The sequence below is a fragment of the Protomyctophum bolini genome (assembly GCF_963924005.1).
Source record: "Protomyctophum bolini genome assembly, chromosome: 5".
NCBI classification, from domain to species: Eukaryota; Metazoa; Chordata; class Actinopteri; order Myctophiformes; family Myctophidae; genus Protomyctophum; species Protomyctophum bolini.
This window is the reverse complement of record NC_137866.1, coordinates 20,773,516-21,018,515: the sequence shown is the minus strand read 5'-3', so window position 1 is coordinate 21,018,515 and position 245,000 is coordinate 20,773,516. Positions and strand designations below refer to the sequence as shown.

Genomic DNA, 245,000 nt, shown 5'->3' with positions numbered 1-245,000 from the left:
AATCTGCCACCTGGGCAAAGTGAAGTTTCACTGCAATTGGATGCTGTGTTCATGATTTGAGGTATTTTGTTCAAAACTGACCACCACCAAACTTTAGATTCCAGTCAGGATGGAATATGAATAATCGGACAGATCCGTCTTGATCACCCGATTATATGATACGATTTGCGTGACGTTTGGACGAAATCTATAGGAGTTATATAATAATGTGAAAAATGGGAAAGAGGTCTGGCTTCCCGGTATAGTTTGTGTGCACAGTTTCACGTCAATCTGTGTCGGAGATTTAGTTGTCCAACAGACTGACGGACGGACACACACACATGGACAGACGGACGGACGGACGGACAGATATGGGGGGGGGGGTTAGCCGGGGATGCTAACTGGAAACCATTTAAACACTTTGTCGATCCCTTCGTCCCTGCCTTTGTGAGTGCTAGACTGGAGTCGCTAATAGGCCTACAGAGCTTTATACTTGGACTCTATATGTGTCTATGAGTTCTATGAACAGTGTGGCCTATATACGACGTGAAGCCATATCGATAGTGTCTGCAGAGGAGGGGAAACAAAGATAGCATGGTGGTGTCATGGCGGTGCCCATGTGAGTCTGTCTGCATCTACTCTACACCTACTGATGATAGCATGGTGAGAAGCAGGGGAGGTGTAAGTAAGGAGAAGCAACTCAGGAGACACAGTGACTATACGGATGAGACAAGTAAATGAAGAGACAGCTCAAACACACACACACACACACACACACACACACACACACACACACACACACACACACACACACACACACACACAGGTTCACACGTTCGCACACAGACAGAGAAACCTGAAACACACATCAGGGACCAGTCTCATCTGCGGCTTTCGTCACGTCAGCTTTGCCATGCGCACACACACACACGCAAGCACACACACACTCATATGCAGACACACACACACCCGCAAGCACACACGCACTCACATACAGACACACTCATATACAGACACACTCATATACAGACACACGCAGAACTGACATAAAACTATAAAATAGTAAAAAAATGGACGGGAAATTAAGGATGGTTTGACACTGTCCCACTAAGGAAGTGAAAGGATGTATAGTTGAAAGAAGAATGTGGGAACACAATAAAAAAATATATACATATTTAAAGAATTAAAAAAAAGAAGAGAAATGTTACTAAAAAGGAATCTTATCAATATGCTACGCCAGAGCCTGTATATTTAGATCTGGTCAAATCTAAATACATTCAGAATCTCTAACAAAACACCATGTCTACTCAAGGATTAACAGATCACAACACAGTTCACACGTCTCTGTTGCCTTCAAGTCAACTTGGGAAACCTGCAACATCTCCCGAAAAGAGTACAGAGTACAGAGGAGAAAGTGATAACTGTGATGGAAAGACAGAGAGAGAGAGAGAGAAAGGGAGGAAGAGGAGTTTGGAGACATCGGGGAGAGGTGAGAGAGCCAAACTTGTGACATCAGAGAGCTGTAGAATGCTGTTATGGGAGAGCAAGACAACAAATTGGCAACAATGGTGGCACCAAACTAAAATGAGAGGCATAGAGGCAGAAGAATGGCAGAAGAAGGGCCCAGTGCGACAGAGGGTACTTCAATGTGCGACAATCTCAAAGAACAGCAGCTGTATCACTGGGCGTTTTATACTCGAAGGTTTACAGTTAAATGGAGCGTTTGCATAAGCCATGTGGAAAGCCATTTGTGTCGTGATGAGTATGCATTCTATACAGCACAGTGACAATCAAATCATACAGGCTGGTCGTTTTGTTTTGGTTTTTTTCAAACTCAGATGTTAATTAATTAATTCTATAACATTGCTATAATCACACACGTCAATCACACCACTTGAGGTGATTTTGTACAACAGTATAGCCAACCATAGTAACCATGCTTGACCTCATGAACAGACAGGAAGTTTACATAATGGTGCAGGAGGAAGGAGGTGTCATTCTTCTCTCTGATCGTTTGGGCCCGTGTCAACTTTTTGTTGACCATTTTCCATTTTTGTTCTTCTCTTTTCAGTGTTCTGCAGTCCCTCCCATTTGAATATTTTTTAAACTTCGTTAACAGGCAGTTTTGGGTATAATTGAAAAGTTTCCACCTTGGGACACCATCACGGCCTCTTAGACAGAAAGAGAATGACAGGTTCTCTCCCCCACCCCCCTCCCAACACCATTTAACATAGAACAGAACTCCAGGCTGGGGAATGGACTAGGTCTAGGACCAGACCAGACCAGACCAGACCAGACCAGACCAGTAAGGACCAGGACAGATCCGTCCGGGACTGGGTGCTGTTTGATAAGGAGAGTAGAGAGGAGAGGAGACAACACACGCACACATATACGAGCAGCGAGCCACAACCATAAAGTATTACTGCAGTCCACGTGCCGTGCAGAAGTGTATGTATGTGTGTGTGTGTGTGTGTGTGTGTGTGTGTGTGTGTGTGTGTGTGTGTGTGTGTGTGTGTGTGTGTACGTGTACGTGTGTGCGTGCGTGCCCAGGAGAAGGAAAATGAATGCATGCATGTATGTATACAGTATATGTTTTGCGTATAGTATATGTCCTTCATTGTGGTCACTGTCCGTGCGTATAATGCATATCTATGTCAACGGTATTCATGTGTACGGGCGCGTTCGGCTGACTCACTCCCAGGAGCGGGGCTGGTATTGGCTGTGGCGGTGGAGAGAGCTACATGAGAGGGGGTAGAGAGTGTGTTTACGTCGTGGAGTTGTTGACTGAGCACGGAGGAGCGCCGCCTCGCCACAGCAGCACCCTGAAACGAACTGCTTCGTTTGAACGTGCGCGCTACCTCCATCTGCAGGGCAGAGACAAAACAGCAACACGTACTTAATAGCGAAGGGGGTTGGAAGAAGTATAGGTCTGGTGTGTGTGTGTGTGTGTGTGTGTGTGTGTGTGTGCGACGTGCGTGTGTGTGTGTGTGTGTGTGTGTGTGTGTGTGTGTGTGTGTGTGTGCGACGTGCGTGTGTGTGTGTGTGTGTGTGTGTGTGACGTGTGTGTGTGTGTGTGTGTGTGTGTGTGTGCCTGTACTGTAGGTATATGTAACTCGCACACGCGACGTGCCTGTGCGTATGTGCGTGCGCGTATTGCAAATGTATACTTTTAGATGCACCTACAGGGATGTGTGTGTGCGCGTGTGTGTGTGTGTGTGTGCGTGTATGTGTGTGTGTGTGTGTGTGTGTGTGTGTGTGTGTGTGTGTGTGTGTTTGTGTTTGTCCACACTCTCAGACAAAGCCCTTCTGATGAAGATTTTTGCACATTTCCAAAACAAGAGGCACTTTTACTGGCATGTAAAAACAGTGTGAGAATCACGCAGTCTCATAGGCTATACAAACACAGGTACGTGTGCACTGCTCAAAGACACCCATAACCATAGACACTTTCACGCAAGTATAGGATTTATTTGTCCCTCTCTTTTCACGAATGTCTAAAAATATCAGTTGTTATATACAGTGGAGTTATAGAGACTTGAGAGACGTTGAGCTGAACAGAACCGTTTAGCTGTGTTTGGAGAGAAGTGGAATCATTACGTTTGGCACAAAGTCAAAGTCAGTTCAAACAGAAAGAAAGGAGAGAGAGAGAGAGAGACATTCTAGGTTTTGAAAGACAGAGGAATAATTATGCAAATATACAGCTGGTTATATGCTTATATGTCAAACACAAAGAAAGGCACATTATCTAATACAGCTAAAAAGCATGATAACAGATGTGTTGTTGTTATTATTCTCATTATTATTTAATTCCAAAAGGCTCTCCCTTTTGCTTCATGTTGGCATCTAAAAAGGCCACGATGTGTCTGTAGTACTAGACATAGTCCCAATTATTGTCCACTGCAATTTGCAGTACTCATTTTTGACGTGTCTATAATTTGCTTTGTGTACCACATGGCCATTTGAAGTATGCCACTTCTCATTAACAACCTGATGTTTCACATTTCCATTTCAACAGGATATAGGAGTGACTCAGGGTGATCTCTGATGAACGAACGAAATCGTGAAAATGTGCCTTTTTTGAGAACCACTGATACAGAAACATAAGGTTTTTCAAAAAAACTGTCTTCGAAGACATTTCTTTTAAATGTTGGACGTCAGGAGGCCTAAATGGGACAACAGTACCTGGGTCTGGATGCGGTTGAGGCCTCTGAACCAGAGGATCTGTCCACGGCGCAGCTCTCGTTCGGCACAGTCAATCTCCTCCTCGTCGTCCGCCATCTCCTCTTCCTCCTCCCCCCCGGGCTCCAGGCCTAGCCCCGCCTCTTTCAGGCACGGCAGTCGTTCAGTCGGCACCGAGGTGACCACCTGTCGGCCGCGGGTCACATGACACGGGAATAGTTTTCAGGCGGACAGACAGACAGACAATGTCCAATTATCCTAATTAACCCAATGTCCAAATAACTGCCACATTCTGTAACCCTAGCAGAGATTGGGTGGCGCATAGAGCGTCGCAGTCCCGCACCCCCTCGAGAGACCCGGGAAAGAATTTTCATTTTCCTCATAGGCTTTTCAGAAAGTATTTATTTAATAGACGTTTACGCCGCGGACGTAAAGCCAACTCTTGCCGTGACAAATCATGACAATAAACACAATGTTTTGGGACAAACAAAGAATTAGAAAGTAGGGAAAAAACGGCAGGTTATAACACTTTTTTGTTGTTTTTGGTCCAAAATATTGTGTTTGTCGTCATGATTTGTCACGACTCGAGTTGGCTTCGTATACGACGCTTAAAAGGTCCTTAAATAAATACTTTTTGAAATGTCTATGGGGGGGAAATGCATTGGGATTCATTTCCTGGGCCCTGGCGTCGTCATGAAAGGGGGCGGGACTGCGACGCTCTATAACAGCACATAACAACAACCAGCGACCATATGCAGAAGGAAAGGCGGGAAGAATGCAGTCTTATAGGTGTGCTTAAATACCCCGCCCGATTGGTCTGTTGATTGCCACATATCAGCGTATATGTGGGTCTTGCACACGCTGTATACAACCACATAGTAATGCAGCGTATTAATAACCCAATAGAGTACATCTGACTGAACTAACTCTATCATTAGAATAGAATAGAATAGATCAATAGATCAAATCCCCCTATATAGGCTATAATGGAAAACTTATAAGCTCGCCACGCGGAACGAACACGGCATAGACCCACTGCACACGGCCTCTGACGTCACTCCTTATACACCTCCGTGTTTCTCCGCCGGACGGACGCCATTAAAATCGACAGGCCTATTAGTCACCGTCACCCACGTGTGCTCGGCATGAAGCGGAAAGACCCGTTTTAAACTGCGACACTGCCCTCTGACGTCACTCCTCATCATCACACCTGCGTCTCTCAACTCTAAAGGGAGCCTGCCCGTCTCTTTATAGACCCCGCCTCCTACTCTCCACTCACTGACACTCCTCCGAGCGGAGGTCGGAGGAGTCGAAACCATAACAACCCGCCGGCCTAGTGTCTGTGTGTGCGTGCTGCAGCACAGACACAACGCTGTCCGGCAGTGTTGTTCTCGTCGACTAAAACTAAGACGAAAAATGTTCGTCGACTACATTTTTTCACTGCAGAAAACTAAATGGAAACTAAATGAAAACTATAAGCTATGGTGACAAAAACAAATACTAAATGTATTGGACAATTTCGTCAACAAAACAACAAACAAAACTAGACTAAAATGTTAGGAAGGGACTAGTGGACAGGAGATCCAGGATAAGTCATTTTACACTTGGTTGCATGCTGAAAATAGCCGATCTACAAGCCCACAACGCGTCGCGCTAGATCTGCTATTTTCAGCAAGTGAAAGAAAATGGCATTACGACGGCATTAAGGCCTGCCAAAATACATTTTAGTCGACTAAAATCTTATGACAACACTAAAACATTCCAGGTGACTAAATTGTGACTAAAACTAAATGAAAACTATTCAAGGGAAAATTTGCTGCCAAAAACAACACTGCTGTCCAGGGCGCTGCACATGCTGCTGTGTCAAAACTCTGGGACTCTAAAGGTTTGGACTAACCCCTACATTGGACATTATTTATCTGCCTGGAGTAGCCACTGTGATTGGTTTTATTACTGTACGCCAGGGGTGCCCACACTTTTATGACGTGAGAGCTACTTACAAAAAGGTCAGCTGAACAATTATGAGGATGTACCTGAGGAGGCTTTATGTACCTGAGAAATCTAATAGTTAGGGGTTTTATGTATTTCATTTGTAATGCTACAGACGTTTGTGCACAGCAACACTGTTGAAAACAAAATATTGCATTGTGAGGTTGAGCTCGTCAATCAATCAAGTCACCTTTAACTCAAGAAAAATTCAGAAAATTAAATATTCTTTAGGCACATGTGATCTACCTGCACAGCCTTTGTGATCTACTGGTAGATTGCGATCTACCTTTTGGGCACCCCTGCTGTGTACGCTAAATCCCAAACCATCCATCAATCTTCAACCGCTTATCCGTAGTCAGGTCGCGGGGGCAACAGCTCCACCTGGCGAGCTCCACACTTCCCTGTCCAGAGCAACATTAATAACTTCCTCCTGGGCCGATCCCCACACGTTCCGAGTCCAAGTGAGTCCATGTGTTCCCTCCATCTGCGCCTTGACAGCCCTGCGGTCGCTCCCCAAACCTGTCTTTCCAACGTTACGTCTGACTTGCCTAAACATACAGATACGGGCCTGTTACTTAAACTACAGTGCAGTACACATACTATTTACCCTGGGTGTCTACGATGTGTAGCCATCCCTTACAGTGGCGTGCACAGACATTTAGAGGGGCAGGTGCTCAAGTGAAAAAAGGGCACCTTGTGCAGCGCGTGGAACCGGCCGGTTGCCTTAATAGTGTGAGATGTATAGATTCTAAATAGTATATTAGAAGCTTTTTTTAATCAAGAATTGATCAAAGTCACTATGGTCCACGTACTGTACAGTGTACATTGTACAAAAAAAAAGGAAGAAAATGTTTTTTCCCCCGTTTTTTCAAAGGGCACATTGCCAAAAGGGCAGGGGGTGCTCTAGCACCCCCTAGTGTCTATCTGTGCACGCCACTGATCCCTTACTACATGTGAAGGGCACAATACTGGGTTTAAAAACACCGCTGAAACATGAAGTGGAGGCCGTCAAATCCGCGCAATTTCCTTCTTCCCATATTGCGCCGCAACGTAACCCAAAGGGCGGTGAAATTCTAGTAGAATACAATACAATAGAATTGTGTGTGAGAGAAAGTGTTCCCCTTATAGCTTTGCCTGCGGAGAGGGGGGAAAAAAAGTGTCTGTTTACTGTAAACAGACTATGCTGGATCAGCATGTGCCGTTTGTCTCTACAGTACTTACCTGCCCCCAGAGCAGCTCTCCAACTCCCACAAACAGGCACCAGAGCCACTGCTCCACATTAAGAGGGGCACAGCTGAAGGGCTTCCCTCCCCACTGCACGATCACGATCTGTATAAGCAGGAGAAACACAGAGAGACATCGTTACGGTTCTGCTTGCACCTGTGTACCACAGCTGTAGAGTATGAGACATAACGATGAGCATCTTTAGGGAACGCTTCTCCTCGTTATTGCCAGGACAACTTGCAACGTGGACAATACGGCTGCTAAAACCTTGTACTGTACACACACAAGTTACACAACACACAGTGTACATGCCCCCTACACACACACACACAGGCACACACAGTCACACACACAGTCACACACACAGTCACACACACACACACACACACACACACACAGGCACACACAGTCACACACGCGCACACACACAGTCACACACACACACACACATGAATGAAAGGCCCATAGTGTCCCTTATGCAAAAAGTTCAGTTGGCATGCTGTTGGAGGTCCCTCAATGTCGTTTGATCATTTCTTTGTAATGATTAAGCATCATTTAAATGATTTAAATATACTAAACAAAAAAGCACTTGCACTTTTTACATAACAAAATACTATACACTTAAAACTGATGGTCATATTGGACCACATCACTGAAGTGCACATTTACAGCTGTTGAAGCCACACCACCTGTCTTAATAGTCAGGATCAGAGGAAACATTTGAATGTGAAATCAGTTGGGATGCATCGAATTACATTTGTCCATCAAAATATTTGTTGAAGGTTACTAACACATAGAAAGAATATGTAAAGACGTGACTCGGCCTGTTATAGCGCCACCATGAGGCTGATTTAAAGAAAATGTCAAGTGGCATTACTTCCTCAGCGGAAGTGGGAATGTCCACAGTTTCACCACACTCGGATGCTGCGTTCATGAAATCATCAAAATTAGCTAAGATGTACCCGGCGACCCGTTTCAACTGCCCAAGATGTCACTACCCATCAGCATCTCTCGGCCACATGTTCTGGTCCTGTCCATTACTGATAGACCTCTGGTCCGGAGTCTTTGAATGTTTCTCATCAATGGGGGATTTGACACTAAGACCCAACCCCCATACCGCCATCCTGGGGGTGGTCCCAATTAAGAGAGTTGAGCTCCTCGGGCCAGATGAGAAGTGCGATTGCTTTCGCCTCACTGCTGGCCCGAAGACTCATATTAAAAAACTGGAAGTCAGATAAACCGCCCTCTGTGGCTCAATGGATCCAAGAAGTCCTGTCTATGCTAAAGCTGGAGAGAATCAGGTATAATGTCCAAGGCTCACGAGAGAAGTTTGACAGAACCTGGTCTACGTTTATCTCATATGTTGAAAACTTCACATTCCCTTAGGGGACAGATGAATACACCGGTAACCAGACCCCATGTTCTAACCCCCTAGTGGGGACTGGGGTCGAGGTGGCCGGAACATATCTCCTTCACGGGAATACGATTGCTGGTGGCGGACGGTTACTTTTTATTTTTACTTTTACTTTTTACTTTTATATACATTCTTTACAATTACAGTCTTTGTACCTTTATTGTCTCTGTTTTTGCTTTCTGTTTTTGTCTTTGTTTCTGTATTTTGTATGTATGTGTGTGTGCTACCATTTCTCTGTATACACTTTGTATTTCTTATACTATATCCTAGCATCTGTCTGCTGTCTCTGGACGGGGGGAGGGGATACAGGGGAGAAAAAAAAAAAAAAAAAAGAACTGTTGTGACTGAATCGCTTGTCTGTATTTGACCTGTATAAGGAATAAAAACATATAAAACAGAAAATGTCCAAGAGCTATATTTCCACCGTAGTGTAGTGTACTGTACACAACATGGTCAACAGTTTCCACGCGACACTCTGTTTTGAATAACATTTTGAATGCGACCATTCAACATCAGGAAATAAACAAGGCTTATCGGAGTGACAGTGTCACCACAACATAAATACAGCGCGGTCATACATTTCTACACAATGTATCACATATTGTAATTCTATACCCGTCTCTCTCTCTCCTTTCCTCTCAGTCCGTCTCACCTCTTGTGCCATTCATTCTCTCTCTCATTCCCTTCTTATTTTTCTCGTCCTCTGCGTGGCAAAAGGTCTCTGGTGCCATGGGAACAGGCTGGAGCTAATCACAGATTAACCGAAAGGAACAACCACAGACTTCTGTCCTTTTCTCTGTAAATGGAAGATTCCAACAACTCCACTCCACGCACACAGGGGAGGATTATCCAACGCGCCTGTTGGGCCCAGGCCCAGGGGCCCCTGAGCTATAGGGGGGCCCTTGAGCTTAAGCGTCCGTGTGACCGCGAAGAGGCTCAAGCTCAGGGCCCCCCCCCCCCAAAAAAAGGGGTAACAGTAAATAGCAGTGACACACACACGGTCCTCGTCACTGTTATTAACAATGGGCTTATTCATTTGTGTCAATAAAATAACCCCAAAAGTCCTAAACCTTTGGCTGTTTATTATTTTTAAGCAAGTAAATCTGAATATTGCAGGCCTACTATATACACGTGTACGGGGGCCCTTTTGAATGACAGTGGCCCAGGGGCCCATCATTTCTATAGATCCGCCTATATGAACGCACGCACACAGACAAAACCACTCCCCCCCCCCCCCCCCCCCCACACACACACACACAGCGTGACTCACCTGAATGAGGAAGGTCCCGAAGACGATGGAGCAGAAGATGGGGTTGCGGAAGATCCCGTCGAAGACGTTGCGCTCGCCGTGTATCTTGCGCGCGTTGATCTCGTTGAAGAGCTGCATGAGCACGAAGGTGTTGAAGATGATGGTGTAGTGCTCCGACGGCGGGGAGTGGAGCGGCGCGTTGCGGCCGCAGTCGATGTTGAAGATGTGCTCGCCTGGGCGGGGGGAGAGGAGTGGAGGAGGAGGGGGACATGGTCTCTTTCGTTAGTGGTATAGTTGGAAGGGGGATGCAGCAGGTTTTCCCGTAGTGTAGTGGTTATCACGTTCGCCTCACAACACGAAAGGTCCCCCGGTTCGAAACAGGGCGGAAACATGCTTGGTTGAGACCAGGGCCCTTGACAACAACAGAAGGGGATGGGGGACGTACTGTAACTTCAGTGTGTGTGTGTGTGTGTGTGTGTGTGTGTGTGTGTGTGTGTGTGTGTGTGTGTGTGTGTGTGTGTGTGTGTGTGTGCGTGTGCGTGTGCGTGTGCGTGTGCGTGTTGCGGCAATCTGAGAATCCCATCGTCAAATATTCGGGAAAACAGCGCCTCCCCTGTTGTTCCTCGAAATAACAGTCTGTCTTGAGAGACTAGTGTTGTGGTAACATGCGTGCGTTTTTTGCTGTCTGCGTCCGTTTGTGTGTGAGTACAGTACCTACGAACAGCAGGGTAAAGATGATGACCAGCTGGTACACGGCGTGGCCCAGGATGTTCTTCATCATGGTCAGGGAGATGAGGGGGTTGTTGCGGCCGTACGGCTTCCTCTTCAGCAGTTCCTCAGTGGGGGGCTCGGTGGCCAGGGCCAGAGACGCAAACGTGTCCATGATCAGATTGACCCACAGCATCTGCACCGCCTTCAGAGGAGAATCCTGGAGAGGGATAGTGAAGGAACTTTAGGTTATTGATATTTACGGGTGCAACTGGAACATCTTCTATACTGTCAGGCAGGGTGTGGAAACTTACACAGTGAAATGCATAGTGTTAATGTAACACAATGAATGGACCTGTGAGGTTTAGATGAACACTGGGGGGGGGAAATTATAGCCTCGGGGAGCGCAGGCGTTTTGGTTTAGAAAGAAAAGCCCATAAAGGTGTCCAACCAGCCAAATGCTCGTATATTCTGACCATGGCTGGTAAAGTGTGTCTGTACACAAACAGACATTTTGTCCAGGTGCACGTCCACCATCGAAATATTCTATTTATAGATTTAATAATCAGTTCTGTTGTCGCCGGTGTGAATAAAAAAACATACATCTTTCTCTATCCCTATCTCTACAATAGAGCCACGTTTATCTACAACCTCACTCCGTCTCTATGCCAATAGAGCGTCGCAGTCCCGCCCCCTCGAGAGACCCGGAAAATAAATTCATTCATTCGTTCATTTTTCAGAAAGTATTTATTTAAAGACGTTTATGCCGCGGACAAAGCCAACTCTTGTCGTGACAAATCATGACAACAAACACAATTTTTCGGGCAGAACAAATAATTAGAAAGAAGAAGAAAACGGCAGGTTACAACACTTTTTTTGTTGTCAGACAGATATTTTCTGAAGCCACTAAGGAAATCGGGACTTCCTGAAAGTTCATATAATGGCCTGTTGTGGCACTGTCATTGGGCCCAAAAAACCCCATAGCTCCATAGAGGTCCATGTATTTGGGCCCAACTTCACCTAGACTGTATTACCTTAATAAACATGGTCATGACTACTTTCTGCTTCCAGTCACTAGTTTAAAGTCTAATTTCTCATGTCATAATATTCTTTTTGGAAAATCCCATTTATTAAAAACATTACCATAAAGTAGAGTATGTTCTGAGGGGCGTGGCTACCGTTACAGTCTATGATCGGGAGCTAAGTCTAAGTCTCCTCCTTTTGCCCCCTGTATAAATGTCCTGCGACACCTCCACCTCTTCCTTCTGTACTTCCGTCTTGGGACGAGGTGGGTGTCTTTGTTGAATTCTCTGTATAACATGATAAGCATTGTACTTGCAAATTGATTCATACAGTGTTTGTTTAACCCTGTTTAGAGAGGAGTTGTTGCACTAAGAACTAACGTGGAGACGTGTCTGTTGTTATTCTTTGTCAGGTATGTTACGTTCTATTATTTGTTGTGTTACTGTCGCGCTAGCTTCTGTACTTCCGTCTTGGAACGAGAGAGGAGTTGTTGCACTAAGAACTAACGTGGAGACGTGTCTGTTGTTATTCTTTGTCAGAATAAAGCGTGGTTTCCAAAGAGTTCTGGGTCCGTCTGTCCATGATTCAACACAACGCAGAGAGACAGATTACACCGGTTACATGTATTACCTGAGTGATGCACGCCCCGGTGAAGGCCACGATGACGGCCACCACGTTGACGGTCAGCTGAAACTGGAGGAACTTGGAGATGCTGTCGTAGACGTTGCGTCCCCACATCACGGCTTTGACGATGCTGCTGAAGTTGTCATCGGTCAGAATGATGTCGGACGCCTCCTTGGCCACGTCTGTCCCCGCGATGCCCTGAGAGACAAAGGTCGGGTTTAACCCATTTTATAGGCCTGGAAAAAAAATGTCTTCTAAATCCTGACAGTTTTCTGAAATACCTATGTTTCTATAGGTCCTATATCACTCAATATTTCATGTCAAGGACCCCAAAAAGGATCTGGCCTCCGACTCCCATCTGAAAATAATATGTTGTTCCAGGGACCCTCCAGAAGCAAACATTTGAGTTAAAAACGTTCGTTCTGAAAAAATATATTCCAAATTTGAGGCACATTTTCACGTATTTTTCGAAAATAGCTACAAGCTACATAGCTAGTTTTAGATCTGCTATTTTTCAAAAGCTAAAGCATAACATAATGTTTAAAACACCAAAAGGGGTTCCCGCCCAAAATGCGTTTAAACATGTAGGGAGAATGTAACCGAGAGGAACGATGTGTGTTGATTGCAGTTGATAGCAGCTGGTTCTCAAACATTTGTCGAGGACCCGCCATGTTTATATGCATTTGGCCAACACGGACCCCCCCCCCACCTGAAAAGATTCTGTGCCCAGGGACCTCCATAAGATTTTTTTTTTTTTTTTTTGCTAAGAATTTAAAACTTATTCCAACATTTTTCAAGCTTTTCCCCAGATGTCCCCAGAGAGGTGTGCCTCTCAAAGAGACACCCCCTCTTTGAGAACCTCTGTAATGGAGTATAGATGCAGGATAAAGGTTCATGCAGCAAAAGAACTAGGATAACAAAGCAACGCTTCAACCCGACATGTCCTTCATGACAGTGTTGTTTTTGGCAGAAAATTTTGATTTTAGTTTTAGTCATAGTCTCTTGAATAGTATTAATTTAGTTTTAGTCACATTTTAGTCACCTGGAATGTCTTGGTTTATAGTCTAGTTTTAGTCGACTAAACATCATAAGATTTTAGTCGACTAAATCTACAGTTGATTAATAGTCGGACAAATTGTATTTCGGCGGGCCTTGAGGCCGTCGTAATGACAGTTTTTTTCACTTGCTGAAAATAGTTGATCTACAAGCTCACAGCGACGTGTTGTGAGCTTGTAGATCTGCTATTTTCAGCATGCAACTAATTGTAAGATTACTTATACTGTCCACTAGTCCCTGTCTAACATTTTCGTCTAGTTTTTATTTGTTGGCGAAATTGTCAGTATATTTAGTCTTAGTTTTAGTCACCGTAGCTTAGTTTTCATTTAGTTTCCATTTAGTTTTCGTCAGTGGAAAAAGGTAGTCGACGAACATTTATACGAAAACAACACTGCTTCATGAACACCTTATTTGGTTGAAACATTGTTTCTCTTTAGTAAGACTTTTTTTTTTTAAACGAGAAGTTACCATGGCAAAGCCCACATCTTAAAACAAGAAGCCCACATCTTAAAACCAGAAGTTACCATGGCAAAGACCACATCTTAAAACCAGAAGTTACCATGGCAAAGCCCACATCTTAAAACAAGAAGTTACCATGGCAAAGACCACATCTTAAAACCAGAAGTTACCATGGCAAAGACCACATCTTAAAACCAGAAGTTACCATGGCAAAGCCCACATCTTAAAACCAGAAGTTACCATGGCAAAGCCCACATTAAAACCAGAAGTTACCATGGCAAAGCCCACATCTTAAAACCAGAAGTTACCATGGCAAAGCCCACATCTTAAAACAAGAAGACCACATCTTAAAACCAGAAGTTACCATGGCAAAGCCCACATCTTAAAACCAGAAGTTACCATGGCAAAGCCCACATCTTAAAACCAGAAGTTACCATGGCAAAGACCACATCTTAAAACCAGAAGTTACCATGGCAAAGCCCACATCGGCCTTTTTCAGTGCTGGCCCGTCGTTGGTTCCGTCCCCTGTCACCGCGACGACCTGCCTCAGCTCTAGGACGGTGCTGTCCATGATACCTGAACACAATTGGGGGAAATCTGGTGTAACTGTGTGTGTGTGTGTGCGTGACGTGTGTGTGTGTGTGTGTGTGTGTGTGTGTGTGTGTGTGTGTGTGCGTGCGTGCGTGCGTGCGTGCGTGCGTGCGTGCGTGCGTGCGTGCGTGTGCTTGTGTGTGTGTGCGTATGAGAACGTGTCTGTATGTACAGTATGTATACACTGTACAGTATGTGTAATGTATCAAAGTATGTATGTATTGAGTACATGAGGATACAGTATAAACACAGGGCATATCGTCTGATTAATGACTCACTCATGATGCTCACGATCACGACTCTGGTGTTTTGGCTCATGTGGGCTACTGGGATTTTCACTGGCATCATAATTAGAACCCATTTTGACCTGAGATCAGATTCTAAAAATGTCTCTAAAAATAGCAGACCTACAGTACAAGCTCATAGCGCGGCACTTGGTGCAGCGCTATGAGCTTGTAGATCTGCTATTTTTCAATAGCTAAAGTATTACATAATGCTAACACCAAAAGGGTGTTTTGGCTCATGTGGGCTACTGGGATTTCCACTGCCATCATAATTAGAGGCCTGCTAAGGCAACTTGCTATAAATGCTTTTCACTGTGTGAATAGATTGTATATGTTCCTCATTTTACTCAATGTAGATTTATGGTCCATATTTATGATGCTGTACAGATATATAGTCCATATATACCACTTAGGCTAAATAATGTGAATTTCTTATCGGATAAAGATTTTATTTTGCTCATTATCCACCATGGACAGTACAGTTTATTGCCCATAGTCCTGGGTATAGATTGTTCATGTACACTAAACTGCATTTACATTTATGCCTGTTATAATCGCTCATAACAGCCTCTGTGGTCCCAGTGCAAAGGGCCAAGCAAGACCCTGAATCTCATTTGGTTTTTGGTACTTTATTACTAATCCCAGTACATTACTACCTGTTTAAATCGTATCTGTTTTCATATATTTGTTCAATTCTTGAAGCTTTGATGTATCTCCTTTTTTCTGTATTTGTCCTGCAGTTTCATACTATAGTACTGCTATGAGGAATTCATTTCAATAACGCTATATCTCTATCTAATGTGCGCTTTCTCTTTGGAAATAGCAAAACTCACTCACCTTTGACCAGCGTGTGTTTGTCAGTTGGCGAGGAGCGTGCCAGCACGCGGAGTCTGGGCCAGATCTTGTCAATTCGTTCCTGTTCAATCTGTCAGTTAGACGGAGAGGGAGGGGTTTAGTCTTTAGTGTGTGACAGTCAGTGGTAAATAATGGTCCTCATCAGAGACCTACAGTAGATCACTCCTCTGTGATTTCAGCTGATGTCACAGTACAGTACGGACTAAATGCTTATCTGGAAAAGACAATCCTCCCGTGCAGACAGAAGCAAAATAGAGTGTATACACTTGATTAGAGTATGAACTTGAATGCATAGGAATGCTGTGTCATGATGGCACCAAATAACTAATGTGAGAGCGACCCTGGACACATATTTACAGCACGTTATGCACCACGTAAAGTAGCCTACCATGTGCGTATGTGCACACGCTGATGAAATGGCCAACAGATTGAATATTTGATATGGATAATTGGATATTATTTTCATTCATGAAAATAAAAACTGTGGTCCGGCATTTTTTTGTTTTGTTTCAAGGACAGATCTGTAATGTATAGCTTTGAGAGAATGTCATTGAATTGGTGAGTTCTTATTTGGAAGCCTTGCTTGGATATTAGTCGGGATCGGGATTCGAACCAGCATTATGCCAGCAAAAAGACCATGTTTTTTGCGGCACTGCAGAAGGCTGAGCCATCTACAACAGGACTGCATGTATACAGTATTTACAGTACAGTACAGTATGACCCCAGGAAAATAGACAAATTACAGCTGTTTTAGTTTTTGACAGGTTAGCAGAGGAACGGTAAACGGAGCAGGGGGGGGGGGGGGATGTCTTCAGGCAAGAATCAAACCGAGGACGTTGCAATCGCGTCGTCCACGCACTGTCCGCTCAGCAATTTCGTAGCGCCACGAATTCAAACTCGCATTTCCTTTGCAAATTAACCTTCCCGACGGAAGTGACTTTGACTATGTCTGCAGTGTTCTGCACACAATGCACGTCCCACGCTAATATGGTATCCGTTTCGCATTCGGGTTCTTGGAAACGCCCCCCAGCCACTGCATTAGTTTTACTGAGGTTAGGTTTAGGTATGCTTTACTGAGGTTAGGTTTAGGTATAGTTTTACTGAGGTTAAGGGTAGGGTTAGGTTTAGGTATAGTTTTGAGGTTAGGGTTAGGGTTAGGTTTAGGTATAGTTTTACTGAGGTTAGGGTTAGGGTTAGGTTTAGGTATAGTTTTACCGAGGTTAAGGTTATGGTTAGGTTTAGGTGTAGGCTGTCAATCACAGCGACTGGCCAGTCACAGCGCACCATTTACTCAAATGCAAAACGGGAACCATATCAGCACGTCCCACTCACCTCTCCTTTCTCATTCCTGATTCGTCGGTTGAATTCTTTGCCTTCCATGCAGAGGAAGTCGTCCCCGGGTTGAAGGATGCCACATTTGGCAGCTATGGCCCTGGCTGTGTTGATGTTGTCGCCGGTCACCATGCGCACAGTGATGCCCGCTTGCTGGCATTGAAGAATGGCACTGGGCACCTTAGAGAGAGAGAATGTTGGCTTTAACGAAACTCACTGATATTCTAGAATGACTGATATTCAGTGGCGTGCACATGACATTTAGAGGGGCAGGTGCTCAAGTGAAAAAAAAGGGCACCTTGTGCAGCGCGGGGGAACCGGCCGGTTGCCTTAATAGTGTGAGATTTATATATTTTGGGGCCTAACTAATATATATATCAAGAATTGATCAATGTCACCATGGACCACATACTGTACAGTGCACACTGTACAAAAAAACATTTTTTTGTACAAGGGCAAAAAAAAGAAGGAAAACTGTTTTGTTTTTTCCCAAAATGGCACATTGCCATTAGGGCAGGGGGGGTGCTCTAGCACCCCTAGTGCCTATCTGTGCACGCCACTGCTGATATTCCATAGTACACGCACGCACACACGTTAATGCACCACACGCTTCCAACATACACGCTATACCTCAGGTCGCACAGGGTCCTCTATCCCCACCACAGTGATACAGGTCAGCTCGGTCAGTATGCCTGCCTCGTTCTCCCAGTCGGGCTCCGGGCTACCCGACAGCTCGCGGTACGCAACGCAGATGGTCCTCAAGCCCTCGCACGCCATTGGCTCAATCACCTGCCAATCAATCAATAAATAAAGGTTGTTCAGGAAGCTGAAGTTTACCACCCAGCTGTGAGCCGTGAGGCATAATTCTGTATTTAAGCCTATACTTGTGTCTTGCTTTGCTGTGTATAAAGAGTGCAGAAGCTGGAGAAAGCAAAACGGTTATCCTAGCAGCTAGCTCACCTGTTTGACCATGTCGTCTCTGTCGCGTGGGCGGAAAGTGCGAGCCTCACCGTTTTTATCCAGTATGTAGGAACACCTGCAGGAGAGAGATTACAATTAACTTCAATGTATCATTTAGACATATATCCAAGGAGATTTACAGTGCAAGTGTGAAATCTGAGTAAATAGCATTTGTTGCAGTCAACAAAGCTACAAAACTATTTGTAAGAAATCCTGTATCTTAGATACTGTACAGGAGAATACGAGACTGCTCGCCCCTTTACCAACTCGCCCCCGCGATTTAAAAAAAATGTAGTTAACAGTTCATTTAAGTCTCTGAAATCTGAAATTATCTTGTATACAGATTTATTTGATTGTATAGTAGTCGATCTCTATATACTTTGTAAAATTTAGAAAGAACAACATGTCACAGAGACGGTGACTGCTTAATTAAATTAATTTAGGACCTTCTAGCAGTAAATTTCGCTTTATTAATCACATTTCTTCCATTTATAGCCCATGTTTTGTAATGGCCTCATCATGCTATTATGCCCGTGGATATACAGAGTGAACTTAACAATGATAAATGAATATGATAATACCTTTTAAATAATCACAAACATGAATTATGTTTGTTATTTACAGCTAGGTAGAGTAGTGGGGCGAGATGGAAAAGGGGCGAGCGTACCTGTTACCATACAGGATCAATCCTAGAATTTTGTCTACAAACTACTGTTTAACATGCTTAGAATTTGTGGATCTAGCAAACAGTATGTTTTCTATACTGTAAATAACATATCTGACCAATTAACCAACATACGTATGTAGTACTGTATATCCATAGTGGTAATAATCTATAAAGAAATAGCCATCAAGGAGGATATAAGGAAAAGGTTCCATTGAGTAATTTGCCTTACAGTCTGTTATCTGGATAATGTCTTGTAAATAAAATAGCAGTATTCCCTGCTTGTTTAAACTACAAGTCACCTTTTACAGATCTCCCAGATCAGATTTTCAGTCTTCAAACGTTGTTAAACCTTTTCTTAAAGGACCACTTCACCACTTTTCAACCTATCTTCATATAATAGGTCCTCAATGATAATCATGATAAAATGGCACGATTTCTTTCTACTGTCTCATTTTTAAACAAGATTTTTTTAGAGAGAGAACGATGAATCGTGAGAACGATGGCTTCCATTTTCGCATTGCAACTTTTCAGGACTAGAAAGCCTGCAGTTTCTATTAGCTTGTATTCCCCATCGATGATGTCACCGGAAGACGGTTTCTGAACTGCCCACAGCCCTCCTATGAGACACAGACGAGTAGAAACAAATTGCGCCATTTTTTCATGAATATTAGTGAGGACCTATTATATTAAGATAGGTTGAAAAGTGGTGAAGTGGTCCTTTAATAAATTATCTACTGCGAACTTCCCTTCCTTCTTCTCTGACTCATGTCAATACCCTAACCACACGTTGGTAGCAACATGCTACCATTTGTTTTTTATTTCTCCTATGTTTTTTATTTCTTATTTTTATTTTATTTTGAGTTTGTATTAAAGTACAATTGTACTTTTGTACAATTGTAAGTATTGCCTTTGTTAAATGTTGAATGTTTGTCTGTGTCGGACCCCAGGAAGACTAGCTTTTGTCAAGGCAAAAGCTAATGGGGATCCTTATAAACAATAAACAATAAACAATGCTGATGGCGAATGTAAACGTCACCCATCCCTCTCCATGCAGCACTCACTTCTTGAGCAGGATCTCAGATGCTCCTTTGCTGTAGAGACGGAAGGAGCCATCAGGCAGCTTGATCACCGTACTCATGCTCTTACGCGTCGAGTTGAACGTATACACCTAAGAGAGAAAGACAGAGAGAGAGATAGAGAGAGAATTATGTTTAACCCATTTTGGACTGAGGTCTGAAAAAAACATGTTTCTACAGTATGTTAGTGCATGGTGCTCAACCTTTTTCATGTCAAAGACCCCCAGAATTATCTCTATTGGGCCACGGACCCCCCATCTCAAAATATGTAGTTTCAGGGACCCCTCAGAAGCCAATATTTTAGTTAAAAATCACACCCGTGTGAACTGAGTGGTGCAACTCCCGTCTATTGGTTCTCTGTATCGTTCCAATTTGTATCATCCAATTTCTTCTCTGTATCGCTCCAATTTCTTCTCTATATCGTTCCAATTTCAGTTCCTACACACGTGCGTGCACGCATGCGCAGTTGCGCACACCACTGGTGCTCATGACCACGGTACACAGGTACACGGACATTGCTGGTTGTAGGAGTAGTTGCACCACTCAAAAATGTTTGCTCTGAAATATATATTCAAAGATCTGCGCCACATTTTAACGATTTAAAAAAAAATAGCCAAAGTATGACATAATGCTTAAAACACCAAAAGGGGTTCCCGCTCAGAATGGGTTAAGCAGATCCAGCATTATCTTGCAGAAAACAACATTAACTTAGATCTACGGCATGCAGACAAAGCTCTACAGAAGCAGTGCACTGACGTGCTGATGAGTGGTTCAATTATGTCTGTATCGTCAGAGAGCATTGAACACATCGATGAGGTGCTTCAACTAGAGATACGGCTGGTTTCCTAATGGATGGAAAAGAAGCTGAAGTTGAATGTCTTAAAAACCAAACGCATGGAAATAGGCTCTAAATATGCCCTCAGGACAGATCGGAAATGAAGCATTTCTTTTCAGGGTGCTACTGTTGAGCATGTTAAAGAAGTCAAACAGCTGCGAGTCACTTGATGAAACACTGGTATGGTCACACTCAGTGGTCAGAATGAGTAATGGCATATATGCCATTAGAAGGAGAGCTCATCTGCTAACGAACACAACAATTAGACTAGTCACTCATGACTCATAGGAATAGACTTTGTGACAACCAGGTATAGTCTGGTGACCACCGGAGAGACGGGTGACAGCCAGAATGTAGACGGCCCACAGGTGAGCAGTGTGGGTTAGCGCCCCAGCCTGTGTCCTCCGTGAGGAGGAAGCCCAACAAACCTTTAGGAGGGCGATTATAATCCACCACTCCTGAATGGAGTGCCTGGTGCTGGGAGTCTGGTGCAACGCACAGGTCCTGGGCCTGGTGAGAGCAGGAGTGGACCTGGTGAGACGTAGGAGGGGCCCGGACAGGAGTCAACCCACAGAGCCTAGTCTCTCCACGCGCCAGATTTTGGTTCTCCCAGTCCCGGCAGAGTAGTTCCAGAGCAACGGATTGTGTGGCCTTGATCATTCCCTGATGGACTGATCAAGGGTAGCTACTGGGACGTAAGTCGGGATTTGATCAACCCCGGCTGGGTCGCCTGAGTGAGGGCGGGTATGGTGTTGGGAGACCCGAAACCCTGTTGACCTCAGGAAACATCACTGAAGATACGTCCTAGGTGCATCCATGCAATGTATTTTTAATTATAGTCATACAATCTCTAGTTATGTCAAATCTGGACTGCTGTAATCCTGTTATCTGGTCTAATGCATCAAAGCATAGAACTTGGTATAGACTTCAGAAGTTCAGGTTGCTCAGAACAGTGAGGCAATACTAGCACTTCACTGCTCTATCAGGACTGGAGTAGTGTGGATCATGCTATGCATGCCATAGCGCGCAACAGAGTGGCGCTATAGTCGCTATATGAGCTTGTATTATCTATTTTTGAAAAGTCGTGAAAATGTGTTGCAAATCTTTGAATATATATATTTCAGAGCGAATATCTTTAACTAAAGTATTGGCTTCTGGGGAGTCCCTGGAACTACATATTTTGAGATGGGGGTCCGCGGCCCAATAGAGATAATTCTGGGGGTCCTTGACATGAAAAAGGTTGCAGAGCTCCACTGACATAGGAACATAGGTTTTCAGATTTGTTTTTAGGATTTAGAAGCCTTTCTTTAATCGACTTCAGTCCAAAATGGGTTAAAGAATGTGTATTCCTCCGCCTACATCATTCACCACCCATAGGCGACAATGTCCATTTGCAAACAACATTATCACAAAATTGCCCAACATTTTGTACGCAAAAACAATACATCTTTCATGCTACTATCTTTGGTGGACTGGAGCAGAGCAGCACAACCTCTATGGACTTCTAGCTTCTTAGTACAGCCACACTACACAAATATGACCCAAGCATTAAAGGGCCAAATCTTATTTTAATGATTTTGGAGAGACAAGAAACACTTTCCTGGGGGGTTTTATGTGTATTTGTTTTTAGATATTTTAGTATTTCAAAGTGTCCATGGGCCATGATGTCATGGACACTGGGCTCACTTACTTCCTGGACTACATGTCTCATTAAGACAGCCCTCCCCCTATCCACAAGGAGAATAGCAGTGCACCAAAGCATTATGGGAATTGTACTTCAACCCAACCCTATACATTTGAAAATAGCCGATCTGCTATTTTCAAAAGATGTTGTACACAGTTTGAACTTGTGAAGTACATTTTGATGCTGATACTTTTGTACATTTCTAATTCCGTACTTTTACTTGTAACAAAGTAGTTCTAAATTGCAGTATTGGTACTTTTACTTAAGTAAAACAATTGAGTACTTTTCCCACCACTGGTGAATAGTTCCCTAATAATCCCTACCTTGTAGAGGCTCTCCTCTGGGACCTGCTCTCTGACCGTAGCGTAGTCCTGCTGCAAGTCCAACACCATGCCCAGGAGACCGCACTCTGTCTTGTTGCCCACCTGCTTCGGGAGACCCCCCTCCGAATCAGGTGGCTGAGAGAGAGAGAGAGAGAGAGAGAGAAGTCAAAGTCATACGATTTGTCACACACGTTACCGCAGTGCAATTTGTTCTCCGCATTTGACCCATCTCTTGGAGCGGTGAGCTGCAGCCAAGGAGCGGTGAGCTGCAGCCAAGGAGCGGTGAGCTGCAGCCAAGGAGCGGTGAGCTGCAGCCAAGGAGCGGTCAGCTGCAGCCGTGCCGCACTCGGGAATCATTTGATTAGTAGATTTGACCCCCCAAACCAACCCTTTGATGCTGAGTGTCAAGCAGGGAGGCATTGGGTCCCATTTTTACAGTCTTTGGTATGACCCGGCCGGGGATCGAACCCCGGCCTCCCAGTCTCAGGGCGGACACTCTAACCACAAGACCACTGTCTGGTATATAAATGGGATATGTTGGGGATGGTGCACGAAGAAGTCAGGGTGGAAGATAAACGGAGACGGAGGACAAAGAGTGAAGAATAAGATTCAGTGCACCTCTACATCAATACATTTATGACTGTATAAAACTGTCACGGCCACTTGGCCTGGCCTGTCCTCTCCTGTCAGGGACTGTGCGTGCGTGCGTGCGTGCGTGCGTGCGAGCGTAGGTCATTATAATGCCTCTCTCTATACTTCCCCTGATGGAAGCATGCAGCATTTGATTATCTTTGGTTAAAAGATTGCACTATTCAACATCCCACACTATACGTAGATACACCACCATGTGTGGTATGTTTCAGTTGTTTATAGTTCATTAATAAAAAACCTTCCTCCACTCCTTTTTGTTACGGCCTTATGCGAGCCAGGTCGTAACAGTCACTCACCAGGATCTTGGAGGTGTAGGCGCTGTTGATAGCGATGGCGTTGACTATTAGATCCAGAGTCTTGGGGTTGACTTGGCCTGGGTCTGGGACCTCCCGGTGACGCACGTCACCTGGGACACATCAAATAGAACTTCAATCACATTGGCAGTAAAAATATGTCATCGTCTTCTCATCATTTATTTATTAGATGGGGGGTGAGGGGTGGGCAATTATAAATTGCATTACAAAACAAAATACCCGACCCCCAGACTCTTGACATTACTGCTGACCACTTTCCAAAGCATATATACCATGGTTTTGTTTGATTCCCAAGGAAGCCACTGGATTCCGTTTAATTTCAGTTTATATTAATGTTATATTATGTCTGAAAAGGTTGAGGTCAGGTTTGAGTGACTTGCACCAACCTATCCAAGTCTGCACCACAGTCATGCGGTTGGTGGTGAGGGTCCCGGTCTTGTCCGAGCAGATGGCTGTGGCGTTCCCCATGGTCTCGCACGCGTCCAGGTGGCGCACAAGGTTGTTATCCTTCATCATTTTCTACAGGAAGACAGTGACAGTAGAGCGGGCGGTGATTCGGGCGAACGGCAGATTGGGACACGGAGGGACAGAGAGAGGAAGAATGGGGGAGAAAGGAGTGAGTGGGGGTGGGGGTGGGGTTGCAGTCATTATTGTTCATTTGACACACACAGGTTTAATGAGACGGATCAGACATTTAGACGTCTAAAAGCCAAAAATTGCTCACACCTTCTAGATCTGCAATTTTCGGTGCACACAACTGGGCGCGCAAACCAAGTATTAATCACATGTCACATGATCAGAGACACGCTCACACACACACACACACACACACACACACACACACACACACACACACACACACACACACACACACACACACACACACACACACACACACACACACACACACACACACACACACACACACACACACACACACACACACACACACACACACACAGATCTGGGTCAGGCAATTCTTAGCATTTCTAACCTACTTGGGGCACCTGACGGTGCAGGCTGCAACATCGGATGAAATTAATCGGCTTTCAGACAGCCTAAACTTTCACTGCATGCGTTGCTGGCATTGCATTACTCCAGCTTTAGCTAGTAGATAAATATAGGAACATTTTCAATTATTTGCACTATTTGAACCAGATCTGACGCACGCACGCACGCACACGCACACACACACACACACACACACACACACACACACACACACACATATGCGTACCTTAACAGAATAAGCCAGAGAGATGGTGACAGCAAGTGGGAGGCCCTCAGGCACAGCGACCACCAGCACGGTGACTCCGATGATGAAGAACTTGACAAAGTATTGCACGTAGACCGGAGTGCACTCTGCCATCCACACACGACCTGTAGCAACACAAACACAACACCAGTCTATCCCACTCTAACATCAAACTTTGACTACTTTACCCCATTTATTTAGGCCCGACGTCGAAATAAGATTTGTGCCGCATTTTCACGATTTTTCAAAAATAGCAGACCTACAAGCTCTGAGCTTGTAGATCTGCTATTTTTCAATTGCTAAAGTATAACATAATGCTTATAGTTAAAACACCAAAAGAGGTTCCCGCCCAGAATGGGTTAAACATAGCTTAGAGCCTATAATACAACTTGTTATTAAGCTTAATTATAAACATTTGACAGCACACTGAGCACAGTAAAAAAAAAGAAAAGTTTAAATTTACTGACAGCTAGGGAAAGCTTATGAGTCCGTGCGCGTGTGTGTGTGTGTGTGTGTGTGTGTGTGTGTGTGTGTGTGTGTGTGTGTGTGTGTGTGTGTGTCTGTGTGTGCGTGCGTGCGTGCGTGCGTGCATGCGTGTCAAATTCAAATGGACATACCTTCCACGACAAACGTCTCGATGACAAAGTAAAGAACCAGGATGATCACCGTGATCGCTGACATCACCAGGCCTGTTTAAAGATATTCACAATTAATCAGTCACAATAATTCTTGCCCATTCTCTCTTGCACAATACAAGTAGGCAGTGTGGTGTGGAACAAGCTTTGGCTAACAGTTATGAAAAACATTGAAAATTCACATCCTGTAAACCAAGCATCCAATTATATTTCGGTGTAACTTTATGTCTAATATATTGGACAATTTCATGAACACGTGACCCGGTCACAGTTTTGTGTTCATGTGTTAATGTGGGTCACAGTGACCCACATTAAAAAAGAAAACAGCTGATCTACAGTGGGTTGAATTGTCAAATTTTTTGGCATTTAAAAGCTATAATTGTAATCATTTTAGTGATGTAAAAGCGGTTTCCAGATAGTAAACGTTTGTGGCTTGCAGTTGTACAGTAATTAGCGTGTGAGCGGCTGCAGATGCCAATATTAATTCACTGTCAATTAAAACAATGTTCATTTAAAGCTGTAATCCATAAAATGACTGAAAGCTCATTTGGACAGAGGTGATGTTACACTTTGAGCTTCATGCAATACGTCAACCAGGAATAGGCCTACAGTATACTCAACCACATGGATTCAAAAGACAAGGAGAGCAGAGAGAAATGTTTCTAACCTCAGCCCCGGAAAGCAGCTTTGCTACCAAGTGTTTTTAGTTTCTAACCTCAGCCCCAGAAAGTGTTTTTAGTTATTTATGTGCTAATGATTTTAACCTAAGCCTTTTTTTTGTCACTTAAAAATGAATTCATTTTTTGAAACAATGGTAAATGGTGCATTTATATAGCGCCTTTATCCAAGGCGCTTTACATAGATTGTGCATTACATTCACCCAGTCACACACACATTCATACACCGATGGCAGCGGAAACCATGCAAGGCACCGGTTAACCAGCACATCGGGAGCAATTAGGGGTTCAGTGTCTTGCTCAAGGACACTTTGACACCAACTCTGGGGGAGCCCGGGTTCGAACTGGCGACCTTGCGGTTACCATCCGGCCACTCTACTCCTGAGCCACCGCCGCCAACAATAAACAACATAAAAAAAAAAAATTAAGGAAAACACACACAACAAAACACAAAATAAAAAAGTCGACGTTGCAGATTAAAACTTCCATACTTTCATCATATAGTCCTAGACATTTTCCTTTGTTCCTTAAAGTCACCCATACCTAATCTTTATGTTCGGCCTTGAATATTGCCCATTTCAACCATTTATCATTCATTTGTTCTTCTTGCAAGTGTCATGATCCGTGACCTGTTCTGTCACCCTGATGTGTTTCCCTATGTTCCTTGTCTCTTGGTTTCCTGTGTTGCCCATGTTTACCTGCCTTGTCTAACCCTGTGATTAGTGTAGTGTTCCCCACCTGTGTCCTGTTATTCTCCCAGCCAATCCCTGTGTTGATTTGTCTGTTGTATTTCACCTGTGTCTAGTTAGTCCTTGTCTATTTATGTACCCTTGTGTTTTCAGTTCTCCGTTGGTTTGTTGTTTTTGTTGCCTGTGAGTATTTTTGTAGCCTTGATGCCTTGCTTGTTTGATCCCCTAGTTTTCCCAGTATAGTTTTCCCCGTGTTCCTAGTTTTGTTCCTTCTACCTCTAGTGTTTTTGACTTGCTGTACCTGGACTCCTGGTTGCAATAAAAACACTGAACTTGACTTTCCCTGCCTCTGCCTCACATTCTGCGTTTGGGTCCTATCCTCAACTTGACTCACACCGTGACAGCAAGTCTCATATCGATGTGTCAGTTTCTCCATGAGATTATTTCTTCAATCAACTAATTTCTTTTTACCAGATATCTATCCTCTTCTTGTATCTTTTCCTCCATCAACTTTCCTATAAATACAACACTTTGCACTCCATTGGTACATTTTGGGACATTTACAAAACAGTGAGTGGTCCACATTTACATCTCCACATCCTCTCCAACGTTGTATCTGTTTCTTTACCTGTTTACTCTTAATTGTTGGTGAATATGCTTAGATTTTACCAAGAGAACTCCCTCCAAAGAACAGTTTGGAGGTCGGAAGGAGCATGGACTGGGCTTCTCTCTGAGAGAACTAATTAACCTCATGGTCCTGCGGCCACCCCTAAAGCAGTGGTTCCCAAACTGTTTCGTGTCAAGGACCCCCAAATCAACATTTATTAGGCCAACGGACCCCCCATTTGAAAACTTATGCCAGTGACCCCGATAAGGGAGGATTCTTATACGGCTCTAGCAGAGACGGACCCCCGGTTTAATGGAATTTCTCTCTCTGGTACCCCAATTTATAAAACCACTGTTAATTTAACAGACCCATAAGGGTCCATTTGGTTCCTAACTATCTCTAATTGAGCTAGGTACCCCCTGGAACTCCCTCAGGTACCCCCAGGGGTCCCCGGAGGACTCCACTTTGGGAACCCATGCCCTAAAGCACTTTGGCGTACGACACAGCATACAACAAATCAAAACAACATAACAGTATATCAAAGTAAATAAAGTTTAGTTTGTGTAGCATATATAAGGACTCACCGGCTTTGCCAATCTGAACCGCCAGTTTGGTGAGTTTTCCCTGAAGGACACTCTTCTCCTTCTTGGGAACGTTGCTCTTCTTCTTCTTCTCGTCTTCCACCTCCCCTCCCTCTGCGCTCTTCAGCGGCTGCATCTCCATGGCAACACCCCCGTCTTGCTTCTTGGCTGAAACGGCCACGCACGCACGTCACACACACATGTATACAAATACAGGACGGATACAGACGTGCGGACATACCATATTATGTGTGTGCGCACACGCATACACACACGCACGCACACACACAATACATATAACTGATACCTGAATAATTGTAACTGTATGAAAAGGTGTCATGAAGAGGTGGCATGACACTTAAATAAATTCATTCATTCATTCATATACACACACGTGCACGCACACACACACACACACACACACTAAGGCTGTCCCCAAACATTCAAGGTTCGAATGTTCGCTCGTTAGGGTTGGCACTCAAATCTTAATTAATGGGTTTGAACCATTAGTTTTTTTTTTTTTTTCCTTTTTTATTAACTCGAAAATATATCTCGGCGACAATCTACTATACATGGGAAAAGTGGTACCCATACTCATTCTTGGAACTCTATCTCCGACCGAACCACACTTTCACCACACATCTCTATATGCAAAATAAATTCGGCACGCTCCCCGAACTGACATAGGCTATTTTTTAGCCGTTCAAGTGTCTTATTTACTCTGCAAATATTACTTTTATGAGGTTTTCCTACACGGAACACGGAATCACTGCTGCCCCAACACGGTCAAAAACAAGCCCAACAAGCCCACAAACAAGCCCTTTAAACCACGCTACTTACATACACTACAACTCGCTTACAATTCGCAAACCTGGCAACACCCTGCCTCTTACGTCACCAGCTCTGTTCTGTCCGTCGAGCTCGCACTCTGTCGCAGCCATCTTGCTTTTCTTTTGGATGGGCGAGTGGACATTTAATGCAAATTAATTAATTATAGGTCCAGCAAGCAAATCATGATGGTCTGTTTGTGCTCAATAGGTCACAATAACATTCCGAAATTAGGTGTTGTGTTTTGTATGACATTTTCCCCAGTAGTAGTTGCATATCTATCTCAGCTTTTGCCTGATAGCACACATGCTAACGTCAGCAGCATTTCATGACAGGTTGCCATAGCAACATACAGTGTGCGCAGACCTAACATGAGTTGCTTACAACAGAAACACACGGCCTTTTAACCACGCTACTTACACACAACAGGTCGGGAGTTATTAAACCGAACGTGGACGCTGTTTCAGTGTTACACTTGCTGCGCATATCGGATTAATTGTAACGGCATGCATGATAAATGTAACAACGCTAAAAAACACCATTAAACATATCGTTTTCAGCTTAAAGCAATTATATTTCATTGAAGCAACTCCTTAGCATTGTTTTCATACCATGGATGTGATAAGAAAATGTATCAAACATAAGGGAAATATTAAATAGTATCGGGTGTACCACTTTGGCCATTTCTTTTTTTTCAATGGGCCAATACATTGATTAAACAAACGTTTGATTGATTGAGTTGTACAATGTTATACAACCCTAAACTAATTTTAGAATACACTACACAATACAATACAATTTTAGAACATATTTTGCACGTTTCATTTTTTTACTCAGAGATCCGTTTAGCTACACATGTAATATTTTCACGCAACGGACCTACACATGTCAGCTACCATAAACCACTTCAACTTATTAGGACGAAATAACTGACAGGAGTGACGGTGCTGTGCTGTGAGTAAACTAATAGGGGAGAGCCGCCAAGGATGTAACATTTTGCACGTTTCATTTTTTTACTCAGAGATCTGTTTAGCTACACATGTAATATTTTCAGGCAACGGACCTACACATGTCAGCTACCATAAACCACTTCAAGTAATTTTTTTGATAAAACAGGTCGGGAGTTATTAAACCGAACGTGGACGCTGTTTCAGTGTTACATTTGCTGCGCATATCGGATTAATTGTAACGCCATGCATGATCAATGTAACAACGCTAAAAAACAACATTAAACATATCGTTTTCAGCTTAAAGCAATTATATTTCATTGAAGCAACTCCTTAGCATTGTTTTCATACCATGGATGTGATACGAAAATGTATCAAACATAAGGGAAATATTAAATAGTATCGGGTGTACCAGTTTGGGCATTTCTTTTTTTTCAATGGGCCAATACATTGATTAAACAAACGTTTGATTGATTGAGTTGTACAATGTTATACAACCCTAAACTAATTTTAGAATACACTACACAATACAATACAATTTTAGAACATATTTTGCACGTTTCATTTTTTTACTCAGAGATCCGTTTAGCTACACATGTCATATTTTCACGCAACGGACCTACACATGTCAGCTACCATAAACCACTTCAAGTTATTAGGACGAAATAACTGACAGGAGTGACGGTGCTGTGCTGTGAGTAAACTAATAGGGGAGAGCCGCCAAGGATGTAACATTTTGCACGTTTCATTTTTTTACTCAGAGATCCGTTTAGCTACACATGTAATATTTTCAGGCAACGGACCTACACATGTCAGCTACCATAAACCACTTCAAGTTATTTTTTTGATAAAACAGGTCGGGAGTTATTAAACCGAACGTGGACGCTGTTTCAGTGTTACATTTGCTGCGCATATCGGATTAATTGTAACGCCATGCATGATCAATGTAACAACGCTAAAAAACAACATTAAACATATCGTTTTCAGCTTAAAGCAATTATATTTCATTGAAGCAACTCCTTAGCATTGTTTTCATACCATGGATGTGATACGAAAATGTATCAAACATAAGGGAAATATTAAATAGTATCGGGTGTACCAGTTTGGGCATTTCTTTTTTTTCAATGGGGCAATACATTGATTAAACAAACGTTTGATTGATTGAGTTGTACAATGTTATACAACCCTAAACACATTTTAGAATACACTACACAATACAATACAATTTTAGAACATATTTTGCACGTTTCATTTTTTTACTCAGAGATCCTTTTAGCTACACATGTAATATTTTCAGGCAACGGACCTACACATGTCAGCTACCATAAACCACTTCAAGTCATTAGGACGAAATAACTGACAGGAGTGACGGTGCTGTGCTGTGAGTAAACTAATAGGGGAGAGCCGCCAAGGATGTAACATTTTGCACGTTTCATTTTTTTACTCACACATCCGTTTAGCTACACATGTAATATTTTCAGGCAACGGACATGTCAGCTACCATAAACCACTTCAAGTTATTTTTTTTATAAAACAGGTCGGGAGTTATTAAACCGAACGTGGACGCTGTTTCAGTGTTACATTTGCTGCGCATATCGGATTAATTGTAACGGCATGCATGATAAATGTAACAACGCTAAAAAACACTATTAAACATATCGTTTTCAGCTTAAAGCAATTATATTTCATTGAAGCAACTCCTTAGCATTGTTTTCATACCATGGATGTGATAAGAAAATGTATCAAACATAAGGGAAATATGAAATAGTATCGGGTGTACCAGTTTGGGCTTTTCTTTTTTTTCAATGGGGCAATACATTGATTAAACAAAAGTTTGATTGATTGAGTTGTACAATGTTATACAACCCTAAACTAATTTTAGAATACACTACACAATACAATACAAATTTAGAACATATAATATAGGCCAATATGTCAAATATGTAAATATTACATACAATGGCATTGAATGGAAGCGGACCATTTGTAACACATGTTACAAATGACCCGCTTTTGCACGTTTTCTTTGCCGTTGCTTACAGACCAGAATGAACGTGAATTCCGTCTAAACACGATGCAAACTAATGAAGAACATAAGCATGAAGACATCCATGTGGATTTTTATTCACCAAAACCAAAGAAAAAAAATGCAGCACACATATACTCCAGGTGTAAAATTATACGCATTTTGAAAAAAGTCAGATTTTCGCCAATAACTCCCCGTAGGACACAGGTAAACACTTCAAACTTCCTGGCCACGTAGAGTACGTTGCTGCACACATACTGACGCGATGGCGTCATGGTGGCGTTGACCAATCAAGAGATAACGTCCATGTTACAACCGTGAAGCGTTACAACCTTGGCGGCTCTCCCCTACATTTGTTACTAACATTAGGTTGTGGCAACGTAGAAACGTGGCCAGCAGATAGTGTGTTTTGGACAAACAGGCTAGGTATTGGTGTTGATTTGAGTCAACTGGACAAACAGCGTGGTGTTGTTTTGTGTCTGTGTTTGTGTTGGAGCGCCTCAGTGTGGCCGTACAGGTCATGTGCAACCTCTTCCACAGAGAGTTGGAGACACTAAATCTCAGCTGGACAAACATGTTTGCATGCATGCATCGCTGCCTTGCATGCTGTGTGCTAGGCCTACTGTTGAGTCGGTCACTTACTTTGACTGATTTATGGCATTGTCTTTCTGTTAAAATCCAACTATGTTAATTTAAGAACTCTGGGCATATAGGTCATTGTTTATTCACTGTGCACACGTGTAGCCTATTGTATGTCAGACTGTATGTGTGTCCCACAGTCACAATCCTTTAGTAATTAGGCTGTGGAAATATTCAGGACAAAACAATGGTACATTTCCAATAACCCATCCGTTACTACATGTGGAGTCAACTCCCGCCATTTATTTCTTCCCATAGTGCGTGGCGAAGTAGCTCTGGGATGAGTGCGCGCGTAGCGCGCACGAAATTCTAGTGTTATATATGTTAAAAAGTAAGTTTCTTGTGCATTCCTGTCAGAAGTTATGTCTATCTCCTTGTTGTGCTGTCCCTCTCCAAAATCCCCTGTGCACATTAATTTGGTGATGGGCCTGCAGCCAATCAGCCAATCAGCAACAAACACACACCCACACACACACGCACACACACCAGCACGGCACAATTTGAGAAAAAGGTTAGTTCTCTCTCTCGCTGCGCTGTTGCGTCTGTCTGTCTGCCTGTCTGTGTGTGTGTGTGTGTGTGTGTGTGTGTGTGCGTGTGTGTTGGGGGAAAATGTATATATAATAAAAATGTAAGTGTAACCCAGCCAACATGGCAACCCGCAAATGGCAACCCATGTCAACTGTCAATCAAGGCAGTATAAAGGTGACATCAGTTCCTACACTCCCCACTCCCACTTCCACCTATGCAAGATGGCGGAAATGTTTGGCAGCAGCAGGTTCCTGTTCACTGTGACAATCCTTGGTTACTCTGGTGAGTCATATAGGCTTGGTGTCATTAACTTGGATCAACTGGTTAACTGTTTGTTTATTTTGAAAGCATTTGATTTACGATTTATGTTTGAACTTTTGGTTTAATAATTAATATTGATGTATTCTATTCTAATATATGTTATGTTATATAATTATATATATTATAAAATAATGGGGGAGGGATGATAAGTTGTAAAATATGGGTTGTGGGGGCTGACAAGGCTATACAGCCACATGTGTTTCTAATGTAATGTAGGCCTACATAACACTAATGACACTTATCTTTTCTCTTCATGTAATTCCAGAATATGAAGAGTCACTGCACCAGTGGTGTAGGCAGCACCAAGCCCTGGACCCTGAGACGAGCCATGTCCGTGGGCCCCACAGCCCCACCAATTTAGGCTTCCGAGGACCCCCACCCTGGAGCCCATGTGAAGTGTCCCAGACCGATGCCCCCCTCCCTGCACAAGACATTGAGGTAGGAACTGTACGCTATAGCTGCTGCTGGGAAGAGCTGCTTGCTGCGCAGTGAGTACAAATCTTGTTTATTGTCCTTTGCTGTCGCTGGTGTGGTTCTGCAGGGTAGTGATGGTGTTGCTCTCGTTTGCATTTGCGTTCCGGCTTCCTGCGGTTGCGTCGCGTCGGGCTGCCTGCTGTTGCACTCGTTTGCGTTGCGTCTTTTGCGTCGACTGCCACAATTTCGGCCGGTTCTGTCATTTCACCTCATTTCACCTAATTTGTGGACACTGCCTGTCATCTGCAGAAGAACGTGATGGTTCACGGTAAGTATCTGTTTTTGTATTCTTTGCTGCTGGTAGGGTAGGGCTGGTAGGGTAGGGCTCCTACTCCTAGGGTAGGTTTTTGCGTTGCATCGCAAAATAAGCACTTTGGCACAGGCATGGAGCTCCTGGTTTACTGGGATGGGGTTCGATTCCCTGCTGCGCCCTGCTGATTACATTTAATCTGTTAAACAGGCATCTTTTTGCACAATAGAGCGTCACAGTCCCTCCCCCTTTCAGAACGACGAGTGGCCCAGGAAATTATTCTCCATTTCATTTTCTCCATAGGCATTTCAAAACTTATTTAAAGACCTTTAAGCGTCGTACGAAGCCAACTCTTGTCGTGACAAATCATGACAACACACATTTTGGACCAAATAATTACAAAGAAGAACAAAACGTGTTGTAACCTGCCGTTTTATCTACTTTCTAATTCTTTGTTTGGCCCGAAAAATTGTGTTTGTCATGATTGGTCCGAATGTTCACTAGAAAATTCCTGCCGAAGTTCGAGTCCTAAAATAAGGGCTAGGGTACAGCCTTAACAAACACACACACACACACACACACACACACACACACACACACACACACACACACACACACACACACACACACACACACACACACACACACACACACACACACACACACACACACACACACACACACCATGAGCTTCAGTACCTTTGTTCTGATTATTCTCCACAGCTCCATCAGGTTGTTTTCCTGAGGGAGAGAGAGAAATTGTGGCGTAAGGGTATTCAGATGCATACATATGTCTACAAACCGTGATCCTAAATACTTGAATAGTATTTCTGATCCGAGGACACTTTCAAACAAAACTGCCAAAAATCAAACGGCCCACGTACTTCACAACAAGGGATACGGGTGACGGGGTCAAAAGAAAACGACGGACACATACATAATAATATTTATGTAGGGATTTGGTTTGGTCAATGTCACTGCACGGTTCACTAGGGGTTCACTCATTGGCTTAGGAGTGTGAAAAGGGCAGGACAAACAGCTGGATAATCTAACGTACCATTGGTCACTGTGTTGTGACAGTCATCTGTAGCGCAGAGAAACTCTGCCTTTTCCTCTGTGGGGCGGGCGGGTCGGTAGAGAACGTGTGAGAAAGCAGGGGATTCGGGGGTGTTCATGTGAGAAGATAATGTTAAGCGCGAAAGACTTCAAATGTTTGAATTTTGTAGTGCGACTACATTAACCCATTTAGACCTGGGAACGATTCTACAAATGTCGTTTAATCCTGACAGTTTTCTGAAAAACCCATGTTTCTGTGTCAGTGGTTCTCAAACATTTTCATGTCAAGGACCCCCAATATTATATGTAATTGGCCGCCGACCACCATCTGAAAATATGTTGTTCCCTCCCAGAAGCAAAGATTTTAGTTAAAAACTTTGGCTCTGAAAGAATACGTATTCAAAGATTTGCGCCACATTTTCCCGATTAAAAAAAAATAGCAGACCCACAAGCTATGAGCTTGTAGATCCGCTATTTTTCAATAGCTAAAGTACAACATAATGCTTGAAACACCAAATGGGGTTCCCACCCCAAAAAGGAAACATTTATGGCAGCAGATTTCCTCCATTTTGAATAGAAAGGCTGAGCAAAAGGGGCAACAACATGCACCACACAGTCCTGTTAGCAAAGCTCCTCTACATGAAGACAAAGTTGTGACATTTCTATGAATTATGGAACATCTCCAGTAAACGAGTGTCTTAACAGTCCTGTCCTCCGAGGCTGCTGCTGCGCTGAGCGCGCCGCAAACAATTTACCACCATTCATTAATTGTTTATTATTACAGGGACAGCCCACTATTAAAAGTGATTGCAGCTAGTTAGTTAGCTCATTTGCCTCTCGTCCCAGGGCAGGGAGACAAAAAGCAACCACAAAACAGCAGATTATACACACACAATACGTGGCAGCCCATCAGTGTGAGATAAAATAATGAATACCGGTATGACAAATATAGTAATATGTCAATATCAATCAGGATCAATATGTCAAAGTTTCCTGTATATGTAGATGGGTGTGCGTGGGTTTGAAGGGAGGGTGGGTCACCACACACTTGCTAACCTTTCCTCTATATTTCTGAATGCCAATGCATTCTCCTGCACGTGGGCAACAAGTACTTACTGCGCGGTATATATGGATGGAGGTGAGTGCACTACCAGTAATGGCATCAACGTTTAAGTGCCTTTTAGTGTGTGTGTGTGTGTGTGTGTGTGTGTGTGTGTGTGTGTGTGTGTGTGTGTGTGTGTGTGTGTGTGTGTGTGTGTGTGTGTGTGTGTGTGTGTGTGTGTGTGTGCGCGCTTGCTGAGGCTGGTCTGAATGTGGTCTGCCATGTTGACTTGCAAAACAAAGGCTAATGCCGCCTTCCCTGAATCTCTCTCTCTCTCTCTCTAGCTAGCTCTAGCTAGCTCTCTCTCTGCAATCTGCAGCCTCATTCTCAGATGGGAGTGTGTGTGTGTGTATGTGTGTGCGTGCGTGCGAGTGTGTGAGTGTGTTAAATTAAATTAAATTAACCATGAGGTTAAACTGGTGTGTTTACATGTTGAAGCGCTTATTTGACATCAGTCAGGCATGTGTGTACATGCAGTATCTCTTTCTTTCTCCCCCTTCTCTCTTTCTCTCTCGCCCTCTTTCTCACATGCACGCACACAGATGTAAAATGACTAGAACATTTGGGAGAGCAGTTTGCAGTATTCATGGGGGGGGGGGGGGTGGAGACATGTGAGGAGAGGAGTCAGCATCTAAATGTCAGCTCTCTGTCGGCACCTTGTGCACGTTCGGATAAGACCTCTTAGTCAGTTCTCCTTCCGTCCGTCCCACTTGGAGGAACAAAGACATTTATCCTTGTGATGCATTAACAAATGCAAAATCTATATACGACAATGTGAAACGCGGGCAGATTGAAAACGATCGCTGCAGGAGACGAGACAACAAGCTATACCCGGAAACTCTGCAGTGCAAAGGACTTTTGGCTCGCTCACTCATGTTTTCAATTCAGCGGACATGAATGATGGATGACCAATGTTTGCCATAGCACACACAAAAATACCATCAATTCTATACAATATAAATAATCATAGTAGATGCACAAATAAAGTCCCTGCATTGTTTATTCATTATGAACACAAAAAACATTTTAAAAAAATACCCCAGAGTTCCTGCTCTTTCTCACCTTTCTTTTCTTTACTTTCTTCCTCCTCTATCTCTCCGGCACCCAGCAGTGTGAAAATGATGCCTGTCTGAGAGTTGACTCCCACAGCGGTCACCAGCATCCTCCCAGAGCCCTCCATCACATGGGTACCTAAACACAATACATGCACGCGTACGTTCAGGTTTATTTACACCAGCGTAGTAAAGTGGTCCGGGGGGGTTCAATCCCCAGGGCCGGGTCATATACCAAAGACTATACAAACGGGGCCCAATGCCTCCCTGCTTGGCCCTCAGCATCAAGGGCTGGAATGGGGGGAAAGGCGATACAGTTTTTGAGGGGCACTAGCCCCTCCTATACACAGAATTAGTTAAACAAACATTAAAGCGCAATTGACAATGGTCAGAGTTTAACGTTTGGTTAGTCGCAACACAGTTGGATGATGAATAGTGATGATGACTCTCGCCACTATTCCACAATCTCCAAATGCTATATAGAATCTTGGAACTATACACCTCCCGAAATCCGAGACAGGAAGCTATCATCTGTTTTGTATAGGAAATTAGTTTTATTCAGATAAATGAGTGTGACTGTAAAGATGAAACGGACGTGGGGAAGGTGTCACTCCGCTTTATATCGCTTAATCATTTTCAGAGATTTATAGTGATCCTGACGGAATGTATGACGGAAACAGTTGAAAATTGTGGGAGGCAACAGTTGGGAGACTGATTAACTAATAATGCATTGGCTTGAGTGGGGAAGGGCGGAACCTATAGTCTAGGTTTGGTTTTGTTCAGTCACCCTATGTAAAATGAGGTTTAATGTATGCTGTGCACAGACCTAAACACATAGTTTATACAAGGCACTTCCTAAAACCAAATATTATATATTACCTGTAATATCAACAGGGCCAAATTAGCCATTGGGCCAATGTGGCCGTGGCCCATGGGGCCCTTGGCTCCCAGGGAAAATGTAATGCTCTGTAATGAGTTTTAGGCCCTGGAAAAAGCTCCTAGGGACCTTCATTGGCCATTGATTTTGTTACATTTAGGTAAAAGATTTGATAAAAACACAAAAAACAGGTACCGGCCCAGGGGCCCTTGTGGGGGTTAATCAGTCCCTGAATATCAAGCTACAAAATAATTGTGGAAAAGTATTAATTGGAACCAACCTGAGAGGAGCATGGGGTCCTTGTCTGCAGACTTTCTGACATGGTCAGACTCTCCGGTGAGGGAGCTCTCATCTATCTGCAGGTCGTTGCCCTGGACCAGGACACCATCAGCTGGCAACAGGTCCCCTGGAGAAAAGATATAGAGATCAGAGTAAGATTATAAGGGTTTATAACCCTAAACCCTAAACAGGGTTTATAACCCTAAACCCTGTGCCCGTCGCTGTCGGCCTGCACTGACCTACTGGGGAACGATGCAAGTTGGGAAGCTGGTATGCAATACCCGTTGTCATAGAAACTGTTTTAACCGTCTTGTCTGTCTGTCTGTGTACCTTTTTTTTTTGTAATGTTTTTTTTGTGTGGCTTTTGCCTTTATTTAATATTTTTTTATGGCAATAGGCTGACAGGAATTGGGGAGAGCGATGGGGGGGAGAAGACATGCAGTAAAGGCCTTCGGGATCGGGAGTCGAACCCGCGGCACACTGCCAGACTGGATTACCGGCCAAGGTGCCTGGACCACTCCTGACCTAAGTTTTCTGAAAAACTTCAAATATTTGACAATTTAGCCAATTTGATATTAACCCATTTTGGACTGAGGCCGGTTCGATTCTAAAAAAAAAAGTCTTCTAAATCATGACCTATAAGTTTTCTGAAATATTTCAAATATTTATATAGCAGCATCATTATTTTTAAATTTTTTGGAATACTGTACATACTGTACACAGTGTACAGAACCCCAAGAGGGGTTCCCGTCCAGAAGGGTTAATTTAGAACACCAAACAAGAATGGGTTAAAAAGGTCTTAAAAGTCATTCAATTGTCACTTTAGAAATGTGCAGATAACCTGTCCTGTAAATGCACTTCTCACTCACTGTTGAGTGAGAAAACCATGTTGCACATTAAGATAATCATCTGAGGGCCCCACAAAATAATTTGGGGGAGTCCAGACCCCCAATTTGGGGAAACACTGTCTATAGCAAACAGGACATCCATTGGTTCATCCCTTACTATACTTTTGGTGTACAGTCTGTATGGCTTGGCAGACAGCTAACAAAGTTCCCAATAAAGCTCCAAAAGGCAGTGACTTGGTTTAGGTTCTTTACTGGTGATAACTTAAATTTGTAAAACTGCAATACAGAAAAAATAGAAAACACAACATTGGTGTCATATACTGTACAATCATAAACCAAACATTAGTTATTTGTATGCATCACACATGATTACAAAAAGAACATGTTGTACTACTGTACTAAATGCATTCAACATTCAACTTACAAGCATATTGCTTTAAGAGCCAAGAAGTTTAACAAATAACACACAAACTTACAGACTTATCCTGTCCAAGGCCTGAGAGAAAGGGTTAACTCAACATGCAGTGAGAGAGCTCTTGACCGTGTGTTGGCTTGAACTGAACTGACTCTGACCAAACTAAGCACCTCATAACTACCCTGGTGAGGCTACCAGGTGAGGAGAGTTACTAATTAGGCAAAGGACCATTGGTCTCCATTACACATACAATAAAATTGTTGCTAAAAAGCAACGCTGGGTCTTAGAGGGTTAACCCTCTAAGTAAGACCCAGTTGCTTTTTAGCAAGAATTTTATTTTAATGAATTACTAAATTATTATTATTTCTTTCTGTTCTTTTTTCACCTAAAAATCTGTGATGTTCATTGCAATGCCATTTCAATGCCATTGGTCATGATATTGGCATATAAATACCCCCCCAGAGGCTGAAATTCACACAAATAAAAAGAAAGAATAATGTCTGGACGATTTTGATTTTTTTTTAACCTAAGACTTTTGACCTTTACCCTCATAAAAGTAGGTACAATAATTGTAATATATGTTTTTTTGTGATCATTAGAATGTCTAGAACATGTTTTATTCATTATTGTGAAAGATATCCCCAAAATGTAAATAATTAATTTATTATATTATTATATAATTATTACGGTATATAATTATTATACATTTTTCCTTTATTGTTTTTTGTTTTTTTAACATATTTTTTAGTCTGAGTCCTATAGTAGTACAAAGTAGTAGTAAGGTTGAAATCTATTTTTTGCAAGTAGAAATGAATGCGGGTTTTAGAGGGTTAAAGGTAAACAGCACATCCCTGGGTTCCTTACCGTATTTGATCTGGGCCATGTCTCCCACCACCAGGTCAGGTTAAAGGTAAACAGCACATCCCTCGGTTCCTTACCGTATTTGATCTGGGCCATGTCTCCCACCACCAGGTCAGGTTAAAGGTAAACAGCACATCCCTGGGTTCCTTACCGTATTTGATCTGGGCCATGTCTCCCACCACCAGGTCAGCCACGGGGATCTGGATGACGTTCCCCTTGCGCACCACGGTGAACTTCTGCTCCTGCTCGATGCGGCTCTGCAGACCTCGGAACTGCTTCTCCTTGGACCAGTCGTTGAACGCCGTGACCAGGACCACGCACACCACCGAGAGCAAGATGGCCGCGCCCTCGATCCAGCCGGCCTCCGCCTCGCCCTCGTCCTCGGCGCCCGATTCCGCCTGCCCACACGCTGCGGGCGAGGAGACGGACAGACGGAAGGATGGGTGGGTGGACAAGGCACGTGCACATATAGACATCAAAGGGGGCTCGAGCCTCCCTGTCTGTAAATAATTTAAAAAATCACACCCGTGTGAACTGAGTGGTGCAACTCCCCTCTCTCTCTCCCCTCTCTCTCTCTCTCTCTCTCTCTCTCATTATATTAGCAGCACTATCTCTCTCTCTGTTTCTGGCACAACAGCGCCCCTACTGGTACTAATAGTCATACTGGTGCTCATAGTCACATATAGGTAGGTTAACGTCACATAGGCGCATAGGTGAACACGGACATTGCTGTTCCTTGGAGTGGTTGCACCACTCAAAAAAACTGGCCTCTCCAGACCATTCAGGAGAATTTGCCTTGCTCTCCGAACTCCGAAATTTGGGGTTTTTTTGCTAAAAGTGAAGATTCACTTTTAGGGAATTTCAGCTCCTGTCTCTCTAGCATTCTCTTTCACTTCCCAGACAGTTGAGGACATAATAATAATATAATATTTATAGTATAATATATAATAATGGCTGCTTGAGATTCATTCTGCTTCTCTCATTCATGTGGGTTCTACTTTTGAATAATTTTGTTTCAAAACGATCTAAACTTGTTTTGTGGTTTTTGGCAACATCGCTATAGCCTATAGCACCCGCAAGGTTATTTTGGAATGCGACGACAAGTTGACATAAACAGTATTATTTATTAACTGTAAAAATACATTAGTAAATACATTTCCAATATATTTCTATATATAGGGTGTTTAGAGAAGTTGTCAAAAAACTTTTATATGGAATGGTTATTGTGGGGGAAAAAGACCAGTTGAAAGATGAATCATTAACTGTCAGGAGGAAACCACCTGAATCCATTTTTGAGGATTATTGTTATTTTCATAAATCAATGCTATTGAACACCCTTTACATCTGTGTGTTGGATTAAAAAAAAATTGAACCAATGACAAGTATCAAAAAGTGCTCGGGACAAAACCTCTAACTCCATTGGACCCTCAAACTGTCTGCTAAAGCAGCTAACTCCACCACCTCTACCCCTCTCATGCAAGTTGATTGATAATAAGTTCAAAATACCAACTTTGATGGGGCGGTATTGCATTGTTTTAAACGTTATAAGGTTTTCTTCATTTCAACATATGTTTCATTTTCCTGAAATGAAAAAATGTTCCCTCTCCCTCCACTCACCCTCGCTCTCGTCTCCCGGGGGCTGGTAGAAGGAGAGGCCCAGGGAGATGATGGCGGCGATCTCCAGGATGATGAGCGTCACGTCCTGCAGGGCCTCCCACACCAGCTCCAGGAAGGTCTTGGGCTGCTTCGGCGGAATGAAGTTCTGGCCAAACGTCTGGACCCTGCGCTCCAGGTCCGCTGGGTCCCCGCTCAGACCTGGGACGGACGGACGGACGGACAGACGGACAGACGGACGGACGGACGGACAGACAAGACAGAGTTCACATTATCACACACGGAGCAACACACTGACTCAATCACAGACACATATAGCAAAAGGCAGGCCAAAGTTCTATAGTTTACCACCAGTATGAAGAAAAGAAACATCCCTCACTATTTGTTTTACCTCAACAACCGGCTTATAGTTCACTCTCACGTCTCTCCTCACCTCAAGACCCCTCACCTCATGTCTACTTCCGTCTGTACCCTCACTCCCCCTTATACCACCTCGCCCCTGCGCTGAGTCAGTTTCCATGGAGATGACAATATCAGGTCCTGCATGGGCTTCCTTCCTTCCTGCCCCTGGGTGATTCTGCCCAGCAACAGGTGATGTCACTCCACCATGCACAGCTCTGGACTTTTGGAGCTTGGATTTTTGCGATTGGTTGTCGACGAGGGGGAATGGCAATTCACAGGCCACGGTTGGCCAAATTCAGTGGCAGTCTCAGCAGTCCCTGTGCAGTGAGCGTGCATGCGTGCGTGCGTGCGTCACGTGCGTGTGTGCGTGTGCGTGCGTGTACTCTGAGACATCATCCTAGGATGACTCCATGCTTGACTGCATGGAGTCATCATCCGTCATTGCCAGTGTTTCTGTGTGGCAATATGACAGCTTTTGACAGGCTTCAGAAAGGAGAGAGAGAGACACAGAGAGAGAGAGCGAGCGAGAGAGAGAGAGAGAGACAGGTAGAAACTATAAGGAGAACTGTCCTATACAGTATGTTAAGTAATGGGAGCTTGCTGCATCCTGCCTTCAGTACACTTTCCGTTGCCGTTCCTCTCCCTCCGTTTTTCTCTTTCATCTGTCCCTCCATGCTCGCTGTACTGTACTGTACTGTACTGTACGTGCTCCTTTTTCCACTATCTCTCACATTTTGCAACCCCCCCCCCCCCATCTCTCTTTCTCTCTCGTTCTCCCTCTCTCAATCTCCCCTTGATGTGTCCTTGACAATGCGGCAAGCTGTTCTAGCTTTTCTTCAGCGGCCCCCCTCTCGCCCCTCTCCACCACCACCACTCTCATCATCATTTCTCCTCCTCCTTTCTATCTCTCTTAAATGTGTGTATAATGGTCTGACACTGCAGTGCCGGCGGGGTATATCCATATCGGTGAACGTGTGCGTGTGTGTGGGATCTCATCCTCCGTATATCGGACTTTATCCGATTGATTGTCCACTCCGTTCTGCATGTCATATTTCTGTTTGTTGTTCAGCGTGGGTCCTCTTTATACGCGAGTCAGGACTGCGTGTCACACCCGGCCCACTGTATACACAACACAGCGTGTATAGTTCTGTGTGGCCTTTTGAAACGATGTGTATAAAAGGTTCAAGTTTTATTTTGGTTGGTTGGAAGGTGTGCCATTCTCTGCACTGTGATTGGCTAACACCCGTTATATATAACGTGTCAGAGGCGAATAATGAGAGAGAGAGAGAGAGAGAGCCGAGAGAGAGGTATATACATATGTCATATCCCCGAACGGGTATATGGACTAGTTAGTACATGTGGGGTGGTTGTATTTGGTCTCCCTGCTCTTCTATTGAGACATTTTAGATCCTGAGTCCATGGGCGGATCTTTGGGGGTGCAGGGGGGGCACTGCACCCCCTGGCAAAAAAAAGGTTTTTATTTATTTTTATTTTTTTAAACTTAACTTCTGGCTTCTGACTGTAGTTTGTAATCATCTCTCTTATCATGATATGATGACTCGCTGTACAGCTGTAGTGCATGTGTGTATGTGTGTGAGCTGCTGTACTACCTAAATAACTCATTTTTAGGGGTTAGGGCATTGTAAAAACGCTAAAATAATAAAATAAAGGTTAAAAAAATCAGGGTCGCTCGCCAAGCAGTCACACCCCCTGGCGTCAAGTTCAAAGTCCGCCTATGGACGCAATGTCGGCTATTTTTGGCAAATGTTAACCGATTTTCTCAAATTATAATGACATGCCCGGAATAAGGATGCTATAGGGTTCATGTGGTGAATTGCATTAATCCAACTGGCTTATTTGTGAGAACCTTGAATGAGGAATTTCATTGACAGAATTCCCAACAAGGCATATAACCTGCTATAGGCCTATTGCAAGCTGGAGCGCATGGAATTATGGAATAATTGGATGATCTTGCTGTGTACTGAATCGGCATAATATAACGTGGTTTAATTATACCTATCACCAACGTTTCTATACTTTTAATTTTGTTGCAACAAAATACTGTACACTATTTTGTAGTTTGTGAAAAACGAGACTGTTTACTGTGTGTATTTGTGGGGTGTTTGCCAACTGTGCAACGGGTCGGGTACCTGACTCTGTGTGTGTGTGTGTGTGTGTGTGTGTGTGTGTGTGTGTGTGTGTGTGTGTGTGTGTGTGTGTGTGTGTGTGTGTGTGTGTGTGTGTGTGTGTGTGTGAGTGTGTGAGTGTGTGTGTGTGTGTGTGTGTGAGTGTGTGTGTGTGTGTGTGTGTGCAGCGTGTGTGTGCAGCGTGTCTGTGCAGCGTGTGTGCGTGCGTGCACCGTCTGTGTCTGTGCGTGCGTGCGTGTAGGTGTGCATGATTGGGCTGTGGAGGTCTGTATCAAATGAACAACACTCAACACAGACTTGCTGTAACCATATACCAATCAACTCTCTGTCTCTCAGTCTACCCATCCCCCTCTCTGCCTCCCCCTGACTATAACCTGCATGCACAAAAGTCTCATATACAGTATACTGTACATATGTAGACACATTCAATGACACTATTTTTTCCCCATTTCATGTACATGTACTGTATTTGTCATCAGTCTCTCTTTCTCTCTCTCTCTCTCTCTCTCTCTCTCTCTCCCCGCAGACAACATCTCTCTTAGCTGTAGTGTTGCTAGGTTACACATTAGTTGACAAAGTGTGGTGAGTGATTATCACACCGCAGACCTGTGTGTGTGTGTGTGTGTGTGTGTGTGTGTGTGTGTGTGTGTGTGTGTGTGTGTGTGTGTGTGTGTGTGTGTGTGTGTGTGTGTGTGTGTGTGTGTGTGCGTGTACATGTGCGTATGCATACATGCATGCTTGTGAAGTGTGAAACGTAGGTGTTTATCGACCAAATACTTAAGTATTTATGATTTGAATATGCACGATACATCATTATCAGACCTACATTTACCCTTCAACTTATTGTTTTAAATGGCATATAATTGGCAATGGCAATTGTTGAAATATTACTAGGCTATATTAGGCCTTAAATGTTAAATGTTCAAGTTAAAATCATGTAACCCATTCTGGGCGGGAACCCCTTTTGGTGTTTTAACTAAGCATTATGTTATACTTTAGCTAAAAATAGCAGATCTACAAGCTAATAGCGAGTCGCGCGCTACGAGCGTGCAGGTCTGCTATTTCTGAGAAATCGTGAAAATGCGGCATAAATCTTTGAATCTCTTTAAATTTCGACGTCAGGCCTATATTATTTCAGACCATCCATTTTCCAAAACATACATTTATTCTTTATTTTTTTTACATTTTGGAAAAAATGGTCCTATCTAACACTGAGGTGCCCTGCATGCCCACTCATCTGGTTGCCGGTTCGTCGGCTCGCACCCAGATAACTTGTATGTCTGTGTCTCTGTGATTGGCTAGATCCGGGTCATAGCCTTCAGAGAGAAGCTGATCCCATAGCCTGGATGCATAATTAAAGAAATATTGTCATGGGGCAAAGACGAACTGATTCACTTTTCATAACTTCTGAATTGCATTAGCTTGGCAGTGAGTCAGCCCATTTTACTCCTGGACAATTTTTGGAATGTCAACCGGCAATGACGTGTCGGTTGACTATTGCGGCCATGCACACACGCAAGAATATACAGTATTAACATAAAGTAAATTAATGAATAAAATACTCTTGAACCTTTTTCTAAAAGGGGGTGTGGTATGGATGCATGTCACGGCTTGTCGGAGGTCAGCACTCTGATTAACTCAGTTTAATTGGATTCGATTATAAACTTTGCACAAACAAATGATCAGTGAAGTCCAACGTCATATAATAATTCAACTACAAATAAGCCACACCCACAGCTGAGGGAAGTAGGGGTGCTGGGGGGGGGGGCCAGGCACTGGGGGGGGCCCCCCAGGCACTGCCCTAACCGGAGAGGAAAAATAATAATAATTTAATTCTGTTACTAGGCCTAATAAATATGCTATCAGTGCTTTATCCTGGTTAGTTGCCTGTATCAGTTTGTTCATATATAACTTGCGTGTGGAGAGGGAAAGTAATAGCCACTTTTCTGCGTGTTAGCACGCGCACCCCCTCCTAAACGTTCAGCACCTCCTACTGTAAATACCTTCCCGTGGCTCTGGGCACCAAACACGTTTTACTGTAAATACCTTCCCGTGGCTCTGGGCACCAAACACGTTTTACTGTAAATACCTTCCCGTGGCTCTGGGCACCAAACACTTTTTACTGTAAATACCTTCCTGTGGCTCTGGGCACCAAACACTTTTTACTGTAAATAACTTCCTGTGGCCCTGGGCACCAAACACTTTTTACTGTAAATACCTTCCCGTAGCCCTGGGTACCAAACACTTTTTACTGTAAATTTCTTCCCGTGGCTCTGGGCACCAAACACTTTTCCATCACTCTCAAAAGAAAACACAATTGTAGATTTTTTACACTGCCTCCATCCATCCATCTGTCTGTTCATACATCCATCCATTCCATGTACCCATGTACACCCATCCATGTAACCAACCACCCACCTGGTATCCTTCCACCCATTCATGTAACCAACCACCCACCTGGTATCCTTCCACCCATCCATGTAACCAACCACCCACCTGGTATCCTTCCACCCATCCATGTAACCAACCACCCACCTGGTATCCTTCCACCCATCCATGTAACCAACCACCCACCTGGTATCCTTCCACCCATCCATGTAACCAACCACCCACCTGGTATCCTTCCACCCATCCATGTATGTACCCACTCATCCATCCATTGAGTGTCTATAGTGTCTACTCACCATCAACGGTATTGGACTGTACTCTCTGGCAGAGGCCCTCTGTGTCTCCATAGTTCTCCTGGATGGTCTGGATGGCATCTGGGCCTCGTAGCTCCATCAGCTCACGTAGCTCCATCACCGTGACCCCGAACTCTCCCCCTGTTTTTCCGTTCCCATCTGCCCGCCCTCCACCTCCCCTTTTCCCCTTGGGGTAGAATTCCACCGCGCTGTTCGCCATCTCCCCAGGCCCCATAGTGGCTGTCGTTGACATGCTGACTCTCTCTAGTTCACTCCTCCTCTCTCCTTGTATAGTCCACTCCTCCTCTCTCCTTGTATAGTCCACTCCTCCTCTCTCCTTGTATAGTCCACTCCTCCTCTCTCCTTGTATAGTCCACTCCTCCTCTCTCCTTGTAGTCCACTCCTCCTCTCTCCTTGTAGTCCTATATGAAAGTCACTCCACCTGTGGTTTGGCTGGTGAAGAGGTTCTGCTTGTGTATCTCATCTGTCAAACTCTCTCGCTCACACGCAAACACGCGTGCACACACACACACGCACGCACGCGTGCACGCAAGCAAGCGCACGCACACGTGCACACACACGTGCGCGCACACACACACACACACACACACACACACACACACACACACACACACACACACACACACACACTCTCTCTCTCTCTCTCTTCTCGCTGACTTTCTCACTCTTTTCACTCAAAAGTGAAAAGAGTGCATGAGGTCTTGGGTGGACACTTTCGTCTCTGCAGCTGGGTGTGGGGATTTGGTCTTAACGTGCGTGTGCGTTCTTCTTCGTCCAATCCTATTCGTCTCCTCTTCGCCTCTCTGCCACTGAACGAGTGGCCTCTATTTCTCCATGGGAGGAGGAGGAGGAGTCTCCTCGTGGTCACCCTCCGCTCCGTGCGGTCAGACGGCCGCCGGCCCCCTGGACAGACGGAGGGATAAGGGACGGACGGACGGGAGCGACTAGCACAGAGAGGGCCTAGGGAGGGAGGGGGGGAGGGGCAGCTGCTGCTGAAACATCGGTCAGGTCAGGGGTCAGCGCTTGCTGTATACCACAGGAGGCTGGAGAGAGAGAGGAAGACACACACGAGACAGAAGGTGACCTTATAGGTAAGTTAACCCGTTCTGACCTGAGATCAGATTCTAAAAAATGTCTTCTATACATCCTGACGGTTCTCTGAAAAAGCTATGTTTCTGTGTCAGTCGTTCTTCGATTTTTCAAAAATAGCAGACCTACAAGCACGTCATATAGGGCAGCAGTTATAACAAACACTTTGTTCAAATAAGTGTTGAATAGTACACACTAAACCCAAGCGTTTAGGTTATAAACAGTTTTAAGCTCATATTTGTAACACTTTTTACAATGTGTCACAGTGTTTAGATTATAAACAGAAGAACATGTTTAATCGCCTGTAACACTTTTTAAACACATAAACGTGTTTAGTTTTTACAATCAAAGTTAGTCAGTCATAGGTGTTTAGAATTTGAACACTAGGTGTTCTCGTGATGTGTTTGAGTGAACTCGTGTCTACTGTATTTTATGACCATTAATAAACATTTGGCATTTTATTATTACACACTGGTGTTTAGGTTTAAACGCGTCACATGTTCCAGGGATTTACAGTGTATACTCATTGATATATCGTATAATGTCTGTTCAGTAACAGAAGTCTCCCTGTCTCTGATTGGCTCTTTCGTTTACGCAGAACATGCATTTTCAGGTCGGGATACCTATTTTGTCCAATCAAAGAACTTGCACAGATTAAAAATTGGTTGTGATTATACACAAAGAAATGAGCAGATAAAATATACAAAAACGTGTTGTTTTAACCAAAAAAGATCACTTATACACTATACCTTTAAGCCTAATTTATATTTATATTTATGATAAATTAGCAATTTGATGACTATTACACACTAACCTATATGAACCACAGCGCCAACAGTGATTTATTGGAGCCAGTACTGGCATAGTGATTAGTCATGAGGAGTTAGAAAAGGAGCAAATAAACATAGAATGAACCAATGTTTGCGAGCGTAGGTCGCATTTACTATGAAAACCTGCATTTCCGTGTGTCACATCACACCTCCATATATGGTCACGCCTCGTGACATCACGCCTCCATATATGGTCACGTCTCGTGACATCACGCCTCCATATGTGGTCACGCCTCATGATATCACGCCTCCATCTCCATATATGGAGCTGACCTGTTGTGACATTCCATATGTTGATCCTTCCCCCTTCCTCTTCGATGTCTCCCTTTGGACTGATACCTGTCCATTCAAACTCTACTCTAGATGGGCCTGCCCCAAAGTTATTAGTGCAGCCACGCCCAGCAGCCGTTCTCAACAGGCCCGAAACGTAAGGCCCTACCTGGGCCCTCATCAAACCCTGTTACACTCAAGACACTGCCCCCACTGCCATCCTTAGATCTCCATACATGGAGCTGACCGGTTCAGATTATGTTGATGTGACCTCATCAAACCCTGTACACTCAATACACTGCCCCCGCTGCCACCCTTGGATCTCCATATATGGAGCATGACCTGTTCTGACATTCCTTATGTTGATCTGACCTCCTCATCAAACCCTGTACACTCAAGACACGCTCCATATATGGCTAGTACAGAATTCATTCCATATGTTGATCCCCCCATGCCAAAGCGCCAGCGCTCGCCCAGCAGTCTGCCGTCACACAGGCGGTTGGGTGCACGCGACCTATGGCGCAGGGATATTCGCGTGACATCATCATCATACCCGGAGGCAGAGACGAAATGTTTTTATAATCGTCATGGGGGCCCGTGTCACAGTGTTTAGATTATAAACAGAGGAGCATTAAATGCCATGATTTTGCAGGCTATAGTCCTGTCCGCCTCGGCAGGTTCAGCAGAACTGTCGCTGGGACGGGGGAGGGTTTCAACGGCAGGCTGGCATCGCTGTTGCCAGCCATGGGTGTTCTGGCTGGTGGTGGTTTCATATTGTGAACAAGTACCCTATAAGCAGAGTACAGTACTGTATGCATGCATATACCCATACCTGGGCAGGTGAAAACAAGCACCCAGATTAGCATTTCAATGTCTGTATCTGCATGTGAACAAGGGGACAGGCAACGCGGTGGCAGCGGTGGCCGAACGGTTTGCGGAGCGGTCGGTCTTGATACCGGAAGGTCGCTATATTTGGTATCCCCGGGACCGGCACATTAAAATTTCCACCGCTGAAGTGCCCTTGAGAAAGACATTGAACCCCTACCACCATGAAATGTTCTATATGAGCAGGGCCTGGCTGTAAACAAGTTCTTGAGCTTAGTCCAGTTACCCTGCAGGGTAAACATGGTAACTTTGCTTTGGTCCACACCCCCACCACCCCCGTCCGTCCCGGACAGACAGTGAGGAAAAAAAGAGGTGTTAAAGGGACACTTGACCCTTTTTGCAAAAAGATATATGTTAATGACTTTTAGAAGCTTTAGAACACTTTCCTGGGGGTTTTTATGTGTGTAATAAATAAGTGGTTTTAGATATTTTAGATTGTAGCAGTGAGCCCAGTGTCTCTGATGTCATCAACACTGGTCTCACTACCTTCCTGGACTACAATTCCCATCATTCTTTGGTGCACTGCTCCTCCTTGTGGATAGGGGGAGAGCTGTCTTAGTGAGACAACATGTAGTCCAGGAAGGAAGTGAGCCCAGTGTCCATGACATCGGAGACACCGGGCTCACTGCTACAATCTAAAATATCTAAAACCACATATTACATACATAAAGACCCCCAGGAAAGTGTTCTAATGCTTCTAAACGTCATTAACATATCTTTTTTAGCAAAAAGGGTGAAGTGTCCCTTTAAAGTGCCAGACTTGGATGGTTAGAGCGGTGCGATTACATACAAAGTCAATGCAAGACGAGAATTGCACGAACGGGCGCGGCACAAACAGGCCGAGGCGAATATATATATATATATATATATTCAGGTCCAATTCCTCATGGGGGTGCCCTGGCCCCCCAGGGCCCCCACAGACTCTACGTCACTGCCCGGAGGTTATGCAGGAACGCCTATATATGAGTGGCAAAAAACTACTTTATAGCCTTGACAAGCCCATACATCCAAACAGAAAAGTCCTATCTGATTGCAATAAAACGACCTTAAACTATATTAAACTCACTTTGCCACTCACTTTATGCGCACGCGCATGCCCTCTATTATGGAATATGAACACAACTGTGGATATATTTTATATCTGTGTTCAGGCTGCTACATCTTTCTCCATTTCGACCACGTCAGCATATGACGTGCAGAACACTTGTATAATGGAGTGAAAACCAAAACGAAAGTGTCCAGAATGAGAATGAGAGTGTCAGGCGACGTTTGGGAGTCCATTCAATTCAAATTCAAACATGACACCGAGTTGTGTACGCTGTGGCGGAAAAGGACTGTCTCCCTTTCATTCGACCACGTTATAATAAGACAACAATTCACTCCAAATGGGTAATTAGAGCTGACTGTATATACCGTATAACTCCACATCACAACGTATAGGCCGAATCCATGCATTCTGGCATTTCACGGCAATGAAATGAAAATAAAGCATCACAACTAATCGTATTAGTATTCACTCGTCTCCCCCTTTTGCTTATGCCACCAGTTGTCTTCTGTCTTTCTTCTCTGTCCATTGTTTTAGTGTATGTTGGATGTTTAAGCATTATGTTATCCTTTAGCATTTTTATCGTGAAAATGTAGTGCAAATCTTTGCCAATTACAAATAATCTTGGGGGTCCTTGACATGAAAATGTTTGAGAACCACTGACATAGAAACATGGGTTTTTCAGAAAACTGTCAGGATTTAGAAGACATTTTGTAGAATCGTCCTCAGGTCTAAATGTGTTAATGGGACCACAATTCCCACTGCCCCCCCCTGGCTTTTCTGTGGTATATACTTTTGGCATTGTGTTTGCTGTACTGCTGTACTGTTTTCATGTTCTGGTGAGGACCCAAAAGCAAGACAGCCAGGCAGGTCATGGTGATCAAACCCATGCGTGTTCTAATATAGGTGAACAGAACAGATAATACAATCTTAATCGCACTATAACCGCTCCTATCCAGCAGAATAACAAACGCTCCAACTCATATCTCAAGGTTGTTTATTTCCCCAAGACAACGTGAAAAACTGCAACACAAAACATCACAATATCCTTTTAAACACAATGAAACATGAAATATGAATGTCCTTGTTGTCAGTCAATCATGATGTCCGTATTATATGTAAACAAACACAATGAGATGTACACAAACAATTAAACGATCGACAGAATTACAACACTGTTTACAAACAAAGAAAACAACAACATGTAACATACCGTGTGCGCCTTCTGCAGATTATTTTAGGAGAGCTACTTTATCTTCTCTTATATTCTCTATTTAAGGACACTCTTTTTAGACGTGGGAAGAGGTCCTTGCACCACTGAAACTCAAGCTTGTTCTGACTGAGTTCAGCTCACACAGGTGCAATCAATGCTGCCTCACTCTAATCACAGGGCTCTGCTCCTGCATGCCCCTCTAGGTCATAATGAACAGCAATAAAGGACCAGGCACCACACACAGCATGCAAATACAATATGTACCCAAATAAACATATAATGTTCACATATTATACATTTTCAGAAAGGTAAGCAACAAAATAGAATGGGACAGCTACACGCACTCTGAGCCCCCCACCACACCACAACGTATACAATGCACTTTTTGGCCGGAAAGAAAAATACCTTTAGTTACTCCACCGATATTGCCAAGAGAACCTCATAGACAAGATTTGTCCTTCCGGTGAAATAAAATCCCTTTCTGGCCAAAAGAGTATATTTTATACGTGTGGTGGGGGGCTCAGAGTGCGTCCACTATAAGGGAAGTATATAGGCTTTGTAATGACACAACCCTTCTTCGTATTGGTGAGTAGCTAAAACGTTATTTTTATTTTCGCTACAGAGGAGAGGCTGGTCTGCAATTTCATGCGAGGGCATCAGGAAGCCGAGAGTGGCATAGCCTTAATGCAACGGCAGCAATAGGCTATGGACCGGAGCTACATAGGACCATGAAAACAGGTAACAATACATAGGAATTCAAGACCTATAGAATCTACAACGAAAGACACAAAAGTCCGTGACTGTGAAAGCTATTATTATTAAGTATTCAATCAATCAACATCCCTCTTTACACAGTCAAATCCTGAGTGTTCATTTAACTGACAGTGTACAAATGTGACCAAATGCTGCACAGATATAAAGTGTACTGACTGTGTTAGTTCAAGCATGAGACTGCATTGCTTATTAGATCCCCTGTCTTTCCTACATACTGTATCTGTCTGTTAGGGAATGCATACATATGTATAGGTATATGTACAGTATGTAGCTACCAGCATTTATGTGTCTATGTCTATGTGGCTTTTGCCTTTATTGTTATTATTTAATTTTTTATGGAGGGACAGACAGTAGGCTGACAGGAAATGGGGAGAGAGACGGGGGGGAGACATGCAGTAAAGGCCGTAGGGATCGGGAGTCGAACCCGCGGCACACTGCCAGACTGGATTACCAGCCAAGGTGCCTGGACCGCTCAGCCACGGCCCAGGCTATATAGGCCTATTCTAAAGGTGGATAGATAAAGGAGCATTCAGTGATTCGGGTGATTTGGAAAAAACCCTGGTCCGCCCCGGTGACAAGATGTGCACATGCACGCACTAGTGGGGGGGGGTGTGGGGGGGGGGGGACGCGACAGGCCCAACAGCACACACACCAATTAAGGCCCGCCCCCGCTCGATCATGATTGGTGGAAGGCCCCTCTCTATCCTGATTGGATGAAGGCTGGGCCACCTATAGCCGAAAACTAAACCTACAGTTTTTTGACCCCTAACTGGGGACATGGGGAGGAACTCCTTGTATGGTCAGCAGACTCTACTATAGTAGGGAGGATTATCACAACAAAACAAAAAAAAAGTGAATTAAGTGAAATCACTGAAAATACCTTTAATACCGATCAAGAAGACAAGATATGTGACAAGAAAATGCCGCAGCTCGCTTGGTCTTCAACCAGCCAAAATTCTCACATGTCTCCCCCCTGCTCCGCTCCCTCCACTGGCTCCCGGTCGCTGCCCGCACAGAATACAAAACTCTGATGCTGGCATTCAAAGCAACCAAAGGTATGGCTCCCCCATATCTTGCAAGTATGATTGAACCCTACAAACCCTCCCGCGCACTCAGATCAGCTAACGCAGGGAAGCTGGAAGTACCCTCACTAAAAACGCCAGGACAACGCTCCACACGTCCCAAACTCTTCTCCCTTCTGGCTCCAAAACTGTGGAATGCACTTCCCATGGCAGTCAGAACTGCAGCATCACTCCCAATCTTCCGCCGTAGTCTGAAAACCCACCTTTTCAGACTCCATCATGGCCCATAGCACTTACTCTACCCTAGATAGCACTTCTGTAGACTTAGATAGCATTTGAAACAGACTTATAGCATGTTATGTAGACAGCACTAGAATTGCATTGTATATAGTCATAGCACGCCATAGTACATATGTATAGCATAGTAGTATATATGTAAAGTTTATACGTATAAATTTCATTATATAGATATTCCACTGTTACTTTCTTAGCTTACGCATGTTTCATGATGAATGTTTTTATGTGATGTATTCCCATGCTTTTGTTCTTGCTTAATGTAAGTCGCTCTGGATTAAGAGCGTCTGCTAAATGCCTAAATTGTAATTGTAGTGTATAGTGGACTTTCTGACTATAAGTCTATCTCTCTATATCTAATTATCTTTGCTGTCTACCTGGCTTAACCTTCAATGCATTCTTTAGTTGTTTTAGTTTTTTTCCCCTCCCTCTCTCCTGAGTAAACTCCTTTTCTCTCATGGTCTCACTCTGTGCCACATGTCTGTCTGCTTCCTGCTATACTGCAATCATTTATTTACTCGGCCAGTCGTGCATTTTTCTGCTCCACCCCACGGTCTCTCACTGACTGCCTCTGTCGGACCTCATAACGCTCAGCCAGAACGCATTCTCCCATCACTTAACCCATTCTGTACGGGAACCCCTTTTGGTGTTCTATTGAAAAATATCCCTACAAGCTCATAGCGGGGCACCGAGTGCCGCACTATGAACTTGTAGGTCTGCTATTTTTGAAAAATCTTGAAAATGAATGTATATTCTTTCAGAGTGAACGTTTTTTTACTCAAATCGTTGCCTCTGGGAGGTCCCTGGATTCCTGGAACAACATATTTTCAGATGGGAGTCAGCGGCCAATTACATATATGTTTGGGGGCCCTTGACATGATAAATGTTGAGAAAATTGTCAGGATTTAGAAGAATTTTTTTTAATTTCGAAGTCAGGTCGAAATGGGTTACGTTCAGCCAGGGTTATATACGTTGTCGCGCAACAATGTCTTGTTGCGTGAAAATAGTCAATCTCCATGAAGCTCACAACGCAGTGCCGACACGTTGTTGTGTGAGCTTGTAGATCTTCTAATCTATTGTCTGTGTCGTGCCACAGAGTATATATTTGTGCTGACATCATTCTTCCCAGTTCCCATGAAGTATCTTCTGGTATCACCCGAGGCCATTTCTCTCTCTCTCTCACTCTCTCGCGGTTTACTCGTGGCTTATTGGGCCTAATATGCTGTGCGTGTGTCTGCACTCTGCAGCATTACATAAACTACACAACATGCCCACGGTTTTCTTTTGCTCACACATTCTATCACACACACACACACACACACACACATGCTCTCGATTCTCATTCGCTCATTCACTTTTGTCACGACACGACGTCGGTGTGATGCATGCACGCACGCATCCCAATGAGGATACATGATGCAAATCTAAACATTCTACCCCCAGTGATCAGCTTCACACACACAGAAGCAGGAATGCACACACGCAGGAATGGACCACACGCGTGTGTGTGTGTGTGTGTGTGTGTGTGTGTGTGTGTGTGTGTGTGTGTGTGTGTGTGTGTGTGTGTGTGTGTGTGTGTGTGTGTGTGTGTGTGTGTGTGTGTGTGTGTGCACGCACACACACACACACACATGCACAAACAAACGCGTCAGACGGACAAAAGGTCACCATTATCTTCAGTGGACTGCCCGTCTGTCCTGCATAGCATGTGTTTCTCCTTGAGGGGGGTCAGAGCAATTTGAGCCTTTTAAAAGGGGAGTGAGCAGTCCACTCTCTCAGGTCATGTGTCTACAGAGATGAGATGGCATGAGTAGAGCAGTATAGTTTTCAACCAGTGGTCCGGGGACCACCAGTGGTCCTTGAGGAGGTTCCAGGCGGTTCCACCTCTTGAGAGCGTAAAATGAAACCAAATGAACCCCGTATAAGGGTCCACTTGGTTTCATTTTACGCTCTCAAGAGTAGAATTATTGTTAACCCATTCTGGGACGGGAACCCCTTTTGGTGTTAGCATTATGTCGTGCTTTAGCTATATTGAAAAATAGCAGTTCTACAAGCTCATGGCGCGCCACCAAGTGGCGCGCTATATGAGCTGTCAGGATGCAGAAGACATTTTTAGAATCTGATCTCAGGTCAAAATGTCTACACAATTATAGAACGTGGAAGAATTGTTATTTGTTTGCCTGTTATCTCTCCTATGGTACCAATGTCAATAGCGGCCTATACAGCATGGAATCTTATCCAATGACAACTACATATTTTGGGTCTGAGAGGCTATATTATATGTCATCAAATGGTGGTCCTGTGGCTCAAATGCCAACGATATAAAGGGTTGAAAACCACTGCAGCATACGGGAACGGAGACAGACCGAGCGAGCAGAGGAGATTCATTCTCATAGCATTTGATCCCAGATTAGCAGGGCCTATACATCGTGTTACAATGAGTGTGCGCGTGCATGTGTGTGTGTGTGTGTGTGTGTGTGTGTGTGTGTGTGTGTGTGTTTGTGTGTGTACGTGTGAGTGAGTATACATGCATGCATGATTGCCTGTTTATGTGAATATATTATGCTTGTATTAGTATGTGAATAAAGCCATGCATGCATGCATGTGCGATTGTGCATATATGCAGTGCACTGGGGCAGCACATCTCTGGCACACTCCGGCATATGTGACTATGGCAATTTGGGTCTAGGAGCAGGTGTGTGTGTATGTATGTGTGTATGTGTGTGTGTGTGTGTGTGTGTGTGTGTGTGTGTGCGTGCACGTGCACACGTGTCTCCATATGTCCCTTTTGCCGATGCGCGTGCGTGTGTCTCTACATAATACAGTATAGGTCTGTCCTGCGGGCCACCTGTGCACCTGCATGCAGTCCCACTTTTCCGACAGGCGTCTGAGGGGTCACCTCTAGGTGGGGGCCTTGTATCTGGGGCTGCTGCCGGCCTGCTCCTCGTTTTCTCCTGGCGCTCTGCCAATCACACTTTCCTGTAATGCCCAGCGGGAATAGCACACTTAGAACTCCACACAGTCAGTGTGGGCAGGGCCATTATAGAGTTGGGGCCGTCTATATGTCGAGGCCCACATAACTGCAGTATAGCCTATACTCAGTAGGCGCTATACACAGCAGTGGTTAACCAAACTCTTTCACGTCAAGGACCCCCAAATTGACACTATAATTAGCCCGTTTGAAAAGACATGCCATGTGCAGGGACCCCCATGAGAAGATTATTACGGCTCTAGCAGTGGTTTTCAATCCGTTTTAATTTCAAGGACCCCCCAGTTTGACATGCATTAGTCTACGGACCCCCCATTTAATAGCATTTATATCTCTGGGACCCCCAATTTATATTGTAAAATCAATGCTAATTTAACTCTGAGACTGTACAAATGTGTACTACAGCATTCCGCACTTGAACGAGTAATGCACGATGGTGTGTGTGTGTGTGTGTGTGTGTGTGTGTGTGTGTGTGTGTGTGTGTGTGTGTGTGTGGTCGTGCTTGTAGGACCAAAGGTGAAGTGAAGCTATATAAAGGCCTATTCATTCTGCAGATTTAGGCGATAAGGTGACAACCGAAAACCACAACATGATGTCACGCCGCAAGAAAACTACAACATGATGTCACGCCGCAAGAAAACTACAACATGATGTCACGCCGCAAGAAAACCACAACATGATGTCACGCCGCAAGAAAACCACAACATGATGTCACGCCGCAAGAAAACCACAACATGATGTCACGCCGCAAGAAAACCACAACATGATGTCACGCCGCAAGAAAACTACAACATGATGTCACGCCGCAAGAAATCCACAACATGATGTCACGCCGCAAGAAAACTACAACACATGATGTCACTATATGGCAATGATGACCACCGAAAACTACAGCATGATGTCACGCCGCGGTGCAAGCGACTCACCTCACGCTCATCCACACACATCTCTCTTGTTTTTACTGTTCCGGTGGTCACCTTATATCACCTAAAACTGGAGTATATACAGTATATATAGGCCTATAAAAGAAAGACTTGTGAGGCATGTGAGGTGAGGCTTTAAAAGAAAGATCCCTCACGCACGCACACACACACACACACACACACACACACACACACACACACACACACACACACACACAAAAGTCTAGGCAGCCTAGTACAAAATGCAAACACTCACATGTGTATATGCTTCCCGTAGGAGTGTGCATCCATGCCAGAACAGAGAAAGAGCAACAGTGCCTTTTCAACACAAAACGACCTTTCCTGGTTCACCTTCAGACGTGTCTGAGCTTCATCCCTCCTCCTCCTCCTCCTCATCCCCGACACATGCACGCAAAGCACGCACGCACACGAAAAGACGATTGAGCTATGCAACAGTGCAGGGAGAGAGAGAGAGAGAGAGAGAGAGAGAGAGAGAGAGAGAGAGAGAGAGAGAGAGAGATAGCGTGCGCCACTTGCTTCCCCTCTGTTCCTGCGCAAGGTTACCGGCTCGGCCACCATGGGCCTGGTACGGCCTCACTCACACCCTTCCTGAATCTGACAGTCTCGCAGGACCCCCCCCCCCCCGCCCAGACAAAGATCTTCACCAGATATAGGCCCATATAGAACTATAAAACAGACCGATATCCCACCCTGGCTGCTTACTGCTTACCGTATTCTTATATAGAGCGATATGTATATAGGCTATACAACCTATAATATATACAACGCAAACCATACCCACTATAGTATAGGCAGGCTTCACACAGGATCCTGGGGAAGCCATGCACGGCATGCACGCAACAACTGGGGTAATGTGTTGCTCACTGAAAAAAAAACGTTGGACCGCTGCAGTCCCATGAATTGACATCTCCCACAGGACACCATGCACATATATAGGTGCGGAAATATAAATGAACGAATTAATGGATGGATGGATCATGGATGATGGACATAGCCTAATCATTAGCTTTTCAAGGCACGCACGCACACACACACACACACACACACACACACACACACACACACACACACACAATCCTAATCGCAGTTTGCTAGGCTACACTGTATAGGTACCTCACCTGCGTCGTGAAAACTATCTGCGTAAGGCCTGTTAACAACTATAGCTGTCGCTTATTAATCTGTATATCAAAACTAAAGCTATACCATCCTGTCAAAAAAACGGCGCTCATGCAAGCACACGCGGGGTAAATATAGTCACGCACGCGGATACGCACCAAAACTCACCGATAATGACCGATTCACCATACAGGCCGAGCTCAAGGACATATAAACGCGCGGGGGAGGCAGAATCCCGTTAATCTGCGAGCATGCCCCCAGACCGACTATAGCACATGCATGATGAGAGACCTTTGATTGGCGTCCAGCAGTATAGACCGCGGTGAAAGATGAACCAGCGATGCCGGCGCTGAGGAATATTCCGTTCGGTCGACCGGTCACCTGATGGCTGGCTGGCTGCCTGCCGGGATTCTGCAGCGGCGAGGAGAGAGAGAGAGAGAGAGAGAGAGAGAGAGAGAGAGCGAGCGAGGATTGCGCCGGCGTTGAAACACCTCCCAGGCGGCGGGACATGCAGGCTGCCAGGCTGTGCACGGTCGGTCGGTAGTGATGGCGGTCAAGTGAGAGCCGTTTAATTTGACCGAACTCTCGGTGGGGAAGAGAAACGCCGCTGCTGCGCGATCAGGAGAGGCTCAGCTGATGCGACATTTTTTTGTTTGTTATCTTTTCTTTTTTTAGGGGGGTGGGTGGGGGTGTAGGGGGGGGGGCGCGTTGAGCCGCTGCGAGAGCCCGAGCGCACAGGAGCTCTGCTCGGGTCGCAGCATCCAGCGAGAGGAACCAAAGCGGCGCGGATACAGAGAGAGGAGAGCAGACTGAGCAAGTTGGGGGGGAAGGGGCGGGGTGTGTGTGTGTGTGTGTGGGGGGGGGCACCGCTGCTCCATCCATCATCAAACCCCGCCTCCTCCTCCTCCTCTTCTCCACTCGGCTATATGTGATGACGTATATATAGCGGGCACACAGTGCGGAATGGAGAACCAACAGCTTTTTGTGAAAAAGCGGGAACCTCTTGTCCTTTTCCCAAGTGAAATCACAACATAGCCCCGGTTTGTCCCGCGGTGACGGGCTATAATATACTCCCTGTGGGGCTATATGCATGCATCGGCCGCCAATGACGTTCATTCGTATGTTTTTTTTTAACTCCTATACTACTAGCTCGAGGTGAAAACCCAGACCCATAGTGTCAACTAAGGGCACACAAGCAGCTGCCAGCTGGCTGATGATGGAGGCAAGAGAAAGCGTCCCCGCCGGGCGGGCGCTGGCCGTGGTCCTGAAAGTAGCTTCACTGTCCATGGTCCTGAAAGTATATAAACTATATCTGTTCCATATATGTTCCAAGCCAACTCCCTTGGGAAACTTTATGGGAGCCAATCAAAGTTGGGGTACACGGAGGGCAGCAGGACATTTTAAAATTGGCCAATATGAGCTTGTGAGGTGTGTAAATAGGGTTTTATTTGCAGTGCTGAATCCGTTCCAACCATTCATTTTCAGTAAAAATGACTTCTGGCCATGCCTGCTTTTGTATGCAGACATATACTAGTGTAATAATAACTAATAATTAATTTTACCTCAATGGATGTCTATGGTGTTTTCTTGTTTTCTTTGCCGTTTGTGTGTTGGTGTGCAGCGGGGGGCATATTAAAATATAAAAAGCATTTTTATTAATATATCACAAATGCATCTTAATTGAAACTAACTGTTGAAACAGAAGTAGATGGACAATCTTTAATGGATTTAACTGATTTATTATTTTCAGACTGAGAAAGACTTTATTGTCACACCTTTAAAAAGAATAACGGTAAAATAAGGGGGAAATTAATGTGCCGAAATTCATGGCTCTGTGATATCACAATATAAAAGATCACACATAATAAAAAACTACGGTGCTAAAATGTAAGTATGCTTTTGTAAACAATAATTACAAATATGAATAAACATACAACTATCTCTACTCTTCCAACTCCCTGGCATCTCCCTCACTGCTCTTGTCATATAGCTTGTTGTTCTTGACAGTTACCACAAGCAGAAATGCACTGTGCATTACAATGCAGTGTGTACACTCCCCCTCATAGTTGAGTAGACTAACTTCAGAAGATAGTCTGGTGTGATGGGGTCTGTCCATTGACGGTACAGACTCATAGCTTTTGTCACCAAGCTTCCATCCATACTCCAGTACATTATGGATGGAGATTATGGATGGAAGCTTGGTGGTGGTACACTGGATGGACTGTACATCCAGTGATGGACTTTGCAGCAGCAGCCAATCTCTGGTCTGGATATAAGCTCGGAGAGAGTGCTGTGCTGCGGCTCCTGTTGTGTTGGGGGGGAGTTTTTCTGGTTTGATACTCCCAGTAGCGGTAGTAGTTCTGCAAGACTGAAGTGGAGAGGGCTATGGAAGTTTTGGACATCCAAGCCAACAAGGAGGACATCATCACAGCCAGCTGTGAACTATTCAAGTTCATGTTCCATGGGAAATCGCACGAAAGTTTTGGGGACTGCATGGAGATTTGACATCTTCAGCTAATGGAAGTATCGAAACTGAAAAACTTTCTCCGAGCTTATATCCAGACCAGAGATTGGCAGCTTCCATTCATACTCCAGTACATACTGGAGAATGGATGGAAGCTTGGTGACAAAGGTGACATATTTGTTATTATGCATGTTTGGAACATACAAAAGCAAGTCATTTTTTACTGAAAGGTAATGTCTGGAACAGATTCAGCACTCCAAAAGAAACCTATTTACACACCTCAGAAACTCATATTTGTCCTGCATTCATCCTAGGCCCTCCGTGTACCCCAACTTTGATTGGCTCCCACAAAGTTTCCCAAGGGAGTTGGCTTGGAACACATTTTTCTGTGATAGTATAGACACAAAATGCTAGTGGTATAAGCATTTTCTCCCAGATTTGCCACAACTTAAAAAAAATATTCTCTAATATAGTGCACTTTGTGTTTTAGTGTGGGCGTAAAGTTTTCCAAAACCATCACATAGAAGTTGGACCATCCCCCATAGTGGCCGGTATAGGCAGAAACACAGAATTAGACGGGTCAGTCAGTGACTCAACCCAAAATGGATTTTATTTTATTTTTTCAATGGATGTTGGGCATGCTAAATAGCATTCATAAAATCTAGGAAAATCTATAACTTCCAGAAAGGCATACTTTTCAAGATGACATCCACATGGCTGCTAAGAGCTTAAAATGTATATTTAAAAAAAAAACTATAAAAACTATTGTGGGAATAAATAAAATAAAATAAAATGTTCTGTACAGTGCACACCGGTAATATCACACTACACTTGCTTACTGCCAATTCACCGTTTTGATCATTTATTTATTTTATTTCTGTTGATTTGTTCTATATAAGTGGACTACGGCCCTTATTTATCAACGCGGTGTACACCCAAAACTTTACACCGCGTTGATAAGTAAGGGCCTACATGTCTCCCTATAGTGAATGTATTTTACCTTCCTCGTGATGGTGGAGATTATACTTTATCTGGACAATAAGCACATTTCGCACACGTTTGTATACGTATACAGTATAGGTTTTTCTCATGTCGTTATTTTTTACATGTAAGACCCGCAGAAGAAAACAAAAAAAATACGAATGATAAACATGAATAGCCTAAGGGTATATATATATATACGGTAGGCTATCTCCCAGGTGAAATCCTTCACAGAGGGTATTTTTTTTAGGTTGGTGATAACATCTTGGAATGCTTAGAATTTTAACCCATTTTGGGCGGGAACCCCTTTTGGTGTTTTAAACATTGTTATAATTTAGCTATTGAAAAATAGCAGATCTACAAGCTTCTTGTAGGTCTGCTATTTCTTTTAAATAGTGAAAATGTGCCTGAAATCTTTGAATCTATATAGTTACAGAGCGAGTCTTTAACTCAAATCTTTGCTTCTGAGGGGTTCCTGGAACAACATATTTTCAGATGGGGGTCGGTGGCCAAACACAGATAATCTTTGGGGTCCTTGACATGAAATATTGAGCACCACTGATACAGAAACATATTAGGTATTTCAGAAAAAAACAAGAATTCCGAAGTCAGGCCAAAATGGGTTAATGCCGTCAAAGGCAGCTCTAATGCAGTAATAATGTGTATACAGTGTATTCAGTATATCCTCCTGACAGTGAGGTCTTTGATGTGTCTCTATAGTCTGCAACCATTCAGTCTCTCTCGATCACCGTCCATTGGACGAACCCCAAACGGATCATATATACCATGACACGTCTGCTCCTTTGTTATATAGTGTGCATTTAGGAACGCCTGGTTCACATCTAATAGCTCGCAGGCAGTGGGGCTCCATAATGCTTTCATCTGTCCAAGGGCAACTCAGCTCAACCACTGAGGACCTGATACAGCATTTTATCATTTCAATGTCAACACGACATACGCACATTCCCTCTCCCTCCCTCCCTCTCTTCACTCACTCCCTCTCTCTCTCTCTCACAGACACACACACACACACACACACACACACAGAGAGTATATGTTCTCTTGTGTGGACTCATGGCTTCCTCTTGAAGCACAGCGTTAAGCTGTGTGTAAGCAGATGAAAGGCATGCAGTGAGGAGATGATCACACAGGGGGACACAGTGTTGAGGGCTGATCAATCTTCATCGTACATCGTGTCGCTCACTGAAAACAATATATTTTCAACTGAAAGGTGTCACACACACACACACACACACAATCTTTCGCCCTTATCTTTGCTCCTAACTTTTGTACACCCAAACTCCACCACAAATCAATCCCCCTCTCAGACCTCTTCTCTCCCTATATACCTTCCCATCTGCTGGTTTATTCATGGAGTCTGGCTGAACATGCACCTTCTTCATTATTAATATAGCATTAGGGAGACAGAGGACGAGGGAGGGGTGAGAGAGGAGAGGTGGACAGACAGGTGTGAGGGGAGCGAGGGAGACCATGTAGAGGCAGAGAAGAGAGGGGAGGAGGGGAGAGGAGAGGGAGACAGACAGGACAAGGAAAGGAAGGCAGAGAGAGAGGGGATAGAACGTAGGAATGAGGGTGAAGTCAAATCAATCCACTGGACTGTCGTTTTGTTAGTGTTCGTTTTCAATTTCTTAGATGCCTATATATAGATGTTTGTTTTTATTATAAATCCATGGGTGTTGACACCAAGGGTTGCCCACCTGCCCCTGGCAGGTCAATACAACTTTGGGCAGTTTGCTTTCAGGTTGCCTGACCGCGCAAAGTGCTCGTTTGAGGGGACACAACCGTCTACACCAGAACATGACCAGAGCGCCGTCTTCTGGTCTGTGGAATGTCAAATAAGAGCACGGTTTACCTATAATGTGCTGTTTTTGCTGTAGATACACTAAAAGATATAAGTGTGAACCCATATTCATAGCTATGTACAGTAGGTATACAAAGTGCCCCTCTGGGCACAGGTCTCCACCAGGGCAGGTCAGGTTGTGACCTCCTGGTGGCGCTATAATAGACCAATGTGAAAAGGGTGCCATTTCTTCTTATACACCTTGGATGGCAATTGGATGATTTGAGACATTTTGTTCCAAATATGGGTTTTGCAAAAATCCACCTGTTGGTGGCGCTATAATAGGCCAATGTGAAAAGGGTGGGATATATTCCTCAGCCTAGTAGGAAAGTCCATGAAAGATTTCACGTACATCGCACGCTGCGTTCATGATTTGAGGCTTTTTGTTCAAAACGGGCCAATCCTGCAAACTTTGCTAGCCAATTAGGATGGAATATGAAATATCGACACCGACTTGAACACATGACTATAGAGATAGTGTGTAATGATTTGCGGGATTTTTGGACAGAATCTGGAGGAGTAATATAAAAAAAGTCAAAAGTCGGCCTCTTGGTGGCGCTATAACAGGCCGTTTTTTTGATCGTTGGCATCCATGAGTGTGCGTGCAAAATTTGGCATCGACCGGGTTAACGGTGCTGGAGATTAGCTGTACGGACGGACGGACGGACGCACACACACACACACACGCGGACGGATCGCAAAACATACTCTCTCCCCGTGCCTTCGGCCTGGTGGAGACAATAAGTGTTAAATTGAACGGTAATTCAACATTTACCTACCATTTTATAATGGACAATGTAGAAGCCAAATCACTGTGTTTTTTGATTATTATTTCTGTTAGTATTTGCTGTACTAGCTTGATGGGATAATGGAATGCAAGCAATGTAGCTGATCTCACAACCCATCACAAGTCAGATGGATGGATATAGACAGTGGGGCACATGGGTATAAAAAAAACAAAAATGTCCAGTGTTAGTTCAGCAACTTTAACCCATTCTGACCTGGGATCAGATTCATACGAGGTTTCCACTGGACACACACTGGTCTGATTAACCCATTCTGACCTGAGATCAGATTAAAAAAATGTCAGTTGTAGCAGACCTACAAGCTCATAGATCTTCTATTTTTCAATATCTAAAGCATAACATGATGCTAACACCAAACGGGTTCCCGTTCAGAATGGGTTAAGCCTGGCATCCCTATTTTGGGCACATTTTCAAAGAAAGACAAACATTCTCGTTTGTTTATTTTATTTTCTAAAATAGCGGGGGAAAAGGGTAGATCTACAAGCTCTCAATGCATCATGGTGTGACATAAACGTTTACAGCAATGCCCTCATTTCAATCCAGGCAGCACTGGGGGTGGGCTTTAGACACACACACACACACTCACACACTCACACAGTCTTAAGACCTTTACCCACCAAATATTGACATTATGATTATTGGTGTGGAATTTCAAGTTGTAAAATCACTTAAACCTCGCAAGTGAAGTGAAACAATTGCGTATTGTTTTAATGACACCAACACTTCACAAAACATCACCACACAGGGACGGAGTGAAATGGTGCCGCCCATAACAGCATCAACACCGATGCACAAAGTATACTTAAGGCCTCACTCACACTGTTGCAACATGCATACATTTGTCTTGTGTCTTGTCCGTGTTTAATGGCCGCCCCCCAATGCATTTCCAATGGAAGTCACATGGTTTGACAAAACATTTTTGTTTGATGCGGGGGAGGGGGGCAACACAACACAGCCATCAAACAAAAATGTTTTGTCAAACCATGTGACTTCCATTGGAAATGCATTGGGGGCGGCCATTAACACATTTAGTACCGGAACTGCATCAAAATAAAGGCGCTGCTTGCGCCAGAGTAATCGCCAGAGTAGTGATCGCTTTTATTTTGAAAGCCATGAACCGGAAATACTTTCTTAAAAAAGTTGACTGACAAAGTGACCTCACAATCTCCGATCATCTTAATATATTTATATACGCTCCAAAAAGAGTTCATATTTTGCGGGAGAGACGGATGAGGAGCAGAAACGCAGCGCCAGCATATCGATCCATTCATCACCACGGAGAGCGCCCTGGATGAGGAGATACGAGTCATTCTTTCCGCCGCGCTAACATGGGAGTCAATGACAAGCTAATAGTTGCACAGAGCGTTAGCATACGGCAAGCGAAAAGCGAAATGCCAAAAAAAAATAAAGTAATAATTCTGAATATTATTATCTCGCCCGCGTCGTTTGGACGTCGCTAGGACGTCCACAGACGTCGAAGGCACCTCTCGGTTCCAATCCTTATGACGTTTCAGGACGTATTATGTACAAAATGTGTTAACCCATTCTGACCTGAGATCAGATTCTAAAAATGTCTTCTACGTCCTGACAGTTTTCTGAAAAAGCTATGTTTCCATGGCAGTCATTCTTCGATTTTTCAAAAATAGCAGACCTACTATCTGCTATTTTTCAATAGCGAAAGCACAACGTAATGTAAAAATGGGTTGAACACGGACAAGACACAAGACAAATGCATGTTGCAACAGTGTGAGTGAGGCCTTACTGTTACTGGGGCATTGGGGCAACATAACATCACTCTCTCACGCACGTATACAGGCATACATAATGCATGCTGCGCACACAAATACACACAGGCATGTACAACATACCGTATGTGTGTGCACAGACAGGCACACTTCAACATAAATACACCTGCAGGCACACCATTAGTGGGGTCACTCATATACGGTAATGACCTCAACCCCATTCGTCCCCCTGTGGGCTGGCTGTCCTTCAGATACACTTGGCCTCCATGTCGTAGAGCTGGAGGAGGTCCGAGATGACGGCATCAATGTCCGCTTTGGTCATATCCTCACACAGCACCTGCACAGACACACACAAAGGAACCAATATCCTGTCATAAACCGTTCTGACCCGAGATCAGATTCTAAAAAATGTCTTCTGCATCCTGCCAGTTTTCTGAAAAAGCTATGTTTCTATGTCAGTGGTTCTTCGATTTTTCAAAAATAGCAGACCTGCAAGCTCATAGCGCACCACTCGGTGGCGCGCTATGAGCTTGTAGATCTGCTATTTTTCAATAGCTATAAGCATAATGTAACGCTAACAGCAAAAGGGGTTCCCGCCCAAAATGGGACAATTAAGCTGTTATTTACCTTTGGCAGCGGTGGCCGAACGGTTTGCGGAGCGGTCTTGATATCGGAAGGTCGCTAGTTCGTATCCCCGGACCGGCACGTTAAAATTAGCACCGCTGAAATGCCCTTGAACAAGGCATTGAACCCCTACCATGAAATGTTCTATGAGCAGGGCCTGGCTGTAAACAAGTTCTTGAGCTTAGTCCAGTTACCCTGGGTAAACATAGTCAGGGCTCCAGCGTGCAACCTATTAAGTCGCATATGCTACTTAATTTCTTAATGTGCGAGTTCAATTTGAACGAGGTCGCACCGGTGCTACTTATTGCTTTCACGACCTGCCTCAACCATGAAGCACGGGCGATAATAAAATATTACTTCATTCTCGCTCATTCCTCTCTCTCTTTCTCGCTCCCTCTCTCTGCCTGTCTGGGTACGTTCGGAAATACCGCACCGGAGTGCACTCGCCTATTAGTTTGCATTGCACAGTGCGCTATTTCTGAACGCACCCTGTGCGGCTGTGCCTACAGCACAGTGAGTGCAACAGCGGCGGCGCGCTCATTGATCAACCCGAAAAAAATCAGCTGTACACTTAAGTTTCCCTGGAGCGCACACTCAGCACACATTTTACAACTGGGATGATGATGCTGTGCATTGCTGTCGCTGAATCCACGGAGACAGCAGAGACACAGAACATATGGGGGACTGCGCCAGTGCGCCTCGTCCCCGACCCCAAACACGGTAAACTTGTTGTTGAAAAATCACACACGTGTGAACTGAGTGGTGCAATTATATAATACTATAGGTTAATTCAGTGATACTCAACCTCAGGCCCGCGGGCCACATCAGGCCCGCGGGACCATTATGACTGGCCCACCAATGAAAATCTAAAAAAAAGAAAAGAAAATCTGGAAAATGAAATAAAAATAAAAAAATCTGAATGAAGTTATCTTTAATTACATTATTATAAGTAATACTATTAGAGTTGTACTATTACTCGAACGAAAATAAAAGCTTGGGGGGGGGGGGGGGGGGGGGGGAGATGCAATGCAAATGAAAGACATATACTGTGTATCCCTATTCCCTGACATAATTTTATAGCTAAACGGACAGAATTCTATTTTATTTGAATGATGAAACCCAGCTGCCATTAATAGTTGGAAATGTAAATGTAAATTGCGGAAATTGCGGAAATGGAAATTGCGGAAATTGCGGAAATGGTGGAAATGGAAATTGCGGAAATGGAAATTGCAGAAATTGCGGAAATGGAAATTGCAGAAATTGCCAAAATGGTAATTGCGGAAATTGCTCTTCACTTATAGCTATCTATTTTCAGGTAGATTGTTTTATTTTACTCAGTCAGCCATATCACTACTCATTTTTTTTCATGAAAAAGGTCATAGCTGGGTAATCTATTTTCAGGCAAATTGTGTTTATTGTATTTTATTTTACTCAGCCATAACAATTTATTTTCTGTTAACCAACTTGCTGGCTGGCAGGCAGGCAGACAGCTACTCATAGACAGGCAGACAGACAGACAGCTACTCATGGAGAATTGGACAGGCAGGCAGTCAGACAGCTACTCATAGACAGGCAGACAGAAAGCTACTCATGGAGAATTGGACAGGCAGGCAGACAGCTACTCATGGACAATTGGACAGGCAGGAAGGCAGACAGCTACTCATAGACAGACAGACAGCTACTCATGGACAATTGGACAGGCAGGAAGGCAGACAGCTACTCATAGACAGACAGACAGCTACTCAGACAATTGGGCAGGCAGGCAGACAGCTACTCATAGACAGACAGACAGCTACTCATGGACAATTGGACAGGCAGGAAGGCAGACAGCTACTCATAGACAGGCAGACAGACAGCTACTCATGGACAATTAGGCAGGCAGGCAGACAGCTACTCATAGACAGGCAGACAGACAGCTACTCATGGACAATTAGGCAGGCAGGCAGACAGCTACTCAGACAGGCAGACAGACAGCTACTCATGGACAATTGGACAGGCAGGCAGGCAGACAGACAGCTACTCATAGACAGGCAGGCAGACAGCTACTCATAGACAGGCAGACAGTAAGACAGCTACTCATTGACAGACAGACAAATAACTACTCATGGACAGACAGACAGACAGGCAGGCAGGCAGGCAAAGAGCTACTCATGTTATGTTATTATGTTATTATAGCAGCTACTCATGTTATGTGCAATAATTTGTGAGGTTATGGAAACAGCTCTTTGTGTTTATGCAAGAAAATGTAACACATTTATTTATTTACATATTGTGTGCATGCACATTGTACTTTGATACATTTTGCGAAAATAAAGCAATTGAAAGAGAGAAGTTATCAAGTATCATTAATGTCGTAATTTTATCTACTGGCCCCTGGCCCCTTGCCATTTTTGTAATGTGGCCCACAGGTAAATCTATTTGAGTATCCCTGGGTTAATTCATTATAATAATTTCCTATAGAATGTGTGTGAGTGTGAGAAATATTCCATGTTATATGCTTAATTTAAGGCATTTCTGCTTCGGCCAAGAAAACCTTTGCTAGCCTTGGTGATAAGGTCATACGAAGAAAAAGTTGGTGCTACCTAATTTGTGGTGGCGCTACCAACTGAAAAGATAGGTGGCACCAGTGCTACCTGTGAAAAAGTTAGTCTGGAGCCCTGAACATAGTACCTTTCCTTTCCTTACCTTAGCTTATGAATGGGATGCCAGGTTAACCCAGTCAGGGCGGGAACTAGCCTGGCTAATAAGCCAGACCAAATCAGCCGTTGGCACAAAAATAAATTGCCTGCCGGCGGACAGTGTTGTGTGACATTAGTCTGGCTTATTAGCCAGGCTAGGCGGGAAACCCTTTTGGTGTTTTAAACATTCTGTTATAATTTAGCCATTGAAAAATAGCAGATCTGCGCGCTACGAGCTTGTAGGTCTGCTATTTTAGAAAAATCGTGAAAATGTGGCACAAATCTTTGAATATATTCTTTCAGAGTGAATCCATCAGGTTACTCCGTTACCCCAAAAAAAGTATCCTGTTACAGTAATGCCGTTATTTGTAACAACGTTAAGCCCAACACTGCTTACAAAACCGAATGAAACTTAACCCATTGTGGGCGGGAACCCCTTTTGGTATTTTAAAGCATTATTATTAAATTATATATGATTATACTTTATTATAATATATATTATTATACTTTAGCTATTGAAAAATAGCAGATCTGCAAGCTCATAGAGCTTGCATAGGTCTGCTATTTTTGAAAAATGTGCCTCAAATCGTTGAATATATATTTTTTCAGAGCGAACGTTTTTAACTCAAACTTTTGCTTCTGGGGGGTCCCTGGAACAACGTATTTTCAGATGGGGGTCGGCGGGCATATTACATATCATTTTTGGGGTCCTTGACATGAAATATTGAGAACCACTGATATAGAAACATGAGGTTTTTCAGAAAGAAATACATTTTAAAAATATATATTTTCGACGTCAGGCCTAAATAAACACACACACACACACACACACACACTACCTGCCACCACTCCTTCTCCCCTGCGGGCAGCTCCACCCCGTAGCTGTTCAGGGCTAGGTACAGCGTTGCTATGGCGATGTGTTGGGGCGCGTGGATGATGCACATGGGGCCGTGGTAGCAGTCTCTCAGCAGCGCCCAGGCGGTCTCCGCCACGGGGGTCCGAGACCAGGCGTGGCGGTTCACCAGCGACCACACGGAGGACAAGTAGTGTAGGAGATACTGCACAGAGACAGAACATTAGATATGTCAGTCCTTCTTCCATTTTTCAAAAATAGCAGACCTACGAGCTTGTAGATCTGCTATTTTTCGATAGCTAAAGCATAACGTAATGCTAACACCAAGAGGGGTTCCCGGCCGCATGGCGATTCACCAATGACCACACGGACGACAAGTAGTGTAGGAGAAAATTTTTCTGAAAAACCCATGTTTCTGTGTCAACCTTTTTCATGTCAAGGACAACCCAGAATTATCTCTATTGGGCCACGGACCCCCTATCTCAAAATGTGTAGTTCCCCCTAGAAGCAAATATTTTAGTTAAAAATGTTCGCTCTGAAATATATATTCAATGATTTGCGCCACATTTTAACGATTTTTCAAAATAGCCAAAATAATTTCGGCACTACAGCGGTAAAATAGGAGTATGAATCGGCCCCTAACTCCTCCTCTAACATTCTACACCTTCATCCTGAGAAGGTTTGGGACGACGATAGCCAAGGATGACGACGGCCCCTCCGTGTGTCGTGGAACCCAACTGGATTCACTACTACACACAGTCCAAAGGCTATCGGCGTCCCAGGGCCTCGTCAGGCCATTTGCTGCATGTAAACTCCCAGCTCGTGCTCTCTTTGTTTCTTGTCTCTCAATAAAAAGGCAAGAAAAGCCCCTAAAATCGAATGTAACACACACACACACACACACACACACCCACACCCACCACCGTTTGAATTCTGCAAACAAATTGGCAATAAAAACTGTTTACACACATACAGGCAAAAAATAAAGAAAACATATCACACACACACACCTTGTGCGGGTGTTGAAAAGCGACATGAAAGTTGAGTTGCCGGAGGATGAGCAGCTCACACTGTATCACGCTGTCTTTTAGCTCCCAGAAGCCCTTGTCACATTCCATTGGAGAACTACCACTATTGAAATACCTGGGGGGGGGGGAAAGGAAGGAGACAGTAATTGGCAGTAGTTAAAAGGACAAAGGGACTAATTAAGGCGATGCGATACATGACAAAACCAAACACACGAGATAGCAGTACGCTCCAGTGTTGTTTTCGTCGACTGTTCGTTGACTACCTTTTTCCACTGGCAAAAACTACATGGAAACTACATGAAAAACTATAAACTATATACTATAAACTATATAAAACTATAAGACTAAATATACTGACAATTTCGTCAACAAATAAAAACTAGACTAACATGTTAGGAAGGGACTAGTGGACAAGAGATCCAGTATAAGTAATTTTACAATTGGTTTCATGCTGAAAATAGCCGATCTACAAGCTCACAACGTGTCGACGCGTTGTGAGCTTGTAGATGGGTTAAAAAGAAACTGAATTAAAACTATTCAAAAGACTAAATGACTAAAACTAAAATCAAAATGTTGCTGCCAAAAACAAAACACTTGGTACTACGTTCGCCTCCAACAACAAAACCATGTGAAACTTTTAACCCATTCTGAACGGGAACCCATTTTGGTGTTGGCATCATGTTATGCTTTAGCTATTGAAAAATAGCAGATCTACAAGCTCATAGAAGCGCCACCGAGTGGCGTGCTACGAGCTTGTATAGGTCTGCTATTTTTGAAAAATCGAAGAACGACTGACATTTTTTAGAATCTGATCTCAGGTCAGAATGGGTTATAATCAGACCAGTGTGTGTGTCCAGTGGAAACCTCGTTATGAATCTGATCTCAGGTCAGAATGGGTTAACTTCAGGTGTATTACCTGTGGCTGACGTTGAGGATGTCCCTGGCCCGGAGGTGCTGCTCCTCCACCTTGCCGGCCAGGTAGACGCAGCTCATGGCCACCAGGTAGGGCTCGTACACCGCCACGCTCGCGTGCTGGAAGAAACGATGGTACAGGACGCAGGCCGTGGCCACGGGGACCGAGCTCATGCCCAGCCGCACTCCTGGAAGAGGTGGAGGGGAGGGGAGTGGAGGAGAGGGGAGGGGAGGGAGGGTGAAGCGAGAGCATGATGATGTCAGACAGTTGGTGTTTTTTGGCAGCAGATTTTGGGGTTTTAGTCATAGGTCTCTTGGATTAGTTTTAGTTTAGTTTGAGTCACGTTTTAAGTCACCTGGAATGTTTTTTGTGTTAGTCTAGTTTTAGTCGACTAAACGTCATAAGATTTTAGTCGGCTGAATCTACAGGTGATTTAGTCGACTAAAATGTATTTTGGCGGGTGTTGATGCCGCCGTAATGACTGATTTTGCACTTGCTGAAAATAGCCGATCTACAAGCTCATCTTGTGAGCTTGTAGATCGGCTATTTTCAGCACGCAACCAAGTGTAAAATGACTTGTATTGGATTTCTTGTCCACTAGTCCCTTCCTTACATTTTAAGTCTAGTTTTTGTTTGTTGACGAAATTGTCAGTATATTTAGTCTTAGTTTTAGTCATCATAGCTTAGTTTTCATCAGTGGAAAAAGGCAGTCGACGAACATTTTTCGTGTCGACGAAATCAACACTGATTTCAGATGAGCTTTTTTTTTGTTACCTGAAATGTTCGCCTGTACTCTATCTGTACTTATTGCGACAGCAGGTCACAGTTACTATGACAACGTGCTGGAAGCCTGTAATGCTTCCATCCGTCACACGCTCTGAACGCAGAAGCAGTCACGCTTTCCTGTAACGCTGCTTCCGTCACGCCCTTTTCCTCCTCACGTGTGCTTTGAAGAGCCTTGGCTTGTACGTTGTCATGCTTTAGTTGTACTTATGCTGTTGCATTTCTGTAATTTGTGCATTGAGAAATGTCCTCAGAAACGGCCTTGTTTCTGTACATTTCGAGAAGTTTATTTGTACGGAGGCGCATCCCCCAAAGTGACAGGAGCGCAACTTTTTCATATCGCGTCAAATAAGAACTGTGTTCCAAAAACAAACAAATGATTGCAGTGGTTTGACTATGGATTAAAGAATCAACTGACTGAGAGAAAACGCCAATGTTACCTGCCATTGAATTATTAAAAGCTTCGCTATAAAACAGATGCTATCAAATATCAATGACTGTTGGGACGACACAGAGACACCTCCCTGACAATATCGCTGAGACAGTTTATTTATGTTTGGAACACAATGCACCGAGTGCCGCGCTACGAGCTTGTAGGTCTGCTATTTTTGAAAAATCATGAAAATGTGGGGCAAATCTTTTAATGTATATTCTTTCAACGTTTTCAACTCAAAACTTTGCTTCTGGGGAGGTCCCTGGAAGTTGGAACAACATATTTTCAGATGGGGGTCGGCGACCAAATACAGATAATTCTGGGGGTCCTTGGCATGAAAAAGGTTGAGCACCACTGACATTGAAACATGAGTTTTTCTGAAAACTGTCAGGAGTTTAGAAGACATTTGTAGAATCGTCTGCAGGTCTAAATGGGTTAAGGAGTCATACTGGTATACTAAATAATCACTGCAGACTGCAGAGATTCATGACCACTATACATAGCAAAATCCTGTGTCGATCTATCCATTTGTAACTCGGTGTACAATTGGAACCAAAATGTACCTATTCCATTTGGTACAGTAAAAGTGATAATATTTTGTTTCAATGAACGTTGCCGTTTCCCTGAATAAAAGTTGGTCACTACATTTGAAGACAGGGTGTTTGTTCCTTTTTCGTTTCAATGAATGTTATAGTTTATAGTGTGATAGTAATCATTGCTATAGTGTTTGAGCAGTCTCCAGCTCTTTCTTTAATAAACAGGAAATACATTTAGAGGGCGGGATGCCGATTTCATCCAGTCAGGAAGGAAGGAAAATGGGGTGCATACTTAGTTTAGACTAGTCATTGGTTAGACATGGGTTACGGTTAGGTTTAGGTGTGCTGCCCCGTGGGAGGTTAGGTTTAGGGTGAGGGTTTGAGATAGGTTGTAGACTAATGACTGGTCTAACCAATGACTAGTCTAAACCAAAAACTGTCTAAACTAAGTACTAACTCATACAGGATACTGGATAAACAAGTGAAATTGGAAGTGATGACACAAAGGAATTAGCAGACTTTATTTTTTGTAAATTGGACACTTAGTTAAGTTCTGGGAAAATCTGTGAAAGAAAATGCTTACCACTAGCTTTCATCACAGATGTGTTCATAAAGGTGAATCACAGAAACATTTGTTCCAAGCCAAATCAAAATTGGGGTACACGGAGGGCCTAGGATGAATGCAGGACATTATGAGCTTCTGAGGTGTGTAAATAAGTTTCTTTTGGGGTGTTGAATCTGTTCCAGCCATTACCTTTCAGTGAAAATTACTTCCTAGCCATACAATTGGCTGCTTTTGTATGTTCCAAACATGCGTAATAACTAATATGTCACCTTTGTCACCAAGTTCCATCCATTCTCCAGTATGTACTGGAGTATGAATGGAAGCTGCCAATCTCTGGTCTGGATATAAGCTCGGAGAGAGTGCTGTGCTGCTGCTCCTGTTGTTGGGGGCAGTTTTTCATGCAGTCCCCAAAACTTTCATGCGATTTCCCATGGAACATGAACTTGAAAAGTTCACAGCTGGCTGTGATGATGTCCTCCTTGTTGGCTTGGATGTCCAAAACTTCCATAGCCCTCTCCACTTCAGTCTTGCAGAACTACTACCGCTACTGGGAGTATCAAAACAGAAAAACTCCCCCCCAACACAACAGGAGCCGCAGCACAGCACTCTCTCCGAGCTTATATCCAGACCAGAGATTGGCTGCTGCTGCAAAGTCCATCACTGGATGTACAGTCCATCCAGTGTACCACCACCAAGCTTCCATCCATAATCTCCATCCATAATGTACTGGAGTATGGATGGAAGCTTGGTGACAAAGGCTATGAGTCTGTACCGTCAATGGACAGACCCCATCACACCAGACTATCTTCTGAAGTTAGTCTACTCAACTATGAGGGGGAGTGTACACACTGCATTGTAATGCACAGTGCATTTCTGCTTGTGGTAACTGTCAAGAACAACAAGCTATATGACAAGAGCAGTGAGGGAGATGCCAGGGAGTTGGAAGAGTTGAGATAGTTGTATGTTTATTCATATTTGTAATTATTGTTTACAAAAGCATACTTACATTTTAGCGCCTTAGTGTTGATCTTTTATATTGTGATATCACAGAGCCATGAAATTCGGCACATTCATTTCCCCCTTATTTTACCGTTAATTGTCTTTAATAAAAGTCTTTCTGAGTCTGAAAATAATAAATCAGTTAAATCCATTACAGATTGTCCATGTCTACTTCTGTTTCAACAGTTAGTTTCAATTAAGATGCATTTGTGATATATTAATAAAATGCTTTTTATATTTTAATATGCCCCCCTGCACACCCACACAAACAAGAAAACACCATAGATATCCATTGAGATATGCATGGCATGGCCTATTTTATGGCCAGAAGTCATTTTTACTGAAAATGAATGGTTGGAACGGATTCAGCACCCAAATAAAAACCTATTTACACACCTCACAAGCTAATATTTGGCCAATTTTAAAATGTCCTGCTGCCCTCCGTGTACCCCAACTTTGATTGGCTCCCATAAAGTTTCCCAAGGGAGTTGGCTTGGAACTTTTTTTTCTGTGATAGTATAGACACCTTTATGAACACATGTGTGAAGAAAGCTGGTGGTAAGCATTTTGTTCCCAGATTTTCCATAACTTAAGCTAATTTCCCCTTATTAACTAGAAATATTAAGCCAATAAATGGGCATTTTTTTTCCTGGAAATTGGCAACCCAATATAGGCAAGTATTTACTGTTCTCTCTAAAGAAGATCTAAATCTAAAGATGTCTAAAAGACAAGACATTTAATGTTTGCGTTAGGGACAAGATGATGTAAATTTTCCCTTCATTGTCAATGGCGTTTTTAAAACAAACATCAAACCTGTAGGCTAGCGCTCCTCAAAAATCACACCTGTGTACTGTGAAGCGAGAGGCGCTCTTATCATCAATACATCATCTCATTCTGGCCAATCACAATTCCTCACCGTTTGTGTTTTCTTTTCGCAGATAAGTAAGCCTGGGACCGCGAGGCTAGTGTATACACACTTTTGTCTAGACTTCAGTATTTGTTCACACAGACCCTCAAAGCTGGACCACAGGTAGTGATAGACTGGTTAAGGTTACCTGTCTCCATGATGAACCGACACACGCGAAAGTGAGTCTTGGTGTCTCTGGAGAGGCCAGTCTCTGCTTCCCCGGCGGACCCCCTCCTGACCGCCGGGGGGCGAGAGGATGGCGACGGCCCCTCCATCATCATGTGTCGCGGAACCGAACTGGATTCCACAACTACACGCGCGTGTTTCTTCTTTCGTGAAGAAGATGTCTTGGGAGAATCTGAACGGAATCGAGCTAGAGATTCGGGACACTGTGCAGACCGTGTCTCATCTGCACCATGTTGCACACGACCCGACAGACAGGCAGCAGGACATCCCACCTGTACCACAAACACACACCGACACCACGCTGCTCTAACGTCTCCCTGAAAACGTAAGATTATGGGCTAAATAAAAATTAAATAAACACCATCTAGGCTTTAGTAAACTATTTATGTTTTCCAAGATGCTCTCCGTTTGATAATAACGTGCTTCTCCTCCAAACAACTTGTTCCGTTGTTGTGACTTTTTGCAGAGAGCACTGAGCTCTTACTTACTTCCGCCAACACATTCTTCCTCTGAGTGGCCTGCCCTACAGCTTCAAGTACCCGAGAACCACCTACCGCCACCTAGCGTCGATGTACATATTCTACTATAATGTAAAACGAAAAAGTTTCATGTCTACTGTCTGTATTTTATGCATTGCTATTTGCTCACCTCTTACTAATACTAACAAAGCCCCACAATTCAATTTACATTGTACTAAACTTCTTAAGCCGTGGTAACCAAGCTTCTATCTGTTTTCACTTGAAAACGAACTCACTTGAGCATGTTTTGGGGGAGTTTCTGTTGTTGCTTCAGTTGCTATGCAACGAATCAACATAACAGACTGGCTAGCACAGTAGGCTACGTGCATGTCATTAATCTCGCCAAGATGTCATCCAGTTACTCAGCAAACCAGGTAAATATTAGAAATAATCTTGTCAAACAACAATGTAAACAACAACAAAACAATTACTGTTACCGTGTATAGCTCATCCACTTTTTGTATTTACAGTACGAAAGTGCTTTCAGCTCGCAGAAGCTGCAGAATTGGTGTGTGTCCAAACAATTAAAAGAGGTATAGTTGAGCTGCAGAATTTGTGTGTCTAAAATACAATTGAGGTACTATTGTTTACATTAAATCATTGTTGTAATTGTGTGTGTGTGTGTGTGTGTGTGTGTGTGTGTGTGTGTGTGTGTGTGTGTGTGTGTGTGTGTGTGTGTGTGTGTGTGTGTGTGTGTGTGTGTGTGTGTGTGTGTGTTCACGTACAGAGGCCTAATGCAGTAGAGGGTCGCACCACATTTATTGCCAATGATAGAGGACATCTGTTCCCAGGAATGACCAAGGTGAATGGAATGCATATAATAATAATAATAATAATAATGAATTGCATAAGAATTAATACCGTACCTGTTACCATAAGGAATAGGACAACTTTAGAAAAAAACCAACAAAACAGTACATTTATAACAAGTTAAAAACACATCAGCATGGAAATGCTATTCTAAACAGGTGGGTTTTCAGTGCAGTTTTGAAGATGGGGAGGCAGGGAGCATCCCTGATGTGTTTGGGGGGGGAGTGCTTTCCAGAGGGTAGGGGGGTGGCCACAGAGAAGGCCCTGTCACCCCAGGTTTTGAGCCTGATCTTCTTGGGGAAGTTGGGGAACACAGGGAAGGACAGTATCCTCTCTCAGTGTCTGCAATAATTGTTTACTATAAAACTAAGTGTTGTAAACATGTGCATGTGATGTGCGTGTGTGTGTGTGTGTGTGTGTGTGTGTGTGTGTGTGTGTGTGTGTGTGTGTGTGTGTGTGTGTGTGTTTGTGCGTGTGCGTGTGCGTGTGCGTGTGCTTGTGCTTGTGTGTGTGTGTGTGTGTGTGTGTGTGTGTGTGTGTGTGTGTGTGTGTGTGTGTGTGTGTGTGTGTGTGTGTGTGTGTGTGTGTGTGTGTGTGTGTGATCTGCGGGACAGAAGGGCAGTGCGTGGCCAGAGTTCAAGGGGACCTGGGACCTGCCAGCCCGCCTCCCTGCATGCCGCATCAACCCCACCAGCCGATCCACAGAGGGCTGCAGAAGGCTCGGGGCTTGGGGCCTGAACCCACGGCGCACCTCCAGCCCCCGGCCACACGGAGGCAGCAAAGGCACAGCCAGTCGACTGCCGGCTGCCGACAAACAGGTTTGTCATCTGAAATGTTAAAGATGATAACAGATAGAATTCACTATACACACACAGATACATTTAAACACCCACACACAAACACATACAAGCACATATCGTTTTAATACTGGTCACCTGGAGTATTAATTCAACTGTATTTGTCCTCTCACACACATGCTTAATAAACAGTGATTTATACTTAGTGGCACACTGGTGTCGTGAACCACAAATAGCTGCTTTACAAGCTCACACCTCACAACACACCTCGTGTGAGGTTGCTAATCACCTATTTTGGTGCACGACGCAAGAATAACTAACATGTGAGTTTGTCTCTGCTGCTCTCTCAGGTCAATGGGGACTTGCAGCGAGACAGTGCTGCTGCACCACCATCCCCAGCCCCAAGCAGTCGACACACAGCCGCTCTCACTGCAGCAGTACCAGCTGGAACCCAAACCCACGCTCTCACTGAGGGACAGAGACCAGCTAGCAGCCGAAGTCAGTTCTCCCAAGCAGCAGCAGCTGCCGAAGAAGGACCTGCAGTCACCCAACCCATTGAAGAGAAGCCAGCTCTTTTGGCTATGGAAGACGAAAGGCCAGAGATACACGACTGCTCCCAGGTGGGAGGTGAGCATTTGGGAGATAGCAGCAGGCCAGCTAATGCTGAGGAGAGATCAGTGGCTGGCTTGGCAAGACCAATGAGCCAGGTGTCAGGGAGATCCGTGGCAATAAGCCCACGTCGTTCACCCTCCTGCAACCAGAGACAAAGGAGCATGCCGTTGCACAACTGAGAGCTTGTTCTCTCTTTATAGTACAACTTAAATGTATACACACACCCACCTCCTCTCCTTTCTCTCTTTATAGTACAACTTAAATGTATACACACACCCACCTCCTCTCTTTTCTCTCTTTATAGTACAACTTAAATGTATACACACACCCACCTCCTCTCCTTTCTCTCTTTATAGTACAACTTAAATGTATACACACACCCACCTCCTCTCTTTTCTCTCTTTATAGTACAACTTAAATGTATACACACACCCACCTCCTCTCTTTTCTCTCTTTATAGTACAACTTAAATGTATACACACACCCACCTCCTCTCTTTTCTCTCTTTATAGTACAACTTAAATGTATACACACACCCACCTCCTCTCTTTTCTCTCTTTATAGTACAACTTAAATGTATACACTCTTATGTTTCTCTCAAGTGGTGTGTAAGGGATAACTTCTCTTTCATTCATGGTGTCACGACCTCTGCAGAAAATCAGCCGACTACATTTTTTAAATAGCTGCATCATTAAATGAATGAGCAGTACTTTCTCCTGAATGTTTATTCAGAATTATATATATAATAAACCATGAGTATTTACAGTATGTGATATATATATATTTTTACATTTATTTAAACAAAACAAGGCCGTGGTCAAAGGTTGAGCGCTCAACCTTTGACCACACTACGGCCAGGCAGCTTTTCTTACTGTATTTACAGTCTCGACATTATTCTCTCTGACATTTCTGACATTATCATTGCTCATGTGAAACAAAAGCAAACACAGTCAAGCTGCACCCACTCAACCACCTATCCCCAAAACAATGCTAAACCTGGAAAACCTGATTCATCTGTCCAACTATTATTAACAACTATATTGTTTTTGTCCTGCTCCAATCATCCTATCGTTCTTATACTAGGCTTTCATTGATCCACGAAGCCATCCCCCAAGTAAGCCAGGGCTGTATTTTGCGTGTCTTAAGTACCAGGTCTTATTACTTAACTTAAGACCTGGAGGCGTGGTCGATGCTCTTTGGCCACTCAGAATAGCCAAATGGCATTGATCACACCTCCAGGTCTTAAGTTAAGTAATAAGATCTGGTACTTAATACAGCCCTGGGCCAGTCTCCAGTTTCTTAAAACACTGTTACACTTCTGTTGATGCCAATGGGCTTGGATGCTTTTCCTGCTTGCAGCTGTTGTTGCAGGGGGTGTCTACTTTTCCCATTTCTGTTCATGTCAGGGCCAGAGGCCTGGTTGCTAATTACTTGTCAAGGTAAACCACCTGTAAGCAAGGCAATGGAGCTCATGTGGACTTTTGGTACCTGTTCCTGTTCAATGGGCAGGCCTGGAAATAGTGCTGTGCTTATCCAATCAGGATTAGTGAACGCCGCCTGGAATCAGATTAAACAAGTTGAATTGTAAGTGATGACACGAAGAAATGAGCAGACAAAATTGGAACTGAACACATAAAAAAGTACGCTGATAAATGGCTACTCTCTCCTGATTGGCTGAAATTCATTTTCTGTTGAATAAAAAAGATGGAGAGACACGGAGACTCCTTTTTTATTTTAGGTTTGTTATAGGCTTTTAAGTGAAGATTGACAGGAAAGGGGGAGAGAGAGAGATGGGGGGGGGGGGGGGAGACATGCAGGGACTCGAACACGCGACGTCCACGCTGTCAGGTGAGACCTTTCTCTGGCATGTGCAATGGACCACTAGTGTAATCATTTTTATTGACTGTCCACGTCAAACGGTGAATATCAGCAGGTCAAAGGGCTTTTATTGCAGATGATTAAAGTACAGTGTGTGATAATCATGCTTTTATATTGTTTATGCAGTATACAGTATATTAATCTGTCCAACAGCAACACAGTTCCCTAAAAGATGATCGTCCGTGCCAACTTCCTTCCATTCACTGCAATAAAAGTCTTGCTTCACTGCCGCCCTTTGACCATGCACTGATATGCACAGCAAACACTCTACAGCAAAGAATACTGTAAAGGCCAATTTTCACCTCCCAGTGTCCTATTGTCTTGGCACTTTACTTCACAGGTATGGTAGAGTACCACGCAGTACACAGAAACAGATGTCCAAGCAAAGGTTCCAGTTTGAGGGTATTTATTGAATAGTTTGATGCAGTTGAAATGAACAAACATACCAGTGATATTGTAGCTAGTCCCCTTTCTGTCTGTCTGTCTCTGCTGCAGGCTCCCCATTCCCTGTGTCTAACCTGAATCACTACACCTGTGTGACCTCTAAATACACAACCAGTGCAGGCCCTTAAAACAAGGCTCCAGACCTCCCAAAACAAACTGGTCAGGCTCCTACTTGGCCTCACCCCCCGAACCCACCTCACCCCTGCCCACTTTGACAGGCTGGGATGGCTTAGGGTCGACGACAGAGTACAGCATCTTGCAATGGGTCTGGTCCACAAGATTAGATACACCACCAAGATACCCATGTACCTGTCTAAATACTTCCTTAATGTAAACGAAGTCCACACCCACAACACCAGAGGGAGTGCAACAAACCATGTACAACCCAGATTCGGCACAAACAAGGGACTAAATTCTTTTCGCTCCTATGCGACCAAAATGTGGAACGCCCTACCAACAGTCATTAAGACATGTGAATCCCTTGGCTCCTTCAAAACTGCTCTCAAAGGGCACCTACGGATGGCTGCAATTCGAAACTGGCCTCTGTAAAAGCTGAATTTGTATCTGGATTGTACTATGTTTTTGTATGGACGTGGTGTTGGGTGCCTGCACATATGCACACATGGCATCAACGCATGGTGTTGTGTGCAGGCGCCCTACACTCTGTCTTTGTACTATGGATTGTACTATGTTTTTGTATGGACGTGGTGTTGGGTGCCTGCACATATGCACACATGGCATCAACGCATGGTGTTGTGTGCAGGCGCCCTACACTCTGTCTTTCGTTTTCTTTTCTTTTATCCCCCTGTTCCCCTCACTGTATATATACTTTTTTTCCCTTTTCGCTTCCTATATGATGAATTCCTGTTCTGTTCTTTAACTACATAGAAGTGTCTATTTGTTTGTCTCTAAATGTTTTGATGAATTGAACAATGTGGACCCTGTTGTAAACAAGTGTAAGGCTTAATTGGGTCGTCCACTCACAGTTAACAGTCTTTGTATTGAGTTTGTGCTTGAAATGTACTGTAATTCTGCAAACTGTTAATAAAGATTTCAATCAATCAATCAATCACTTTGAAGCCGGCCACCAAGTGTTCAAAAATAATAGGCCAACAACATAACCAATAATATTGCACCATCATGGCTCCTACAAGTACTATGACAATATAGAGCTATTTAACACTTATTTTAACCAAAGAAAATCACTTACCCTATACCCTTTGAAGCCTTAAATTGTGCCAAAGTCTTTATGGTGTCGTCCACTCACAGTTAACAGTTGTTGTATTGAGTTGTACTTGAAATGTACTGTAATTCTGAAAACTGTTAATAAATCCATCAACCAATCAGCTTGTAAAAGTCCAGGTGTGGGCAGTGGGCACCTTCAGCGTGATGATAAAGGACAGCTGCAATCAAACAATGTAATAACCTGTATAAATCACACCCAGTGTGAAGTAAGCTACAGTACGTGCATGTGCTTGCATGTCTTAAACCCGCTTAGAAATACAATAGTATTAAAACATACAGTACATAGTAGTATTCCCTGACTTCATATATTCAGAACCATATATATACACAGTACACCAAAGTCCAATTTCCAGTAGACATAGCCTAGGCATACCCTGTCACTGTCATACAAATCATGAAAGGTAAGGAATGTTTTGTGTTTATAGTCTAGTAATCATTACTAGACCACACTGTGTTTGTTCCCAGTTTCTCAAGCACTTTGGTAAACAGAAAATGTCGTGTTACCAATCAGGATAACGAGCCCATACAGCATATAGGCCTACGCCCTGAAGCCAGGAACACTATAACATTGAAGCTGACGATATAGTCTCATCTGATTGGTTGAAATTGGCAACACTACTGAAAATACATTTTTTATTTATCAAAGAGAGACGGGGAGACCCAAAGACCCCTGCTGTTGAACAAACACTCTACAGCAATTATTACCATCAGACACTATAGAGCTATAACCTTTTCACCAAAACCCAACAATAATATCACTTACGCTACCTTTAAACATTAACCGGTTTTGCCATAAAGCAGGGGTGGGCAACTTTGACGATGGAGAGGGCCATTATATGTCCATACTCACTCCAGAGGGGCCACATTGCATGCATGTCGTACCAAATAATATTTTTGCTATATTTGAATTGAAATCCTGAATAATTTATTTATTGCTATTTTTAATTGAGATCCTGAAAAGTCATTTTAACTAAATACAAATATACTGGACATAAAAAAAGACAATGACGTCATTTGTAATACCACTCAGCAAGCTACTAATTTAGACTAAGTAATTAAAGCGGGTCATGTTTGCATGTTTGGAATTGTAAACAGCTGAAATCAATAACGTATTATCAGTATTCCGAAATGAACCTGAGGGCCACATTAAGTGAAGGTGGGGGGCCGCATGTGGCCCCCGGGCCGCCAGTTGCCAAACCCCTGCCATAAAGTATTCCTGTTATAATAAGAGGTTGACCAAGGTGAAGGACATAATGGACCGAAAACACGTTGGTTTCCGTGCGCCCTGCTAGCGGGCGAACTTGTGCCAGAACCACTACTTCAACAGTGGTCCTGTTTTTTAACCCATTTTGACCTGAGATTAGATTCTAAAAATGTTCTTCTACATCTTGAAAGTTTTCTGGAAAAGCTATGTTTCTATGTCAGTCGTCCTTCGTCATTTTTCAGAAATAGCAGACCTACAAGCTCGTAGCGCGACACTCAGTGGCACGCTATGAGCTTGTAGGTCTGCTATTTTTCAATAGCTAAAGCATGACATGATGCTAACACAAAAAAGGGTTCCCGCCCAGAAGCATCTCTTTGCACCTCAAAAAATAAATCCATACAATATAAAAACAGAAATCCATGGATAATGTTCAGCATTTTCAGGCTTCAGATACTGTTGGAGAGTGTAAAGAGACAGGAAACAGAGGGCAGAGAGGAGGACCATGCAAGATAACGTTCAAACTTAAGTGTTGACCCTGATGAAGGCCCAAACACGTTGCTCGTTGTTTTTTTAACCCTTGTTGTTTTTAATCATCATGAAATGAAGGATTTTTCTACTGCACAGAGGCTGACAGAGCTGCCTTGGACCCTCTTTTAACCCGTTTAGGACTGACGTCGAATTAAAAAAAGAAAAAAAAAAAAATGTCATTTTCTCTGAAAAACCTCCATGATCAGTGGTTCTCAATATTTCATGTCAAGGAACCCAAAAAATTATATGTAATTGGCCGCCGACCTCCCCATCTGAAAATATGTTGTAACTTCCAGGGAGTTAAAAACTGCAAGAAAATAAGAAGCGCTTCGTGGGTCCGAACTATTCAGGCCTGACATCGAAATTAAAAAAAAAGTCTTCTAAATCATGACAATTACTGAAAGATTTGAGGCACATTTTTCAAAAATAGCAGACCTACAAGCTTGTAGATCTGCTATTTTTCAATAGCTAAAGCATAACATAATGCTAACACCAAAAGGGGTTCCCGCCCAGAATGGGTTAAGTTCGCCACCTTCTTACCTACTCCTTCCACATTGATTTCGACTCATTCAAGGTATAGAACCTTTTAAAGAACTCGTGTGCTGTATTATTTGAAACCCTCTCCAAAGAGCAGTTTTTCTACATGTTAACCCATTTTGGGCGGGAACCCCTTTTGGTGTTTTAAACATTATGTTATAATTTAGCTATTGAAAAATAGCAGATCTACAAGCTCATAGTGCGCCACCGAGTGGCGCGCTACGAGCTTGTAGGTCTGCTATTTTTCGAAAAATCGTTAAAATGTGCCTCAAATCTTTCCGAAAATTGTCCTCTTATTTTCTTTTTTCTTAACATTTAAACTTAATTTGGTCCGTACTGAGCAGATGGTCTGTGTGTGCCGAGCCACCAGTCAACAACAGATGCATATATTATAAATGAGCAGGCAACTAGAAGAATAAATGGACTCCCTCCTGTACTGTACTAGTACAGTAGTTGACTACCAAGAAATAAGTCAAACTTAATAAAATTCTTACAGCATCTCTTTGGAAATTCTAATCATTGTTGCCATGTCCACTTATTATAAGCACCTTGTTTTCCCGTAAAGTTGCTTACTGTATACATATTGCATGTTGTATCCCAAGTGGAGTTGCTTCTTTGGTTTTCCTTCCTATAGTTTAAACAAGCTTTCTCAAACATGTCAAGGACCCCATCTGAAAATATTTTGAGATTGTAGATATATTTCCAAATAGCCAATGTATCTGGGATTAGAGTTGTTAAACTGATGCTATACAACTAATTTTGCCGGGGACCACCTGTTATAGAAAGCTGTACCTTCTATGGACATTTATAAATCTCGTCTAAAAACACACATGTTCTCCCTGGCCTTTTAACACCACATGCCCCTCCCCACTATTAATCATGTGTTGCTGTGCTCTCCCATCTCTTGTCTTGTTCTGTACTTCTTTTATTTTACTCGTTGTGTTTTTACTGTATCTTTTTGTGCATTTTGCCTACTGTATATGCTTGTTTTTTTTTACCCATTCTGACCTGAGATCAGATCTAAAAATGTCTTCTACATCCTGACAGTATTCTGAAAAAGCTATGTTTCTATGTCAGTCGTTCTTCGATTTTTCAAAAATCGTTAAAATGTGGCGCAAATCATTGAATATATATTTCAGAGCGAACATTTTTAACTTAAGCATTGGCTTCTGGGGGGTCCCTGGAACTACATATTTTGAGATGGGGGGTCCGTGGCCCAATAGAGATAATTCTGGGGGTCCTTGACGTGAAAAAGGTTGAGCACCACTGACATAGAAACATGTTTCATTATTATTATGACATTATGCTAACACATAATGCTAAAAGGGATTCCCGCCCAAAATGGGTTAAAAACAAAATTTCACTGGAGGAATCGCCTGGTTTGCAGGCGATGTTAGTCAAAGGTGATGCCTTTGGGTGAGAATGTGTTTGTCGCATATCATTCTCTCTCTCAGCACTCCTCTTCCTGTCTCTCTTTTCACTGTACATTCTATGGCAGAAACGGGCACAAATATTCTTAAAAAAAAAAAGAAAAGAAAAGTGACCAGATAAAAATGACCAAGTCTATGGTTTGAATTAAAATTGACCCTGTATAAAGTTCCACGGTGTTGATGAGGAGGAGGCAATCCTTTTTTCATGTCGTCACCCTGATTCTCTGGATCACGACCCAGTCGTTCTGATCGGCCGTGACTCGTATCCTCAGACAGGAGGAAGACGACTGCTGCTTCTCCACGTCCGTCACGACAAAGCGCCCTTTCTCCACGGAGCCCAGCGGGTGGAACATCTTACAGCTCTTCGCTCCGCTCTCCTCCGTCGTGACGTAAGGCTCGCGGCCCAGCTCCACCACCGCCGACTGCAGCAGGTCTTTCCCCGAGTTGGAGCCCGTTTCCACTAAGACTCCCTTCACCACGACAACGGGGTCTCTGAAGACCACCGTCAGGTGGTTCCCTTTGACGGGGGAACGGCCCCAGAAGAACCCGCTCCCGGGGTCCCAGGCGCCGCGGGGGACGTGCCCCGCGTAGACGGACATGTCCGTGAAGAGCTCCGCCGGGGGGTTGGAGCCGGGCAACTCGTCGAAGTCCATGTCCTTCAGCTTGTTCTGGGTGCCCCGGAAGGACGAGAACAGCCCCATGTGCTGGAACAGCGAGGGCTTCACGCGGATGGGCTCGCTCTGCGTCATCAGCCGGTGGAAGTGAGTGAGCAGCCAGTCGCAGGGCATCTCCTGGTAGAAGACGAAGAGCAGGCGCGCCAGCTGGGGGACGTCGGCCGAGCGGTACAGCTTCCCGATGTAGCCCAGCGCTGAGAACTCCAGCGTGGCCCACTTCTTGTTGGGGCCCTTGGCGTTCTGCTGCTCGACGCGCCGGCCGATGGCAGACAGGAAGTTGCGCGCGGTGGCCACGTCGTCCTCCAGCTGGAGGTAGTACTGGCCGAGGCCGGCGCTGTAGTGGAGCAGGAAGGAGTAGTCCACGTTCTGCTTGGAGCGGAAAGACACGCGGTCCGGAGGGTCGTTGTAGTTCCTCTTCAGTCCTATGGGGGCACGCACGCACACACGCACACACGCACACACGTACACACGTACGCACGCAAGCACGCATGCACGTACGCACACACACACGCACACACGTACGCACGCAAGCACGCACGCACGCACGCACGTACGCACACACGTACGCACGCATGCACGCACGCACGATGAATTGCATTTTTATAATTAATTTCATTTTTATAGCGCTTTTCCAAGTGCTTAAAGCGCGTTACAACGGTTCATTCATTCATACATTGGGAGGTGAAGCGGCGAACAGTCGACGCCAGCGTCCTCACTTCCCACATTCACACACCAACGGTGGCGAGCTCACACACCGACCGACTCATTGGAGGCAACGTGGGGTTCAGTCGGTTCTTGCCCAAGGACACTTGTCGACATGTGGACAGGAGGAGGAGCTGGGATTCGAACCGCCGACCCAGGGATCATTGGACGACCTGCTCTACCTCCTGAGGCACGCACGCACGCACGCACGCACAAACACACATCGGCCATGTGACATCTTATGTCGTGATTTTGTGCCCTAAACAAACAAGTAGCCTACGTATAGAATTGGCTGGCATATGACGTAATAATCTTCAAAAACCATGTATTGGAAAGGCTAGTGCGGAGCAAGACAGAATGAGACCAAGGAAGAGAGGGACAGAGTTTAGACACGAGGGAGAGAGAATAAGAGAATGATATTCGAACACGCTTAACCCATTCTGGGCAGGAAACCCCTTTTGGTGTTTTAACTAAGCATTATGTTCAGGGCTGCACACAACGTTTTTGGTTTAGTAGGCTACTCAGAGGAGCACCTGGAGGAGTTTCTTGCTGCTCCTAAAATGCGGCGACCCGTCTCGCCGGATGGATAAAAAAGGGATGAATAACTTATAGCAAAACAATATTTATTGCTTATTGGATGAGTGGGGAGTCAATGGAGGGTATTGCAACTCTAGATTTAGCCCTAGAATGGCTCTTGTTGTACATTCATCCCATTATTTAAAAAATCTAAATTTGCTAAAATCTAGGTCCATGTGTGGTCCAGCCCTATGGAATGCATATTATAATAAAAACAACTTAATACTTCCTAAGGATAATATGAGCATCAAAGCAATATTTAGATTTTTTATTATTTTGTATTTAAATAACCGATCTACTAGCTCACAACGTGTTGCGACACGTTGTGAGCTTGCAGAACAGCTATTTTTTTAACATGCGACACATCGTACGGCGAAGCATACATCTTTTGTTTTTAGCTGAGGCGATGTACGTAGTCAGACAGTCAGACACACATGGCTCCTCGGGGCAAAAATAAACAGTGTACACTACCCGACTTTACGATAATAAGGGACAGTATGTCGAGACACGGTGTTCATGTTGGACAGCAGCAGTGCCAGTCCGCAATGCTTTAAACTCTCCCCACTCCACTATGTCGGCACTAAAACCTTAGTACCCGTAAAAAGTGGGTGGCCGGTGCCTAGGCTGTGAGAGACGCTAATATGGTTTCTGCCTCGGATTCGGGTTCTGAGACGGCATCGCACACGAGCAACCACGCTGCTCCAGCAGCCGGAAAACAAACACAAGCACAGCGGCAAATGGGATGCCAAAGCATGCCCTTTTACACCGGGGACTACAGTAGTTTGCTATCTGAAACGGAGAAGACGAAATCATTTGTGTCAGGTTTTCCTGTCAACCGCCCTCCGCCTCCTCCCAGGCTCCCAGCAAGGCCAGCAGAAAGCAGCATGGAATCCTCCCCCTTTTGAGTAAGGACGCGCTGTGATTGGCCACAATGGCCAGTGAGCTTGTGCAAGACGTGCTGTGATTGGCCAGTAGCCACTTTGAGTGGCAGTCGGTGGAAAATGCTCTCGCCACAGATTTTACTAGTATTCCGGCCATAATAATCATTCTAGGCGGCCCCGGCTGTTGGTACGCAGAAGCGCTTCCCGGCGCTTGATTGACAGCGCATTTTGAATTTTGATGACGCATGCGCGGTAGCGCACCACTTATGTGCAGCCCTGATTATGTTATTCTTTAGCTATTGAAAAATAGCAGATCTACAAGCTCATGGCGCGCTACGAGCTTGTATATGTCTGCTATTTTCGAATAATCATAAAAAATGCGGCACAAATCTTTCAATAATATATTATTTCTGAACGAACGTTTTTCTTATTTTGACGTCGGGCCTATAAAGTTCAAATAACCCATTCTGAACGAGAACCCATTTTGGTATTAGCATCACGTTATGCTTTAGCTATTGAAAAATAGCAGATCTACAAGCTCATAGCGCGCCACCGAGAGCTTGTAGGCCTGCTATTTTTGAAAAATCGAAGAACGACAGACATTTTTAGAATCTGATCTCAGGTCAGAATGGGTTAATCAGACCAGTAGTGTGTGTCCAGTGGAAACCTCGTATGAATCTGATCTCAGGTCAGAATGGGTTCAAGTTCTGTTCAACAAACTCACATTGACAAAAACCAAACCAGTACCTGTGAGAGGGGGGTAATACCGCAGAGGAACGTGTATCACCAGCAGCGTCCCCTGCTCCAGCTCCGAGGGGAACGCGGCTCTGATTCCCCGCACCGTGCCGTCCCTCCAGAGGGGGTCGAAGTCCGGCAGCAGCAGCACCACCACCATGTCGGAGCGCTCCTCCTGGGACGAGTGGTTGAATATGGAGTGCAGCGTGTCGAGAAGATAGCTGCCCTTCAGCCTCTTCACTGACGCTAGACCGATAGCTAGGAACCCTGAGAAAGGATACAGAAAGTATTATAGGTGAGGTCACTATTGTATAGGTATTACGTGCGTGTTCACACACACACACACACACACACACACACACACACACACACACACACACACACACAAATACAGTATGTGCAACTGTGCACGGCACCGAAAGGGGCCAGCCCAGGCATCTGAACGGAACATTGTCTGTCTGTCTGTCTGTCTGTCTGTCTGTCTGTCTGTCTGTACGTATACGTACCGCATGTCCTCTGAGTAGACTATCCTTATATTTCCCAATAAAACTCTCCCTATAACTAACCCTATCCCACTAACTTACTGGTGATATAGTATGCAGTATTTGCAAACTTTTACTACTATTATTTGTTAGGTACGTACTCTGTTGCTATGTGTCATGTCAAGGAGCCATATACTTGTATATAAGATGTGAGAAATTAAATAAAATATTGCATCTGCAATCTATAGCCAAATAAAAGGTTAAAAAGGCCCATTACATAGAATTGTTTAATTTCTATTACTGTTCTCTACAGTTTACTGTAGAGAACTGTAGAGTTCTCTACAGTTTACTGTTGAGAACTGGAGAGTTACACTGGGACAGTAACAGACTAGAAAAGTCTTGTGAAGAAGGCAGGCTCTGTTGTTGGTGTTGAAGGATGCAAAGCACACTGCCCCGGGCAGCACACTGACACGGGCAGCGCACTGCCCCGGGCAGCGCACTGCCCCGGGCTGTCAGCGCACTGACCCGGGCAGCACACTGACCCGGGCAGCACACTGCCCCGGGCAGCGCACTGACCCCGGGCAGCGCACTGACCCGGGCAGCGCACTGACCCGGGCAGCGCTCTGACCCGGGCAGCGCACTGACCCGGGCAGCGCACTGACTCGGGCAGCGCACTGACCCGGGCAGCGAACCCCCCGCGCCTCCACGTTCTTCTGCCCCTTTTTTCCATACGGTTGTCCTGTTTTCGTCTGACTTTATACCTGATGTAAAGAAGACTTTTCTGGTTTTATGCAGCTTATTAGTGTGGTTGACTATTGTTATTGTAAAAGAGCGATACGTTGTCGCACTACTCCTCCCACAGTTTTTGCCGCACACACTCGAGCCATATGTCAAATTGACCGGCTTCATCGGGAATCATGTGCTTGTATTTTGCTAAGAGATCCGTTGTATAGTTTAATTGATATTAATGAATTAGTTCTCCATAGACTTATAATGGAGAAATCGAAGACTAAATGTAAGTATTTTTTCCCATTGGAGACCGTAAGCGACATATTTACAAGACTTGGGAGGGGGGTTCATAATAATTATGAAAATTAATTTAAAAGGAATTACATCAGTCGGCCTCATGGTGGAGCTATAACAGCCCACTTTACGTTTTTCCTCTTGAACCGTAAGTCGTAAAATAAAAAAATCTTTTTCCATGGATTCCTTGGGTCATGATGCATTTCCACATATAGGCCACGCCCATTTTAGTCAGGAAAGAAATTCCTGCTAATTTGAATTTTCTCCAAAACACACTTTTGGCTCCTCCTCCTACAGATTTTGTCCAAATCTCACAAAAATCGGCACACATGATCTCCGGACCTATCCGATTAAAACACCAACTGCAGAATTTTGGTAGTGCGTATCGTTCGGCCGTAATCGTCGTCCGAAGATAGTAGGAGGGGCCTATTTGACAAAAAATGCCATAAATCACGAACGGAATGTCCGATCCATTCCAAATTTAAATCGCATGTCACGGGTGGTTCAATCAACCAAGTTCCAAAAGCAATTCCATTTTCATCCATAGGGGGGCGCCGCAAATGCGAGAAATGTAACCGTTTGTCGCAAAAACATGATTTTTGGGAGATAAATCTCCTCCGAAGTAGTTATGCATGATCACAGGGGTGACGTGACATTGTAATTGGCTGGCAAAATTAGTGGGAGGGGCCTATTGACTGCGGCAACCACACATTGCATTTCTTCAAAATTGCGACCTTTCTACTAGTTTATATTCATATTTGAATAGAAAAGAGAGGTCGCACACAATGCATTGCGACGCATCGTGAGCTTGTAGATCAGCTATTTTCAAATGGTCGAAATATATAGGGTTGAAGTGGTTACAGTAATGTATGTTTTTCTAATCAAAATGTAAATCTCCAAAGTAACTAGTTGCGAACGCAGTGAGCACTTACTATGAGACCTAGCAGATCATGTCTGTCTGTGTGTCTGTCTGTCTGTCTGTCTGTGTGTCTGTCCCGCTATACGTCCAAATATGGAGTGTGTTGCATCAGCAATCACTCAGCTCCATATATGGGCACAAAAGGGGCCAGGTCCACATATACAGTAACAGCGGGACAGACACACAGACAGACAGACAGACAGACAGACATGATCTGCAGGGTCTCAGCTGCGTTCGCTTCCCGCGTTTGCGCGTCTTACTGGTAACTAAAGTTTTCAAATAATTGTAGTGGAGTAAAAGTACAAATGTTGGCTCTGAGATGTAGTGGAGTAGATGTAAATGTATTGGAAATTTGAATAAAGTAAAGTACAAATACCTCAACATTTTACTTAAGTACAGTATTTGAGTAAATGTACTTATTTACTTTCCACCACTGGGTTAACGGCAGGAGGATGAGTTAACAAAACGTCAACAAAGAGAGAAGTATATGACCAAGCTGTCCGTCTGATGACACAAAAGATTACAAAAGAAAGGAGAGAGAAGTATGACTAAGACACAGAAGTGGTCAATGTTATCCTCAACTTCATATTGACATCTGTTGTCCAGATCATATCTCACAGCAGGGCTGCAGGGCTGAATCATTCAGGCCGCGGTAGTCAAGTCATACACCCAGCCAGGCCACCCTATCGCTATTCCCACACACTAGTACGTTTGGATTACAACAGAGCCATAGAGTATAGACAGAGTTGCGACATTGAGGGGGCAGAAAACAGCCCGGTCACGTGGTTATAGTACTCACGCGAGCCCTATCGACTACAATACATTCCGTAAACTTCCGTATTTCAAATCTCTGTATTTATGCCAAATATTGCGATATCGATACGATATACGATATTACCGTTAAAATTTCATATTCTACATTTTAAGTGTTGCAACACTTATACATATACTGTACACGCACGCACACGTGTGGGGATTGAAAAACCATAAAACCTGGGTGATCTATTCTACTGTATGCTATCAAATTGTATGTTTATTCATGCAGCATAGTACTGTAGTATATTGGTGTTATAAGATGTATGTTATACTTTAGCTATTGAAAAATAGCAGATGCCACGCTACGAGCTTGTAGGTCTGCTATTCGTGAAAATGTGGTGCAAATCTTTGAATATATATATTCTGTCAAAGCGATCGTTTTTAACTCAATTTTTGCTTCATGGGGGGTCCCTGGAACAACATATTTTCATATTTTCAATTACATATATTTTTGGGGTCCTTGACATGAAAAACTCTAAGAATGACTGACAGAAAACTGACATTTGCAGAAATGTCTTCAGGTCTAAATGGGACCGGACCGCATCTCCATGCATGATATGATCTACTGCACCACGGATGGATATGTCAACATGAAGTCGAAATGAGTCATAGTTCTCTCTTTTTGTCATCAGTTTCCTCCTTTAAGCGATAGTAGCCGTATAGTAGCTTTTCGTGCTGGGGCTCTTTACCGTTTGTCGCAAAAACATGAATTTTGGGGGTTAAATCCCCCCCGAATTACTTACACATGATCTAACGTGTGACTTGAAACTGTAATTGGCTGGCAATATTAGTGGGAGGGGCATATGTAAGACACTGTGGCAACCACACTCTGCAATTTTTTTAAATTTTCTAGTTCCAATTGCGGTCCTTCCAGTGTTTTAGGCAAAGCGATGCAGGCCTAATTATTATATTATGTTCATTCCATACCAAAACTCTGTCGCGTGTGTGCGCGAGCGTGTGTGTGTGTTATTCTGATCTGTCATCTCTGCGTGTGTTGACAGACTCTACACACACGCAGAAGAACTGGGAGGCGGAGGAGGCGTGTGGGCGTGCTGCCCGGGCCCCGGGGCAGTGTGCTTTGGGAGTCTTTGCCTAAAGAATGGTGTGGAGGTGATGGCGGAGGTGAGAACAATTCAAGGACTGTCTAAAGGCTCATACATACTCAGTTTGTGGTGATAGCTTATCACCGCGGTGTAATTTTTAAAGGGTTGGAAAACTACACATTACGTCAGTCGCGGTGATGATCAGCTATCACCGCACAGACACAGACCCATCTCTCTGTTTTTACTATCAGACAAGTCTTTTCACTCTGGAGCCCCATTCCCCCCATTCACTGATTGGTCTAGAAGTTGGGTAAACCACAGGGAGGCGGAGTCAATCCTTAAGGACATCACCGCGAGTATGATGGCCTCAACTCTTATCACCGTTTTAGGTGATAAGCTATCACCTAAAACGGTGATAACCTATCACCAAAAACTGGAGTATGTATGAGCCTTTAAGAGGACGAGACACCCGTACGGTCTTCGCTATCTCGTCCTCTTTAGACAGTCCTTGGAACAATTAAGGAAGAAGCTGCAAGCTGTCGTGGCTAACCCCTCCCTGCACACCCTCCAGAAAGAGATAGTAGGACTCGGTTAGTTCTTCTCTTGAGACTCTTGCTTATCCCAATCACTCTTTTTGTTCTTATGCGCTTGGCCTTTTTTTTCCTTTTTTTAATCTCTCCTGACAGCTATGTCACTTATAACTGTAGATGTGTGTAAAGGAAATTACTGTGTGCATGTGTTCATATACTCATTAAAGCGCTAATACCGAGGGAAGTATAGGGGTACTGAGGGGGTGGAGGATCAACGGAGAGACTGATGTTGGTCTCTGATGTTGGTTGATAAAAGCCTCTGATAGAGATTGACTATACAACATCGTTTCCCGTGGGAATGCTCCCATTATTGTTCTCTTACACAATCACCGCATGAAAGACGTGATAATGTACTTCACTCTGTCAAATCAATCGTTTCAATGTGTTCTCATATTCTCCGGGTGACATTCCCAGTGGCATAGTCTGGTGTTCTGTGTCTGGGTATAATTTTGTTCTCCATACATACGACACCTCTATTTGCACTCCCTCTCTTCATTGCAGACTCAACTGAACAGTTTCATGAAACTTTATCTAATAGTTGCTGGGATGAATTAACAATAGGAATCTCGCTCACAGGCTATATTGTCTGGCAGTTGGACTGATGGGAGATTTTTTTTTTAAACCAAATGTGTGTGTCTTTAGTCTTTACTCACTGTGCCTGCTAGCTGGCACTCCGGCCAGGAGCTGATAAGAGACGTTGAACGGCAAGTAACCTCCCTGTTCGATCCAAGAGTCCTTGCTGCTCATAGTGGACGTCCATGTCAGATCTGTGGATGCATCTGGCGATGCATTCGCCAGGTCCTGTCTCACACGTCTCACACTGTCTGTCTCCTGACAGACAGACAGACAGACAGACAGACAGACAAACAGACAAAGTTATACTATGGTACTTGCCTAGAATTGCAGAGGTTACGCACAATTTAGTACCTCAATTGCACTAATTTATTTTTTATGTGTCAACAAAACTCTTCTTAAAAAGACCAATATAATGTAAATCACAGATAGAACTATACAAAAGTCAAATACTACCATTTCTGAAGTAATTACAATATGTAAGTAAAGTAAGTAAAATACAAATTCTAAACTAATTCGACTACTTCTCGACCTGGGGTCCATGACCCACCTTTTTGCAACCCATTTGGCTCCAAGTAGAAGACAGGGTTTTAAAGCAATTGAAAATGGGATTGACATTTAAAATTGTAAATGCAGCTTTGCCCTCTATATGCCCTCAGTACCGTATTTCAGACTTTTATATTTTATACGTGAATGTTGAGTACTAGTGTCCTGTATCTGTTCTGTAATTGTCATGTATCTGTTGTCTGTCCTGTGTGTGTATGTACAAACTTCAATAGAAATACTTGAATATATGCCGGCCCCTCAGTACCTGCATACCATTACCTGACCAAAAAGAAATGAGCGATGTGAACAATACTAGAGGGAGCAAGGACAACAATCTGGTACCACTACTTCTACCGCACTGCCACCCAAGTGTGGAATGACCCAACCCCTTCCTTCAAAAAATGAAAACACTGGTTTCCTGAAAATCCACTTTTTCTCTGTGCTGTTATCATTTCTGTCTAAAAGATATTCAATCAAGCATACCTCCCCATGCCTTCCGCATTGGTGGTTTGCAGCCTTCATTTTAAAGGAATGCAGTGTCACAATAGTTTGATGAAGGTGTCTAACCTTGATCAAAGGTGAGGAGGAGGTCTGTGTATTAAGGGTTGGGTTTCCATGAATTATGTTTGTTGAGTGAGTGTTATTATTCTGTCATTTAGTTGTTGACGAAGATTAGATTTACTTGTCCAGTTCTGCCCTCTTTTGTCTTAGTGCTCCCTCTCAACAGATGTCATGCCATGTTTTCTCTTTTCCACCGTGGTCATACAGTTGACTTGACTCACACATACTACAGTACCATACGTGGTAGCGATATCACGTACAATACCACAAATCTCCAGCAACATATCTTACCCCCTCAGGCCGGGCACCCATATTTGGGTTCTGTACAGTATGTACAGTATTCAAAAATGAATATGAATAATTAATATTTGAAGTTTTTCAGAAACCTTAGGTCAGGATTTAGAGGCGTTTTTAGAATCGGCCTTAGGCCTAAATGGGTTAAAAGAATATACGGACATGTTGCACATACGAAAAGCGGTCACTGGAGCAGTGGAACCCCTGTTTTGTTGTTGGTGCTTGTGTTGTTGTGGAGCATTTGCTATAACAAAGTACAGATTAGACTAGACCCCAGTAGTGACATTGCTGTAACTTTATCTGGAATGTAAGTGATGCTGTTGCTGCAGGGGTGAACTTTGGGTAGCAATATAGTATAATGGACGCCTTATAGGCTCAGTGACCTTGTGTCCGCCCTGAGACTGGGAGGTCGGGGTTCAATTCCCGGGCCGGGTCATATCAAAGACTCTAAAAATGGGACCCAGTGCATCCCTGCTTGACACTCAGCATCAAGGGTTGGATTGGGGGTAAGTCCCTGCGACATACTAGCGTCATGTCCAGGTACATTAAGCTGCCTCACGCTACAGAAACAGGAGACAGGCTCCTGCCCTATATGGGCCCCATGGCTCAGCAAGGCTACTACTACTTATACTACTAAGGGAAATGACCCGATCTACTCGTCTTATAAAGTTTCAGGCGTGTGCTGGGTGCAGATTCAAACGCGTTTCGGCGCACAGGCCTTCGTCAGTGTCAAAATTGGACACTGACGAAGGCCTGCGCGCCGAAACACGTTTGTCTGTCTGGTATGACTGCTGCTGCGGAGCACTATCTTTATTAATAAAGACTCTTACTCGACTGAGATGCCTTATAGCCCCCCCAGCCCCCCCCCCCAAAACCACCACCAGCCCCCACTGCCTATTTTCAATTAATGTTATAGGTTTATGCAAGATTGTCTACATCCAGATTTTGGGTCACAATGTGTGTGTGTGTGTGTGTGTGTGTGTGTGTGTGTGTGTGTGTGTGTGTGTGTGTGTGTGTGTGTACGTGTGTGTGTGTGTGTGTGTGTGTGTGTGTGTGTGTGTGTGTGTGTGTGTGTGTGTGTGTGTGTGTGTGTGTGTTTGTGAGTGCTTACAAGTCTAGAAGAAGGGACCTTGTTGAGAATAGCCAATGCCACTAGAAACAAAACTCCCACAGCAACTGTCTGCTTCAAATGACACCGCATTTCCTTTACAAGCACCTATACGAGAGAGAGAGAGAGAGAGAGAGAGAGAGAGGGGGCGGGGTGGAGGGTCACAAAGAGAGAATAGGTCTTTCATTTCGTCAAGGTGTAACTCAGTCAGCACGGTAGTAAATAATTCAACAAAACAGCCATGTTTCAGGGTAACAATCTACTCTTAACTAGTTTTAGTAGATTGGAGTAGACAAACACACAAACACACACAAGCGCATGCGTGCGTGAGTGTGTGCGTGTGTGCGTGTCCAGGACTGAAGAGGAACTAACAGTCCTTCAGAATCAGACCGGTTGTCTTTCCACTCCAAGCAGAACGTATAGACCAGGGGTAGGCAACCTTTGGCACCGGTTGCCAACATTGGCACAAAGGAGGGTGATCACAGACACACTGGCACACTGGCAGAGGTGAAATATGTAAGACAAATTTGTTGGACTTTTTTTGGTGTAAAATGACGGCACACTGATATAGAAAATAGAAACATGGCATTTCATTTCTGAATTCTGAAAGGTTGCAGTCCCCTGACAGACTATATTCCTTCCTGCTTCACTACAGTGCTGGTGTGTGTGTGTGTGTGTGTGTGTGTGTGTGTGTGTGTGTGTGTGTGTGTGTGTGTGTGTGTGTGTGTGTGTGTGTGTGTGTGTGTGTGTGTGTGTGTGGGTGTGTGTGTGTGTGTGTGTGTGCGTGCGTGCGTGTGTATTTGGTCTGCCTTTCAACAATAATGGTTTGATTGGGAAAAGAGAAGTCTGACTGAGTTTATCGAGTTTTTGGATTCTTTGGTCCTTTGAATCCCCTCTGAGATTTTTGTGTGCTGACTGACTGCAATTGTTTGCTATCGCGTAATGCTGGTTTTGGGGAGCTCAGCTGCTTAACCTTGAAGCTAGTAAAATATCACTTGCCCTCAACAATGGAAAATGAACGGCTGACAAACAGCTATGCTCAGCATTGAGAGCCAGCCAGCATGCAAAATCTGTTTACTAAAGAGTTTGGTACAGTAGATGTGAGGAGACACATGTGACTACATGAGCAAACACCTTTATATTAGTGCTAGGCAACAGCTGGTCCGTGGGCCATATAGTTTCTAATATCTAAATAAATAAAGTGAACAATATCTGACTGATAAAACTGGGTAGGATGAATAAAGGTAACACTTGCAGATAAGGTTCTGAAATAATGATTAACAAAAAAATTACCCATGGGGATAACCAGGAAGGACCTCCAGAGAGACAGAGTCTGCTCACTAACACTCATCGTGGGCATAGATTTGGGCGAAAAAATCTGATCTATAAATGAAAACATGAATGCCATGAATCATGATTAACTAACTACAGTTAATTAATGATGAATTAATCATGATTGAATGATCAATTGATGAATTGTGATGAAATAATGCTTAACTAATGCTTAACTAATGTATTAGTTTTTATTTTTTGTGACCAAGTTTTTATTAAGCATTTTTCATTTTCATTACAAATCCCCCATCTCCCCACCCTCCCCAAGGTTCCAATTATCATTGCAACAAGAAAAGACATTTCATCAGTTAGTTTGACATTTTACAATATATAGGTATCTTGGCTGATAGACTTACATAAGATTGAAAAGTAGGCATACATACAAACATACATACATACATACATACATGTACATTTAGAATATGGCATTATAGTTGTGCTTTGACCTTTTCTACAGCCTCTGTAAGTGCTTCAATAGATTGCAGAAATAGTAAATACATTCAGAAATAGTATTTTCCATTTTTTTTACAAAAAGACTACGTATGAGGAGGTTTCCATCTAGACACAAGGAGATTTTTTGCAGCAGTAGTTCGAGCAAAGAATACTTTTTTGAATGACTGGTAGTGAGTGTGGAGTCATCATTTAACAAAGAAATCTGAGGGAGACATGGTACCTTGATTGCAAATATTTCAGATAAGGTCCTAGCTACCCGAGACCAGAATGTCTTGACCCTGGGACATTCCCAGAACATATGCATATATGTGCCCACAGTTCTCAATGGGCACAACTAATGTATTAGTTAATCATTATTTCATGAACCTTATCTGCAAGTGTTACCTGAATGAATGCATAGTTCTCTTTCCATCTTTCTTTGATTGTTCCGTTTTCACTGTCAACTTACCTCTTTAGACTTTTGTATGAAAAACGCCTCAAAATGTTTAAAAAACAAACCAAAACTGTGATTCATTTGAAGTTCTCTCCATTCTAAGAAGAGACCTTGAACCATGAAAGAGCTCTTGTTTGAAAAGCTACAGTATTATTGCATACACTGTACATGTAGGCTATATAACTGTTCCAGACAGGTCATAATTAGCTTTTATTATGTTCTGGCCCACCATCTAATGGCTTACATTTAGAAATACGTTGGCGCAAGGCAATGAGAATAACATAATGTAAAAATAAAAAATCACTTACTTTAAAATACAAGTTATTTATTTAGTAGAAAAAAGTAAAATAATAATAAAAAACTACTAGCCTACTTCAGGAGTAGGTACATTGCAGGTTAAAAATGCTGAATATCAGCTTTACTGGTCTATAGGGTGTGGAGTGGACTATTTGAGGTGCACTAGTGCTCTGATCTAATTCTGCACTAAACTTGGCAAAAACCCTGTTCAAAATGACCAGTGTATTTCATTACAAATTCGGAAATATTAGGCAGGAAATATTGGATATTCTATTTCATAGAAGTGAGAATAATTTGGTCAGAAGAATATTGCAGCAATGATTAAATACAAATAAAGAGATTAATTGAAAGGAAAATGTATCCTGTATTATGGCATCATAAAACAGTGCTGTGTGTGAACTATACCTCCCTCCCTCAGCAAGGCGTCTATTATAATCTGTATTCATTTTAAAGTGCACTGTTGCACTCTGTATTTGTTTTTATTCTGTAAAGCACTTTGAATTGCCTTGTGTATGAAAGGTGCTATATAAATAAATAAAATTGCCTTGCCTTGCCTTGCCTTGCCTCGTCGATATACGCTGTGCAGAAAAGTGTTGAGACAGACAGAGCTCCTCCAGAAAGTACATCAACAATAATAATGGGTTGGTCATGCTGGCCGCTGGTCTGGCACGTTATATTACAGGACTGGAGTCAGGAGGGAGGTCCAGCTGAGAGATGACTTCCTCATTACGTGCTGTATACTGTGCTGTAAGGGGTAGGCTACGGTAGTTACAGCACGTGTAGCCTAAATGGCTAAATATCGAATGTCAATTCATGTTTTATTTCCATGGCTGCTGCCTGCTGCTGCTGAGGCAGCTGCACTGCTGAGCTCAATTAGAGTTATTTCTGGCGTTGCTACTCCATCGACTTTTTTTCGACATTTAAGCTTGCTTTATTGTATTGTAAATGTATATAGGCCTAATCATGTTAAGTTTGTAAAAACCGTGTCGCGTCAATGTTCTTTATTGAATAAACTATAAAGTATGCAGCTACAGTAAAGGCAGTACACAATACATATCAAGTACACTGTATCTCAAGTTCAAGTACACAGACTTATGCATGGACAACTCATAACAGACTGTATTTTGAGAAGGCAGCGGGTGAGATGTGCGTGCAGTAATAATGACACCAGCAGTAGGCCTATCATTATGAGTGACGGAGAAGTCAAAGTAGACATGTGCAGATCATGACACCTGTGAGGCGGTTTTACAAGTGTTGTGTGTGATCACATTACAGCTTGCCTTAATTGCTTTAATTTCTTCTGTCTTCTTGTTTATCCATTTACGCCTGAAGCCCTGCCCGATTCAAAAAATAAATACAAAAATAATAATGTTGCTTCAAACTTAGCTCTGGTCCATAGCTCTATATGCGTTTAATTTAGAAGAATCGTAGAAGCAGTAGAAGGCTATGGACCAGATACTTAAAACTGTACAACTAGCTACATACAAATCATTTGAAAGCTTGATTCTCAACCTTTCACACGCAAGCTGGAAATCAACGACATGTACCCTGGATCCAGTTCCGACTAGATTACTCAAAGAGGTCCTGCCTCCGGTTGGTACATGCCTACTCAATATGATCAATATGTCCTTGGTGACAGGCTACGTGCCACAATCTTTCAAGGTAGCGGTAATCAAACCTCTACTCAAAAAGCCTACTCTTGATGCAGGCATTCTAGCTAGCTATAGACCTATATCGAACATTCCGTTTCTCTCCAAAATTCTCGAGAAATCTGGTTGGCATCAGGGGTGACGCACTGAAATGGTTCGAGTCCTATCTGTCTGTCAATGGTCAGGCACCACAATATCTCAAGGATCTCATTGATCCCTACAAACCGAATAGAACAGCAGTGCGTCTACAGTATGCAAATATGCTTACTGTCCCAAAAATATCAAAAGTTACAATAGGAGGCAGGGCGTTTAGGTCCCAGGCACCTCAGCTGTGGAACCTTCTCCCGGCTTCGGTCCGTGGGGCTGACACGCTCTGCACATTCAAGACTAGGTTGAAAACCTTTCTCTACGACAAAGCCTATGGCCAGACTTGTCTCCGGGTCTAGCTGGATACCATGGTCGTACATTGTTGTGTGGGTTTGTCTCCCAGCAGTGCTTGTAATATACACTATATAGTATATAGGCTCCAGTAAGGCCTGCCACTAATCCAACATCCGGGGAATCTCTCCCCGGAGTCTCTTTTCGTCCTCCCCGTCGCAGTTCTGTGGACCTCTAATATTAACCCCCAACTGACTGCCGAGTGTGACCGTGGATCAGGCCTCTTCATGGAGCCCACCAGAAGTGTGACCTGGACTCGGCCTCACAGAGCTCGACCTGGACCAGATGTGGTTGTGGACCAGACCCCTCCACGGAGCCCACCTGCCTATTCTCTGTCTTTTCTCTCTCTGTCTATCTCTCTCTCTCCCTCTATCCCCCCCCGACACGGTCGAGGCAGATGGCCGCCCACCCTAGAGTCGGGTTCTGCCTGACGTTCCTTCCTAAAGGGGAGTTTTTCGTTACCATTGTCGCAATATTGCTTGCTCTGGGTGGATCTTTGTTGGTTGTAAAGTGTCTTGAGACAACTTGTTGTGATTTGACACTATAATTAAATTGAATTGAATTGAACTAGGCCTACGCCAAAAGCAGTTCCTGTTTTGAAAGTAAAAAAACAAACCCAAAGGGAGTTCCGGCCTAAAGAATAAAACAAAAGAGGTGAGAGGAGACAATATAAATACTGTAGGCTAATGGAACATGAATACATCAAATATTAAAATTGCAAGGTGTGGACTATTGTGTTTGGTTCTGTAGGGGTATCTCCAATTTTTGGGTCCATCGTCTCTATGGGAGTTACACCCAGAATATGAGAACACATACCCACCCAGGGGTTTTAAATGTCCTGACACAGGAGAGAGGCAGGGAGTGAGGGGAGAGAAGGGAAATCAAATGTCTAACCGCCACCAAAGAGCCCACACGGCAAGACACACGTCACTCTTCAATCACTGCAAATACTTGCAACCATTTCCCCAAACAAAGGCACCGGTCTGTGGTCAGTTCAGACTTCTGCAATGTCTTGCAACTGGTTGCATTGTTGTGGACAGGCCTGACCTCAACATCTTTGTGAAAACAGAAATACACCTTGTGTAATATGTATTGTATACAGTATGTTGCCACTGTCAGTAATACTGTAGATGACATTTCTATAGTTTCTAATTTGAACATTTCTGAAAAAACGCATTGTCTGAGCTCTGCCCAGCATTTTCCAAAGAGAGAGGATCAATAATAACATCAGTTTGAAGTGGAATGCCTCATTCAGTTCTATCGATAAGAAGTGTACCGGTATTTTTATATGAGGTTATGAATGGAGTGATACCACACAGAAAGTTACCACCGCTGAAATGCTATCACATATTTTCTAGCACTAGGTGTATTCCTTCCCCAAAAATGCTATGAAAACTATTCCCCCCCGTGGCCTGGCCAGAATTCAATTGGCTTTTGTGAACTGACAAAAGAAAGAAAGAACATCCGCACACTATAGTTTCTAGAGCTCCGAGACTTACTTTATTTAGAGGCAACAAATTGCAACGTTTCGACCTACAAGGTCTTCATCATCAGGCAGATATTTTCTGTGAACTATTACAGAAACACAGTTTCTCACAGCCAGTGTCCAGTGCTTTTGCACACTGGCTCTCAATGCTGAGCATAGAGCAAGCACATTTTCCGTTGCTACTAGCTTTATAGCAGCTGAGCTCAAACCCAGCATTACTCAATGGCGAACCAGTGCAGTCTTGCACGCACACACACACAAAGCTCATTAAAAGGAGGAACCTGAGAAACTCAGTCAGACTAGAGGGATTCTCTTTTCCCAATCAAAATATTGTTGAATGGCAAACCAGGGTATTCCTCACAAATACATTATTACAAATAACAAGTATTTACAGACTTTGGGTTATGTGCCGTGTAGTGTGTACATGCACTGCATGTCAACACATTTTAACTTATTAAGTGTTGATTAAATGCTATATGTCTTCATTGTCTAATAAATAATAAACAAAGCTATGTATGAGTAAATTATCACCCTCTTCCTAATTTTAATTTAGGAATTTGGACATGGAGTTAAATGTGTAGATGTAAACCAGTCACATGGAGTAAAGGTCTTTCTGTCCTGTGTAGGAGTGTATGGCAGACAGTATCATATCCACGATGTACTGTATAGACAACAAACAGCCAGAAGCAAGCAGAACCAATCTAAGTTAAAATGGTTGTGTTTCGGGGGCGTCCGCTGGCCTAGTGGTCCAGGTGCATATATAAAAAAAAGATGAAAAAAAAAAAGAAACTTAAATAAACTTTGAAGAAAAAACATAGTTTTGCACACCTACGACAGGTGCCTCACCAGCTCAGTGGCCTTGTGGTTAGATTGTCCGCCCTGAGACTGGGAGGTCCCTGCGACATACTAGCGTCATGTCCAGGGGGTGTACTTGTACATCAAGCTGCCTCACACTACAGAAACAGGAGATAGGCTCCTGCCCTATGGGCCTCATGGCTCGGCAAGGCTACTTACGAGGTGCCTCGGAGTAATGAACTTGAATAGTAGAAGAAAATGAGCCTGTTGAAGGTCCGAGTGACCGATCTTTACCAATACAATACATAATAATAGTAATAATACTCCAATTTCTCTTTTCTTGTGCTCAAAGTCGCTTTACAAAAACGGAAACAAATAAAAATAACTTTATTAAGAGATAACTAAAAACAAAAACACTTAATTAGAAGGCAAAAAGTGGTGAGTTTGGTCTGGTTAAGGTGAGGGTAAGGATCTGGGAGGGCGGCAACCAAAGAAATCGCGTGATCTCAACATACCAGATTCGGATCTGTGTAGAAATTAGATATCCGTTAACAGTCCAGGAGCCACAACAACCGATACAAATCTACGAGGACATTTCCCCCACTGTGGAGCAGGACGTCATCGTATTTCATGCCGAGTGAAATACAACAAACGATACCATTAAAAGGTTATGGGGTTGTTTCAGCTAATGTTCATCTTTATTTTGAGCTAGACTAGCAGGGAAGAACTTCACTTAATGCCTGTGCTTTTGTGCGTTCACACGCTTTCTGAACACATTGCGAGCAGAACAGTGGTGAGCACAGAGAGAAATCCCATCAGAGCTTCGTCGTCTCTCGGCTGCTGCTTAAGAGTCACTTTTACGCCCTCGTTTCCCTCCTTTGACCCGTTTGCTTCCTCTCCCGGGCCCTCCTCTTCCTCACGTTCTTCCACGTCTCCGTCGTCCACGTGTTTTTGTTCTCTTTCTCTCACGTCTTCCTTCCCCGCGTACAGCAGCTCCCCGAGGATGAGCGTGTCGTGGCGGGGCCGCGGCTTGGAGGAGGAGGAGGCGGCGTGCACAGTGCGAGTGTACAGGTACACCTTCCAGGGCACCACGTGGGGCGGCGTGAAGGCCAGTGTCTGGATGTTGACGAGCTGCAGCGCCACCTGTAGGCTCCGCGGCGAAGCGCAGGGCGGGGCGGGACACGGGACAAACTTTTCCACGCATACGTGGTCCACTCCTCCGGCACCTACAGGGGGCAGCAATGTTTGGGGGAAACAAGCACGTACAAATTACAATTTAGGCATTTTAGCAGACGCTCTTGATCCAGAGCGACTTACATTTAAGCCAAAAACAAAAGCATGTCATACATCACATATATAAAAAGTAGTTATCATGAATCGTGTATAAACTAAGAACGTAATAGTGGAGTATCTATGTCAACTATACATACTATACTATATTATATATTATACAATATACATGTGTACTATAAAGTGCTATGACTACATTAGATGCAATTCTAGTGCTGTCTACGTAACGAGCTATAAGTCTGTCTAAAATACTATCTAAGTCGACATAAAGTGCTATCTAAGGGGCTAGGCTAGGGCAAGTGCTACGGGCCATGGTGGAGTCTGAAGAGGTGGGTTTTCAGACTACGGCGGAAGATTGGGAGTGAGGCTGCAGTTCTGACTGTGATGGGAAGTGCATTCCATAGTTTTGGAGCCAGAAGGGAGAAGAGTTTGGGACGTGTGTAGCGTTGTCCCGGCGTTTTTAGTGAAGGTACCTCCAGCTTCCCTGCGTTGGCTGATCTGAGTGAGCGGGAGGGTTTGTAGGGTACGATCATACTTGTGAGATATGGGGGAGCCATGCCTTTGGTTGCTTTGAATGCCAGCATCAGAGTTTTGTATTCTGTGCGGGCAGCGACCGGGAGCCAATGGAGGGAGCGGAGCAGGGGGGAGACGTGTGAGAATTTTAGCTGGTTGAAGACCAAGCGAGCTGCGGCATTTTGGATCAGTTGGAGGGGCTTAAGTGCACATGCCGGTAGGCCAGTAAGGAGGGAGTTACAATAGTCACGTTTTGACACGGCTTGAGTTAGGTTGCAAAGGGCCAGTATTTACAGTATCTATTTCATTTCGATGATTCATTGTCTCCACCAGGCCGAAGGCATGGGGAGAGAGTATGTTTTGCACGTCCGTGTGTCTGTCCGTCTATATGTATAGATACAGAGTATAAATACAATGGAAATTATTTTGCGATAAAAGTTCACTAGTCCTTTTGTACTTAAGCCACATTTCTAACGTCTGTTACCAACTAATCTCCGGCACCGTTAACCCGGTCGATGCCAAACTTTGCACACACACTCCCTAGATGAACCTCTGCCCTTTTGTAAAACACATTTTTTTATATTACTACTCCATATTTTGTTCAAAAATCCCGCTAATCGTTACAAGGTATATCTATAGTCATGTGCTCAAGACAGATCTGTCTGATTGTGGTGTAAGTGGCATCCTCACACTCATTATTCAACTGGTGGCAGTGCCTACCACTATCTCCTTACCTTGTCCAACCTGTTGCAGCAGCCACAGGCACTCAAACTCCTCTGGGCTCAGAGCTGGAGAGAGGGACAGGCCGAGAGGGGCCAACTCCTCTGGGCTCAGAGCTGGAGCGGCAATGTCCTCTGGGCTAAGAGCTGGAGGGGCCAACTCCTCTGGGCTCAGAGCTGGAGGGGCCAACTCCTCTGGGCTCAGAGCTGGAGGGGCCAACTCCTCTGGGCTCAGAGCTGGAGGGAGGGACAGGCCGAGAGGGGCCAACTCCTCTGGGCTCAGAGCTGGAGGGGCCAACTCCTCTGGGCTCAGAGCTGGAGGGAGGGACAGGCCGAGAGGGGCCAACTCCTCCGGGCTCAGAGCTGGAGGGAGGGACAGGCCGAGAGGGGCCAACTCCTCTGGGCCCAGAGCTGGAGGGAGGGACAGGCCGAGAGGGGCCAACTCCTCTGGGCCCAGAGCTGGAGGGAGGGACAGGCCGAGAGGGGCCAACTCCTCTGGGCCCAGAGCTGGAGGGAGGGACAGGCCGAGAGGGGCCAAATCACCAGTGGCAGGAACCTCAGCCGACGATTCTGAGCAGAGAGAAGAAAACGGTAGAGAGGACTGGAGTTTAGTCTCTTGTTTTTGAACGGTGCCAATAACTTGCCCCATGTGTATATGTCTGTCTGTCTGTTTAGAGTACGAACAGCTGCAATACCGCTGGGAGACCTAAAGTGGCACTGTTGAGCAGCTCAAAGGGCCCACTGAGCAATATCATCATCATCATACTATAATTCACTCAATGTCTGTCTGAATGTCTGAAACACTGTCTGAATGAATTGTCTGAAACACTGTCGTAGCTCCTCACCGCCTGCACCAATCGCTCCGACTTTTCACACAGGCATTGACCATAATGTTACGGAGGTCTTAACGAAGCCCTTTTTTCACAAATTATTGATTAATAATTAATGTATTAGTGCATTGAAATTTCGACTTAAGTGGGAACATGCGGAAACTCACATCAAGTATTTTTTCTCTCAGACACCGTCAGAGCTACAGTTAGAACACTTGGAGGGGAGGTTCATAATAATTATAAAAATGAATGTAATAAATTATTACAGCAGTCGGCCTCATGGTGGCGCTATAACAGCCCACTTTTCACTTTATAACTCTTGAAATATATTTTATTGGATTCCTTGGGTCGTGACGCATCTCCCCATAGAGCACCGAAGTCTGACGTCACTTTCAGTAGAGGGCGTCAGTCCCCAGGTTCATGTATTTGTTTAGTTGCATTGAAATCGCCATAGGAGGATTTTTAGATTGCTTCATATAACAACTGTGTTTGAAAAATAAACATGTCACCCCGGCCGCTTCACTCATATGGATATGAAGAATCAACTGACTGAGAGAAAACGCTAATGTTACTGCTGCTGAATTAGTTATATTTTCGCTAGAAGCAGACTGTATCATATTTGAGTGACTGACTGTTGCAAACGATACAGAGACACCTCCCTAACAATAACGCCGAGACAGCTTGTTTATTTTTGGACCACAACGCTTATAGTAGACGATATTAAGATCACCCCATGTTATTCTCCATAGAGAAATTACTTCCGCGAACCAGGGGAATCGTCGGGATGAGCGAGTTACGTCAGGACTTCGGTGCTCTATATAGGCCACGCCCATTTGCGTCAGGATAGATTTGCAGCCATTTTGACTTTTCTTCAAAACACACGTTATGCTTTTGTGCAAATCTCACAAATGAATGGTACACATGATCTCTGGACCTATCCGATTAAAACACCACAGGTGTTTTATTAACGATACAGAATTTTCATAGTCGTTCGGCTGCAATCAGAGTCCAAAGTTAGTGGGAGGGTTTCTACAAAAAATGACACAAATCACCAACGGAATGTCCAATCCACCCCAAATAGAGAAATATATCTCCTCTACTAAAGCTCATATTGTAAGGCTTGTAGATATAGGAAGATAATCAAGAGGGATTTATTTGTCACGTACTCATACAGCTACTGTTCATGTTCCACAGAGACTAAGATAATAAGAAAGAATACAGGGCTCAAGAAAAATAACTATGAACCATTCTGGACGGGAATCCCTTTTGGTGTTTTAACTAAGCATTATGTTGTACTTTAGCTATTGAAAAATAGCAGATCTACAAGCTCTGTGTGGCGCACTATGAGCTTGTAGATCTGCTTTTTCTTTTTATCGTAAAAATGTGGCGCAAATCTTTGAATATATCATTTCACAGCGAACGTTTTTAACTCACATCTTTGCTTCTGTGGGGTCCCTGGAACAACATGTTTTCAGATGGGGGGTCGGCGGCCATTTACATACCTTTTTGGGGGTACTTGACATGAACATGTTTGAGAACCACCGATATAGAAACATGGCTTTACCACCGATATAGAAACATGGCTTTACCACCGATATAGAAACATGGCTTTACCACCGATATAGAAACATGGCTTTACCACCGATATAGAAACATGGCTTTACCACCGATATAGAAACATGGCTTTTTCAGAAAACTTGTGATTTGTAGAATCGACGTCAGGTCAAAATGGGTTATAACGAAACCAAGGAAGGGTTTAATGTCTCACACTCACCACTGAGAGTTTGCTCAGCCCGTCTCGGGTCCAGGGAGTCAGGGAGGTCCATCTTGGGCGTGATGAGGTCAGAGCTCACATGATGCTGTGGGCTCTCCCCATTCGCTGCAGAGCCCGCCTCCGCGCCGTCTCGCCTCAGGGGTTCTAACGTGTTAAAGCTCCGTGCCCACTGGCTGACCGGCTCCGGCTGGCGGCCAATCAGGACGCCCAGAGAGGGGTCAGCTGACCTCCGGCCGTGGAGGACCCTGCGCGTCTCCTCCACGCCGCGGCGCAGCAGGCGGTAGTAGAGCAGCGCCTGGTCGCGCACGCACATGTCCGTCTCCTCCTCTAAAGACACGGAAAGGAACGGTGAGATTAACGTTGACAGCCATTCTGACCTGAGATCAGATTCTAAAAGTGTCTTCTACATCCTGACAGTTTCCATTCTGACCTGAGATCAGATTTTAATAAATGTCTTCTATGTCAGTCGCTCTTCGATTTTTCAAAAATAGCAGACCTACAAGGTCGTAGCGCGCCACTCGGTGACGCGCTATGAGCTTGTAGATCTGCTATTTTTCAATAGCTAAAGCATAACATAATGCTAACACCAAAAGGGGTTCCCGCCCAGAATGGGTTTTTAATAGTGGCAACTAACTGGCACAGTTCAAACATGTCGGACACAAACATTTAGGATTAGTTATTACAACTATTCCGCAACATATACTTGACTATGAAGGTGAAGATGTACTTATTAGACATTAGTCATTAGAATTAGAAACAATGTTTTGATCAAATTCTGATGTAATGTTAGCTCTGGGTATATATGTTCACCCAAAATTACAGTACATTACTGATTACTGAACAAATTACATTTGTTTTAGTGCTGTGATTAACTAAGCATTATGTTCTATACTTTAGCTATTGAAAAATAGCAGACCTACAAGCTCGTAGCGCGCCACTCGTTGGCGCGCTACGAGCTTGTAGATCTGCTATTTTTGACAAATGGTAAAAATGCGGCGCAAATCTTTGAATATACATTCTTTCAGAGCGTTTTATTTATTTATTTCGACGTCAGGTCGAAACTTCACTGTTCATCGCACACACGCACGCACAAGCACGCGCGCACGCACACACACACTCACACACACACACACACACACCTATGCAGTAGTGCAGCAGTCGTCCCAGCATGTCCTGCGTCTCGGCGGGCCGGCAGAGGAACAGCCGCGTGGCGGCGGTGAGCAGCTCCGCCTTGACGCCCAGGGAGACCTCGCTCCGCACGCCGTCTATGAACGCTTCCAGCACGTAGGGGGCGCCAGAGACCCGCTCCCCGTAGACGCCCAGCAGCCAGAGCAGAGCCTGTCTGCCCTGCAGGGGTGGTGGGGGGGGGGGGGGGGGGGATAGAGAACCTTTTTAACCCATTCTGACCTGAGATCAGATTCTAACGCACAGAAGAATGGTGGTTCTTTAATCAACCGTACGTTTGCTGTTTATTTCACTGTGGTACTTTAACTCCATGGACTGAGGTCGATTAAAAAAAAGGTTTCTAAATCTTTTCTGAAAAACCCATGTTTCTATGTCAGTGGACCCCCAGAATTATCTCTATTGGGCCACGGACCCCAATCTCAAAATATGTAGTTCCATGGACCAATATTTTAGTTAAAAATGTTTGCTCTGAAATATATATTCAAAGATTTGTGGCACATTTTCACGACTTTTCAAAAATAGCAGACCTACAAGCTCATAGCGCGCCACTCAATAGCTAAAGCATAACATAATGCTAACACTAAAAGGGGTTCCCGGCCGCCCAGAATGGGTTAAAATACAGTATACAGTAATGGCTCATTTATGCTCTGTCATATCATGGTGTCCTGTTAAAAAAAATAAGCAGATATAAAAGCGCACAATTGCGTCGTGGATGAGCTTGTAGATCAGCTATTTTTTGCCAGGTGAATTATAAGTCATTGCTGTTGGGGCAGAAAACTTGTATCGACCATATGTGTTTTCGGAAATCAATGCCCTATACTTCAAGTGTCAAACAACAGCAGTGAAAATAGCCGATCTATAAGCTCACAACACTCCGTGGGTGTGACACGTTGTGAGATTGTAGATCGGCTATTTGCACTATTTTATATACCATTATTTCTTTCTTTTTTTCAGATATCTTTTGTGGCTTTCGCCTTTATTAGATTTTTCATAGAGGGATAGGTATACTGAATATATGTATGTATACTGAATATATGTATGTATACTGAATATATGTATGTATACTGAATATATGTATGTATACTGAATATATGTATGTATACTGGCTGACAGGACATGGGGAGAGAGATGGGGGGGGGGGGGGTGACACGCAGGAAAAGCCGTCGGGATCGGGAGTCGATTGTAAGTAAGAATATATGGCCCTTATTATCCCTTATTAAAAATTGGTGTCCCTTATTTGAAAATCGAATAGAAAAATTGGGTCATTTCCGGTCAAACCCCCCCAATTTCAGGTCTAAATTACGTTAATCAATTACATTACATTAAACAACACAGTAACAATCTTTTGGCTTCCAGCGACCCCACATTGTTTCTTCAGGAACAATATTTCTAGTTGTAATATAATATTATATAATTAATATCAAATACTACCTGACCTGTATTGACATGTAGGCCTATGAGCTGTTTGAGAGTGTAAAAGTGCTATATAGCCAGACTGGATTACCAGCCTATAGGTGCCAGCCGCCCGGGACAATTTTTTTTTAATAGTAATAGAAAAAGGAACTGTTTTGGACATTCACTCGACAGTGACGAAATCAGACTTAACCCATTTAGGCCTGATGTCGAAATAAATAAATAAAATGTCTTTTTAAAAGTTTTTTCTGAAAAACCTCATCAGTGGTTCTCAATATTTCATGTCAAGGACCCCAAAAATTATATGTAATTATGCCGCCGACCCCCATCTGAAAATATGTTGTTCCACGGACCCCCTCAGAAGCAAAGATTTGAGTTAGATTTGAGTAGCGCGCCACTCGGTGGCGCGCTACGAGCTTGTAGATCAGCTATTTTTCAATAGCTAAAGTATAACAATGCTTAGTTAACCCATTTTGGGGCGGGAACCCCTTTTGGTGTTAGCATTATGCTATGCTTTAGCTATTGAAAAATAGCAGACCTACAAGCTCATAGCGTGCCACCGAGTGGCGCACTACGAGCTTGTAGGTCTGCTATTTTTGAAGAATCGTGAAAAGTGACATGAAAGTGTTTGAGAACGACTGACATAGGAAAACATAGCTTTTTCAAGAAAACAGATTTAGGATTTAGAAGACATTTTGCAGAATCGTTCCCAGGTCAAAATGGGTAACACCAAAAGGGGTTCCCGCCCCCAAAATGGTGTTAAGTTGGCTTTATAGCCCTCACCTGGCTATCCTGCAGGATCTCCTCACAGCCCTCCAGAGCCTGACACACAGCTTCACTACACTGGGGACACACCCACACCAGGTCACGCATCGTCTGGACCACCGCTGGAGAGAGGGAGGGCAAATTAAACTCCACATGAGTATAGGCTATTAATACACCAGTGGTTCTCAAACATGTTTATCATCATCATAACCTTTATTTAAACTCGGAGTACAATTGAGGGGCAAGCCCTCATTAGTGTGGTTGCCCTAACAGGGCAACCAGACTATTGTTATTGTAAACGAGCGATACTTTGCCGCACTACTCCTCCCACAGTTTTTGCCGCACACACTCGAGCCATATGTCAAATTGACCGGCTTCATCGGGAATCGAGTGCTTGTATTTTGCTAAGAGATCCGTTATAATGGGGAAATCGAAGACTAAATGTAAGTATTTTTTTCCATTGGAGACCGTAAGCGCCATATTTACAAGACTTGGGAGGGGGGTTCATAATAATGATGAATGATGAAAATTAATTTAAAAGGAATTGCATCAGTCGGCCTCATGGTGGCGCTATAACAGCCCACTTTACGTTTTTCCCTATAACTCTTGAACCGTAAGTCGTAAAATCAAATTTTCCTTTTCCATGGATTCCTTGGGTCATGATGCATTTCCACATATAGGCCACGCCAATTTTAGTCAGGAAAGAAATTCCTGCAAATTTGAATTTTCTCCAAAACACACTTTTGGCTCCTCCTCCTACAGATTTTGTCCAAATCTCACAAGAATCGGCACACATGATCTCCGGACCAATCCGATTAAAACACCAACTGCAGAATTTTGGTAGTGCGTATCGTTCGGCCGTAATCGTCGTAATAGTAGGAGGGGCCTATTTGACAAAAAATGCCGTAAATCACGAACGGAATGTCCGATCCATTCCAAATTGAAGTCGCATGTCACGGGTGGTTCAATCAACCAAGTTCCAAAAGCATTTTCATCCATAGGTGGCGCCGCAAATGATTTTTGGGAGATAAATCTCCTCCGAAGTAGTTATGCATGATCACAGGGGTCTCGTGACATTGTAATTGGCTGGAAAAATTAGTGGGAGGGGCCTATTGACTGCGGCAACCACACTTTGCATTTCTTCAAAATTGTGACCTTTCTACTAGTTTATATTCATATTTGAATAGGAAAGAGAGGTCGCACACAATGCATCGCGACGCATCGTGAGCTTGTAGATCAGCTATTTTCAAATGGTCGAAATGTATATAGGGTTGAAGTGGATACAGTAATGTATGTTTTTCTAATCAAAATGTAAATCTCCAAAGTAACTAGTAACTAAAGTTTTCAAATAATTGTAGTGGAGTAAAAGTACAAATGTTGGCTCTGAGATGTAGTGGAGTAGATGTAAATGTATTGGAAATTTTTATAAAGTCAAGTAAAGTACAAATACCTCAAATTGTACAGTATTTGAGTAAATGTACTTATTTACTTTCCACCACTGGGTTAACGGCAGGAGGATGAGTTAACAAAACGTCAACAAAGAGAGAAGTATATGACCAAGCTGTCCGTCTGATGACAAAAAAGATTACAAAAGAAAGGAGAGCTGCATGACTAAGACACAGAAGTGGTCAATGTTATCCTCAACTTCATATTGACATCTGTTGTCCAGATCATATCTCACAGCAGGGCTGCAGGGCTGAATCATTCAGGCCGCGGTAGTCAAGTCATACACCCAGCCAGGCCACCCTATCCCTATTCCCACACACTTGTACGTTTAGATTACAACAGAGCCATAGAGTATAGACAGAGCTGCGACATTGAGGGGGCAGAAAACAGCCCGGTCACGTGGTTATGTACTCACGCGAGCCCTATCGACTACAATACATTCCGTAAACTTCCGTATTTCAAATCTCTGTATTTATGCCAAATATTGCGATATCGATACGATATTACCGTTAAAATTTCATATTCTACATTTTAAGTGTTGCAACACTTATACATACACGCACGCACACGTGTGGGGATTGAAAAACCATAAAACCTGGGTGATCTATTCTACTGTATGCTATCAAATTGTATGTTTATTCATGCAGCATAGTACTATACAGTATATTGGTGTTATAAGATGTATATTATACTTTAGCTATTGAAAAATAGCAGATCTACAAGCTCATAACGAGGCACCGAGTGCCACGCTACGAGCTTGTAGGTCTGCTATTTTTGAAAAATCGTGAAAATGTGGTGCAAATCTTTGAATATATATATTCTGTCAGAGCGATCGTTTTTAACTCAATTTTTGCTTCATGGGGGGTCCCTGGAACAACATATTTTCATATTTTCAATTACATATATTTTTGGGGTCCTTGACATGAAAAACTTTAAAAATGACTGACATAGAAACATAGGCTTTTCAGAAAACTGACATTTGCAGAAATGTCTTCAGGTCTAAATGGGACCGGACCGCATCTCCATGCATGATATGATCTACTGCACAACGGATATGTCAACATGAAGTCGAAGTGAGTCATAGTTCTCTCTTTTTGTATCTTTTTGTCATCAGTTTCCTCCTTTAAGTGAAAGAAAAGTAGTGTCAAAATATCTTTTGTATTCGGCTTCAAAACAGGTAGTAGCTTTTCGTGCTGGGGCCCTTTACCGTTTGTCGCAAAAACATGAATTTTGGGGGTTAAATCCCCTCCGAATTACTTACACATGATCTAACGTGTGACTTGAAATTGTAATTGGCTGGCAATATTAGTGGGAGGGGCATATGTAAGACACTGCGGCAACCACACTCTGCAATTTTTTTTTTTTTAATCTGATTTTTTTTTCAATGTAGCCGAAATACAAAGCACAAAATACAAAACAAACTTATCCATGTCGAGGAGTCAGGACCTGATAACTGATATGTACATTATGAAGTTGGCCGCGGCCCCGTGGACCCACATTTTTCAAAAGATAGCTGATCTACAAGCACATTGGTAAGATGTGTTCAAAGTTACATAAGTAATAGACAACAATTTGTCCAAATGGGAAATTACAAGTCTCTGAACTTAAACATTACCTGCGGTGTCCCACAGGGGTCAGTATTAGGACCTGCATTGTTCATTCTATATATAAATGAACAATTTAAACATTTTAAAACTAGTTGTTTTTGCCCGACGACACAAATATATTTTTGTTCAGGAGATGATTTAAACCAGCTCATAACAGTAGTGAAGTCTGAGCTATCAAAAATAAAGTTTGACCAAAATAAGTTCATCACTAAACCCGAGTAAAACTAAATGTATGATATTTGGAAATCGAAAAAGAGATATAGAAATTAATTTAGAAATAGATGATGTGAAGACTGAAATACAAAATATTTGTGTTCCAAACTGGCAAGAACAATAGGGATATTGGACATTGGATAGGAAACCATTACACACTCCCTTATCCCCTATCTATCGTATTGTGTAGAAGTATGGGGCAATACCTATAAAAGCATACCTTGATCATAGTACCACTACCAATAACCTGTTTTTAAAGTCTTATATTCTAAAGTTCCTAGACTTGGTGAAATTTTAAGCTGCACAAATCATAGTTTAAAGCCTGGAATAAATGTTTACCTGTGAATATTCCAAAAACCTTTTAAGGAGAGAGATGGAAATTATGACTTACGAAACAAACACAATTTAAAACAGACAATTATTCATTCAACACTTCAATATATATATATATATATATATATATATATATATATATATATATATATATATATATATATATATATATATATACATACATACATACATACACTCTGGAATAATCTTGATATAGACATATATATGAAATATAATAATAATAATATAAATATGAAACAATTCAAGCACTGCTATAAGCAGTCACTCCTGCAAAATTATGAACAGCTGATTGACTAGGATTAGTTTTACTCTGTGATGTCCTTTTTATTCTTTACTATAGAGGTCTTGTTATTACTTTCAATATGATGGATTAACAATTACTGTATGTAATAAAATGGTTTTATTATTTGTATTATTATCATTATTAAATACATTTTTCATTTTTGTATTATAATATATTATTGGGACAACATAAGCATTGCTTCTCTCTGTCCCTTCTTGAACAAAAAAATTGCGTGATTGTTATTGTGTTGATGATGTACTGTTATTTGTACTTTTTATGTTCAAGATAAATAAAGATCAAATCAAATCAAAAAGGATTGTAGATCTGCTATTTTTTCAATAGCCAAAAAATCTAATGTGTTTAACCCATTTAGGCCGGACGTTGAAATAAAGAAGTCCTCTGAAAGAATATATATTCAAAGATTTGTGCCGCATTTTCACGATTTAAAAAAAATAGCAGACCTACAAGCTCATAGCGCACCACCGAGTGGCGCGCTACGAGCTTGTAGATCTGCTATTTTTCGATAGCTAAAGTATACCCTCAAGGACCCCCTGGGGTTCCACAAACGCCACTTGGCAGTTGCCATACACATGAGTTGGTTCTTTATTTATTTGTAACCAGGTGTTCCAGGTCGAAATTTAGTCATGTGATTTGAAAAGCTGGAATGGATTCTCTCTATCTGAATCCCCTTAATTGACTGGCGGAGAGTAAACACTGGAAGAGAGAGAAGCTAAAAGGTCTCGTGATTTTCACATTTCTATTTCAGCTGAAAAGGCCTCAGAACACAGAAAGAAAAAAACCTGCCATGGCTCACTGGAGTGGATTTTCTAGTTCAAACCTTTTAACCCATTCTGGGCGGGAACCTATTGCTAATGCTAATGCTTTAGCTGTTGAAAAATAGCAGATCTACAAGCTCATAGCGCGGCACCGAGTGGCGCGCTACGAGCTTGTAGGTCTGCTATTTTTTTAATATATATTTCAGAGCGAACATTTTTAACTAAAATATTTGCTTCTGGGTGGTCCCTGGAACAACATATTTTGAGATGGGGGTCCGTGGCCCAATAGAGATAATTCTGGGGGTCCTTGACACGAGGGAAACTTGACATGAAAAAGGTTGAGCACAACTTTTTTTTAATCGCCATCAGTCCAAAATGGGTCAATACACATTTGTAGGACCATGATAAAGACTTAACTTAATATAAGTAAGTACTTAAAGTAAGTAAGTAAGTAGTATGGGGGGGATTCACAAGAACTGTAGTGAAAGAGTCAGATGGAGAAGGCTTCCCTTCCCTTTTCTAGATTAGAAAATATGACGACACAGAGAGGGACATTGCTGCTGGTATTGAAAATGGAATGTGTGTGTCTGTTTTCCTACCAGAGGTGATGTGTTCCTGTTTGAGTCCCAACAGCCCGGTGAGAATGTCCAGACATTTATCACTGTAGCTTCGCCCTATACGACCTACGCACGCACACACGCACACATACATACATACATACATACACACACAACCCAGGGAACGCATTCATCAATGCTGCAAGTGACTAAGCAATGGAAATAAAAACAATGGGTCGCACCATTTTGACCTGACGTAAAAAAATAAAAAAAATAAAATAAAAGTCTTCTGAAAGAATATATATTCAAAGATTTCTGCCGCATTTTCACGATTTTCTAAAATAGCAGACCCACAAGCTCGTAAGTGGCGCGCTATGAGCTTGTAGATCTGCTATTTTTCAATAGCTAAATTATGACATAACGTTTCTGGCTATCCAGCCTTCATCAGTGTGATTGATACTGATGAAGGCCGGATAGCCGAAACGTTTGTCTTTTGATTCATCGTGCAAGAATAAAAACTAAAATGTAGTCTTGGTGTGTGCGACCCATTACCTTTTATTTCCATAATATGATTTGAACGAGAGAGAGGGGAGTTGCACCACTCAGTTCACACGGGTGTGATTTTTACCTATCGCCGAGATGGCCGCCTGGGCTGTTTCAGTGCTGACGTCAGTACAGTATCCCTTGAGCTCATCAAGCACCGACGCCACGTTCTCGTCGTTCACCAGCTCCACCAGCACCTGCAAAACACCACACTCATTACGATGTGTAGTTACTGTGTAGGCTTATGGTGCATTGTTGTCATATGTGCATATATATAAATGTACCCCACCTGCATCTTCCTCTGCTTGATGTAAGCCGGCTCTGCGTAACTACAGAAGAAGCGTTTGTAGTGGGAACCCATCAGGCCAGGAAGAGAACGCAGGAGCAACTAGGGAAAAACAAACAAGAAGGTTCTTTAACCCATTCTGACCTGAGATCAGATTCTAAAAATGTCTTCTACACGCTGACAGTTTTCTGAAAAAGATGTGTTTCTGACCTGAGATCAGATTCTAAAAAGCTATGTTTCTATGTCAGTGGTTCTTTGATTTTTCAAAAAATAGCAGACCTACAAGCTCGTAGCGCGCCACTCGGTGGCACGCTATGAGCTTGTAGATCTGCTATTTTTCAATAGCTAAAGTATAACATAATGCTTAGTTAAAAACACCAAAAGGGGTTCACGCCCAGAATGGGTTAATGAACTGGTGCGTGTGGCCACATAAAAACGTAATTCATTTTTTTTTTTTTATATATTTTTATGTATTTCTCCTGGTATATCATAGTAGTACCTGTTGATCATATTTTAGGGGGGGGGGGAGAGGTCACGGTACTCCCTCTTTTATGTCTCTCAAACGCGTCCCCCTTTTTTCCTACCCGATTTCTCCACTAATAGTACTTGGGTTTGGTGGTGGCTCACAGCGCAGTGAGCTTGTGGATGTTCTATTTTCAATAGCAGAGCTACAAGCTCGCTGGTGGAGAAAAACAGCTGCATATTTATCTGAAATATCTGCACGCGCGCGCGCACACATACAAGCATGCGCATGTACACTCTCTCTCACTCTCATCCCCCTTTTCACACACACTTCCCCCTTCACCTGTATGTGGCAGAGGGCGGTGAACCTCATCTCCCTAGACGCGCTCCCGCAGGCGGCCAGCAGAGGGCCCCGCACTCGCTCCAGCGCCGACAGGCTGACCGCGGGGAGGTCCCCCGAGGAGGAGGAGGAGCACAGGGCGAGGAAGAGGCCGAGCGTGGCGGCCATGACCGGAGGGTGGGGGCTGAGGAGCAGCGGGTCCAGCAGGGAGAGGACGTCGAAGAGCTCGTCGTCCGACTGGGGCCGGCAGCGCTGGAGGAACCGGAGCACCTCGCACTGGCCCCACACGTCACACTCCTTCAGTCTGGAGGGGGGTTGATATGCCTGAGTTTATGCATATCACTATGTGCATAAACACCACAGCACATGGGTGAACAGCTGCACATAAAAAACGCACTTAATCCATTCAGGCCTGACCTCAAAATAAATAAATAAAATCTTCTAAATCCTCCAGTTTTCTGAAATAAATATTTTTTCACGATTCTTCTAAAATAGCAGACCTACAAGCTCGCGCGCTATGAGCTTATTAGATCTGGTATTTTTCAATAGCTAAAGTATAACAATGTTTAAAACACCAAAAGGGGTTCCCGCCCCAAAATGGGTTAAACACACTTAGTTAAGACACACAGACACAGACACAGACACAGACACACACACACACACACACACACACACACACACACACACACACACACACACAAAGGCTGTCCCCAAACATTCCTTTTTTTATCTCGAAAGTATATCTCGGCGAGAATGCGATATGCATAACAAAGAGTACTATGTTCATGTTGCGTTTACATGTATCTTTTGCAACTGCCCGTGTGTGTGGGAATCATAACATTGTGGCAGAGTACAAAGGTTATTTTTTAAATGAATTAGAAACAAATGGTTCGGATGTTCGCTCGAAAAGTCTTGCCGAAGTTCGAGTCCTAAAAACAGGGCTAGGGTACAGCCTTAACAAACACACACACACACACACACACACACACACACACACACCGCTAAACCACTTATCCCTAAACTTCTTTACCTTTTTTTACTATTTTGAAAAACATTTTTGAATAGTTCAACTAGCCAATCCACATTGACACGTTGTGAGCTTGTAGACTGGCCATTTTAACTATTCAAAAATGTTTTGCAAAATAGTAAAAAAAAAAAAAAAAAGGCAAAGAAGTTTAGGGATACTGGGATTTAGCCCTAAAGGGCAGTCCATACTGTCTCCGACCACCGAACTTTTCGTCGGAAAGATCAGACTTAAATTCTTTCTCCGAAGTAGAGTTCGGAGAGTCTCAACATCTGGGAGTGCAGCTTTCAGAACAAAAATTCGGAGGAATGCGTTTCAGAAGCTTTCCGACGAACAGTTCGATGGTCGGAGACAGTATGGACTGCCCTTAAGTCTCCATCACACCAAACTCCACCTGTTGAGGAGGTGATGAGTGATGGGTTTGTTGATGACCACGCCTCCCTCCTCCCTCAGTATCTCCTCCAGGGCTCGGAGGCAGTTGACCGTCACCACGGGGTCAGGGTCCCTCAGCAGACTGTACAGCTCATTTACCACGGCAGCATCTGGGGAGGTGACGACGTCTTTTATCCCATTCTGACCTGAGATCAGATTCTAAAAATGTCTTCTACATCCTGACAGTTTCATTATTATTAACCCATTCTGACCTGAGATCAGATTATAAAAGTGTCTTAGATTTTTCAAAAATAGCAGACCTACAGTGATACACACGCACACGCACGCATAATATTACATGCGAGTACATGAGCTCACACCCAAAAAGTAGTCTTAACCCATTTTGGCCTGACCAAATAGATAAATTTACAGTAGAATTTTTTTTTAATGTTTTCTAAATCTTCCAGTTTTGTGAAAAACCTCAAGTTTCTAGGTCAGTGGTCCTCAATATTTCATGTCAAGGACGCAAAAAATATTATCTAATTTGCCCGCCGACCGCCCATCTGAAAATATGTTGTTCCAGGGACCCCGCCAGAAGCAAAGTTTCGAGTTAAAAACGTTCCGGAAAAATATACATTCCAAATTTGCGACACATTTTCACGGTTTTTCGAAAATAGCAGACCTACAAGCTCGTAGCGCGCCACCAATCTGCTATTTTTCAATAGCTAAAGAGGTTCCTTTCCCGCCCCCCAAAATGGGTTTAAGTAACAAGAACAAGAGGACAGCACAGAAACAAAGACACGTTTGTCATATAGGTGAGACATCGGTGAGACGTTGGTGAGACGTTTGTATCTCACCTATGTCAGCGTTGGGCTGGAGGTTGTGCAGTTTGGCCCAGCCCAGTACGGCTACTCGTCTCACACACGCCGCCCGGTCCTTCAGTCCCGCCGTCAGCGGCTGCTCCACATACTCCGCCAGACTAGGTAACCTGAGACAAGATAGGAGGATGTTTTGCAGCCAAATTACACTCCATATTATGCCAAAACAATGTCTGACGTTTTACCCATTTTGACCTATATATATATATTCAAAGATTTGTGCCGCATTTTTACGATTTTTCAAAGATAGCAGACCTACAAGCTCGTAGCGCGCCACTCGGTGGCGCGCTACGAGCTTGTAGATCTGCTATTTTTAAATAGCTAAAGCATAACATGATGCTTAAAACACCAAAAAGGGTTCCCGCCCCAAAATGGGTTAAATACATTTTCATTCTTTAAAATGTCTGAAAGGAAGAGTTTGCTTTTGGCAATACTGCGAAGGTGGTAGAATGAGGACTGGACAACTTTTTTTGTTGACATGGCCCTCCAGGGAGAGGTCGGAATCTAGGGTGACGCCTAGGTTTCTAGCTGCAGCAGGTGTTTACTATTATCATCAGTACCTTAATTACCTTAGATTGGTCATGTTCCTGAGTGCCAGGCTGCGGACCATCGGGTTAGAATCCTGGCAGTCTTTCCTCAGAGTGTTGATGACCAGCAGAGACAGCTCTGGGTTCAGGCTGGCGTAGGAACACAGGAAGACATACACCAGTTTCTTCTGGACCACGTCTACCGTCGCACACGCCTTCACCATCTCACTGAACAGACCCGAAACGTCCAAACCCTGGGACATCACCCTGGAGAGAGAGAGAGAGAGAGAGAGAGGTCCACAAGATGGTCACATATTTCGTCAGGTCACCAATTTCACCATAACACCTGGAGTGATCGACTGTGAGTGATTCTGACCTTCAAAGTACATAATTTGTGTTTTGATTGTATTGCTGTATTGTTGTATTGTTCTTTCTGCTTTGGCAATGTAAACGTATGTTTTCTCATGCCAATAAAGCCATTTGAATTGAATTGAATTGAATTGAGTTGAATTGAGTAAGCAAGTGGCTGAGATTCTGGGTATTGGAAAAAGGCTTCTAAATCCTAACATTTTTCTGAAAAACCCATGTTTCTATGTCAGTGGTGCTCAACCTTTTTCACGTCAAGGACCCCCAGAATTAACTCTATTGGGCCACAGACCCCCATCTCAGAAGCCAATATTTTAGTTATAAATGTTCGCTCTGAATGCACAGTATATATTCAAAGGTTTGCGCCGCATTTTCACGATTAAAAGAAAATAGCAGACCTACAAGCTCGTAGATCTGCTATTTTTCAATAGCTAAAGTATAACATAATGCTATAGTTAAAACACCAAAAGGGGTTCCCACCCAGAATGGGTTAAGGGTATAATTAGGGTGCGGTTAGAAAAGGAATAAATAAATAAAAGGAGACATAATGTAATGTAATGTAATGAATGCAAGTTCATAAGGATGGCAGTGTCACATGATACTGTCTGTATCTACAGTATGCGTCCATATTACATCCTGCATACAATCTTTGTAATCTTAAAGATAGGGTGAGAAGTTCAGTCACACAAGAGAGTCGCCGCTTCTTCGCCTGGAAAGGAGCCAGCTTAGGTGGTTCGGGCATCTGGTTAGGATGCCTCTCGGGAGGTTCTCGAGGCACATCCCACTGGGAGGAGACCCCCAGGGGCAGACCTGGGCGCAGTTGGAGGAAACACATCGACTCACTGGCCTTTGGAACGTCTCGGCATCCCCCCCAGGAGGAAGTCGCTAATGGAGAGGAACACGTGGAACACTCTGGTGGAGCTGTTGCCCCCGCGACTACGGACTACGGATAAGCGGTTGAAGATGGAGGGATGGATGGATACAAGCCTTAGGCTTCAGAGTGAAAGAAACAGCTACAGATGGAGCCTGTCCATCTCCAGTATTTCAATATACAGTAAACCCTGCACAACAATGAATCATACCTAATGACTTTGAGGATGGTGTTCCTGTAGCGCAGAGGGTCAGACTGGACATGGGGGTTGGACAGGGCTCTCTTAAGGTCCTTGACCGTCTCCTCGCTTCCCAGGTAAGGCATGTTGGCTTTAGTGCTCTGACAGACACACAGGTACAATTACAAATATTGCAATTTGTGATATATGAATACACAGGAAAAGCCTCAGTGTGAATAGAACTCCAGAGTATAGAGTCATTTATTTGGTACATAACCAAATGGACAAATAGGCTATGATAAATGAATGGGAATTTTACTGTATTGCGTTACTGGTATGAACACACAGCATAACACTCATAATCCTCTTATATTTGACTTATACATCATGTTTTACAAAATTAACCTTTGCTCACAGAAATCGAGTCAAAAGGGGAGACCTTAGAGTACAGATACAGATGTTTTTTCAATGATTAGCCAACAAAGAGGAAACTTTCACTCTTCCTTAAAGACAACATATGACAGGTCAACATAACGATGCAATGTTCTAAACAAACACATTCATTTATAATATATATATATATATATTCACCTTTAAATCCACTGGGAGGATTCTATTTAAGGCATTTTGTTGATTCGTTTGTTTACAATCTAGTCGCGGCACACACTTCCGCAATTCTTCTTCTGCAACTGATGAAAGAATCTGGATCAATGTATGGCGCCATCTACTGGCCAAAAAGAGCATAACCACTTAAAATACATAAAGGTGACCTTTATTTTTCCAGGGCAGACCATTGAGCAAGCTCTTTTTAAGGGACGCCTGCATGCGATTCATAGTGGTGTATGTATGTTACATTATGCATTATGCAACTTGTCCAGTCACAGACAAATGTAAGTATATTGTATTAATTTAGTTGTAAATTGTAATTATACGTGGCTTATATATCCATTGACATAACTGTGCTTCCCATCCTCTAAAATAAACAGCAGAGAGAGACAGTTGATGAAGGATTTATTGATGGCAAAAGCAGGAATCTAGAACACGTACAGCTCCTGACTGTCGGCGCCCCAAGACCGACCACCACATCTTAATGGAAGCATCCACTCCACCTACCCCCAACGGACTGGGGTTTAAAAGGCAAAGCATCATAAATAGGTGGAGGACGGGACTTGGTCCTTAAGACAGCCAGAGAGCTTAAAAGAGACAGGCATTTTGGCACCACCCGTTTGGGCCCAGAGAAAGCTGCTCAACTCTTCCTCTGTGGCCCCATTGGGTGGAACCAGGTGCCGTTATTATAAATGGATTTTTATTTTCTACCAACTAAATGCATTCACCAATAATATCATCAACCCCTTTTAAAAACGTCCCTTATGACAAACACACATTCTTACATGGTAAAAAGTAATTCAAATTTCCATTTGTACTGTGTACAGTCACATTTTTTTCCTTTCACTGAATTTTGGTCAAGTACCTTTAGGGATGTTTCTTCTTTGCAAATTAAATACATGATTTTTTTTTTCTTCCAGGGAATACATTTATCCAGCTATAAATTCAAGGAATCTCTGCGTGTACTTGGCAGGTGTACTGCTGAGGACACAAAAAGGTGTGCCGTGTAAAGTCGATCAGATGAGCGCTTCCATACAGCTAGCCAAGCAGTCAGACCAGTGCTGTAGTCCAGGGTTTTTTTTCAGACAGTATACCATAAGTATTCCCTGTGCAGTATAGGCTATACGCTTGTGCGTGGTCAATGGATGAAATGACTAGCAGACGGTATACGCTTTTCTACCCCCCTAAAACTTCGGCATGGCATATACATATCCACACTTTTCCTGGGCTGTGTGTGCTCCAGTTCTTGTCGATTTGATCCAATGAAAGCCAATGAAACTGGTCAGATGACCAATGATATCCAATGAAATCAACAGGAACTGGAGCACACACAGCCCAGGAAAAGTGTGGATACTACGTATATAGAGCGTCGCAGTCCCGCCCCTTTCATGACGACGCCGGGCCCAGGAAATAGTTCCCAGTGCATTTTTTTCCCCCCATAGACATTTCAAAACGTATTTATTTAAAGACCTTATAAGCGCAGTACTATATATATATATATATATATAGATATATATATATATATATATATATATATATATATACACTGTATATTTTGGACCAAACAAATAATTACAGAAGAAATTAATAATATTAATGAAGAAGAAAAACGACAACAAAAAAGTGTTGTAACCTGCCGTTTTCTTCTTCTTTCTAAGTATTTGTTCAGCCCGAAAGATTGTGTTTGTTGTCATGATTTGTCACGACAAGAGTTGGCTTTGTCCGCGGCGTAAACGTCTTTAACCCATTCGAAGAACGACTGACATAGAAACATAGCTCTTTCAGAAAACTGTCAGGATGTAGAAGACATTTTTAGAATCTGATCTCAGGTCAAAATGGGTTAAATAAATACTTTCTGAAAAGTCTATGAGGAAAATGAACAGGGTCTCTTGAGGGGGGGGGGGGGGGGACTGCAACGCTCTATAGCGGTATATTACTACACGACTGAATCAGACCAATTTCTAACCCATTTTGGGCGGGAACCCCTTTTGGTGTTTTAAACATGTTATAATTTAGCTATTGAAAAATAGCAGATCTACAAGCTCATAGCGTGCCACCGAGTTTGTAGGTCTGCTATTTAATTATTATTATTTTTATTCAGAATTTTTATTCTGGGCAAAATGTGCTCCGGATGGGGCACTGCACTAGTGGGAGAGAGAACAAGCACAGTTGTCTGTGTGTAGACTAGAGGGTAATAGATTTAAAAAAAAAATTACAACTGTGAGAAACAGTTGAGAAAATTCTTCCATTTTAGTCACAGAAAACAGTGAGAGGTGTGGGCACAGATGGAGGAGCATGTAGATGGGTCTAATGCTCCATTCCCCCTCTAGCCCCGCTCGGAACCCTACGTAAAGTTTCTGACATTTGGATGACTTTACACGTAGGGTCCCGTCTCATCTCTCCCGCACTAAATGTTACACGGACGTACATACCTTCGGAAACGTCAGTGCTGCGGCTTTTGTGTGATTGTGATATGTTTCAAAAGAAGCATGTAGGAGCCACAGATGGTGGCTAGCTCGTTCCTGCCCTCTGATCTGCTCTGTCACAGCTATAGCCACTGTCGGTGCGGGACGGCGGTACAATGGGATGTCAATAAGGAAGGAAGGAAGAGAGAATTTCAGAGCTGCCAAAACGGTCAAACACAGATTAAAAAATACTTAACGGCTTCTGCGCCAAAAGGAAATTTCTCAGACGTTTCCGTCGTCTCCTATAGCTCCTATATATGCTTCTTTTGAAACGTATCACAATCGCTCAAAAGCCGCAGCAGCACTGACGTTTCCGAAGGCATGTACGTCTTGTGTAACATTTAGCGTGGGAGAGATGGGGACCCTACGTGTAAAAGTCATCCAAATGTCAGAAACGGGGCTCCATTCCCCCATACCACCAGGAAAAGATCATGGTGGTTTTGGGTCTATTCGGGTGAGATGGACATCGAGAGCAACATGCACGCACGATTTGCACGTGCGTACACATACACACACAAATGCACACACACACACCGGTGTGTCAGAATCTACGACAGGTTTGGGCTGGGGGCGGAGGTGCTGTCCTGACTGGCCGCTTGGCTCCCTCGGGGCGGGACCTCGATGATGCGGGGCTTGTCTATGATGCGAGCGCGGCGGTCGCCTTTCTCCACGATCCCGATGATCCACGCGCCGCCCACGGAGCCCTGGCCTCCGAACCCGGAACCCTGGCTTTTCATCTCGGAGCAGAACTTGGCCGCCTGCTCTCTGGGCAGACACACCAAAAGACCGCCTGCAGCAGGAGGAGGAGGAAATGGGAGGAGATCAAAACACTCAGAGTCAATTTGGTTTTAGGGTTTTAAGGAAATAAAAACAGACTAGCACTAGTCCCACTAATAATCTATTGCTTTGTCTCTTTGTTCATTCATACCAGATGTCTCAGCTGATGTCCCCTGAACCAGGTTGAATAGGTTTCCACAGGCCTTGCTGATGGCGGCCATCTTGGCGATGATGGGCAGGTTGTGGATGACAAAAGCCACCTCGTTCGTCTGCTGCGCTGCCATGGTGTTGGCATGGCCCAACAACCCGAAGCCCGTCACATCTGTCGCCGCATGGGCCTGGAATCTGTGCATAAGGCCCGCCGCTGCCAACACAAACATGCATTAAGAGAATGATGGATTCAAACTTTTCTGGAGCCGTTTACTGGTACCCAATTTCTACATACACTAACCGCCCTCCCAGTACAGATCCATCTAGAACGTCACGCGTAAACTATTTTTAATTTGGCTCTGGCTGATGCAATGTAGGGCGGTAATAATATTGCAGTTTCAGGATCTGCTACCAAAATAGTTGAATGCGGAAGAGCTTTGATATAAAAAAAGAAAGAAAAAAGTAAAAGGCGAAACGTGACAAGGCCAAAAACAAAATCATCGTTTTCAAATTATTCTCATCTCTGGGAAGACACCACTGTCTTCATAAACACTTTAACCCCCTTTTGGTGTTTTAAACATGTTATAATTTAGCTATTGGAAAATAGCAGATCTACAAGCTCATAGCGCGACCTACAAGCCATAGCATAGAGCTTGTAGGTCTGCTATTTTTTTTTAATCGTGAAAATGTGCCTTTTTTGAGAACCACTGATACAGAAACATAAGGTTTTTCAGAAAACTGTCAGGATTTATTTTTGTTTCGACGTCAGGCCTAAATGGGTTAAATCCATGATTAATTTACCTGTGCGATTTAGTGTTGCCATGGAGAACATAGCCTCCTGGTAGGCTTCTTTAACGTCGTCCTTGGTGACCACCAGCTTTATCTTGTTCCACCTTTCCGTCTGGGAATGACGGCAATGAAATAATAAGAAGATACAGTTTACTAGTGATACAGAGAAAGCTTATAGTGTGTGAGGAGCAGATAGGACAATCGTTAATGTAGCAATAAAATGCTACATTGAAACTCTAAAACCCCCGGCCTGGGCCAATGAGCTCAATGGTCCAGGCACCTTGGTAATCCAGTCTGGCAGTGTGCCGCGGGTTCGACTCCCGATCCCGACGGCCTTTACTGCCTGTCTTCCCCCCCATTTCCTGTCAGCCTACTGTCTATCCCTCCATAAAAAATATAAAAAATAAAGGCGAAAGCCACAGAAAAACATAAAAAAATACAAATAAACTCTAAAACCCATATACTGTAACTCTAGTTGAGATGTTTGTGTGAGCAACAGCAAAGCATGGTTATTGACTGACCTGGTCCAGCCACTGGTGAGCATTGACAGCCACCTGTGTCCCCAGAGGTTTGGTCAGAACCAAGACATCACCTGGTACTGCTCCATTTGGCCTAAAAAACACAGACACATTTTAGAGGAGTTTCCTGGGAAACTATTCTTTTGAATGCTTCAGTTGATGTTGCACTACCGTTTTTATAGTCAGCATAGCTATAAAGTACAATTCATATTTATTCCTAGATTTTAATTACGCATGGGTATCGGATCGTTACTCGGATCGTTACATTCTTTGAAAAGATAAGTTTTCGAGGCCTGGGTAGACAACCCGGCCTGATGGTGATTGGCAGAGATCTACTTTGAGGAGGAGTGTCAAGTGTGTTTTCTTTTTTTTTCATCCCACGATTTTGAAACCCATTTTTTCACCCAGTATCCATTATATAATGTAATCCTGGGCACTACATTTCCTCTGCCAACCTTGGGGGGGCAGCGGACTAACCTAATGCTTCATTCTATGCATGAGGCGTCCAAGCTGCTTCTTTTCACCTGACAGGGGGGAGTTTCCCTGGCCGGACGTAGCACGTGGAAGGAACACGTTATTCCGACCAGTTCCTTTCCCCTCCATCAGGTGCCCCGGCTGGATTAGAGACCAGGATTACTGCATGTTTTTGTGAGGGTACCTACACTAGGCTAGGGGACACGGGGAGAACATGCAAACTCCACACAGAAAGGCCCTTTCGGGCGTCAGTGTGTTGACTGTCGTTGGAAGGAATAGCATGACAGCCCGTGTAGCCCTTTGCTAAGTCCCTCCCCAACCCGTCCTTGTCCAATAGCCATGTTAGCAGCGAACAAGCTGTCCTTCACCCCCATTGAGATGCATGTTAAATGACGCGATTTCTAAATTATAAATAATCGGTCATTTCGGTAGCAAAACCTTCAAAATGTCTTCTAAATCTAGTCAACCAGGCCTGCAGTAGGCTATGCACTGGTCAAGGAAATTCATGTTCAAAATTGTTCGAAATTCATGTCATGTTGCACGGTAAGACTACGGTCATTAGTATTATTGCCATCACCTGGGTGGGTCAGTCGTGTAACTTTCTCAACTTTCAAGCTGTGTATGTGTTCAACAACACAGCCAACACCGACATTGAGGTGGCGAAAGCTTGACCTGCATAGCAACAGTTGCTAAACTATTTGGATTGGCATTGGACAATCGCTTTTTGGGGTGGGATTTAGTGAAGGGCTAATTCCACAGACAGACGTCGAATTATTTAGGCAAAAACTCCTGTCTGTCTGGTAGTTTAGGTACAGAGCTCATCAGTAAGATCAGATTACTAAAAAAGGGGAAGGGCCGGTGGAAGCGTTCATGAGGGAGAAAGACCACTTAAGGCACTAGTCTGCAAAATGATTGCATAATAGAGTTTCATACAAACTGTACATTGTGTGCAAGTACATTAACGGTGCAGAGTTATTGGGAGCCAGCTGTGAGTGAGACCCTCCCCAACACTAGGCTCCGAACTCCCATGGGTGTCCCCCCTTAATACTGGTGGACAGATGAAAGGACAGATTTGTCCCGTCGACGTGCACACACCGCTGTCTAAAACTCACATGATGAACTCGTTGGGCTGGCAGACAACTGAGGCCACGCCTCCAACAATGATCCATGGATTGACCACCGTCTGGCCGCCCGTCACCGAGGTTCCACCCTCCTCCGCAGCGTCACGGAACCCTCGCATCATCAGTGGCATCACCTGCTCGCGCTCCTGTTTTACACGTGCAGCAGAGAACCGAGTTAAAAACTTAATTCACTTTGAAAGAATATATATTCAAAGATTTGCGCCACATTTTTACAATTTTTCAAAAATAGCACTCCTACAAGCTCGTAGCGCGCCACTCGGTGGCGCGCTATGAGCTTGTAGATATGCTATTTTTCAATAGCTAAAGTATAACATAATGCTAGAAACACCAAAAGGGGTTCCCACCCAGAATGGGTTAAAACAAGGAATGATTGATTCCAACAGGAATTCAAATATACATGCTGGATGTTACTAATTGTGACATTTTTTAACCCATTTAGGCCCGACGTCGAAAAAAGAAAAAATAACGTTTGCTCTGAAAGAATATATATTTAAAGATTTGCGCCACATTTTCACGATTTAAAAAAAATAGCAGACCCTACAAGCTATTAGATCGGAGCTTAGAGCTTGTAGATCTGCTATTTTTCAATAGCTAAAGTATAACATAATGCTTAGTTAAAACACCAAAAGGGGTTCCCGTCCAGAAATGGGTTAAAACAAGGAATGATTGATTCCAACAGGAATTCAAATATACATCTGTGAATGAACTAAAAAAAATGCATTATTAGTTCAAAAGTGTTAGAATTAATATTTTGGACTGGATCTAATCCCTGGTACTGAATAAATAAAGGAAAACATACAGTATATGGTCACCACCCAACCACTAACACACTGTCACTCACATGCAGATACCTTGCATCTCCATGTGATATCTTCATTGATGTTTTTTAATAAATTAATGCTCTCTTTTATACTTGGTACTATGACAGTGATGCCACTCAAAAATATTAAAGAGCTTGTGAGTAAATAATAACTATGTTATGTGTAGTTTGGACATGGAAGATTTCAACCAGACGATGACATTCACAATTAGACAAATCCAAATACCTTTTCATTCATCTTCTGACTGACACTGAGCAGCATTAGCATGTTGTCACATTCTGTGATGCCCATGGCGTAGAGATCACTGAGGACGTTTGCACACGCAATCCTCCCCTGTGAGAAAAATACAGAGGTATAAATGAAATAGAGAAAAGCAAGGAAACGACCAGGAGGGGAAGGGGAGAAAGAGAATTTAATGTGTGGATCCACATGGTTTTAACTGCTTCCTTGTGTGTGCAGGTACAAGTTAAAGGAGCATTCAGTGATTTGGAAAACCCTCCGGTACCACCCCGGTAACAAGATGTGCACATGCACGCACTACAGTGGGGGGACACGCGACAGGCCAACAGCACGCACACCAAGGCCTGCCCCCGTATGATCACGATTGGTGGAAGGCCCCTCTCATCCTGATTGGATGAAGACTTGGCCACCTAGCCAAAAACGGTGGTTGGTCAGCACACTCTATAGTAGGGAGTATTATCACAACAAAACAAAAAAAGAAGTGATATTTGAATTAAGTGAAATCACTGAATATACCTTTAAGACATGTAACTGCTTGATTAATGTGTCACACTAAATTGCAGAATCCATTTAATCAGTTTGATTGAAAACCGATATATTGGAAATAGTAAGACTGGTAGAAAAATACAGACGCCAGATCTGAAATAGCAGCTGGTGAAACTCTTGAGGAGTCTTGCATTAGTCACACATTTATAAAAGCTCATAGAGAAAGTTATGTCAACATAAAATATTCATTGTTTTATTGTGTAAACGTGTGGACAGTGAATCATGGTCTAGTTATTTCCCAAGACCAATTGGAGGCCCATTTCATTGCCTTGTGATAATGATCACAGAGGACAAATGAGGTGAGACGTTGCACAACACAACCCATTGAGAAACATCATGGAAATTAAATGAACATACTAGTGTATGTATCCATCTTTCACATTAGTACACTAAAATAGATCTGAATATCTTACAATGAAACAAACAAATGTAATTAACATTATTTGATATTTTGGAGATTAAATGTAACATTCAATCGATATCTCAGTTTAAACCCATTTTGGGAAGGAACCCCTTTTGGTGTTTTAAACATTGTTATAATTTAGCTATTGAAAAATAGCAGATCTACAAGCTCACGACCTTGTAGGTCTGCAATTTTTAGAGGATTTAGAAGAAACTTTTTAAATTTGGAGGTCAGGCCTAAATGGGTTAATGCTGGCTATAACATTGTATGCTGTCATCAGTAGTAATAGTAGTACTCACCATCATGTATGGATCCTCCACTAGAGGGTAGAAGAAGTCTGTGGTTTGGACCAGTGAGAGACCACCATGCCTTAGAGGTATCACACAGGAGTCCATTCCTATACCTGATGACAACATTCACAAGTTCACAAAACATTTACAGTTGGGACAATGGTCGGTCCATATATATACGCCAACATACGTTAATAACATAGGCATACCTCCCACAATTCAACTGCCAGCATATTGCACCAAAACACAAAATTGACACAATGCCCAGAAATAACTCCTAATTAATTGTTAACACGTTATATTATACGTGTATAGATGTTTTCTATAAGTTTCACCATATGAAAAGGTGCATGGTTCCATTATTATTTTTGAATGAAACATTCAGAGTAAGTAGAGACAAAGCAGAATTCCAGACGCATACACAGTATTTGGGAAAAGGATAAAAAGACTGAGATCCTGCTTAGTCATCCGTCCCATGACCTGACACTTCAGTTGAGTAAACTTGTTACTCATTAACTCCACAAGTTTGCTGACATGATGAAACTTTCTGTATTGTAATGTACAGTACAGCTGTAAACAAACGGGAGTAACTTTAATTTAACAGTGCCTTCTGAGATTTTATTCCCCCACAAGTGTCTGGGAACAACTGAGTGGCCACATGATGTAAACGTTCATCATGGTGCTCCTGTGAATGATGTAAGGAGTGAGGTCCTTGCTATCCTAGTGTAGGATAGCATGTTTGCGTAGCTACAGCAGCTGGCTAACAGGCAGGCAGTCCCACGAAAACATCATGACATATGTTTCAAAGCTAGCGATGCTAATCTCAGATAGCCTTCATCTGACAACATGCGCTCGTTCAATATTCTCCCTTTACCTAGTCGAGGACCGCCGGGCAGTTGACCGAACTCTGAGGCTTGGTCTCCGGCCTTCCCTCCATCACCGGCGGACCGGTCGGGCTCCAGTCCCTCCAGGAGTTTGAGCAGAGCCTCCTGAGGGACCTTGCAGCCTCATCCTTTCAGATCGGAGAAGCCAGTGAGCCGGAATCCGCGCTCCAGGCCGTGGTCCTCCGGCTTGAACGGCTTGTATCCCGGAGGAAGAAGACACCCCTCGGTCCCCACAGCCTCGGCTGGTGGGGTTGGGGCTGTTGAGCCAGACATTGCCTGTTTAGAAGGAAGACCCTGAAGAAGGCGGACGACGCACGCCGGCCAGGAGGAGGAGGATGCGAGATGAGATGAAAAGCTCCAGATGCAGATGAATGAAGTGGCAGTTGGCTTCACGCGCTACACTCACTGCTGACAGGAAGACAGACACCGACTTGAATGTAGACTGTAGAGCCTGGAATGGATTGTATACTTCGTCGCACGAAGTTGCCGCGCACCACACATAGCAGATCTACAAGCTCACAAATTCACAACGTGTGGCGCGTGCGACGCGTCGTGAGCTTGTAGATTTGGCATCCGTGTGTTGCGCGTCTGCGCGACACCGTCATACGGCGGAGCATCATGACGAGGTGGAGCGGTCCACTATTGTTCTCACGATTATGCCTTTAAATTAGCACAAGTACAGTTACTTGCACACATTTCACAAATTGTCCTAGCTGTATTTTTATTTATTTATAACATTTTGATAGTACGACCAGGCATTACATCAAGTAATAGGGGAACAATGGCTACACGCTCCCCTACGTCGTCGAGAATGGTCTCTTCCCTGTGACAGTACTCTACTCGTTTCCTTTTAGAGCGCCCCCAACGCCTTGATCATGACATTAAAGCATAACAAATCAAATGCAATAATGCATCATATAGGCTTCATATTGGTATTTAATAAATCTCGAATAATACAACAATTTTAAACAATATTCTCTGCACGAAATAATCTATAATTACAGACAATATTCACACACACAGATGGAAACTCAATGTGCTATTAAACATTCTGCAAAAAACAGGTGCTGCCAAAGTTAAAGATAGACAGAATATGGGTTTGTGTGGGGGTAAATGTCTTTTGGGAATCAGGGATTAAAAGCAGTAATGTTTCCAGGGTGTACACACAGGGCACGGAACACACAACTCCTACTTTTCTCTCTACTTATATAGAGCATACCCATCTCTAAAAGGCCATTAAAATAACACACACACAATACTGAGGTAATGTAAATGGCAATGATTACAACCAGCAGTATTTGTTCCATATACCGTACTTTTTTTTTCACGAAGCCTTCTAAAAGATTATTCACATTTTCTTTTGCATTCATCAATCCCTAACCCTGTTGCAGGCAATAGTGCAGTGCACCTCCGAGTGGACTCAAAAATCATCATGTAATCAACTTAAAGCATAACATTTTCATATACTATGAATAGTGGGGTCACAGTATAGTATACCGACCCACTCTTCCCCCCCCCCCCCCCCCACCCCACATCAACTGCCTGCCGCTACATAACTGGAGGAAGGAGAGAAGGTGCTCAGGCAAGTGGTTGGCTAATGTGTACACTACATACACCAATAGTGAAGACGCGTTGATTCACACCGGCAGCTTGATAGTCTGCCATCTCAGAGGCAATGACGGGACAAGTCATGGAAACAAATACATCTGGGCAAAGAGGAAGAGAGGGTGATGGTGTGGTGGAGGGAAAGAAAGGGAGAGGAGACGATAGGAAGCATTTACAGACCAAAAACGGAAGGAGAACACATGGATAAAGTAGCATGGACGAAGAATATACTGTGTGGAGCAGTTCTATGATAACATTGTCATGTGGATTGACGGATGGATTCATTGATTGACTTTATTTCATGTGTTGTAGGCGCCTCAGTTTTCCAATCTGATTGATTCCATCCTTTTGGGAGTTATTTAAGGGAGAACGTCTGAACGTCTGTTTGTGCCATGAGCATTGAGGTCACACATTGGACAATGAATGTATATTTATGCGTGTGTGTTTGTGTGCGTGTGTGAACATGGGCTGCCACCATGCTTGTGTGCTACTGTATGCAGTCCATGACGTGTATCTGAAGTGTGTCCATATCTGGAGCCTGGTATTGGCACTTGGGACAGCGATAGTCGGGCAGCTCCTCGGCCCCGGCCCCGCCTGGGGGAAGACCCTGACTGCGAAACGAAGAGGGAGGGGGCGCCGTGTTGAAAGCTGCTCCAGGGAACACATAGGTGTGTGTGGGGGAGACAGACATACAGAGAAATGATTAACACGTAAAATGTAATATATGTGCCAATAAAACTTTATAACATCAGGACAAGGGTCCATCGACTAAAAACAAACATTGAATGATTTATTTTATTTTATAGAATGGACCCTTTTCATAGTCGTGTGTCATAGCAGGGTAATGACAGCTACAGCTAATTAAATTAATATCAAGGCTGTTTGATGTAGGTATACGGAAGAGCAAGCAGCAGTGAATATTTGTGCCTTGCGTGGGGGATTCAAACGCACACACAAAAACGCAAGGTTATTTTTTAGTCCTTACATAATCCCTGCTTCGGTCTATAATGTGCAATCAATTATTCGTCCACTAGATTGACAGATTGGATTGTACAAACTGTAGGCCTGGTGATAAACGTGCCACTTTATTTTTGTTACGAGTTGAGATGTAGCGTGAGTTTTAAACTGTATCATCATAACTGAAGTATATGCCACTGCCTCAGTGCCTGTGCTGGCCAATCTACAAGCTCACACCGCGGCGCCTTGCTGTTCTCTGCTGTATAATTCCGTGGAGTTATCGTCTGAAAACCAGGGCTGGACTGGGTCAAAAATTCAGGGCCAACATTCATTCATTGGGCGGCCCACTGGCCTGATAATCACAGACGAGTTTGCAAAGCAGTGCTTTCGAACGAAGACGTCATGTTGTCCCGTTTAACTTTCAATGTGATATATCCATGCCCATCGTGTTTACGTTTACAACTCAAATGTTCTGGCGGAAAGTATCATCCTCTTTCGAGAGGGGTCGAGCAGAGGAGGAAAAGCTTTCTTCAGGGGTGCTTTTGCTGTCCTCGACGCAACAGGGTCCGATCCCAACCGGACGGATCACGACGGATCACGTATCCGACGTGACATTTGTTGGGTATGTCTTCTTGTGTCGATTACGTTCGACTCTGTAAAGCACTCAACAGTGAGAAGTTTCACCACTTCCGTGAGTGTCTCTTACTTTGGACCATACATTAAAGGTTCAGGACACCGCCCCTAATTTTATTCATCTCTGAATCTACCACAGAAAGCCGTCCGCCTTTCTCTGTGCATGTAATATACAACATACTGTAGGTCTTTCTTTGTGTGCATTTTGGGTTTAGAATTGTACCTTGTGGAGGAGCATTGTGTGGGGGCCGTGGGGCTCTGAAGTCCTCCAGGTGTCTCTGCTGCATCTCCTCCATACGCGCACTGAAACATACACACACACACACCTTTCTTCAGCTTGTCCATCAACTTTGTGGAAGAAACGTCAATGTTGGCAGGAGCCTCCCTCCTCTGTTCCATTTAAAAGCCTGATTTATACGGCATCTTACAAACGTGATGAATGCCAAAAATATCCGGCTGACTATTTTCAGGATGCAAGCAATGAAGTACAAATCAAGCTGAAGTGTCTAAAGCTAATGTGTCAAATCGGTTTGTTTCATAGTTATAAAGAACCCTGGCTAATAAGACAAATATGCCTTAAAACGTCATACTTGCCCTCTATAACAAAAATAAAAAAATGGAATGTATGGAATGCACGTGCAAATAAAAAGTATTTAAAATGTTGCTTTGCTGCTCATATTATTATCCTTAGGGAGTATTAAAGATGGAGTGCCACGACTTTTCTCCACCCAAAAACATGCACATTTTAACTTTCTGCAAATAATAATGATAAAATAAAAGTTTACAGGACAGTACAGATTCTGGATTTGATGTGCCATTCCTGACAGCGGGAACACCTCATGAAGATCATGCTGACCTACAATCTGACTTGCAACTGATACATAAAGTAAGGCAGAGATTTGGCAGCAGGACAAGGTAAACAATGGAGTGAGATGTAGAATCCTAGTACTTTCTATTTGTGTCATAATATCAGTAGTCACGATGATTTTAGTCATCATTATCCAATCTGTTTTAGTCATCATTATCCAATCTGCAGTGTAGTGCAATACTCCATAGCGTGTGAGAGATCTTTTTTTTAAAACACTAGTTTTGTATCTTACACTTTATTTAGAAACAAAACTGAGGGCAGACAGAGGAGGGGAGACGTGATGACAGAAGTCAAATTCGGGTCCTCGCGACTGCAAAGAGCATATGGTCAGTGTTACGATTGGCCGAGCCACCAGCAGGCACCCTGTGAAAAACTCCCGACACCTTAAAATCGCAAGTTTGAGCCGCATTATCTTTAGCGTGAACGATGCCTGCAGGCGTCATTCCCTCACCGAGACGTTCCTTCCTGTTTGAGCCTCTCGTTCTCAGCCAGGGCCTGACTCAGCTGATCCTGAAGCTCCTCCTTCCGCTGGTGAAGCTTCTCCCTCGCCTCACGCTCCGCTAGGAAATCTGCCTTGTAGATCTCAGCCTGAGTGAGTACACACACACACACACACACACACACACACACACACACACACACACTTACTTACTACTATACTTGTGAGGACTCATCAAAAATGTTAACCCATTCTGACCTGAGATCAGATTCTAAAAATGTTTCTATGTCAGTCGTTCTTCGATTTTTCAAAAATAGCAGACCTACGAGTGGCGCGCTATGAGCTTGTAGATCTGCTATTTTTCAATAGCTAAAGCATAACATAATGCCAACACCAAAAGGGGTTCCCGTCCAGAATGGCCATTTTAACATTTTCTTTTGTCATTTTTAAGTCTAACTCTACAAGAAGCTAGTAGATTGGTATAAATCAGCATAAATCAGGCATAACCCTAAACCAAATCTCAAACTGTCTAATCCTAACCCCAAGATGAATCTTTTCCCCAATTGTAAAATGTGTGAGGACCAGGAAAATGGTCCTCACAATGTAAAATTCTATTACACTTACCTCACCTTGCTTCTGGTTCCTAAATAACCTAAAAATCAGACCCGTCTGAACTGAGTGGTGCTGTACTGCACTCGTGCTGTGCTGTACTGTACTGGCCCTCCTCCCTGGCCTGTGTGTGTGTGTCTGCGCAACAGTGACATTTGGCGGTAGGCATGTAACGATATATTGTATATCGATATTAATCCAGACGATTGTATTTTAGGGGGGCTAGTGTTTGATGTGAAATGTGAGCTTTCGTCATATTCCATCATATTCAAGTGCTTTTGGAGAGAAATGATAGTCACTTTCAGTAGTAGAGCACTGTAGAGGGGAGCTGTGTGTGTCTGTGACTGTGTCCAGGTGATGGTCGTTGATGCTCATCAAGGAAGGCAATTATGTTTCTGCACTGTCAAAAGTAATGCTACTTCTTTTGCAATGTAGTTAAATAAATAATCTCAGGGGGGGGAGATAAATTATATAAAATTAAAAAACCTGTAATGTTTCTTTAAAATATATATATTTTTTAATATCGTGAAAAATCGCATTGTGAACCTCATATCGTGATACGAATCGTATCGTGAGTTGAGTGAATCGTTACATGCCTACTTGGTGGCCAACAAACGCTAAAACGCTAGCCAGCCAGCGACACACATTGCTGCACCACTCAAGATGTGTGTGTGTAGCTGTGTACCTGTGCAGTGAGTACAGGCACAGTCTCCAGGGAGCCTCTCTGCTGCTCCACCTCCTCCTTCAGTTTATCAATCAGATCCTGTTTCAGAGCCAGAGCCCTCTCTGCCTCCTCCAGTCTGCTGCACAGGTCTCCCCCCTGAATGACACGACAAATAGGGTTGGAACAGTTCATCAAACCCATTATCAAAAAGTTAATCGATAAATGATTTTAATAATCGATTGATCTTGGGGGAAAGAAATTCCCCCAAGATTATAAAACAATGTATTTGCATTTTGTTCATGTCGATTCATTGAATAATTGCTCAGAAGATAATCAATAGTTGCAGCCCTACACATAAACATAATTAATGCAACAATCTGAGACTTATTTGAAATAATACAATGATATTGTATCTAATCTCTTAGCCCCACAAGTCAGAACCCAATGGTACTGAAGTTTCTGACATTTTTGAGACCCAGCTACCATGGGGTCCTATTCCACCGCTACCCTGCTACCGGGTACGCGAACATAAATAAACATAAATGCATTCGGACACGTCGTTTCTGCGCCGTTTGAGTGCTTCTGTTCGTTTAAGTGATTCTGTTTCTTAGAGCTATAAGTTACAACGGATACCGCTGCGAATTCTCCTGTGCGGCGGAAGCCGTTAAGTATTGTTTGACCGATTTGGTCACTTTGATTCTTCTCTTCCTACCTTGTTTATTGACACCTCATTGTACCACCTATCTGGCTAGCTAGTGGCGCTATAGCTATGACGGAGCAGATCAGAGGCAGGAACATAGACACGCACAAGCCAACCCCGCAGCGGGAGGCGGTACTTCCAAGGTAGGAAGAGAATAATCAAAGCGACCAAATCGGTCAAACAAAGATTAAAAATACTTAACGGCTTCCGCGGCACAGGAGAATTCGCAGCGGTATCCGTTGTAACTTATAGCTCTAAGAAACAGAATCACTCAAACGGCGCAGAGACGACGTTTCCGACGATATCTATGTCCGCGTTCTATCATTTACATACGAAAAAACATCAACGCACAGGGACCCCACAGGTCAGCCCGGTTCGGCACGATAGATTGGGCTGACCCAGGGGGTTCCGAGAGGGGCTACTAACCTCTATGGTTGGAGGTTGTCTCCCTAGTAGGACACATACTAGTAGTGCACCAAATTGGACACTCGATATGCAGCCCTCTTTATTGTAGTTTGGACATCACTTCAATTACTGTACCCATCTCATTCAGACGAGTGTGACAACAGACATTGTAACGTTAATTCTAACAAAATAGGGCAGCCAATTTGCTAATTGGTCATGCACTGTCTAGCTTCCCCCAGAACACACACACACACACACACACACACACACAGGACTCAAATATGTCTGCTATGCATGTATACAGGACTCGAATACTGTATGTCTGCGATGCATGTATACCTACAGGCTACAGCAATATGTCATGTCTGTGTAGTGCGTACATTGTGAATGCACAGATGAGAACATACACACAGCCTGACACAGGTAGAACAATTAGGACAGGAAACATTTGAAAAATGGCAAAGGTACAGTAGTATTGTTGGTTTTACCTCATTCTTTAGTTTTGAGTCATAGTCCCTAAACAAACACGTGTAGGCATGCTGCAACTGTGTCAGCTTTTTCCTGGAAGAGAAAAGAAATAGGCACTTAGAAGACTTGCAAAACAGTATAGATTTAGATACATTCATTAACGGAATACGCAGAAATCTGCCTTTATGCTAAAAAAAAATTGGATTAATCAATATGTTCTTACTTGAACGAATTCTAACTGCAAATAAATGTAGAACTGCCTAGGACCACTTTGTCAATAACGAAGGGCAGATTTACAAATCTGTAAATTAATCTTAGAAAATTACGGTAGTACAATTTGGTATATAATACTTACTATTATAATATATGTATATAAATATGGCAGCAAGTAACAAGTTGTGAGCTCTTTTATATTGTATGTAGGAGCTAGGTAGGAGAGAGAGAGAGTGTGTGTGTGTGTGTGTGTGTGTGTGTGTGTGTGTGTGTGTGTGTGTCTGTCACATAAGAGTGTGTGAGCAGGTAGCTACAATGCAGAGTTTGGGCATTATTTGGAACCCGGACATATGAACACATCAGTCCTATTCTAGCCGCGCTCCCAGTATATATTAGGATCCATTTTGAAGATTTTATTGCTTGTTTTTAAATCTTTAAATGGATGCTTGTCGTCCCTAAAGCGAAGTGTAAGCAAAGAGGACAGCAAGCTTCATTGCTCCAAAACTGTGGAACCAACCATCCTTCCTTCCTTGTTAAGCTAGCTCCAACACTACCCGTTTTTAAAACACATCTTAAAACTATTTATTCCTTGGCTTTTAAACCGTGATTAATTTTGTATTCCCGTTTAATTGTATTGTATTGTGTTTTTATTACTGTATTGCATTGTGTTTTTATTATTGTTATGCCTAACTGTACAGCACTTTGGTCAACTCTGTTGTTTTTAAATGTGCTGTATAAATAAAGTTGGATTTGATTGGAAATTGTACAAGGTTATAGAGATGCCAAATTATATTTCTTCTGGAATTTGGATGTGTACTACAGCTACACATAAAATAAAAATTTAAAAAAAAGTCTAAAAAAAAAACACACGATGAAATGAATACATACATAAAACTGAACTGAACTAATAGTTCTGTGAAATAGGACACTGTGTATTTGTGCGGTGAGCTATCAGTGAGCTCACCGCTCCTCTGTGACAACGTGCCGTTCTGTTTTGAGTGCAGTCTCTAAGCTCTGAGTCTGCAGAAGAAGCTTGTCCACAGCCACGTTATGCTGCTTCCGCTGCTGCTCCAGCTCCCGTTCTGCTATCTGCAGGGCCTCCACCTTACTACACAGCCTGCATACGAAAGAAAACATATATTTCAATCAAATAGATATGGTCACATTAATGCACAGGCAAATATAGGGTGCGTTCGGACATATGCTCTGAGAGCACTGGAGAGGAGTGCTCAGTGCTCTCGGTTCGTTGGGAAATTCAGAACGGTCGGTGCGTTGCCATTGGAAGATTCAGAATACTATGCTCCCAGAGCACAAAGTATGTACACTGACTACTCTGACTTAAAAAAGCTGGGTTATCTTGAGCATCTGACCAATGGAGGAGAAAGTCTGGAGTTTTGTGATCTAGACTCTAGACTCTAGAGTCTAGATCACAAAACTCTAGACTTTCTCCTCCATTGGTCAGTCCAGTTGAGAACCACTGCTCTAGAGTCTAGAGCAGTGGTTCTCAACTTTCTCAGGCCGTGACCCCCCCAAAATAATCCTATTTGAACTGGGGACCCCCGTTTTTCAGTGAGACAGGCTGTTTTCACATGGCAATAGTCCCTCCCCCTATACCAGGGCCCAGGAAATGATTCTCCGTTCATTTTCCTCATAGACATTTCAAAAAGTATTTATTTAAAGACGTTTACGCCGCGACAAAGCCAACTCGAGTCGTGACAACTCATGACAACAAACCAAAAAAATTGGGGACGGACAAATAATTAGAAAGAAGAAAAAAACGGCAGGTTACAACATTTTTTTTGTTGTTTTTCTTCTTTGTAATTATTTGTTTGGTCCAAAATATTGTGTTTGTTGTCATGAGTTGTCACGACTCGAGTTGGCTTTGTCCGCGGCATAAATAAATACTTTTTGAAATGTCTACGGGAAAAATGCATTGGGAATCATTACCTGGGACTGGCGTCGTCATGACAGGGGGCGGGACTGCGACGCTCTATAACTCCAGAACGTAAGCTCCAAATGGAATAATTAGTTAGCAATTAGTTAGGGACAGGGACAGTAATGTTGTAATTAATTAAATAATAAATAAAAATTGCTGCGGGAAACACTGAACAGGTAATAATTGAATGAATTTTAAAAGATGATGGTGGCATTATTAGTTAATGAGTATCTCCTCTGAGCGTTCATAAAATGAACAGATGTCAAAACCAGAGCGATCTGAATTAGGAGCAGATTCTCAGAGTGTATTACCGAATGCACCTGCATAGACAGCCAAACACTTCATACATACACTACATCCAAAAGTTTAAATACCCATAGTATGGCGCAGACCTAGTCTGGTGAACCACACCCAAATCACACAAATTAGATGGATCGCGATTACCGCGACCAGGCTAACGTAGCACTGCACACTGTCAAAATGTTTATTCAATCTGAGAGTGTACGGTTACATTTACTCAGTGTTACAAATGTATATACCGGTATATATATTAACAATAGGAAATGTACACATTCCCAGAGCTGTACTTCAGCTGTACTTGCAAAGTTTCTCCATACTCACTTTTCTTCCATTATTTTGCGTTCATGCTCACTCTTCTCCAGGCAACTCTGTCTCTCTTTCAGCTCTCCTAATAAAGACGTTGCCTGGGCTTTCAGAGCCTCACAGTCCTTGGCCAGCTGCAGTACATAAAAGGGTGACGAGATAAATCACACACAGCTACCTGTATCCCGTATTCCCTTCTATTTGCATGTTTCTTCATGCCAACATTCACTTTGAAAGAATATATATTGAAAGATTTGCGCCACATTTTTACGATTTTTCAAAAAAAGCAGACCTACAAGCTTGTAGCGCGCGACTCGGTGGCGCGCTATGAGCTTGTAGATCTGCTATTTTTCAATAGCTAAATTATAACATAATGTATGTAACCACCAAAAGGGGTTCCCGCTCAAAATGGGTTAATGCCATCATGGATATTTTTCAAAAGTAGATTCAAATTATCTGCGTTGCCGATTAAGAACCGGTATCCTGTCCAACATAATGTCATGCATTCTAAAAAAAGTATATAGCCTGTAAGTTAGCAGCGGCACATTTCACAGCAATAAAAACATGAGAAAACAAAAGAAAGTAGAACCCTTTGCGATTGTAAGCTTTCGCCACATCGTGGCTAAACACTCATTAGGTAGGGAATGTGTTTTATGTCGAATTGACCACTTACTTCTAATCAGTTAATCCTTCAGTCCATGTGGATGTTTGTGCTAAATGTAATGACATTCCCTCAAGGTATTCCTAAGATATTGCGTTCACAAGGTTGGAACAGACATGCGGTAACAGTGCCAAGTATTACTGTTCAAAATGTTGGGATTGATACGTACAAATTACAAATCATATCACAAGAAACAAAGCACAGACGTGCAGTGGGTTGTCAACTTGTCATTGTCTTTATAGTATAACCAATACCCTGGCAGATCAGATTTTGGGCTGTGAGGGAAAACATTTTGAGTGTTGAAAAGATGCGTCCATCTGAAATGAGCTTTCAACGCTACAATCCGTAAATGTATGTTTGCGGTTTCCTCTCCTGATGGGAGACAATAGCAATGTCCAAATTACAATAAAGACAGCAGAGGATCTGTGATAGTAGTTTATGTTTTCATAATATTTTCTTCATGCCTTGCTTTTTGCCGTTTTTGTATTATTAAACTGTTAATGTAAATCAGGTTCACCTCTCACAGACATATCATGACTTCTGGGACATGAAACACCACTAGACTGTGACATATTGACCATGAAATGAATCATGAAGAAATTACAATCTAGCTATTTTATCACTGTCTGAATACACTGCCTTAGTACGCTGTCTGAATACCCTGTACTTAATTAGTACTGTTTATACCTTCAGATTAGTGAGTCACTCTGACCTGGCCGATTGCCTGTGGAACAATAGAATGTGGAACCATAGGTCCCAGGCACATCATGTCAACCAGTGTTTCACCTTGAACGGACCAGCTACAGTACACTGTGGGAGGATGGAAGCGACGGCACTAGGAGTCCTCCCTTGACTCCCTTCAATAATCACAACAATGCATTTAATCATTGATTCTGCGTTCGGCGTCAGATGTCGTTTCCGGATTGAAGCCAGTTTCATCAATCTGTGTGCACAGACTCGTAATAATGAAAGGCAACTGGATTCCAACCACTGCACATGTGCGATATTTTGTAACTCCAACATACTAACCGTTGTACATTAAAATAAGTCCAGGACTGTAGGTGTTAAGTCATATACATGCCTGGGCACAGTCTTTGTCCTTCTGTTTGAGTAGAGCTTCAGTTCGGTCCCGCTGAGCTGAGCTCTTCTGGAGGTAATCCAGCTTCTCCTCCAGCTCCCGATACCTACAGTGTACACACACACACACACACACACACACAGTCACACACACACACACACACACACACACACACACACACACACACACACACACACACACACACACACACACACTGCATTTCAAACTATACAAATGAAGCCAAGATCTGATCAGTTTTAAGTGGGCACTTTGAGAACAAACTGTTGGGTTATTCTCTGCTGCCGTGTATTTTATTTAGCAGCGTTATATAAACCAGGGACGGAGTTGTTCAGTGCCGTTTCGTGGTGTAGATGTGCTGTACAGTCTATACTAGAGGGATGCGGGTACTGTTACGTTTCTGTTGGTCTCCTTTTGTGAGGAGATACAGCAATACATAACAGAGATTCAGAGAAACCCGCCTTAAGATTGGCTTGACCTGGAGTTAAGATGACTCAATTACCCTCAGCTGTAGAATTCTGGGGCAAAAATAACATGGAAAATCATCATCATCAGTGAACTTTTATCAATTAATTCACCTTCATATTCTACCCGGGCAAAACATAACATTGTTAACAAACAAACCATGCACACGGGGGAAACGAGTCACAGTAGGCAAGCTTTCAGCTGGACCCTGGAGGTGTATTTAAGTCCTTTAACCCATTCTGGACGGGAACGCCTTTTGGTGTTTTAAAACCCATTCAGACCCGAGGACGATTCTACAAATGTCTTCTAAATCCTGACAGTTTTCTGAAAAAACCCTTTCTATGCCAGTGGTTCGCAAACATTTTCATGTCAAGGACCACCAAAAATATATGAAATTGGCCACCGACCCAAATCTGAAAATGTGTAGTTCCAGGGACCCCCCCCAGAAGCCAATATTTTAGTTAAAAAGGTTCGCTCTGAAATATATATTCAATGATTTGCGCCACATTTTAACGATTTTTCAAAAATAGCTAAAGCATAACATAATGCGAACACCAAAAGGGGTTCCCGGCCCAAAATGGGTTAAGATGCATGGGTATTGGGGTACTGTGTGCTGGAGCAATTAGCCCTTCGCTAAGTCCCTCCACAACCCGTCGCTAAGTCCCTCCACAACCCCGCGAGGAGACAGGGCAAGCTGTCCTTCTACCCCCTTGGAGATGCATGTTAAATGACGGAACTTATCCATATAAATAATGGATGACAAGGACTGGACTGAAATAATGGACTGGACATTTGGACAAGTGGTGAAAACTAGCACTCGTGCTAACACACTGTAAACGATGCATCTACAAGTTGTACAATTGTGCAATAAGCAATGTGATTGTTATGTCCATATCAAATAAATAAACATCATTTAATTAGCAAGACCTTCAAAATGTCTTCTAAATGTAGTCATCCAGGCCTGCAGTAGACTATGCACTGGGAAAACGTGCATGACGTATTTCAATAAACTAGAAATGCAAGGAAATGACAGAGGGAGAAACAGTATTCAACAATCAACTTTAACGATCGTCCGACGGGAGTTTTCATGTTGCACGGTAAAGACTACGGTCATTAGTATTATCGCCATCACCTGGGTGGCTCAGTCGTGTAACTTTCCCTGACGTTAAGCTGTGCATGTGTTCAACAACACAGCCATGCAAAATAACATTGACAGCTACGTATGAGGTGGCAAAAGCTTTCCCTGCATAGCAGTGGTTGCTAAACTATTTGGATTGGCATTGGACAATCGCTTTTTGGGGTGGGGTTTAGCGAAGGGCTAATTGTGGACGATATCCTGCATGTCAGCTGGTGAGTGGAATTTAAGCTTGGCAGCTTGCGGCAGGGAAACATGATGTAGCACATACTCGAGTTTAAGCTATGGTGTTTCACCAATGCGGAGCAAGTACTCATTGAATATTATAGTCTAACCCCCCCCCCCCCAGGGTCCAGCAAAACAAACACCCGGGAAGCAAAAAAGCTAGAAACACAAAATAGAGAGAAAGCAGGCAGATGCACTTAAGACAGCGACAGAGAGAGACAGGCAGCAACAGAGAGCCACTGGCTCACCTGCCCTGCGTGGCCTGGAGCTGTTCTGTGAGTTTAGCCAGGTTAGAGCTATAGGAGGAGGAAAGAGGAAAGACAGAAGAAGGGAGAAACATCTCAAATTTACTACGTGAAAGGAAACACACAGACGGTAAGAAAAAAAGCATGCAGTTGTACTTAGTTGACAGAGAGGATAAAGTCTGTAGATATCCACATAATTGAGATTTAAAAAGCAGTACTGTTTGCAGTGGCCGCTGGAGTAGTGAAAGAGGAGAGAGCAGATTAGTGGGGTTAGCATGACACAAAAAAGTTGGCAGCATTCAGCATTTCGGAGTAGATCGGGTCATACCTATCGGAGGAGTGCTGCGCCTCTGAACGATGTTGAACTGCCTCTTCTGTAACACTGGATGCCTAATAAAACAGAATTATATAAAAGAAACCCTATGATCAACAGCATTCAAATAATGTTACGATTCCGATTAACTGCTTAATTAACTATATCAGTCTAGCTGATATACGAGACTTTTTGATTATTATTTTTTTAATTAGTCTGGTTGAAAGTGGTTAACCCATTTTGGGCGGGAACCCCTTTTGGTGTTAGCATTATGTTATGCTTTGGCTATTGAAAAATAGCAGATCTACAAGCTCATAGCGCGCTATGAACTTATAGGTCTGCTATTGCGTAAAATGCGGCACAAATCTTTTAATATATATTCTTTCAGAGCGAACGTTTTTCTTATTTCAACGTCAGGCCTAATAATATACCGGTACACATTTTCCAAATTGATTTGAAAATGTTGATAAATATTAGTCAAAGCATTGGTAATCAGGGGGCTAGCCTAGGACTCGCGGTTGGCATTGGACTCAAACATCTGGCACCAGTTGGGATCTACTCTAAAAAACCAAAACAATTATTATTGTTTTTTTAATTCCCAATCAGCTTGTATGTAGCCACATCTGTTAAGTTTGATGGACATAGAGTGAGGGCTACCTGTGCCTGGGCCAGTTTGGCTCTGAGCTGGTCAATGCTACGACGCTGGTCAATGCTACGACGCTCTCCTTCCTCCCTTTCTTTCTCCAGTTCCTCATTCTTCCTCCTCATTTCCCTCATGCCATCTTCCATCTTTTCTTTGTGGCTCTTCAGCAGCTGCAGGAATTCGTTTGCTCCCTCTGTGGGCTACGGGGAAGGGGAAGCACTGGATACATTGGATACACTGAGGCAGCCATATTATGGCATTAAATCTCAAGACACAATTCTCAAGTGTTGAAAGCCTAAAACTTATGCAAGGACTCATCTCAGCGTAATCATTACACCGAGTTCAACCTATCAATAAAAGGCAGAAAAAGAAAAATCATTACACTGAGAAAGGCTCTGGACAAAATGTGTATGTGCCAAACAATAAAAGAACCTTAAAAAGGACTTGAGTGAGTGCCGATGATCTTTTTGTTTTAGGGCGGATTCACACTGAGTCTGATTGATTCGAAGTGCTCCCGAATACGGATGCCTGGTCCCTGCTGGCCATGATTCACATTGGCCTTGAATGAAGTGTACTATGGTGAGGTGGAATCAACTGAAAGGGTACGAATGTGCCTCAGAGGGGCGCTGTGGATTATGGGGCTTTGGAAGACTTGGATTTAGAGCAAATAATAACGTTTCAGAGATTAAAATAGGGTGCATTTTGCATCGCAAAACACAGTACTGTTTTTTATTCTAGTTTATTTTGCTAGCTTTAGTTATAATAATCATTTCTTTTTCTGTTTTCTACATGGATACCATATAAAATGAAATGGGAGTTAAATGCTGAAATTTGTAAATATGGCAAAAATATGACTCCTAACGTTGTTGAAATGGGACTCATAAAATGGCCCTAGGACTCATGTAAAAGACCATCCCTGCATCCCGGGACTCATTACATTGAAAACCTTATTTACATCACTGAAGTTTGGCTGTGTTCCTGACGTTGTCTTGAATTATAATAATAACATAACAACAATACACAGCCAAAGCAGTGTGCGCTGATGGTCTTCGAAGTGACGTAACGTACGTATCCATGGTATGTTAACAGTGACGTCACTGACATGTGTTTTTTTGTTTATGTTTCACGGCTGGCGCTACTCAAACACTAGCAGATTATCATTCCTTGTCAACATTCAAACTTCCCATGCAGTCCCGGGAATGGTTGGGTGATTCCGAATGCATAACCCGGGACCATAGTGTGAATCCGCCCCTTAGTGAAACCCTCAGACATGGAGGCCAAACACCAAAGAACAGTGAAGAGGATACCAGTAGTATTTTAGAGGACGATGAGGACACAAACCACGGTGAAGAAAAGCGAAAGCTGGGAAGTGAAATTAACAGGCAGGCTATGTGGACAGCAGTGTCTAAATTGCCAGCAAATCATCAGGGACAAGGCTCAAAAAGACTATTAACTCATTGACTGTCAATTGTCATTTCAAATCCAGCACTGCCATCATCTGCTAGACGTCATTTTGTGTTTTCAGTGTTAGAGAGGGTGCTCTTCCGCAAACCTGCGAGTAAATCAACGGCTTCCGGATCAGAGGACAGACGGAAGAAAACGTGATCAAAACAAATCCAAGCAGGTTTAGTGTAGTATTATAGGATTTATTAAAACATATAATCTTCTCTGCTTTCGGTTCCCAGACAGCGTTTTTGGTGAAAATAATAAGCTACATCATTGCGAGACTCTCAGCCTGGGCCATGGCTCAGCGGTCCAGGCACCTTGGCTGGTAATCCAGTCTGGCAGTGTGCCGCGGGTTCGACTCCCGATCCCGACGGCCTTTACTGCATGTCTCCCCCCCTCCCCTATCTCTCTTCCCATTTCCTGTCAGCCTGTCTGTCCCTCCATTTAAAAAATAATAAAATAAAGGCGAAAGCCACGAAAAAACTTTTTTTTTAAAGTCGAGACTCTCTTCTTTCTTTTGATATATTTGTTGTCATAGAACAGAATATTCTGTGCGTCTTAAAAGATTAGTAAGAGTAGATTAGTCTCTAGAGAAACTCCAGGCAGTTAATGAGTTAAGAGCTTGGGATGGTGATTGGTGTTAATTGGTATTGAGGGGGGCCTCACCTGGCTGCTTTCCCCGTCACTCCCCTCTCCCCAGAACTCTGTGAGTGAGGTGGGGGGAGTGGGGAGTCACTGCTCATGGAGCTATGCATGCTGGGCCTCACCTGGCTGCTTTCCCTGTCCCTCCCCTCTCCCCAGGCCTCTGTGAGCGAGGTGGGGGGAGTGGGGAGGTCACTACTCATGGAGCTATGCATGCTCGCGTCACCCTAGACACACAAACATGCCAGTTACATAATACACAAATAAACAAAATCACTGAATTAGGAAATACAAACAAACACAAAGTACTCAAAATGTGCTCGGGTCCGGCATAATGGGAGCAAGAACCGTAAAAGATGGACAGGGCAACGCGTCTTACCAGGCTTCGTGGTGGAAGGGTCTGAGTGTGTTGATCCATCTCCTCCACACGCTTCCTCTCCCGCTGATCTAGAGTCTGCGAGAAACAATAACAAAAGACAAAACTAAGTTAAAACTATATGACTATATTCAGGTGAAGGAATAAAGACAGGAACATGAGAAGTAAAGTCATGATTGTAAGCCGATATGAGGTCACTGTAACCTGTGGTGGCTCGACAGGGCCATTCCGGTCCAGGCGCCTCTGTTGCTCTTCAGTCTGGCTGGAGGAGCTGTGGCTTGAGGAGGAGGAGCTGGGCCCGTTCACCAGCCCCTGGAGGGAGTGGTTCTCCTGGGCGAGCCTCTCCACCAGCGCCCTGGCCTCCTGGAAGCGACAGCTGAGAAACTCCCGCTCTTCTCTCGTCCTACGCTGCCACCCCTCCATCTCTTCACAGCGCTGGCGCAGTGCAAGGTTGCTGCGCCGCAGAGCCTCTGGGGTGGAGCAGGAGGGAGGCAATGAGAAAGTGAGGGGAAAACATTAGACGGACACGTAGATGGGAAAGAGACATCATTTTATAGTTAACGTTAAAGTGCATTTACACACAAATAATTCATATTAATAGCCACTTCTGACCAACATAATTATTATGCGTTACCTCTAAGTTGCTGGTTATCGTCCAGCAATCTAGTTACCACTTCATTGGCAGCCAGCTCTGGTGGTACCCTAAGGGCCCCTCCACCCTCCTCTCCAGCCATGTCCCATTGCATGGGGCCATCTGGTTGGGGCTGCACCATCCCTAGTAACACACACACACACACACACACACACATGACATCACCATTACTACAGTCTCTGACATCCAACAATCCATGTTTACTTTCACTTTAGATAGACACTTGCATGCCAACTTTATCTTTGAGGAAAGCTACTGGACTTCTCATTAACCGGTCTTAAATGAGTTTTAAATGAGTTCTGTGAGCTGCCTGCTGACAACAGCATGAATCCAAAGGAGCTTCTTATCAGTGGAAGGGGGGAAAAACATGACGTCATCCTCTCTCCAGTACAGATACCATGAGGCTCAGCACTCATAACACTTCGTCTTCTTCTCACACAAAGGCCTGTTCTGTCAGTATGACACATCGTCAGTATGATGTAATGTCAATTGTCAGCAGCTGTCAAAATTAAAAATGACGTTGCTGGAACTGTTAACGTTAATCATAACGAGGTAAAATAAGTGTGTGTGTGTGTGTGTGTGTATATATAAATATGAATCTGTCAACAAAAAAACACTATAGACAATAGACTGTGTATTGTACAACCAGCCCCTTACCCCTTTCTGCTTCTTTCAAACGACCAGGTTGAGTAGCAGTCAGTCCCCCACAATCCACTTAGTTAGCTTAGCTACCTAGCCAGCTAACGTCACCTATGCGCTTAGCTAGCAAGTTATAGCACCCCGATATGCTGCTATTTGAGACCCACGTCGAGTGTCACGAACAGCGGTCCAAGTGAACGAAACGTAGGTTCTCCCCGGCGGGCATTTCGCGTATCATGTCACAGAGACATTCCTCTGTGTGTCTGTGTTAGCCTCTGGAAACAAACAACCCTGTTAGTTTCAGTTTGTTGTGAGCTCAGGAATTCCCCTTCCTTCCTCCTTCCGCGGTGGGGTGATGACGTCACCAACGCGGCCCTTCCTTCCTCTCCGCCGGTGTGAGTTGACTTAGACTGGGATCAGTGTCACGTTGCAGTTTGCAGTTCCGATCTAGAGAGGATGCGGAAACGGTCAGAGTTGCGTGCGTGAAATGTGGATGCGGAAATTTGCGGATACAACAGTTGTGGACCGGATCTGAGCACTGAGCAGTAAAAATAGAAACCCGGCTTTCCAAACCGGGTCTGGTGGTGACGCGAGGTTGGAGGAGCAGAGCGGAGTGGACCAGAGAAGAACATGTCATCAAGCTACATGATGATCTCTGCAGGGTTGATCTCCTTGATGTTCGCTTGGATCTGTCCAAGTCACGCGCTCTATTTCCACATAGGAGAGACGGAGAAGAAATGCTTCATTGAGGAAATTCCAGATGAGACCATGGTCATTGGTAAGCTACTACGTGTGATTTACAATGGGGAAGCCAAGATAGCTTCCCGAGGCTAACGCCTGATTTATAGTTCACTGCGTGCCAGTGTCGTTTGTCGAAAATAGTCGATCTCATAGAGCATACCGTATTGCCTGTGCGACGCTGTTTGAGCATTTAGATTTGCTATTTTTGAGAAAGCCAAGCGAGCTAGCTAGGCCAAGTAGAAAGTCAGACAGGGCCTACGTACTGGAACTGGTGTGTGGCTATGTGCACCGCCCACATATCCTGCTCAGTAATAAGGGGACAGGTGCAACGACTTTTGTTCCATCCATAGTTCCATATTATGCTTAGTTTAGCTCTGGTCCATAACGATGCTTTAGTTGAAAAGGCTTAATTAAAATTTCTCAAGCCGGTCGTTATTTTTTTTTAATTCCACGAGACTTTGCTTAGAAGTTGTTATGCTATATTTGCTATTGAGGTCTTCCTAGCAAAAGCACAATATCTCTGTAGGATAATATTATTTATTTACCACTATCCATATTGTTTCTGTGTCGCTTTGGATCATTATTGGCTCATATAATGGCATGCATTTGTGTGGTTCTAACTTCTGATAGGGAAGTACAGAACCCAGCTGTGGGACAAGCAGACAGGTTCCTTCCTCCCAGCCACACCTGGTCTTGGGATGCATGTCGAGATTAAGGACCCAGACGCCAAGGTGAGAAGATTACAAAACAGACAAACAGCAAAATGCAACTTTTTGAAGACTCGTTTTATTAATGGCTCCCTCTCTTACTCCCTTTACAGATCATTCTTTCTCGTCAGTATGGATCAGATGGGCGTTTCACCTTCACCTCCCACACCCCTGGAGAACATCAGATTTGTCTGCACTCAAACTCCACCAAGATGGCTCTGTTTGCAGGAGGAAAACTGGTATGAGTGACATTTCTACAACTTTGACAGGAATATGTAACTGCAATGTTACTAATACTATTGGCTTGGAGACTTGTATGTCATTTTCCTTCTATCTGAACTCACTCATCTTATCACTCTAACAGTCTTATTGATCTGTATCAATTTTTATATGTGACAAATAAGCTACATAAAAGGTGCATGTTTTGTTGCAGAGAGTGCATCTAGATATTCAGGTTGGAGAACATACCAACAACTACCCTGAGATTGCGGCAAAGGACAAACTCACTGAGCTACAGCTGAGAGTGCGGCAGCTTCTGGACCAAGTTGAACAAATCCAGAAGGAGCAAAACTATCAGCGGGTGAGTGGTTGGAAGACAGAAGTGTATGGTGGTAGTTTAATTTTCAATTTCTTGTATACACAGTGGTGTGCTGTGGATTTTTTAGCTAGCTAACTATATTTTAATTTCAAGTGCACGCCATGTGCACATACCCGCTCAGCTCAGTGTGCGTTGAAATACTGTAGGCCTATTCAACACGTGATGGAAAACCTTTTTTATGTAATTATATTATTATTATTTTGATTATATAAGGACAACTTTATTAGAGATAAAACAATTAAAAGAATAGCTTCAACCGGTCAGGGATAACCATGTGAGTTTCTGGTGCAGCTGTTGTCTTGGGTCTTATGCTATAAGGATCTATTCAAGAGATTACAGAACCTGTAGGGTCCCCTCTAGAGGCCCATGTAACTTGATGACCATCAAAGGAATACCCGTTTAACCTGTCTACGTTTGTACGAATTGGTGTGATGATTCGATTCATCTAGCTGAAGCTCGAGTAGCCCGGTGTTCTGCAAAGCAGCGAGGTAGAGGGCTTTTGTTCTAGTTGTTGGGGTGCTGTCAACTCGCGTTGATGACTCTTGCACGTGGGCACACACACACACACACACACACACACACACACACACACACACACACAAAGGGTGTTCAATAACACTGATTTATTAAAAATAGCTGGCTTCTGCCTGACAGCAACGTTGCTCTTCAGCTATCTAAATTAAAAATTAAAGTATTTTGTTTTTTATGGGTCCCTCTTGAAAATGAGATGCTGCATCTCAAGGGGCTGTCCCTTCAATAAAAATCAGAAATTAATTGTAAACTATGTATCAATATTTAAAAAATAATTTAGTGATTTTTACTGGTTAATTAAAAGGTTAAAGTCTCAATGAGGCAGTACTGCCAATGAATGCAGTTTCTAGAGCCAGACTGAAATATTGGTATCTATCAAGTGTGAAGCCAAGATCCTGTTTTATAACCGCTTATTTTGTTGTACCTCTGTATAATGACAATTAATTCTGATTCTATTATAGGCAAGCATTTTCCAAAATAACAGAACTATAAGCTCCCAATGCCTCGCAAAAAGTGTTTTGAGCTTGCATGTTGGCTATTTTTGAATGTTTTTGAATAGGTGGTGCAATAAAGTAACCATAACCAAGTTCAATTTGAATAATTACAGTTGAATTTACTTTTCATATATTGAAGTGTAATATGTCGCTCATTCTCACACACACACACCCCGGGATCGGACCCAAGAATCTGGCATCAGTTGGCCGATTGGCAGATTCACCACTTGTGACCATGTTGTGTTTGTGTCCTCTTGACCTGTAGTATCGTGAGGAGCGCTTCCGTATGACAAGTGAGAGCACCAACCAGCGTGTGCTGTGGTGGTCTATCGCCCAGACACTCATCCTCATCGTCACCGGCATCTGGCAGATGAAACACCTTAAGAGCTTCTTTGAGGCCAAGAAGTTGGTGTAATGTCCTTTTTCGAGTGACCCCGGCACCAGGGAAGTAGCGGTAACAGGGGAGGGACACACATGGAAATACTTTGTCAAATGAAATGGAAGAGACGTCACCCACCATATAGAACACAGGATGAGAGCTGTGGTGATGTGGCCAGCCATAACATGAACTCTTTTTTTCAAGATTCAAATTTTATTGAGTCAATAGAAACAACACAGCAACACATTCCAATTTGCCATTGTTGTTTTTTCCCCCCCTTTTTTGGGTGACTCAGAAACAAATGTTCCATTTCCATATGTGAGGAAAAGCAGTATGTTACTTTTGAATTGTGATTTCCATTCCGTGGTCATGCAGGGATACATGACTTATTTGAATTCTTGTATTAATGCTGAACACTGTTCAGGCTACTGTGGTTATTAAATTATTTGGAGGGTGGGGTGGTTTCTGGGGATGGCCATATATGAAAACTGGTGGTCACATGTGATTCCCATACTGGCCTTACTCCTTAGATATCAGTTATTTGGCCTGCTGTACTATATACTTCATAGTCAGAATCTCAATTGTGTATTATGTGTAGATACAGTATGTTTGTGTTATTAGTCTAATGACAGGGCTATTTGTTGTAAATAATGAGTAAAGATTGGCATACCTGTTCATTTTATAACAGCTTTTACAACCAGTCTTTAGCCATTAGCTTTGTAAGGATCTTAGTTTGGTGTTTCAGCACTGTCTGACAACTATTATTTATTGAACAGGCATGGTTTCTTTCATTGCAGAGCTCAAGCCAAATGAACTGTTCTGTTGCCATTAGATCATACAGTATTTTACACAAGCAGGAGTAGCTTGATCATCTTGTGATCAGAATAAAGGTCATTCTTTTCTCAATGTCAACACATAATTGAAGGCAATGCAAAGGTCAATCTGGTTTCTTAGGTCATTGTTTTTACATGAGACTACAGTATATTAATCTAAAGTGCTCAAACTCAAATTATAAGATAACTGATGTTCTTTATACAATGCTTTGGAATTTATGTATTCTCTCCATGGGCTTAATAAAACATTGGTCAATCTGTGTCTTGTGAAACATTACACATTTCTCCTGAAATATGAAAACAAGACAGTGAATGGCAGCTATTTTCAATTAGTTTATTGCTTGGCATCAATCATTGGCAGAATTCCAGTTAATGCTAATATGCCTTGTAAAAACAGTGACTATTCAACTACAAGTTTGACACTTCCCATTGAAATGTATTATTTTGTGTTAGTGAAAGCACATTTCAATGATACAGAAAACCACACCTATTTGTGACATCTGTAACATCCACATTGTTTTTTGAATTTCCCAGAACTGCATTGTAAAAATGTACTGGAAAGTAGGCTATTAGGAAACAAAATGTATTGCATAGGTGTACTAAACTCCCCTCGGCTCATTCATCGGCGTTCCAACACAGCTCACACTAAAAACGCTAAATGCCTTGTTAATATCAAGAATAGAAATTTGACCACACACACACACACACCATACAAAACCATTTCATTGACTCACAATACAATGTGTCGTCATAAAGGGAGAAATACATTTTATTCAATCAAGATTTTCTTTTTTGAAATATTCCCTCCTGGAATATTTACCTGCACGAAATCGCCAGTGTCATGGGCCACGGCACACAATCGAGCACATTTCAGCAGTGTCACATCTTGGCTTGTAAATGAGGAGTTAGGTACAAAATCACATCAAATTAATTCACTTCCTTACAGTTATTAGTTCAAGACACTAAGGTTTTCTGCCATGAAATTAACACATGAACTTTATTGACTGATGTATTGATACTGTACATGAGAATAGTGTGGTAGTCAATATCCCTGCTGTTGACGTGTTAACTATATAAAGATAGGTCCTCTGATCATGATGGAACACTGCAGGTTTAATCATACTGTATCTACACAGCTAAGTCCTGAGTTTTAATTCAACTAGAGTCTGAAAGTTTACTTTTACAGACCCATTTTTATTCTCAGTTAAATTAATACCCGTAGTTTGCTGTGCGGATACTTTTTTAAAAGATTTAAAAAACAAGTACCGTACACAACAAACAAAAACAAATTATCCAAATATATTTAAAGGATTATTTTAACCCATTAAAACCGAGACGGAGTGTCATTTTAGAGTTATATTACAGCACATTGGTTGGCTATTCAAAGATAGTAGATATACATGGTCATAGCGTGCCGCGCTGTGAGCTTGTAGATCTGCTTTTTTAATCATGAAAATTTATATTTAAAGAGAACATTTACAACTCAAATCTTTGTTTCTGGGGTCCCTGGAACACAACGTTCTGGGTCCTTGACCTGAAAACAATTTGAGCAGCACTGATATAGCAAGCATGTGTTTTTCAGAAGGATTTGGAAGAGATTTTTAGAGTCACCCTCAGGTCTAAATTGGATTAAAATATAATGCGCAATTTTGTCATCCTAACCCCACTTTACTTTGCAGAAACCCTCCTGCTCCTGCAATTTCTCTGTGCATTGTGTGTATGTGGACTCGTGGAGTTGTTTTTTCTTTAAAGAAAAAGTTTTTCAGTGTTCAGACACGGTGAGGAGCTCCATTTTCTTAGCCGTCTCCTCTGAAACGACATTTGACTTTTTCTCTGGGCTTGGGGTGGGTGTGTTCGCTGCACTATTGGGATAATCTCTGTTGCCAAAAATAACACTTCCCACTCGCACACTGGTAGCACCCACCTCGATCTATGAGAGAAAGGCCAAAGCACAATGTAAGTAAAAGGAAAATGTCTTGCTTAACATGCAAAACATATGGTTTTGACAGTAACACTCTGCATTAAATGAGCTATGAGAATAGCAAGCACTTAATATTGACCTTTCACATCTTCTGTTGTAACTAGGTGTGTATTTTTTGCCATTAGTCAATCTCACTAATAGAGGGGGCAGAATAAGTGGTACTTACCGCATGCTCGAAATCATTAGACATCCCCATACTGAGTTCTATCTCCTCTAAAGGAAGCTTTAGAGTGTCGCAAACCTCATGTCTCCTGCTCAGAAGCATCTATATAGGATTAATATTTACACATTCGTTAGATAAATACAATGATTACGCTGCATAATACGGCAATACGTACAGTTATAACATTTTATTTTCACTTGGGAGTCCTTTTAGAAAAAAGTCCAATACCTGAAAGTCTGGATTAGGACCTTCGCTGGTGTCATAGCCAGAGCGGCCAATCGTCATTAGCCCAGCCAAGTGTAGGGCAGTACACTGCGACAGTATGTGTTTAACTGTGTTCGTCGTGTCATTCGGTGGTAGGCCATGCTTACCTGGAACACACAAATGTACGTATAATTACTGCATGTGTGCGCCGATTATTCCACATCCACCTTATATCTGAGACAGATAAGACACTTGTGTGACCATGATCAAATGAAAAGACTAACTCTGTTCTCCACTGGTGTTGATCTGCACCATGATCTTTAACCTCTGTGTGTTTGCTGCTCTGATTCTCTGCCAGGAGCTGTTGACCCTGTCAGCTAGCTTCGCCGAGTCCACAGTCTCCACCATGAAAAGGTTTGGTACACCTGATGGAGGAGGCCAATAACGAGAAGATTTTTTTTTTCTTTGCCATTTACAATTCTGACTAATAAAGTATTCAATCAATAAAAAACTGTACATCTACAAACATTCATGTTTACTGAACACATTTTAAGAGAACAGGTCAGATTATCCTGGAATCAAATGGAGATGAGCAAACACTCACCCAGTAGTTTGTTGACATTATTCTTCTGTAAATTTCCGATAAAATGCCACTTAATATCTGGGCAAGATTGTAGAATCTGTAATGGGAAGAAATTAATTATATTAAAAGGGTGTAGGCCTATATAATAATACAATACATTTTTTCTTCTTTTTAAATAATGTTTATCCCACGATTTTGTAACCCATTTTTCACACCCGTGTCAATTATCTAATGTGATCCTGGGCTCTACACACCCTCCGCCAACCTAGTCCCCATATATGGGGGACATGGGGAGAGCAACGGACTTGAACTCATGCTTCCTTCATGCCTGAGTGTCCAAGTTGCTCCTTTACACCTGACAGGGGGGAGTTTCCCTGGTTGGACGTAGCGTGTGGAAGGAACACGTTATTCCAACCAGTTCCTTTCCCCTCCATCAGGCGCCCCGGCTGACCAGGGGGAGGCAGTTTAGAGACCAGGATTACTGCATGTTTTTTGTGAGACAAGGCGAGAACATGCAAACTCCACACAGAAGGGCCCTTTCGCCAACCCCGCCTCGGGTATGGGCACTGATGACACGGAGGAGGAAACACGCCGCCAGCACCCACAGCGTCCCGAGGATATTTTAGCTGTGATGCGACAGCACTACAGACTGTGCCACCGTGCCCCCTAATACATGTATTTTAAACCTTTCTGGGTTTAACACTTCAACCAACCTCAGGATTTGATGCTTTGTCCACAAGTTCATTTACCTAGTGTGAGGAAACAGGGAAGTATTTATTAGGCAAATCAAACATATCAGGGTTATTTCTGTATTACATATCACACGGTAGGAAAAGCGAAGTGGTTTTTTTTTGCCCTTTCTCCCACTTACATAGTTTTCACCAAAGTTACGCTGTCCTTGTCTGTAGGCCTCTATAACCATCTCTGGGGGTTTTGTCTTGCTGACTGCTACCAGGCGGGGCGCCAAGGCTGGCAACGCCTGGTAAGAGGGAGGGAGAACAAATATGATGTAGGCCTAATGTTAAATAAAACGTATTCATCTCTGTGCAAGTATGATAAGGTCAGTAGTTGTGTCAGAAGGTCATGCAAACCATCAATCACAGAATGGCAATGTGTCTAGCACAACAATGGTTGTCGAAGTTGTCTGAGTGGGGTTCAAAATCAAGCCGTTGTAATAAGGTCTGTTACTCGGAGAGGGTACAAATTAATTTAGTTCCATCTTGTAAACTTGAGTTTTAGCCAGGGTCCTTGAAATTAAAACGTTTGAAAAGCACTAGAAAAATATTATGAAGATTGCTTAATTAATGGTGAGGTGTATTATCCTTTGTAATGTAGTGGTCCAAATTACACCTCAATGGTCAACACTGTCAGCTTGTAAAACACTTTCCTGTAGACTATGGCATTTAAAAAAGATACTGTGCAAAGAATTGACAGTATGACAGATATTATAGCAATCATGTTTATAGCCATGGTTGACGCTGGTAAGTCATGTTTCAGGGCTAGTTTATTTATGTGTGTATTATTAGCTCTGTTCCATAGTCATAGCTCTAATGCTTTGAAGTCCACTCACAGTTAAGTTTATTGTATTGAGTTGTGCTTGAAATGTACTGTAATTCTGCAAACTGTTAATAAATACTTCAATCAATTCCATAGACATAGCTCTAATGCTTTGAAGGCATTAAAGCTATGGACCAGAACTAGTGTATTCATTATGTACATCGTACAGACCAGTGTTGAGTCAGAGGTGGGAGATTGTGCAAAAACCGTGATCAAGACAAGCAAGCGTGCATAATGGTGATTGATGATGGGCCTGAAATGCCAGTGCTGTCACTGTGCATTGCACGAATACGAGACTTGGACACTGTGCGTGTGCAATTAATGTTGTACTAGTGTTAAGCATGCTAGCACCAGCAGCCAGTCCATCCAAAGGTTGATGTTTGGAAACCTTACATAACGAGACGTGCTTCTCTTGACACGACTTCACAAACCCTCCAATTCTCAAGTTTATACACAGCTCGTAAAGAAGTCAGGTGGGCAACTTTTACCTTCGATCGACGTGCCGCCGCCTGATTCACCCTGTCCACCACGGACTGCAGAGCCTTTCCAACCTCATCCGACATTGCTACTTTCCACATACCGTCAAGGCGTCAAAGGAGCACGACTCTACGTAAGCAATTAACAGATGATGTCAGTGCGATGTCAGAATAAAAGCTTCCTCTAGTATAAAAAAGAGTTGTCAGCTGGCGCCCTCTAAAGGGCTTCTTTTATACCGGATATACACCTCGTTAAATTATAGTTTGAACATTTCAATGCTGACATTTACAAATTCAAATGTCATCCTAACCCCACTATTCAAATGACCATGAACTGTGGCCTACAGGATCTCTGTGGGAGGTCTGTATATGCAAAGATTCTCTGAGCCTTAAGCGTGGTGTCTTAAATTAAGATCCTCAGAGAGCCTATGCCCTATGGGTATGATTTTAGGTAGATTAACTAATTTGGGTAGCTCAGCTGGATATTATGGGTCGAATCCTCCCTTTAGTCCCAGGTCAGTCAAATAACATCCTTGAATATAGCGCTTTCTAATGTTCTGCACCAGTTTATATGCGGTATGTGACATCATGCAGTCATCATCCGTTGGCGTGACAATGAACAAATGATTGATATTTTCCCAGGATGGAAATAGTCCTGGATGGAAACTAATGCTGCCATTATGTTTTAAAGCTGATTATTGCCTTTCCATTCATCTTCAGCAAATGCCAGTGTCAGACAGCTCACATAATTCAATATTAGAGGTCTAAATGGACAACATGATACAGAAAAACATCAGTTTATTCACAAGATTTCACAAAATGTGTCAACATATCCAAACAAAACATGCCTGCCTCATTAAAATCACATACAGGACCATGACCCAAAGAAATTACTTAATCCGTCACATAATAAAGCAACAAAAATGAAAATAGCAGATGGGCAAAAGTTGTCAAATTATTGTATCCTCCGGTAGGTAGCATCATCTCTCATACTCTCTCCAAGGCCTCCAACATGATGATGCTATTTCCTCTGATGACCTGCAGGAAACCAGAACAGATGATCAATTCCAGCCCCCACACACACACACACACAATTAGCCCAGTCCCAAGTTGAGTTAACCATCACTCAACAGCCCATGTGTACCCCCCGTTTTGAATTTGCACATAATGCAGGAGGCAGCAGGAGGTTGCTTTACGGATAACGAGCGCTTCCAAACTCTGACACTTGGAAAAATAATCATCTGCAAGGAATTTCTTGACAGGAAGTAGCTCATAACATGTCTACGTTGGATTCTTATGAAAAAACACATAGTAAGATGATAATTTAAGCTTTTCGTACAGCTGCATGGTTGGCGAGTTTGACGTTATTTAATACAATTAAATAGGACTTTTCTGTTAGGATGAATGGGCTGTCTATGGGAAGTTGCACCTAGGTAGCACCTTGCTGGCAAGATGGCAGCCGTGTGCATATCATCAATGGCTATGATAGGACTACCTTTTGTCTATTACATAGTATATACATAGATCACACCCATGCCCTCTCGTGTCGGAAATCAGCATGGCGTAATTACAAGCTGTAGCGTTGTGACTAATGAATTGCTGTGATTTGGGGTCAGCTACTGAAATCCATTTTCATATTAATTTGAAATTATGGCAATAAACATTTACTAGAAATCTCCATTTTCTCACAAGCTTCACTTTCCTTCCTCCTCCAAACAAATATTACACCTGAAGACTGTATTTTAAAGAATGAAACGACCCGTTTCAAAATTGCACATAATGCAGGATGTGGAGTGAATTACAAATCTTTCCTAACTTGAACACAGACGAAATAATGACTGCAAAGTTTGACAGAAAGTTTCAAACAAAGTTTTGACAGAGACAAAGAGGAAAGTCCAAGCTGTGCGTACAGATGCAATATTAGTGAGTTTATCGCCATATAATACGATCAGATAGGACTTTTGTGTGAATGGGCTGTCAATGGAGGGTATTTATGCAACATAAATTCAGATAGCATCCAAAGTGCTTGCGGCTATGTCCATGTAATACCTGAAAAGTAGGTAATATCACACAGCTGGGGTATAAGTAACGAACATGATTATTATTTGATATAATCAGCACTGTAGCACCCACATATGGTAATCCTGGGGTGACTGTAAATAACTCTAAATCTGGAATGAGTGTGAATTAAAGACCAACTAGACATGGCAATGTTGACAACAGTGGATATTAAGAGCTACTGACCACCATGCCAATGGTGTTCTGGTTTCCTCCTGGTCCCATCTCCAGACAGTCATCCATCACCAGGTTCATAAATGGGTCAAACCCTCGTAGAATGCCCTGAACATGCCTGCCTCCATTCAGCTTCACTAAGGGATATCAAAGACAAAACAATGTGTAGTTGCTTGGTTCAAACTGCTTTATATTCATTTTTATAAGCAATAGTTTTGAGACAAAACAAAAGCATGATTCAATCCCTACATAGGACTACAAAAATGTGGTTATGGAATACACAGTATAAAAAGGTAGGTGGCTAGCGCACATCCAGTTCCTGTCTGGTGCTGGACTAAGGTACATACAGTGAAGAGAAGAGAGGAATGGAACATAATCCATATCATTTAAGCTTCACTGTGACTTGTCACTTGGCCAACTCAAAACATACAGGTAGGGTATGATATCAAACGTGGATCCGCTTTTCATTATTGACCAACATAGAAATTATACATTATAAATAAACGACTCAATGGACAGGTGGCGCCATCTTGTGAGGTTTTCGCTATTACTTTCAATGAGGTGACGTCACGTAATGTTCCGTTTCTATATTGTACACAACACTATTCTATTCCTGCAAACCTATAGCCCCAATATGTTTGCTCATTCTGTAGCTCCGAGCTCCGACTTGGGAGCTACAGAATGAGGCAATGAGCGTAGGGACTGAGTGAACATATTGGGGCTATAGTCAAACTAATGCCAGGACAACACATTTAGAGACGTCACATCCCACATGTATTATGGTTTACGTGTATTGCTTAACTAAAACACCAGCATAACGGCCAGACAAGTTACAGCTATATTCAACGTGGATTTGGAAATTAAAATTGCAACTTCCGACCAGCAAAACTGACGCTGACGACTTCATCCAACATCCACAAAGGAGTAAAAGCAGTCAAGCGTGTTGATCCAGCCAGAAATGTTTCATTTAATTATTTGTACTTACACGAAAGCTTCTTGTCCATGAATCTGAAACAATAAACACAAGAGTTGCAGCGTGTAGTTGTAACATCAAGAGATCCATGTCTTCCTCGTAGGCTAGCTAGCTATATCGATGAGCTAGCTAACAATGTTAGTTCAATCACATAATACAGGCAATACAGGCTATGTATGAGGAAAATAAGCAAATGAAGGAAATGTATAACACGGTTAATAACTTACTTCTTCAGCTCTGGTGGGTGTGCTTTGCTCATTTTTACTTAATCTGTGATTTAAACACAGGACAATTCGTAATGTATTCGTTTCACAAAACCGCGTAAAGCATGCGTCGTAGTACCGGAACCAGAAGAGACCTAATCATTCCTTTGTAGCCAATAGCGATGTCACTCTGTGCACAGCGTCACCTTCTGACCAGGAGGAGAAAGAATATTCGCGGTTTATAAAACATTTTGGGACCCTATGGTTGGGACCAGTTATCTGCTTTTTAATAATACATGATTATTAATGTCATGTGTATGTTAATCAACTTTATGAAAATTAAGAATTATTAAAATGGCAATACAGAAGGATGAAAATTGCCTTTCAATGCAAAACAATTAATTGCATTATAGCTGTAGGGTCAGTGAAATGAACAAACACCTAATACGAGATAACAATTTTAATGAGGCACTCTAAAAACTAATTTACAAAAAGAGAATTTCAAAAGTGAAAGCTTCAAAAAAATAAATGTTTCACAGGGTCATTTTTAACACAGTAGCAGATAATACATGAACAATCATGCCAATCCTTTGAAATGAAAAGATACTAAACAACAATTGTAAACTTAGGCTATGGAACAGCAATAATGGTGTGGGGCTCTATTTATGTACAGGATCTCAAGTCAAGCACATAGCAAGAGACTGTGCATACTGTGTACGAGTAGTCGAGTACTGTCTATGTCCATGTGATCCTGCCCCCTGGGTCATTCACCATAGCTCAAGTATGATCACACATACTGGAGGGTTGCCATTACTGCATCTATTTGCATAGTTAGAAAATATTTCCGAATCACACAAATCAAAAGGCCAACGAAAAAAGTATCTTTACCCAATCTCATCCATTACAGCAGTTTGTTATTATGCAAGAATCTTAGTAAGGTGAAGAAAACATGTCAATGTATGAATTCTAGACCAAAGTTGCAAATGCACTTTTAATGCATTCTCTCATTTCTAATGAACAACTATAACAAGATATGCCGATCTAAGTTAACAAATAACAATTACAAAACTATCATGGATGGAGGAATGGATGGAACTCAACAACTGAGCATGTTTAACCAAAGCATTAGATATATCCTTTTGTAAAATAGGCATGTCACTGCACTGGCTTCATCAGTCAGTAATCACTAGGGTTGTGCCAAACACACTTTTCCCTAGAGAGGGAGGGAAGGTAATAAGGTATGTGCAAAGTCATTGTTGAACTACATTGGCTAGCCCAAAATGTTGTAAAAGCATTGTGGCCCTTAAAAGTTGTAAATTGGTACTGTACATTAACCACTTAAATCCTATACTTAGCTAACCAGTTGATTTAGTTGGGCTGACTGAATTTGCCATGTATACTATTACTTATTGAAGTAACCTTTGTTTGCTACTTGATGTGATCCTACAGAATTACATTCAACCAACAGTGAAACTAAAGCTATACCAGAGGCCATTAGGGCAGCAACTATTGATTATCTTCTTAGTCATTATTCTATTGATTACTTTTTAGAATAATTGAGAAGCAAGTTTACTTAGATCAACAAATAAACAAAAACATTTTCACAGTCATTTGTCAAACAGTATAACTCATACATAGCAAAAACATCTGATCTACAAACTCGGCTATTTACCATTTTGAATCAATTAAACCAATTAGTTGTATTAACTGTTGCACCCGTAGAGGCCATTCAAAATAGGTTAATCAGTTTTGCCCAGATTCCTTCATAAATTTCCTTTCTGTTCCCTCAGTAAGGCAAGATACATTATGCTGATGAAGTTATACGGGAACTGGGAAGAGTCAAATAATCATATGCAGACCAGGAGTACAGAACTGTCTTTGAAGACTTGAAAAAGCAAATAATGCGTTTCTCTCCCCATTTCACCATGTTTGAAAATGCATTATTCACTTTTTCAAAATAAAGCCAGGGTCTATAATCCTGGTGCTGGGTTATTTGATCTATTTACAGACTACAGGGTTGATGATTCTTGATACAACCAGCAGACAGCACAGCACTGCCCAGGGTTATTTACATATTTGCTGTTAAATATGGGGATCTTAGTTTTTGTTGCCATAATATGCTTCAGTGATGCTGTCTTCCTCCACCTTTATTCGGAGATGGTCCTGGCAGTGTTCTAGGAAAGTGTCCAGCGCTGTAAAAGCCTGCTGACAGGGCAAACAATGGTACAGCCTCCGCCTCCTAGATCCAGGCCCTTTGGAGAAGGCCATGTCCTGGGTACACACACTGCACTGCCTTCTCCGGACAGAGGACTGGTGGAGCTCCACGTGGTCCTTCAGCCCTGACTGGCAAGAGAACACCTCAGCGCAGGATGGACATGGGAACTCCCCATCCACCTCCTCCTCAACTTCAGGCACTTTCCTGGGTCTCCCTGAATGATTGGACTGCTCTTCTAGCCTGGCTCTTTTCATGCCAGGACTCCCTGAGCCAGTCCCAACAGTGTTGCTACTTCTTAGGCCATTTTGGAGTTTTTTTGGTTTCTTTTCTGGCAGCTTTGAGTCTTTGGTGGCATTCTGTCCCGGGGTGACAGTGACGACGGAGGGGGCGTGCTTTTTGCAATGTGTCATGAATGACAGATGATGGAGGAAGACTCTTCCACAGACCCGACATGGGTAGGTCTCCCCCTTCCTACGTTTGGGGATGATTGGTCTTGGGTCTTTGCAAACAGTCTTCTCCCTGCTGTGTTGCTCTTTCCTGTGCAAGTACAGCTTGGCGGTGTTATTGAACACCATGTCACAGGAACGACAGCTCAGTAGCTTCCGTTTGGATGGCCTGCCAATTGACCTACCAGGCGGGCTGCCAACCGGCCTAAGACGCGGCCTGCCGACTGGCCTGCGAGGTGGACTACCAAACCTCCGATCGATTTTCTTTTCTCGAGCCGCCTCTCGAGCCGCCTCTCGAGCCTCTCGAGCCAATTGAAACTCCTCCCGATGCATGGACGCCTGATGGACACCGAGTCCAGCCGCTCTGCTGAATGTCCTAGAGCAGATTTGACACGGAAAATCTCCCTCTGTGCTTGGCCCCGGACGGGCATCTGAGGAGTCGGAGGGAGGCGACCCCGGCTCAGACAACGACGGGGGAGAGTCCGCTGGAGGGCAGCTGATGTCCAATACAGGGGACGACGGCTCACTACAACCAGCCTGCTGATGGTACAGCAGAGCCTGCTTCTGACTGAAGCCTCTCCCACACGGGGCGCAGGCATAGGGGCTGCTGTCATGGAGGAGAGGCTGGCGGTGAGGCGACTTGTCCTGGTGGTGACTGGTGGTTTCTGAGGTCCCAGCCATACAGGCAGGGCACGGAACACCAAGTCGGGGTTGTCCTAGACACAGCTTACAGGCAAAGGATTCGTGTGGACATTTGTGCAGTTGTAAGGAAGACAGGAGCAAGAACTCTTTCCCACAGGACAGACATTGGTGAGGTTTGGGTAAAGCATGTTTTATCTCTTGATGGAGCAAGAGCTCCCTCGTGTCAGGGAATCCCTTGTCACACTCTGGACAAACACACGAGGGGACCAGGAGTGGCTGGGGTCTGTGCAGTTCACTCTGGTTCAGTGTGTGCTGTCGATGGGGTTCAGCCCGTGCTACCAGTTTGGCCAGTTTGGACAAGGTGTCTGCTTTGTCTGGCCTAGAGCGACTGAACGACTCTGGTGTGCCTGCAGTGCTCCAATTGCAAGGGACTCCATCCATCCTCTTTACCCAGGGTTCCCCACCTGTTTCAGTTTAAATAATTAACATTACATTAATTGCACAGTCTATATCCTACATGCTATGCTTGCATTGTCATAATACAAGTAAACAACATTAGTATGATTTATCTAATATCCCCTACGTCGTTTTATATCTGCAACATTGCGAATATGCTCAGTTACACTACATAAGTAATATGGAATGTGGAAATAACAAGCTAATCGACATGTTAGCTAGCTCCTCCATCTTGTTAACGAATATTTTATCTCATATGTAGCTAAATTCGATATCTGGAACAGAACCCAACATTGCCATAAGATGATAGGTAAATAACTAACCACTGCCCCACTACCTGTTTCGATAACATACCCTCCCAGTGCTAACGCTACACAACGATCACCGAGGCTGGGGTTGTTAATAGTTTGGTAGGCACGCTAAAATTTGAAAGTGCACTATATTCATATTCCTATATCAACGTACCTTTCCAATCCAACAATGCGACACGTCACGTCAGATATACTGCTTGCTGACTAAACCCGAAATGTTTAAATTGCAAGATAAGCCGTCACAACCCCCAGCAGCATGGCTGCGAAAGTGGAACCAAAGTTTGTGTACTCCGTCAATCTCATCCATGGTTTAAAAAATCAGAAGAAAACCAGAACATCCGCTCAGAAACTTCAAAATAAAAACAAATAAACATTATTTTATGAAATTCTATGGATATTTCACTTTAAAACAGGTCATTTTAACGTTAGCCTCGTTTAACGTCTACAGTAGACGTTAAATACATATACATATCAAATAATAAAATAATATGTATTTTATCATTCACGCCGCATCAACTTCAAACTCAATTTTAAGTGCGTGTGCGTTAGCATCGGGTGTTTTCTTTTATTTCTTCAATATTCGAAAAATAATAATAATAATTTTGACATGGTCCAAATGGAAATTGAAGTTCAATGGGATTAAAATGAATATCAAAGATCTAAATATTAAATCAAGACAATTGTCTGGGGTAGGCGTAGGCCTACAAGAATATGTGAAAATGACAAGAAGTGTTTTAAAATTGACTGCTGAGGTGGTGGGGGGCGTGTGCACTGTGCACATGGGGTGATCACTGCCTGCCTCCTGTGAATGATTTTATTTTTGTTTAATTTCATTTTATTTTGTTCTTGTTTAAATTCACATATTTGGGAAGATGTAAAATGTATGATAAAGTGAAAATAAAATGTCATCTATGGAAAATGCAACGCTTAAAAGTTTACAAATTGAGAAAGTGAGGATGAATTCAGTGGTCAAAACTCGCACCCGCTACTACTTTGATTATTATTTTACCTTCAAAATCCTGAGCGCCACAGTACTTCTGCCAACCTGTTTCCTTCCATGTATGAGGACTCCAAGCCGCTTCTTTTCACCTAACAGGGAGGAGTTTCCCCGATGGGACGTAGCACGTGGAAGGAACACGTTATTCTAACCAGTTCCTTTCCTCTCCATAAGGCACCCTGGCTGACCAGGGCGAGGCAGTTTAGACCAGTATTACAAGTTTTTTTGTGAGGATATTATCTACCCTAGGGGCCATGATGAGAACATGCAAACTCCACACAGAAAAGGCCCTTTTGCCACCACCACCGTCCTAGAGTATGGGCACTGATGATGTGGAGAGAATGCCCCCAGCGGGAATCGAACACAGGACCTTCTAGCTGTGAGACAGCGCTTCCGACTGCACCCCCGTGCCCCCACTACTTTCATTATTTGACCCGTCTATATCCTATTTTTCTCCTTGCTCTTCCTCAGTCTCTACAAATGGAGCTTGCACGAAAAAGATAAATTCACCCAACAACTACCCTGATAGACAGAATCCGACTTAGTCCACTCGTCGTAGTCTGTACTGTAAATGAATGAGCTTGTAGATTGGCCATTTTCTCAATGTTTAATTCTGTCAAAGAGAGTCAAACCAAATGTAATGCCTCAACTCCACACTTGTCGGGGTGGGGTCCCCAGTTCAAATATGATTTTTGGGAGTCCCAAATGAGCTTTTGGGGGGTTAAGATCCCCTCACATCAACCAATAACTCTTCTTTGGGAAGAAAAAAAAACTCAGTTGAGAATCTGTAGTTTATTATCATCAGCATTAGTTTACAAAACAACCACCTTGGGAGTGTGTGAAGTACTGCAATGCTCTGCCTACTGCACATGCATAGAACTCATGTTCTCACATATGCGCACAACACACGGCAATATTATGATTCATTACAGATTATAGTAGGTTACAGTTTTCTGCTTTTTCAACCCAGTAGCATACTATACATCTGTTCACTTATATGCAAATATACAGCTTTGTCTGTCTCTCTTAGATATACACCCGCACACACACGTTTTCCTTATTAATTAAGGGCAGTAGATAAAGATGAACTTGGGGTCAAACCAACCCAACTTTCCATAAGGCCACACACAAACAAACACACACACACACACACACACACTCAGGGTTGCATGCGGATCGCGCCATCTAGTCTGATAACCTCTCCATTGAGCATGGGATTCTCTGCTATTGATGTCACCAAATGGGCAAACTCTGCGGGGTCTCCCAGGCGTGAAGGGAAGGGCACTTGGCGAGCCAGGAATGATTGGACCTTTTCTGGAAGGCCAGCCAGCAGAGGTGTGGAGAACAGACCTGAAGTAAGAGTAACAGAGACAGATATTGAATAATGCAAGTAAAGAATTACACATTCTAATCTAATGTATACAATGAGACATTCAGGACAATTTTTATTTCTTCATGCCTTGGTGTGAAAACCTATACATGTGTCCTTAACTAGGAAAACTAGTGACACAATTTATACAAAGATTAAACAATGACATTGGTGTCACTTATAGCTGTGTTATAGTACGGATGAAAGAACTTGTAAAAAAAAACTGTAGTAAAAGTAGCAACTAGCAAGGTGATAATATAGAATTTGAGCTGAAGGCTGTTGTGTGGTTGTTGGGTTGAGGTGATAGTTTTTTGAGTTTTGAAGTTCACACGATAAATATGGCACACTTGATTATTATTCAAACTGTACATACATCACGAGTGATGAACACACAACTCTAGGGGGCCAGCCCACATATATTGTAAGGCTAAAAGCAGCTCAAAAGTGGTTGAGTTTTACAGGGTGAACAGTAGAAAACCTCCACCCATTTCCTGCCTTGGTAACTCCCCAGAAACCGCCACAACCAACACCCCCCAGAGTCTACTGTATATGGCACCACGATTGCAGGATGGCACTGCAAAAAAACAACAGCAACTGATATTTTCAGGGACCCTGCTCCAATACAGTTCTCTGCTGTAACCTTACACCCAGGAAAAGATACTGCTGGCTCCCCATCACCACCAAGAGATCCAATTTCAGTGCCCTTTCCCAGCCAGTCCCATTCTTGTTGTGACTAGCAAAAGTCTACACAAGGTGCCTTCAACTAGTAATGGTGCTGCAACTCTTTCTAACCATCTATTCCCTGTCAGACGCTATCCGTCTTACAAAGTTGGTATAAAGCTAGCTCTGGACAATGTTCGATTTCTAGCAAATAAATCACTTAAAAAAAATGAAATTAATGACTGGATTTGAGGTCCACAATTGAGTATAGAGTTACCTATAACACTGTAGTGTACTCACTGCGGGAGGGATTATTGTTCTATAATCATCAAATAATAAAATAAATATAAATAAAATAGCAATTCTAAAATACTGTTCTCCACTATTGATAGTTTATTAAACCCTTCAACTGCCTCAGACAGTTTTAATAACCCAGCATTTCCCCTAAATTTGATTAATTTAGAATAAATCACATAAAACATAAATCAACAATGAAATTACATTGCTCTGGTGACCTCTGCAGGCAACCTTGTGAAAGGCAGGGGGGGGGGGGGGGGGTGAGAAGATTTACCAATTCATATCTCAAGCTCATAACTTTGTAGGGTTGTAGCTATGAGTGGATTTTTCAATTCCTTCCAAGCCTGTTACCTTCTTTAATCATTAATCCATTATAGGTGGGAACCCCTTTTTGTAACCCTACACTTCTGGACGGGAACCCCTTTTGGGTTGTACAGTATTAACAAATTACAAAGAATGTGGCCGTTGATACCTACCGGGTGCTATAGTGACCACTCTGATGCCCATGGGTGCAAGATCTCTTGCGATGGGTAGGGTCATTCCAACAATTCCGCCCTTGGAGGCCGAATAGGCTGCCTGACCCACCTAAGAGTGAAAATGGAGAAAATGACATTTTCCGAAATATAATAAAAGTTGCAAGATATGGCCAAAGTATTTTGGGGGAGTGACGGGTTCCCAGCCCAAAAGGTTGAGAAGCCATGGCCTAGAGTAGACCCTACTCCAACGTGCAAAATGGCCACTGTGTGATTATGGGGAAATTAGTAACACATTCATGATAACAATGGTGTGCTTGACTAAACTGAATCCCTCTCTTTTGGAAATGACAATCCAGTACAATAGGAGAAACCAAACAAAGTGAATATACAAGTATACCACAATTAAAAATGCACAGTTTTAACAGTGTACCTGTCCATCAAATGCTGCCACACTCGCAGTATTGACGATGCAGCCTCTGTGTCCGTCCGCATCCGGCTCGTTCTTCCCCATCTCCCTAACTGCTAGGCGAATGACATTGAAGGTCCCTCCAATGTTCACCTACACACACACACACACACACTTAACCCATTCTGACCTGAGATCAGATTCTAAAAATGTCAAAGCTATGTTTCTATGGGCCGATTCATACTCCTATATTACTGCTGTTTCGGCGCTGTAGTGCCGAAATGATTTAGGCTCGTCAGAAATTTTCAGTAGCACTGAAGAGTCGACTTTACGACGGTACCCGCCCCCCCCAAACCTAAAATGACGTCACATTGTAGGCTCTACATTGACTTTTATTCAGCTCTAAAATAGGAGTATGAATCAGCCCTAAGTCAGTCAAATTTTTAAATAGCTAAAAGCATAACGTAATGCTAACACCAAAAGGGGTTCCCGCCCCAAAATGGGTTAACCTGGTCCAAATTCAATTCACTGATGCAGGACAACCTTGGATTTTTATATGCATCCGTTGATCTTACAGTGATGACACGTAGAAAGTCGTCCAGGCTATGAGGGATGTCCTTCTTGAAGTTGTACGTCTTGACAGCCACAGCGATGCCGGCACAGTTAACCGCCAAGTCCAGCTTCCCGAACCTCTCCCTGGCCAGAGCAACAGCTGACGCCACATCTGCTTCCGACGTCACCTAAGACAGCAAGAAGATCACAAAAACAAGTCAACTACAGTACGCTTAAGTTGCTCAGTATGCTTACCACCATGTAAATTTGGGTTTAGTTTATGTGAAAAGCCAAAGGCTTTGAGGGAAGATGCCAAGAGAAAGAAATGGGAGCATTGTCTACTCTAAGGTAAAGATGTGAGTAAATTGCATCATCCTGAGTCAAACGGGGTCAATAGTGACATACGAGTGCAAACTGCAAAAAGTACAATCATCATCATACTATAATTCAGTCAATGTCTGTGTGTGTGTGTGTGTGTGTGTGTGCGTCTGTCTGTCTGTGTGTGTGTGTGTGTCTGTCTGTGTGTCAGAAAACACAGCCGTAGCTCCTCACTGCCTGCACCAATCACTCCCACTCATGTCAGAGCAACATAACATTTATGAATAAAGATATGCAAACAAATAACCAACATACAGTATATCTGCACAGTGTGACTTAGTAGCATCTATAAAAGGTGTAGACTGAAATTTTTAAGGAGCCAGGCGGGAAAAGAGTATATAGGACGTGTGCGGTGTTGGTCAGGGTCTTTTAAGGACATTTTGAACAGACCTGTGAGCGAGAGGGGTGTGAGGTTGGACCATGTCCTGAAGGTATATGTCGTGCTAGCCGCAATTTGCAACTCTAGATTTCTTTATAATGGGATGAATCTAGAGTTGCAATACCCTCCATTGACTCCCTACTCATCCAATTTGCATTTGCGATCTGCTTGTATTAAACAACGTTAAACTCACCATCATTGCAGCTCTAGGTCAAGCTTGAATTATCCTCTTTTAATCTGCAGAGCTTTTTTTTCATACAAATCCACCGTAGACATGTTATGAGCTACTTTCTGTCAAGAAATTCTGTGTAAGCAAATTATTTTTCTACGTGCTGGAGTTTGGAAGCACTCGTCATAAGTAAGGTAAGGTAAGGTAAATTTTATTTATAAAGCGCCTTTCAAAACAAATGTCACAAGGTGCTGTACAATAAATAAAATGAAATAAAACAAGAGCAACACATAGATCAACAATAAAACGAAAACACAATGACAGAGTAATAATACAAATATATATATATAAACATACAGTACCATATAGACAATATTACAGACAAAAGTGCTTTTCAAACAAACAGATTCTGCCCTCCTTAGGGAAAGGGGTAATTCATTCCATAGGGAAGGGGCTACAACTTCAAAAGCTCTATCGCCTTTTGTTCTCAGTCTTGTTTTGGGAACTTTGAGCAGGTCTTTATCTGAAGACCTCAGAGTTCTCACATTTGAAATGGGGACTAAAAGTTCAGTTATGTACCTGGGAGACAGCCCATGGAGAGCTTTAAAAGTGATTAATACAATTTTAAAAACAATTCTGCAGTCAATTGGAAGCCAGTGTAAAGCAGCAAGGACCGGGGTGATATGAGACCTTCTAAAAGTGTTCGTTAAAAGTCTGGCAGCTGTATTCTGCACCAACTGGAGGCGATGTGTTGAAGAGCGACTGAGGGTAGTGAATAATGAGTTGCAATAGTCCAGCCGGGAAGAAATAAAAGCATGAATAAGTTGTTCCAGATCTCGAGGGGTTAAAAGCGACTTGATTTTGGAAATGTTTCTAAGCTGAAAGAAACAGGTTTGAACCACTTTTTTAAAGTGGTTTTAAGTCACTGAACCACCTGTTTCGGTGGTTCGAAACAGGTGTGTACCACCTGTTTCGAATTTGCACATAATGCAGGAGGCAGCAGTGCAACCAGTTAAAAAAAAAAAAAGTGCTTCCAAACTGCACCACTTAGAAGAATCACATGCACAGAATTTCTTGACAGAAAGTAGCTCATAACATGTCTACGGTGGATTTGTATGAAAAAAAAGCTCGGCAGATTGAAAGAGGATAATTCAAGCTTGGCCTAGAGCTGCGATGATGGTGAGTTTAACGTTGTTTAATACAAGCAGATCGCAAACGCAAATTGGATGAGTAGGGAGTCAATGGAGGGTATTGCAACTCTAGATTCATCCAATTATTTAAAAAATCTAGAGTTGCAAGTTGCGGCTAACGTTGTGCATGGCACCATGCCCTTTGTTGCCTTGTAGCCTATTCTCAACATTGAATGGGTCAAGGCAAGCCGCACACAGCACAAGAGAAATATATAACATTTATATTAATAAATGCTGGTAATAATAAACTCACATCAGCAGGCGCAAAGGCACAGCGGTCTCCCAGGCTGGCTGCTAGGGCATGTCCATCAGAAGAAGGGAGGTCAAGGATCACAGCAGATGCCCCATGCTGCACTAGTCTCTCTACAGTGGCCCTTCCCAGTCCAGATGCACCGCCTGTCACCAGCCCCACCATGCCCTGCTCACACACAAGGTTAGACAGGTCAGGGCAATGAAGGCACACGCATGGATGCTCTGCATTGCCAGGCATTAAGAGGAGACACATACACTTTTAAGGAAGGGAAAACAAAAGTGGGACATCGAAGAAGAGCAGAGGGGAGAGATTAAACGAGTGGTGGTGTTTGTGCTCTTAATATTTACGCAAAACACAGAAGATATTAATTGCATGACATGAGCTGTCAAACCTGCAGGATAGTGCAGCACCCGATTGAAATATTGATGACGTGACGTTTTTTAAACAGTATCACGTAGTGAATCCCAATGTCAACGTCACAGCTAGGTTAGCTAACGCCATCAACTAAGCTTACTGAGGGCGCTAAATTCGTTCCCACCATGTTAACTATCGTTAATCACATTGACTGAGACTTTTGTGTTTGTGTCACTCACTGCTAGGAAACAAACCATGCTTCCACACAGTCAGTGTGCCAAATGTTCAGAGAAGCACAGTGCAACAAAGAAAGCGGGATCGATGCAATTCAATAAAGGTATTTGAATAAGTTTTCTTTCAATTTCTCACCTTGATGCTCCTAATGTTCGCCATGTTTGTTCATTCGCTCACGCGCAGTAGTCAGTAGTTTCAGTCAATTCACTCAGCCGGACGTTGCGTTTGACGTCATCCGGATTGAGTTTGCAACCACGCACGCCCACTAGACTTTAGTCGTCCAGTAGGGCAGCGCTAAGGGAACGCCCCGCCTGCTCATTGGCTGTGATAATTGGGGATGTTGTTCAATCACAGCGGCCGTCTACTGACCAAGGTCAATTTAGGCAACACACCAACTGATGCTTCAAAATTTGCTTTGAATAATTGAATTATGAATTGCAATGTTGATAGAACAAGATACAAGCCACATGGATCTTCATGAGCAGATGGTAAAACCCCTCTGGTAAAACCTAATCGGGACAGTTATTGGGCTCAATGCATGACATCTGCAACAAAACATGGAATTCAACTTATATTAGCACACTACACTTATTAGTTGAGTACTAAATAAACAGTATCCAGGACCAGACAATCTACAAGTTTAGAACAGGTGAGAGGTCAGGCTGTCCTTGAAATGTGAAGAATCACTCACTGTCCAGAGGACAAACAAAGAATGTAGCCTATCCAGTTCTTGGAGATATTTATTACATAAATAATGTACATGTAAATAAGCTACAACATACAAGCATTATCAGACACAGGCCAAACTGTATTTGAACAGCTAAACATTATTTTGCACAGCAAAAGGGTCTCCCTTGAACTTGAAGATCTTACGTCCAATAGTAAATGGAAACAAGCCACCACCCCCCACAAATGTGTTTTCAAATGTGTTAAGTATTCAAACAATACACATTCAATCAATACACATTTACTACCCTGGGTAAATAAAGGATTTACAATTTAGCAGCTTTATCCAGTGACTTATAGTACAATACACATCAAACAACATAGGTGGTGTACAGTGCCTTTGTAATACATGATCATAATAGGTAAACCTAGAACACAACATTAGTCTAAGCAGTTGAATATAAAAATAAAAAATCTGTACATTCAAACTACAGCAGGATGTCATGCAAGTCTAACAAGTTAACTTGGCATTTGTCTAAATAAAATAGATATGCATGTATATACGTTATACATTACTCTCCATATAGATCTCAGAACGTCCAACCACAAGGGACAGCAGTATGCATATTACAATAATAAATCCATCCAGTATGAACACAGATGTTATGCTGCCACATTGTGGAAGGCAGTAAGTTGTATAGTTGTATCTCCAGAACAGGGGTTGCAATATCCCACACCCCACAACAACACAACTTACTACCTCACCACAGCACAGCTACAACCACAGAAGTTTATCTCACACAAACTCAACAATGCAAACTGATCAGCTCTTTAACAGCCTATCCTTGTGTACCACACTACTGTGATTGCTAGATCGACGTAACGCAATAATGTGTAGCCAAGAGTATTACAAAAAACAGAAAACAAATGCATTAAGTTCCTGACATTTTCAAGCAATCTTGGCAGTTGAACACACGAGGATGACTGCCCAGTAGTCTTGGTTACACAGGTGATGGTCTGGTTGCCGTGAGAAAGACAGTAGGCTGTATAGTTATCTCCCAGATCTGGTGTGATCCTAAAACTATACAAACTACTACCTCACCCCACAGCCCCCTCCTCTGGTGTCCATGTCACGAATGAGAAGATTTCTTTTTTTAAAGCACAATTGAACATCGACATTGTATAGCACTGTGGAACTCTGGTCTCCCTCATTATCTAATGGGCTCTTGTAATACACATATTCCCCCATTTTCCTACTAACCCTCTTTAGGCCCCTAACCAACCACCTACTAAGCCTAAGGGTATCCATGACTCCTTCAAGGTCTGTAGCCGAATGACTGCATGATGGAGAGATAAAAACACACTGGCAGGAAAATAAATGGTAAAGAGAATATTGAATGACAACGTGGAGCGACAGCTCCTAGAATTATGTTCCATCTTCTCGCGAAGGTGCATTTTGATGATTGATTTGTCTCTGCCAGCTGTAAACCTAAAAGAAAGGGGGGGGGGGAAACGTGAATGCAATGCATGTATATTCATACAATATGGCCGGGTAGGCGAGTGGCGAGTTACACGACAGACATACATCAAAGTAACCAACCAAGCATCAAATCATAGCTGCAGCAGGCTTGTAAAATCAAAGGAATCAAGCTACGGTATTGACACAGCCTTGTAAGTTAGCTAGCTGCATGCATGTATGATTTACTTGAAGGTTTTCTTTTAATCTTTTCTCACCACTAACTCGATCAGATCTTCTCCACTTCTAAGAATTACCAGCATCGGTGATTGTGTAGTCTAGTCTTATCAAATTATTTAGAGAAGCTAGCACTGCAGCACCTGGCTGACTGTCTAGCCAGGCAGTTAACTAGTCACCAGGCGAGCTAACGAGTTAGCAAGCCAGTGTTAGCTGACAGCTAGCTGGAATTGGCGGTTCTCGACCCCGCACTCCATAAACTAGTAACCACTACCCCGCTAGCAGACCTACTGTTCCACAGATGGAACAGGGATTGATCAAAATCACCTGCTAGCTGCGGATGTTTCAAGTCTCCTTGGATGCCGAGGAAAGCAGCATGTTTCCCTGTAGCCTTCCACCACCCCAGGTGGCTCCCATATCAACCTCGCCATCTTTCCTGCTGGAGCGGGTGGTGGTGGGTGGCTGCTGCACAAAGTATCTCGAGATTAACGCATCCGTGAAGCTCGCCTAGAACGAGACTTCACTTTCATCTGATTTCTGTGTAGCCCAAGCAGACAAATGTTATATTTAATTTGACTGCCATTAGCCCACAAACCGAAAACAGTGTTATAGTCATCATTATTTTAAATAAAGGATGTTGTGTCAAGTCCCATTGCAAAGAAATAGGGTGACCGAATGATGACTCAAACCCCCATAACGGCCTTGCCTTACATTTCACATTCAAAATGAGAAGAAAGACAACTTTTCATTATTTTTTTTTACTAAAAGAATAAATTTTATTTCAGCACTGTAAGTCATTTCCCAACCGGTACAAACATGACTGCCATCTTTGTCTCTTTCTGAGCCATTCCTCCCCTCCCTCTGTGAGATCAGACCACCAACAGCCAGACGAGTAAAAAAAAAAGCTTCCTTTTCTTGTCTTTCCACAAACAGTCTGGTGCTTCCATAATGCTAACAATGATGACAAATTATACCAACCATAATCATAACAGCAATAATGATGATGATAATAATAATTATATAATATGGATCTTTTTTTTTTTTTATAACCCTTCACGCTGCACAGGTAGTTTTGGGGGCCCTTGATATTGAAGTACATGCAGTACACCTGTTTGAAGGTTCGATGGACCAATATTATATTGAAACAGCTCAACAATGATCAACTTTAGAGCCCTGTGGTGGGTACAGCCAGGCAGGGGGTGGGGGTTGGGGGTTTAGACTGTAACTTTTGGGGGCCGTTGAGAGGGGGGTGGCGTGGCAGTGTAGAGAGAGACAGACAGTATAAGGGAGCCCTGTTCAAAACGGGACACATCTTTTTTTTTTTAAGAACGTTGCAGATAGAGAACAGAACAGTTACAACACAGATCTGACAATTCCATTCCATAGTCTGTATGACAAACAATATCTTTTTTTCTCTTAAGTATACTTCTTAAGTACAACATAATACATTTCTATTCTGGAACATTTGGTTCTGTAACATCGTAGAGCTCTTCTGAAAACGCTCTTTTAGGCTGGACAGGGAGGCAGTGTGTTTTGAACCACTGGACACAACACTATACTTTCATCAGTGTAAAGTGTGAATTTGCCCCAAGACACTTCACTTAAGATCAGCTTTACCATCCGTTAGACATACACTTAGCAGTAGAGGACAGATTCCTATGGGTGTCGAGATGCAGCTCAAAACAAAAAGGGACTCGTGCAGTATAGCGTTAGAATTGACTGGCAAAATCTCAGTGGTGAATCAGGTTCCTTGCCTCAGATGGCTTTCAGCACACTACTCATGGGCTCATAATTTCTTGCTTGGAGTGAACCTTAAAATGTAAGTACCGAAAAGGAGGTAAACCAGACTCAAATCCGTCCATTGGGGAAAATTCAGCCCACATCATTTTCAACTTCACCAGGCAATACTCCCACAAAGTGATAAGATGAACGGAACATCGCTGCACTGTCCATCTCAGAGTTAAAAGTAAATATGGTGGGGGAAAGGACAACAATCACACTTGTATTGGAATGCAAAACAAGGGACCAAAACATCCCATGATAGGAAGCATGTTTGCGAGTGTCATTCCTTCCTGTGTGTGCAAGTGCAGTGTTTCTCACAACCTGAAAAATCATTCAAAGAGGATCTGTCAGGACAGCCTGAGCAATCGATAGGAAAGGTCGATCCACGACTAATCCCTCACTGACTTCTGAAACCCAACCTGGCAACCATGTGACCAGACCATTCGCTCGCTCACTCAGTCCACAAACACACTTCCTCCTCTTTCCCCTGTCTGTCTTCGTCTCTACGACCGCCACAGTGTAAATATACATATACGGTAACCTCACATACTTGTCAGATATATCACACGTGCTGTAATGTCATAATATATATAATCATACTCATCAGAAAAAACTTGTTACTTGGGGCAGACCATCAAGTGTTGGGAGGAGCAATAGGAGGGCATTATAGGGATATAAGGGGATGCTATGTGTACTTTGGTTCTCAGGTGTTTCAGATGAGACGTTTAGCTGCTTTGTGCAAGGGCGCAGAGTTCAGCTTGCATCGCTAATGAATGGACCAAGTTATAAGGGATATATGAGAAATCGAAACGTAGTGCAGACGATTTTTTTTCTTTAAACGGGCAACACTTACTTGCGTACATAATGGTGAAAATGGTCTAAAGATGCCATATAAAATACAGGTAAGGAAAATCGCAATCATTACAGTTCAAATCTCTAGGTTGGCTAAGCGTATTTCAGTACTAACTGAAGCAATGGTAGAAGGATTAGATTAGAAGATGTAATAACATTTAAAAATAGTAAGAAAACACATTTGCACAATTGAATAAAACAGTTTTGATTTTTTTTTTCAATTTTTTTCTCCAGACTCTGGCTAGATACATACAGAAACTGATTATCAACGTTAATATAACCTTTACTGTTAGTTGGGTTGATTAAGGGGCGGGGCAGCCCAAAGACAGAGAAAAACGGCCGATAGAAATGGTCTCAGGGCTAAAAGGACAGGCAAAGAGAGGATGACGAGAATGAAACTGAAACTTGAAAGACAGGCGGTATCAGGGGGAGGGTTTATCTTTGTGTATATCAGAGTATTTGAGTGCAATATAGCCTTTTAGTGTGCAAACTGATTCTGCGATCATGGACTAGACTGTCCAGTCTGTGTGTGTGTGTGTTCAAATTGGTGTGTTTCTCTGTGTCCTCATGTGTTCTATAAGGGACAGGGAGTAATGAATGAAAGGAAGGCAGAGAGAAAGCCGAAGGAACAGTGGGGTAGGACAGATGGAAGGTGAGAGGGAAAGAAAAAAAGAGTGTCATAGAGCAGGAAGTTAGGATAACAAGCATAAAAATCACTGATCAAATATCTAAAATAACTAAAACAGACGAGGACAAAATAGGGTCACTACATCATGTATTGTGTTGACTTCTTTTCCGTGCTATCTAGTGAGTAACTCAGGGTATAACATCTATGTATTGGGGTGTGTGTGTGTGTGTGTGTGTGTGTGTGTGTGCGCACGCGCATGTTATTTATTTGTGTGTGATGTCCATGCAACCATTAAATGTGTGTCAGTAGAATGTGTTACCATTATGATCTCTGATGAACTGACAACCACTCCACTGGGAACTGAAACTGCACAAATCACTTCAGCACAAAAGCAGAGAATGCTGCTGGTAACAAATGCAACTGAATACATGTCTGACTATCTGTAGTCTGTGTGCATGTCACATGTAGGTGCGAGTGGACGTGTGCATTGTGTATGCATGTTTTTTATAATTCCGTTATCTGGCGAGCGAATCAAAAAGAGGGCATCGTAAACCAGACTGCACTCTGGCTCGCCGCAGAAAAGCCTTTTTTTTCTAACAATGTACTGTTGCGATATACTAATGTCAAAAGTTGAAAGCAGTTAAGTATATGACTCCTAGTAAAATCTAGACTTAGCGTTTTCGGCCAGTGGTTACTATATTCTCTAGCCTAAGTCTTGGTGTTCGCGTGTTACGGTCCTGTGTAGAATATGACGCCGTTACCTACTCTTACCCTAAAAACACCTACGGCGCTCTGCATCTTATGATTAAACTCCTACCAATAACGGCTAAAAATATCCGAACCTTTCGATTCCATTTGGTGTTGGTATAAGAGACAGTGGCGAGGCTCCCGGGGAGCCCTGACTTTCTTGCCGGTCAACTGGCGGCGTTTCACTCTGTAAACGGTTGATTCGTTAAACGGAGGGGACGTCTGACACGACTACATTAACACTTAATATATAGTCAGGGTTTTGTGTGTTTTTTCCTTTCCTTCAAAAAACATCATTTTATAAGAGCTTTTTTTTCCCATGTTGATTTTGTGGCACGATATAGAGTATATGTCATCAACATAGTTAAGAAAATAAGGTGCTTCTTGTTGACTTGCCTTTTTTAATGAGTTCGTTTCGACCTCTCTCTGATAATAAAAGTTTCTAGAAAAAGAGAATGTATATGGCCAGCAGCTCTCAGGCAGTATCTGGTCATCTACCGCTTTGAAATTTGTAATTGTGCTACAAACAATTGATAATAAGCAAATTATCTTTACTTTTCCTTAGCCAGATGAAACCTAAATCTTTTTTTTGGGGGGGGGGCACATCTCATTTGACATCAAAATAAGCGCTCTAAAACAAAATAATCTTATAAAGTCTCAGAATGGAGAGCAGAACACTTTGAGGCCACTGCATGGCCTCTCTCTTCCCCATCATGTGACCCGTGTTCCAGCTCACAGACCTCAACCTATGGCTGAGGGGGGCGTGAGGGCAGGAGAAGTGCTTCCTGTTGGTCTAAAGTGACACACCAGAGTCTTCTCGTGGGCAGAAGCTCCTAGGTGCTGGGCTACCAACCGTGACAACGGTCAGTCGAACGCCACCTAAAGGTGGGAACAGGGGGGGGTTCTTGGAAGGCGTCGAACCTACCAAGCCCCCCCCCTTTCTTATCATTTGGCCAGCTCACAGGGCTGACCTGATTAAAATATGCTTTGGGAATTAACTCGATCGAAACCTCAAATGATTCCCAACAATCCTTTTACACAGAATAGGGAGTCATTTTAAAAATCTATTGCAAAGTGTTAGTAGATTCTTGTTTGATTTCATGAGGACCAATCTTAGGGGGGGAAGCTGCATACTAGCAGTTACCCATACCATTCATTTCCATCTTTTGAGTGGGCAAGAATGATTCTTTTCTTTTTGGCCTCAATTCCAGAAGGTGCAACTCGAGTTTCTTTTTTTCTTTTACCTGGTAGAGAACTGTCCAGTGTGGTTTTATGCTTTTAAAACAAAGTGCTTCTTCATCTGAAACCACTCTGTTCACATTCTGACGTCTCTCTCAAATACATATTCTCTACCATAAAAATGTAGTTCTATAAGTCATAATGATTTACTCAGGCGCAGGGGACACCCCCTCACAGACTGTCAATATGTCTGCATCGGGGGTTTGTTCAAATCCATTACATAATAATAAAATACAACAATAAGTGCTCTTTGTTGGGATACAATCAAAGCTTTTGGAAATAGGGGCAAGGGAGTGGGAAGATAATAGTAATGCACTTTCTTTTAGGGGTGGGGGGGGCAAGACCTTGCATACTTTAGGGCTTAAGGTGCATAAATCCATGGGGGTCTCTTTAGTACAGCTAAGCACTAGGCTATGCTACATAGGTCAAGGTAAATTAGCACGCTAAAACCATGGTGGTGCAGAAGTGCTCCAGTGACAGATAGCCAATCAACAGGGCAAGGGGTTGTTGCTGCTAGGGGGCATGCTAGCACTTTAGTGGTGTTGCAAACATTTGTGGGGAAAACTGCAGATTAATCTATTTTTCTATTTTCTTTTTGGGGTGGGGGGGGGGGATAGGACGCTGCACAGGTAAATTACAAAAAAAGAACAAAACAAAAACAGCACAAGTAGTTTGTTCCTTTGAAAACAGGCTTTTCCCAATGTCCAAATCTTCCTCTGCCACACCTCCAGAGTCAAACTCTGATCCCTCTGAAGTCGTGTATAAGACACACGACTTGCATGAGACGGCAATGGCAACAAACTACAATAGCACCTAGCAACCAATCCATGGCGACTGAGCCTAGACGCTCCAACCATGGAAACCACATCCAATCTGTCACCGTGTAACCGCAAGCTTAGAACGTCTGTGCGTGCAGAGATTCAAACTGTGGGGATACTAACAAAGAAACAAAGAAAATAGAAAACTCAAACCGTGCGGACCTCTGAGGGGGGGGCGGGGGGGGGGGGGAGTTGAAGACTATTGTGGGGGCAGCGGCGGGGGCTTTAAGTTACTCTGAGTGAGGGAGGCAATTGTGATTTTGAGAGGGGGGCGGAGCTTACAGACTCATGGAGAAAACTTTCTCTTCAATAAAAGAATGTAAAACCACATGAGAAACTAAAAAGGGGAGTAACGGCTAACTGCACTGGCCTATCACACCAAAGAAGAGGAGACGGGGAGGGCCTTTAAAGCAAATCCCTCCCCTCTTCACTTCCTGGTCGGTTTGATGGGCGGGGCAGATAATGGGCAATAGAGCTACAAAAAACAGGGAAAGGCAGTCGAACACAGATCACTCTCAAAGAGCAGTCACTCCTCCTTCTGTAGGGCTCCGTCTGACGGGCAGTCGTCAAGGCAACAGGGGGCCTCCACTTCCGCCCCCTCTGATTGGTTGTCTCTGCTGGCTAAGGCACACGGGATTGGCTGGGCCAGGGGGGCCAGTTCCAGAGGCTGGCCGATGGCGGAGGCGGCTGCTGAGCTGCCGTTCAGCTGTTGAGTCGCGACCTCTGTGGTAGAGGTCACCTCCTCTGAGGGCTTTGGGGGACTGCTGGATGGGGGGGATGACGATGACTGGAGGGTAACAGGGGAGGTGATGGAATGGATCAAGGGGAAGTGAAGGGAAGAGAAGACAATGAGGCAAAATAATCCACGTTTAAAAGATCGCTATGAGGCATTGCTCAGGTGGCATACCTGTGTTCGGTTGACGACGGTAGGCTTCTTGTTCCCTCCCCTTAGTTTTGCTGGAATCTCCTTACCCCTCCTGTATGGCAATGAAGACAAGACGCCAATTATGACTTGATACGATATTAGAATAACTTACTACAAAACACTGCCACACACACCATAGAACAGTGAGTGTGTCAATGTAGAAATAAACTTGTCGTATGAATTTCACCGACTAGAGAGATGTTTTAGGGTTTCCCAAGCCCCATTACTCAATATGTTAACACAGTACATGCAACGGTTTGATCTAACAACTGCGGTGGTCCGAGGTCTTCTATTGAGAAATGTTGATCCTGTCGTCGGGTCAGGACCACTACTGATGGCCCAAGGGGTATTGCATGAAACTCAAACGAAAATAACTCGCCTTCCCCAAACGTAAAGCTCCGTCATTCTGCCTTTAAATCATCCGATTGCGTTTAGAGGGAAGAAGAAACGTCCTCTTAAAACATAAAATGGATAAGAGTCAAAACATCATCCAATCATTTACCCTTTCCCTGCTCCCACCGAGACCACCTGCATGTTGAAACCCCCTCGTCCACGGATTGGTTTGTTCCCGGCCCACTGGCCCACAACCATGCCGGCTATCTCCAGCTTCCCTCCCTGAGGGGGGATGGACTGAATGCCTTAAAAAAAAAGGAGACAAATTCAAAAAAAGTTGGAATCAATGACGATGGAAAGACTAAAACGTTATGCTTAATTTTTTACTCGGTTGGGCACGGTGTTCCTGCACGCAAAAAATAGCAACCTATTTCGCGCAGTTGTAGATCGGCTATGTCTGGTAAACGACACACACAACGTGCAAAGTATAGCGCATTTTGGGGCGGGAACCCCTTTTGGTGTTTTAAACTGTTATACTTTAGCTATTGAAAAATAGCAGATCTACAAGCTCATAGCGCGCCACCGAGTGGCGAGCGACGAGCTTGTAGGTCTGCTATTTTTGAAAAATCGTGAAAATGAGGCACAAATCTTTGAACATATATTCTTTCGGAAGACTTTTTTTTTTTTCATTTCGACGTCCGGCCTAAATGGGTTTTAACCAATTTTGGGCGGGAACCCCTTTTGGTGTTAGCATGATGCTATGCTTTAGCTATTGCAAAACAGCAGATCTACAAGCTCATAGCGTGCCACCGAGTGGCGCGCTACGAGCTTGTAGGTCTGTTATTTTTTTTTAAATCGAAGAACGACTGACATAGAAACATGGCTTTTTCAGAAAACTGTCAGGATGTAGAAGACATTTTTTTAGAATCTGATCTCAGGTCAGAATGGGTGTTCAGATCCGAGTGCGTCAGAGCAAGAAAACAGCTATAGCGTATTAGCGTGTGTTTATACCTGGGAAGGCTCTGGGCCTGTGCTGGGCAGGATGGTGAGGGTGTTGATGGTGAGGGTGCATGTTGCCCATGTTGCCCATGGGCCGCGGGTAGAGGTGATGCATGGGGTAGAACGGCGGCACCATGGCGGGGGGCAGGAAGGCGGGGGGAGGGAGCGGAGGAGGTGGAGGAGGAGGGCGGGACAGGTTGATGCCTTCGAGGATCGCCTGCCGCATCTTCTCCACCCTGGACACCAACTCCTCCTGTAGAGAGAGAGAAAGACACACACACACACACACATTAGTCACCAACTGTACACACACTGGATTTAGCTTGTCTTTGTTTTTTGAGTGGTGCAACCACTCCAAGGAACAGCAATGTCTTTGTCCACCTATGTGCACCTGTGACGTTAATGAGCACGAGAATGAGTACCAGTAGGGGCGCTGTTGTGCCAGAAACAGAGAGAGAGTGCTGCACTGTTGCCTGCTAATGAGAGAGAGAGAGGGGGGGGGGGTTGCAACACTCAGTTCACACGGGTGTGATTTTTATTCTCTGCATGTAAAGCATTTTGTGAGTTTTCTCTGTTGAGAAGTGCTATAGAAATAAAAATGACTGCATCATGAGTAGGCTAGGATTTGTATGTAAGCACTCAATGCATGTCTATACATTTCTTACATATGCCCCTGTGTTCATGATGTCATGAAACCACCTCTGGCCAAGAAAGGCTGAAAAAGTCATGAAAAGTCGTGATTCAAAAGACATTTGAATGGTAGCTGAAAATGGTCTATACTAGTGTCTTAGTTAGATCTCCATTTGACAAAATGGGGCTTAGACGACGGTCACCACATCAGCAGCCAGCCTGTATAGTGCTAATTTTGCTACACTGGACAGGGAAGTCCACAAATATATACTGTCCCTCACACACATTTTCAACAGGGAGGACCTGCTGTGTGGTTTACAGAATCACAAGTGCATGCACCACACCCACACACACACACACACACACAGAAAACACTCCCTTGGTTCATACCTGCCCCTCACACATGTCCAGCAGGGCAGCCCTGTCACGTGCAGCCCGAGCCAGTTTGCTCTGGAACAGTTTGCCGTCAAAGAAGCCCCAGGGGCAGCAGTGTTCCCAAGGCAACGGCTGGCCACACACGTCGTTGACAAACAGCGCAGTGTCGACGCCGGCCATGAACAGAGAAGCCAACTGTACACCGCGGGCATCCACCTTTTCCACCTGGGAACACACATGCACACTTTGTTATACGGCAATGAGTCACAGTAACTCACACATTAAATGGTTATATCTATAATATTACAGTCATTATACGAGGGTATTCCTGTAATATAGACAGCCTGTGGTGCAGAGTTACAGTTACCGTTTGGCACAGGGTCCATTTTGGTTCTATTCGTACACTTTACTGGGTAAAGGGGTCTGGGTTCTTCTGTGTCTTTAATACCTTGAGTTCCTGTAATTGGTCGGGTTCATACAGCTGGTTGGAAACGGCCTGGGCCAGGAAGGCATCCAGTTCATGTCTCTGGAGGATCCTACCACCAGGCCACTGCATCATATACCTGGTAATATACATATACATACATATATACACGTCATGTGACACCACAGCAAAAAAGGAACAGTATTGCACACAGTAAGAGAACAGCTGATATACAAGCTCACATCGCATCGCGGATGCGACTGTTGTGAGCGTAGAGGTCTGCGTGCACGACACCACCGCGGGACGAAGCATAAATTATACTTGATGGGCTGCAGCTGCGCGTGCAGCCGTGGACAAACAGGGCTCTGCTGTCGTGATGCACGAGCACACCTCCCGTTCTTATGACAGCGACTGGAGGTGTGGTTTTGAGGACAACTGATTTGAATCGCTATTATTGTTCAAACACAACCGAAACCAATGGATTATATATTTCAAGGGCCGAGAGATCACACTAAAAGTCCTAATCATTCTTCCTCCACACTGGGAGAAATAAAAAGCATCTGAAAGTTTGATGGGGCATTTTTTTTTACACACGAGTGCATTTAGAACTTTCCCATTGCATCTTATGAGAGGCGGGGTTCTTGTGTTGCCGATATGAGTGTGCATGCTGTTGCTTATCAGTGTGACGTCGTCTGATTAACCCATTCTGACCTGAGATCAGATTCTAAAAATGTCAGTCGTTCTTCCATTTAAAAAAAATAGCAGACCTACAAGCTCGTAGCACGCCACTCGGTGGCGCGCTATGAGCTTGTAGATCTGCTATTTTTCAATAGCTAAAGCACGACATGATGCTAACACCAAAATGGGTTCCCGTTCAGAATGGGTTAAGGCGTCTATTACAATCATAATGCCAAAATATCGGGAAAGTTATTTTACACTTGCGGGTGAGAGCCATCAACATAGATTGAAGTGATTTTTATTTCATATTAGTTTTACAAACATGGGGAAATTATTTTAGGTTCAAATCATTGGAATGTTGACCACACACTTGAAAAAGTGTTACTCTGAATATTTTTTAAAGGGGCTCTAAAGAAAATGACAATTCAGGTACTATTTTTATAAATGAGAATTATTTGGTGAAAAAGTACACTACATAAAAGTACTTAGGCTGTTTGTCAGTAAACTGTAGTGCTGTTGCTACTAATCGTTTTGTATGTTGTTTACTGTATATTTTTATGGGTTTCATTCGTTTTTTGGGGGTTTTATTTGTTACATCTTGGCCATTTGGTGTTTTAAAAAGAACCACAGTGGAAATAAGCCAATTTACAATTTAGGCATTTAGCAGACGCTCTTAATCCAGAGCGACTTACATTAAGCAAGAACAAAAAAGCATGGGAATACATCACATAAAGACATTTATCATAGCCTTAGGGCTTTCTTGAGAATGTATCCTCGGTGATATGATGATGTGCTGGAAATGCTAAGGATTGAGCTCTTTCTTTTTTTCTTATCACCAAATAAAAGTCAATCAACTGGGAAAACAAAAAAAAAAGCAAGAATCAAGCAGAGCGGGTTGAAATGAGTACGCTTACCTGAGCACACAGCACATGAGCAGCAGGTGCTGAGGCACCTGTGCTGGGTTGAGCAGGGCGGGGCAGTCGGAGCGCAGGCAAGCCAGGAAGGCCCTGGTCCTCCTGGAACGGTCTTCGCTGGCCCGTCCCAACCACAGGCGCCGCAGGTTGGGGCAGGTCCACTCCCGGAAGCACAGGGCCGGAACCAGCTCTGGCGTCAGCGCCGACTTGGCTTTGCCACTGCTCCACTCTTTGACGATCACTGGAGGTACTGGTGATGTGAGAGGAGTTGAGAAAAAGAGGGTTGTTATCAGTGTTGTTTTCGTCGACTAAAACCAAGACGAAAAAAAAACTAAATAAAAACCAAGCTACGATGACTAAAACTAAGACTAAATATACTGACAATTTCGTCGACAAATAAAAACTAGACTAAAATGTTAGGAAGGGACTAGTGGACAAGAGATCCAGTATAAGTAATTTTACACTTGCATGCTGTAAATAGCCGATCTACAAGCTCACAACGCGTCGCAGCGCAGCGCGTTGTGAGCTTGTAGATCGGCTATTTACAGATCGGCTATTTACAGATCGGCTATTTACAGTGTAAAAACACTCATTACGACGGCATCAAGGCCCACCAAAATACATTTTAGTCGACTAAATCAACTGTAGATTTAGTCGACTAAAATCTTATAACGTTTAGTCGAATAAAACTAGACTAACCCTAAGACATTCCAGGTGACTAAAATATGACAAAAACTAAATGAAGTTTCAGTCCAAAGACTTTGACTAAACTAAAATAGAAATTTGCTGCCAAAAACTGTTGGAACTGTTATGGCACAACGTTCACAGCTCAGAGCCAAGGAGTCTTTTTCTACCAAGTAAATGTACTACTGTATGTAGAACTGACTGACAGCGATAAGCGTTTTGAAATGTTGCAATCACTTATGGGGGCTGCATTGTGTCCTTATGTTGCCCTGTTTATGTATTGTTTTTGTCCTTTGATATTTTAGTATTTCTTTGTGTACAGCACATTGTTTCAACCTTGTTGCATAAAAATGTGCTTTATAAACAAAGTGGATTGGATTGGATTGGGGCAGAGGTGAGGGAACACTCGGGACAGTACCTCCCTTGTCTGATGAAAAGAAAGCTAATTCAGCTCCAGTGCAAGAGGCATAAAGTAGCACTGTAGCTAGTACAGTAACTGGAGCTGGTTTACTCCGTGGATAGGGAAGAAAGGTCCCCTCGGGGATGGCATGTACTGAATATGACAATACAGTGTGTTGACAGGATACGATATGGAAGCAATAAATCAAACAATGACATTTAATTTGCACTTGTATCACCAATCAGGTCAACTAGACAAAAGCATGCAGCCACGGATATGAAACAACGATCTCATGCAGCTGATTTAAGACATAATCAAGCGGATATCATTATTTGGATTTGGTCACAATTTCCAGTAGGAAAAGCCATGATATTGTGTTTGCCGTCCTTGCTCCGAACTAGTGATGTCGGTAACGGTTAATTTCCCAGCCGGTTAGCCGATGGCATTATCCGGTTAATTAACAGTTGTTGATGTGTATATATTATTTTTTTAGGCTACCCCAAATGCAATATGCATGTATTGTATAGGCTACATAATTAACGTTGGTAGATGACTGGTATACATTTTTTTAAGAACCCCAGTTTAGCACAGACATTACAGGAGAGGGAAACAACAATGATGTATACGTATAACATAATACATGTTTATTTTTCTAGCAAAACAAATAATTTTGCACAACTTGATACAGTAGCTTGATAGCGGGAGACGGATTGGAAGAAGAGGAGGAGGAAGCAGCAGCGACTGTAAACGTTCTCCCTCCAGGCCAAACATGGATTTAATAATGCCAAGTAGGTCTCTGCATTGATACGGTCGACATGTGTTAAACCATTCTGACCTGAGATCAGATTCTAAAAATGTCTTCTACATCCTGACAGTTTTCTGAACAACACGACATGTTTCTATGTCAGTTCTTCGATTTAAAACAAATAGCAGATCTACAAGCTCGTAGCGCGCCGCTCGTAGCGCGCCACTCAGCGCGCCACTCAGCCACTCAGTGGCGCGCTATGAGCTTGTAGATCTGCTATTTTTAAATAGCTAAAGCATAACGTAATGCTAACACCAAAAGGCGTTCCAGCCCCAAAATGGGTTATTCTCACCTCGCTGTCGCTCACTTTTAGTTTTGACTACCGCAAAGCTACCCCTCACTCGGGTGACCCAGCCGGGGTGATCAAGTCCCGACTTACGTAGCTACACTCGATCAGACCCACTAGGGAACGACCAGGGCCACACAATCCGTTTGGAACCACTCCGGAACTACTATGCCGGGACTGAGGTACTAGGCTCCGGGCCCCTCCTACGTCTCACCAGGTCCACTCCTGCTCTCACCAGCTAGGACAGCTAGGACCTGTGCGTTGCACCAGACTACCAGCACCAGACACTTCATTCAGGAGTGGTGGACTCTTGAGCCGCAATGGTTCTGCAGGCTCCACTGCGGGGCAACGGTAGCACTGAAGGCTCCACTTGCGGCTCGAATGGCCCTCCTAAAGGCCTCACCGAAGGTTTTTTGGGATTCCTCCTCAGGCTGCGGTGCTAACCCGTACTGCTCCCGGGGTGCCGTCTAAATTCCGGCTGTCACCCGTCTCTCCGGTGGTCACCAGACTATACCCGGTTGTCACATAGTCCTATTCCTATGAGTCACTATGAATAGAATACCTCAGAAGAAAAATACATCGCATGGATGCAACTGGGACGTATCCTCAGTGATGTATCCCAAGGTCATCGGGGGTTTCGGGTCTCGCGAAATTGCAAATCAACCGTAAAGCTGATAAGCATACTCGGATATTTCTTAACAGTCAGGTAACCGGAAAGGTCGACATCCCTACTCCCAACCCCTCACACGGCCTTACCTTCCAGGGGTCCCCTCTTGCGCAGGGCGATTCTCTCCATACGGCGGTGTGTCTCTGCCAGGCTGAAGAGTACACCATAGGCATACTGTCTGGCAGCTCGGAACAGCAGGGAGGCAGGGGGCAGCTCAGAGTTACACTCATCTTCTATACACACTGGCATCTTCATCTCCCCCTGGCAGGTGAGAAGAGGGGGACAGGAGAGAGAGAGAGAGAGAGAGAGTGACAGATGGTAAGAGATGAACAGGAGGCAACACTGAAAACCAAGCTGAAGAGCAATGGAGTAAGCCAAGATATCTTTTCTCGCTCTCCCCGCTTCTAGAAAATCTGGGAGTGGATTCTGAAGCTTGACGGGAGGATCATGGATTGAAGTAGGATGTATAGAAGACATCAAAATGGGTTTCCATGCATGTATAACACTGCCTGACGGCGTACCTTGGTCAGTATGTGGTAAATCTGGGGATACATCAGTCCTCTTCTGTGTCTGTGTTCAGCCACACGAAGCACCTCAGCGCTCACCTAGGGGGGGGGGAACAAAAGTCAAGGAGTTGTGTTACAAAACGGGACAATGTTTGCTGCCACAAAAGGCGCTACTTTTTCTCTCAGCTCCATATATACAAACACACGCACGCACACAATACAAAAAACATTCTCTCTCTTCTTACACAGACCTGAGGCAGAGGGGGTGTGGTTATGTCCATGTGACTCCGTGTGGCCATAGACAGCAGCGACGGAATGTTTGACACGTTCCCGTTGCCGTGGGAACCGGCTCCAGAGGCCGAGCCCCCCCTACCAGTGGGATCCTCCCACCTGGAGGACTTGTCCGTCAAATGGCTGGAGGACGAGAGAGAGAGAGAGGGGGAGAGAGTGCTTTGAACGACATAATTTCCTAAACAAAACGAGTAATAATTGTTGTTTTTGTCTTTTCATCAAAGACTGTGAATGTGTATATTTGTCCACTTTCAATTGTACTGTAATTTTTAATTGTACTGTACCCCAGGAAGAACAATTATTGCCGAGGCAGTGACTAAACTGAAATAAACAAACATCAGAATCACTATTCGTAAATTACAGGGAGATTTCAACTGGCAGTTTGTGGAAGTATTGTATGTGGTCCCCGACCATGCATTCATTAACCCATTTTGGGGCGGGAACCCCTTTTGGTGTTTTAAAGCATTCTGTTCTACTTTAGCTATTGAAAAATAGCAGATCTACAAGCTCATAGCACGCCACCGAGTGGCGCGCTATGAGCTGCTATTCGAGTCTGCTAACGTTTTTAACTAAAATCTTTGCTTCTGGGGGGGTCCCTGGAACAACATATTTTCAGATGGGGGTCGGCGGCCAATTACATATATTTTTTGGGGTCCTTGACATGAAACATTTTGAACACAACTGACATAGAAACATAGTTTTTCACAGAACTGTCAGGATTTAGAAGACATTTGTAGAATCAATGGTAGGTCTAAATGGGTTAATGCAATGTAAAGTACTCCTACGACACCCCCACCTAGATGCCTCATTCGCCAGCTGCAGTTGATTGGAGCGACCTGTATTGCACAGGTAGGCGGTCAAGTCAAGTGTAAGTAGTGCGGAAGGCACACTGGCCACTGTCACTCAAAGAAGTGACTACTTAAGCAATATTACACGAGAGGGTGTGGTTTAACGTGATTATTGCCACGACAGTGATGCGGTCACTGAAGTGGCAATAATCACGTTAAACCACACCGTCGAGTGTAATATTGCAATTCTACAAAGGTTACCCTTAAAACTAAGAAAATCGCTGAAAAAAATTGAAAATTTAAAAACGGTGTACATTGGTGACCATAACTATAATCTACCTGATCTTGAGGCCTACAAAATTGGGAAGAATTTTTTTTAAAGCTTTTCTTTCTTTTTTTCTTATCAACTAGTCAACTAGTACCCACAAGGTCGACTAGTGGATTTACTAGTAAACTAATCGACTAGTTGCTTAATGTCCTAGTTTAGAGACGCCCCAGAGCCAAAGGAAGAGTCTACCTTTTATGTCTATGCATATCGTATCCCCACCTGACCCGACAGAACAGTGGTCCCTGGTTCACAATCAGTCAAAACCCATGCTATATTCTGTATTATTTAAAATACCTGTCCTTCCCATCACAGTGCTTTCACATCATTTGACTCTTAGCATGTTCCTTCAATTTTGAAAAAAATGTGTTCCTTCCATTTTGAAAAAAATATTGCTGCTTTTAATGTGGGGGCAGCTGGACTATAAAATGTCCCCGCTTCTGCAATGCTACAGGAGCACGACAGGTCTCGCTACACAAGACAGTGACACTATCATAAATACAATTTTAAACGCTGCAATTAATTCACACACTTCTGCAATGCCAGCGAGACAGGTTTTGCTACACAAGACGCATAGATAAAAACTATTTTAAACCCCGGACAAACCCCCACATCAATGAAGAAACACAAATGGTGGAACTGAAAAAGACGGATCCTTTCGCATAAAAAAACACATTTTAAACCCTGCAAACACCTCTTATCAATGAAGAATCGCAAATGGTGGAACCTATCATCATCATCATCATGATTCAATCATGAGCTTGAAAAAGTAGTTCAAACGTTTTTTGGATCAGGGCCTACTTGAAAATCTTGCAAGTGTTTTCAGTCCACCCAACTGCATTTTCAGAGCACATCATCATCATATCATCATCATACTATAATTCAGTCAATGTCTGTCTGACTGACTGTCTGTCTGAATGTGTGATCTGTCTGTCTGTCTTTTTTTAATTAACGCTATATTCCCATTAAATTCTTAAATGGTCCAGTGCAATCACACAAGTGAACGAAATCAAGATTCATTTATATTCATATTTCGTCCTTTTATGGACTTTTTTTTAATAATCTATTGTTATAGCTAGTCTGGCCGATCACGTAATTTCACTGGACCACAGCAGTGGATATGCTCTAGAAGTGTGAAAACCGTATATTTCATTTCACAAGACCTTTTAAGTGCCGCGCCAATTATTTGGGGGCCCACTTGCAACACCCTTTGCGGAGCCAGACAGATTGAGAAAGCGTGTTCTTCCCGGGTGCGTTTCCTTACTTTGCGTTGCCGTCATTCTGTTCGTCACCATCGGAGGACGAGGAAGGGGAAGGGGACGGCCCGGACTGAGCGCTGGCGTGGTGATTTGGTAGTCTACTCCCCCCGCCCTGGGAGGAGGAATCGTATGGCGCCGACCAGTCAGCGAAGCCCATTTTCCCCGTCAGCGAGTCGTTGCAGTCCTGCATGGGTGGCGGCGGGTTCTGGAACAGAGGGTTGGAGCCGCCGGGTCCGTACGGAGAATTTTGATAAGGTGGCTTTAACCCTGGAACCTGGGGAGGAGGAAACTAAACAGGACAGGAGAGGATAAGGATGTCGGGGAGGGGGGGGGGGGGGGGGGGAAGAGGGGGGAGAGGAAGGAAGAAGACAGAGACAGATAGCAAAGGAAAGTTAACATTTTAAGAAAATCTTCTAAATCCTCCAGTTTCCTGAAATAAATATTTTCACGATTCTTTTTCAAAAATAGCAGATCTACAAGCTTGTAAGCGCGCCACTCGGTGGTAGATCTGCTATTTTTCAATACCTACAGCATAGCATAATGCTAACACCAAAAGGGGTTCCCGCCCCAAAATGGGGTTAAGAAAAGGAGCAGAGGATGTGGGTGGGAGGGAAAAAAAGTGTGAAAAGGGGACCAAGGTGTCTCAGGGATAGGAACTAAAGCCTGAGAGTTATATTTGAACATTGCACATCGAAAATAGCATATCTACCAGCTCAAAATGTGTCACAGCACGCAACCAAGTATAAATCGCCCTTAAGGGTGACCCATTTTTAATACCAGATGTTTTGAAATAGCACCAGTCTAGTCAAGGAAGGTAGGTAGGAGGATTTAGGGGGGAAATTAGTTACTGTGCCCTGTTGCCCTAAGCCGTTTCCCCCCTAAATAAACACAAGCCCCAGAAGGGTTTTCAGAGGGAGATCACAAACACAGGGAGATCCCATCCTGTACATGTACTCATGACAGCACTCATCATGAGAGAGAGAGTAATAAAAATCACACCCGTGTGAAGTGAGTGGTGCAACTCTGTGTGGGGGTCCCCGGGAGTTCCATACCCACAGGAACGCGCCCAGGGGGCCGGGCCGATGACAGAGTTACCGTGTGGGGCTCCCTCTACTGTACTGTACTGTACTGTAATGTCACTGTACTGTACTGGCACACCCGAAATCATCATATATACACAGTTAATATGTGCGTGTGTGTGTGTGTGTGTGTGTGTGTGTGTGTGTGTGTGTGTGTGTGTGTGTGTGTGTTTTAGCTTGCGCACATGTGGTGAAAAACAACCATGCTATTTTCGTGCTCATACCCAGGCCCCCAGCCAGGCACCCAGCCACACACATAGCTCCGTAAGGGAGTGGTTGCACCACTCAAAAAACAAAAACACACAGGTGGGTTGGGATTAGCATGGTGGCGGAAAGGCCAATTAAGGAATCTACCTGATTCTTTCCAGGCTGCATCGGTCCCATGTGACCAGGCGGTCCCCCGAATGGATTCAGTCCAAACCCGGGTACTGAAAGACAAGGCAACGTGAAGTAGGTTATTCAGAACGGTCTTACTAGAAATCAACTGATTTGGTTCCTCCCAAACAAAAGTGAGTGTTTGTATTTACCAGTGTTGGAACTAAGGTGTTACTTATTTACAACTAATATATATATATCAGAGTAGCCAATTATATTTACACCATTTGTCTCTTTTTCTCGTCAAGTTTGTCGTTATTCCAATTAATTCCTCCACACATTGTGTTCTGCCGACTCGCCTGCTATGGAGGAGCCACCATCGGGAGGACCTGCCCCAACACTCCCTTCCGACATGCAATGACCAAGATCATCCTACGCGCCCAGCTTCCCTCCCCCAAACACGAGCTGATTGTGTTCGCATAGACGCCCGACAAAGCCGGATGCACCATGGTGGATGGGTGCACGTGAGTTACTTTTTTTAAAACCCATTCAGGGCAGGGAAACCAATTTGGTGTTTGAAGCATTGTGTTATACTTTAGCTATTGAAAAATTGCATAAAAATAGCTTGTAGGTCTGCTATTTTTTTTTTTATCGTGAAAATGTGGCGTAAATCTTTGAATATATATTATTTCAGAGCAAAACTTCTGGGGGGTCCCTGAAACAACATATTTACTGATGGGGGTCCGCGGCCAAATACAAATTTCCGGGGTCCTTGACATGAAATAGTTTGAGAACAACTGACATAGGGTTTTTCAAAAAACTGTCAGGATTTAGAAGACATTTGTAAAACCGTCCTCAGGTCAAAATTGGTTAAAAGTACCAACACTGGTATTTACATGATTAAAGTGCCAGTATCCAGTTGTAATGGTTGCAATGTTTCCAAAACATTTTGCTGGTTGTATCTAGTAAACATTGCAATCTCCCAGTCTTCAACCTCACACGCTCACTACGATCTTGCAACCTTCTGAATGCTGCTCCCATGTTTCCTCTCGTTTTGCAGTGAGCTCTATCCAAAGCTTTGTTTGTCCTTTTGGCATTAGACACCGCATTGTATGTCTACTGTTGGTATCTGTGTCAGGAGATAAATGCCACAGTCGATGTCACTGTTGACTGGCTCATGATGTTAATCGGCTACGCTCTAAGTTTTGAAAAAACTACTTTGCTTTGAAAACAAGAGGAAAACACAGCATGCAGTGGCAGCGGTGGCTGAACGGTTTGCGGAGCGGTCTTGATATCGGAAGGTCGCTAGTTCGTATCCCCGGACCTGCACGTTAAAATTACCACAGCTGAAGTGCCCTTTGACAAGGCATTGAACCTCTACCATGAAATGTTCTATGAGCAGGGCCTGGCTGTAAAGGTTCTTGAGCTTAGTCCAGTTACCCTGGGTAAACATAGTACCTTTCCTTTCATGCACAAAATACTTTCATGTTTTGCCTTTTTTTCTTGTTTAGACCTTGTTTAGTCAGGCTGCTGGCTTATGGTCCGGAGTGCCATAAGATTTGTTGTGTACCTTCATGCTCCCTAGTACCGACTGACCCCATGGTCTTTCCTCGAATGCCCATATTAGGCATTAAGATTGCAATTCTTCACATTTTACACCTATAAAAGTGGATTGGTCCGTCATTAGTCATTAAACTTTAGAAGCCAATTCCTGCTCACCAGAATAAGAAAGAACACTCCCTGCTACATACACACCTTCCTAATTCTGGCAATAATGATAATCCTTTTCCTGTTTCTCTCTAGTTAGGTGAGAATGCGGGTTTGGAAGGATGACAATGTCTGTCAGTTAATACCACTTTGGTCAGGCTGGGTGAAGCCTAACCTCGCCTCACCAGGCTTTCCACCACCTCGGAGGAAAGTCTGGTCTCTGTTTCAAAAGTCCGTATGATCCTGTCGGGAGCAGATGATATCGTTACGTCATGTTGTAGTATTGTTTTGAAGTCGACAGGCAGGAACAACAGGCGGCAACTTCCTTTTCCCTCTCAATAAAAGCTCTCGTAGCCTGTAGCTTTTGTTGAGAAAAATCGGTTTGAGGGAAAAGGAAGTTGCCGCCTGTTGTTCCTGCCTGTCGCCTACAAAACAATACTACAACATGAAGTAACGATATCATCCGCTCCCGACAGGATCATATACCCTAAATGAAATGGTCCCCAGGCTAGGTGAAGCCATCATGGCTTTTAGGACTGTTTTCTACTGTACAGACGTTTCGGCCAATGGGCTTCTTGCAAGACCTGCTACTACCTTCTGCTTGAGAATTGAATGGTTCCCAGATTTATTTTAAAATTATATATATAATAGAATAGGCGTTGATTCCTTACAGGCGGACGCTTCAGTAAAAAGGTTTTTGCTACTCACAAATGAAGGAGGAGGGCCCCATGCTGAGTGGGCGTGGTTTGGAGGCAGCTGAGAAATATTCCACAGCTTTCTTAAAACGCTCCACTTTGTCCTCCATGCGAGACTGCAATGGGAACACAGCAACGTGCCAACAAATGTAATGCCGCTGCGTTTAGGTGTGATATATACATGTGTTTTGGTTTTGAATGTGTGGGTAATTTCCATGTGATTAAACAATAATAATCTTATAGCTACTTCTTCATAACATAAACAGCTAAATAAATAAAACCAGGGCGAGCCAAGTAATAACGTCTACCTGTGACTGTTTGAACACATCTCTGGCAATGGCATCGAGGTTTCCCAGGTCTTTGATGGAGGAGACGTATTCGGACACCGCCTTGATTACCACCTCGCAGGGTGGGAGCACCAGCTGGTGGGCACGCACCTGGAACATGGGAGATTGATTGATTGAAACCTTTATTTCAGGGGAATCCAATTGAGACCAGGGTCTCTTTTTCAATGGCGCCCTGTATACAAGCAAGAACATTTACAGCAATGATTTTACGTGCATACATGATGACATGGACACACAGTACAACAATAATACACAAGCACATATACAAAGAAACAAAACCTTAAAACCAAATATTACAAAAAGCAGGTGCATATGCCTTCCTCTAGTGTGAGGTCAGTTAAGAGTATTTTAAAAGTAGTAAATAAAGGACATTCAACTTCAATTTGTTTTAGTATTCCATAAATGTGGAGCATACACCCTGAAGGCAGTATCTCCCAATTTAGTAGTAGTTTTTGGTACCTTCAATAAAAGCATATCTTGTATACAGACTGGGTCTGACATTGGTGCCTCATAATGTACAATAAATGTCCTATTTTTGTCCTACATTGGAGCACAGGTTCTATTCCATTTCCTGAAAAATAATGGTCAGGTTTCCACCTGACAGCGACAATGTTAAGCTGAACAAGGAGGAATAAAACGCACACAAAACTGAACATTTTAAGTTTAACCACTTATTATTTTAAATAAATAGATCACGGCACATCGATGCTACCTATGGCGGCTTGTAGTTCCATTTGTGAAAACGTTTCAGCATAATGACTTTTTGCAATTACCCTTTCCAATTTAGTCTTTCTGCCAATTGATTCACACAAACACACACACTTTTTCTTACAAGAAAATAATTGTGTAAGTGTTGTTGCTGTTGTTGTAACAGTTTGTTTTTTACTGTTGAGACCGAAGACAAATTTCCACACGTGGACAATAAATTAAACTAACTAACTCTCTCTCTCACACACTCACTCACTCTCTCTCTCTCTCTCTCTCTCTCTCTCTCTCTCTCTGCAGGGAGTTCGAACTACTTCCTCTGGTAGACGGTACAAAGTACCAAAAGCTAACTAACATTTTTTTTTAATTCCTTCATACCAAATGCCATTAAGGCACTAAATGATACCATGTCTCGCTAGATTTGTTGTTTTTCCAATGTATTTGCCACTTTTGTCCTGCACTTTTTTGCCATGAGAAAATAATTGTATGAGTGTTGTTGCTGTTGTTGGAACCGTTTTTACTGTTGAGACCGAAGACAAATTTCCACACGTGGACAATAAATGAAACTAACTAACTCACACACAGACACAAACACACACACGTTGTCACTGCTGTCACCTACCAGTGAGGAGCCTCCACTGGGAGGACATAGAAACTTCGTCCTACTCCTCCCGCCCAACACACCCTGCACTGCGGACCACGCCCAAAGTATGTGCAGTGATGATCATCACCTTACCCTGCCGGACTTCCCTACCCCGAAACACAGGCCTATTGTGTTTGTTTGTGTACAGTGGATTCGAAAGTTCAAACCCACAACATCCGCGGTAGTGGGCTGGCAGGCACTTTACCGTTGCACCCGCCACCCGAGCACTGATCATTGAGAAATCTTATGTTGTCAAAAAAGTCAAAAAATAATAATGGTCCTAGTCATTCATGTCCGTTCAGAGTTAGAGTTAGTGCACGTGTTGCTGAAACGTCAGCAGAATGGACAGCGCAGCTCACTTTAATAATGGTGAAATCCCACATCCTCCACGTCTACATTGTGACCTATTCCTAGCCGCAATTTGCAACTCTAGATGTTTTTATAATGGGATGAATCTAGAGTTGCAATACCCTCCATTGACTCCCCACTCATCCAATTTGTGTTTGCGATCTGCTTGTCTTAAACGACGTTAAACTCACCAACATTGCAGCTGTAGTCCAAGCTTGAATTATCCTCTTTCAATCTGCCGAGCTTGTTTTTCATAAAAATCCCCCGTAGACATGTTATGAGCTACTTTCCGTCAAGAAGTTCTGTGCAAGTGATTCTTTTTCTAAGTGCTGGAGTTTGGAAGGGCTCGCCGTAAGTCACTGAACGGCCCTGCATGCCATCTGTTTCGCATCGGAGGCAGCAGCGCGGCCCCTGAGCGCTTCCAAACTCCAACATTTCTTCTTCTTGACAGAAAGTTGCAAATTGCGGCTAAGCTATTCCTAGGAGGTAAAGTAGGCATACCTTGAGAGAGGCTAGTGGATGTTCTGGTCCCAGCAGACTCCAGTGGAAGGCGGCCAGGTCCTCATCAGGCAGAATATGGTTCCCTGGGGGGAGAGATCGTCTTTCAAAGATTTGCCATGTAAACAAAAGGCACTGCTATGAATGAAGATAGAAAATATGTTCACCAGATTGTGCACTTGTTCAGCATGTGTGTACTGGAGTCAAGAGGAACCCACTATGAAATGTGTAATAGTCTGTGTGTGTGCGCCAACTAAGTTAGTAGGATTGCCAGGGATGTGTTTGTTGCTACTTACCCAGCAGAGCAGCAAAGCAGGGCAGGTGCTGTGTCTTGAGCCCCAGCTGCCTGGCAGCCTCGGACAGCAGATACTGGTGTGTGGTCAGGTTCTTGCCGTTCCAGCTCAGTTTGAGCGCGTGTGACGAGTAGTAGGCGGGTACGTTGCAGAGAGCAAACTCTGAGTCCTGAGCAATCAGGCCGGCGAAGCCAAAGTCCCTGTAGAGAGACAGCACCTCCTGGTGGTGGTCCTCCAGAGTCTGAACGACCTGAAAGAGACACAGGGGAGGAGGAAATGTTAGGTTCTTTACTGCTGCTCTCTCACTTCTCCACTTTGACTTTTTGAAAGGACAGCGGGAAGCTTTGACAGGCTCTCTAAATGTTTCATTTTTATTTAACCTTTATTTAACCAGTAAAAGGACATTGAGTCTCTTTTACAACTGGGAACTGGCCAAGAGGCAGAAATAAAATTACACTTCAATACCACATCGTCAATGTTACATTTTGGACCAGCAAATACAACATCCATATCCATAATACACCTTAAAGTACCTATGAATAAATACAACAAGTCACCTGTACTACTTTTTAGTAGCAGGGCAAAATACACCATATACACAATCAACACGATCTGAACAGATATAATTTATAGGCATGAACATAGGCTAGTACATATCCAAATTAAAATAATGTAATGTAAAAATGACGATTTGATGATTTCAGATATAGAAAGAAGAAGAAGCGCTTCCCAAGGCAGTGCTTTTTCTTCCCAGGTCTGAAAGTGCCATTTACGTTTAAAACCCTGTTTGTCAAATATATGTGTGGTAAGTTGTATAATTTAAATTATTCACTGCTGTGCCGACGTGGAGGAGTGGCTGTTTCAGTAGAATATTACAAACTTGGGACAGAAAAGATTATAGACCTCAGTCTACAGTAATATGTGTCCCTAAAGCACTTCATACAAACAGGGCACTAGCAGGTTTTCAGGTGTTAATGTATCCATTTGTAACCGGTTGTACATCATGTTGTGAAACTAATTAGACCAGTTAGTTATTTGTATTCAGGATTTACAATGTAATGCTCACAGGGCCCTCATTTGGCTTTTCTGCGTGTGGTGTCGCACAACAATTATAAATCTGAGTATGAATCTGGCCCAGGCCATGCAATGAGTCACGACTATCAAACCCACCGTCTAGTCTCAAAACTACAGTGGATGGGGCAGTAAATAGTGAAATTCCAAATGGAATTATGGCATATAGTGAAACTGTACTTGAACCCGAAAAGAAAACCACTTTTCTGTCATAAAACCATAGTGCTAGACCTGTGTCCTAGAGAGTGAGATGTGCCAAATCGTAGTCCTTCAGAAAAAAAGTCAGAATGTTCACTTTGTCTCACTTCAGCTGTGTTCATAGTTATAATGTGCACATTTTGAACTAAACCCTTCCTCTGAAGTTGCAGTCGTGACTCGTGAGGATATTCATGATTATACCAATAATGGCAATTCACCATAATAAAATCATCTAGTGTTCATCACGAAATAACCCATCCCTACTATTGAAAAACTACCATGGAGTTCAGGTAAGGCATAATGTTGGCGGCATTCATGATGATGACAGACATCAGAGGTTTATATAATATATATATAGCCTTTATCCAAGGCGCTTTACATAGATGCATATTCACCCATTCATGATGCCGGAGGAAACTTTGACAATTGACGCCAACTCTGGGGAAGCCCGGGATCAAACTGCTAACCTCACAGTTCCCATCCAGCCACTCTACCGGCCCCACTCTACCCCTGAACTAGCCCCTTTCGGAACCCTAGTTTACCTTTTCTGAAGTTTGGACGTCGGTACCCCAGGGTCCCTGATCGGTTATTCCACTCTCGTTGGGATGCAGATGTACATACCCTCCGTTCACGTCGAGCTGCGCGCCACTTGAGTGTTGGTGAGATGTTTCAAAGATGCATAAAGTGGCTATAGGAGACAACGGAAACGTGGGAGAAATCGCATTAACCGCCGATGCCATTAAGTATTTTTAATCTTTTTTTAAAGTTTTGGCTTCTCAGAAATTCTCTCTTCCTCACTTCCCATGTCCCGCCTCCCACGACACAAGAGCATTATAAACATCCTGCATGTACGCAGTCGGCCAATCAGAGGCAGTAACTAGGACGTGCAGCTAGCCAGACACCACTCGGGAGGCGGTACAATGGGAAGTCAAAAAGGAAGTCAAGGAAGTGAGGTAGAGAATTTCAGAGAAGCCAAAACTTAAAAAAAAAAAAAGATTAAAAATACTTAATGGCATCGGCGGTTAATGCGTTTCTGTTGTCTCCTATAGCCGCTTCATGCATCTTTGAAACATCTCACCAACACTCAAGTGAACGGAGGGTATGTACATCTGCATCCCAACGAGAGTGGAATAACCGATTAGGGACCCTGGGGTAGCGACGTCCAAACTTCAGAAAACCCCTGAACCACTGCCACCCCGTGCAGGTGCAGTAAGTACATGCAGTATGACTGTCACAGATTGAGCACAGCTTCTATAAAAACTATATTTGAATCTTCTTAATCAATGCCAAATCAATGCAACACAGATTACATTTTGTTAATTTAATAACATAACATTTGACTTAATAAACTTCTCATAGTCTAGAGATTTTATGCTAACATTTTGTGTGCCTTACTGCCTTGGCAATAAAAGTTTTGAGAAACCATTAGCAAAATAATATATCATTAGGAGGTGGTCATAAGGAGGGAACAGCACCCTACACAACTAAGAAAGCTGACCTTTCCAAAAGGTTGAAGGACTTTACGGGTGGAGTAAGGAATAGTTTGGCATTTAAGAAAGGTGTATCTGAGACAGATGCGAGATACTGTATGTGACTCGACAGGAATGTGACTACGGCATTGCTATGAACGCGAGTAAAGACATGGTCCAACTCCAAGTGCACATGGGAGCTCAGCAGGTACAATATTGTGAAGCCCAGGAGCACTTTGTAACAGGATCTGGGTGGGACTTTGGTTGTCTTCTTGTACAATATGAAGTATGAACAGATATATTCCCTTACAGTAGTAGGCGGATGTTTGCAGCATGCAAGGATGGATACACTGCACGTCTGTACCCATGATAACCATCTGACAGAAACATTTCTAGTAGTCAATGAACCAAACTATTAATATAGCATAATGTCAAGTCTATCACAAGGCAGTGAAGGCACCAACTGTAATGCACACACACAAGTTAACAAATGCACCATTACCATGCACAAGCTAGCTATTATTAGTAGGATGAGACAGGCAGCCCAGTGCTTGTGTGACAATATGAAAGGGTTCACTGAGTTCATTCATGTTATGTAATATATAGGCCGACTAAGGCCAGACATTGCTGTACAATGCAAACATTTCTCATCCACTCATGGCTACTGTATTTGGTTATCCAGTAGCCGCTGTTACTCATGAAAATGCAATGGAGCCATGCCACAATCTCTCCTCCAAAGAAATCCATGTCACATGGAAAAGGAGTGAGTGACTGAGCACCGAGAAAAGCCACACAGATGCATCTATGATCTTCATTGGATCAGCTAAAACACATCCGTGCAGGCGTGCACAACTGACTAAACTCACTAGAGATACAGTGACTGCGTTTACTAGCATTATGACTGATTGGGGCGGCGTAGCAACGGTTAAAACGCGTTGCACTTGGACACAGTCAAACTCCTATGAGTCAAGACACATACAAAGCACTCATTGATGTAGACTCTGGCAGAGTGGACGTGCAACATTAAACGATTAGCATGAAAGCCGTGTCGAATAATGATCATTTGATAACATCGCAAGTAACCCCGTACAGGATTACTCACCCTCACTCGGAAGCGGAACATGGCTAGACGGACGCAGTGGCTGAGGCAAGCCGGGGGCAGGAACCATGCCCGTGGAGGCGGGGTGGCCTTGCTGCCGACGTGGTTGACTATGAGCTGCGCTGTCTGCCGCTGGCCCTGAGCTCGCCGCGCCCACTCGGGCCAGCGCTCCTTCCCAAGGGTGCCGTTGAACACCACGACGAGCTCCAGGCCACCCTGGTACAGGCAGGCCTGCGACAGGGCGGCCAGGTAGCCCAGCATGGCGTTCCACTCGCCCCCGCACACCCAATCCGTCTGGTATCCGCCGTAGAGGCGCTGCAGGCCGGAGTCCGCGTCGATGAGGATCCGGGCGGGCGGAGGCGGGGGAGGCATGGGCCCGGGGTGATGTGGGTGGTGGTGGTGAGGGTGATGGTGGTGAGGGGGCTGGCGACCCGCGGTGCGGGCTAGCTTCAGGAGGTCCACTGGGACCGCGGCCCCAGGACACCGCTTCTCTAGATACTCTTGGAAACCCTGAACTCCCATGACGGTGTTATTGAGCCGGTGTGTCTGGCCGGGAGCGGGCTCTGGATACGTTCTGTACGCCGTGGTTGTAAAGTGATGTGGTCAGAGACAGGAGCTAGCTGTGCACTATTGGCAAGCTAACTTGTCTCTAAAATAATTACTTACTGTAGGACTATATAACCTTGTTAAAACTTATTTGCGAGCGGCTAGACACGCAAACGGATCGATCATGCGCTGCCTTGCAAATACTATTAAATTTTGAATATGTAATGTTTAGGGCCCCCCCCCCGGATTCCTAACGTTGATCTTTCAGATTTGGTCGTGAGTGTAGAATCTAGTGTCCATCCCTGGAGATTTTTGGTGAAGTGCCAGCAAGGCCAGTCTGGCCTGCTACAGCTAGAAAAAGTTGACCAAATTACCCACCCCCATAACTTGGCTGTAAGTGAACTGGTTTCCCAAATCAAATCATGAAAATGCAGCTGACAACCGGTAACTATGACGCAGGTAGCTTAATGGCTGTTATTAACCAATGCTTGAAAAATAATAATCCTACTGAGTGATGCACATGAGATGCAATACTGCGCATTAGAGAGCAACCTATAAACTGACTGGCTAGCTAGCGGACATGATAGTAAATCCAGCACCTTAGTAAGCTCGCTATTTTACGTGGCGGTTTAACGATCCGACGTAGATATTGCACAGTCTAGTCAAATGTCAGTAAGTACAATACACCGTGGCAGTTTGTCAGCTTGCATGTGCTGTAATGTCAAATAAAGCTAAAGTGTCGAGCTGTGTGGCTAACAGTGGCTAGCTGGTGTTAGCTGCTGGCAGGGTCCCCGGCGTGATTGACGCGTCAATTCGCCAAGACAAGTCCGGGGTCCGACACGACGCGGAATGAAATGGATGTTTGAGGAAAGAAAAAGAAAAGTAACTAAAATAATAAAACAAAAACAAAAGCCCGATGGTGCCTCCCTCGCTTTCTTCCACGCTCACGACTTCATGTTGCGGAGGGGAGCGTACTTCCAGGCGACATCGGCCATCTTGCGACTTCCTCGCGGACCAACAGAGTGGGAGGAAGGCAAAGGGAGTGGAGGGAGGAGACGATGGCCCGGCTGGGAAATGTAGTTCCAAGACTCCACCGTCCTCTCCCAGGGAGATTCTCCCGAGAAACTGAAAAGACTCTAACTACCAGCAATAGGTGATACACGGTTTGGGGGGGTGCCGGAGAGTTGCTTTGGTCCAGCACAAATAAGTGATTTTCCAGCATAAATATTGCTATATTGTATATTGTACAGAAGCTAAACTGATAAAAGTATTTATCTTGTACACTGACTGACTGACATGGAGACCATGATCACGAACCTTTTGACTATTCTTCTCGTAATGTATGTGACATAACTCTCTACTATCTCAGCAAACCTTTTGCATTGATAAACTGAATGCAAGCCAATAAACCGAACTAGTGTGGTACGGATTTCTATGCAATGAATGACACATTTTCATTGATGGTGTAACAGGTAGAGCCGTCGGTCATGTTGATTTCTGTATGTAATGTCGCCTCCCGGTGGTGGTTATCAGCACGACAGGTACACAGTGATCCCTGGAGGGAAAAGTGCAAAAACAGAAATTAGGCCAACCGGGCCTGCTGCTGAGTGCACTGTCACTGTCAGCGCGTCGCCATGGTGACACGATTGAATCTGTGGGAAGAAGAAGCAAGTCGAGCAATATTACATTTTATCCCACGTTGGAAAAAATGTCCAAAAGTAAAGATATCTATCTATCTATCTATCTATCTATCTATCTATCTATCTATATATCTATCTATCTATCTATCTATCTATCTATCTATCTATCTATCTATCTATCTATCTATCTATCTATCTATCTATCTATCTATCTATCTATCTATCTATCTATCTATCTATCTATCTATCTATCTATCTATCTATCTATCTATCTATCTATCTATCTATCTATCTATCTATCTATCTATCTATCTATCTATCTATCTATCTATCTATCTATCTATCTATCTATCTATCTATCTATCTATCTCAGCTCTGTCTCTACACACAGTAACATATATTAATTACTAAACAGTATGCAGAATAGGGACTGTCATTTCAAGCACAACTCACTATGCGAGGTTAATGCAGCCTTATTTTAATCAATCTGTATGGTAGGGGGGGGATAAGGTGTTGGGCAGTAACAAGTTAGTCACTAGTAGGCTGTAATATTATTACTTTACCCATTAACACGTAAAGTAAGGTATTACTCTGCCAAAACAGTAATGTTATAATTGATACCATAGCATGAAAATAGCACTTTATAGCCTATTACATATTACTCAGGATTTGTTGGAGCTATCGTTTGAAAACATTTAATTTAAAAGGTCAAGAGAGATTTCTGCTTTATAGCTGTATGGCTGATTGATGACTCTCCTTCTTCTTCTTCTTCTTCTCCTCCATTTGGATTCAGTTCTAAAAGAAGCTGACTAAACAGATTGTGTTGTTGTAGGTCATAGGTTTTATGGGAGGGGGGGAGTAATATGTAATATAATATGACATATAATATATTACTCTTGATTCGAAGTAATAGGTAATATATTAATATTATTACTTTTTTAAGGAGTAATATGTTATAAGTAACTGCTGTTGAGGATTGCTGGAATTTGACTGTATCTATGTATCCATAACCATTGCCCTCTAGTCTCTCATTATCACTCAGGTCATTGCAATACTATGCCATCATTAGATACTATACACATCTCACACGCACGGGCGCGCGCGCGCGCGCGCGCGCACACACACACACACACACACACACACACACACACACACACACACACACACACACACACACACACACGATTACACTACACGTCCATTGAACGCGCAGCGCGTCCCCGTATACGCGGTCCTACATCCTCTGTTAAAACAGTTTAAAGATGACGAGCAGGTCTGTGTTGTCTCTGTCCAGAGTCCTGAAAGCAGCGTCGACCCACTCTTCCAGGGCAGTAAGACTCTTTAGGTTTACATATCAGCTTGATAAACACGCAGGGTTTGTCTATTATACTAGTATGTTATAAGTTCTGTTGGTTCGTCAAGTTAATTGCTGCTAAACGGATTAGTTGGCTAACTTTGTTAGCCAAGCTAGCATCAAGCCGGTGGTATGTCGCTGTCCTTTCAGGACCCACAAAAGGTCTATTTGCTTTGCTGTGTGGATCGAGTTGATCTTCTTAAAGACAGACATGTTTTGCCACTACTAAAACCGAACGTATAATGTGATAATGTCGATGCAAAAATATCGCTATTTTGTTAACAGGTCCATGTAGATTCATTTAAATGAGTGCTTTAACACTTAATTAACACTTAATTAACACTTTAATTATTCTACCCACAGGTGGTTGGTGCAACTTCGTGTTGTCAGAGACAAAAGTCCACATACACAGTGAGTTAGATGAGTGATCCAAGACAAAAACAAATACCAAAGATGGTAGTTCCTTTGTTAACTGTGTCTCAGACGCTTTTTCCCTTTTTGCTCACATACATCACTCATGTTGTCGACCAATTATGTCACCCTGCCAAACCTACTGTTTTATCCCTCTTCGAACTATGAAAACAAATAAAATACTAAGCTGAACATTCATGTTTAATGGATGCACTGACGTCACGTGTGAGCAGTTTCTAGTGGGGGTGACGCCAGCATCTCCGGTGATCCTTGTGTGACTTCCTCTTGTCTTTACACCACTAAACTTTCCCTATTCTCTCTCCCATCCTTGTCCACCTATACATCCAGACCATAGTGAGTATCATCACTTGCAGACTTGTATTCTTTCTATGCATTTGTCACAATCTATATGAATAGCAGATAGATATGTGTTTCATTTTGTTAATAGTAGTCATCAAGATAGATAGATAGATAGATAGATAGATAGATAGATAGATAGATAGATAGATAGATAGATAGATAGATAGATAGATAGATAGATAGATATTACATGTGTGTCTGTATGTTTGTGGCAATGTGTTGTGTTAAATGCAGATACCTGAGCGTGTGTGCCTACTGTATATCTTGCAGCCTCCACCTGCAAAGTATGGAGGCAGACACACTGTCACTCTAATTCCTGGGGATGGAATTGGGCCTGAGCTGGCCAACTGTGTCCGTGAGCTGTTCAGGTCAGAAAACACATAACTATGCATATAGCATATGTCGCTCAGTCACTCGGTCGCTCACTTCCTCACTACCTGCTATGTATTGTATCAATGTATATGTACATTCTTATAGGTTCTGTTGTGTCCCGGTGGATTTTGAGGTGGCGAATGTGGACTCCACTCTGGCCACAGAAGATGACATCAACAACGCTATTATGGCTATCAGACGCAATGGAGTAGCCCTCAAAGGTATGTCTCTGTTTGTGTAATAGCTAGGGCATACCAGCTCAGTGGCCTTGTGGTTAGAGTGTCCGCCCTGAGACTGGGAGGTTGGGGTTCAATCCCCAGCAGGTTCATACCAAAGACTCTAAAAATGGGACCCAATGCCTCCCTGCTTGACACTCAGCATCAAGGGTTGGATTGGGGGTAAGTCCCTGCGACATACTAGCGTCATGTCCAGGGGGTGTACTTGTACATCAAGCTGCCTCACGCTACAGAAACAGGAGATAGGATCCTGGCCTATGGGCCTCATGGCACGGCAAGGCTACTTACTAGGGCATAGCAGTGGTGATTTTTTGGGTCTATCGTTCCAGACCCCATTCATTTTCTCCATACAGATTTTCTAAAATATGTATAATATTAATTATTTTAAGCCTAGAATCAAGTCATCCAGGATCCGCGGTGAATCATGACCATAAAACATTGGATTCTGTGGAAGAAAAAAAAATAAAAACTGCAAAACAAAGGGTTTATTTAGAAAACAAAGCAATAGTGCCACATCAAAGTTGGTGTTGTGACCTTTATATATTGTCAATTACTTGCATGAGAGGGGGAGAGGTGGTGGAGTTAGTTGCTTTAGCAGACATTTCGAGGGTCCAATGGAGTTAAGAGGGTTTTGTCCAAAGCGTTTTAATATATGATGATAATAATAATAACTAGAAAGAGGCAATTCTGGGAAATTGCAAAGTGTGATTGCCTACATCGCAGCCGTGGAAAATGGAATGGCTTTTGGCTCCGCGTTGATGAAGCCACCCTCGACACGCGATTCAGATTTGGGACGGATCGGACATTCCGTGCGTGAGTTGTGGCGTTTTTTGTGAAATAGGCCCCTCCCACTAACTTCGGAAGACGATTACGGCCGAACGATACAGAAGATCTAAATTCTGACTGAGATTTGGACAAAATCTGTAGGAGGAGGAGCAAAAAGTGTGTTTTGAACAAAATTCAAAATGTCGGGAAATATATCTAGACGCAAATGGGCGTGGCCTATATGGGGAGATGCGTCATGACCCAAGGAATCCAGGGAAAAAAACTTTTACGACCTACGGTTCAAGAGTTATACCCAAAAACGTAAAGTTGGCTGTTATAGCGCCACCATGAGGCCGACTTCTACGGTAATTCATTTTAGTAATTATTATGAATCTCTCCTCCAAGTCTTGTAAGTATAGCCTTTACGGTCTCAGAGGAAAAAATACTTGAAAGTGAGTTTTTGCATTTTCCCATTTTCACATTCATGTCTATGTGGAAATTCTAATTAATTCCACATACCATTAATTCCAATTCCACATTGACCACTACCAGGTCAACTGGTAGTGGTCCTACCCCCCCCATGAGACTTATTTGTTTATAAACATTTGGTATTTGTTTATAAACATTTGGGATTTGTTTACAAACATTTTGGTATTTGTTTACAAACATTTGGGATTTGTTTATAAACATTTTGGTATTTGTTTATAAACAAATACCAAAATGTTTATAAACAAATACTAAATGTTTATAAACAAATATGTCTCATGGGGGGGGTAGTACCACTACCAGTTAACTGTAGTAAGTCTCATGGGGGGGGGGGGTAGGACCACTACCAGGTCAACTGGTAGTGGTCCTACCCCCCCCATGAGACTTATTTGTTTATTAACATTTGATATTTGTTTATAAACATTTGGGATTTGTTTACAAACATTTAGTATTTGTTTACAAACATTTGGGATTTGTTTATAAACATTTTGGTATTTGTTTATAAACAAATACCAAAATGTTTATAAACAAATACCAAATGTTTATAAACAAATAAGTCTCATGGGGGGGGGGGGGTAGGGGGGGTAGTACCACTACCAGTTAACTGTCTTAGCAAAGCACAAGCACACGATTCCCGATGTAGCCCGTCGTTTTGACATATGGCTCGAGTGCGTGCGACAAAAAAGAAAAACTGTGGGAGGAGTAGCACGCCAAAATAAAGTCAGAGCAGTAAAACAATAGTCTGATTGCCCTCAGGGCAATCACACTAACTAGAACTGCACTCTGTCGAGTGCCTACTTGCTTGTTGCACCCAAGTAGGCCAATGGTCTACTAGTGCGCAAGCAAGTACTGACTGTACTGTCGACCGCTACAAACTTTCAAACCTCAGCCTCTCTGAAAGAACGTTTGAAATATTGAATTATTAGGTTTAGCTATTTGCTACGTACCTAGTTTTTGGAGGTAAAAAAGTAGTATTATGAAGTATGGTGAAAGCGACGGCTTTCGATGGTGACGTATATGTCGATCAGTGTCGGGTGGATTAAAGGAAATGCCTCTATGTATATGTAAATTTGTAAGTTGATTAGCGGTATACTGTGGTTACTTTGCGATCCTTTTGATGCGTATGTATCGTCCCAGCATATGACGTCAGGGTATAACTGGTATAATTAGCTCTCAATGATGATGTAATAAAGATGTGGATTAAAGGACCCCATGCCAGGGTGTAATTAGTTTTCGATGGTGACGTAATGACGATATGTTTTAGTGTCGGGAGGATTAAAGGTAATGCCCTATGTATACTGTACATGTATGTAATCTGTCACCACTGCCGTATCAGGCACAAGTAGTCATTACGTCATATGCTGGGACGGCGCATACGCATCGAACATGCTGGGCGAGCGCTGGCGCTTTGGCATGGGAGGTCAGATCAACATAATGGAATGTCAGAACATGTCAGCTCCAGGTCAGAGAGTTGCTGGCCGGCTCCATGCAGATCTAGTTGATGATCCAGTCTTCTCCATGTATGGCTATCCAGGGTTTGGTGAGGTCAGTGTTGTGATCTTCATATATAGCCTATGGAGACGGCCATATATGGTGGAGTGACGTGTCACGAGGCGTGACCATATATGGAGGACTGTCCGACCAACTGACTTTTTATATAGTAAACTTTATATAGTAAAGTTTCATATAGTAAACTGCGACCTACTGGCACAATAACAACAATAATAATAATGATGATGATGATGATAATGATGATGATGATAATAATATAATTTCTGCTACAATGTATAAGAACAAAACCAAAACGAAATATTTTTGCTATTCCTTACACATACACAAGATGTAAAGAAATAAAGAAACATTGAACATTGACAATTGTGATGGTATCCCTTTAAACAATCGTATGTTTTAGTTCTGGTCTATCTATCTGTAGTTATACACTATCTTTCTTTTTGTTCCTGTTTGTTTTCCAGGTAATATTGAGACCAACCACAACCTGCCTGCCTCCTACGTGTCCAGGAACAACCTACTGCGGTGAGTCCCTAAAACGTGCACCTTTAAGTTAGACCCTTTCTCCTTTCATTCCGGACTCTTCACTAGAACCTTCTCAGCCGGAGGTCCTACAATCTTCGTTACCATCAGTGGAAAAACTGTATTATAACTTTGCATTGTAAGGCTTCTTTACACAAACAGCCATTTTGTTCTCTTTCTCTGGTGTACTCTGGCCTACTCTGGCGCTACTTTTGATCGGTCTCTTTTTGTCTTTCTACCCCACTCTCCCCCCCATTATTTTTTTACTGTTACTTTCTTATACTGCCCATCCATATGTTTCCTTGTATCTGTCCTTCACTTCCTCCCTCCATCCTCTCTTGACTATCTCCTTTCCTTTCCTCCCTGTTCCTAGGGTTGTCACGATCATGAAAGTTTGCTTGACAATTAATGAATCGTCATTAAAGGACCACTTCACCATTTTTCAACCTATGTTCATATAATTGGTCCTCACTAATAATCATGATAAAATGCCACCATTTCTTTCTACTCCGTCTGTGTCTCATAGGAGGGCTGGGGGCAGTTCAGAAACCCGTCCACCAGTGACATCATCGATGGGGAATCCAAGCTAATAGAAACTGCAGGCTTTCTAGTCCTGAAAAGTTGCAATGCGATAATGGAAGCCATCTTTCTCACGATAATAAAAATCGAAACATTTTTGTAAATGAAACTAACGATGATGTCACTGGTGGACAGGTTTCTAAACTGCCCACAGCCCTCCTATGAGACACAGACACAGAGTAGGAAAAAAAATCTGCCATTTTATCATGATTATTAGTGAGGACATATTATATGAAGATAGTTTGAAAAGTGTCTCCATAAATCTGAGCTTTAGTGGGATGGTCCTTCCATGAGAGGACTTTGTAAACAGAGATTACATGGGGAAGATATGACTTAAATAGTGAAATGACTGACAATGACTGATTCATGCAGTACCAATAATTACAAAAATTATCACATTGTGACGTGTTGTGAGCTTGTAGATCTACTATTTCCACAATGTTTTTTATTATTTTAAAGATATCTTTTTTGCGGCTTACGCCTTTTATTGGTTTTTTGAAGGGACAGACAGTAGGCTGACAGGAAACGGGAGAGGGATGGGGGAAGACATGCAGTAAAGGCCGTGTCGGGCTCGGGAGTCGAACCCGCGGCACACTGCGACTGGATTACCAGTCGGGTGCCCAGTCGGTTACGCCACCGCCTGGGCCTTTTATATGTATGAACTGTATGAACATTTCAACATCACAGTTATGATGTTTTTCCATGCATTCCCCAGCACCACTCTGGACCTGTATGCCAACGTGATGCACTGCCAGACTCTCCCAGGTGTGAGAACTCGCCACAAGAACATTGACATCATCATCATCAGAGAGAACACCGAGGGCGAGTACAGCAGCCTGGAGCATGAGGTTTGTGTATGTGTGTGTGTGTGTGTGTGTGTGTGTGTGTGTGTGTGTGTGTGTGTGTGTGTGTGTGTGTGTGTGTGTGTGTGTGTGTGTGTGTGTGTGTGTGTGTGTGTGTGTGTGTGTGTGTGCGTGCGTGTGTGTGTGTGTGTGTGTGTGTGTGTGTGTGTGTGTGTGTGTGTGCGCGTGTGTGCGTGTGCGTGCGTGCGTGCATGCGTGAAATGCATGAAATACTACATAAGTCAAAGCCTTGTTGTCTGGAATTGTGAAAAAACCTACAAGCTCACAGGCTACTCAAAAAGCCTAGATGGTGCAGTGCAGTGTGTCGCTTGGATGAGTCTGTGAATAGCATAATCGTCAGTATAAATAACCCTGTCAAAAGCTTTGGCCACTCAGAATAGCCAGATGGCATTGATCACGCCTCCAGGTCTTTAGTTTACTCAAGTTAGGGAATAAGAGTCTGGTACTTAAGACACGCAAAATACAGCCCATTGGCTTAAAAGCCTTTATTTATAACTGTCACAAATGCCTGTCTAACATGTACATTTGGACTGTTTTTTATTGGATGTATATTGTATTTTGTGTTTTGTATGTTTCTCTATGGACCCTGAGTCTGCAATAAAGGCATTCATTCATTCACAATGCACTCACTCACAAAACAAGCTAATAAGAACTAAACTGAAACTAAAAGATTAAAAAAAAAAAGAAAATAGATGTAGAAAAAACTATAATAACCTTAACAAACTTCACCACTGATTAGCTTGCTCTGCTGCTCAACTAAAAAACACCCAATTCCCTTCTCGTGTTCTCTGCCCGGCCTTTCTCTCCCTCCATCCCTGTCCATCTGTTTCCTTTGTCCAGAGTGTACCAGGTGTCGTGGAGTCTCTGAAGATCATCACCAGGACCAGATCTCTGCGCATCGCTGAATACGCCTTTAGAACGGCACGGGAGAAAGGCCGAAGCCGTGTCACGGCCGTCCACAAAGCCAACATCATGTAAAGTGTCTCAATTTAGCCTGTGAAGGAGAGAGATAATGTATTTAATTCTTAAATAATTGACAGCACAGACAATACAATATGTCCTTTGATTGACCTTCATCAAGATTTCACCCTTTCACCCAAACCTTTACACAAATTGAGCCTCATTCAAGAAACATGCTTCCAATCATATATGATCTTAAACCACTTACTGTATGTGAGCATTTTCACAAGCATAATGTGATTCATCATTCTTCTTAGCTGAATTTGTTTGTTGGTACACACAGCACTGCTTTTTAGGCATTTGTATGTGCCAGAAAACTTTCATGGCAACACTTAGAATGTCTTTTGCGTTTATGCACAATCCATTACAGTGGTGCCAGTTCTTAAACAAGATGTTTAAGAACTTCTTAATTGTCAAAACAAATAAGAGAAAAGAAAAAAGATATCTGTTCAACAATCTATTGCTTGTTTTTGAAGTAAGGATGGGCTTATAGACATAAGACAAATTCAAACCATTTCTTTCTTTTTTCTTTTTCAAGTTGAAGCATTCAGAGCTGAAAATAATTATGCCTCTCAGTGCATTTGCCATTTCTGATAGTGTGACCACAATCTGGCAAAGGGTTTTACAATAAGTTGTTGCAGGACAGCAGACACCAACTTATAAAACGTATTAATCACAGGAACACCTTACAAATAGCCTATAATTCATATTCTTACCATGATATATAGATAGATGAAAAAAACACACATAAACAAATACACAATACATTGACAATACTACACAAAAAAGAATCGGCTACCAGTCATAGTTCCACATAACATTTAATTTCATGCACAGAACTGAGATGGGGCTTTTGTTTAGAAGTCCTATACTTGTGGGAACAAAAGATCTTGAAGCCCCTAGCCTGCAACATTGGTACATCGTACCGTCTTCGATGCAAATTAGCAAATTAGCAAAAGCTTGCCGCTTCCTGAGTACCCAGGTCTCATACATTGCTGTCATAATCTCAAGTCGTAACTCGCTGGATACATTGATGATTTTATGGAGTTTGTGTGTGTGTGTGTGTGTGTGTGTGTGTGTGTGTGTGTGTGTGTGTGTGTGTGTGTGTGTGTGTGTGTGTGTGTGTGTGTGTGTGTGTGTGTGTGTGTGTGTGTGTGTGTGTGTGTGTGTGTGTGTGTGTGTGTGTGTGTGTGTGTGTGTGTGTGTGTGTGTGCGTGCGTGCGTGCGTGCGTGCGTGCGTGCGTGCGTGCGTGCGTGCGTGCGTGCGTGCGTTTGCCCGAGTAGGAAGCTGGCTGATGGCCTCTTTCTGGAGTGCTGTAAGGAGGTTGCAAGTGGTTACCCTGACATTGCATTTGACAGCATGATTGTGGATAACACCACAATGCAGGTACTGTATATAACACTGCTTAATGCCAAGGTTCATTTACTTTTGTGATAATTCCATGATTGCACCATTTTATAGCTGTATATCTCTCATTTCTCTCAAAGAATATCTTGACTATATGTTCTCCAAACTGTTGGTTCCCAAAAAGCTTTCATGATCGCATCCAGAACAAACAAGAAATTACAATATTTGTAAAGTGTGTGCATGTGCGTGTGCCTGTTAGTTGGTTTCCAGGCCCCAGCAGTTTGATGTGATGGTGATGCCCAACCTGTATGGGAACGTGGTGAGCAATGTGTGTGCCGGTCTAGTGGGCGGGCCGGGCCTGGTACCTGGAGCCAACTATGGAACGGACTACGCTGTGTTTGAAACGGTGAGGGAGAATTCTGCAGCATTTTGGATCAATCTGGATCTAGTCCAGATTGCCTGGAATAGTCTAGCCATAAAAATAGTAAACCCCATCATACAGTGTCATACATTTTCCACTAGAAGAACACCCCCATTTCATTTTGCATTTATCGTATAATCACTGTTACATTCTGATATCTTCATCCTTACACCTGGGAAAAACTGAATCCATTCTCTTCGGATCAAATAGTAATCTCAAAAAGGCAGATGGCTTCTTGGTTAGAGTTGGTGACGATATTATCACACGGAAGGATCAAATTACCTACCTAGGTTCCATCCTGGAGGCCAATCTTTCCGGTGATAAGATGGCCACCAACGTAATCAAAAAAGTCAATCAAAGAACAAGATTCCTCTACAGGATCTCCTCACTGGTCGACAAAAACACCTTGAAGACCTTAACAGGAGCCCTCGTACAAGGTTTCTTTGACTATGCATCCACCTCCTGGTACCACAGCACCTCAAAGGCCCTTAAAACAAGGCTCCAGACCTCCCAAAACAAACTGGTCAGGCTCCTACTTGGCCTCACCCCCCGAACCCACCTCACCCCTGCCCACTTTGACAGGCTGGGATGGCTTAGGGTCGACGACAGAGTACAGCATCTTGCAATGGGTCTGGTCCACAAGATTCGATACACCACCAAGATACCCATGTACCTGTCTAAATACTTCCTTAATGTAAACGAAGTCCACACCCACAACACCAGAGGGAGTGCAACAAACCATGTACAACCCAGATTCGGCACAAACAAGGGGCTAAATTATTTTCGCTCCTATGCGACCAAAATGTGGAACGCCCTACCAACAGTCATTAAGACATGTGAATCCCTTGGCTCCTTCAAAACTGCTCTCAAAGGGCACCTACGGATGGCTGCAATTCGAAACTGGCCTCTGTAAAAGCTGAATTTTTATCTGGATTGTACTATGTTTTTGTATGGACGTGGTGTTGGGTGCCTGCACATATGCACACATGGCATCAACGCATGGTGTTGTGTGCAGGCGCCCTACACTCTGTCTTTGTACTATGGATTGTACTATGTTTTTGTATGGACGTGGTGTTGGGTGCCTGCACATATGCACACATGGCATCAACGCATGGTGTTGTGTGCAGGCGCCCTACACTCTGTCTTTCGTTTTCTTTTATCCCCCTGTTCCCCTCACTGTATATATATTTTTTTCCCTTTTCGCTTCCTATATGATGAATTCCTGTTCTGTTCTTTAACTACATAGAAGTGTCTATTTGTTTGTCTCTAAATGTTTTGATGAATTGAACAATGTGGACCCTGTTGTAAACAAGTGTAAGGCTTAATTGGGTCGTCCACTCACAGTTAACAGTCTTTGTATTGAGTTTGTGCTTGAAATGTACTGTAATTCTGCAAACTGTTAATAAAGATTTCAATCAATCAATCAAAAGGGCAAGGACAACTTTAGTTTTTTTTCAACTAAGGTTCATGTTCATATTTTTTTAATTTGCTGCTTTCTTTCGTTTTAGGGATTTTAGCTGTTTTTGACAGGGCATTCGAGCATAGGGCTAAATATGTATTTTTTTTTACAAAATATGGCAATTTTTTTTTTTTATTATTTACTATAGTCCTACTAGACCCCAAGAAATTACATCTGGCCACAAAAGATCACGAGATCTATTGAATGTGTCAAAAACAGCTAAAATCCCTAAAACGAAAGAAAGCAGCAAATGAAAAAGAATTACACTCATCTTTTATTTTCTCTAATAACTACCAAAAACATGAACCTTGGTTGAAAAATACTAAAGTTGTCCTTTACGGTAACAATCCCGTCCTTTGTGCCACAGTTTGGGGCGAGGAAAATCTCCCAAAAGTAAAAAAAAACCCAATCCCAAGGAAGGATCCCAAAAGAGGGCACCCTCCTCCTGGCCAGGCAGGCGTGCAATAGGTGCCAAATTGGCAATATGCAAATTATTTAAAAAAATGTATGCTGCATTTCTACCACAGGGGGTTCTCAATACTTCCTCTTTAGGGATGAAACAGAAGCGTGTAGCAACATTGTACACAGTATGACTTTAAAGTAGGTCGAATTGCTTGTATATCTGCATGCATTTCGTCCTCCGGGTGAAACTCTTTGTCAGGTGCAAAAGAAACGGCTTTGATGTCACATATCAAAGGAGACATGTAGCAGCTGACGGGACAATTAATACACACAGACAATATCGTGACTTAATTGGACCCACACATGTTTCTCTCTCTGGTGTTGTTTTCTTCAACCTTCATGTTGTTGTAAACTGCTTGGCTGTGTGCACTGCAGGGGACTAGAAACACTGGTAAAAGCATAGCTAACAGCAACAGTGCTAACCCCACGGCCATGCTGCTGGCCTCCTGTCTGCTGCTGGACCACCTCAAGCTGCATGGATACGCCAGCATGATCCGCAGAGCTGTCTATTCTACCTTCGCTGAGACACAGGTATATCTTATTGGTCTGTCTGTAGCATGATTTACAGACACAGGTATATCCTATTGGTCTGTCTGTAGCATGATTTACAGACACAGGTATATCCTATTGGTCTGTCTGTAGCATGATTTACAGACACAGGTATATCTTATTGGTCTGTCTGTAGCATGATTTACAGACACAGGTATATCCTATTGGTCTGTCTGTAGCATGATTTACAGACACAGGTATATCCTATTGGTCTGTCTGTAGCATGATTTACAGACACAGGTATATCTTATTGGTTTGTCTGTAGCATGATTTACAGACACAGGTATATCTTATTGGTCTGTCTGTAGCATGATTTACAGTGAGACACAGGTATATCTTATTGGTCTGTCTGTAGCATGATTTACAGTGGCGTGCAAAGACATTTAGAGGGGCAGGTGCTCAAGTGAAAAAAAAGGGCACCTTGTGCAGCGCCTGGAACGGTACCGACCGGTTGCCTTAATAGTGTGAGATTTATAGATTTTGGGGCCTAAATAATTGATCAATGGTCCACATACTGTACAGTGTACACTGTTTATTAAACTTTAACTTCCCATAAAATGGGGCAGGCAAAACAAGGACACAGTAAACACGCTGACATGAAATGACGATCTGACAAGGGACTGAACAAACTGGGGTATATAAATAGACAAAGACTAACTAGACACAGGTGAACTCAAAATACAATCAAACACAGGATAGGCTAACAGGACAAAGAGGACACAGGTGAAAACACTGACACATAACAAGGTAGGTGAGACAAGGTAGGGAACAGCAACTAGGCAAACAGGAAACACTAGGGACCATACTACAAAATAAGATACACAAAACCAACAGGGTAACAGAAAACCAAACAGAACAAGACATGGCAAAATACTGAACATAAAACAACCACATAACCATAAAGGTCAAGCCACATATTAGTCCAGTGGTTTGGACCTAAGTCAATGCTCAAATACAAAGGAGCGAGGCGTGACAACGACTGACACAGAAACATAGCTTTTTCAGAAAACTGCCAGGATGTAGAAGACATTTTTAGAAAGTGTGTCGTCCTTAATTACTACTTTGTCCACACAGCTGCACACCGCTGACCTTGGAGGACAAGGCTCCACGTCTGAAGTGGTCAAGTTCATCAAGACCACCATCCAGAGCACTGGGCCCCTGACACAGAGCATCTAGAACACACACCCACACGCACACGCACGTACGCACACACACACACACACACACACACACACACACACACACACGACACAAGTGTATTAAAGGTATTCTATAGTACCTATCGTTACCTATGCAATTTAATCGTCGCAATACTGCTATTCAAGATTGTATATTGATGCAACAGTTTGATAATGTTCTTGAGTTCTTGAAATCGCTACTGAAAACAATTACGTAGAAATGCAAATGAATAATGTTGAGAGCTCCACCTTATGTATAACGCCTCAATACCCATACGTATTTGATGTGAGTAGTGAGAAATATTCATTTACTGAATGTGTGTTTGAATTATTAATTCCCAAAGAAGCGACTGCGCCTCTTGTCGTGCACCTGTTTTCCCCCTTTATTCATCCATCCATTCATCCTGTGTGTATTTCTTTATACTAGTAAACAATCAATATCTATTCATGGGTTTTCTTTTGGTGTATTGAAATGTAAATGATTGTTTTTCAAGTTCTTTGAACCACATAACCGTTATAATATTGAATGTAACCACACAGCCCTGGCTCCAGCTCTTGAATTGTGTTGGATTGAACACCCTATGGTACACACACACAGGGCCCAGGGCCACTGGACCTTGCACTGAATAAAACCTCTTTATTACCTCTATTCATGTCATCACGCGTTTGCTTGTCGCCTGCTCACATTAACGTTGCAATAGCCTGGGGAAACCAGCAGGAGGCTACAGTGTCCTCTGTAGTATAGGGTCAAGTGTCCTGGCAGAAGGGAGAGCTGCCCCCTATCTGACAGAGGAGGGGGAGGTGGGGGGTTGACGCACGCACACACACACACAGACACACTCAATTCCTGACAGATTTTGGGAATGCAGATATGGAAGTCAATTTCCACTTTTCAAGGGTTTTTTGCTCACAAATGCGTGGCAGGATATACTGTGTGAGGAAAGAACTTGGAATTGTGAGTTGTGACCCTTATGGTTGTGACACATGAAGTCTCAATTGTGAGAACCCCATAATGCTTATGGCATCTGAGCCTTGGTATAGAGCGGCGCAGGCCCTCCCCCTTTCAGAACAACGAACGGCCCAGGAAATGAAAACGCAATGCATTTCCCCATAGGCAGTTTATATTTAATTTATTTAAATACCTTTTAAGCGTCGTACGAAGCCAACTCTTGTCGTGACAAATCATGACAACACACACAATATTTCGAGCCAAACAAAGAATTAGAAAGTAGAAAAAAACGGCAGGTTACAACACTTTCTTTGTTGTTTTTCTTCTTTGTAATTATTTGTTTGGTCCAAAATATTGTGTGTTGTCATGATTTGTCACGACAAGAGTTGGCTTCGTACGACGCTTAAAAGGTCTTTAAATAAATTAAATAAAAACTGCCTATGGGGAAATGCATTGCGTTTTCATTTCCTGGGCCGTTCGTTGTTCTGAAAGGGGGAGGGACTGCGCCGCTCTATAGCCTTGGTGGTTTGACAGAAATTAGGGTTTATGACAGAAAGGCTTTAATATGCATAGTTTTTTGTGATGTTAAGTATGGGTTTAATTAGTTTAGGCATAGTTGCAAAAGCGCAAGGAAGAAGTTGGACCATACACATATAAGAACAAGAAAGAACTGAAAGAACTTGGTCACGCCCATGTTTTCCTCTGCAGTGTCCTGTGTTTCTTTGACCTGTAAATACGTTTATCTCTAGTATATCTTTCTGTTTTTAGGCGTCTGAATCTCATGAGTGTAGAGCAAGTTAAAAGCAAGCAGGAGGGTTCCCTCATAGGTCATGTACTCAAATGCAACTGGGTGTACCATAAGGAGGTACTGTACTGAATACTGATTGGGTGTACAGTCTGATAAGATATAGTTCATAATATATGAATTGAATGATATTAGAAATACTCTGGACTTCAGAGACATGTTATTGAAATTAGCTGTGTGGCAAAGCTTTTACTGTAACAGATGGATTTTGTTCATAAGCACCGGTTTTTGGATCCAAAAGCATGAGCGAGACAGAAAGATCTTTGAACATGTTTTTTTAAAATTAATTACAGTTTCAGATGAGTCATTTCTTAAGAGAATGTATTTCAAATAACAGTGAATCACAGAGGAATCCTCAGTCAAAGTCAGAGATAGCGTTTCAATCACATTATCACAATGATCAAAAATACAGCTCTTAAAGTCCATGAAACAAGTCCTCAAAAAGAACAAACCCTCATGGTGACCAAATCCAAATTGCCAGGCACAACACAGAAGAACACACGAGAGAGACTGCGTGGCGCAGAGGGACACAGGACACAATCTGGCATGGGGAGCACACCAGAAAAGCATTAGCTAATTAAAGATTAAAGATAAATAATAAATCTCTAAAAGATCCTTTTTTTTCTCTCGCTGCTGTATGTTATGCTGATGTGGGTATATACACTGCTGAAGGCTTCTTTTATTTTTGATCTCATCTTAATTTTTCTTTGATTAATTATTATTATTATTATTAATATAGTACATATGTTGTTGTATGTTGTAACACATACTTACTCCGTATGATAGTAGTGACACATTAACCTTCATTCTTGAGATCAGCTGAATGGAATCACATCTGAGTGGACTCTCGGATGTGAAGACAGTAAGACACTACTAGAATGAAGAGATTGACAATTAGGCAGGGCAAAGAATACCAGGAATACCCCCCCCCCCCCCCCCCACACACACACACACACACACACACACACACACACACACACACACACACACACAGACAGACAGACACTCAATTCCCATGACAGATTTTTGGAATGCAGATATGGAAGTCAATTTCCACTTTTCAAGGGTTTTTTGTTCACAAATGCGTGGCAGGATATACTGTGAGGAAATAACTTGTGAATTGTGACACGTACATGATGATGAAGAGCTCAATTATTGTGAGAACCCCATAATGCTTTATGGCACCTGAGCCTTGGTGTTGGCAATGTTTTGACTGTTAAGCCTGAACTTTATGACACCCTGCTGTATGTGTGTGTGTGTGTGTGTGTGTGTGTGTGTGTGTGTGTGTGTGTGTGTGTGTGTGTGTGTGTGTGTGTGTGTGTGTGTGTGTGCGTGTGTGTGTGTGTGTGTGTGTGTGTGTGTGCGTGCATGGGTCACTCCCGGGGGCCCCTTGATAATTAGAGGTTTTTCCTAACGAGAGTGTGATCGAGGGGAAGTGAACAGATTACTGCAGTGCATTCTCAGATGTGGAGAGGTGCGCCCCCCCCCCTCCCCCCCAAAACCATTCCAAATTCAGTAAAGCATGCATGGCAGCCTTTTCTATCTCATGTTGACCGCCTTACACTCGTGCCCCCGATTGAACCTGAATTGCTGTCACCTGACTAGCCAACCTGTCTTGTCTGGATGGTTTGTGACCATGAACTGCTTTGTATAATTGACTATATTGGAGTTTTATTTTTTATTTTTTATATATTTTGTTTTGTGTTGAATGTTCTTTGGTTGTCTTGATTTGGAATTTGTTTTGTTGTTGTGTGTGCTTTAGTTTTTTGTATTTGTTACTCTGTTTGTATTTCTCAATTTACAAAAACAATTAAAAAACACTCTAGTCTCTACTACAAGTAGAACTGAAGGTACAATGTACTATTGTCATCAAAATACAGTAGCCTACCAAAGAAAATGTATTCAAATGTAAAACAAAAATCACACCTGTGTGAAGTGAGGGGCGCTCTTATCATCTTACAACATCAATTACAACATAATGGTTGTTTAAGCAACCATTGTTTTAGTCCACAAAACAAACATTACATTTCTCTTTATTGTCTAACATGGCGTTTTCTTATAAACAAGCATTGTTGAAAGACAAACATTAAAGCTGTATATAGGAGGGGCTAGCGTCCCTCAAAAATGTATCACCTTTCGGAAATAACCAATCTACAAGCTCACAACGTGACGCATTGTGTGCCAAATTATGTATGTAAGTATATGCCCCCACCCTTCAAACTTTCAAAACCACCCTCAAGACTCACCTCTTCAAAATTGCCTTCCCTAGCTAACCCTTTTCACTGTCTTCTAATGTTCTTTAGCTTTTAGAGTTATTTCTCCTTTTTTCTAATAAAGTTGTTTTTATTTGTTGTTACCTCTGTAAAGCCCCCCCATGTAAAGCGTCTTTGGGTACTCAGAAAAGCGCTATATGAGATATTATTATTATTATATGTGTAGTGGTGTAGAAGTGTAAAGTATAAAATAATTGAAATATGGTACTCCAGTAAAGTAAAACGCAAAATTGTGTACTTATAGATTATGCCTAGTGGCTTTTACCACTAACTGAGCTAATAGCCCCTTTTGGTGTTTTAAACATTATGTTATAATTTAGCTATTGAAAAATAGCAGATCTACAAGCTCGTAGTGCGCCACTATAGGTCTGCTGTTTTTGAGAAATGGAGGATTTCGAAGAATCTTTTTAAAATTCCGAGGTCAGGCCTAAACGGGATATAGAGCCTGCTTGCTCAGGGGAGAAATAAAAGCGACAAACCGAGCGAGCGGTGAGATGAATGAAGGATCGAGTCATGAGAAAGGAGGGCAACACACGGGGGAGATGTCGTGGAGGAGATGGACGGAGGATCACTATGCTCTGGTTTCTGGATCTCCACAGAGATGTATAACTCCACCATGTATATAGGCTATACCATCTGTCAGGACAGATGATGTTCTATTTCTCAACTTCTCCCCTCTCCACCACTCTGCTCGATCCATGCAGTGCAAGATCACGCATATTGCCTAATTTAATGTAATTATTGAATTACTGTGTGTGTGTGTGTGTGTGTGTGTGTGTGTGTGTGTGTGTGTGTGTGTGTGTGTGTGTGTGTGTGTGTGTGTGTGTGTGTGTGTGTGTGTGTGCGTGCGTGTGCGTGCGTGAGGGAGAGAGAGGTCTTTGATCATTGAGGGAAGCTTAACAGCACAAATCTCATTTGGTATATTGGTGTTTAGCCTGTGTGTGTGTGTGTGTGTGTGTGTGTGTGTGTGTGTGTGTGTGTGTGTGTGTGTGTGTGTGTGTGTGTGTGCGTGTGTGTGTGTGTGTGTGTGTGTGTGTGTGTGTGTGTGTGTGTGTGTGTGTGTGGGCGTGCGTGCGTGCGTGCATGCATGTGTTTAGATACTGCCTGACCTGAAAGTGACCATGCATCCAAGAAGCTACTATAACTGTAAACTAATATTGTATTCATAGGAGACCATTTCGCCTATACTGTACAGAGCATTACATTTATATGTCGATGAAGTCTCAGCATCACATGCTTCGATCAACACCCTCCCCCTGCCCCACCCCTTTCCTCTCTCTCTCTCTCTCTCTCTCTCTCTCTCTCTCTCTCTCTCTCTCTCTCTCTCTCTCTCTCTCTCTCTCACTCTCTCGTCATCATCATCATCATCATACTATCATCATCATACTAAAATTCAGCGAATGTCTGTCTGTCTGTCTTTCTGAATGTCCCTGACAGCGCTTTATCTCAACATTGGCTGGCCCAATCACTCCCACTTTTCACACAGGCATGGACCATAATTATATGGAGGTCTTAATGGAGCCCTTTTTCCAATTTGACACATTAATGATTTATAATGAATTTATTAGTGGATTAAAAAATGCAAAAATGGGTATTGCACTGTCAATATCACATGAATATGAATGCAAAGTAGCGGTCCATGTGTGGACAGGCTACCTGTCGCCGTTGTGCATGGTGAGATGTGTGCAAACCGTGTAGTTTATCAGGAGAAGAATACCAAAGGATGCAACATTAATTTATTAGTGAATTCACCTCGCACCCTCACACACCTGCGTCCCTTGGCGACACCTGCATCACAGGCCACCGTTCTCACCGTTACCCCACTGGCATGCTTCCTCTAGCTAGCGCTGCAACACAACAAATTGTGCCCTATACAATTTGGCGCCGCTGACTGTGTGTGTGCGTGTTGCATCGTTTGGTAGTCTTCTCCTGATAAACTACACGGTTTGCACACATCTCACCATGCACCGCGGCGACAGATAGCCTGTCCACACATGGACCGCTACTTTCCAAAAAGCGTTCATATTTTGCGGGACAGACGGACGAGGAGCAGAAATGAAGCGCCAGCATATTGATCCATTTATCACCACGGAGAGCGCCCTGGATGAGGAGATACGAGTCATTCATGGGAGTCAATGACAAGCTAATAGTTGCACAGAGCCTTAGCATACGGCAAGCGAAAAGCGAAATGCCAAAAAAACAAATAGGAATCATTCTGAATATTCTTATCTCGCCCCGTGTCGTTTGGACGTCGCTAGGACGTCCACAGACGAACGCACCTCTCTGTTCCAATCCTTATGACGTTTCCAGACGATTTATGTACTAAATGTGTGCGCGCGTGTGAGAGGCACGCTAAACTGTCAACACTTCTACAATAAGCAACAATATAGCTGACTGTCAAACATCATTGTCCAATGTTCTTTCAGAGCAGTGGTTCTCAAACATTATGCATACAGTATACACAGCACATCACCCAAAGTCTGCAAATACTTTGAGTGTGCATATCCCCGGGTATGGACTAGTCAATTAAACAGAGCAAAGTAGGGAAAGATGAGACAGTGAACAGGAAAGAGTGAACAAGCAGCACAACAATATTAAGTCTCAGAGAGGGAGAGAAAGAAAAAGAAGAAGAGAGAGTGTGTATATAGAAGCACGAGTTTGCACATTTGCCTGGCTGACAGTGTCATAAGCAAAAGCAAATGTGCGCGCCTCACATACAAACTAGATTCCCACACACAGCATGGATCTGAGCGCCGCCGCACATGACAGCAGGTCTCGTTGTGGTTCCCACAGATGCTTCATGGGAGCCTGAAGAGGACAGAGTGCCATAAAGTAACTGTAAAAGTGAGTTGTATCTACACTTCTATTCTGATCCTTGTGCCTCTTTTCGGTCGCATGAAGTCAAAATGATGCGTGGGATTAATTCTATCGTTCAGGAGGACTAATTCAATACATTTTATATGGTGTAAACTAAAGCCTGAAGAGGACAGAGTGCCATAAAGTAAAAGTGAGTTGTATCTACACTTGTATTCTGATCTTTGTGCCTCTTTTCGGTTGCATGAAGTCAAAATGATGCGTGGGATTACTTCTATCATTCAGGAGGACTAATTCAATACATTGTATATGGTGTAAATTAGTGTGTACTGCAACGGGATGCAGATTCTCGTTGCTGAGCTGGATGATGCTAAGTGAAGGTGACCTATTTAGGTGCAGAACAGTGCCAGCATTCAGGATGTGAGTTCTGTATACAGTATACTTGAAGCCAAAGGTTAGCCTGGGAGGCTTCTCTCTTACAGTATAGGATATGTACAGTAGCCACTAGTATAGTAGCCTATGTAGAGTAATATACAGTAGTGCTCAGTGTATGGACTTCTAATATCCTTTTGTGGTTTTGATCTGCATCAATTCATTTGTTGTTAGAATGATAGCTATATCGGGACATCTTTGATTAGGAAAAGAAAACCCTGGATTATCCTGATCACAGAAGAAGGGTGGATTCATTCAGGTGGATTTCAGGAACAATATGTCATTTTTATCATGTGGTAGTATACACATTTATTTATATTTTGCGAAGTAAAGCCTGCAAAAAAAACTAAAACAGTGCTTTCTCATAAACTATAAATAAATATTTTAAATAAATGTTGTAAATCAGCTAAATCTGCCCCGCCCAGCACCTATAAGTAAATAATGTGATGTCAGTCGATTAGAAGAAGTCCACCGGGCGAAATCACTCAAGCTCTGTATAAGCAAATGCAAGGAAATTTGTATAGTACCTTTTTTAGAATGTTTATATTGTACAGTACAGTACAGTACAGTACAACTAGCAACGTCCTCCACTTTCTTCATTTAAAAATGTATAGCACAATGTTGTAACCCATTTTTCACTCCTTTTCACTCATGATATCGTGATTCTACATCATTATTTCTTTTTAAAAGCAGCTGATAATGTTGTCTACATACTAGTTAATAATGTGTAGACTAGATATTATGAACTAGTATGTAAATGGACAAAATACCTGCCTCTTTGGAAGTCCTCTGGTAAAGGCTAAATAAGATACCTGTGTAATTGGTTGTTTTTCAATCCCGCCAATAACAATTGAAATTGAAACAATTGAAAACCTCCATAAAGCTCTGCATTCAAGGTTGTGAGGCTTGCCCTTGAGCCTACAATTGTAGAGGAAAGCAGGCCAGTTCCTCTTAGTGCAGAAAATAAATGTATTCCATATCTCACCCCTCTCGTTGAAGAAGATGGAGACGTAAAGAATAAATGGAACATTTATATTGGCCTACATTCACACACAGAGACGGCAAAGGAAACCATGCATGCAAGGTTACTATAACCTCATGCATGGGGATCCCACCAGGGCCAAATTAGCCACTGGGACATGCGTGGGGCCTTGGCCCAGGGGCCCTTGGCTCTCAGGGGCCCTTCAAGGAAACTGGATCGTGCAGAACTGGGTTTGAGACCCAGAAATTGGCCATTGATTTTGTTAAATTTAGGTCAAAAAGATGATAAAAACATGAAAACACACAATTTGTTTGTGCACTCGCGCGCTATGGGCCCTCGTGGGGGTTAATCCGTCCCTGGATCCCACGTGTAGTCATTGCGACAGGAGGTAGAAAGGAGACTTACAGTAGGTGTTCTTCGCCAAACAAATATGTTGATGCCTATATAACTAAGTCACTTCTTAATTGAGAAACTGAAAGATAATAAGTACACATTCATCTGGCAAATGGACCAAATTACTCTTACCCAACTACAGCAATGAACTAAAGCCAGAGATCTGCCTCCTAAAACATAGATTAAAAATGATGAATGAAGTGGTTTAGGCCTAGGTCGTTACTGTTGGACATTTTATAAAGGCCTATATTGTTTTTGTTTGTTTTTGCATGTCCGATGAAGGGTCGACTGTTTCAAATACAGTTTAAATGAAGGGGATGCTTGAATTGATTCATGGCTGTGTTTTCTGTCTCCTCAAATAGAAACACTTAATGGGACCTCATGCTGGGCCAATCCAATGTTGGTTATCTTGGCTAGAACAACATGGGATCTCCTAATCTAACTAAATGTTTCTGAACAACTGGGTCTGGGCACAGGAATATATAGCTCTGGCTGGGTGCTGTACTTGCTGTACTTGTGGTGTTTTGTGTGTATGCACTGTATTGTCCTAAGAGAGTATGACTGTTTTCAGGAGAGGGTTAAACCATAATAGAGTTATAGGTTAAACATATAGTTGTCCTTAGGTGGGGGGCAACAGTGATATCGTAAAGAATATTTCCCGAATCAATAGAATAGTCTTCTCTGTAACAGTGATATCCAAAGCGTATCAAATGGCACTGCATAAAAATGCAACATCATATTCTTTGCTCAATCATTTGAAACACAATCGTTTCCTCTAAAATGGCATGCCGGTATAGTTTTAGCTTTGACAAAATATATAAATAGGCCACATAATCTCAATTTTCCTAGTTTTTCTTTTTTAAATTGTGGTTGAATATGAACTTAAATTACTCTTTTGCTACAAATCCAGGGACTATTTATGAGGTTGTAAAGGCCATAAATAGACAGCACTGGGGATGCATGCCAGAAACTATTTAGTTCCTTTTGTTTCTCAGAGCACCAGCTTTATTCCATCCATACCGATTGTATACTATAAACCATCCCAATTATAAATTCCTCTCACTGGTTGCCTTTTCAGCCTCGGGTCGGTTACTAAATTAATGTTTATGGAACAGAATGTTTTCACTCTGCCGAGAGGCTATAATGAGCATCTACATGCCAGCTGGGGATGCAAAGGATTCACTTCTGACGGCTCTTTGTTTACCAGCATACGGTGCACTGTGCTGGGGTTAATGCGGCTGCACACGGGTCAGGTTTGTTTCGACTACGAACATGCTGCATTTATTCCCTCATCACCTCTTTCTCTCACATCCAACCGCTCACACACACACACACACACACACACACACACACACACACACACACACACACACACACACACACACACACACACACACACACACACACACACACACACACACACACACACACACACACACACACACACACACACACACACACACACACACACACACACACACACACACACACACACACACACACACACACACACACAAATGCACTGGTGAATAGGGGCCTGCAGGGCTGGACTGGGACAAAAGTTCGACCGGCCCACCCACCACAACCAGCATGCAGATAGCAGAAACTCTACCGCCCGCTCCGTCGAGGCACACACAAACAAACAAGCCCCTAATATACCACCACTTTTACAGAACAACATAAATGATACAAACCAACAGACAACTATATACACAACCCTTTGTATAGAGGGTTATACAGGTACAGTGAAATTATCATGATGGCACTGGCAGAATGGCAGCATTGGCAGAATTGGCCTGCCTGCCTGGGTCGCGGCCCACCGGGAATATGCCCGGTATACGACCTGTGGCCAGTCCAGCCCTGATAGGGGTGTAGTGCTTGTGGGTATGACTTCAAGCCTATGTGAGCAGCGCCTTCAAGCCTATGTGAGCCCATTGATGCCAGAACAAGGAAATCTATAGCATGTTTTGTGGAACTTTTAGCAGTTCAACGCTAACATAATCACACGCACACACGCACGCACGCACACACAGAGGACAATAGGCACACCAAAGTGGGCCTGTAGTGTGTAACCATTTAACCAGTACTAATCTCTACACTAATGGGCACTTCCTAGTGGTCACGACTGTTCTAATTTCTGGTAATTAATGTCACACGCAAAAACACACTCTGCAGTCCAAAAATACAGAAATCTGTTTTTCCTAGAGAAACAAAATAGATGAGTCAAGTGTTGCTCTATCTATGGCACTTCTCAAGACTCAAACCTTTTTCATTCCAAGGATCCCCAGTTAATGTAATAGCCCATTATTAGGCCACAAACCCCCCCATAACTCTGAGAGTGTACAGTTGGAACCAAATGGACCCATCATCAGCGTCCATTTGGTTCCATTTGTACGCTCTCGGAATTGCAGATCATTAATAGGCCTGACCTCAAAATAAATAAATAAAATCTTCTAAATCCTCCAGTTTTCTGAAATAAATGTTTTCACGATTTTTCTAAAATAGCAGACCTACAAGCTCATAGCGCGCCACTTGGTGGCGCGCTATGAGCTTGTAGATCTGCTATTTTTTAATAGCTAAATTATAACATAATGTTTAAAACACCAAAAGGGGTTTCCTCCAAAATGGGTTAACCCATTTAAACCTGAGGCCGATTTTTTTTAAATTCAAAACATTAAAAATATATTATAAAATGTATATAATAGTGATGGGAGATTAATCGGACCGATTAATTAATTGGTCTGATTAATTGGTCTGTCCTTACAGTTAAACAAGCCCAAAGGAACAGCTTGAACAGATCTACAAGCTTGCAATATTGAATAATAAAAAGGTATTTAAGTTAAATCTGACATGCCTAAGCCTGCAGTGCAAGACACCCTGTTACATGTGTTTTTCAGAATGAACAGAATGAGATCATATTATCGTATGTATGTATCGGTAATATCGGTTATCGGCCAAAATGTCTCATCGGCACATCCCTATAGTATATAATAACGTATAGGTGTACCAGGTCTAAGGGTTCATTTGGTTCCTATAACTATCAATAATTTAGCTGGGGGACCACTTGGTGGCCAGCTCAGTGGCCTCGTGGTTAGAGTGTCCGCCCTGAGACAGGGAGGTCGGGGTTCAATCCCCGGCCGGGTCATACCAAAGACTGTAAAAATGGGACCCAGTGCCTCCCTGCTTGACACTCAGCATCAAGGGTTGGATTGGGGGTAAGTCCCTGCGACATACTAGCGTCATGTCCAGGGGGTGTACTTGTACATCAAGCTGCCTCACGCTACAGAAACAGGAGATAGGCTCCTGCCCTATGGCTCATGGCTCGGCAAGGCTATACTTACTTACTTTACCACTTGGAAACAGCCTCAATGACCCTTGGGGGTCCCCGGATCCAACTTTGAGAACAAAATTCTCTATCTATGTAAGAAATAGACTTAGAATGTCTGATCTTACATACATTTCATATATTTCAAATACATGCCCCCATTATGCACGGCATAAATCTGCTCTGCACGCCGTGTGTATACTCACTCACTTACTCACCCAATAAATAATTCCCAACTCATAATAATAATTCCTAAATGAATAATTCCTAAAAACCTAACTGATCCTGAACAATCACGATTTCAAAGTACAAATTCAAATGTTCAATCTCCGAATTTTTTAAAGTCCCACAACATAAAGTTCCAAACTTTTCTTTTTCCAGATCACAACGCTTTCAGACCCCATTACTCTGTGGTTTATGTTATCCATTTCTGATTATGGTTTTCTCTGACAAACCACCACCAAACACTTTCACATACGTAAAATGGAACCCTTGCCTCACTTCCTGTACTTTTATACTTTTATGTTCCTGGTATACCTCACTTCCTGGAACTATTGCTAACAATGCTTTTTTCCCCCCACAGTTCCCCCCTACGATCAAACCTTGTCAACAGAAAATGAATGACCAATTGACCATGCATGGTTTAACCGTTACTACACATACACAAAACAAAACATCTTTTGCGTATACCCTACATTTTGGGGACATCCTCAAGGACCCCTGGGGGTCCCCGAATCCCACTTTGAGAACTGTGTTAATTCCACTAACACCCTATAACACCACTGACCCTCCTCTGTCTCCCCACCCCACCCCCCCCACACCCGTTTCGGACGTCTCTCAGCTATAGGCCCTGATGTCGGTTTCCCCGGCGATGGACTCTGCCCTGTCCAACAATAATGGCAGCGTTTCGACCGCGACGTCTGCGTCTGTGATGACCTCGGCGCCTCCGAACGCCACCGTGTGGCAGCGGGACAACGTGCTGGCCGCGGCCGAGGTGGTCGTGCTGGCCGTGGTCCTGCTTCTGGCGCTGCTGGGGAACGGGCTCGTGCTGGTGGCCCTGCTGAGGAGGAGGCAGCAGCACTCCCCGCTCCACCAGTTCATGCTCAACCTCTGTCTGGCAGACCTGGTGGTGGCACTGTTCCAGGTAGCATAATAAGGCACGGAATGAATCAATGAATGGACAGTAGCCTGTGTGCGTGCGAGCGAGCGTACTTATGTATGTACAGTATATGCATTTATGTGAGTGTGTAGCCTATAGGCAACAGAGTGGCTCACATGCCTCATCCTGATGGCCTCTAAAGTCTAATATCTCCCCCGGGCCACAGGCTGCAGGTAATTGCCTTTGGCTTAGTGGTTAAGATGTGGGCTTTCCACATGGGAGACCCGGGTTCGATTCCCGAGTGTTGTATGTATACTAGACAGATGGACGGACGGACATGTGTCAACGGACATGGGGCAGCAGTGGCCAAACGGTTTGCCAATTCGAATCACCGGACCGGCACGTTAAAATTACCACCGCTGAAGTGCCCTTGAGCAAGGCATTGAACCCCTACCATGAAATGTTCTATCTATGAGCAGGGTGTGGCTGTAAACAAGAATCTCGGGCTTTAGTCCACTTCCCTGGGTAAACAAAGAAAGCTTTGCTTTGTTGAGGAGAACCACAAATACACATGGCACATATAGGCCTATCTATGCACATATCTATATATGTCTATCAATCTATCCATCAGGTGTTGCCTCAGCTGGTGTGGGACGCAAGAGGCCGTTTCCCGGGCCCTGACGTACTGTGTCGGCTGGTCAAATACCTCCAGGTGCTCGGAATGTTTGCCTCCTCCTACATGATCGTCGCCATGACGATCGACCGCCACTATGCGATCTGCTGCCCCCTGCAGGCGTACCGCGGCGGAGCCACTCATCGCTGGAACCACTTCATACTGTTCGCATGGGGACTGTCACTTCTATTCAGCTTGCCACAGGTTATTATACCCACTATCACTCTGGGCTTTGCTGAGAGAGAGACAGAGAGAGTTTCTAAGCAAATTAAAAATGTATTAAATATAAATATAAAAATATTGAATCAAGCAACTTAAGGCCTGAGAGCAGATTCTAAAAATGTCTTCTACATCCTGACAGTTTTCTGAAAAAGCCATGTTTCTATGTCAGTCGTTCTTCGATTTTTCAAAAATAGCTAAAGCATAACATAATGCTAATACCAAAAAGGGGTTCCCGCCCCAAAATGGGTTAAAAACTGTCTGTGGTGCATGCAAAAAAAGCTGTGAAACACCTTTAATTCAGCCCCTTCACTATTTCACTCACTCCGACTTCTCCTCCTCCTTCAGCTATTCATCTTCTCTCGTTCAGAGGTGGCCCCGGGCGTGTTTGAATGCTGGGGCAACTTTACGGGATCCTGGGGCCTCAAGGCATACGTTACCTGGATGACCGTGGCTGTCTTCATCCTCCCCGTCCTCATCATCACTATCTGCCAAGTAAGAACAGTGAAATAAAAATGAAAGAGAAGAGAGGACAGAAGTGACTATAGTGTTCCTTTCCTTAGGCCTACTATACTCAAATGTTATGTGCTGTGATTTTTTTCCACCCTAAAACATGATCATCAGGTCTTATTGTTATATAAGGAGGTATAATTTTTCCAAAAATGTGTACAGTGTTTGTTAAAATGTTGTTTTTATGTGGGCACGCCCACCAGTTCATTAAGTATGCCTGGTTTGCCTGGTGGGTGGTGATGGGTGAACTGAAGCCACACCCACAGCTGTAGTTGTATGATTAAAGGGGGGGGGGGGGTTAGGGGAGGGGCTGATAGTGTGATGTCACTATGTTACTGTTTATTTCATTGGCCCGTTTGACTGTCAAGGGTTCAGCCTCCAGGAAGAAACCCTAAATACAAAGTTAATACACCATTGCACATAAAAACGACTCCAGGGTGTCTAATGAAGTACTGTCACCTCAGAGACACATGAAAACCTGGAAAAATACAAATATTGTGGCACTCCCTCTTTAACAATTAACATACTATTTTCCTGGCCCCCCGGGCGGTTAGCTCAACCGTCTGGGCACCTATGGGCTGCTGAGCCAGCCTGACGGCCTGCCACGGGATCCACTCCCGATCCCGACGCCGGCCTTTGCCACGTGTCATCCCCCATCTCTCTCCTCAGGCGGAAAAAGCCCCACAAAAAACACACTATAATTTCATTTACATTCAATGTCTGCAGTGATGTATGCAGTAGCACGTATAGCCCCTGTCTTAAGACCCTGAGCTCAATATGCTCTGACTGTGACCACGGCATGGTGGCGGATCATTTATGGCTGAGCAGTAGATGTTTGCCTTTCCAGTAGCCTTGCATCATCAGGCGTTCCATGTGCTTTACAGTCTGCCTGCTTATTAACCCAATTTGACAGTTTTCTGAAATGTCTCTATGTCAGTGGTCCTTCGATTTTTCAAAAATAGCAGACCTACAAGCTCATAGCGTGCCACTCCGTTGGCGCGCTATGAGCTTCTAGATCTGCTATTTTTCAATAGCAAAGGCATAACATAATGCTAACACCAAAAGGGGTTCCCGCCCCAAAATGGGTTAATATCTGTATCCTATAGATTGCTGCAATGTTATTGTTCCCCCTGCACATAAATGCAGAAACGAGTACTTTCTAGGCTTGTCAGTTGCTATGATTTCTTTTTTTTTAAAGATTTGTTTCTGGCTTTTGTGCCTTTATTGATAGTTACAGTGAAGAGTGAACAGGAGAGAGAGAAGGGGAGAGACACGCAGCAAAGGTTGTCATGAACGGGACTCGAACACGCGACGCGCGGTCAGTCCAGAGCCTATTATGTGGCATGATGCGCCTGGACCGCTAGGCCAGCCCAGCCAGGTGCTATGAGTTACATGGACACCAAACTAAAGTATTCCAGGAAGTAGTGAATACTAATGAACTTGCAGGGTTCATTCCATTTCACTATGATGCCCCTGATTTCCGAAGGGAAATATTTTAGGAGCATATAATATTATCCATATCCTATATGACTGTACGATGGTGTTGACTGACAACCCTGTCACAGGGTCGTCATGTTATCATGACTGACATGATACTGACCATGATGCTGACATGATACTGACATAGACCATGATACGTGATACTGGTCAGTATCATGTCATGACACTGACATGATACTGACCAATGATACTAACATGATACTGACACATATGTCAGACCAGGACACTGACATGATACTATGACCATGATACGTGATACTGGTCAGTATCAGTATCAAGGTCAGTATCATGTCAGGGCCTGTCAAGTCCCTGTCACAGTGATGTCAGGCCATGTCACACAGTCCTGTAAAGGCTCATACATACTCCAGTTTATGGAGATAGGCTATCACCGCGGTGTCGTTTTTAAAGGGTTGGAAAACTACACCATTACGTCAGTCGCGGTGATGATCTCAGCTATCACCGCACAGACACAGACCCATCTCTCTGTTTTTACTATCAGACAAGTCTTTTCACTCTGGAGCTGTCACCGCGTTCACTGATTGGTCTAGAAGTTGGGTAAACCACATGGTCCGTTTGAGCACAAAATGTCTGTGACGTCATGTTGTCTGTGACATCATCATTGTGATGAAAGGCACCACTCACTTCACATGAGTGTGATTTGTCGTCTCCCTGGGAAGTACTGCAGGCTCTTAATAATCACACCTACTAACACTCTATTTCAAATGTGATTTTTGGAAATCACTGAGATGTTTTCAAAACGTATAAAGGCAACACGATACACAATAAGAATGAAGCTTATACATTTGAATTGGGCGGGGGTTGGTAATAAAGGGACCTGGATATTGGATAAACACTGAGAAACACTGCTCTAAACCAAATCAGAAAACTCCCAAACGAGTTGATCCCAGTCTAGTTTCCCAGGCAGTTTTTCCAGTTAGGGGAGGTCAAAGGAGGGTGAATGTATCAGAGTATAGCCATGGTTGATGAATCATGAAGCCTAATATCTCTCTTGGCTAAAGGGGGATTTGATCAGATAATATATCGTAGCTATGAATTTGTGTTTAAAATTCACTTACAACATTCTATCTGCCATGTCTCTCCTCCCTCGTCTCTTTCAGGTGCGAATCTTCAAGGAGATCCACAACAATCTGCACCTGAAGTCGGATCGTCTTTTCTCCGCTCCCCCACCATCGTGCAGACAGAGCAGCCAACGAGGAGGAGGAGGGGCCAGCCGGGGGCGATCTACCATGCTCCCGCATGCTCCGTACACTACCGTCGGGAACCATTGGGACGCTGCCGGACCAGGATCAACCTGTCAGCACCTCCCCATGGCTCCACTGAGAGCCAATAGCATCACCTCACAAGGTGATGGTCGCTTTACTGTTCTATTGTATTGCTACCTGGCAGGTGATAAGAAAATTCTATGTTTGTTTCCACCAGGCCAAAGGCTGCAGTGGCCGGTTTTCGGCCCCCTGCTCGTCCATCCACGCGCGTGTGTGTGTGTGTGTTAAGGCTGTATGAGGTGCTTACTATAGTGCTTCCCTGTCTTATGGTGCTTCCCTGTCTTATGGTGCTTACTATGGTGCTTCCCTGTCTTATGGTGCTTACTATGGTGCTTCCCTGTCTTATGGTGCTTACTATGGTGCTTCCCCGTCTTATGGTGCTTCCCTGTCTTATGGTGCTTACTATGGTGCTTCCCTGTCTTATGGTGCTTACTATGGTGCTTCCCTGTCTTATGGTGCTTACTATGGTGCTTCCCCGTCTTATGGTGCTTACTATGGTGCTTCCCTGTCTTATGGTGCTTACTATGGTGCTTCCCTGTCTTATGGTGCTTCCCTGTCGTATGGTGCTTCCCTGTCGTATGGTGCTACCCTGTCTTATGGTGCTTCCCTGTCTTATGGTGCTTCCCTGTCTTATGGTGCTACCCTGTCTTATGGTGCTTCCCTGTCGTATGGTGCTTACTATAGTTGTTGAGAATTTCCTTAGGCAATAAAAATGGCAGCCTCTGGTGGACAAAACCAGTCACAACTCAACTCCCCTTCCACCACCACAATTGCACCAATCACCCACAGGCGTCTGCCATCAGCCCCCTGGGCTGATTGCCATTGTCAGCCCAGGTGTGCTCCCCTACAAACACTCACTCCACACTAAGGCTGTACCCTAGCCCTTATTTTAGGACTCGAACTTCGGCAGGAATTTTCGAGTGAACATTCGGACCAATCATGACAAACACAATTTTTCGGGCCAAACAAAGAATTAGAAAGTAGATAAAACGGCAGGTTACAACATGTTTTGTTCTTCTTTGTAATTATTTGGTCCAAAATATGTGTGTTGTCATGATTTGTCACGACAAGAGTTGGCTTCGTACAACGCTTAAAGGTCCCTGTCCACTGTCAAGAGTTTGAATGCCAGTCAAAAAGACACTATGAGCCATATTGGAACAGTTACCTTAACTCTTGTTATAAAACATAACTCACATCTCAGTGGCATTCATTCACAGATCAAGTTCCCCAAACTGAATCTTGCTACAGCCAGACGGTGTGTAACTTCTTGCTACAGACAGACCAAACACACACCAGGAAGAATACATCAGGATGCTGCTTCCACTTCCGCTTTATATAGTTGAGGCCATCACAGGAGCCAATCAGCAGCTTGGCTCCTCCTAAACGTTAGCCAATCACACACACACACACACACACACACACACACACACACACACACACACACACACACACACACACACACACACACACACACACACACACACACACGTACACACGTGTGTGTGTGTGTGTGTGTGTGTGTGTGTGTGTGTGTGTGTGTGTGTGTGTGGGTGTGTGTTTGTTGCTGATTGGCTGATTGGCTGCAGAGTTTTATTTATTTTGATACTTCTTGAGACTCAAAGGCTGTAATATAGTGCAACAATGATTCCAAGAATTTACAGCACATACAGTTATCTTTCTACAAGGGTGTGAAAAGATAAATTTCAATTATACAGCACAAGAGACTGCATGTGAAAGATTTAACCTTCTCTTCTCACCAACGAACTGGCCAGATGTATGGAGAACCGGGATGACTGGAAGGGCTCGTCTGAGGACGACCTAGAGAGAGCTAGAGAGATCTCTTCTCCCTCAGAGCAAGAAAGTAACAAAGACCCACTAGTATAGTCTTCACAGCTGCTCCTATAATGTCTACATCTCTGTACTCTCAGAGTTACAAATGTGGGTTTTATTGTGTGTGTTCTAGCTGACTGCCAATTCAGTGGGCTTATTGTTGGTGTCAGACGAAAACACAGGAGTCTATCACTGTTTCAATGTGCTATAGATAGACCCCTGGGAGATGGATCGCTGAGATGGAGTACAACGCCTACGGTACAATCAGCTCCCAGTAGTTACCGCACAACTTGCTGCACCTAAGTAGCCGTGCTATACTCATGCACGGAGTTGGCGATGACCAGGATTAAACCCATGACCTTGTGGTACTTTATACCGACTGAGACCAGGACACAAACGTGCAAGAAAGACGTAGAAGGTTTCATTTG

General features: G+C 43.2%; 15 protein-coding genes across 18 annotated transcripts in view; 4 read left to right on the top strand and 11 right to left on the bottom strand.

The window, feature by feature from the left end:
- atp2b3b (ATPase plasma membrane Ca2+ transporting 3b) overlaps positions 1 to 47,520 on the bottom strand; it is a gene marked incomplete at both ends in the record, with an annotated part of 53,025 nt that extends 5,505 nt beyond the window's left edge. Inside the window, 24 exons of the mRNA XM_080762820.1 lie at positions 2,748 to 2,843; positions 4,162 to 4,344; positions 7,369 to 7,476; positions 10,056 to 10,267; positions 10,749 to 10,962; positions 12,396 to 12,587; positions 14,374 to 14,480; positions 15,617 to 15,704; positions 16,967 to 17,146; positions 17,597 to 17,755; positions 17,927 to 18,002; positions 19,655 to 19,761; positions 22,512 to 22,646; positions 23,459 to 23,568; positions 23,863 to 23,995; positions 24,714 to 24,856; positions 25,349 to 25,420; positions 27,924 to 28,088; positions 34,633 to 34,674; positions 37,154 to 37,282; positions 38,301 to 38,426; positions 40,575 to 40,832; positions 42,041 to 42,238; positions 47,271 to 47,520. Of these exons, the coding sequence (XP_080618946.1) occupies positions 2,748 to 2,843; positions 4,162 to 4,344; positions 7,369 to 7,476; positions 10,056 to 10,267; positions 10,749 to 10,962; positions 12,396 to 12,587; positions 14,374 to 14,480; positions 15,617 to 15,704; positions 16,967 to 17,146; positions 17,597 to 17,755; positions 17,927 to 18,002; positions 19,655 to 19,761; positions 22,512 to 22,646; positions 23,459 to 23,568; positions 23,863 to 23,995; positions 24,714 to 24,856; positions 25,349 to 25,420; positions 27,924 to 28,088; positions 34,633 to 34,674; positions 37,154 to 37,282; positions 38,301 to 38,426; positions 40,575 to 40,832; positions 42,041 to 42,238; positions 47,271 to 47,520 (3,483 nt within the window). The remainder of the gene's footprint in view (positions 1 to 2,747; positions 2,844 to 4,161; positions 4,345 to 7,368; positions 7,477 to 10,055; positions 10,268 to 10,748; positions 10,963 to 12,395; positions 12,588 to 14,373; positions 14,481 to 15,616; positions 15,705 to 16,966; positions 17,147 to 17,596; positions 17,756 to 17,926; positions 18,003 to 19,654; positions 19,762 to 22,511; positions 22,647 to 23,458; positions 23,569 to 23,862; positions 23,996 to 24,713; positions 24,857 to 25,348; positions 25,421 to 27,923; positions 28,089 to 34,632; positions 34,675 to 37,153; positions 37,283 to 38,300; positions 38,427 to 40,574; positions 40,833 to 42,040; positions 42,239 to 47,270) is intronic.
- Positions 47,521 to 66,306: 18,786 nt separating this feature from the next.
- ccnq (cyclin Q) lies at positions 66,307 to 78,609 on the bottom strand. The gene is made up of 5 exons (XM_080763567.1): positions 78,084 to 78,609; positions 73,716 to 73,899; positions 72,782 to 72,914; positions 71,758 to 71,976; positions 66,307 to 67,953 (listed from the first exon to the last, which is right to left on the bottom strand). Exons 1-5 carry the CDS (start codon positions 78,214 to 78,216, stop codon positions 67,864 to 67,866), a joined length of 759 nt encoding a protein of 252 aa, XP_080619693.1. The 5' UTR covers positions 78,217 to 78,609; the 3' UTR covers positions 66,307 to 67,863.
- Positions 78,610 to 78,959: 350 nt separating this feature from the next.
- On the top strand, positions 78,960 to 81,176 carry cfap126 (cilia and flagella associated protein 126). The gene is made up of 5 exons (XM_080763456.1): positions 78,960 to 79,013; positions 79,110 to 79,172; positions 79,367 to 79,441; positions 80,064 to 80,267; positions 80,597 to 81,176. Exons 1-5 carry the CDS (start codon positions 78,987 to 78,989, stop codon positions 81,035 to 81,037), a joined length of 810 nt encoding a protein of 269 aa, XP_080619582.1. The 5' UTR covers positions 78,960 to 78,986; the 3' UTR covers positions 81,038 to 81,176.
- A 5,787-nt stretch (positions 81,177 to 86,963) lies between these two features.
- LOC308315337 (alpha-1,3-mannosyl-glycoprotein 4-beta-N-acetylglucosaminyltransferase C) lies at positions 86,964 to 99,757 on the bottom strand. 2 transcript variants are annotated; one of them, XM_080763275.1, is made up of 4 exons: positions 99,651 to 99,728; positions 97,219 to 97,396; positions 91,705 to 91,959; positions 86,964 to 89,220 (listed from the first exon to the last, which is right to left on the bottom strand). In XM_080763275.1, the coding sequence occupies exons 2-4, from the start codon at positions 97,310 to 97,312 to the stop codon at positions 88,328 to 88,330; spliced, it is 1,242 nt and encodes a 413-aa protein (XP_080619401.1). In that variant the 5' UTR covers positions 97,313 to 97,396; positions 99,651 to 99,728; the 3' UTR covers positions 86,964 to 88,327. The 2 variants fall into 2 exon arrangements, with proteins under 2 accessions (XP_080619401.1, XP_080619402.1); XM_080763276.1 differs by lacking the exon at positions 97,219 to 97,396 and having other exon boundaries at positions 99,651 to 99,757.
- A 7,143-nt stretch (positions 99,758 to 106,900) lies between these two features.
- Positions 106,901 to 126,970, bottom strand: ap4b1 (adaptor related protein complex 4 subunit beta 1). Its single transcript, XM_080764009.1, has 14 exons — positions 126,694 to 126,970; positions 126,136 to 126,263; positions 124,730 to 124,954; positions 124,140 to 124,270; positions 123,305 to 123,452; positions 121,890 to 122,190; positions 121,088 to 121,186; positions 120,884 to 120,995; positions 120,298 to 120,381; positions 115,038 to 115,141; positions 112,796 to 113,003; positions 111,657 to 111,983; positions 109,068 to 109,622; positions 106,901 to 107,756 (listed from the first exon to the last, which is right to left on the bottom strand). Exons 1-14 carry the CDS (start codon positions 126,844 to 126,846, stop codon positions 107,287 to 107,289), a joined length of 3,045 nt encoding a protein of 1,014 aa, XP_080620135.1. The 5' UTR covers positions 126,847 to 126,970; the 3' UTR covers positions 106,901 to 107,286.
- A 126-nt stretch (positions 126,971 to 127,096) lies between these two features.
- On the bottom strand, positions 127,097 to 136,782 carry sephs3 (selenophosphate synthetase 3). The gene is made up of 8 exons (XM_080764013.1): positions 136,198 to 136,782; positions 135,333 to 135,436; positions 134,070 to 134,177; positions 132,994 to 133,148; positions 131,411 to 131,501; positions 130,902 to 131,001; positions 130,102 to 130,314; positions 127,097 to 129,963 (listed from the first exon to the last, which is right to left on the bottom strand). The coding sequence occupies exons 1-8, from the start codon at positions 136,478 to 136,480 to the stop codon at positions 129,722 to 129,724; spliced, it is 1,296 nt and encodes a 431-aa protein (XP_080620139.1). The 5' UTR covers positions 136,481 to 136,782; the 3' UTR covers positions 127,097 to 129,721.
- A 343-nt stretch (positions 136,783 to 137,125) lies between these two features.
- On the bottom strand, positions 137,126 to 155,198 carry ikbkg (inhibitor of nuclear factor kappa B kinase regulatory subunit gamma). Of its 3 annotated transcripts, none has more exons than XM_080764460.1 (15): positions 154,864 to 155,198; positions 154,189 to 154,329; positions 153,759 to 154,024; positions 153,558 to 153,632; positions 153,304 to 153,405; positions 151,105 to 151,290; positions 150,463 to 150,524; positions 148,050 to 148,152; positions 146,326 to 146,441; positions 144,733 to 144,885; positions 143,576 to 143,648; positions 142,004 to 142,138; positions 140,722 to 140,858; positions 139,626 to 139,705; positions 137,126 to 138,460 (listed from the first exon to the last, which is right to left on the bottom strand). In XM_080764460.1, the coding sequence occupies exons 2-15, from the start codon at positions 154,325 to 154,327 to the stop codon at positions 138,300 to 138,302; spliced, it is 1,788 nt and encodes a 595-aa protein (XP_080620586.1). In that variant the 5' UTR covers positions 154,328 to 154,329; positions 154,864 to 155,198; the 3' UTR covers positions 137,126 to 138,299. The 3 variants fall into 3 exon arrangements, with proteins under 3 accessions (XP_080620586.1, XP_080620587.1, XP_080620588.1); XM_080764461.1 differs by having other exon boundaries at positions 144,754 to 144,885; XM_080764462.1 differs by lacking the exon at positions 153,304 to 153,405 and having other exon boundaries at positions 154,864 to 155,197.
- Positions 155,199 to 155,325: 127 nt separating this feature from the next.
- On the top strand, positions 155,326 to 159,388 carry tmed4 (transmembrane p24 trafficking protein 4). The gene is made up of 5 exons (XM_080764464.1): positions 155,326 to 155,623; positions 156,217 to 156,317; positions 156,407 to 156,532; positions 156,727 to 156,873; positions 158,182 to 159,388. The coding sequence occupies exons 1-5, from the start codon at positions 155,476 to 155,478 to the stop codon at positions 158,329 to 158,331; spliced, it is 672 nt and encodes a 223-aa protein (XP_080620590.1). The 5' UTR covers positions 155,326 to 155,475; the 3' UTR covers positions 158,332 to 159,388.
- Positions 159,389 to 159,871: 483 nt separating this feature from the next.
- On the bottom strand, positions 159,872 to 164,205 carry plpbp (pyridoxal phosphate binding protein). Its single transcript, XM_080764463.1, has 8 exons — positions 164,105 to 164,205; positions 162,931 to 163,038; positions 162,773 to 162,808; positions 162,081 to 162,156; positions 161,761 to 161,901; positions 161,501 to 161,643; positions 161,276 to 161,374; positions 159,872 to 161,058 (listed from the first exon to the last, which is right to left on the bottom strand). The coding sequence occupies exons 1-8, from the start codon at positions 164,192 to 164,194 to the stop codon at positions 160,891 to 160,893; spliced, it is 861 nt and encodes a 286-aa protein (XP_080620589.1). The 5' UTR covers positions 164,195 to 164,205; the 3' UTR covers positions 159,872 to 160,890.
- Positions 164,206 to 164,873: 668 nt separating this feature from the next.
- Positions 164,874 to 167,665, bottom strand: snrpg (small nuclear ribonucleoprotein polypeptide G). The gene is made up of 4 exons (XM_080763322.1): positions 167,525 to 167,665; positions 167,310 to 167,332; positions 166,337 to 166,461; positions 164,874 to 165,130 (listed from the first exon to the last, which is right to left on the bottom strand). Exons 1-4 carry the CDS (start codon positions 167,554 to 167,556, stop codon positions 165,080 to 165,082), a joined length of 231 nt encoding a protein of 76 aa, XP_080619448.1. The 5' UTR covers positions 167,557 to 167,665; the 3' UTR covers positions 164,874 to 165,079.
- A 288-nt stretch (positions 167,666 to 167,953) lies between these two features.
- On the bottom strand, positions 167,954 to 171,860 carry LOC308315259 (uncharacterized protein). The gene is made up of 2 exons (XM_080763141.1): positions 171,725 to 171,860; positions 167,954 to 171,267 (listed from the first exon to the last, which is right to left on the bottom strand). Exon 2 carries the CDS (start codon positions 171,242 to 171,244, stop codon positions 169,598 to 169,600), a length of 1,647 nt encoding a protein of 548 aa, XP_080619267.1. The 5' UTR covers positions 171,245 to 171,267; positions 171,725 to 171,860; the 3' UTR covers positions 167,954 to 169,597.
- Positions 171,861 to 173,340: 1,480 nt separating this feature from the next.
- On the bottom strand, positions 173,341 to 180,615 carry hsd17b10 (hydroxysteroid (17-beta) dehydrogenase 10). The gene is made up of 6 exons (XM_080763375.1): positions 179,420 to 180,615; positions 178,697 to 178,861; positions 176,351 to 176,515; positions 175,800 to 175,928; positions 175,370 to 175,478; positions 173,341 to 173,917 (listed from the first exon to the last, which is right to left on the bottom strand). Exons 1-6 carry the CDS (start codon positions 179,441 to 179,443, stop codon positions 173,727 to 173,729), a joined length of 783 nt encoding a protein of 260 aa, XP_080619501.1. The 5' UTR covers positions 179,444 to 180,615; the 3' UTR covers positions 173,341 to 173,726.
- Positions 180,616 to 182,385: 1,770 nt separating this feature from the next.
- fam120c (family with sequence similarity 120 member C) lies at positions 182,386 to 211,017 on the bottom strand. The gene is made up of 17 exons (XM_080763210.1): positions 209,469 to 211,017; positions 205,632 to 205,878; positions 205,339 to 205,421; positions 203,103 to 203,231; positions 202,808 to 202,910; positions 200,432 to 200,505; positions 199,004 to 199,287; positions 196,587 to 196,749; positions 196,351 to 196,434; positions 195,919 to 196,090; positions 192,988 to 193,237; positions 191,420 to 191,534; positions 190,987 to 191,196; positions 189,979 to 190,219; positions 189,137 to 189,272; positions 188,617 to 188,686; positions 182,386 to 188,496 (listed from the first exon to the last, which is right to left on the bottom strand). Exons 1-17 carry the CDS (start codon positions 209,985 to 209,987, stop codon positions 188,236 to 188,238), a joined length of 3,141 nt encoding a protein of 1,046 aa, XP_080619336.1. The 5' UTR covers positions 209,988 to 211,017; the 3' UTR covers positions 182,386 to 188,235.
- A 3,035-nt stretch (positions 211,018 to 214,052) lies between these two features.
- LOC308315219 (isocitrate dehydrogenase [NAD] subunit gamma, mitochondrial-like) lies at positions 214,053 to 225,483 on the top strand (the record flags this gene model as incomplete). The annotated part of the gene is made up of 9 exons (XM_080763087.1): positions 214,053 to 214,144; positions 214,254 to 214,369; positions 217,609 to 217,669; positions 218,961 to 219,093; positions 219,949 to 220,082; positions 221,353 to 221,455; positions 221,676 to 221,822; positions 224,134 to 224,289; positions 225,382 to 225,483. The coding sequence occupies exons 2-9, from the start codon at positions 214,336 to 214,338 to the stop codon at positions 225,481 to 225,483; spliced, it is 870 nt and encodes a 289-aa protein (XP_080619213.1). The 5' UTR covers positions 214,053 to 214,144; positions 214,254 to 214,335.
- A 12,828-nt stretch (positions 225,484 to 238,311) lies between these two features.
- avpr2ab (arginine vasopressin receptor 2a, duplicate b) overlaps positions 238,312 to 245,000 on the top strand; it is a gene marked incomplete at both ends in the record, with an annotated part of 9,268 nt that continues 2,579 nt past the window's right edge. Inside the window, 5 exons of the mRNA XM_080762819.1 lie at positions 238,312 to 238,602; positions 239,189 to 239,434; positions 239,798 to 239,944; positions 242,578 to 242,824; positions 243,532 to 243,576. Of these exons, the coding sequence (XP_080618945.1) occupies positions 238,312 to 238,602; positions 239,189 to 239,434; positions 239,798 to 239,944; positions 242,578 to 242,824; positions 243,532 to 243,576 (976 nt within the window). The remainder of the gene's footprint in view (positions 238,603 to 239,188; positions 239,435 to 239,797; positions 239,945 to 242,577; positions 242,825 to 243,531; positions 243,577 to 245,000) is intronic.

Coding starts and splice junctions, on each gene's coding strand:
- ccnq (XM_080763567.1), bottom strand. CDS start 78,216: ATGATGATGGAGGGGCCGTCGCCATCCTCTCGCCCCCCGGCGGTCAGG. Junction 73,900..78,083: donor TCGGTTCATCATGGAGACAG/GTAACCTTAACC, acceptor CACCTCTTCCAG/GAGTGCGGCTGGGCATGAGC. Junction 71,977..72,781: donor CTTTTCAACACCCGCACAAG/GTGTGTGTGTGT, acceptor GTCTCTGTGCAG/TATCTCCTACACTACTTGTC.
- cfap126 (XM_080763456.1), top strand. CDS start 78,987: ATGTCATCCAGTTACTCAGCAAACCAG. Junction 79,173..79,366: donor TGTCCAAACAATTAAAAGAG/GTATAGTTGAGC, acceptor GTTCACGTACAG/AGGCCTAATGCAGTAGAGGG. Junction 80,268..80,596: donor TGCCGGCTGCCGACAAACAG/GTTTGTCATCTG, acceptor CTGCTCTCTCAG/GTCAATGGGGACTTGCAGCG.
- LOC308315337 (XM_080763275.1), bottom strand. CDS start 97,312: ATGAGCAGCAAGGACTCTTGGATCGAACAGGGAGGTTACTTGCCGTTC. Junction 91,960..97,218: donor AGTGCCAGCTAGCAGGCACA/GTGAGTAAAGAC, acceptor ATCCTTTCTCAG/GGTTCCTAGCTATCGGTCTA. Junction 89,221..91,704: donor GTATTACCCCCCTCTCACAG/GTACTGGTTTGG, acceptor GTGCCCCCATAG/GACTGAAGAGGAACTACAAC.
- ap4b1 (XM_080764009.1), bottom strand. CDS start 126,846: ATGCTCTTTTTGGCCAGTAGATGGCGCCATACATTGATCCAGATTCTT. Junction 115,142..120,297: donor ACAGGAACACATCACCTCTG/GTAGGAAAACAG, acceptor CCCTCTCTCCAG/CGGTGGTCCAGACGATGCGT. Junction 109,623..111,656: donor GGCTGAGCAAACTCTCAGTG/GTGAGTGTGAGA, acceptor CTCTCTGCTCAG/AATCGTCGGCTGAGGTTCCT.
- ikbkg (XM_080764460.1), bottom strand. CDS start 154,327: ATGGTGCAGCCCCAACCAGATGGCCCCATGCAATGGGACATGGCTGGA. Junction 151,291..153,303: donor GGGACAGGGAAAGCAGCCAG/GTGAGGCCCAGC, acceptor CCTTCCCCGTAG/CCCACAGAGGGAGCAAACGA. Junction 139,706..140,721: donor AAACAGGAAGGAACGTCTCG/GTGAGGGAATGA, acceptor TGTATGTTTCAG/TGCGCGTATGGAGGAGATGC.
- tmed4 (XM_080764464.1), top strand. CDS start 155,476: ATGTCATCAAGCTACATGATGATCTCTGCAGGGTTGATCTCCTTGATG. Junction 155,624..156,216: donor AGATGAGACCATGGTCATTG/GTAAGCTACTAC, acceptor AACTTCTGATAG/GGAAGTACAGAACCCAGCTG. Junction 156,533..156,726: donor TGTTTGCAGGAGGAAAACTG/GTATGAGTGACA, acceptor GTTTTGTTGCAG/AGAGTGCATCTAGATATTCA.
- plpbp (XM_080764463.1), bottom strand. CDS start 164,194: ATGTGGAAAGTAGCAATGTCGGATGAGGTTGGAAAGGCTCTGCAGTCC. Junction 163,039..164,104: donor CGGCGGCACGTCGATCGAAG/GTAAAAGTTGCC, acceptor CCCTCTTACCAG/GCGTTGCCAGCCTTGGCGCC. Junction 162,157..162,772: donor ACAAAGCATCAAATCCTGAG/GTTGGTTGAAGT, acceptor TTCCCATTACAG/ATTCTACAATCTTGCCCAGA.
- snrpg (XM_080763322.1), bottom strand. CDS start 167,556: ATGAGCAAAGCACACCCACCAGAGCTGAAGAA. Junction 167,333..167,524: donor CACCCACCAGAGCTGAAGAA/GTAAGTTATTAA, acceptor TTATTGTTTCAG/ATTCATGGACAAGAAGCTTT. Junction 166,462..167,309: donor CATGGACAAGAAGCTTTCGT/GTAAGTACAAAT, acceptor GATATCCCTTAG/TGAAGCTGAATGGAGGCAGG.
- LOC308315259 (XM_080763141.1), bottom strand. CDS start 171,244: ATGGATGGAGTCCCTTGCAATTGGAGCACTGCAGGCACACCAGAGTCG.
- hsd17b10 (XM_080763375.1), bottom strand. CDS start 179,443: ATGGCGAACATTAGGAGCATCAAG. Junction 175,929..176,350: donor ACTTTCTACGTGTCATCACT/GTAAGATCAACG, acceptor GTGTGTGTGTAG/GTGAACATTGGAGGGACCTT. Junction 175,479..175,799: donor TGGCAGCATTTGATGGACAG/GTACACTGTTAA, acceptor TTTCACTCTTAG/GTGGGTCAGGCAGCCTATTC.
- fam120c (XM_080763210.1), bottom strand. CDS start 209,987: ATGGGAGTTCAGGGTTTCCAAGAGTATCTAGAGAAGCGGTGTCCTGGG. Junction 205,879..209,468: donor TGTTCCGCTTCCGAGTGAGG/GTGAGTAATCCT, acceptor TGTCTCTTTCAG/GTCGTTCAGACTCTGGAGGA. Junction 188,687..189,136: donor TCGGTGGGAGCAGGGAAAGG/GTAAATGATTGG, acceptor ATTGCCATACAG/GAGGGGTAAGGAGATTCCAG.